We start from the raw sequence: 284,550 nt of genomic DNA, 5'->3' as shown, positions 1-284,550 counted from the left end.
CCCAAGCCCCGCCTGCAGGGACCTGAGACTGCAACGAGAAGTCGGACGGGCCGGGCGTGGTGGCTCACGCCTGTAATCCTAGCACTCTGGGAGGCCGAGGTGGGCGGATCGTTTGAGCTCAGGAGTTCGAGACCAGCCTGAGCAAGAGCGAGACCCCCATCTCTACTAAAAATAGAAAGAAATTATATGGACAGCTAAAAATATATATAGAAAAAATTAGCCGGGCATGGTGGTGCATGCCTGTAGTCCCAGCTACTCGGGAGGCTGAGACAGGAGGATCCCTTGAGCTCAGGAGTTTGAGGTTGCTGTGAGCTAGGCTGACGCCACGGCACTCACTCTAGCCTGGGCAACAGAGTGAGACTCTGTCTCAAAAAAAAAAAAAAAAAAGAAGTCGGACACTCTGAAAATGACACATTACCCTCCTTCCTCTCACTGCGTCCTTCCGTCTGAGGCTGAGCCTCCAAGGGGCTCGCTTGGGGAGGCCGATGCCACTGAGAAACAAGGGCGTCACTGGGCTGGGACACGGAGCCTCTGACCTAGGGGAATTTGCACCCCACCAGAAGAGGAGGCTGGAGGGGGCAGTGAGAGCGTCTGAAACCCCCAGAGAGTTCTGGAAACTTGGCCAGAGCCCTGGGGAGTCCCCATGGAGCCACTCAGGATGCTACAGAAGGAAGAGGGGAGTGTCTCGGGTATACCCCTGTGGTTGCTCTAACCCGAACCCGGCAACAGCCCCTGCCGTTCTCCCCCACCACTCTGGTCAGTCCGGCCTCCGCCCTGAAGCTGGGTGGGCTGTAAGAAACCGGGTCCCACTCTGCCGTGTCCCTGCTTCCAAGTCTTCACGGATCCCACCGCTCCTGGGAAAGAGGTTAACTCCCCAAATTCCTGGGCCTTTCTCCTGTCCCAACCTCACGTGTTTCACACTGCCTGGGAGGCTCCTTTCCACTTCGTCTGGCTCAGACTTCTATGCATCCTTCAAGGCCCACTCAATGTGCCCTCGTCTTGGAAGCCCCTCTTGACTTCCCTCCTGGCGCAGCCCAGCTCCTGTGCTCACCTCCTCTCCAGCCCAGAGCTCAGGGAATTGGGCTTGTTTGGTTCCACAGCACCTCCCCTTGGACCTTCAGCTTCCTGCGGGCAGGGGCCGTCCCCACCTCCATCCCTCCTGGTGACCTCCCATCTGTTCGTCCACACTTAGCATATTCCTGTGAGCCAGGCCCGGGGGTAGACAGGCGCCTTGCCCTATAAGGGCGTGGTGCCAGGGCCAGGTGCTGGGCCAGCCCCAGGGTGGGAGTGCACAGGCTGTGAGCCCTCTAGCCTGGGCCTGGGGGCGGCCTCGAACGAACGCCAAACTCAGGGTTCTGGGACATATGCATGGTGCCACTCCTCCCTGCCACCTCTTGTCCAGCCACCACCGAGGGTCCAGCTGCCAAACACACACCAGGCAGCACTACCAGGAACCCCGCCGTGGGCCTCAGGTTTGCTGGCGTTGCCCCCATGCCCCACGCCAGCATGAGACAATGCAGACTGCCTAGGCTTGGAAGCCGGGGACGGGGAAGCTGTGCTTTGTAAGAACCCCAGGAAGGCTCCCAGCTCCTTGGACCAGACCCTGGTCCCTGCTGCTGGCTTCACCCCACGCCCCCTCCTCTCGTCTGCCCAGAGAGGAGTTTGCCAGGCAGAGGACGTCTTTGTCCGGCAGCATCTGGCAAACCTTCCCCCTAACCCAGGGCTGTGGTCAGCCCCTTTGGGCCCAGAGCCCCTGGGGACCCTGCCACATTACACACAGACAACGCCGGAGGTCAGCTCTCTCCGATGGGGAGGAAGTGGGAGGGAGGTCAAGTTCACTGACTGCCCAGCTCCTGGCTCAGCGTGTCAGAACAACACCACGAGGTAGGTGCTTACTTATCCCCATTTCACAGATGAGGAAACTGAGGCTTTGAGGTGGACTCATGGCTGGGGTGTGGTGCTGCTTAAGCCCAGGGGTTTCCAAGGCAGATGCGCAAAGCTCACACCCAGCCTCAGTTTTCTTACCTGTCACCTGGGGATAAGGATACTTTCCTTCTGGAGGACAGTAAGGATTGGCTGGGATCATCTTTCCTCCAAGCGATCAGCATTTATTGAGCACCTATTGTATGCCAGGAGCTGTCCCAGGAACTTGGGATGTATCTGTGAAGGAAAAAAAAAACAAAAACAAAGAAAAAAGTCCCCTGTCCTCACGGAATTCACATTCCCATCAGGGGATGCAGGAATGAACAACGAATTAAAAAGTAACCTGATGCCAGGTGGCGGTAAATGCTTTGAGGAAAAATACATCTGCTAAAAGGGGAGTGGGGAGGGGGTCGCATCCCCGATGTGTGACCCCTCACAGTGGAGCCTGAAGGCAGAGAGGCCAGAGCCACGGGCTGCCTCAGGAAGGAGCATTCAGCAGAGGGGATGCCGTGCAAAGGTCCTGAGGCCGGGGCGCGAGCAAGTGCAGGAAGAGCCAGGAGGCCATGGCAGAGGGCACTAGGCAGAATGGGCTAGAGCAGAGAACACAGCTCAGAGAAGCAGCAGGGCCCACAGGCTGCTGAGGACCAGGTGGGGCCCAGGGCTCGGGCCAAATGACTTTACAAGCTCCTCCTGGCAACGCCAGACCCAGAGCAGGACGTCCTGAAGGACACCACTCACTGAAGGGGCCACGGACCACGTCTGGGACAGGGCAGGCACCATCGAGGCTGGGCCAGGTGGCTGGCTTCTAGATGGTATCAAACTGTGCTGTCCCATCCTGAGACCTGGCCCCAGGTGGCTATTTAAATTTAATTAATTAAAGCTAAATGGAAACGCCAAGCCAGTTCCTTTGTCACACCCGCCACATTCCAAGTGTTGGTGGTCAAGTGGGAGGCACAGACGGAGAACACCTATGTCACAGCGTTGCACCGCACAGAGCCGCTCCGGAATGCGCGACGCCACTTCTCACCCGGACGGGGGTGAGGACGAGGGGAATTGAGGACCCTCCCTGGGTCACCACAGGCCCGGCGCACAGCAAAAGCTCAAGGAGCCGGGTGTTGTCCTTAATGCTATTTTCCTTCATTCATTCCTCCGCCCTTCGTTCCTGAGCAAGCATGTGTGACGGGGATGGCAGAGCTGGGTGCCCTCGGTGGACCCCCTTCCCCTTCTCTCCAGGCTCAGGGGGTCCCGGGAGTCCCTCCGCACACCCTCAGGGGGAGCTGGGGAAGCCGCCAGCCCCGAGCACGCTGGACTGGGGCTGGCGCCAAGCACCCTGCGACCCAGTCTTGGGCGAGGTACCGCCCCTCTCTGGGCCTCAGTTTCCCCACTGTGGAACGATGGGCTCGTCTCCTGGGCTCATGAGGAGGAAAAAGCCCAGCCCCGGGATGCGGTGGGTGGGTGGGGGTGTCCCGGGCACACGAAGGCAGGTGAGAGCAGAGATGACGAGGAGACCATTTAACTGGAGAATGCCACCCAGCTCCGGCTGAATCATCCGCACCTTCAGAAGCCAAGAGGCCAATTGCGGCCTTTCATCGTCGTGATCTGCAAAGTACAGCCTCCGTCACTCAGGCGCCCGCGGAGCAGCAGAGCCCACTCTTTGAGCGACTCTCCTGGGCCTCCCGGCTCCCGCCCAAGTAACCCACCAGGCTCCCGGGCAAGCACCCGACAAAAGGGGACAGCCAGCGCAGTTTGTGGCAGGCTCACTGCAGACACACCCCTGCGCCAGGCCGAGGTGTTTGCATGATTGGGGCTGGAGCCTGCTGCTCCACGGAAGGGCCACTAATTGCAGCACGAATTTCCAGAACTGCGTGGGGGGCGGAGGGCGTCATGTGGGCGTAACTGCCCCGGCTTCGGGAAGCGCTGGCTCCTTCCCCCAGTGACCCTGGACTGATCTGCTGGCCTCGTCTGGGACCAGGGAACAGACAGCCCTGCGCAGTGGGCAGTCCCAGTGGCCCTCCAAGCCCTGCAGCGACCCGGAGGGGGTCTCTGTTCACCTGACAGCGGGTATCAAGAGGCCGGGGCCACCAGCTTCGCCCTGCCCTCGCCTGCTTCTTCACGGGGCCGTCTGCTGACCCGAGTCTGCCCTCAGCACAGGCTTTACACCAGAAATCCGAAACAGGAGTCGAGAGGGAGCACGGATGGAGACCAGGTGACCCTCAGTCACCCGGGAGAGGACGCACCACATTCCTGCCAAACGATGGGGCTCAGCCTGCCGGACCCGAACATGGAAGAAGGATAGCTCATTTCCTGAGTCGCAGAAAGAGCAAGTTAGAGTTTTCTCAACATAAATCCCACCACCCCCGAGGACTGTTCTTTGGCTTCGACACCTGCTGCTACAGGAGGACTTCAGAACATCACAGGGACGCAAAGTCCAGCCCGTCCCGGAAGCCTGGGCTCCACCGTGAGGGATGCTTGTCCCCAAGCTTCCCTCAAAGCGGACGGTCGCCTTGCTCCTGGCTGCCCTGTGCTCTGCAGATGGAGACCGGAGCATCCTCTCTGCAGGCTGGAGCGTCCACGGCGGCGGCAGGGTGGAATGAAGTGCATCAGTAGTTCCTGGCGGGCTCCTGGAGTATGTGCAGCCCATGGCCAGCTCACCTGTCTGGCTCTGGCCCTGTGGTCTGCACCTCCCAGTACTGACTTCCAGAAAGCCTTTGCCAGGTTCAGAGCAGCCACCGGCTGCTGAGACGCCAGCCCTGGGCAAGCTGGCCTGCCCGGGTGGGCTCCTCTGAAAACCCTTTGACTAGGCTGAGTCCTGCTGTGGGAAGCGCTAATGAGAAGCAGCCGTCGGCAGGGCCAGGATCAGAGAGCTGTCCCCGGGTAAGACGGACCCGAGTCTCGTCAAGAATACGGCTCGCCCTGCTTAGCTTTCCTGTCTAAACTCCGAGCGTCTTATGTTCTCACTGTCTGATAAACAAACTCTCTGCGCCTGCCCTGCCGGCGAGCATGCAGGCACTGGAGCCAGCAAGTCCGGGGCTCGACTCTAAACTCTGCTACTTCACAGCCAGGAAGCCCAGGTAAGCCCATTGCCCGCTCTGAGCCCCGTTTCCTCAGGTATGAAACGAGGAGTGTGATGTCCACGTCACAGGATTATTGGAGGGTTCAGTTACCCAAGGCAAGAAAACACCCTACCACCAAATACACACACAGAAAATACCCAAGAAAGCATTTGTGTAATGTATTGCATTGCTAAAAATGAAACAGACCCATGTCTTATCACCGGATTCTGGACTTACAATTAGGGTTTGTCTTTAGGTCATTGAAATTTTTGGCCAATGTAGTTTAAAAATTCCCCTTGCTGCATTAGCATTGGCACTGTGGAGGCTCAGCCGTGGTGGTGAGCACGAAGTTGCGCCTGCACGGCTGGCATGGAGGGGAGGGCTGCCTCCTCCAGGGAGCAGGCAGGCCACAGACACGTCAGGCTGGCACCTGCCCAGGGTGGCCCCCCACTTTGGGGCCCGTGTTGCATTTTCTCTCCCTAAGGAGATAAGCAACTTGGGAGGCGTGTGGACATCCACGCATCTGTTCTGCCTGGGAGTAAGCTTTTGTTGCGAAAGGCAGAGGTGTTTTTGGTCCCAAATGCAGACTGGGTTGTGCATCGGGTTGAGTATTGGCCCCTCCTGAAACTCGCGTCCACCCGGAACCTGAGATTGTGCCCTCATTTGGAAATACGGTCTTTTCAAATGTTTTTAGTTGGGGTCATACTGGATTAGGGTGGGCCTTAAATCCAATGTCTGGTGTCCATATAAGAAGAGGAGAGGACACAGAGAGACACACTCTGGGATAAGGGCCGTGTGACAACAGAGACAAAGATTGGAGTGATGCAGCCTCGAGCCAGGCAATGCCAAGGAAGACCAGGAGCTGAAAGAAGCTCGAAAGAGGTCCCTGCCAGCACCTTGATTTTGGACTTGCAGCTTCCAGAACAGTGAGAGAACAGATTTGCGTTGCTTTAAGCTTCCCAGCTTCTGGAAGCTTTTTACTGCAGCCTCAGGAACCTGAAATGTGTTGGGAGGGACGTGTTGAGCTGTATAGAAGAACACCAGTCGGTTTCTGAGTCATTTTATTCATAGATGACTCTAACACTGTGGAGAGGTTAGAGTCCTGGGGGACCCAGAATGGAGTAGAGGGGCCAGAGGATGGCAGGCACAGGGACTTGAGTCTCTGAGGACTCAAACTTGAGGTGGCCCTTCAGGTCAGTGGGGACGATTGGCAGGGGACAGGGCAGGGGGAGAGGCCAGGGACTTCTTGGCTGTGGGGTCCAGAGTCCAGCAGCCATGGCCTCTCCTGGCTGACTCGTTAGATTTCCTGTTTGGTGATAACATCTACCCTTCTCCTCCTCCCAGGAAGGAGGGTGTGAGATTCCCTCCATGCCTCGGCAGAGCCTCAGTCCTGAGGATCTGGGGAGATTTTGAGCACATCTTCGGAGGCCAGCAGATGCTGACAGCCGGCCAAGCCATCCCTTCTCTGTGACTTCTTCCCCAAATCAAAAGCGCAGTGAGCGGGCCACAGTGAGAACTCCAGCTGCATCCCAGTATGTAAGAGGCAGCAGGCCTTGCACTTTGCATCTTGTCTCTCTGCACATCTGCTGTGTGACTCTGAGCAAGTCGCCCAGCCTCTCTGAGCCTCGGCTCCTCATTCACGCAATGCAGTGACAATGCTTAGTACGTACATATTTTCACTCTTACCCTTTGTGTCCTTCTTGGGGAAGATCCGGAGGCCAATCCAAACCAAAATTCGAAGTCAGACGGGGTACGGCATTGGCTGCAGGGCTGCTGTAGCCTGAGTGCTTGTGCCTCCCACTGCAAACGTCCATGTTGCAGCCCTCATCCTTGGTGTGATGGTGTTAGAGGTGGGGTGTGGGGGCAGCAATTAGGGTTAGATGAAGCCATGAGCGTGGGGCCTGCACGAGGGGATTAGTGCCCTTGCAGGAAGACATCAAGGGGCGTGTGTGCGAGTGTGTGTGAGAGTGTGACTTTCTCCCCGTGTCCCTCCCTCCATGTGAGAACACGGCAAGAAGGCAGACGTCTGAGACATCCGCAGGACCCAGGCCTCGCCAGGAACCAACTGGCCAGCACTTTGCTCTTGGGCTTCTCAGCCTCCAAAACCATGACAAATGAATGCCTGGTATTTAGGCCACCCAGCCTATAGTATTTTGTTATATCAGCTCAAGCTGACTAAGGCAGAAACTGCCACCAAGAAGCAGGGTGCTGCTGCGACACGTACCTAAATGTGGGAGCAACTTTGGAGCTGGATGGTGGGCAGAGACGGGACGGGATTTGAGGCGCTTGCTGGCGGCAGCCGATCTTACCATAAAAGTACCGTCAAAGGCAATTCCCACGAGGGCTCGAAAAAGAAAAGAGCAGCTCTGCGGAGAAACGGCCGTCTTCTCAGAGAGTACATAAGTGCTCGTGTGCGGAACGTGGGCGGAAAAATACATTTTAAAGGAGATTCTAATGCGGTCTCAGCCAGAAATGAGGAAGAAATTATTGGACAATGGAGAAAAGAATCCTTGTTACAAAGTGGCGAAGAACTGTCTGACCTGCGTCTGGGTCCTATTGTGCGGCGGAAAGCAGAGCCCGTGAGCGATGCCATCACTGCGCGCTGCCAGTCGCATATTTAGCCGAGCAGATCTCGAAGCAAGGTTTGAAGGAGCAGCTCGCTTCCTCCTGCTCCTAGTAAAACGCGAGGAGAGAAAACTGAATGGAAGAGGGAAGTGTTAAGGGGAAAGGAAGCAGAACTTAAATATTTGGAAAATTCCCAGCCTATCCCTATTGCACAAAACCGAGACAGCGTGTTTGGAGGGGAGCGCTGGGCATGCACGGTGGGGCTCTCTGGCCACTCGATAGGGAGATGAGAGTGGGCGTGACCCACAGACCTCAGCCACCCCGCAGAAGCACTGCCACTGTGAACCGGAGGGGACAGAATGAAGAAAGGGCCATCAGACTTCTTGGATCTCACAGGACAGGATGATACAGCGATTTGGCTAAAAGCTTGCAGTGGTCTTCAGGAAGGGGTGGGAGTGGCCCCGCAGGCAGTGCAGGGCTTGTCAGAGCCAGCGTCCCAGCTTCGACAGGCCAGGTGGCCTCCAGCCAAAGCCCTGGGTGTGACACTGCCACCCCGTAGGCCAGGAGGGCAGAGCGTCAAACCGAGAGAGGATCGTTCTCGAGGCTTGAGGTCTAAGGGAACTTGCTGAGACAGGTTTTGGGCTTACGTGGGGCCCACCACTCGTCCCTGTTCCCCCTTTGGTTCTACACAGCGGTGTCTGCCCTGCGCCCGCCCGTCGCTGCGTTCTAGAAGCAGGATACTGGTCTAGTCTCGAAGGGTCACAGCGGGGAAGCAATTTTGCCTCAGGATAGAGGGCACCTCGGTTCTCACCCGGGTCTGGTTGAGCTGCCATTGAGATGAGACTTCGAACGTTAGACTTTGGAGTTGATGCTGGAACCAGTTCAGACCTTGGGGGCTGTTGGGATAGAATCAATGTGTTTTGTGTGGGAGAAGGACATGAATTTGGGGGAGCAGGTGTGGAATGCTGTGGCCTGAATGTCTGTGTCCCCTCACAATCCGTGTGTTACAGACCCAATGCGTTAGCATCAGGAGATGGAGCCTGTCTTAGTCTGTTTATGCTGCTATAACAAAATACCTGAGACCAGGTAGTTTATAAAGAAGAGAAATTTATTTTCTCATGGTTCTGGAGGCTGGAAAGTTCAAGATCAAGGTGCCAGCAGGGCTGGTGTCTGGCGAGGGCGGCTCTCTGCTTCCAGGACGGCGCCTTGTGGCTGCGTGCTCTGCAGGGGAGGAGGCTGTCCTCGCGGGGCAGGAGGGGTGGAGGGCGAGAGGGTGCTTCTTTCAGCCTTGAGCCCTTTTATAAGGGTGCCAGTCCCGTTCAGGAGGGCATAGCCCTCATGACTTAATCACCTCCCAAACGCCACACCTCTTTGTACTGTTGCACTGGGGAATATGCTCCAACAGGAGTTTTGGAGGGACACCATCGTCCACCCACAGCAGGGCCTTTCGGAGGTAATTAGGCCACAAGGGTGGAGCCCTCATGAATCACATTAGTGCCCTTATAAGAAGAGTCAGGAAAGAGATGATTATTCCCTCAGCCACGTGAGAGTAAAAGGAGAAGATGGCTGTTATAGCAGCCCAAACTACTCTCTCTCTCTCTCTCTCTCTCTCTCTCGGCCACGTGAGGATACAACCAGAAGGCAGCTGCCACCTGCAAGAGAGACTTCACCAGGACCCAGACTGGCTGGCAACTTGATCTCGGGCTTCCGTCCTCTAGGGCTCCGAGAAACAAACGTGTGCCGTGCAAGCCGCCCAGCCCTTGGTCAGAGCGGCCCGAGCAGACGAAGGCAGGGCCGTGCACCCAGGGCTCAGAATCAGCCAAGGGAAGTGCGTGTGATGGCCACACACGCCCACCACAAGTGTGGATTCCAAGGCCAGCCCCCTAGGCCTGAATCCCTTCTCCATCCATCACTCCCTCCCTCCCTCCCGGCTGTGTGGCCTGGGCCCTCCGTGCCACACTTGCCACGCTAGGGAAGTGGAGTGACCGTGGTGCCCAGCCCCCAGGGCTGCACGCCAGGGCTCAGCAGGCACCTGGCGCATCAGCTGCTCTCTGCAATGACCATCAGTGTGATTGTCGCCGCCACCTCTACCATCCCAGCTTGGCGTTTCTGGGGTTTGCCATGACTGCATCATTGGGGTCCCTGGGTGCGGTGTGTCACAAACTTAGGGGCAGTCACAAGCACTGTGTTCTGGGATCCCAGAAAAGTGAGCAGAACGTGTCAAAAGGCAAAGCTAAGAGATTCCGCCAGCAAAGAGCCAATGAGCCCTTTCTTAGATCTGGACAATCAAACTTAGCAAACGCAAGAGGACCCAGTGGTGCCAGCTGTCCTCTATGCAGGGCAACACCAAAACAAAAGGGGCAGGTGGCTGACTGAGCGCGACGGTGGGACCACAGCTGTGGAAGGAGCCCCTTCCTGCAGCAGCAGAGCAGCTTTGTGGCCCGCAGCTGGACCCTGGGCGGGAGAGGCACTGCATGAGAACCTGGGAGGGAAGAGACATGGGCTTCCGCCAGCCCGCCTGGGAGAACAAAGGACAGTGGGAAATGGCCTTCGAGCAGCTCTTCACAGCTCCTGTGGTCTCCGGGTCTGCAGGGAGCTCAGGGCTTCTGCCAAGGCCGGGACCAAGTGTTTAAACCTTGCGTGTGTGGTCTATGTGCAGACACACGGGTCGCCAGGGCGCCTGCTGCCGTCCCCTCCCACTGGAAGGCAGTCAGCCTAAAGGAGGAGGTGGCCTATGTGGGTCTGGAGAATGGGCTGGATTCGGGGAGGCCTCCCAGGTGGAGGCACAGCAGGAGCACAGGTGAGCAGCTGGACTAGGGGCTTTGCTGGGGCCGCGGGTGGTTGAGTTTGGCTGCTTCAGCGGGTTTGTGCGGGAGCAGAGCTGACTCAGGCGGGGGCTCACGGTCTGGTGGGGGAGGCTGAACCAGAAACGCAGGCAGCGAACACCCGGGAGCTCGGAGACAGCAGCGTGGGGCAGGCAGGTGAGCACCAGGGGAGGCTGGGAGAAGAGAGGGTCATGGTCAGGAGACACTGTGTCGCACCAAGGCATCCCACGGTGATGCAGAAAAGGCACCCACAAACTTAGCATGAAAGAAAATGCAATAAATGCCTTTATTTTTCTATAATTGAAAATAGTTTCTGTTGGAGTCCTTCGTTGTCCTGGGAGCTTATATGCCTGCAAAGCCTCAGGGTCGGAGTGGAGTGAGCTGCAGCCGGCCCCCGGCCTTGTCCATCCACACCTGATGTCGGGGGTCAGGGCGGTGGTCCACAGACTCAGCTCAGCAGGGGGGAAGCAGGGGCCACCTCCAGCTCCTGTGCTCGAGAGCCAGGTGCAGCCCCCGCGGACAGCCCCCTTGCTAGTCTGGGCTGCCCTCCTTGTTGGCTCCGTGGTTAAACAAGCCCAAGTCGCATTGACCAAGTTTCCTCTCATTAAATCACCCCTCAAAGACTGAAAACCTTCACTGCGCTGAACTCCAGCCCTCCCTGATGGTCCCTGGGCTCCTGTGTTCTCGAGAAGGCCTTTGGCCAAAAGCAATACAGCCGGACCTGCAATCGAACATTCCCCACCTGGGTGGGCAGCATCACAGCCTCCGCCCCGCAGCGCTCCTGCCAGCCTGGTGTCAACAGCTGCACCACGTCGGCGCACAGGACCCCCCCAGCAGCAGATAATCAATCCCCACCGCCCGCCCCTGCCAGCTCCGGAAGGCAGGTGATCATTTATCCAGTTGGCTGAACGCCAGCCTTCCTCATTTGATTTTTCTTGGTCAGTGTGAAGGCGAAAGTTTAAAACATATGTGAATCCTCCAAACAGAAACCTATGCCCCGCCGCTTAGATGCGGTACTGCCGGCAGCAGGGGTCAGGCAGGGAGGGGACGGTAGGTGAGCGGGTCGGCGGGGATGCATCAGAGGCTCAGGAACTGGCCGTTAACTACTCCAGCGTGCCCGCTCCGCGCCCCCCTCACCTCCCTCACGTGCGCCTCGCCGCCTTCGCAACCTGAGGATGAGACACGCAGGGCGGAAAATGGAGGCAATCACGCCTTCCTCACGGCGCCATCACGCCACTGTTTGGAGCGTGGGGCAGAATCCGCAGTCGCTGTGACTACAGCGCGGGGATAACAAGGACATCGGGCACAGCACTCGGTTAAGAGCTGCGGGCAGCTGCCACTAACGAGTCCGGAGCTAAGGGTCACACGGAGGTGCAGTTGTCGCTCACATCACGTGAAGTCGGCAGGCCGGGGGTCAGCAGGATGTCTGGGGGCCACAGCTCCCTGTTAGACGTCCAGGCACTGTGACCTTCTTATCCAGTAGGAGGAGGAGGAGGAGGAGGAGGAGGGAGGAAGGGCAAATTAGTGCCTCCCAGCTGGACAGGTCCCTTTAAGGAGCTATCCTGGGCCTTCCTCTCATATTTTGTTGGCCCCATTTTCAGTAAGAAGAGACCACACGGGACCGGGACAAACTGGACAGCCCAGCCAGGGAGGGAGCAAGGAGAGAGTCCTTCTGGGTCCACGGTGGTGGCCCTGCCTGTGTAGACCAGCCTCTTCCCTCCTCCCTGCTTCCTGGGGGTCTGGCTTCGGCTGTGTGCCTTGGGCTCCCTGGGACCTGGCGGCCTCTCCGCCTGTCTCTGTGCCCTGGCCCTGGAGGGCACAGTCCTCACCTTCTCTGCTTCGCCCTGTGTCTGATTGGTCCTACTCAGCTTTGCACACCACGCCCTGCCACATGGATTGGCTGCCCTCCAGGGGCGTGTCTGCCCAGACCAATCAGCTGGGGCTATGGGAGGGTGTGGTGACACAGCCTTCCTGGGACAGTGGGGGCTAGGCACCTGGCCTACATAATCCAGCACGCCCCCAACCAGTTTCCAGTAATAGTGAGAACCCCTCGTGCAGGGAGAGGGTGGGTGGTGGTCAGCACCAATGCACGCGTGCTGCCAGGTGGCGGGACCTTGGGCAAACCACTCCACCTTTCTGTGACTTCATGTACTGCTCTGTAAAATGGGTGGTCGTCTCCATCTCATAAGGTGGAAGTCAACACTGAATGAGGAAATTCACGTCATTGTGCCTGAGCATAGTAAAGGCTCGTTATTATCAACAACAGTAACACTGGTATTATTGGAAGGACTGGCCCGACGCCTGTCCCTTCTTTAGTCACCATGGAGGACACGCTTAGTCCCTGGGCCCGGAGCCTTTTTGCAGTCTCGTCAGGGCTCTGCAGAATGCGGGATATGAGAGGAGGCGGGGCCGGGGCTGGGTGGAGAGAGGATGGTAAAAGCTGTGATTATCACTCATCCCCGGCGCGGCAGAAGAGAAAGCGCTCGCCCGGCACACCTAGCAATTACCCACGGCGACGACGGCAGTGCAGCCAGATGCACAGCTGTGGGGGCAGGGGGCGAAGCCCTCCCTCTTAGGAGAGGGCAGTGGAGGATGGGTCTTTCGGGAAGATGACTGGGCCCATGTGCTGCTTGCCCAAGCCCTCTGTATCCCCACGCTCACAGAATAAAGACCAAATGCCCCTGCAGGCCTCTGAGGCCCCGCCTAGACCGTCCCTTGCCACCTCCAGGTCTCCACCAAGCCCCCCTGCATTCTCTGTGCTCAAATCCCCCTGCCCCGGCTCTCCGCCAAGCTCTTTTCTGACTCAGGGTATTTGCAAAGACTGTTCCCCTGCTTAGAATGCTGTTCCTCTGCCCCTTGCCTGGCTAACCCCTACTTTGGGTTCCTGCTTCCATGCCACTACCTGAGTCACCTTAAACAGGCCTTCTCTGACCCCATTCAAATGACACCCTGGAGGGTTCCCTACCAGGGCTCCTTGGAACCTGCTATGAGGTCCTCACATCCCCATCAGGTCCACGTGTGGGGACATCTGCAGGGCAATGATTGGCTCTGGAAGCACCCAGTTCTCTCAGGGAGGGGGGCATGAGCTGGATGGCTGGGGACAGGTGGGGCCTGCCCTAGCCCGGCCGTTCCACTGTTACTTCTCCACGGATCAGACTTCCAGCCACCAACCTCCCACCAGCCGAAGAGCAAAGTTTTACCAACAAGGATCCTTTCTATGTGCTAGACTGGAGCTCATATCTGAGCTAATTAATTTCCAGGTTCCACATGAATGCAGAGCTGAAAATTAGCACTTGCAGCGAGCCAGGCCCAGTGATTCCTCTAAATTGCAGGGGGGCCTGGAAGTCAAAGCGTGAGATGTGACAGCTCCTGGCAGGAGAGCACCTGCCAGAGGAGCTGCTCCTCTCCGCTGGCTCCCAGGCAGGGCCTCGCGTGGCTGGCCTTTCCCTCGGGGCTCAGGACAGCCAGGAGAGTACACAGGTGAGAGGCCACAGGAGCCACCAAGGCCCCTGGGCTCCTGGACCTTCAGTCACTCCTGGGAGATGTGCTGCCTTGGGCCATCTCTGCCCTGCCTGCTGCAGCTCTGCTCCTGAACTAGACACACGCTCCCTGGGGACAGGGGCAGGTCAGTCCCATTTCTGGGTCCCCAGCTGCGTCCAAAATAGTTTTGTTTAATAAGTCTTTCCTAGCCCATGGGCTTAGTAGAAATTGCTACACACCTTGGGCAAAGCCGAGAGACCTGACTTCCCTCCCAGCTGGGCCACCTGTGAGCTCTATAGCAGGTCCTGGGTAGCGCTGTAAAATGGGGTGATGCCACCCACCCCCAGGGCCGTGAGACTCAGATGAGATCCTCGTGGTAACCATGACTGTGGTGACAGTGTTCACATGCTCATTGTCCATGGCGCTGAACGAACTGAACAAAACCGTGATGTTCTGAGGCCCCCAGAGACACAGAGAGAGCTGGAGAGACCCCTCAGAGTGGGACTGGGGTCTGCCAGAGCAGATCCCAGCTTCCCTTTCTGGGTCCAGTCCCCTCTATAAATATACCGTGAATACAGGCCCCAAATCCCTATCCAAAACCCTTAGAGCCAGAAGTCTTGTAGAATTTTGAGTATTCTAGCTTTCGGGAAAGGTCATGCAGTTCAGACACCGTGTATTACACACACCCCGGCAGGGGCTGGGGTAGCACCTCCTAATCAAACATCAGTAGCACCATGGCGCAGCGCACGCATGTGCCCTCCAAGTGATCGATAAAGACCACAAATAGCCTCGTGTCAGATCACGCCGCGCCATGCTGCCAAGCTTAGGAAAACGTTTGCGGTTTCCAGCGCTCGGAGAGCTTGGAAATGAGGAAAGGGCTGCTGTGCGGCTTAGAGGCGCTCACGCGCTCAGCGGCAGCCCTGCGGGCAGGAGCCGGCCTGTCATCGCCCCTGATCCTCTGGGTGCAATGACAGACGAAGCAGCCTCTGCGGGAAAGTGTCAGCTCCTGCCGGGACCCACCCCGGGCACCCTCCCCCAGAAGCAGGAGGACCCCGGTTGGCAGAATCTTGGGAGGCTTTCCTGGCACCTGGCCCAGTCTCCCTTGGAAGTCACATGGTGTCCCTGTCCTTTCTGGACTTCTTCTCACAAAGATTATTTGAGCCAAAACTTTATAGTGCCTCCCCCAGTCCCCTTCCAGGAAGGGGAGAGGAGACTTGACTTCCTCATCTCTCTCATCCTCGCCCCAGGGCAGAGAAAACCCCATCCGAGGCACAGCGGCCAGGAAAGCCTGGGCGGCTGCAGCTTTGGGGTAACTGAGCCTCCCCCGGCAGCGGCCTTGGCCTTGGACACCGGGCAGGGCGGGAGGCAGCCTCCCCTTTCAGCAGGGCGGAGACGCCAGCTGAAACCCGAGAGTCATTTACAAAGGAGCAGTCCACTAAAGCGGATTATAAGCAGGATCCACACGTGTGGTCAGTGCCCCGTTCCTGGCTCTGGAGCCCGTTTTCGCGCCCGCACCGTCCTTCACAGGAGTTGGGGACACAGGAAGCTCGTGCCACCCCGGCAGCCAGCTCTCGGGGGACCGGCCCTGCTGCGGCGCGTGCCGGCAGGCGGGGCGCAAGCAGGCGTTTGCACAACTGAGCTCTTGTCTTGCTTTTGAACAGACAGTGTTATTTTAGGAAGGGTTCCGGAACAAACGACGACGCTTTCTACAAGTCCACCCTCCCTAAGGGGGTCTTTGTTTTTAGCTCAAACTCGACTAATTCTGGTTCCACCCCAGGGACCAAAGTCTTTCAGGCTCCTCTCTTTAATAAAAAGGATGTAGTGGATGTTCATTTAGGAAGTTCAGCAGCGTGAAGGAACTCACAGCTCCCAGCAGCTCTCGCCCCTCCCGCCCGGGCCAGCCTGCCAGTCTTCCCTGTCCCCCAACACGTACCTCGGCACCCTCACTCCAGCTTGCCTGAGGTTAGAGATCTTCCCAGTTGTGCTGTGGGTGAGTTCTCCTTCCCACCACCCGTGCACTTGCTCCACGCAGGCGTTTGCCTGGCTCTCTGCAGTCGTCCCGGGAGACAGAACAAAGGCTGTGCTTCTTCCGCACCCTCCCCGCCCCTTTCCCTCACTCCAGCCGGCTGGTGTGGCACCGAAACACAGGTGGACAGGTGGACGAGGGAGCAGCTGCCCAGGCTCTGCGAGTCCTGGGCTGGGACAGGAAGCGTCTCTTCTCTGTCCCTCTGTCTCTGTCTCTCTCTCCCTGGGTCTCTCCCCTACCACCCCAACCACACAAGGATAACTTGTCAGACGGGACGACATCCTTCCACTCACCAGCAACTGCTCCCTCCCCAAATCCTGCCCCCCAGAGTGATATGCAGCATATTTGGCAACCTGCTCTGCACAGGCACCTGCCAGTCACACGTCACCGTGAGGTTGGGGGACAGTCCGCAAGGCCACCCTCACTTCTGACACCAGAGCCTAGTTTAGAGGTTCCCAAGACCACCCTCCGTTTTCACAGTTTGCTGGAAGGGCTCACAGAACCCACTGGAAACTGCGATACTCACAGTGGCAGTTCATCATGGGGACAGGACTCAGACTAAAGCAGCCAGGGAAGAGGTACATGGGGCAGAGTCCAGGAAAGTTCCAAACGCGGAGCTGTCAGTTGTCCCCTCCCGGTGGAGAGGACAGCGTTACTCTCCCCGCATCCGTGTGTGACATGGGTACTGCCGGCGAGGGACGCTCACCCAGCCTTGGGCTTCAGTTCAGAATCTTTACTGTGGTCCCCACGGTCAACTACCACCCGGCTGGCCCAGCCTGCAGCCCTTCCGGACGCCAAGCAGATACCGTGGGACTCAAAGCCCCTCCTTTAAGCCACTTCGTGAGACTTTCTGGTGCAGCCCAGATCCCCTGGTGAACAAGGCCACTCTCAGGCAGGACCCTCGGCTGGCCTGCAGGTCGCCGCCCAGGGGCTGAGGGCAAAGCCCAGAACTCCTTCTGGGCGAGGCTGAACTCTTTCCTAAGCCCACCAATCAAACACCTGGTGTTCACACCGCCCGGCGCAGCCTGCTGAGCCTCAGCCCGTGGGCCTGTGGGAGCTTCCGGAAGTTGTCAGGAGCAGCAGCCGCATCCAGAGGTGCTGTCCAGAGTGTCCTCCAACACGTGCTTCCCACCTGTCGTTCCTCTATGTCCACGAAACAATCACCCCTCTCCCCCCTCCCCCTGCCCAGCAACCACCATCCACTTCCTGTCCCTGTGACTTTGACAGGCCGGGTCCCTCTCGGAAGTGGGATCATAGGGATTTGGCTGTTTGCGACTGGCTTCCTCCGCTGACCACAATGTCCTCACGTCTCATCCGTGCTGGGGCAAGTGTCAGAACTTCCTGCCTTCGAGAGGCCGCGTGACGCTCCCCTGCATGGAAAGATCACAGTTCCCTCATCCACGCAGCACCCGAGACACCTGGGCGGTTTGTGCCTTTCGGCCAGTGGTGGATGACGCCGCCGTGAACACGGTGTGCACGTGTCTGTCGGTGGGTCCTCGCTGTCGGTGCCTTTGTGCGTGCACCCAGAAGCGGGTAATTCTGCCTTGAATGTTTTGAGGAACTCCGGCGAGGTTTTGATAGAACAGTTTGAGGTGGGCAGACTCATCGAGGGGAGGGTCTTACAGTGGGTCTTGATGAGCAAACAGTTGGTTAATGGTGAGCAGTTGCCCCATGGAGGGACCCACTGACCGGAGCGGCTGGTCCCTGGGGGCATTCAGTGTCCTGGGAAGGGGGGTGAGAGCAACCCGCTGCACGGATAACGTGATTTTACACATGGCCCCACGGCGGGCAGACTCAGACTAGCCCAGGGCCCACCCGTCCTGCTATTCACGCCCTTGCGCCACGCCTGCGCCTCGAGTGTGGGCACAGTGACCTGCTCATTATGAATGACAGCCAGTAGTTACAACCAGGGGCTCAAGGCGTGAGGCAGAGTGTGAACCAAGCCTCGGGGTGGGGAGGACACATGTCCACTTGGGCTTCTCCAGAGCAGCCGAGGAAACTCTCCACGTGGCCTCCCAGGCCAAGGCGGTGGGAGCTGCTCTCCCAGGGCATCCGAGGGGTGCTGGGAGCCCCAGGGGCCCAAAGTTGTCCCTCCCAAGCTGGGCCTGGCTCCTGACGTTCCTCCATCAGCCAGGGCCAAGGGGAGGGCGATGACGGTGACCACACCAAGCTGTCTTCTGATAGGCCTGTGTCTGGCCTGGGTCTAGAAACAGGTGCGGGGTCCAAGAGCCTTCCAGGTCCCCAGGGGTCGCAGATATGGGGGTCAAAAAAGTGAAGCTAGGATTAGGGGCCTCTCCAAGACCGCAGGGCTGGGACCTCATGTCCTGGGCAAAGAGGCAGGTGGGCACCCAGGAGGCCTGGTAGGGAGAATGAGGCTGGGTGGCCACTGGCGAAGCTGTCAGAGGAGCCAGCGCCACCGCCTCTTCCCTACTGTGTCTCTAGCCCGGCTTGGAGGCAGGAGCCAGAGAAGTGCTTGAGGGTTCAAAAGTGCCCCTGTGCCATCCTGGGGCCCCAGGGGGCCTCCACCTGTGACATGACTCTCCCTGGCCCCCGAACTGCCACTTGCAGCTGGCTCCCATGCCCCTCCCCCATCACTCTGGCCCAGGGATTCCTCCTGCCCTTGTCCCTCCGTCCCATCTGTCCCTGCTGCCCAGTTCAGGACTCTGGTCGCTCTGGGCTCCAGCACCCCTTCTACATTGTGGCTCCAGGGTAACCTTGCTAAGCGGCAGGCCCAAGCCCGGACCCCATCCCAAAGCTGTCACTGGGCCCCTTTCCCGCAGACCCAAGGCAAGCTTTCCGTCCCCCACGAGTCCCTGCACCCACCCAGCCTGCGGCCCCATTACTCTGCCCGGCCCAAGCCGCCATCCCCACACATGGTCACACCTCCACACCCCTCTGCCGGCAAGCCCTCCCTCCCACCTCCACCCTGCAAACTCACCCTTTCAGCCTCTCATCAGGAGACTTGAACACCCTCCACCCTCCTGCCCTCCTGAACGTCGGCGCTGGGGGTGCTTCTCTGCCTGGATCACGCGGGCACCTCACACTCATTTCTGTAGTTGTCCCCGTGCCCCCCACCAGGCCGTGGGCATGTTCAGGGCTGCACCCCACCCCGCCCCATGATGCCCTGGCTGGTGGTCTCAGGCCCCCTCGCAGGGGCTGCAACTGAGTAGCTGCTCAGTAAATATTAAATGAAGAAATTAATGAATGAAGCCCTAATGAAAAGCTAAAAATGGACGGCCCCTCCTGGGCCCTGACCCACTTTCCGAGCCTTCACCAGCTGCTCGGGGAAGCAGCATCGATTCTTGTGCCGCGCGGAGCCCAGGCATCAATGAGCCTCTGATTGCGCCACTCTGGGCAGCGCCGGAGCCGCCCCGCAGGGCCGCTGGCTCAGGCCGTCGGCCGCAAGGACAGGGAGGGAGCACCCGCCTCCCAGAGGGTCCGAGTGCCAGGGAGGCCCTGGGACTTCGGGGTCAGTCTGCCTGCCGGGGCGCTGAGCCCCTCACATCCGTCCACACGTGAACTTGGCTGAGTTCTGGACCCCTCTGAGCCTCAGTTTCCCCAACTTGTGAAGTGGGGTCCCATTGCGAATGTGGATGAACCAGATCAGGGGCCAGCACGTTTTTCAGTAAAGGGCCGGATAGTAAATATTTTTGGCCTTGTGGGCCAAGCCGTCTCTGTCACTCTCCACTCTGTGTTGGTGCCAGAGCAGCCCCAGACGGGAGGGAGACGCGCCGCGTGGCTTCGCGCCAGCACCGCGCTATTTATGAACACTGGGGCTTGAGTTTCATATGACTTCGCATGTCATGAAATGTTATCCTTCTTACTTTTCCCAACCATTTAAAAACGTGACAACCATTCTTAGTTTATAGGATGGACAAAAACAGGCGGTGGCCCAGATTGGCCCGCGGGCCCTAATCTGCTGCCCCCCGAGTTAGACTACGGGAGACTCCCTGAATCTGAGCCTTGGTTCCCAGCATTGTTGTGTGTTTCTGATGGTTTGTCTCCAAAAAGAGGCACTTGGAGATCTGATGTCAAAACAATTGTTTTGTTTCGTTATTTACTTAACGTGCAATATTTGTTAAGTGGCTAATAGATTTCTAGCAGTCAGGGGCGTCTGTGGTTGGAATTGGTTGCTGCGATGGTAGTGAACTCCCCGTCTCTGGAGGTGTGTGAGTAGAGTGGAATGACGGGGGCAGGGGAGCCGTAGAGAGGGTTTGGAGGTAGGGAGTTTGAGAAAGGGTCATCGAGTGCCAGATTAGGGGCATGTGCAGGGCTCTTGCCTCGGCTAGAGCTGGAAGGCCGGGATCCGTCTTCTGCCTCCCCTGGCGCTGCCCCCGGACCCTTAGCCAGCACAGGGAGCACTCACCCGCAGCTGACATAAAAAGCCAATGCCCAATGCCCCTGACAACACGTGGTGCCGGGACACAGGAGGGTCTCAGGCCCGACATGTTGCTATCTCAGTTTGGGTGCCCACGCCGGCTCTGGGACGAGCCCGTGGGTGCAGGCGGTTTACTGGGGAGGTGATTCCGGGAAGCGTGAGAGGAAGCGGGGAGGTGAGACGGCAGGAGGCAAGCCTGCCACGTGTGGGTTAACGAGCAGGTCAACGCTGTGCCCACCTGCGGCTCCGCCTGTTGAGGACCCTCCGAGAGACAGCACAGAGCACACCTCAGATTTGTCCCACTGCAGGGAGGAAGCTGGGGCATTTGCCCACCACTCCTGCCCTCGTCGCGCCAGGGTTTGCTCCAGGGCCGTTACCGTCAGCTTTTCTGACCTGCCCGGTGCCTGGGGCCAAAGCACATGCCTGCGGCCAGGGAAACCCTCCACGGCCCATGCAGGTGCTGGACTCAGAAGTGGGCGGTGCGTCCAGAAACTGACACGTGCTCCCAGACCCTCCCTGGGGGTGGGCGGAGGGCGGAGGGCAGAGGGCATGGCCCAGGAAACACTGAGGGTCTAACTCGTGCCAGTGTTTAGCTCCAAACTTGCCCGAAGCCCCTGCTATGAATGGAAACCCCTGGTCGGTTCTGTTCCCTCGGTGGTAGGGCGTGGCCGAGTCGCTGCGCCCATGGGAGCTGCAGCCTCATCGGCGGTGAGATGAAGACGGCGGCGCTCCTCTCTCGAGGCTGCCATGAGGACCATGTGGGATGGTGCACCTGAGAATAGCGGGCAGATCCCGTGCATTGCAGGCGTTCAGCAGGTGACAGCGCATTGCCACCGTGCCCCCGCACTGCCTGGGCTAGGCAGCTCTCATGGGCATTCGTTGGTCCCCTCTCCTTTCTCTGGCCAAGGAAACTCAATTTTCCACAACTGACCCCAACTCCACTCTAAGAGTGGCCGTGATCAGCACCTCCCACCCCCTGGTTGCAGTGACCGGTCAGGGGTAAGCACGTGACCTAGTTCTAGCCAGTAAAAGAGGCGATGGCAGGACCGTTTGGTCTTCCTGAAACTGATCCTTTCTGCTCCAGAATGGAGAGTGCGGAGACCCAGGGCTGTGGGTTTGCAGCAGGGCAGATGCTTCCCCGCCAAGAGGAGAGCCGCCAGGGCCGCCGAGGGCACCACTCGGATCCCATGGAAGAAGGGAGACAGGATACAGCAGGGTCTGCGTGACCGTCCTTTGAGCTGCTGGATGGAGCCTCCCCGCGAGCTTTTGAACTCTTCAGTTACAGGAGCCAGTAAATTCCCTTTATGTCGAAGCCACCAGGAGTTGGGTTTCTTGTCCTTTGCAACCTAAATAGTTCTAACAAACAGAGCATCCCTCCTGGCTACCTGAGACCCACGGACAGGGCTGTAAACTACAGGATTCGCTGAACAGACACAAGGAGCAAGGCCCTTCCAGGCTGGGGCCGGGGCAGGAGAGGAGGCTGGGAAGCTCGGATGGCTCCCTGCTATCGCTGTGGCAAAGGGACTCTCGGTCCAGCCACTGTGAAGCCTTGAGGACATCAGAGGCTCTGTGAGTGACGAACAGGGAGAAGCTTTTGGTTAGGAGCTCAGTGCCCAGAGGCAAGGTCAGGGCAACAAGGAGGGGCAACTCCCACACTTGTGGCCCACCCGGCTGGCGTGAGCTTGGCAAGCACACCCACAGAGGACACGCAGGGGCCCTTTCCTTCCCTCTCAATAATTTCAGAAGTGGAGAAAACCTCCGGCGACACAGCCCACAAAGAGCACTTTGCAAAGCCAAAGCCAGGAGACCTCAGGAGTCGCTCCTAGGCGGGAAGCCGCGGGTGGGGGTAGGAGAAAGGCGTGTGGGAGGAGGGGGCGCTGGGAGCCCTGGGGTTTGCTGGAGCTTACAGACTTCCAACTTTGCTTAACACAGTTAACGTGTTCGTGCCTCCAGAGAAATCGGCAGGAAGGACGGGGTGAGAACTCAGGAGTTTCCTTTCTGTAACAATAGTGACATAGCCGTCACGCGCTAGGCTTGTAATACGAATACGAGCTGGCACACCTGACAGCTTGGGCTGGGACTCAGGACAAAATGTACATGGATGTCAGAGTCTTTCAGGGAACAGGCTGCTCAGCGTGTGGGTGGCCTGGTGGCTACAAGGTCCTGGAAAAGCCCAAACAGAGAGCAAGTAGCCACCCAGAGCCAGAGGTGAGGCTTCTGCAATGCCCGGTGGGCAGAGCCAGCTGGCCCCTTGCCCAGAGAGGAGGGAAGGGGCGGCACTTACTGCCAAAGCGCACAGGGCATCCACCTGTGATAACCCCTGAGTCGACCACGTTAGTCTCCTTGTACAAAAGGCTAAACCCGAGGCTGGGAGTCAGGGTGGCTGGTCCAGGGCCCTCGGACGCTCTGAGCCTCCAGAGCTGGACAAACCCAGCTCACCTCTTCTCCTCGGACACTCCCCACCCCCTCAAACCTGCTCCCACCCCGATCCCACCCCTGCCCTGCAGACCCAAACCCTCTAACCTCCCCCATCACCCCAGCCCCTCCACTCTGACCTGGCTCAAAGTCATCCTCTGCTGAGGCCCCTCACAGACCCTGCACCCAGGAGGAGTGGGATCCCCCGGCTCCAGCAGTGACAGAGAGACATGCAGCAAGGCCCGAGGGGACCTACCGGGCAGAGAGGGAGGGCAAGGCCAAGGCTTCCTGCCACTGCCATATGTTGGGCCTGAGGGGCCCTGTTGGCTCACCCCTTGAAGCCGGAACAGTAAGCAGGACGCCCAGCTATAGTGTTTCAACCGTGCCCCCGCCATAGTCCGCAAAGCTGCCCTCGGGAGGGAGGCAAAGAGAACAAACCCTCCCACCCCATCCTCCTCCCCTGCCCTGGCCCTGCAGGCCCCTGCAGCTCCCCAGCGCTCAGCCCGAAGCAGCTTCCACAGCCTTGCCCAGAGCGGCGGGAAGGGGCCCGGGTGTGCGGGGTGGGGGACAGGAGATGTGTGGACGGCACCTGGGCGGCTGCCATCTGCTCCTCTGCTCAGAGCGCAGTGGGCCGCAGGGGGAGCGGGAGCCGGCAGCACGGGCAAGGACGAGGCCAGGGAGGGCTGCTGGGCTGGCAGTGGCCCCACCCCGGGCAGAGCCAGGGACATGTCCTAAAACCAGAGTAGGGGACGCTTGGCCGCGCCACACCAAGGGGCCTGCAGACCAGGCACAGGGGAGGGGGAGGGAGGGCCGCTCAGCGCCTGTCTTATTTCATTTCAGAAAAGTACGCAGAACAAAGAGCGCACAGCTGTGCGCCTGCCACACAGAAAGGACAATCACTGGCATTTTGTCCCAATTGTTTTAACTCTTTCCCTTTTTCAATGCAAATATAGAAAACAGTACAAATAATATTGAAGTCCTCTGTGTGACCCTGAGGTGACGTGGGGACCATCCGGGACCCACATGTCTCCCTCCATTGCCGCCCACCCCCCAGAGAAGGAAAACAACCCTTCTGGAGCATACGGTGTGCCCAGTGCCAGCCCAGAGAGTCACTTCCATGAGTCACCTCCTCTTGTCCCTGCAGCACAGCGAGGGACCCTGACCTGCTGCCACATGGTATGTAATGACCTCCAGCGATGAGAATGGCCTGTTATCGGAGGAAGGGGTGCAAGTGGGCTACCTCGGCCCTTGGTGGCTTCCTGCAGACATCCTTCTGCCTCCTGTTCTCCCAGCCTTCATGGCTCAGCCTTGCTCCCGATGGCCAAGGTAGCCCTTGGTTCCCGACATCGTCCACGTGTACTAACACATCCAGGGAGAAAAGACACTGCCTTTCCCAGGAGTCTCTTTATGAGCGAGGAAACCTTTCCCCAAAGCCCCAGCACACTTTCCTCGGTCTCCTAGGACCTGCCTGAATCGTCTTGCACACCCCGTCTTGAACCGCGGCTAGAGAGACCAATGGCACCGTGGTTGGCTTGGTGGCCATGTGGCCAACTGGCTGGGTGACCAGAGCAAATCAGGCTCTTTTAGCAAGAAGGAAGGGTGGGCAAGGGGATGAGAGCAAGGGTGTCAGGTGGGCAACCACCCACCAGTGCCGGCCCCCCTGCCTGTGGACAGCAGCCATTAGGAGGCAGAAGAGGGAGTCAGATGGCACTGTGCCCACCCCACTGCCAGGACCACACCCACACTACCAAACCACTGAACCGCCCCCACAGCTGCACCCCACCAGGCGCATCACTGCACCCCTCACTGCACCCTGCAAGGCAGACCAGGGCCAGGGGGTACATGAGAAGTAAGGGCAGGAAATGGGAGCAAGCCCTGCAGTAAGGCAACCCACAGACCAGCATCAAGAGGTGAGGAGGGGAGCCAAGACCAGGGCCAGAGGGGCCGAGCTGTGGGGGGCACCAGCCCCAGAGGAGGATGCTGGAAGGAGGGGCAGGAAGTGACAGGGAGGAAGGGAGCTGGGGCAGAGCAGGAGTGGGAGGGGCCCTGGAGGGGCACGGCAGCTGCTTTCTGCTGGCACCAGACCCTGGCTGGGCAGGGAGGGGTCATCACAGGCCTGAGCCAGCGTCATAACTCCCCTCGGAGGGTTCACATCCTTTAGGGACTCTTTGGACAAATCAGGAGAAATAAGGATGTGCTGGGATGAGGGGCTGTGTCCATCAGAATTGGGTTTGGCTACAAAGCAGAAAGCATAGACTAACACAGGATCAAAGACACAGGATTTACTTTGTGGAGTGAAATAATCAGGGAGGTCGGCCATCCGGAGCTGGGCTGGCTGCTCCACAGCCTGTCAAGGGCCCGGGCTGCTTCCACCGGTCTATCTTTCCTCCATCTTTCTAAGAATTTGTCCATTTCCTCCACATTTTCAAGTTTATGTGTATATAGATTTTTATAGTGTTCAGAGATGATATTTTGTATTTCCATGGTATCAGTTGTAATTTCTCCCTTTTCATTCCTGATTGAGCTAATTAGAGTCCTTTCTTTTCTGCTTCTGGGTAATCTAGCAAGAGGCCCATCAATTTTGTTTATCTTTTCAAAGAACCAACTCTTTGTTTCATTAATCTTGTATATTTCTTTTATTATTGATTTCATTTACTTCTGCTCTGATCTTTGTTAATTTTTTTCTTCTGCTGGGCTTGGGATTGGTTTGCTCTTCCTTTCCCAGTTCCTTGAGATGATTCATTAGATTGTTGATTTGTGATCTTTCTGTCTTTCAGATGAAAGCGTTTATGGCTATGAATTTTCCTCGCAAGACCCACAGATTTTGATAACTTTCGTCCCCTTTGTCATTTAGTTCAAAGAATCTTTTGACTTCCATCTTAACTTCCTCCTTGACCCAACTATCATTCAGCAGTAGGTTGTTTAGTTTCCATGACTTTGTGTAGAGATGAGTGTTTCTGTTGGAGTTGATTTCTAATTTTATTCCACTGTGGTCTAAGATTCATGGTATAATTTCTATTTTTTAAAAATTTGTTGAGACATGTTTGTGGCCTAGGATGTGATCAATCTTAGAGAATATTCCATGAGCTGATGAAAAGAATGTATATTCAGTGGTTTTGGGGCAGAATGTTCTGTAAATGTCTGTTAGGCCCATTTATTCTAGGGTTCTGTTTAAGTCCATTGTTTCTTTGTTTATTTTCTGTTTGGAGGAATCTGCCCCATTCTGTCAGAGGGGTGTTGAAGTCCCCATATCTTTTCCTACATCTTTAGCATGTAACTTCCATCCTTCAAGTCACCTCCTGGTTTAAGAAAGTTCCTGGAGCTCCAGCTATCACATCTTCATTCCAGATAGCAGAAAGGACAAAAGGAGGAATGAAAAATGGAGACTTAGCCCAGCTGTCTATTCCCTTCAGAGAAGTCAAGCTAAGGACTTCCATTTCCAAAATGGAGTAACAGGGACCAGATTTACCCTCCAGCCTTAAACTACACATACACACACACACACACACACACACACACACAAATAAATGAAATTGCGGCTTTTGGACACTGGATAAAAGGCAACACAAGAGAATGAGCCCAAAGCAAAGGTAAACAAACTAGGTGAGCCCTGTGATTGCCCCTGGAGTTTCCAGGCTATATTCCTGAGAAGGGAAACCCAAAGAATGTCCCGAAGTCTCTCTGAGTTGGGACACAGAGTTCAGAGAGCATAAGGCACCTATAATTTATGGTGTAGAACATCAGAGAAGAGAGAGCGGGACGGAGATAAAGAGCTTCAGATGTTTCTCCTCCAGTCTTTAGCTAAGTGTTGACCAGTGCAAAAGTTTGAGGAAACTGTCAAAACTGAGGAAACAGCAATTAGAAAGGAAGAGGCAGAACAATTCCCTGGGCTTATAGAGAAATGAAAATAGTTTACCTTTCCACTGGCCAGAGTAGAAAGACCTTATAATGACCTTATAATAGAGGAGAGTCCTCAGAAGGTATTACCTCAGTAGTGGGTCAAATTATTTCTAGACAGGCCGGGCGCGGTGGCTCACGCCTGTAATCCTAGCACTCTGGGAGGCTGAGACGAGTGGATTGCTCGAGGTCAGGAGTTCGAGACCAGCCTGAGCAAGAGCGAGACCCCGTCTCTACTAAAAATAGAAAGAAATTATCTGGCCAACCAAAAATATATATAGAAAAAATTAGCCGGGCATGGTGGTGCATGCCTGTAGTCCTAGCTACTCAGGAAGCTGAGGCAGAAGGATTGCTTGAGCCCAGGAGTTTGAGGTTGCTGTGAGCTAGGCTGACGCCACGGCACTCACTCTAGCCCAGGCAACAAAGCAAGACTCTGTCTCAAAAAAAAAAAAAAAAAGAGAAAAAGAAAAGAAAGGAAAAAAAAAAGTATCCCTAGACTAAAGGCTCACCTGGGCCTACCTACAAAGCTTAAAAGTAAGCCTTAAAAGGGTCAAACTCTCCAAAAGCCTCTCTTTTTCATTCCTCCTTTTCTCATTCCTGCTATCTGGAATGAAGCTGTGATAGCTGGAGCTCCAGGAACTTAATTGCATCTTGGAACAAAGCCAAAACAATATTTAAAGGAATAGAAGAAACTCTAGCACCTAACAAAGTAAAATTATAATGCCTAGCATCCAATTAAAAATCACCTAGCATGCAAAGAAGGAGGAAAAATGACCCATAAGAGAAGAAAAATAAATTAATAGAAACAGATCTAGAAATGACCAGATGACAGAATGAGTAAAATGGATGGTAAGATATATGTTCAAGAAAGTAGTGAAAATCTTGAGCATGAAGAAGAAGCAAATAGAATGTATTTTAAAAGACACAAATTGAACTTCTAGAGTTAATAAAATGTGTGAAATGAAAAACACACTAGATGAGATTAACAGAAGATTAGACTCTGCAGATGGAAAGGTTAGTGAACATGAAGATATGGCAATTAAAACTATCCAAAATGAAACACATAGAGGAAAATGTGAAAAAAAATGAACAGAGGATCACTAAGTTGTGGGACAACATCAAGTGGCCCAATACATGTATAACTGAGTCCTGGGGAGGGAGAAGAATTTTTCCAAATTTGATGAAAATTATAAATCTAAGAATCTCAATGAACCCTTAGCAAGAAAAAAGAAAGAAAAAAAAAACAGGAATAAAACTACACCAAACTACATAATAATTAAATTGCTGGAAACCGATAAAAGCAGAGTAAAGAGACATATTACGTGCAGAGAAATAAAGATAAGAATGGCAACAGACTTCTTGTTGGAAGTAATCCAAGCCCAAAGAAAATAAAGCAACATCTTTATTAAAAGAAAAAAAATCTAATACCCAGTGAAAATATCTTTCAAACATGAAGGTGAAATACTTTTCAGACCTTCAAAATTAGAGGGAATTCATCACCAGCACACCAGCTCATAATGTTAAAAGGAATCCTTCAAGTAGAAAGAAAATGATACCAGAAGGAATCTGAATACATACAAAAGAATAAAGAGCACCAGAAATGGCTACCAGGTGGGTCTTTCTTGTTCTTAAAAATCTCTTTACAAGATACTTAACTCCTTAAAGCAAGAATAATAACAATGTATTGTGGAGCTTATAACAGATGTAGAAATAAAATATTCAGCAAAATAACCCAAAATCTATGATGGGAAAATAAAGGAAATATATTGTGGCAAGGTTTTTATATTATTCATAAAGTAATATAATATTATTTGAAGGTAGCACATGACAAGTTAAATATGTTTACCACTGAAGTAAGTTAAATATGTATACCTAAAGTAATCACTAAACAAAAATAACAGCACACACACACACACACACACACACGTACACGACCAAAGAAGTATAGTTGATAAGTCAACATAAGAGTAAAATGTAATCATACATATTACTCAATTAATCCAAAAAGAAAGAAGAAGAAGAGAATAAAAGGGAACTAAGAACAGATGGGCCAAATAAAAAAAGTATTAAGATAACAGAATTAAACTAAACCATATTAATAATCATACTAAGTGTAAATTGTCTAAATTCACCAATTACAAAGTAGTGATTGTCAAACAGATGAAAGAGCAAGACCCAATTATAGAGTGCCTACAAGCAACTCACTATACATTCATGAAACCCATAATAGGTATAAAGGCACAGATTAATGAACAGTAAAAAATATAAAAAAGAATATACTATATTAATATTAATCAAAAGAAAGTTGGAGTAATTATACTATTATCAGACAAAATAGATTTAAGAGAGAATAATATGACCAGGAGTAAAGAAGGTAGTTTCATCATGATAAAGGTAGTCAATTCTTCAAGAGTTCATAATAATCTTAAATGTTTATGCACCTAATGTATGATGCAAAAACTGATAGAACTGCAAAGAGAAATAACAAATACACAATTATAGTTGGAGATTTCAACATTACTCTTTCAATAATTAGAAGACAGAAAATCAATAAGGATGTAAAAGATCTAAACAGCATTATCAGTGAACTCGACATTTGTAGAATACACCACCTAACAACAGCAGAATACACACTCTTCTTAAGAGAACACAAAACATTTCCCAAAACAAAATATGTTTTGGGCAATCAACAAGTCTCAATAAATTAAAAAAAATTGAAATCCTGCAAAATATATTCTTTGACCACAAAGGAATTAAATTAGAAATCAATAACAGAAAGATGTTTAGAAAAATCACCAAACCTTTGGACACTAAACAACAGACTCCTAAATAATCCATGGATCAAAGAAGAAATCACAATGGAAATTATAAAATGTTTTAAGCTGAATACAGTGAAAACGCAGCATATAAAAATGCAGTTAAAGCAATGGTTTGAGGGAAAGTCAGAGCACCAAATGCTTATGTTATAAAGCAGAAAGGTCTAAAATCAATAACTTCAGTTTTTACCTTAAGAAACTAGAAAAAAGAAGAGAAAAATCCAAATTAAGCAGAAGAAAGGAAATTATAAACAGCAGAAATCAATAATATAGAAAACATTAAAACAATAAAAAAATCAATGAAATCAAAAGCTGATTCTTTAATAAGTCGATAAAATTGATAAACATCTAGCCAGACTGATCAGGAGAAAAAAAGAGAAAATACGTACTGCCAATATTAAGGACGAGAGATAAGATATCACTATGGATCCCATAGAGTTTTAAATGATAACAAGTGAATTTTTTGAACAATTTTATGCCAAGAAATTTGACAACTTAGGTGCATCTGAAAATTCTTCAAAGGATATAATCTCTTTCAAGAATAAATAGTTCTCTGAATGGCCCCACATCTATTAAAGAAATTATATTTGTAGTTTTAAAATTTCTTTTCCACAAAGAAAATTACAGACCCAGATGTCTTTCCCACGAATTCTACCAAACATTTAAGGCAGACATGGTACCCATTCCACAGAAACTCTTCTGAAAGATAGAAGCAAAGGAAACTCATTTTTTTTTTTTTTACTAACATTATTCTGATACCAAAACTGGGTAATGACACTACAGGAGAAGAAAGCTACAGACCAATATTTCTCATGAACATAGACACAAAAATTCTTGACAGAATATTTGCAAATATTGAAGCCAGTGAAAGATAAAAAGAACGACATCATGTCCAAGTGGGGCTTATCCCAGCAGTACAAGGTTGGTTTAACACTTGAAAATCAGTGTAATTCAGCATATTAACACCATAAAAATAAAGACACATGTGACCATCTTGATAGATGAAAAAAAAAAATTTAAATAAACTTCAACTTTCATTCCTAATAAAGACTCAGGAAACCAGGAAGATACGGTAGTGGCTTAGGAGTAAGTCACACTCAGCAGGGAAGGAGCCAGCGCTTGCTCTCCAAGGCCGGGAGCAGAGCAAGGATGTCCACTGTCACCACTTCTACCCAGAGTGACACTCAGGTCCTAGGAAACACAGTAAGGCTAGAGACAGGCAAAACAAAACAAAACAAAACATAACAAAAGTCATACACATTGTAAAGCAGGGAGTAAAACTGTCCTCACACTCAGAGGTTGTGGTCATGTGTGTAAAAATTTCTAAGAAATTTACAAAAAAGCTACTAGAACGAATATGTCAGATTCACTAAATTGCCAGATACAAGGTGAATTGATTTATGTTAGTAGCAACAAGGAATTGGTTAGGAGAGATGTCTTAATGTAGTAAATACAAACTATAAAAGGAAAATTGATCAAGTGAACTTTATCAAAATTAAAACCTTTTTCTCTTTGAATGACACTTTTAAGAAAATTAAAAGGCAAGCAAAAGACAGGAAGAGAATACGTGTAAGACATATCTGACAAAGAACTCGAGTCCGGAATATGTAAAGACCACTTACAACTGAATAATACCAACACAAACCACCCACTTAAGAAGTGGGCAAAAGGTTTGAACAGACACTTCACTTAATTCTCAACATCATCAGTCACTAGGAAAACGAGAATTAAAACCACAGGGAGATATTACTACACACACATAGAATGGCTAAAATTAAACAGACTGACCATATCAAGGGTTGGCAATGATGTGGAACAATGGGTCTCTCACACTTTGCTGATGGAAATGTGAAATGGTGTAATCACTTTGAACATAGTCTGTTGGTTTCTTAACAAGTTAGACATTACACCTACCATAGGATCCGGCCATTCCACTCTGAGCCGTTGACCCAGGAGAAAATAAAGCGATACAGCAGCACACAAAGACTTGTACACAAATGTTCATAGCAGCTGTTTCCAAAAACTGGAAAAACCCAAATGTCCATTAATAGGTGCACGGATAAACAAATTACAGCGTATTATACAGTGGAATATTACTCACCAATAAGAAGGAACGAACTATTGACACCACATGGGTGAATCTCACAATCATGATGCTGAGTGGCAGAAGCCACCCCCGCCAAAGTACATACTGTGTGATTCCACGTATAAAAAACTCTAGAAAACGCAAACTAATTGTTAAGGATAGAAGGCAGATCAGTGACTGCCTAGGACAGGGGAGGAGGGGAGGTGGTTTGCCAAGAGGCGCCAAGAAGCGTTTCCGATTGACAGAAATATTTGTTATCTTGATTGTGGTGATGATTTCATGACTATGCACATGTGTCAAAACTTATCAAATTATGCACTTTAAATATGAGCAGTTTACTGTACGTCAATTACGCCTCAGTAAAGCTGTAAAAAAAACAACAATAAAGAGTCTCTTTCAGCACCTTCTTCCATACAGCTCTCCAGGACTTAGTCATCTGGTGCTGCCTGGCTGCGAGGGTGACGCGGGTGCCGTGTTGGGCTGGCGCCGGCGACACGACAGCGGATGGGTTAGTGACGAAGGGGCCAGCGTGCAGGGAGGCGCATGACACTCCCTGCGCACTGAGTTCAAAGGGACGGTGGGGACCGACCAGAGTCTCAGAGCGCGGTCCAGCCTCCGCCTTCCTGCTCGGGAAGGACAAGGACGCAAATCAGCTGCATTTGGTCCCCAGCCCCCGGCGTCCTGGAGTAACCGCAGCCCGCGTCGCCGCTGATGGGGCCTCAGCACGCCGCGCTGTGCTCGGCAGGTCTTCACGTCTGGGCGGAGGAGAGGTTGTGCCGTCTCACAGCGAAACCTGGAGTTCTGAGCTGCCAACGGCGTCTCCGGGTAAGGCTGGGGCTGGGCTGAGGCCCGAACTCCAGAGCTAGTGCTCTCCCTGGCCCCCGGGGTGCCAGTTTGCCCAGAAAGAGGCTGTAGTGAGGGACCAAGGCGGGGGAGGTACCCAGACGGCCTCGAGGCCCAGGTCTGGGGGAGGCTGGTCCTGAGAGGGAGCAGAGTCCAGAACTGGACCCAGGAACAGCAGTCCCCCCCAGAGCTGCCAGCCCCTCAGGAGCGTGTCCAGGTCCTGGCAGACCTTGAAACAGGCTGTCTTAGGAAACATGAACCTGACCTCCCTCCCAGCCAGAAATGCCTCCACAGGTGAACCCCTCTGCCCACTTGATTTCCTCTGGCACTGGGGCCCTCACTACCTCCCAGTCAAAGTGTTTACCTTGAACTATTGTAAGTTCTTCTCATCCTGAGCTGAAGGTGACCAACTTGCCCCGGTTTTCCCAGGACTGTCCCATTTTAAAACAGAAAGTCCCATGTCCCAGGAACCTCCTCAGTCCATTAATTTGGGCAGTGGTCACCTTACTTGTGGGCCAGCCTGCCCCAGTCACTGGCCCCACTGGCCCCAGAGCAGCACGCTGGGCTCACGGGCCTCATCTGTAGCCACCGCCCAGCATCCTGCAGTGGGGAGGGTGCCTGGTGTGTCCTCCCCAAGTCTGCACTGCCTAAAGGCAAAAGCCCAGTCCTGGCGCCTTCTGCACGGGGACCACCTATGCAGCTTCACCTTCCGCCCCCTCCCGGTGGCTGGCCCTGCCTGTGGACAAGTGAAGCTGCCGCCCCGGGGAAGGAGCTCGGCTGTGTAGCAGACAGATCTCTACTCACATCCCAGCCGCTGCACCTCCACCGAGCACATTTACCCCAACGTCCTACACCTTAGTGCCAGCCTCCAAGGTGGGCTGAGGTCCCCAGGCTGCTGGATCAGCCCTGATGTGCACAAAGGGCTCCAGGTGGGGCTGGCACATGGAGCTGCTCCGTGAACTTTGCTTTTTGGCCCCATACTCTTGATGTGTGAAGCCACCACCCTGGGTTGGGAGTCACCCAACAGTGCAGAGCCCCATGAAAGGCAAGCTTGGGATGTCCGGGGGGCCCAGGGACAGGCTTGGGAGGACGTTGGATGAGGACTCGGTCTGCCAGGGGCCAGGACGGCTCCTGCCTACTGTCTCCATCCCGGCCAAGCAGGATGTCCCTGCCTACTGCACGACTTTGAGGCTCCCTGCAGCCACTGTTCTGCACGCTGGCCAGCGCCTAGATCCATTGCAGGCACGAGAACTGGCTAGAACATAGAGGAGTCGGCAGAAATAATTTTCCTGCCCAGTGGAGTGAGGAAAATTGGTGGCCGCCTCTGCAGCCCCGTTTTCAGCAAGGGCAGCCTGCTCACATCCCAGCAGCCGCAGCCCTGCCGCCACCTCGCGACGCTTTATGCGGAGCTCCGTGCCTGGGCACCCCAGCGTCAGGGTCTCCCAGGCATTTGACCCCAGGCTTGAGCCTCAAATTTCCTCCTGGACAGGGCCTGTCTTGTCTGCAGCCCTGGTCCCTGCTCTAGGTGGAAACTTTCCGAACAGTCACATGGAAGGCAGACGAGGCCTGGGGCCCGGGGTAGGTTCCCATGCTACAGATGAGCAAGAAGGAAACTGAGCCCAGAGGGGAGAACGCTCTGCCCAGGGCAATCAGATGCGAGGTCCCCTGGGCCCAGGTCAGAGGCCTGACCAGTGGCTATCTTGACATCTGAGGGCCTTACCAGTCACCTATGCCAGGACTGGTGCTGTTCTGAGTGGGAGCCAGAAGAGAAGGGGACATGGGCACACCAAAGGGGCCACGGTCAGGTCAGGAGCCACTGAAGGATGGGATGAGGAGGGCAGGCGAGTCCTGGGGAGTGGAAAACAGGGCTGTAGACGGAGGTGGCGCCGTGCAGACCTGGCCCCTGCCCCCCACCATTCCAGGGGCCCAGGATCACGTGAGCCTCTTTTTTATTGGAATGTTGTCTCCTGTTTTGAGTATGGATGAGGACAAAAGAGGCTGAGTGTGCATGCCTGTTGGTGGAGCGACAGAGGGGCAGAAAAGCCCCCGCCCCTGCCAAGAGAATATAAGTCATATCTGAGACTCGAGTGAGCCCACAGAAGGTCTGGAGTGCCTGGATAGTACGTGTCAGGCAGTAGGGAGCTACTACAGGTTCTTGAGCAGGAGAGGGACAGGGTTAAAAGGGTATTGGGGACCCTTCCTAGGGTCCAGAACAGACATGATGCCAGTTTCAGAGGCAGAGAGGCAGGTTGGAGACTATGGGGGCTCCCTGGAGGGACAAGGGGGTTTCTGGGCTGGGAATGGAGGGTGTCGGAGCCTGCCCAGCTCCAGACACCCTCAGCTTCCACTCTTTCAGCCCAGCAGACCAACTCAGCACTGCCTTGGCCTCCACCGTCAACCCAAAGCACACAGGGCAGTGCCAGGAGAGGGATTAGGGTTAGGGCTGGTGTTGGGGTTAGGGTTAGAATCAGGGTTAGGGTTAGGGTTGGTATTGGGGTTAGGGTTGGGGTCGGGGTTGGGCCATTTCAGAGATGCCCTGCTGCCTTCGGAGGGCAGCTCCAGCCTGACCTGCAGCGGATCCTGGAGTGTAAGTTATAGTGTCTGTTAGGTGGGAAGAGAAAGAAACCTCTGAATTGCCCACGGTCCCTGGAGTTCGCACTCCAAGAACCTTGTCTCATCCTAACCTAAGGGGCCACCGGGAAGGGAAGGCCAGAGCCTGGCCAGCAAGACTGGCTGATTCTGGAGTCCAGGGGGACAGGAGGGGCTGGATTCCCACACCTGCGCGTCTGCAGGAGCTTCACACTCAACGACCACTCTCCAACCTGCTGTCTGCCCTGGTCCAGGCAGGCACATGGCATCACATCGTGCTCCTCCAATCTTCTTTCTGTTCATTCATTCATCCATCCACTCATTGGCTGGTTCTAGAACTTTCCCCAGCACCAGGCTGGTTCCTGCCCCTGTCCCTGCTCCTCAGGGTAGAGGAACATACACTCCAGCTGGGCAGATTGACGTGCACACGGACAAATAAAGCAGACAGAATTGGAGGAAAGTGAGAGCCATGCAGAAAATAAAACGGGTCATGGGATTGAGAGATGGGGATGGTCTGCAGAGGCCCAAGGAGGGCAAGGGCTGGAGACAAGGGGCCTACACATCCCAGGGCACAGGCCTCATGCCCTGCCACTTTCATCCCTTCTTCCCACTGCCAGAGGAAACCCCACCTCCTCCAGGAAGCCTTCCTGGTGCTCCAGGCACTGCTGCACTGACTGCACCAGCCCACGTTGCAGGGCTCTTCACATTGCATCCTCTGGACCCCCTCAGAGACACCTGGAGGTTGGTCCTGTGGGAGGCAAGACTTGAATGGGAGCGACCACCAGACCAGATCGACCAGGTCAGCCTCCTACTTGCTAAGTGGCCTTAGGCAAGAGACTTCTCCTCTCTGAGCCTCAGTTTCCCCATCTGTAAAACGGGGCTAGTGCCGCCTCTCCACAGGGCCACTATAGGGATTAGCCAAGACCCAGAGCCAGTGCCCACTCTCTCTCTCCTTCTGATCATCAGTGGGCTTGGTGGGAAGGAGGGAAGAGAGGGCTTGGAGGGTGGGGACAGGAGGCGGGTGCAGAGTTGGGGAGGGGCTCTCCTGGGGCCTACCGAGGCAGGCCCCAGCTAAAGTCTGCAAGCTGCCTGAGCTGAGGCAGGAGCCGCCCCCACCCCACCCGCCCCTCCCCCGCCTCCCCAGCCATCTGCGGCGTTGGCAGCAGCAGCACCAGGGCGGGCGGCGAACATTCTGGCACCATCTGAGCAGGACCAGTCTTTGGGGAACGGCCGCAGCCCAGGAGGAGGAAATGTGGGCAGAGCCCCCACATGTATGCTCTGTCCCACATCCCCCATTAGTGTTTGTCCTCTTGGGGCCTGGGGAGGGCAAGGACATTGGGGCTGGCAGGCTGGGCCCCCACCGCCTCTCATGGGCTGCCTCCCCCTCTGTGCATGGCCTGAACAGTATCAGAACCCAAGAGGCCAGGAGTGGAGGTCACGGAACCTGCCCCTACTCATGATGGGGAAACCAAGGCCCCCAGAGCAAAGGGACCAGTCCCATAGTGAGCCAGTGACCGGGCCTGGACAAAGCTCTCTCCCTGGGTAGGACTGGGAGAGCCCGCACCCTGAGCTGCCACCTCTCAACTTGTCCGGACCGTAGCCCAGTGCACCTGGAGGCAGAAGGGCCGTCCTCTGACATTTACCTGTCCCCGGAACTTGGAACCCTCCCTGCACCGCCCTCTCTCCATTTGCTACCCAGTAATGTCCCTGGGCCCGAACAGGGAGAAGAGAGAGGACTCTGCCTGACACTAAATGGTCCAGTTGGCTGCTGGTTCTTCTTGTGTCTCCTGTTTCTGGTTTTTCTCTCTTCCTGGCTGTCAGTGCCTTTTCTCAGCATGTCACTGTGCCTGAATGTAGCAATCTACTCTCCTGATTAAATGAGAGAGTAGAAACTGCAAAGTAGACAACATATAGACTATAAGGATAGTGGTGATGGTAGCACAACAGTGTGAATCTACTTAATGCCATCAAATTGTGCTTTAAAGTGGTCAAAATGGTAACTTTTATGCATATTTTTCCCACAATTTAAAAAAAGTAAAAAAAAAAAAAATAAGGTATTTATTGGCAGCATCTTCTAATCTTCCCTGTGCTTGGAATGACATGAACACGTGTGGCCTCTGAGCCTCTGGGTCCCAGAGGAGGTCATGAGTGAAGCGCATGTGCTCTGGGACCTCTCCTCCCACCACTCGGACCCTTCTGCCTCCCCCACACGCCTCCCAGGGTTCTCACGCCGGCTGCGGCTGGGCTGGCCTGGCCGGGGTGGAAGACTCTCTGACACCCTCAGGACTGACCCCTGCTCATTCCTGAGGAGGCTCCGGCCTGGCCTGTGCCATCGGAATCGCCCTGCCCAGTGCCTTCAGGAGGAGAGGGCATGGTTCACACTGTGCCCTTCCCCGGGCGGGGCTGGGCCAGCCTTGGGCCCTGCTGGGGGGCAAGGACAGGAGTACTCCAGGCGAGCAGGGTGAGCCACACTGACCCTCTGAGGCCACCTTCTCTTTCTGAGAGCTCCCAGGGGAGAAGGCAGCCCCTCTGTCATCACTTGGCTGTCCTGGGCCAGGTGCACTGAGTCAGGCAGGAAAGGAAGGCCGGGCGGGTACCTGTGGCGATGACTGATGACCGGGCAGGGCAGGGGCGGGGAGAGAGGTAGCTGCAGTTTCCTCATCTGTAAACTGTGAGCTCCCTGAGGGCAGGAACTTAGTTCCATTCAGTCCTACATCCCCAGGGCCCAGAGCAGGGCTGGTTGGTACACAGAAGGTGTCTAATAAATGTTGAGGGATTGAATGAATGGGTCCATGAATAGGCTGACAGGTCACGACTGTCTTGGGCTTTACTCCAAGTTCTCTTCACGCATTCATTCTCTCATTCATTCATTCCTCCAGCTTGCACGCACTGCACTCATTCAGTCATGCGCCCCGCCCTCACGCACGCACCGGCTCATTCATTCCCTGCCCCCGTGCCATTCCGTCCCCGGCTCCCGTTCACACGCGGGGTCCCGTGCCCCTGCAGCCCCGCGCCCGCCACGTGCGCCCCGACTGGGCGCCGAGCCGGGAAGCGCTGAGGCAGCCGCGGCTGCGCGGGGCCGGGGCTGGCGGGGAGCCGGGCTGGGGGCGGGGGGCGGGCGCTCCCTGCGGGAAGCCGGGCGGGGTAAGGGGAGCCCCGGCCGCGCCGGCTCCAGGCGCGCTCGGCCTCGGAGGGGAGGGGGCAGAGTCGGCGGGACCTGAGCGCTGCGGCGGCGGCGGCGGCGGCGAGCGACGCAGCTGCCCCGGGGCCATGTGGACGGGCGGCCGCCGCCCGGGCCGGCTTCGGCGGGCGGTGAGTACCTGAGAGCACGGAGGGCATAGCGCGGACACCGGCGCGGAGGCGGGGCGGGCGCCACCCACGCCTCTGGGCGGTCCCTGCTAGCGCCGCGTGCTACTGGACCCCCGCCCCCCGCTCCGATCCCGCGGCGCCCCTCCGGGGCCGGTGCGCCCGGACCCCGCCGTGCATGCCCCCTGGCCGCGGAGGAGCGGCCGGCACCGGGGCTGGGCACCCTCGGGCTGGGGGGGCGCTCGGTGCGGCGCGCTACCCTGCCCCCCTCACGGCCGGCCGGGAGCGCCGGTCCGATTTGCGGGCTCTTTGCCCTAGCACGCGTGTCCCTGCCGCTGGGGGATGGGGGGACACGGGACCCAGGGCGAGGCCTGAGCGTCTGGCACCCGCCACTGTCCCGGGCAGGTCGTGAAGGTGCAGGCAGGCCTCGTCCCAACCTGCGTCAGGGGCAGGGCCCGACCCGCTCGCTCGGGGAGGCCGGAAGGAGGCTGGGTCGTGGAGCGCTCGCCGTGCGTGGGCGCGCGCTAGCCCCGGGCACTCTGAGTCTCATTCGGTACCCCAGGGCGGGTACTGTCCTTCTCCCCATTTACAGGCGAGGAAACTGAGGCTCAGGGAGGCGAGGGGCTGGCCCAGGCGGCTCAGCTGGCGCTCTCGCCCTCCCTGAACCCCAGCACGTTGCACGGGAGTTGCTGCCCTAGCGTTTCCGCTTCCTGCCTGGTTTCGGGGTGTTTCCTTCCTTGTCTGTGCCCCACCCCATCCCCAATGTGGTTCCTCTGGGGCAGGAACAGCGTGGGCGACATCCTGGAGACTCCCGAGCCAGTAGAATGGGAGCAGAGTGGGCACCCGGGCTCGAGTTGGGGGGCGGCTAGCCTGCAGAAGGGGCCCTGGGTGGCCAAGGTCCGCCCAGCAGGGCAGACCAGGGGCCCAGGCCTTGGGGCATGGCGGGGCAAGGTCTTCATGGGCCTGGTTTGTCCCAGGCCCCAGTGCCCTGGGTATCTGGGGACCATGGACAGGTCCTTTCCCTTCTCCGGGCCTCAGTTCCCCCACCTGCTAGGGCCGGCAGAGCCCCGTCCCATCCTCGCCAAAGGCCAGGCTCCAGCGAGGACTGGAAGAAAGCCCCTTACACACTGCGCTGTGCCGCCCTGCCAGGCTGGGCATGGTCCTGCCGCCTGGGGCGAGTAGCCATTGGGGGTGGCTGTGCCTGGCATCTGTGACGCGCAGGGTGGAGAGGCGACAGCAGGGCCCTGGCAGCATCCTGCAAACCCTTAATTTTCCCGACTCTCACTATAATCAGGGCGGCCGGAAGAGCAGACACGGTGGCAGATGCAGCTCCTTCCCGGCTGCTCAGCTCGCAGGCGCCGAGCGAGGACCCTCCCAAACTATTGTCTCATATTTATAGATTCCTGTACTCTGCATTCGGCTCCTCGGCTCGTCGTCAAAACCTGGAGCTCTTCGCACCTGGGACGCTGAGTGGGGAGGGCCAGGGCTGCCTGGAGCCTCAGTCCATAGCGAGTATTCCACGGGCTGGGGGCTGGGGAGCAGGACGTTTGTCAGGTCTGGGGAGGGGAAATGAGCCCCAAGCAACCGGGGAGATGATCGCCCATCCACTCAGTAAGACTCTTGGGCCCAAGGTCTGGCCCGCCTAGCTGCCACTGGTGGAGCACCTACTATGTGCGGGGCAGCGTTAGTGTGTTCCACAGTATCTTCACAGCAACACCATGAAGCGGTGCTCCCACTCTGTAGGCACTTGATGGTGTTGAAGTGTGATGGATGAATGGATGGATGGAGGGAGGGAAGGACAGCCATCCATGAATCCATGGCTTGTTGCAGACAGCCCACAAATCGTCTTCCAAATCCCAGGAGGTGAGGCCGGTGGGCTGAGTAGGAGTTGAACAGGTAGAGGCAGGTAGAGGTGTGTTAGAGGAACTTGGGCCAAGGGCTGGAAGTGAGGGGAGGGTGCAGTGAGTCCCAAGGTCGGAAGAGTCTCTGTCCTCCTGGAGTGTGGAAGGCAAAGGCAAGGCCATGGGCGGGGGAGAGGTGGCTCCTCCCCTCACAGGAGGTAGGGATCACTGGGACAAATCGGAGGGTGACCCCAAAGCTCACTGTGTTGGTCCAGAACTGTCCCCAGGGTCCTCTCCTGCCTCCCCCTCCTGTCCCAGGGCTGGTCACTAGCCTGGCGGAAAGGCCTGGACAGGGGTCTGGAGTCCTGGGTTCCACTTCCTCCTCTGCCATTGATTTACCATGTGACCTTGGGCAAGGACTGTCCCCTCTCTAGGCCTCAGCGTCAGGGGCTGTAACTTCCTATCACAGCCAGGGGAGTGACTTCCAGCGCCTGAGAGCAGGCACCAGACAGTGGCCTGTGGTAGGAGAAGCTGACCAGAGGTGTCTCTGCTGGTCCGGTCATTATGGGAATGAATGAATGAATGAGTGAGTGACTGGCTAAGTGGTTGGACTCTACGTTCACCGAGCATACTCTCCTGAGCACCCACTCTGTGCTGCTCACTGGGGTCACTGAGGTGAACCTGACAGAGACCTTGCCCTTCAAGAGTCCACAGTCTGCTGGGAGACATGGACCCTGACCAGTGTGGCAGGTATTAGGAGGTGCTGGGGACCTTCTCTGTCCCACCCCCTGCCAGGAAGAAGGACTCAGAAGGGACCTTGAGCCTGGAGGACTCTGGCGGCTTCCTGGAGTGAGATCAGCCAGGGCCCCCCTCTGAGCCCGGCTGGGGAACCGTAGTCATGGTTCAATCAGCAGGCCCTGGACCAAGTCAGGATGGAGGGGGTCAGGCCTGGGCCCCACCTGGGGAAGACAGACCTGGAAACCTGCACCGCCACGGGGTGGTGAATCTGGGATGAAGAGGCACACGGGTGGCGAAGCCATGGTGTGCGGAAGGGTGGGTGGGGGAAGGAGGATGTGTGGAAGGGGGCCTGCAGCAGGGCAGACCAGTGGGTGGATGGATAGAAAGCTGGAGGGGAGATGGATGGAAGGGGAGATGGGTGCATACAGGTGTCGAGGTAGTTGGGGATGGACGGGCAGACGGATGGAAGAGCTGGTGTGGATACAGGACTGTGTGGGTAGAGCAAAATGGTGGTGGATCCATGGTGGAGCTGGCTGGATTTCTGGTGCATATGGGGGATTGACATGAATGGATGGATGGTTGGATAGCCGTCAGTAGACAGATAAAGGTCTGGGGACGGATATAGGAGTACATATTGGAGGATGGATGAATACAGGCATGGGAAATAATGAATAGAGTTCATGCATGGACACTGGGCTAGATGGATGAATACTTGAATGTGTGTCAGTAAGATGATGGACCTAGGAATGGATGGATACGGGAGGAGCAGATGGGTAGGTGAATGAGTGTATTGATGAGTGAATGGATGCAGCCCTGGAAGGGTGGATCAGTGTGCAAAGGACATGTGTCAATGGATAAAGGCATGGACACAAACACAAGTGACGGACGGATGGGTGCATGGGTGATGGGTGGGTTCGTGGATGGATACAGGACGAGAGGATGAGCGGATGGATGAGTACATGTCAGCAGATGCAGACACGGATGGGTACGTTGGCGCAGGGATGGTGTGTGCAAGCGTATGAGTAGACTAATGGTTACAGGGGTGGGTGGGTGGAGGATGGTTGCTTAAATGGGTGGAGCTCCAGGCCATGTGTGCCTCAGTCTCCCAGATGCTACTGTCTTGCTGATGTGCCCCTGGTCCCTCTGGTTCAGAGGTGGTGTATTGGGGAGACACAGGGCTGGGAAGGGGCCAGCCTTGCTGACTCAGACCCAGAGAATTAATCCCACCTTGAGTGTTTTGGGGAGAAACCAACACAAACTAAGGGCATTAGGTCGCTCCAGTTCCGCGTGGCCCTGGAAGACATGTTCAGGGACGGATGACGCAGCTATGTGGCCTCTGCTGAGAGGAGCAGCCAGCGGGGGTGCCACTGGGGCTTCCTTGCCTGGGGAGCGCTGGGGCAGAATTCAGGTGCCAACCCTGAGGACACAAAGCGTACGCAGGTGCTGGGGACCCAGAGACAGCTCAGATGCGCTGCTGCCCTCAGGGACTCTCAGGCCAGCGTGGAGATAGCCAGAGGCAGCCGGGCAGGGTGGTTGAGAGCACAAGTGTGGGAATTCCCAGACCCTCAGCATCCTCATCCGTAAAAGGGTCATAGTAATGGAACCTTCTGTGCTGGGATGGGGGAGGGCTAGAGAGGGGAGCTGCACTGCTGTTGGCGTTTTCTAGGGAGCCGAGCCTGGATGTGACGAGCCACGGCGTTCCGCAGTGACCCTGCAGAGCCCAGTTTCCTCCTCCTTGAGGTGGGATCGCTGTTCCTGGCTCAAAGGGCTGTCAGGAGAATGGAGTGAGGTGATGCTCAGAGCTCTTAGTGGCTGCCCAGTCCCCGCTGCCCTGCCCACCCTGCAGGGTCCCACCAATACCCTATGGCCTGGTCTTCCCAGTCCAGCCCAGCAGGGAGTGGCGAGTCCCATGCTCCTCTCCGGAGCTGGCAGGGGCCACCTTGCTGCCGGTGGGAGCAGAGTGGGGCCAGGTGGCAGCACAGAGGCCAAGGGTGTCCTGGACAGGAGGTGAGTGTGAGTGCATGACCTTTGGGGTCCCCATCTTGGGTCTGCCACTCTGAGCCACGTGACCTCTGACGAGTCGCTTCACCTGAGACTCTCCTCCTTTTAGCATAAAATAGTGTCCATAACGGTCCTTCCTCACAGGGTGGTGAGGATTTGGGGTGAGGATGTGCGTGCGCCCCCAGCACGGAGTTCGGCACTCAGGAGGGGCCCAAGAAGTGGGACTGAAACAGATGAGTCGGGACAGGGGCTGCAGCTCCGGAGGCTGGGAAGCCCCTTTCAGGAGGTGTAGCCCAGGCATCTGGCAGCCAGCAGGTTGTTATGACAGCGGAAACTTGTCTGATGCAGCCTGACACTCTGGGAGTGGCTCAGAGGACGAGCTGGCCGGGGTGTCCCAGAGCACCCCCGAGACCCCACGTGCCAGGGAGATGGACAAATTAGAGCCCCAGTGCTGGTGAGTCCTGAGGTCCTACTAGGTACCAGGCTTTGTGGTCACACCACTTCCTACTGCTACCTGGGGGCTGAGTACTGCTCTGTCCCCACTTGGTAGATGAGGAGGGGGTGTGGCTTGCTCAGGGCTTACTGGAGTGTTGGAGAGGGGGTTTGAACTTGGATCTGCCAGCCTCCAAGTCTCATTCCCACTGGTGATGGGGCAGGGGCTGGACGGCCTCTGCTGGGAGGGGGTTGTCGGGGTGGAGAGGGGTGACTATAGGAGGACTGCAGGGGTAGGGGAGGACACTGTGGCCTGAGAGCCTGAGATCCCTCCCCTGTCCTCAACCCGTGTCCAGTCCAGAGTTGGCTGGGGATGCTTGTGAACTGACAGCCCGAACCTGTGATATCCTTCATTCATTCATTCGGGAACTTGTTAGTGAGCATCTACTATGTGCCAGACCCTATGCAGAGAGCCAGAATACAGTGAAACTTACGTCCTAGTGGGGGACAGATAACACACAAGTGACTGCAAACACGTCAGTTACAGCCGGGGGCCAGGTTGTGAGAAGGGCAGAATGAGGGTCTTCCTGGCAGAGGGAACAGCAAGTGCAACGGCCCCGAGACCAGATAGAGCTTAGTGCGTTTGGGAACTTCACAGACGTTCCTCTGCCGCGTGGGGAGCACAGGGCCAGCAGGGCACCAGAGAGAGGAGACTCTTGGCCACTGTCAGGGCCTTGCAGGGTATATGGAAGTGTGACATTGTCTAGTCACTTGGTCTGTGATTTTAAGAGATTGTACTGGCCATGCTTGTAGGATGAACTAGACTGGACCAGCATAGAGTCAGGGGCCCCAGAGAGGGGTAATCGCAGGTGTCCAGGTGAGACATGGTGGCATCTGCAACCAGCAAAGTGACAGTGGGGATGGAATGAGGTGGTCAGGTTTGAGAGAGGCTGAATCATTAGGATCTGGTGGTCAGGTGGGGGCAGGGAAGAGGCAGAGGGAGGCGTCCAGGTGGCTCCTGTCCCTGTCTCAGGCAGCGGAGCCTGTGGCGGTACTGTTCCTGGAGGCCCAGACGTTCCGTCAGGGATGCCGTGGGGCGGCCAGAGAGGTGCCCGGCTGAGCCCAGAAGAGCAGGGGTCCCAGGCATTTGATGTGAGACGTCCAGGCAGGGCCCAGCTGCACAGCCATGAGCAGGCAGTGCCAAGGAGGGCCTCGGCCACGCTCCAGGCGGCCCCAAGGCCAGTGCCAGAATGGTGGTGGTGCATGCCAGCTGGCCAGCCAAGGGCCTGGAGCTGCCACCCCCTAGCGAGCATTCCTTTGGCTTCAGTGCCCACAAAGCTGCGTCCTAAGAAGGAACTCTGCCTGGAGCCCTGGCGCCCTGTGAGGTACTAGGGGCAGGCATGTCTTCCTTCACACAAAGACCTGGCTCTGGCCCTTCTCTGGGTTAATCTCCCCTACCCCACTCCCCATCTAACTAACCCTGGGCCCCCATGTGCCAAAGTCTCTTGCCTCATAGCATTAGCAGCTGCTGTTTCTCACCTTATCCCAGTGTATCATTGAGGAATTGCATGTAGCTGCTAGCAAGAGAGACTGGAAATAGCTATGGCTTAAGCAAGACAGAGGTTTATGTCTCTCTGAAGTTAAAGAAGTACCAGAGGCAGACGGTGCAGCACTGGTGTGATGATTCAGTGGTCATCAGGGATCCAGGTTCCCTTTGTCTTTCTGCTCCTCTATCCTTTATATATGGCTTCTGTCACATTTTGTGAGATGTGGTGTACCTCATGGTGCAATGTGGCTGCCACGGCTCCAACCATCACTTCCATGTTCTAGAGAAGAAGCAGGAGAATGGGGAGAGGGAGCAAAAAGGGCACAGGCAAGCTGTCTGATCTCTTTTTTGGAGCTCTCCTAGCAGTCACACCCAGCAACTTCTGTTTTAGCTCATTGGCTACCTCCTGGCTGCAAAGGCGGGGTACTTGCATCCCAAAATGAAATGAGGGTTCTTTAGTAAGGAAGAATGGGAGCACGGCGGGCAGCCAGTGGTCTCCACCACACCCTCCCACTTTGCTGGATTGCTGCAGTTCCAGTTTCCCCTCCTGCAGACCCTGCGCTCACAGTCTGGTGGCCGTGTGGCTGTCTGTGTACTGCCTGCCTCTCCGTGTCCCTGCAACCCGCAGAGGGGACTTGTGAGTGGGAGCGGGTGAGGCCCAGCCAGGGCCCTGCACAGAGCAGCTCGTTCAGTGTGGTCTGCCTCCCCAGGCAGAGCTAGGACATGACCTTCTCCTCTCCAGCACTTTCTAAGCCCGAAGCTCAGCTCCTATTAAGTGAGGATCAATTTGGGGGCGGGAGGCTGACAGGACCTGCCACCAGATCGATGGGCAGGCAGCATTTGCCCAATCACCCTGGCCAATGAGGGCGGGCAGCATGCCCCTGGGCGGTACGGGGATCCCAGCCCCATGGGAGAACAGGCGCATCCGTGCTCTCGGAGAGGCGTGACCCCAGACTGACGAAGGAGGATGCTCTCCGGGCCCAGCTCCCAGACACGGGGGCCTGAGCCTGCCGGCCCCAGGCAGGATGGCCATGGCTCCCTCATGGCGGGGGCCCGCATCGAGGAAGCACACAGGCAGGACCCTGGAAGCCACAGGCCAAGCCCCAGCCCAGGGCAGAACCCCGAGGGCAAGGCCTCTCTCCCAAGCTGGACAGCACGGCCCGGCCAGAAGGCCTGCGTGTCACTAGGCCAGCCGCCCATCCCAGAGCCCCTGAGCCCTGGTAGCAGGGCTGCCATGGGCCCCCTCGCACGCCTAGGCCGCCGGCGCGAGGCCAGACTGCCCTTCTCCAGATTCCTGGATGAGGTCACCGTGCGGGTGCTGGACCCCGCGACCCTGGAGGCCCTCAGGGGGTCCAAAGGTCGCAGCCCTGAGCCCTCCTCGGATAAGCAAGGCCCGGGCCTGGCCCAGGAGGCCCTCGCCGGAGCTGCATCCCGGGAGGAGGAGGACCCAGCCCCGAGCCCCCAGCTTTCCTCCGAGGCCGCAGCTGAGGCTGTGCGCGGGGTGGGGCCAGGCGGGGCCGTGGAGACCAGCGGGCCTTGCACCGGCAGCTGCCAGCACGGAGCCCAAGCCGCCTCCCCACGGAGACCTTCAGGCCGGGTGAGTCTGCCCCCGACTGTCACCCAGCAGGCAGCTTGGGTCTGCAGCGGTCCTGCCCTCCCCGTATGCCGTTTCCCCGCAAGTCCTGGCCAAGCCCTCCGAATTCCCTCGTCACACCCCCTTTGTAATATCTGTAACAGGAAGACCTTGAGTACCGAAAGAATGAATCTCTGAGGTGAAATTTCTGGCTTTGGGACAGGCAGACTATTTCTGGACCAAGCACACATGAGTAGACAGTAATGATAATGACAACATCACCACCCGCATTGGCAGGGCCCTTGGCGGCTCACCACGGGCTTTCCTGTGATTGTCCTTGTAAATTTCGGAGCCTCAGACAACTCCACATGAGGGAGGATGTCACACTGTCCTGTCAGGACCAGGTGGGCTGATGTCTTGCATAGCTGTCCCCATTTCATGGAGATGGAAACTGAGGCTTTGAGGGGCTGCTCATTGCCCCAGGTGACACACGGAGCCCGGGCTTGGCCTGCAGGTGTCTCTCCTCAGCACCCTCCACGCTGGCCGCTGCCCGTGGCCTGGCCTGTCTCCAGAGCAGTCGGCGGGGGGAGCTCCGGTCACTGAAGCCCCACCGGCCCTTTCCCTGTGGGTCTGCTGTGGGCAGCTGGGCCTGGGAGTTCTGGGGGGGACTCTCATCTTGAGGGTCAGCTGCCTGCTGTGTGGCTCTGGATAGGCCGCCCCATCCTCACTGGGCCTCAGTTTCCCCAGCAGTGAAAAGGCAGGAATGGTTACACAAGCAGCTAATAAGCACAGTGCCCCCAGCCTCCTCCACACAAAGTGGTGGTCTGAGTCCCTGCTCTGAGAAGTGCCAGGCCCCTGGAGGATGCTGTCCCGAGGCTCCTGGCACGTGCCTCTTGGGGCTACCGAGCAGCACAGGGCCGCCGGCCCATGGGGGCCCAGCAGTGTGCGGGAGAATGGGCCTGGCCGGGCGTGTCTTACGGAGGAGCTGGCCTTGACTCCCTGAAGCGGGAGGTGGCATCAGCCCTGGAAGGCAGGGCTGGGCCTTACCGGGCATTGGAGGTCCCAGGTGCAGCCCTAACTCTCCTACAGCCCGCCCCGGCCCCACCCCCAGGACCATATCCCGTGGTGGGCAGCGACTCTGAGCCCCTCCGCTCCAGCCTCAGGTGCAGCAAGCCCATGACAGTGACCCGGGGATTGGGCTCATTTTACCCACCGGCCCAGGAGGCCTAGAAGACTAAGCCCCACAGGGTCCTCGCTGGGCTGTGTCCTGCGCAGGGAACCTGGGCAAGTCATGTTCTCCTCGGGGTCTTCTGGGGGTGGGGGCTGGGAGAAGGGAGAGTTAGAGGTAACTGGCATCCAGGCCTGGCGTGAGGTGGGAATTCAGCCACTGCGATGGCGACAGCGATGAAGATGATGATGGCAGCGCCTCTCGGGGCTTGTCTGTTGATCTGAGTACCTACTGTGTGCCTTCTACCTTCCTGGGCTGGACAGGCCTGCGTCGCTTCCTGTCCCGCAGTTGTTGGGGGAGTTGTAAGGAAGCAGTGCAGGCCCCCAGCTTCAAGTCATCAACTTGAAGGCCCTTTTTAGAGAGAAAATGCCTGGAGTTCCACCGTTAACCACTTCGAGAGGAAGCTGCTGACCAGCGGAGGCCCCGGGTCCCAGTCCCGTCTCTCTCCTGCCTGGCTGAGTGGCCATGGGAGAGTCCCTGGTCCTCCCCTTCATTGTTCAGCAAACAAGAGGCCCCTGTGGAGGTCTCTGGGACCTCCAGCTGTCACAGACATGTGATGGAGGTTCATTCATACTACAGTGTGAATGACTCCAGCCAATCTTTTTCTGAGAAGAGAGCAGGAGGCACAGGGCGAGGGTCACAGCCCCGGATGGGGTTATGACAATACCCTCGTGCCAGTCCACAGTGCTGCAGCTGGATCCCGGCTGAGAGGCTGTCCGGCTGAGTGGCCTTGACCAAGTCACTCCACCCTCCTGGCCTCAGTGTCCCCGTTGGTAGGGCAGCTGAGATGTGGATGGAGCCTGTCCTGAATGAGGGACCTCCAGGGTGCCTCTGCAGGGGGCAGCTGCCTCCCAGCTCCCTGACTGTTGCCATGTGGGAATGTGGGCCGGAGTTGCCAGATCTTCCAAAATTTTCAGTAGAAGCCAAAAATACGGATTTTAAAATGTAAACTCTCCTAATTTTTAAATGTTGGCTGAAATGTTTTTTTAAAAAAAAAGCTTTCTGCAGGCCAAATACAACATGCTGGTGGGCCCGATTTAGCTCAGGGAGGCCAGTTTGCAGTCAGTCACCAGCCTAGTCGTCGGCACTGGCGCACAGGTGGGACAGCGGGGAGGCCTGTCTGAAGCCACTCAGAGCCCCGGCAAGACTTGGGGCTGGCGCGGCAGGTGGCACAGGGTCCCCTCTAGAACCCCAAGGGGAAGGACATTCTTGGCCCCATCTGGGGACAGCCCCAAGCCAGGGCCAGGCCTCAGGTCCCCAACTTGCTAGGTGACCTCTGCAGGTGCTCTCCCCTCTCCCAGGATCAAGGCGGGGCAGCGCGTGGCTGTTTGGTGTCCCGCTGAAGCAGGGGCGGGGCTCGCACGGCGCACCCAGCGCAGACCAGGCCCCGCGGGGCTGCCCGGGGGCCACGGGGCGCGGCAGCTCTCGGTCTTCTCACCCTCGACTCCATGACCCCAGTCTCTTTGGCTGGCTCTGCGCCTCCCTGAGTGCGGCCGTGGCGGAGCCCGGCTCCGTCCTGGCGCCTCTTCTCCCCTTCCGAGACCACTCCCTTGGGGACCTCTTCAGTGCTGTGGCTTTAAGTGTTACTTCCGATCTGACCACTCCCAGGTTCACAGCGGCTGGGCCCTCCCCTGAACTCCAACCCCAAGTCCCCGCCCCTTGACGGCCCAACTGGGACCGACCTGAAGTCCCCTCTTCTCCCCACCCCCTCCCGGCTGCGGAGTCCTCCCAGGAATTCCCTCCCTCCCACTCGCCTCCAGTCTGTCAGGGAATCCAGCCTGGTCCCTGCTGGCCTGGCGTCGTGCGCGAGCCTCCGCGGGGACTCCCCGGGGTCCTGCACAAGGCAGCGTGAGGGACACTCCTCTGTTTAGCCCTTCAGGGGCCCCATCCCGCTCAGGACAGAAGCCAAAGTCCTGAGGGTGGCCCCGGAGGCCCCGCCCAGCCCTCCTGCTTCCCAGAGCCACCAGGCACCGCCCCCCTCGCCCCCCTCGGGCTCCCCACGACTCCCTCCTGCCTCTTGCGGGTTCTGCTCGCGCCCTCCCCACCGCCCTGTGCGCAGTTGCTCCCCTGCCGCCCCGCCTGGCCTGCCGTCCTTCCTGCCATCCCCGCACACTTAGCCCCGGGACCGCTCGGTGCGAGGGGGCGGTTTCCGGACTTCTCTTGCGCGCCGTGTCTCCCTGCGCTAGAGTACCGGCACTGCGAACGCAGAGAGTTTCATCTAGTTTGTTCGCTGCTGAATCCCCTAGAGCAGAGCTCCCCATACAGTGAATGTTTGTTGAATGAATGCCAGAAGGCAGAGAGCAATGTAAAACATCTCGTGAACGTGACCACCAGAATGAGCAATTGAAAGGCTGGCTCTCCAGAGCAGCTGCAGCCCTTTACCAGCTCTGTCCCCAGGAGAGTCCCTTACACACTGCCACCTTGTTGCTGACAAAGTCCTCTGAGGATTTCCCATCTTTCCTTTCCAGATGTGTGATTGAGGATCAGAGAGGTTGAGAGCCTTGCCCAGGATCACACAGCTGCACAGGAGGCCCAAGTCACCCCAGTGAGAGGTGTGCTCTGCGCCCCCTGCGGGCCCCCCTCCCCCCCGCGGTGCCTAGGCACGTTTCCTCCCCTCCTGTGGGGCAGGGGAGCAAGCCGAGAGAAACCGAGGAAGCCAGAGCCAGTATGGGTGTGAGGAGGCCCCGGGGGCAAGCAGCAGGGTTGAGGTCCATGAGGCCAGAGGTGGGCTCCCTTTCTTTTTCTTGATAGTTTCAGGACTTGGCAGGATCGGGGTGGGGCGGGAACGGGCAGCCGTGCAGCGGAGCCAGACGGTCCACAGAGGATTTACACGCATGCTCGTGTGGACAACGGACCGGCCACGCCTGCAGGGGCTCCCCTGGGCAGAACTCTGTGCAGGTGCCGTGCTGGGTACCAAGGGGACTCCGGTCCCCTCTGGCACAACAGTGGGCTTGAAGAAGGGACGCAGGATGGCGTGAGAATGCCGAGGGTTGTGAGAGCAGGACGGTGCTGCCCGGCAGGGCAGGGGCGCCACCGGCTGGGTGAGGAGCCGCTGCGCGTTCAGGCTGCGCCACCTGCTCACCGGAGGCCTCCCTGCCAGGCCAGGCACAGGCAGATGCAACGGCTGAAGGAGAGCGCCCTGCGGTCGGGGCTGTCATTTATACTGTAGGCGGTGGTCAGAGAAAGCAGGCACTAGACATGCAGAGGTCAGGGCTGAGCATTCCAGATGGAGGGAAAGACGTGCAAAGTCCCTGAGGCAGGAATGAGCCCGGTGAGCTTGGGACCAGCAGGGCAGCCATTGTGGCCGGCGTGTGCTGGGGGGTGGGGGGGGTGGGGTCAGAGGGACACGTGGGCCAGGTCAGTATTTACCACTCCCTCACAGAGGCCTGACTGGGGGTCCACGGTCACCTCCTCCCTCGCATCTTGGGAGCACCTACTGTGTGCCAGTTTCCGTGCCCAGGTGCCACAGGGAGGATGGCAACTGTGTGAAGCCGGTGAGAGCCCTGGCCCCACATCTCCAGGCACCTGCATGTAAACTGCTGGGGTTTGCCTCCTGGAGCCTCTGTTTTTGCATCTGTAAAATGGGAGTTCCAAGACCTGCCTGGCAAAGTCTCTCTGGGGAGTAAGTGGAATGGATCTCTGTCACTGCTGCCCTGGGAGCAGAGCCAGCCGACTGAAGGGCGGGTGGGCCAGGCACCCCCCTGAAAGTCAGAATCCCACAGAGAGCGAGCAAGGAAGCAGGTGGTGGGAAGGAGGCAGTGTGAGTGGGGGTCGGCCCTCGAGGGGTGGGCATTCTGGGACATGTGGGGAAGACACCGAGTGAGGAGGGAGCAGGGGCCTGGGCACCGTCCAGCGTGGCCAGCAAGTAGGGCTCCTGCGAGGGTGTTGGGACATGAAGGTGACTGCTGGGCTGGAGCCCCGGAGGGTACAGGGGAGCTGAAAGTGACAGGATGACAGGTGTGTTGTAGGAAGAGGCAGAGTGGACTGGAGGACAGGGCCCAGAGGCAGGGAAGGACTGTACCCTGAGTACTCAGAGAGCTCACCTGTGTTCCCATCTGCCCTGAGGGGAGACGCCACCCCACCATTTCACAGTGGGAAGCCTGGACGTGCCCCAGGCACCTCCCACCCCCTTGTGGTCCTCACCCTCTCCTTCTTCCTCCTCTATAGGGAGGCACTGCCTTTGGCCCAAGACCCAGCCAGCACCCCAGTTCTCCAGCTTAACAGGTAGGCCTCACCTAGCCTCAGGTGACTTTGAGCAAGCCACTTTGTGCGCTGGCCTCAGTTTCCTCATCCATAAAAGGGGCCTTAGGGAAACATCCTCAAGTCCTGTGGTTAGTGAATGGCACAGTCAAGACTTGTACCCTGGGCACTGGTCCCAACACCAAGTCCATTGCCCAGTGCACTGTGCCTCCCCCCCACCCCTGGCCAGCCTCCCTGCTCTCCCCTCCCTGGCCACACACAGCAATGACTGCTCAACACATGGCCAGGTGCTGGGCTGGGGAAGACACAGGCCCTATCACATCTGGTTTCAGGACTTAACCCAATGACCACTGAGTTCCCATGGAGGACTGCATGGAGGAGGCATCCTTTAAGGGTGAGGGCAACAGCTACCTCGCAGGCACTGGGTCAGAGGAGAATTTGAAGAGTTGTAGCAGTATCACAGCCAGGCTTCAGGGTCTGCAAGAGCAAGTGAAGGGTGGAGGCCGGTTCCTGTGAGTCCCAGCCCCAGCCCCTGCCACCAGGGCAGCTCAGCCATCCCCTGCCTCCCCCAGAGTCCCTTCTAGGCGTGAAGGAGGAATTCCCAGACTGGTCTTTTAGAAGAGCTGAAACATTCAATGTAAATAATTAATGCTAAATTTTTAAAATTAAATTTTAATACATTCTTATTAATTTTAGACAAACTCCCTGGCAGGTCATTCACTGTGGGCAATTAAGGCAACTGGAGACAGCCTTTGGGTGAAAAAGGCCTCTGAGAAGTGGGGTCCAGGTCCAGCTGAGCCCCTTCAGCTGTGGGGTCTCCGGCAAGCCCCCCTCGTCCCTCTGATCTTTGTTCTCCGTATCTGTAAAATGGGGACTCCCGCTTCCTGCTTCCCGGGCAGAGCTGCCGCGAGATGCCAGTGGAAAGTGCTATGACTGTGTCAGGGGTGCTGGGCGTTGTTATTTCTGCCCTCCTGCTGAGGGGGACTCCCAGGATGGGGTGGAAGTGAGTGTTGGCCACCCTTTGTGAGAGAGCCGGCTCCCTTCCTCTGTGGCCCCCTCTCCGCTGAGACCTCAGCCCAGAGCTAACGAGTGAGAATCACTGGTGCATGAATGAGCACTTCGGTGTCTTGGGTTTGGTTTGATCCTGGGTCAGGTCTGACCCTCCAGTGGACGGCTCCTCCCATCCTGCGGTGGCTGGTGAGGCCAACCCTGCTGGGTGCTGGGGTGTCCTGGTGAAAGCACGGGGTTCCTGCCCAGGACAGCCAGGAGAGGGAAGGCCGGCAAAGACCAGCTCTGGTGCGGTGGGATCCAGCCATGCATTGCCCCTGTGTATTGAGCGCCTGCTGTATGCTGGAATCTAGAGTGAGAAGCTCTGTCATGGGGACCCCCGAAAGGTGGGCCTGGGGAAGATCGGGGCGTGGGGGGTGCGATGGCCTGCGGCAAACTCTTCCTGGTAAACTCCTCATCTTGGAGGAGGAGGATTTATAGAAGAGATTCAGGCTTGTGGTGTTGGACAACTTTTAGAGTGTTGGGGAGGGGAGCCGCCATCCGGGCGCCTCAGGGATCCTGCGCTCTGAAATCCCTCCTCCCACCACAGCCCCTCCGCAGCCCACCAGTGCGGAAGGGCAGCAGAGCGCCTCGTCCAGCTTCCTGCACGCTCCCCATCCGCTCTCAGGTGAGGAAACTGAGATCGGGAGAGCCTTGGGGAGGCCTGCCCAGCACCCGGGAAGTTGGTGGCCGAGCCCGACCGAGGCCCCGCGCCGGGCCTTCCAGCTCGGAGCTGGCAGCCGGGCTGTGCCCTCGCCGGCGGGGCGGTGGGGGAGGCGGCGTGGGGCCTGGACCGGAGCGGAGCGCGCTCTCCGCGGACGCGGCTGCGGCGCCCGGCGCGAGGGGCGGATATGGGCAATAATCAGTCTTCCCAGGTCTGTCGGGTGTTCCCTGGGCTCAGACCCCCGTCCCCCTTTAATGCCAGTCCCGGCGTTGCGGGGTGATGCGGAAAGCCCCCGGGAGCGGCCTCTCGGGGTGCTGGGGAGCACGCCCCGCGCCCCTGCTCCACGCAGGAAGTGCGATCCCTCCCGGGCCGCTCGCGGACCCCGAAGCTCGCCGGCGCCCACAGGGTTAACGGGGGCTGGGGGGTCCCCACGCCCGGTGGGCGGAGGGGCTGCCCGGCTGCGCGGGCTGGGCAGGGAGGGTCTCGAAGCGCCTCTCGGGCGGGTCTGCGCAAGCCCGGCAGGGAGCCCCACGGGCGTTCAAGGGTTAATCCCTCGGGCTCGGGAGGGGCGAGCCAGACGCAGAACTCCAGAATCTGAGGGCAGCGGGTCCCTGATTGAGGAGTCTGAGGCTCTGAATACCATCACCCTCAGACCGCGTGAGTGTTCGCTTCTGCAATCCCGCACGGCCCCAATTCCTCATTCAAACATTCTGCGACTCAGAGATTCTGCGATTTTGGGGCTCGGCTTCTTCCAGGAGGGAGCGGGGGTAGGAGGGCTTAACGGGCGGGGCAGGGGGAGCAGCGGGGCCACGGCCACCCGAGACTTAACGGGGACTGCCGGTCCCGCTTCTCCGGGCAGCCGAGCTCGTCCTTGGCCGGGGTATCTCGCTTCCCGGGCCAGCCCCCTCCTCGCCCCGGGGGGCGTAACTCGGTTGCGGGGAGCGCAGCGGCCCGGGCGGGCTCACCTGTTACTTGGCCGCGACCCGGCGTGCCCACTGAGTCACGGGGGCCGCGGCCGGGGGCTGGGGGCGCGCGGGGCCAGACTTTGCGCGGTCGGAGCCCCGCGAGGGTGCCCGGCCGCGGCCCCGCTGTGCCCGCTGTGCCCGGCTCCGCCCGGCTTGGTGGCGAAGCGCACGCCTCCTGCCTGCTGACCCTCTCGTTTGGTTTCTCGCAGGCCTCTGCCGCAGACATGGAGAAACTCAGGTGAGTGGAGCGGCTTCCGTGCCGCGGCTCGCGGGGCCCCGGGGTCGGGGGTAGGTGCTCCGGGGAGGATTGGGGGAGGGGCGCATCCCTGGGGCCCGTGGCGCATCCCTGGGGCCCGCGGGCTGCTCGGGCGGACCGGCCCGGCCAGTGTGCGTGTGTGGTGCGTGTGTGCGCACTATGAGACAATGGGGAGTCCCGCATTGGGGCTCCGCAGCCCGGCCCGGGCGGCTGCGGCTGGAAATGGGGGTTGCGCCACCGAGGGCCCCGGCGGCCCCCACCCCGGGCCGCACGCCTGTCCCCGCGGGCCCTTGAAACCTGCGCTGGACTCTAGTTCGTCCCCCGGGACCCTCTAGGTTTCCATTTCTGCTGTTACGCACCAGTCCCCGGCGCTGACTTCCCCCCCCACCCCGCAGGTGACAGTTGCCTGCTCATAAGCTTTTAAGTTTCCGCCCCGGGGGCAGGGGTGGGGGATGGAGTCCTCTCGGCTGGCCAGACAGTCGCATCTTGGAGCCATTTTAGGGGAATCCCGCGACAACGTCTAGGGAGTGTCCCCCGCGACCTCCCTCCAGGTGCTAAACTTTGAGCCTCGATGGACTCCACCGGGCTCCGTTTGCGGCTGGCCGCGATCAGTCCATTTGAATATTCATGATCCCCCGCTCCCCGCCGCGACTTCCCCCGGCCACCCTGACCCCTACTTTGGGAGCACCCCCTTCCTGTGTTTTCCTCCCCGAGCCTGAGCCCGGGCGTCGTGTGGGCAGCATGCCCTGCCCCCGCGGCTGGGTCTCAGCAGCCCCTCCCCCGGCCTAGAGGTCTCTTGCCCCTCCCCCCGCCCCCGCCCCCGCCTGGAGGCCAGAATTGGCGTCCATGGGAAGGATTGTGGATGGCACGTTCCCCCATTCCCTCGAGGGGCAGAGACCTGGCAGAGCCCGGACTTGGCTCAGGTCGAGGGGAGAGGGGCCCGGGCCTTCCTAGCTGACCCTTAGTGCGGTGGGTGAGTGGCTTGGAGACACCTAGGTGGGAGCCCGGGAACAGATGGGCTCCTGTAGAGCCCGGACTGGACACTGAGAGCAGAGCCATCTGCTGGGCCATCGAGCAGGAGTGCAGCCTCCCTGTGGGTCCCTCAGCACCAACATGTCCGGGGTGGGGAGGGGGACGGCTCCAGTCTCTCAGGTGGGAGGACCTCAGACCGAAAACCTGATGTCAGTCAGCCACGCCCACCCTGTCGTGGCCGAGGTCCAGGTGGGGGCAGTGATGCCCAGAGAGTGGCAGCCCTGGCGGTGGTCACATGGATGACCTCAAACCCAGACCCAGGCTTTGACCCCAGGCCAAGGCCCCCCATCACGTCACCATCACCGTACCTTGGCTGTCATTTCCCCACACTCCCTGTGGGGGAGGGGACGCTGCTTAACTCAGCTTAGACTTGAGGAAAATGTAGCATTCATGGGGTGCCCTAAAGCCAAACCTAGGGGGTCCCTGCTATGGTTCTCTTTGTCTTCCCTCCCTCCCTTTGCCCAGCCAAGACTCTTACATACCCACCCCTGTGTGCCAGGCTCTGGGGACAGAGATGGGGCCCAGCCTGGTTGGGGGCACAGGTGAGCAGGTGAGCCAGGTGGGCAGATCAGCTGCCCAGATGCTGAGGGTGACAGGTATTGCTTTTCCTGGTGGGCTGAGGGCTTCCCTGGGCTGAGTCAGGAAGGCCGGTGGCAGTGGCCATGGCCTGGGCTTCTGGGACATTGGGCTACATGGTCTTTCTGGAGCTGGCAGAGGTCGTGTGGGGCCAGGACTTGGCATTGCCTCCTGGAGTTGGGGGGTCCTGCCTTTCTCTCCCTCTCTCTCTCTTAGTTTTTTCAGAGCTGCCCCAGGCCCTTTCCAGAACATTCTATCCTGGCCAGTTTGGGGGCTGCCCCAGTGGGCTTCTGTCCTGCATTTAGTGCCCGGGGGGGTAAGGGAAGTTGGTGATCAGGGCTCCCCACAGAAGGTCACAAGGTTTGGGGTCTCACAGACCCAGTCTCTGGCAAAGTCCTAACTCTCACTGGGCCTCAGTTTCCCCATCTGCAGAATGGGGGTCCTAACCACACCCCCAGGCGCAGAGATGTTGGGGGATGGCTGAGCCCCTGTAGGTGAAGCACCTTGCCTGGGACCTGGCCCCAAACAAACCCAGTAGAGGGTCCCTGGGGGACATTAGACTGCATGGCTGCCAGTTCCTCATGCAAGAGAGATACATAGTGATCCAAGTGAAAGGGTCCTGGGTGTCCAGAGGGATGACCTCATGGCCAGGTCCTGCCTGCTGGCCCCTAGAGCGGGGCCTTTGTGAATTGCAAGCTGGGCCTGGGGTCTGGCCTGAGCTCTGAGAGGTAGGTCCAGCCCCCATGCTCTAGAGACCCCGTCCCCTAAATACTCATTGCACGAGCAAAAGGACTCTGTCACCCAGTGGTATTGTGGCCCTCAGTGGCTCCCTTTTGTGTTCACATATACTGCTGAGGGGTTCCCCTGCCCTGGCCTCTCTGCCCGACTCCTAACCCACACTGTGGTTCCACTTCCAAGTCCCCAAAGCTGTCACCCTCATGTCTCTCTGTCTTTGCCCAGGATGTCCCCTCTGCCTAGGAAGCCCTCCCCCCACCTCTTATCCACGTGACAAACTCTCTTCCTCCCTGTCACCTTTTCCCTGTGGCTTTTGTGACCTTCTTGCCCCTCCCTCCCAAGTGGAATCAGGTGCCCCATGCACCAAGCCCCGTGCTGGGCATCGAGGCGCAGCAAGCCCCAGGCCAGCCCTCCCAGGCCATCAGGATGGGGGGGGGGCTGCCCCGAGTGCTCTGAGGTCTCAAGTTGGGGACACTGGCCTGGGGTGTTCCTGCACCTGGGGAGAGCTTCTCAGAAGCAGGGACTCTTGAGCCGAGGCTTGAAGGATGAATACGAATTTGCAAGAAGGACAAATAAGCCACCTTCCAAGAGGTCCAAAGGCCTGGGGGTTTGAGGAAGCAGGATGTGTTCAGGGAGACAGGTGAGGGGTGGGGACTGGAGGTCAGTGGGGCTCTCACTGTCACTTAGAGTGTCCTCTGTCCTCCCCAGTGCCCCAGATGGGCACCTCAGAGAGCAGAGCTTGGGTCTGAACGCCGGATTTCTGCAGCCCAGTGCCTGGCAGGGGCTGGCACACAGTAGGACTCCCCCGGGGCCCAGGTGGCACATAGTAGGCACGCAGCCACATCAGGTAATGGCCTGGTCCCCTTGTCCCTTGACGTCCCTCCCCCGTACCCAGCTATCCTGCCACCGACTGCTTGAAAAACTATTGTGTGGCGCTCAAACGTTTTGTGGGTATTACTGCGTCCCGACTGGCTGGCTGTGTGCTGCGAGCTGGCGGCGCCTCTAATCCGTCAGATTAATCTCCCCGCACCCGCACAGGGTCGGCGCAGGGTCCTGTCTGCCTCGCCTCCTGCCGCGCGCCTTTGGGCAAGCGCCTTTCTCCGTCTGAGCTCCGGTTCCCTCCCCCTCGTCAAATAGGGGAGCGGCACCTGGGGCGCAGAGGGCGCTCCGGAAGCCCAGGGCTGTTCCTGTTAGGAGTCTACACCTTCCTTCCAAAATGCAGGTTTTCAAGTTGTGACCTGTCGTAGGCACGCCGAGAAGTTAGTAAGTATCTGCACAGTTTAGCGATTAAGTTTAGAACGACCACCTGGTGGCCAGCTACCAGCCCCCCAGATGTCCCCCAAGACCTTTCCCCAAACACAGCCCTGTCCCACTCCCCAGAGGTCACCAGGAGCCTGACTTTGTGATCCGCGGATCCTGGGTGCATGCTTCTGCCACCAAGACAGCAGCCCAAACCGAGACGGTTTCATTTTGCCCGATTTAGGATCCCGTTGTCCTAAATCAGCCTGTGCTTTGGGGGTTGGCTTTTTTCACCAGGAATATCTTTTTGTGACAGTCCCCGTGGTGGTCCGTGGAGCTGTCCCTTGCCGGTTGTCTGGGCGGAGGGCGTTCCCCCGTGATTTTCCTGCAGTCCGTTTGTGCACTGACGGATGGCTGGGCAGTTTCAGCCCGGACCACCGTCGGGAAGCTGCCGTGGGCAGCCCTGTGCAGGCGTCAGGGGACGTGCGCTGCGTTTCCGGGTGTGTACCCGGAGCGGAACCGCCGGGGTGCAGGACACTCCACGGGGGCGGGGGCACGCGTGTGTGATCAGCTTTGGAAGATAAGACCACACTCTCCACGGCGCCCCTCCCACAGTGCCTCTCGGACATTGTCAAGGGACCCTCCCCGTGAACCGTTCTTCCTTCCCTGCGTCTGCCCCGCCCTTCAAGGCTTCTCCCCGTCACCATGTCACCATCCCGCCAGAGTGGGGGGCAGGGGGGCCTCAGTCGCACCTCCCGGGGTCACGGCCCCCCGGGTCTCCTCTCTGGCGAAGTCTGTGCCCACTTCCTGTCAAGGCGGCTGTCCCTTTCTCCCTGACTGCGGGAGCTCCTCGCGAGGTCTGCCAGTTTTGCGTGTGGCAGATACACCTCCTGTGGTCGCCTGCTTCTCTTTAAATGGCTCTTTGATGAACGGAAGTTCTTAATTTTAATTTTGTTGAATGTCTCAGCCTTTTACTTTTTGATTAAAGTTTTTTGGCGTCTTGTTTAAGGAACCCTTACAATGTCATGAAGCTATTGGCTTTTAATCCACTTGAAATTGGTTTTTGTGTGGTTTGAGGTTGGCACTTTTTTCTCTCTCTCCCCCCCCCGCCCCCCCGCACAAGGACACCCAGTATTGGGCCGCACTCTTCGATTCACTCACTCACAAGACTGCCAGACTGGCGTCCTGGAGCAGAGACAGAGGGTGAGCAGGTGGTCTCCCCAGTGGCCTGCCCTGCCCGGCCCTGGCCCTCTGGGTTGCCACTCCTGTTTAATTTGTTCATTGATCATGCATTCAGCACATATTTATTAAGCACCACTATTTGCCAGGGGCTGTTTTAGGCACTGAGGATGCTGCAGTGACCAACACAGGCAAAGATCCTCCAGTTGGGCGGGGGGACAGAAAATTTCTTAAAATAAATATTACAGTGACAGGTGCTATGGGGACAAACAGAAAGGAAGGCAGTGAGTGCGTGTGGCCTGGGAAGGCTCCTGAGCAGGTGCTCCCCAGCCCCAGCCGCCAAACCCTCTCCTTCACAGTAGGAATGATGTTACCTGCCCAGCAGATGGGGAGACAGGGCCAGGGCAGCGCAGAGTCAGACATCGCACAGCAAGAGCTAGTCCACGTAGCCTTAATCACATGCCAAGTTCATGTTCATTCGCTTAATCCTCAGAACAGCCTTCCAAGGCAGGTGCTATTATTGTCCCCATCTTATAGAGGTAGAAACTGAGAATCAGAGAGGTTCAGAAATTTGCCCAAGGCCACACAGCCTGTAAATGGCAGACCTGGGATTCATACCTAGGTGGTCCTACCCTCTTAACCACATATACCATTCATCAGGGAGTCTTTGCAGAAGAGTGGGAACCTGGCTGGGCTGTGGGGACAGGAGACTTTTTAAAATTTTTAAATTTTTATTTATTTATTTTTTGTCTCACTGCATTTTGTCTTACTACATTGCCCAGACTGGGCTCAAATGCCTTGAAGGGCAGGGCAGAGGAAGGAAAGAAAGAACAGTTCATGTGGAGGGTCCCTTAAGAATGCCCTGACCCCTAAAGGGGGAAATCAAAGTGAGGCAGTCATTCATACTTTAGTGAGAATTAGTCTATCAGGCTTCCTCTAGTAGGATCAGGTTGGTTTAAAAATGGGGTAGAGAGCCTTGAAGGGTGACATTTAAGGAGGGGCTAGGCCTGCCGGGGTAGTGGTAGCTGAAAGAGATAAGACATGGAGAATAGGGGACCTGGGGACAAGGGACAAGGGGCGGGGGCTGCATCAGGTGGGACAGAAGAAAAGGAGGCCGATGGGTATTGCTGGAGACAGCAAGAGGCAGCTCAGAGGGGCTGATGGAGATGAGGCCTGAGACACTGAGAAGTGGGTCTAAGTCTACGCATCATCCCACATCCGGAGCAGCTTTGAGGGTATCAACTTGGGGAGTGGGGTTTAGGGATGGGGCCAGGGTGCTCCTGGGTCACGAGGACAATCCCCAGATCTCAGGGCATCCGGGGGCCGCTTGGGGCTTCTGCTCCTATTCCTGCTTGGGGAAACTGAGGCTCCAAGAGCTGTGGTGCCAAACTCAGAAGCCCCAGCAGCCCACGGCAGGGCAGAGAGTGCTGAGGTTAGAGACTGCTCAGCCACCCACCCTCTCTCGGGTGAGCTGGCCTGGGCCCCCTCACACCCACACCACTCAGCTGGGCGACCTCCCTGCCTTCATGGAGCTGGTGCCGGGATTGGGGGGTCCTAGACACAGCTGGAGGGGGCTCAGGGAGCCCCCGACGAGTCTCCTGGCCAATGCTGGAGTCCACTGTAGCCGTGGGCCTTCTCTTCAAGACTGGGTTTTGCCCTGGGGGCTGTCCTGAGTCTGTGTGTGTGCTTGCAGGGGAGGTGGGGGCAGGACCAGCCAGGACCTAGGGCATCCCAGAGAGGCCCACGGGCTTGGGGCAGGCGCCCTGTGCCCAGCAGTCCAGAGCCACCAGTCAGCATCCCACATCCCTGATCTGCTTCACAATGCCCAGAATTCCAGAAAACAGGCCTCCTGCCGATCCAGTTAATACGTTTGGCCACGTCTGTTTGCAGTGGTGAGAAGGCTGGTGGGGTGGTCAAGTTAGCAAAGCTGGCGTGGGTTCCCTAGCGGCCAGTAATGAACCTGACAATCAAAGAGTTGAATTGCAGCCTCTTCTCACCTGGGCTCCAAGGGAGGTGGCAGGTGCTGGGAGGTTAATTTGGGGGCCCGCGGGGAGCTTGTCCTTGGCTGTGGGGCTGGCCCCGTGGTCATCTGGCTGCCCCTCCTCCCCTGAACACCAGCTCTGGGCACAATGGCAAGGGGTGGGGTTCAGGGCCAACGTGCACCTAGCCCCACCCTCCAGGCAACCTCCACCTTCCTTTAGAGGGGAGCCGGGCAGATGGTCAGTGTGCCAGGCTGGGTGCTGGGAAGCAGGGGCCAGGCAGGTGCCCAGGGAGCCCTAATGGAGCCAGAGAGTGCTCCTGGGCCCACAGCGTGGCTCCCCGTGCCCCACCCCCACCCCGAGACAGCCTCCCTAGGCTCCCTGCCCCTGGCTCGCCCACCAGAGGGACGGCCCCAAACCCAAGCTAACACTCAGTCCTTCCAGCGTGGAGCACCCGAGGGGCCCCCAGTGCCCCTAGGAAGAGGATCAGGCACCAGCCCGTGCCCAGGGCCTCCTGCCGACTGACCCTGCACTCAGCCCTGGTCTGCCCCTGCACCTCCCCCCCAGCCCTGGGCCCTGGCTGCACCTCCTCCCGCACTCTGCCACCTCCTGACCTTCACAGAGCGTGGCCGGCTTGCCACAGGTGGCTCTGACTTTGGTTTCAAGGAGACCCCTCGGCTGAGGACAGATGAGGGCGGGCACAGGATGCCCGACAGGAGGCTGTGCACAGTCCCCTGAGAGAAGTCAGGCCCAGGGCGGTGGGCGGCGCTGGCAGAAGGCTGGGCACATTCCGACGCAGAGCCGGGGTTGGGGGGGGGCCTGCTGCCGGCCTGAAGGGACTCAGGACTTTGGGGAGGGCGACAGAGTTCCCCTGGGCGCTGGAGAGACAGAGAGGAGGCAGCGGGCGCCTTGGCAGAGAGGGGGTGGCACAGGGCGAGTGCACACAGGGAAGGGGAGAGGGGCCGGGCAGCCAGAGGGGCCAGGCTGCGATGCTGTTCGCAGGAGGAGGGAGGCCTTGGCCGAGCCACTGGCTTGCAGGGGCCCAGGTCAAGTGAGGACTGAGAAGGGACCAGCAAGAGCCAGTCCAGGGACATGGAGGGGACAAGAGTCCCTGGGCATGTGGTCCTGGCAGGCTGGGAGTGAGGACACACAGGCAGCAAGTTCAGACAACAGTTCCACAGAGCAGAGATGGGGCAGTACCTGGAGGGTGAAGTTCGCACTATGGGAAAGGTAACCACATGTTTGTGTGCCAGAGGGAATGATCTGGAAGAAAGGGAGAACTCGGCGGTTCGGAGCCAGAGGAGACGGCTGCAGCGGAGCCGGAGGAGGGCAGGCGGCGCAGGTGGAGGGCTGCCCGCGGGCTGTCTGTAGTAACAGGCGGCGTTGCCAGGTGTCGGGGCAGATGCTGGTAGGTGGGTCACGTGGCGGCGGCATCTGTGGCAGTTCCCTTTGGATGGTTCCATTCTCAGCGGAAGAGGAAGCGAGGTCATCCTCCAGTGGGGAGGTGGAGACGCAGCGAGTAGGTGTGAAGTCACTTTCCAGGCGAGTGGGGAGGGAAGGGAGCGGGACGTAGTGAGATTCCTGGAAAAGAGCTCAGCTGCGCATTCTGCCGCCTGTGATGGGTGGCCCTGGGCAGGGTGGGGCTCTGTCCCCTTAGTACAGTGGAGAGAGAGGTGGGGAGAGGGGCTTCGAGCGGAGGGATTCGAGCCAACTGTGCAGTCGTTGGCTTCCAAGTGAGGCAAGTGAGGGGCTGTGCCCGCTGGAGCAGCGAGGGGGCACAGAGGGCACGGGCTGGAGAGAGAGTTAGGTGTCGGAAGTGGGATTATGGCAGGGGTCTGGGAGCCGAGCCTGACTCCGCCCCCGCAGCACGGCAGGCCTTCCTCTGTGGCCAGTCACTGTGTCAGCAAGCGTTGGTTTTGCCAGGCTCAGTGCTGGGGCCCGTATTCCCTGCCCCTGAGTCCCCCTCCTAGCCCTGGGCTCAGGAGGCCAGTGTGTCACCTGTCCATCTCCTCTCTGCCAGCCTTGTGGCTGGCAGAGGTCAAGAGAGCCCCACGCTGGAGTCAGGAGGCCTTCCTGGAGGAGGTGAATAGAGTGACAGGGAAGGGCATATTCTGAGCAGGAGAGGGAGAGTGCACTAAGGTTCAAAGGTGACTCTGCCATGGCCCTGTCCACCTGCCTGGCTTGGCCTGCTTTGCCCCAGCCCTGGGTCTGCCCACCCACTGAGGGCTCACCAGGACACCGAGCGCCAGCTGCCAGCACGTGGCCCTGCCTTGGCAGAGAGGGGCGGGCGGGGCAGGGCTGCAGCGCCTGATAAGACGAGGTGAGGTGAAACGTTTCCAGCCCATCTCCTGACTCCGTCTGGGCAGGAGGGGGCAGGGGGGCCAACGGGAGGGGCAGGGCCTGCGGAGCCAGAAAAGAGAGGACCAGGGCAGGCTGGGGCAGTAGGGGTGCCAGGGGACAGGAGGCTTTTATCTGGGTACAGTGAGGGGACCTTGGGGAGTTTGGGCCAGGGGCAGAGCGTGGTCTGGTCGGGTCTAAAGATGAGCCCTCTGGCCGCTGGGGGGAGAATGGATTTCGGGGGACAAGGGTGGGGCAGGAGACCTGGGCACGGGGCACCTGGTGATAAACAGAACATCGGCGCAGCCCTGGTGACGCTTGCCAATGAGGGAAGCAGCAATTGACCCCTTGGGGGGGGGGGTGCCGTAGTGCTGGGTGGGAGGAGCTAACCTGGAGCAGGAGGGAGCGGGTAAGATCGAGGCAGACATGGGGCAGAGTCACCGGGAGGAGAAACTGCCTGTAGCAGGTTAAGGCTGGCTGGCGGTTCGCCATTGCTGGAGCATGACTGTGGGGCGAGGCTGAGAGCAGAGGCCAGGGGAGAAGGCAGAGGCTGAGCCCAGGGCATGGCAGGGCCCCGAAGATCATGGGGACACAGGCTGATTGGCTCTCTGGCCCTTGGCTGACCGTAGGACAGCGATACCCTCAGCCCCGCCCCGCCTGTCACCATAAGGAGCAGCAGGGACGGCACCTCGAGGAATGGTGCCACTGACCTCCAGGGCGCACCTCTGTCCCCCAGAAACCTTGCCAGCGCTTTCCGAGGCCCTGGCTCCTGCGTCCCCAGGACGCCATGGAGCCAGGAAGGGTTCTCCCTGGTGCCATGTGACCTCCCTCCCCCAGGCCCAGCAGGGCCCCAGGGAGCACCCTGGGTGTCCCGTTCTCCACCCCACCACCAAGGACCCGCAGCTGGTCCCTGAAGCCCCTCAAAGCCACCCCCTGGTCAGGAAGATGGACGTCTGCTGACAGTGCTGTCCCCAGAGGAAGAGGGGAGGTCTGCTGCGGATGAGTGGAACGCGCCTCCGGCTCCTGCTGAGCCTGAGAGACACACAGGGCCCAGGCAGCACCTGTTCTCTACATGGGGACACCCATGTCCATGGGGGTGGCCTGGGATGACCAAGGCCAGGTCTCAGGGCAGGTCAGCCTCGGTGGCCGAGGCCAACCCTCTGTCCATCCCTCTGCCCAGCGGTCACAAGGACCTTCTGCCAGCAGGAGCAAGAAGGTGGCACCCCGTACTTGGCTGGGGGTGACACCAAGACAGGTCGTCCCTGGGGCCCATGGGGCTCTGCAGGCTCCTGCTGGGGTGATTGTGTCTCTGCTGACAGTGGGGTGGGGGCAGCCATCAATTCCCTCTCCTGTCCTCTCGCGGAGCGTGTCTGCCCTCCTCTCCAAATACCGTGGCAGGGTCCCGGCAGGGCGGCCCTCCTGCCGCAGGCGCCGAGCTGCAGGGGGCACCGGCTCTCGCAGGGGAGCTGAGGGGAGGGCGGCAGCCCAGGAGGGCCCAGCAGACCTGATTCTCATCTCTACTTCGCTGAGACTCGCTGTGCAATCTCGCGCCTGTTGCTTCCCTCTCTGGGCCCCGGTTTTCTCCCCTCTAGGAGCATTGGGGGCATTTGCTGAGGGTGGACCCTGGGGCCAGAGTTCCACAGTCCAGAGGCCAAGGGGACAACCAGAGGCCAAGCCACTGCGCCTCCCACCACCCCGTCCCCACAGTGTGCGGGGCCCCGACTCCTGCTCACCTCTGCAGATCAGCTCAGGAAACCAGGGCACAGGCCCCATTTTACAGATGAGGAAACAGAGGCTCAAAGAAGCCACGATCGACGCGTGGCTTGCAGCCCAGGCAAGAGCTCTCCCTCAGCCCAGCAAATCCATGGTTATGGTGATTTTTTTTTTTTTGGTACCAAAATTTGAGCCTTAGTAAATTTTTTCTGATTTTTCATCGCCACTGTAGAAAATATGACAAATCTAGAAGAGTATAAAACAAAAAATTGAAATTAGCCAGCATCCCACCACCCAGACGTAACAACATTAACATTTCTTTGCTTCCATTATTGTTTGTGGCTGTCTGTAAGCAGCTCTTTTTAAAAATAGGATTATACAGCTCTCTCCCTTCGCACGCCCATCTGCCCGCGTCTGGTTTCTGGGGCCGCGTCGGGAGCGTCATTGACAGTACCGGCCCCTCGCAGCAGATCAGATCTCTGGCCTTGGCCCCAGGACCAGCGAGGCTGCCCGAGCCTCCCTGCACACGTCTCTGCCAGCCCCTCGCTGGTCCCCCGAGAGACTCCAGGAAGGGAACAACCAAGCAGGCACATGTCTAAGACTCCTCCCGCAGGGCAGCACCGGGGCAGGCCTGTGTCCGTCCCACCACACCCACTGTCCAGCCGAGACACGCCACTGGCAGGGATACATGAGCAGAGGGTCCAGGGGAGGGTGAAGTGGGCCCTGGACACCTAACACCCACCAGGTCCCCCACAGCCCACAGGACACTCCCGACCAGCTCCATACATCAGCCACCGCGGCCTCCCGGCAGAGAGGACGGGGAGAGGGGCTGGGCCACCCTGTCCCTCCATCCTGACCACTGAGTCCTGCCAGACGGGAACTCAACCCTGTCACAGACGCGCACCAGACAGACCCAGAGCCTGCCCATCCGTCTGTCCTGTGACTGAGTGCTGGGGGTAGACCGACTTCAGGGATCACTGCCTGTCCCCTGGTGGCGGGACCAGGCAAGTGGCTGGTGACCCTGCTACGGTGGGACTCAGTGCCACCTTCAGTGACGGCTGGCAGGTGTACACGCTGGGGTCCCCTTCTCTGGTTCCTGCAGACCCCTCTGCCCCTGCCATCTTGCAGATGACAAGGAGTTTTCCTGGCAGGGGTGGGGATGGAGTCCCCATCTCTGGGTTCAGCCAAGGGCTGTGGCTGCGTGCCCGACGGTGGGCCTGGGGTGGCCCCCACCCGCCTGCCCCGCCGTTCTGAGCAGCTCTGTCCTCTCTGCCCACAGGCTGCGCAGCCCCTGGGTGCCCTCGTGCCTCGGGCAGTCCCGAGTCCTGCAGGGCCGGCTGGCCAGGTCCTCGCCCTCACTCTGGGACAGGTAACATACCTGTTGTCTCCCCCCCGCTCCTTGGTGTCTCTGCATCTGTCCTCAGACATCCCTCCCATGTCTACATCAACTCCTGAGACAGACAGGGAGACCCAGGGAGGGAGGGGGTCTCCTAGGCCAGTGGCACATCATCCTCATGCCCCAACCATGTGCTCCATCCCTGGCGCGGGTCCCCTGGGCGTGGTCAGACGGGGTTCCCTCAAGGCCCCACTACGTGCCTGGTGAGCTCGTCACTCTTCCCTGTTCATGGGCTTCCTGTGTGCAAGGAGGGAACCACGAAGAGCACGCGCGTGCGTACACACACCACACACACACGCACAGTGAGCTTAGGCCCAGATGCTGATTTAACTGGCCGGGACACAGCTGGAAGCCAGGTGGCCTCACCGGGCAGCAGTCTCAGGGCTTCCCGAGCCCCTAGACCTGGCTCCACACCCTCCCTTTGCCTCTGCTGAGGGGCTGTTTCCAGATGCCGGGGACCCCCCAACCCAGCTCTGCACTTGCCAGGTCACCTCCTCACCCAGGGCAGGAGGCAGAGGCCACTGAGCTAAACCTCCAGGACTTGGTGACCAGCGTAAGGGACAAGCGGGGGTCACCATGCCCACCCCCAGGTGGGGAACATGGTTGATGCGGTCTGCGTTGGACGGCTCAGTGTGAGATGTCCGAGGGCCATCGGTGGGGAGGCAGGTCGGCAGCTGGATGTGGTGGGGGGTGGTGCCCGAGAGGGGCCCCAGCTGGAGACAGGGGCCTGGGAGGGTCCTCACGTGGCCGGCGGAGGAGATTCAGCCTGAGAGTGCGGGGGGAGGGGCAGGTGCAGACCAGGGCCCTGAGGAGCAGCGTGGCAAGGTCAAGGGGGCTGCAGCCTGACAGCTGAGGGGCAGAAATAGGGAGAAGACACGTCAGGGACAGGACACCGGGGCAGGTGAGCTTGGGCATCAGCTGTGACTGAGGGGCCAGGCTGACGACTCTGCTCCTTGTCCACTGTCTGTCTCCCCTCGAGGCTGCAGGCGCCCCGGGCAGGGGCTGCGTTTGTCTTACAGCTGTGAGGTCTCGAAACGATGGGGCAGGGGTGCAACAGGAAGGGGAGGAAAGAGAGAGCATGGTGATGGGTCTGATGCAGGCTGGGTCACGTCCAGGTGACAGTGGGTCCAAGGCGGAGGGGAGAGAAGGTCACTGGCTCTAAGAGGTTCCAGTGGGGGTGTGGGGTACCCTATGGGTACTGGGGTGATAGTAGGACTGGGCAAAGGGGTGCAGTGAGCGGAGGGTGCAGGTCTCAGAAAAGCAAGGGCCAAGGCTGTGACAGTGCCCTCACCTCTGCCCCAGGATGAAGATCCCACCTGTGTCCTATGACTGAGGGCCATGGGTAGACCTGGAGGCCCTGCAGGGAACAACCAACTTCAGGGTTGCTGCCCACCCCAGCCCAGACACCGTGCCTGCAGCGGGGGCACTGGATGGTGTGGGGGCCCCCAGGAAACTCGTCACCCACTGGGGAGGGAAGGCCTGTAGTGGGAAAGACCTGGGGCTGGGGGTGCAGGGTGCTCGAGGTCGGCAGTCTCGGAAGGCTGCCTGGAGGAGGCAGGCGGGCGAGCCTGGGCACAGCAACCTAGAGCGCTCCGGCAGGCAGACCTGCGTGGGCAGCCGGTGGCACTTTGCCTCGGGGCTTCCCCTCTTTGCTTGTTACTCGACATCCTCTTTTGAGGACTGACTCTTGGGAAGACCCGCCCCGCCCTTCTCTGAGGTTCTCAAAAACGTAAGCAACTCTTTATTTTTATTTATTTTTAAAAATACAGACCCGGGCAGGAATCCAAGAATGCTTAATCAAGGTTTGCTGGGTGCATGCCCATGGTAACTCGTGTGGTTTACTCACAGGGCCCGAGACTGAAGGTACCTCTACCCAGGGGACCTGGGGGGGATTGTGGTCCAGGGACGGGTGCAGGGAGGAAGCCTCCTGCCTGCCCTCTGCACCCCTCGGTGGGGTTTGGACTGGGGAGGTCCCGAGAACAGCACATCTGGGCAGAGTCAGGGTTCCAGGCCCTTCCACACCCAGGACTCCAGCATGACACCCAGGAGCTTCCCTCCAGTCCCCACTCCATGGTCTGGAGCTGGCACTGCCCACCCGACATCTCCCCCTCCCACAGCAAACCCACCAGAAGTTACCGTCCAACAATGTTGGCCCCAGATGGTCCCCTGGGGCTGTGCGCGCCTTCCAAGGGACCCGCTGCTGGCTCAGACCTCACGTGACCCACACGACAGGAGGTGGCGCCCATGCCCTCGTGGAGTTCACAGCCAGTCCCCTGGGCCACGGCCACCCACCCCACTCCCACTTTTGCCCAACTTTAGTTCAAGTGAATTGCAGACAGGTGGCTCACAAGGGCAAATTTTGCCTTGTCTTTGCTTCCTGAGCCTGCAAGGGCAGGGGGGTGTCTGTGTCCTGTGGTCCTGGCCTCTAGGAGCCCCCATTCTATGGGGAAATAATGCCGCCTGAAAAGCCCTGTCTGGGCTTCTGGAAGGCTTCCTGGAGGAAGGGGAACTTGAGCAGGCCAGGCTTTGCCGAGCTTCTAGTGCGGCACGAAACCTCGCTGGCCACCATGGTGGGCACCACCTGGGCATGGGGCATCCCCGCTAACCCTCCCCCTGGCCCAGAGAGGTGACACAGTGTGCTGGGGTACACAGCCGGTTGAAGGGAGGGAGGGATGGTCTTGGGCGTGGCACTGCTGACTCGGGCCTCACGGTCTCCCCCCCAGCGCTGTGGAGGAGCGAAAGCGGGGGCCCTGGTCAGCTGTGCCATCGGGGAGACACGGGTGCTGCTGGGCACTCTTTATACCAGGATCCTCTAAACCGCCCCTACACTCTCCAGGTTGTGGGGTCAGCGACTCCTCCAAGGTGGCCACAGGGGATTTATTCATGATGGGGGCACTGGTGGAGTCTGAGGAACCGCCTGGGCCAGCCAGGCTGGCTCAGTCCCTGCCCCCGCCCCCGGGCGGTCGGTCTCTCCAGTGACGCCGCGGGGAGGCCGCGTGCGCGCGCGCGGGCACTAGCGCGTGTGCTGGCGCGGCCCAGGGCGCGCCCCCGCCGGCCCGCGCGGGCCTCAGTTTCCCCCGCTCAGCCCCGCGGCCTGGCCGGCCGCCGCGTGTCGTTGCAGCGATCTGGAGGAGCAGGAGCAGAAGGGCGAGCTGCGCAAGCGGCTGTCCTACACCACGCACAGGCTGGAGAAGCTCGAGAACGAGTTTGACTCCACGCGCCACTTCCTGGAGATCGAGCTGCGGCGCGCGCAGGAGGAGCTGGAGAAGGTCACGGAGAAGCTGCGCAGGTGAGGGCGGGCGTCCGAGGGGCCCGGGGGTCCGACCGGCCAGCTCCGCTCCCGCCAGGCCGCCGACCTGCGCAGCTGCGGAGTTCGGAGACTCAGGGAGGGCCACCTCTTTCCCCAGGGTCGCACTTTGTGCCAAGAGCAGCCCAGGCGGGACTGGAAGCCAGGGTTGGCCGCTGCTAGGGACAGGCTCTTCCCACAGCACGTCTTCAGACCTGGCTCCGGGTCCCCATCCTTCACTCTCTCCTATTTGGTGAGGCGACCGCATGAGGCACAACCCGGTCTCCAGACCCTGGTCCACCCCGGGTCCCAGCCACAGTACCGATGTCTAACCCCAGAGATGAACCAGAGTTTAGGGACCCGTCCCTTGAGCAGCGTGGGAGCTGACCAAGTGTTGAGCGAGGTGTACCGGACTCCCTCAAACATCAAACTTTTCTAAAAGCATTTTTCTCCTGTAGATACAAGATGGATATTTTTCTGAAACGTTTTACACACTTTCCCGTCCTCTTAAACAGAAAATGCAGAGAATGCAAACTCTGCCGTTGGCCTGGTTTGTTTTAATAAGTACAGAGTATGGGCTGGTTTGTTTGGTCCCTCCCTGAACGGCCGCGTCCTCTGGGCTTGTGGTGGGACCTCAGGCCGGGGCAGTGCAGTCGGGCCTCCCGGCTCTGCCACTCCGACTGCTCTAAGCACCTCTCACCCCAAGTTTCCCCACTGGCAAGACGGGCAGTGGCGCCGCACACAGGGTGTCTAGAGCTGTGGTCTCCCACCCCTGGCCACAGACCGGTACCGCCACAGAGCTCCGCACCCCCCAGCCCATCCGTGGGAAAATTGTCTTCCATGAAACCGGTCCCTGATGCCAGAAAGTTGGGGACTGCTTGTCTAGCGCATGGGCACAGTCTCTAAGCCCCCTACCAGCAGCAGTGGAAGCACAAAGCACCGATTCCAACACTTGGTGCTGCCCTTCCTGCCAGGCAAAGCTGTGTCTTTCTTGCTGTGTGTCCCCGGCCTCACCCCACGACCCACCACGGTCAAGTCTCTTCCCTACTGATTCGCATTTGAACCCTCAGCCCCATAGCCAGGCTTGTAAGAACTGTGTGTCCAGTGTGAGTAAACTGACCCAACAGGACACTGGCTCTTGTGTTCCCGTCTTGTCTCCGGGGAGTCCTGGGATAGGGAAAGAACAACACAGTCCTTGCTCCTGACCCAGGAAAGCCTCTACACGGTTAGCTTTAATGGGGTGCAGAGGAGCACACATTCGGCCAGGTGGGGCTGGTGGGTGAGCTCAGGGGCTGTGAGGGTCATGGGAGGGCCAGGCCGGCACAGCAGTGACCCCACCGCCTCCCGCTGCAGGATCCAGAACCACTACACCGCGCTGCAGAGAATCAACCAGGAGCTGGAGGACAAGCTGTACCGCATGGTGAGCCCCGCCCGCCCAGCACCTCCTCCTGCGCCGCAGCTCGGCTCTCAGAGCGCGAGACTGGCCTGTCCCCAGCTTTCTCCTCGGAATGGGAGGATGCCCTCAGGTTAAGGCAGGGGTCAGGTCCAGTGTGGCCCGTGCTGTCTGAGCAGCGGGCATGACACCCTGACCCGAGGGAGTGTGAGCGGGGCTACAGGACAGAGGACATGCCCTGGGGACAGGGAGCCCAGCTCAGCCTGCCAGCCCCGGGACCCAGCCTGGAAGAACAGGCTCTGGAAGACCCAGCTCTGCCGCTTGTGGAAACCCCTCTGTCTCACTGTGAGGAATAAACGTGACAGTGCCTTGCCCCAGTGGGGTGACCACCCTCTGTGGAGACCATCACACCACCTGCAAATAACCTCAGTGGCGTTGCCTTTTCTCCTCTGGGATGGGGCTGGTGGCACCTGTCAAGGAGGGACGGGGCACATGTATGTGGCGCCCCCTTCGTTAGGAGGAGGCTCCCTTTCTTTCTGGTGTGGTGAGCAGCTTGTTTGGTTTTGAAAATCGGAAACAGGTGTTCAACACCTGTCTATCTTCGAGGTGCTGTCAGAGAGGGGAGCCCAGCAGGCCTGGGGGCTGGGCCTGGCTCTGCCTGGGACCCTGGACAAGGGCCCTTTCCTTTCTGAGCCTCAGTTTCCCCGTCTGTCCAGTGTGGTGGCTGGGCTCCATGCCAAGTGCCAGCCATCCTCCCTCAGTCCCTAGTCAACCCATGAGCTACACATGAAAATCTGGGGCCCAGGGAGGCAGTGACTTGCCCAAGGTCATCTGACTTGTCACTGGTGGAGCCAGGACTTGAACCCGGGTCAGTCTGTGCTCTGAAGCCCTGCACCTGTGGCCCTCCAAGCACCCCAGCATTAGTGGCTGTAGGGGCAACACAGGAGGCCCAACTGAGCAATGGGGCTGAGTGCCAGCCTTGGGCAAGCTGCCAGGAATTGCCCACTGACCCCCTCCGCCCACTGTCCCTGTCCCCAGGGCCAGCATTATGAGGAAGAGAAGCGTGCACTGAGCCACGAGATTGTCGCCCTCAACAGCCACCTGCTGGAGGCCAAGATGACCATCCAGAAGCTGACCGAGGAAAACGTGAGTGCCGTGTGCATGTGGCCCACAGAGGGGTGCCAGCGGGTGTTCTGGGAGGGCTTCCCAGGCATCGGGGGGAGTCACGGCCATTCTGGCCCCGAAGGGCCCTGAGCGGAGGTACTTTGGCTCCAGCCTCAAGGGGCTGGCCCAGGGGACAGGTGGATGGACAGGGTGGCCAAGGCAAGGCTTCCTGACCCCAGGGTGTGGTCAGCGCCACTCAGGACTCCTGCCCTCGGCCAGCCCCAGTGTCACATTGCAGCTGTGACATCCTCCACAGGCCCTGGCAGCCGACCATACATCCGCTCATGCGCCTCTACTCCCTGCCAGAGCCCACTAGGCTCTAAGATTATGGTGTGAACAACACAGGCAAAGAGAAAACAAACCGCAGTGCCTGCCCACGTGGAGTTCACATCTGAGCTGGGAAGACAGACAGTTAACAAGATAAAAACGCCAACATGTCGCATGTTAGAAATGCCAAATGCTGCAGGGAGACACAAAGCAAGGACCAGGGCCGGGGTGGCCAGTCGCAGGGCCTGAAGGTTTCCACAGGGTGCTTCTGGAAGAGGCTGCTGGAGCAGGGGCCCAGGTGTGCCTGCTTAACCTGGAGAACCCCACAGAGGCCAGAGTGAGCCCCTGGGGGTCCCCAGGTCTGAGATCAGGAAGATAATAGGAGGCCATGTTGGATAGGCTTCTATCAGAAATCTGGGCTTTATTCTGGGTGAAATGGGGAGCCATGGAAGGTTCCTGACCAGATGAGTAATGTGACTGCACTTGTATCTTTACTGGGCTCGCATGGGTGCTGTGCTGAGAACAGACTGCGGGGGCTCCGCGGGATGATAGCGGTGGGGGTGTGGGGAGAAGAGGGTCTGGTTATATTTTGAAAATGGAACCAACAGGATTAACCGAGATTTTGGATGTGGGGTGTGTGTGAGAAAAAGAGACGAGTCCAGCCCCGCTGTGGGGTTCAGGGCCTGAACAAAACGAGCCGCCTGCCGCTTCCAGGCTGGGGAAGCACACGAGCCCTCCTCCGAGCCTTCCAACCGGATGTCGGATGTCGTGAGGACGGACGGAGGTTGTTCGCAGTGGAGGATGGCACTCAGGGCGGTGCTTAAAGCCAGAGAGGGGTTGAGATCGCTGAGGAAGTGTGCGGCAGGGGCGGGGGACGGAGGCACCCCTGAGAGGTTGAGGTAGCCAACAGGAACCAGTAAGGACGTCTGAGAGTGCAGGGGTCAGTGTGGTGGTCTCACAAGGCACCAGCTCTCAGTGCTCAGCCGGCTGGGAGGCCCGGGAGGCCAGCGTTGAGAGGGGCTTGGGGACCCAGGCTCCTTCCCCCATGCAAGTCAAGTTGGGGGCACCAGGCTCAGTGCAGAAGGGGGCATAGGTAGGGGTGCCCATGACAGGGACAGCCTGGCCCTGGTTGAGCTGGGACTGTGGCAGCAGCCCTCGGCCAGGAGCACCCAGGGGCTACGTAGGTGGGTCACAGGGCCTGCGGGGCGGACCCAGCGCTGGCTGTCAGAGCCCTCGCCATAGGGACCCCCGGAGGAGTGAAAGTGCAGGGACCGTCCACAGGCACATGCAACAGAGATTTGCAAAGGCAGAACCATCCCCTCGAATTCTACTGTTTGCATCTGTTTTCAGCCCAGGGGGCTGAGCCAATCCCCGCCTGGACCTGGGGTCACACACCTGCCCCGGTCCCTGCCCAGCCCTGCAGCCACCCCGTTGCCAGGCCACACGCTGACAGTGGGGTGTGAGCAGCGAGTCTGAGATGGGGGTGGCGGGCTGGGGGCTCATCCCTCATCTCCCCTTGGTGCCTGGCACTCCCACCCAGTCATCTTTGGAGGGACCCAGGAGCCCAAGGGACAGGGACACCAGGGCTGGTCTGTGAGCCTGGGGGCCACGAGGAACCCAGGGCCACTGGAGGCCCTTCTGCTGCTGCTGCTCCACCTGGCGGGAGCTTCCCTTCCTGGCAGGGCCCCAGGGGCACTGGCCGCGGCAGCACAGGACTGCCTGGCAGGGCCCACCACGCTCCAGCAGCTCCAGGTCAGAACGAGGCCCTCGCTGTGCAGGTGACAGCGTGAGGCCCAGAGAGGGACAGGGCCAGGAGTTGGTCCTTGTTCTGCCAGCCGCACAGCTGGCCCTGCCCACTCCCCCTTACCCCCGCTGGCCACGCGGCGCTGGTCAGGGTGGCGGGACCTCGGCCAGGGTGAGTTGCACCAAACGCCTTCTCTTGTCTTCTAGGAGCTCTATAGGAAGGACTGCAACCTAGCGGTCCAGCTGCTGCTGTGCACCCAGCCCTACGGCAGGGTCCATAAGGTGTCCGAGGTAACGTGACCCCGCCCCCCAGCCAAGACATCCCTGCCCAGGACCACTCTGGGCTCCTTTTTGGCCAGTCCCACCCCAAGGCCACTCCCCACCCTTGAGGAGGATGGTGCAGGGTGAGACTGAGCCCTGTCCCTTCTCATTCCTGTGGTGTCCTGGCCTTTCTGATGGTGGAGGGGCTGCCCCCCCGCCCCCTGACCCAGCCTGGGCAGCCCAGCCCTCCCAGAGCACCCTTGGCCTCCCCAGGCTCCCTCTTCCCCTCAGTGTCTCCTGGGGGCTACTCCTGGCCCCTGCTCCAAGCCCCCGTCCCCTGAGGGCTGGCATGGCACAGTGGCCCCGTGTGAGCCTCACAGGAACCCTGTACTTTGGGCTCAACTACTGGCAGTGCCCGTTTCAGAGACAAGACAATGGCTTCAGGAAAAGTGACTTGGCCAGGGCCACAGGGCGAGCAGGTAGCAGAGCCAGGCCTTCAAGCCAGGCCTGTCTGGTGCCAGAGCCAGACTGGGCAGCAGCCCACCCTGCCCAAATGGCGGCAGCCTGTAGAGTTAGCCCAGGGACCCCCACCCTGGCCAGGCTGCCCCCGCCCCTCCTTTCACATGCAATCTCCTACCCTAGGCCTCTGTCCGTGTTCCCATTCCCTGGGGCCTGGGCCATACCTGAGACACTCACAAAATAGATCAAACAGTAGCTGCACACCCCCACTTGGCCCCAAGTGCTCTTGCGGACACCGCAGGGCACCTGGCCTGCCTGGCCCCTCAATCTTTGTTGCATCTGTTTCTGAGTCTGCCTTATTTAGGAGCACCTGGGCAGCATGGCTGGGGTGCACCCCCAACACAACCCATGGGCCTGGGCGGGCAAGTCAACCCCTCGCTGGGCAGGAAATGGGGGGCTGTAGCCGCAAGTCAGGCCCGAACAAGACCTGGGTTCCAGCTTCTCCAGTCTGACTGCAGCCTCTGGGCTCTGCTGGGCCCAGTCAGAGTGGGGTGGGGTAGGTCAGGTGACCAGGGATCCCCAGGTGCTGACAACACACACATCCCTGGGAGCTTGTCCAGTACAGCATCCTGGGCCCTGGCTCCCACTGGTGGGATCAGAGAAGGCTGGGAGGTCCCTGTTCATCTGTCTGTCTGCCTGTCGGTCACAGCAACGGTCCTGAGCCTCAGGGCCAGCGCTGGGCCTCATGCTGACTTTGACCCCTGTCCCCACCCTCCCCTCTTACTCGTGCTTGTTCCAGCTGCCCTTGGACTTCCAGGAGCGTCTGAGCCTGCACCTGGAGAAGCACGGCTGCAGCCTGCCCGCCTCGCTCTGCCACCCACCCTACGCCGACAGCGTGCCCATCTGCGTCATCGCCAAGGTGCTGGAGAAGCCCGAACCCTCCAGCCTGTCCTCCCAGCTGTCGGATGCCTCAGCCGGTGACCTGGCCTTCTGTGAGGAGATCGAGAAGCCGGGCCCGCAGCCCCCGTACAAGGGGGACATCTACTGCAGCGATCCGTCCCTCTACTGCCCGGAGGAGCCTGAGCGCGACAGGCGCCCCAGCGTGGATGCATCTGTGAGCGAGGCGGGCTTCCTCCAGGGCCAGAATTCCACCGACAGCACAGCTGAGGAGGAGGAGGAGGCCGAGGCGGCGGCCTACCCAGCAAGCTTCCAGCACGAGGCCTTTGCCGGCTACGAGGCCTCTGCCGGCTACGAGGCCTCTGCCAGCTACGAGGCCTCTGCCAGCTACGAGGCCTCTGCCAGCTACGAGGCCTCTGCCAGCTACGAGGCCTCTGCCGGCTACGAGGCCTCGCTGCCCACGTCCAGCTCCTACTCCAGCTTCAGCGCCGCATCGGAGGAGAAGGAGCACGGCCAGGCCAGCACGCTCTCATCCCAGCAGCCCGTCTACCTGAGTAGCCGCGACGAGCTCTTCCGCCGCCGGCCGCGTGCTGCCTATGAGAGCAGCACTCGCTTTGGCTCTGGCCCGGCTGCAGCCCCGCGGGAGGCCGGGGTGGGGTCTCGGTTTGGGAGGGCCCTGCCATCATACCAAGCCGATAGCTTCCAATTCCCGATCCCCGGGGACATGGAGGGCATCCTGATAACTCCCAATCTGTGGAGCCTGCGGGCCAAGCCGGTGAACGCCCGGCTCGCCGCTGGGGACATGCGAGCCCACTGGCGCCCCCCGAGCGTGGAGGACATTGGCACCTACTCGTACCCGGCCAGAAACCCCCGCCGCCTGATTCCCGGCAGCTTCTCTGAGCGCTACTTCGGTGTGGGTCGTGGCAGCGCAGGTAACAAGTCTGAGGGCCGTGGCAGTCCCTTCTATGCCAACTACAAGGCTGACAGCTTCTCTGAGGGTGACGACCTTTCCCAGGGCCACCTGGCAGACGCCTGCTTCCTGCGGGCGTGCGGCGAGCTGAGCCTCAGCCCCAGCCGCTCTGATGACCCACTGCCCAGCTATGAGCCTAGCGAGGGGGATGGGGACAGGCTTGGGGTGCAGCTATGTGGGGGCGGCAGCAGCCCTGAGCCCGATCATGGCTCCAGGGACTCCCTGGAGCCCAGCTCCATGGAGGCCTCCCTGGAGATGCACGCTGCCGCCCGCCTCAGCCCCCAGCAGGCCTTCCCGCGGGCTGGTGGCCCAGGGCTGAACCGCAAGGACAGCCTGACGAAAGCCCAGCTCTACGGAACCCTGCTCAACTGAGCGCCTGCGTGCAGGCCATGGGCCTCCAGCCCCACCCCGGTGGCGCCCAAGAGGGGCGACCTCACCTCTGCCCAGACCCCCATGACCCTGGCACCCTGCCCACAGAGAGGACTCGGGTGTCCCCAGTGCCTCCTCTCCCGTAGTCTAGTAGCACCTAAGAGGAGGACCCTCTCCCCACAGTGTCTTGTGCACCCAGCCCCACTCAGTGGAACTTCCCCTTAGAACATTTTTCACACCGCAACATCCGTGCTTCGCCTGAGACAAGCATCGCCTTTTGTAAAGCAGAACGAGTTTTAAGGAGGAAAAGGGTCTTTCCTGACGCACTAAGCCTCCAGCTCCCTGGACGGCTGCCTCGGCGTTCTCAACACAAAACGCCTTTATTTTTCGGGTGAGGGTGCATGGGGCCTGCCCCTGGGAAGGGAAGGGAAGGAGGCATCCGTGGAGCCCAAGCTCCACAAGTGGGGAGCCACCCCAGCCAGCCAGCGACAAGGAACCCCCGAAGTTCAGTCCACAAAGGGGAACTGGAATGAAGGAGAGGACACAAAATGTTTTAAAAGTGTATTTTTCACCATGTGGCCAACACACCACCCTGAGCTTTTTCGTGGTCCGCAGTCCCGAGTGGGGCCAGTTTGTCGTCCCAGTATGGCCGGTGCTCCTCCCCGACCCCCCGAGTCCGTCCCGACACCGTCTTTCTCTGCCTCAGATGAAATGAGGTCCTGACTCTGACCCCCGTTTCTGTTGCCTGCGTGCCCGTTGTCTGTGATGCATGCCGTGTCGGTCAGTGCTGTACTTGACGTTCACAAATAAAAGACACCAGTGGAAAGAGTTTGGGTTTGGGTTGTTTCTTCTCCCCTTGCCTCGGGTCTCAGGAACGTGTGGCCCTCGTGTCCATCCCTCAGTTCTGCTCCCTGCGGCCAAGGTGGGCCCCTTAACCCCATGTGACGCCCCCCAGCATCTGAGATACTGCCCCCGTTTGGAGCCTTCGCTGTTCCCCGCCCCCCAGCTGCACCGCACCGCTCCGCGCGTTGCCACATCTTCACCTCGTCCTTCTTGCCTCTCAGACTTCGCTTTCGTTGCATTTAGTGTGGCTCTCCTGCTGACAACTCGCAGTTGTCATTTCTCTGAAAGTGTGTTTCTTTTGCCCTGTTCTTGAAAGGTGTTTTCGCTGGGAGCAGGACGTGTTGGCGGGCCGTCACTTGCCAGCAGCGCACAGGAGACGCTGCGGCAGTGTCCCCGACGTCCTGTCGCTGCTGAGAACTTGCCATCAGCCCGGGAGCTGTTCCTCTGATGGAATAAACATTTTTTAAAAACCTGTTTTCCCCCTGGCAGTTTAAGATCTTCTCTTCCAGTTTGGCTTTCTGCAGTTTCCCAAGGTGTGTCTGGGTGTGGATTTCCTTCTTAGGATTCACAGGGAGTCTTACTTCCGTGGATTGATGCATTTCATCAGTTCTGGAAAGTTCTCCAGTATTATTTTTTAAAAATATTTCCCTGCCCGTTCTCTTCTCTCCCTCTGGGACTACCATCCCAGGCCCATGGCAGACCCTCGGACTGCAGCCTCTGTATCTGTTGCCTTCTCTTCTGTATTTCCCAAATTTTTGTCTCACCCCGCTACAATCTGCAAAGTTAGTGAATTGTCTTCCAGTTCACTAATTCTCTTCTACTGTGTCTATTCAGCTCTCAGACACAGGCTCCCAGTTTCCAGTTTCAATTATTGTTTTCCATTTGGTGGTTTCACAAAGCCACTGTGCTACGTTTTACTATAGTTTCTTATTCCCTGGAGATGTTTTCAAGCTTGTCTTTTTTTTTTTTTTTTTTTGAGACAGGGTCTCACTGTGTGACCCAGGTTGGAGTGCCGTGGTGCAGTCACAGCTCACTGTAACCTCAAACTCTGGGCTCAAGCGATCCTCCTGCCTCGGCCTCTCAAAGTGCTGGGATTACAGGCGTGAGCCACCACGCCCGGCCTAATCTCTCTTTTCTCCAACCATAGTAGGCACAGCTGTGGCACGGCCTGGCACTTCCCGCATGTGGAATCTGTGTAGGCCTTTCTCTCGCTTTCCGCCCCAGTTGCCACGTTTCTGTGTGTGCCCTGTTCTCTTTGACACACGCCCATTCATGCCCCTGGAGAGGAACTTGTGGGGGTTTAACAAGGCCTAGGATGGAGGCCCCCGCCCAGGGGGGCTTTACACCTGATTCTTCCAGGTGCCTGGGGCACTTCCCATTGGGGACCACCTGAACCCAGCTTTATGCCCTGAAGTTCCCTGGCCTACCCAGCTGTCTGTGGCTCCAGGGAGGTCTGCCCCTTGTTGGGCAACACCAAGGAGCGTGGACATCAGGAGTGGCTTCCGCATCCCTGCATTTTACCTGCCTCTGCAGAAGAGGCCAGATCTGGCCCAACTCCGTCTTCTCCAGGAGCAGATGCTGCCCTAAGAAAGCAGCCTCCCCGAGCCAGAGGAGGCCACGGAGAGGCTTGGGAGTCCCGTTCCCTCTGGTGCCCAGTTTCCTCATGGGCAGAGCAGGGGTGGCAACCCTCACGGAGCTGGGGACAACTGGGAGGGTGGAAGAGAGCAACACAGGGCACCCGGGGCGCAGAGGTGCTCCCAGGGGTAGCCTGAGCCCCCTCGGCCCACGTATCTGCCGTGTGACCAGGGCTGCCTCTTTCCGACTGCAGCTTTCCCACCTCTGTAAGGGAGGAAAGTCCTGCCCAGCTCCAGCTCCTAGGGGCCTACGAAATGAGAAGCACCTGGCCTTGGGCCGCATGGCTGGGCACCCCAGGGCAGAGTCCTGGCTCCCACGTTGCCACCTCCGAGCCCGAGGCTCCAGAGATGGCCTCCAAACCTCACCTCACAGTGCTGTTCTCCCCTGGCCCCCAAGCCAGCCACAGCCAGGCCTCTGAGATGTCTCATTCCCAGAGCACTTAAGACTGTTGGGCACCTGCTCAGGGCTGGGTGACTTCCTTGGTCACAGAGCCAGGCAGCCTACAAGGACAGGCGGGCCTAGCCACGCAGAGAAGGGGAGAGAGCATGGAGCTCCATCCCACGGTGTGCAGCCGCAGGGTCAGGCTGATGCCGGCCTGGGCAGGGGCCTGGGGTGCTGTGCGTGGCAGTCAGAGCACTTCTCCCTGTGGCGCTGAGATTGGGGACCTTGCTTTGCCTCCCAAATTCCCATGGCTCAAAGCTGGCTCAGTGGGACCCTGGGACTTCAATGCTTGTGGCTATGGTCGGCAGTTCTCTCCCAGAATCCCCTGGGCTGGGGCTTGGTGCTTCTTCCTCTCCCCGGTGCTGGGCTTAGCTGCCCAGCCTCATGCTGGCCATGGGGACCTGGCTCTGCTCACAAAGAGCTCGGGGATGGGGAAGGGAGGCAGATGGTGTAACACTAGGCTAGGGGCTTCGGGCACACAGGGCCTGTGGGCCTCTGGATAAGGGAATCTGCTCCAGAGGGAAGAATGAAAAAGATCAGAAGGAGGGGCTCATGCTGGGTATTGAAGGATGAATAGGAGTTTGCCAGGCATTTCAGGCAAATGGAACAGCCTATGAAAAGGTACAGATGTGTGACAGCTAGGGAGTTCCAGAAACTTCAGTGGTCCCATGTGCTTCCCTGAGGGGCTCAGCCCTGAGCGGCCAATTCCTCTCCAGATCTGTCCTTGGACATTTTGCATTTGGACCTGTCACCATAACTGGACGGGAACTGCCAGGTAGTCCTCTCTCCCCAAGCAGCCAGGCAAGCCATAGTGCGGGGCTCCCTCCTCTACCGCCCATCCTCTCCCCCACTCGGAATCCTGCCTTGCCATCAGTGGGGCCCCGTGTGTGCATCCACCACCCGCCCACCTGTTCACAGGGTCACCGTGGGCAAGTCCCAGAACCCCTCTGGCAAGTTTCCCCTTCCAGAGCCTGAGGACATTCATCGATGTAATTTCCAGGGACCTTCTAGACACCTGGTGGTCCCATGTGCAGAGAGCCCCAGTGAGGCCAGTGGGGCCGGAGAGAGGCAGTTTGGGGAGGGAGCCCAGTGCAGAAAAGAGCACAGGTGGGGGTGGGAGGGCCCTGGGCATGTCCCTCTGCCCTCAGAGCAGCAGTTTCCTCAGCTGGACAGTGGGGACCGCAGCCACCCTGTGGGGCTGCAAGCATCAGCTCTACTGGAAAAAGTCACGGCCACACCGGGCACTCGAGACAGAGCAGTCGGCACATACAGCCCACAAGGCAACTCAAGATGAAGCCGTTTTTCTGCCATGATGGCTTCGGATCTGGTGTTTCAGATTTCACAGGTGAGGACAGAGGTGAGCACTCAGCCCGGGAAGGTGGGTGGAGGGGAGTCCATGCTTCTTTTTCATTCCTGCTCCACATTTTCTAAATTTAACTTTCTTATTTTAAAACTGCAAATGGTGAACTCCCTGACACCTCGCTGAGGATCAAAGTCAGTCCTTAAGAATGCTCTTTGGAAGAAAGCATTTGGAAAAAACAGATGAAAGCTTGGAGTACACCTGCCATTCTTCCAATAAAATGACCTGCACAAGGAGGGACTCACGGCCAGTTGGTACCCACAGGGGAGAAATCAAATCCACAGAGAGACAGCGCTAAGAAACAGCCACAGTGGGCTTCCTGGGGAGCCCTGGGTGTCCCCCAGCCCCAGAAGGGTCAGAGCTCTGAGTTGGTTCAAGGCCACCACATAGAAAAGAAACAGACTTCAGGGGCAGAGATTTGGGTGTTGTTGGTTCCAGGTGAAGTTGACAGGGTTAACAATCTCCGAAGTCCTTTCCTCTGCTTCATCTCTCCTGCTCGTCCCCACAGAGCCACTTTACAGATGAGAAAATTGAGGCTCAAAGAAGCAAAGCACCTGCGAAGGCCCCATGCAAGATGGCCCTGGGACCTCAGCTGGTCTCCTGGGTCCAAACCGCGTGGGGTGGCCAGGCAGTCCAGGTGGACGGGTGGTGGTCCGATAGCCACACCTGGCACCCATGCTGAGTGAGCGTAGCCTGTAACGGATGCTCCTGTTAAATTGGTGGTAACACTAACAAATCATAGTAGGGAAGGCAATCCGCAAACAGTGGGATGAATTCTGTCAGGAAGGTGGAATCCCCGGGCTTCATGCTGGGCCAGGAAGCAGAGCACCTGCACTCCAGGATCTGGGGGGCAGACGAGGTACACCCCGGGGAGGCCAGCCTTCCCTCCTGGCCCCGTGTGCAGGTTGACCTGTACATCACTCATTCACTCGACATGGGCTGAGGGCCCGCTCGGGCCTGGACCTGGGAGCCACACCCTCACGAAAATGCTTGTAGGGGGTCCTGGGTTCTTTGGGGTCCATATCACTCTCCCCTCCAGCTCTTCCAGGGCAGCTACAAGTCAGCTCCACCCACACCTGGCCAAGGAGCCTTGGTCTGGAGCAGGCGTGTGACAGAAGCCAGAGTTCTTCCCTGTGTCAAATGGAAATGAATGGAGGAGACCCCAGCAGGTGGCTTCTGCCATGAGACCAAACCTGGCCAAGGCCAATGCCTGGAGGGCAGCAGGGACAGCAGCAGCAGGAAAGGCCCCACCCAGAGTCTGGGAATGCAGCACACCTGCCCTCCGGCCTGAATGGCCCAACTGACACCAGACCACACTCCCAGCTGCGTTTCTGAGCACCCAGCACACACAGTCCCCACAGGAGCTACCCAGACCCGATCTCATTAATCCCCACAAGATGGGGGGAGGGATTTTACAGAAGGAGAAACCGAGGCACTGGGTAGCTAAGCAGCTTGCCTGAAGTCACACAGTAATGAAAGACAGAGGCAGGGTCTGAGTCCAAGTCTGGTAGATCCTAAAGCCTGTGTCCTGTGGGCGGGCCACGCTCGCAGTTACTCGTGGAACAGCTACGGTGTGCCAGGGGCCAGGGACCCAGCAGGGAGCAGGAACCCAACCTGTGGAGTTTACATTCCACCGCAGATGTGGGTAGGGAGCAGGGTCCGGTGGGCCGGGGGCTCTGTGGGGAGGAGACCGAGGGCCAGGGCAGCCGCCCCCTACAGCACGAGCCCTGCATGGGGAGGGAGGCTCAGGGGCGGGCTGGTGGGGTGCCCTGGGGCACCCTGCACTGGGAGCACAGCAGGGCAGCCGTTAGGGGCTGATCTGGGCGGGCTTCACAGGTCACAGGTGCTCCCTCTCACAGGAGGGGGAAGAAAGGGCAAAGGCCAGAGGCAACGTGGGCTGTGAGGGAGGCCTGCCCATCCCCCACGCCAGGCTCTGCACGGCGCAGGCTTAGCCTCGGCTCCCCTGGCCGCTCTGCTCAGGCCAGCGGCAGCCCACACCTCATGGGCCTCCACTTTTGTCAGGGACCAGGCTCGCTGGGCATAGCGTGCAGGTATTTTCACCAAATCAGTCATTCTTGAGACTAAAATTAAAAATATGTAGGCCTGGGCCTGGGCAGCTCACCGACCCGTCCCGAGGGGTGCCGTATGAAGACACTGGGGCCATGCACTCGCCCCCAGACCAGGTTCGCACACTGTCGGTGCTGCATCCACGTGGCACCACTGTGTGTCGGCCCCTATACTGACTGTGGGTAGGAGGATTTGGCCTAGAGGAGAAGCCCTACCTCAGGGCCTTTGCACTGCTCTTCCCTCTGCCTGGAACCTGTGGACCCTGAAGAGATCCCAAGGACCCCTTGGGCACACTGAAATAAATGTCCTTACACACCAGCCCTGGGCCGGATCCAGTGCCCCCCAGGACTGGCGCACCTACTGTGCCCAACACCATACAGGCCTGACCTTCCCTGGCCTCACAGCAAGCCCTCAGCCAGCTCTTCCAACTACCCGCTGGACAGACGAGGCCCTGGGCCTGGGAGGGAACAGGCACCTTGCACACTGTCTCCGCCTCAGTGACAGTGGAGCTGGGATTGGACTCGGGTTCTGGGAGAGGCAAAGCTGGGGGCACCCTTCTCCTGTCACCCTTCTGCCTGGTCCCAGGGCCCCCTCCTCACATCCTCTGCATTGCCCCACGGACACCTGCCAGGGATGCCCTCCTCACCAAGTGAAGTCTGTCTCCTCCAGGAAGCCTTCCAAAGTACCTGTGCTCCCCACCCTCACCTGTCAGCAGATCCTTGGGCTCTTGGAGCGGCCCCTCAGTGACTATAGGGCTGCACAGGCCCCTGGGGAGCCACGCCTCCTCCAGTCCCACGGGCCCCTTGCTTCTCCAGGTCTCCTTCCCCACACAGCCACACCGCATGGGCAGCAAGCACACTGGGTGACAGCCAACCCAGAGGGCCCCAGGGCTCAGGCAGACCAGGGACCCAGATGGCCACACTTGTGGGGAGGTTGAGTGGGGCTGGGGCCCAGTGAGGCTGGTGAGGCCCACTGAGCTCTGGCAGAGTCCCTGAGGGCAGACCTAAGACCCAGAACCCTCCTGCCCGAGGGATCCCCCGTTGGGACCAGCAGAGCAGGGCTGTCCCTCTCAAGCTCCCACCATTCTCTTTGTCTCCAGAGCCCCAGCGGGCCTGGGAGTGGGAAGGTGAGAGGAAGCTGCTGAAATATTCAGGAATCACAAAACACATTTATTGGGCAATACCAGCCACCTGCCAGGGGCTTTCACTACTGTAGTCCTCACAACCCTGTAACAAACAGATTTTTGTCCTCATTTTACAGAGAAGGAAACTGAGGCTCAGAGGACAGTGGAGACAGCCTCTGCCCAGGTCTGACCCAAAACCACACTTGGTGCTCACTTGCGCCCACCCGCAGGGAAGAAGGGGCCCAGGCCCGCGTCAGGAAGGCTCAGCGACGGCAGAGCTCCGCAGTGATGGGAGCTCAGTGCCAGATCTTCACCTCCCCTCCCCAGGAGCTGGTGGCGAGGACGGAGGGCAGCACGGGGTGGAAGGTGGTGCCGAGGCAGGCCTGCGCGTGCCCCTGTAGCGTGCACGCTCGGCTGGCCGTGCGGAAGGTGTATATCAGGACCCGGCCGTCGGCGCTGCCCGTCACCAGCAGCTCTCCGGCTGGGGAGCACTCGCAGCCCACCGAGTAGCCTTCCACCTGCAGAGGGCAAGACGGGGTGAGCGGGCACACCTGTTCCTCAAGGCCACGTGTCAGACACGGGTTGTTATGCCCACTCTACAGAGGACCAGGCTGAGGCAATGTGCAGAACAGGGCTTCATACCCAGTGTCCCTGAGGCTGTGGGGCCCTGGCAGGGGGCCTGCTTCAAGAGGCCAGTTCAGGGGACTCCTGCTGAAGTGGCTCCAGCCTCACTGACAGCCACCGAGCCCCCAGCCCCTGCGCCCCAGCAAGGCAGGCCTCGGGGACGCGGGGAGGATGTAGAAATGGCCCCATGCCTGTCCAGTCCTGCTCCCGTACCCGACCCCACCCCTGACCTGTCTGTATGAGCCAGCCAATGCTTTCCTTCCCAGTAGTTGGGGCCTGGGGCCAGGACCAGATGTGGCCCAGGGTCTTGAGGAGACACCAGGCCACATGGCATGCAGTCACCCAGGAAACTGAAAGCAGAATCTACCCAGACAAAGGCTCCATGCACCCTGGGGTCCCACAGCTATTACTGGCACTGTCTGGTGGGAGACTCTGGGGCCAGTGGTCCAGCATCTGACCTGGTGGACAAGGATGGGGTTACCTTGTGCCCTGCGTATCGCCGCCTTCTGCTCATCCGGTAGGGCCACACAGTGGAGAAGAGGGCCACGTAGTTGCCGTTGGTCTGCGCCAGGAACACGGGCTCCCTGGGATGCAAGGCGAGGCTGGGGCAGGTGTATCTCTCCTGAGAAACAGCAGGGCCACAGGAGGGTCGGAGAGGGCTCCCACTCAGTCTTCCGCCTCCAGCGAACACCCCCCGGCACTCTGCCTGAGGGGCCATGTGTCCTCCCAGGCCCGTTCAGGGGCTCTGTATGAATTTCCTGGTGTTGCTATAACAAATTCCCACAAACTTAGTGGCTTAAAATAACACATATTTATTAAGTGACAGTGTTGGAGGTCAGAAGTCTGAAATGGGCTTCCCTGGGCTCAAACCAAGGTGCCAGCAGGCTGTGTTCCTTTCCGGAGGCTACAGGGGGACCCTGTTTCCTTCCCTTTTCCAGCTGCTAGAGGCCACCTGCATCCCTTGTGGGAGGCTGGGAAAGGGCCCCAAAAACATCCACGCCCTAATTCCTGAGCCTGTGAATGTCATCTTATGTGGTCAAAAAAAAGGTCTTTATAGACATAATGAAGGATCTTGAGATGAGAAGATTATCCCACACCATTACCCAAATGCAACTGCATTCACCCTTAGATGGAAGCAGAGGCAGATCTGACACACACGGTGGAGGTGATGTGAAGATGCTGGCCTCGAGAACGGAGGGATGCGGCCACAAGCCAAGGAATGCCCGCAGTCAGGCAGGAAGGAGGAGCACGCCTGGCTGGCACCTTAATTCCAACCCAACAATACTTACCATTTATTAAAGACTCTGGCCTCCAGAACTGTGAGAAAATAAACGTGTGTGGTTTTAAGCCACCACATTTGTGAGAATTCGTTCCACAGGATAGAAAACAAAACCACATGCTATCTCCCCACTTGCAGAGTGAGCCCCTCGGGACAGCCCCAGCCCAGCCCAGGGACCCACACAGCGAAATGCACCTAAAGTGAGGAGGTGAACAGCCAGACAAGGATATAAACGCGTGACCAAGCATCAGCACGCAGGGGTGGGGATCTCACTGCTTGACGGGCACAGCCACACAGAAAACACCCTTAAAACTCCCCTCTCAACCTGGCCTGACATTGCTCTAAGTATTGTCCTTAAGCCACCCTCTCGAAACGAGCCCAAAATCAGAGGGCAAAGGGGAGCAGACGGAATGGTAGCTGCAGGCCGATGTGCCCAGAGGATGAGCTGCCTGCCATGATGTTACTGGCTGAGCACCTGCTCACTCCACACAGACAGTGCGGAGAGGTCACTGGAGAGGGGCCGATAGCTCAGGCACAAGGCACCTTCGTCTGTCCCACTTCCGGTCTCCGCTGGGGCTCGTGGGGGCAGGACACCCTCAGTGGCCAGAAGGACCCCTCCAGCCCCCAGCAAGGCCTGTCCTTCCCAGTGGAATGCACTAGAAAACCGTGCAATGTAGGTGTAGATGGGGGTTTGCTCAGGGTCACTTAGAACCTTCTGAGAACAAGGAAAAGACAGAGAGGAAATGAAGACGTACACACGACATACTTCATGTACTCACACATATATATCATGCACACAGGATATGGATTTTTAAATTCAGGGTGGGGCACCCAAGAGATTAGTCATGGCTTAGATGAACTCTCAAAAGATGATTGTGATGACGCTGATGGTGACAGAGATGGTCACCATGGTGGTGGTGACAGAGATAGTGGTGGTCACGATGTTGGTGATAAAGACGGTGACGGTGGTGGTGACCGTGATGGTGGTGGGGATAGGGATGATGGCGGTGACAGTAGTGGAGGTGACGGTAATGACAGTGAAAGCGTAATGGGGTGCTCCCTGTGCTGGCACCGTGCTATGCCCTTCGTAAGCATTCTCTCTCTCCTCCTTCTTACACTACTCTGAGGTGAATAACACTACCATCCTCAATTTTCTAACGAGGGAAGTAAGACTCAAAGAGGCTAAATAACGGGCACGGGGGCCCCAACCTTGTAAGTGGTGAATCCAGGACTGTAACGCAGGTGTTCTAATTAGACCCCTGCTCTAAACTCCTGGGTCACATCACCTGCCAAGCCACGGAGGGTCAGAAACCCCCTCTGCTCGGCTGGCTGGGGTGGTGGTGGGAGGGTAGGGGGTTCTCAGGTTGCACAGCCCTCTTCCCCATTGACCTGGATCAGGCAACCCCCAAACTCTTACACTATGGGGTGGCTGTGCGGGAACAGGAAGCACAGAAGGAGAGTTGCATCTGGAAGCTTGCAGCAAGCTCTCTGTGCATGCACAAGCCTTGCCTACCCCCATCCTGGAGATTTCAGACAGCTGAACCCCCAACCACGGGAAGGGGCCTGGGACCCCAGACAGACCAGAATCACACAGATATGTCCTGTGGCTGAAACTGAGAGTAATGCCAAATAGGGTTTCTCACATGATAAATCTGGTTAGAGATTCTGGCAGAGGTCCGGAAATCCCAGGCAATGATGGTGCGGTCAGCAGAGTCCCGGGTGGAAGCATCTGTGCTGCTCAGGAACTCGTAGCCATCCCCAATGAACAGGATGTCCAAGGTCTGCTGGATGGTCGCCTTGTAGCCTCTCACCACCTGTAAGAGTAGGCACCAGTCATGCTGGCAGGCCTGGGAACACAGGCAGGTGCCTGCCCAGGGAGGGCCGCCGCGTGCCCAGGTGGTAGGTGGGTTTAGTGAAGGCCACGCTGGGCCACACACACCAGACTGGGCAGTCACAAGCCCCATGTAGAGTCATGGTGCCCTCCCGCCCAGCTCTTGCTTCCCCACCAGGCCAATGTCTGTTGCCCCCTGGAGCTACTCTGCGAAACCTCCCAGACTCAAGCCTTGCCTGATGGCCTCCTCCCATCCTCTTCTCCCCAGTCAGAAAGGCCCCTGGAGAGCACGCGGCACCCAGTGAAAGTGCTAAGGGAAGAGCCTACGCCTTGCCCAAGGGCACCTAAACAGCATGATGACATCCATCAACACCAGGGTCATATTTTGTGAGCGGGTCTTGCTTCTGAAGATGTCACATCATCCACAGCTCACAAAGTTCCAGACTACTGTCCCTGCAGGAGTCACAGTAATGCAGGGAGCAAGTGTTCTTGGAGACAGACCATAAAGCCAGAATCACAGAACATATTTTAGCTTTAAAGACACATTTTATTTTCTTAGCATCATCACCAGTATTTCATAGCCTCCTGTCTCGTAAACTGATGTTATTAAGTATCAAGCAGTTGTTTTGCTTTCTTTAGAGCATTTTTATCACATTCATCTTCTGCTCTAAAATTTTTGGCAGGAGGTTGGGAAGGGTCCCCCTACCAGGACTAACAAGCAGCTCCACTTAACGAACTCACGGAAGGCACAACTTTGACTTGCAACACTGAAATAACAGGCCAGGCGCCCGCCAGCCCTGGCAGCAGCGCAGCAAGGTCTCAGGCCTGCCTGCTGGGCCTGGCCAGGCCCTTACCAGTTCCCGGGGCGCCACCATGTGGCTACGGCATAAACACTGTTCTCCAGTCCCTTGGCCCCACCAGTTACAAAATGAGCCATCTTGACAAATTAAAAAAAAAAAAAAGTGAAGTTCATAGCTTTCCAATTTTGCTGACATGTTTCCCATCATCCTCTTTCAAATGTATATGTCAAATTCACATTAAAGGCAACACTCTATAAATTCAGTTTAGACCTGGGGAAGAGGGGCTAGAGACCCATTCTCTAGATGGGGTACACTGAGGCTCAGGGGATTTGCTCAAGGTCGCAAAGCCAGGGCATGGCTGATCCTCTCGCCACCCTAGGGGCTTCCCTGGACCCCACAACTCTGTCTTCTGCTGGCCAACTCCTGCCTCCATAAACTCCTGGCGGAGGGTGGGCAACAAATGACTTCCCTTCTCTGAGCCACTTCAGAAGCAGCCCTCAGCTAGGGGGATTTCAGGGTGGATCCCCTGAAGCCTAAAGAACAGTCCAGGGGCAGAAAAAAGAGGCCAGTCCTGGAGGCCTCTGAATGCAGGGCAGGGAGCCAGACTGCCCCTCCCTGGCCGGCTGCCGGCTGCCTTCCTGTGGGCACCAGGATTCCCTCTGCCTGCTTTGCCCTCCCAGGGTGGCCCCGACCAGACATAGCCCCAAGTCTCACAGTGTGGGCTGGGGGTAAGTTCCACTCCCAGCCAGGAGTAGAGGGCTCATGCTCTTGCTGGCTCTGGAGCTGGGGCTGCAGGCTAGTAGGATCTGGAGATGTGACACATCATTGCTGTCCCCAACATCTGCTTTGATGAGTTTGCACAACATTCCAACTTCGGCCTGGCCAGGCGAGGCAGGCCTGAGACCTTGCTGTGCTTCCACCATGGCTACTGGGCCCCCGGCCCATTACTTCAATGTTGCAATTTAAAGTACTGCCCTCCATGAGTTTGTTAAGTGGAACTACTTGTTAGTCCTGATACTGGGACCCCTCCCAATACCTCCACCAAGAACAGCGCCATCCCAAGGCAGAATTTGGAATCTGTGTTGGTGGGGCAGGGAGGCACCAACATCATGGCTCTGGAACAATCTCTTTATGGGCTCCAGATCCACCTGCTCCTCCCATCCCCAAAGCCATTCCAGTCTCACCTCACTTAAATCACCCTCCCATGAGCTACCGCAGGGTCTCCATGTACCTAGGCCACATCAGGCTTGGATGCCTCCCTTTCCTCTTCTCCCTAAGCCCTCTCCATCACCACAGTTCAGATAAGGACCAGGGAGTCCAGAGATGGTCGAGGTACCAACTGCCAAGAGACAAGTGGTCTGGCCCAACACATATCCCTGCATGTGGCCCACGCACTGAGACACTTCTCTTCCCTGGTTGGGGGAGGAGGGGGCACAGCGCAGCCCCCAGAGCCCCACCGCCCACACCGAATGGCTCTTGGCAGGCAGTGCGAAGCTCCCCGGCAGGGCTGAGCTCCCCTGTGGCTCTAACACCACAGCCCGCCACCAGCCTCACACCTTGATCCCTGCAGGCACTGCCCCAGGGAAAGGAGGAAGGTGAGGGCCCACCTTCCACATGCTGAGTGCCCACTGAGTACCAGTCACTGACTGAGGGACTCACAAAAATTATCTCGGGACAACAGCCCCGAAGGTAGCTTCTCCAGAGAGAAGCAGTGTGCCCAGGAGCTGTCAGCCTGTCCACAGCAGAACTCCCTGCGTACCCCCGTCAACACACCACCTGCCTCCCAAGACAAACTTTTCGAGGAGAACGAAAACCGTTGTTCTGTACATTTTCTGAGAATGGATGGAAATGGCCCAATTCATTAGGGTGTCATAAAAGTGAATGGCCGGGAAACAAGCCGTGTTATGGGCGATCCCTGCCAATAGTGCGGCTGTAAGTGGAAGGCTGGCCTTTGAAGGGAGCGCCGCCAAACATGATTTACTCGCCTGCACAACTGCTCGTGCCCCGGGAAAGAGCAGAGGAGCCATTTGTGCGTCTAGCTGGTGAGTTTTATGGCAACCTTAATTACACCAACAGCTGGCGCATCCCATCCCAGGGCGTAGCATGGTGCCGCTCGGGCCTAACTAGCTGGACCCAAAAGGAACCCTTGCTCAGACTCTTTTAGCAGTCGTGAGCCCTGTTGGATAAGCAGGACTTGGTCCCAGGGAAAGCAGAAGATCGATCATGACGCTTTCAGGGTGATGAGAACCACCAATGTCCCTAAAATCTGCCCACCACTTGGCCTGCCAGCAAACCTCAGTCACTGTGGGATGCTGCGGACTTGTCCAAAAGCATAGCTTTCCCTTCCTTGGGTTCCTGCTACCTCCAGGATGCAGGCTAGGCTCCACGGGGTGCAGGGTTGGGGGTGCAGGCTAGGCTCCAAGCCTGGCCCAGCTGCCAAGTGACTGTGTGCCCAGGGGAGGGTCCCTTCCCATTCTGGGCTTAGTTTTTGAGTCATCACCATGAAAGGCCTAGACTGGACAACATCTGAGCCTCTGAGCCTCTAAGTACTGCTGGTCCTCAGAAAGAGGAAGACCTGGGGGGTGGTGTCAGATCTCCTTACCCACCCTGCCAGTCCTCTGCACCCAGACCTGACGGAAAGGAAGAGGGAGACGCTGCTCTGGCTCCCACGGGACCCTGTGTTCCTGTGCTCCCTCAGCAGCCCATCTTGGCCACCTGCCTGGACCACAGGACTGTGAGGTCCCGGGACAGATGCTCTGCCACTCACATTTCTAGGTCACCCTTGGCCAGTGCTAGGTCTGTCCACTGCAGGCATCGGCAAGGTGTGTGAAATTAACAGCTAGATAAGTGAATGAATGGACAAACAAATGGATGAATGAGCAAAAGGTCGACAGCTTTAAAAACGCAACAACCTGGGGGCTTCTGGCTCCCAGCAATATCCTGGCACTTGGGGCTGAGGCAACACACTGAGCCTCTGCCACTGGCTCCACCAGAGCCCCCGGGGAGATGACATTCATTCGTAGATTCACAGGTCCCTCCTGTGGCTCCGAGTATGCCAGCCCCTGCTCTGGCCTGGGAACATGGAGACAAAGGAAAGCTGCTCCAAGACCATAGTGGGGGAGGGGAGCAGAGCAGGGGGACTGTGCTCAATGCCTGGTTGTCAGGAGAGCACAGAGGCTGCCGAGGGGCTTCTCCTGGCCTTGGATGAACAGAGGTAAGATGCCAAGTGGGAGGACCCAAGCTCTTGGGCAGACACCCTGCGTACCCAAGCCTAATGGCCTATTACTGGCTGTGTGACTTTGGGCAAGTAACTTACCCCTCTGCTCTTCAGTCTCCACACCTATAAAGTGGGGATAACATACTCTGGTTTCTCTTCAGATCGTATAAATCTTTCGCCTTAAAGTGGGGATAACAGCAGGACCTCCAGCTAAGGGAGTAAACAAAGGTGACATGTCCAGCTAAGAGCCCAACACATAGCAGATGCTCATAAACCTTCTCTTCCCAGGCCAGGCAGAGCTAAAGTCCCCAGGAGGGAACTGTGAGTTCTTGGAAAAGTTTCTTCTCCCCAGATCTCAACTCCTACATGAAATAAATGGACTAAACTCTTTAGATGCTAAGATGCAAGGCAAACTGGAGGGACAGGCACAAGGCTTTTCCTGTGTATTAAATTCATACAAGTAAAGGTAGCCAATCACATGGGATAGTGGCTATCAAAAGTGTCCCGTTGATACGTGCGAAAAGGAAGTTTACATTAAAAAAAAGAAACCATATAAATATGAGAGGAAAACATGACTGAATTTCTCTACAACCTGAGACTCGGGGAAACTTTCCCTGTATGACTCCAAAGCCAGAGCACTAAGAGAAAAGATGAATAAATTTGACTACAAGAAAATAATAATAATTTTAAAAATATACTTTTGTATGGCAGAAAGCAAGTAAATAAATGAATAATAAATAAGGAAAGTAAAAATGACAAACGGGAGAAATATTTGCAGTTTATATTACAGTCAAAGGTTACTATCTGTAATACATAGATAGTTTCTAAAAATAGATGAAAAAGACCAACAGCTCTATAGAAAAATGGGCAAGAGAAGTGACCAGAGCTCATAAAAAAAGACATGGTCCTTCTACCATAAAAAGAGCAAGACAGGCCGGGCGTGGTGGCTCACGCCTGTAATCCTAGCACTCTGGGAGGCCGAGGTGGGCGGATCGTTTGAGCTCAGGAGTTCGAGACCAGCCTGAGCAAGAGCGAGACCCCATCTCTACTAAAAATAGAAAGAAATTATATGGACAGTTAAAAATATATATAGAAAAAATTAGCCGGGCATAGTGGTGCATGCCTGTAGTCCCAGCTACTCGGGAGGCTGAGACAGGAGGATCGCTTGAGCCCAGGAGTTTGAGGTTGCTGTGAGCTAGGCTGACGCCACGGCACTCACTCTAGCCCGGGCAACAGAGTGAGACTCTGTCTCAAAAAAAAAAAAAAAAAAAAAAAAAAAAAGAGCAAGACAAATTTAAATTACACAGAGATACCATTTCTTATCTATCAAATCAGCAAAATCCAACAGTTTGGCAGCAGCCTCCATTAGGGTATCAGGTATCTATGCACTGCTGCCAGAAATGCAAAATGGTACAATCCCTGTGGAGAGGATTTGGGCAACTTCAAGTAAGCACAATGCCACTAAAAGCAGCATCACTTGTGAAAATAAAAAAACTGGGAATAACTCAATGTTCATCAAGAAAGGACTGGCCAAATAAGCTTTAGTATATACACACTCTCAACTGTTATGTAATTGTAAACATGAAGAAGGAATATCTCCCTATCCTGCTATGGGGTGATCTCCAAAATATGTTGTTCAATAAAAAAATACGAAGGCAGGGGTGTGGGGGAGTGTGTAAAGTATGTAGAAGAGAAGTGATATGAACATAAGTGTATGAGTTTGCTTCCATTAAAAAACAATAAAAGGATAAGCCAGAAATGAAAATAAGTAAATAAATAAGATTACTTCTAGAGAAAGGGAGGGAACAGAATGGGGGAGACAGGATTATAGGTAGAACTTAGATTATTTCTCTAAATGTACCCTGCTTTGCAGATGTGACCCTAGAACAGGATCACAATTTTTTTCTGTAAAGGGCCAGATAGCAAGTACTTTAGGTTTTGTGGGTCACATATAGTCACTACTTCATATCCTTCCCGTGTGTGTGCGTATATGTATGTGCTAGAGCTGGTCAGAAATGTAAAAACCATTCCTAGCTCAAAGCCCTATAAAAACAGGTCATAGGCCAGATCAAGCCCATGGGCTGTAGTTTGCCAACTCTTTCTCTAGACTAATGTACATATTTTATTAAATCATACAACAAAATTAAATTAGAAAGCAATCTCTAAAATGTGAAAATAAACTTAAGCAAATGAAATTAACCATGTATTGATTTGGGAGCTTAACCATATAAATAAGATCTATTTTAAGAGACTTTAAAGCACAGTAATTTAATGGTAGATCCTTAGTTGAATATACATCATTAATAGAAAACCTGTAATTTGATGGTAAATCCTAACTGGGTATACATTATGAACAAAAAGGACAGCAAGAAATCTTAAACTTTTTTCAGTCATTTTATTGCTAGTGTCAAAACATATAAAAATAATTGTGTAAAGGTGGATAGAAATAAAAAATTTTCAGTGCTACAGATTTTAAAACTAAATTTTATAAAAGATATAAAAATAAAAAGAAAAATTCTGTAATCCCAAATTTGAATTGGATAAATCAGTATAAACAACAATATATTTTTATCTTAACCATAAAAATATTTCCTAGCTCCATCCACATAAAGGACATAGAAACAATGAGCAACCTCAGCACTCAGACTGTGGTTCCCAAACCCAGCTAAACTGATTAGAAGTGACATAGAGGATAGATCAGAACATTGAAGGTTATCATAATTCCATAACATATGTTTAAGAAAGTAGAAGAGAGATTGCCCATGGTAAGCAGAGGCACTGGGGATATATAAAAAACTAAAATCAAACTTCTAGAGATAAAATACGCAATGTTTGAGATGAAAAATGCATTAGAGGGGAGTAACAGCAGATGAGACACTGCAAAAGAAAACATTAGAGAACCAGAAGACATAGCAATTAAAATTAATCAACATGTACCACTGAGAAAAAAATGCTGAATTTAAAAATAAACAAAATCTAATGTTAACCCCAAATGGAGTAAACCCAGTATGACCTCTCTCCCCACCCCCTATAAATTACAATTAAAAACTCTGGACAAAATTCAAACAGCAACTACCTGAAGACTCTGAAAAATAAATAATAGCAGAAGAGTTGGGGAGGGAAGTCAAAATTTGAAGAAAGACCAGTATAGCAGATGAAGTTCTGAGTTTGTTTTTGTTTTTGACTTTTAACCCCTGACACTGACCCAAGGACTGAGTGGATTAAGGAACTACATTGTGGGCATGGATAGCAAAAACTCTGAAATAAATTCATCATTCTGGCCAGATGACCAATCTGAAGAAAAAGTGAACAGAGCCATAGGGACCTATGAGTTAATACCAAAGATATAAATGGAGTTCTTAAAGGAAAAGGGGAAGAGAGCAGTGCAGAAAAAGAATATTTAAAGAACTACTGACTGGAATTTACCCAAATTTGGTGAAAGGCACAAATTTATAGAGTCAAGAGGCTCTGCAATGACAAAGATAAATTTAAAAAAACAAGCCCTGACACATCTCAAACTGTTAAAAACCTCAAAGAAAAAATCTTGAAATCACTCAGGAAAAAAATGAAGAATTACAATGTAAGAGAACAATTCTTTGAAATACTATAGATTTCTCATCCAAAACTATGGAGGCTAGAAGAAAGTGGAACATAAGAAGTGGTGAAAGAAAGGAGTGTCAACCGAGAATCTTATGGACAGCAAAAATATCCTTCAGGAATGAGGATGAAATGAAGATCTTCACAAATGAGGGAAAACTAAGTGAATTTGTCATCAGCAGACCTGCTCTATTTAAAACAAATGCTAAAAGAAGTTCTTCGGGTTGAAGAGAAATAATACCAAAGGAAAACTTGGAACTTCAGGGATGAAGGAATAGCAAGAAAAACTAGGAAATGAGTGGATAAATATAAAAAACTATTTTTCTCCACTTAAGTTATTTAAAATATGTACAAGTATTGAAAACAAAAATTATAACATTGACTGGGAGGAGGATCTTCAATGTATGAAGATGTAATCTATATCAGAACTGTAACAAAAAGACAGCAAATAGACCTCTCCGGTTAGAAGAATTCTACATTTTACTTGAAGTGGTAAAATATTAACAATATATAGAGATGTGAAAATATATGGGGCATTGGAAAGAGTCCCCAAAAGAGTATTACCTCAACAATGAGGCAAAAGTAGCTCTAGACTAAAGGCTGTTTGGGTTCCACCAAACAAAGCCTAAAGCAAGCCTCAAAAAGATCAAACAGTTTCAAGCAACACAACTGCATTCAAGAAAAAATATAAAGGAACAACAAAATATTAAGCACCCAAAAAGTAAAATTACAATGTTTGGCATCCAATCAAAAATCACCATACTGGAAAGAGGCATGAAAACGCCTCCCATAATGAAGAAAAAAACCATCAAATACAAAGAGACCCATGAGTGACACAGATAACACAGTAAGTAGAGAAGGACAATATAACAGGTATAACTCTATACATTATGACGAAGAAAGTAGAGGACAGCATGAGAATGTTAAGGATAATACACGTGTAAGATATTTTTAAAAGACCCAAATCAAACATGTAGCAGTGAAATAAAACAATGTCTGCTATTTATAGCACATTAGAAATTACGTAAGGTATGACTGGTAAACTTGAAGACATAGTGAAGAACACAGCATCAGTGAGTTATGGAACAAATCCAAAAACCCTAATATAAATGTAATAGGAAAAAAGGGATGGGGAAAAACAAAAAATTGAAGAAATAATGATCAAAAATTTTCCAAATTCAATTAAAATATAAACCCACATGTAAAAGGAACTAAACAAAGCCTAAGAAACATAGAGAAAACTATACCAAGGCACATCATTTAAATTGCTTGAAGCCAATAGTAAAGAGAAAAATCTTAAAAGCAGACAGAGAAAAAAGATACATACAGAGGAACAAAGATTAGAATGACAGCAGACTTCTCACTGGAAACAAGGCAAGTTAGAGACATGAGAGCAACATGTTTAAAGTACTGAAAGAAAAAAGAAATTATCAACCTAAAATTCTTTACCTAGTGTAAATATCTTTTAGACAAAAGATAAACTTTTTTTTTTCCAGAGAAATAAAAGCCGAAAAAATTTATCACCAGCAGCCCAAGAATACATGAAATGTTAAAGGAAGTCCTAAAGGCACAAAAAGAAGTGGAGGTTCTAGCCATTATAATACAGCAAGAAAAAGAAATAATTGTACACACATTGAAAAGAATGCTGTAAAACTTTATCATTCAAAGACAATATGATCATGTACACGGAAATTCCTAAGGAATCTATGAAAAAGCTATGAGGACTAAGAAGTGAATTTAGTGAGATCACATGGTACATAGTCAATATAAGTAGTTAACAGTATTTCTATATACCAGCAACAAACAACTGGAAAATAAAAAATAAAATTCCACTCACATTAGTATCAAAACCACAAAATACTGAAGAATAAGTTAATACAACATAGTAACATTGAACACTGAAAACTATAAAACACTGCTGAGAGAAACTAAAGGAGATCTAAGTAAACAAAGAAACATACTATGCTCGTGGATCAGAAGATTCAATATTATTAAGATGTCCATCCTCCCCCAAATTTATCTATAGATTGGTCACAATCCTAGTCAAAATACCAGCAGGCTTTTTTGTAGAAGATAAGTTGATTATAAAATTGAAATGAGAATGTAAAGAACCTAGAATAGCCAGAAAAATCTTGAAAAAGAAAATGTTGGAAGGCTTACACTCCCTAATTTCAAAAATTATTATAAAGCTACAGCTAAGAGAGGATGGTATTGGTAAAATGATAGGCATATCAATCAACAGAACACAAGTGAGAACCCAGAAAGAAATCCTTCCATGGCAAATTTATTTTCTGCCAAAGCTCCAAAAACAATCCAATGGGGAAAGGAATGTCTTTTTAACAAACGGTGCTAAAACAACCAGGTATCCCACATAGCACAAAAAAGTAAGCATCAAACTTACCTCACATCATACACAAAAATTAAGTGAAAATAGACCATAGCCCTATTACAGCAAAAACTATGAAACTTCTAGAAGAACACATAGGAGAAAATCTTTGCAACCTTATGACAGGCAAAGATTTCTTAGAGCACAAAAAGCTACAGAATGGGAAAAAATAGTTCTAAAATATATAAAGACTCTTAGAACTCACTATTATTACTAATAAAAAAATTTAAATAGGCAAAAGATTTCAACAGACTCTTCACAAAATAAGACATTCAAATGGCCAATAAGCCCACAAAAAAGATGGTCACTATCATTAGTCATCAGGGAAAAGAAATTAAAGCCACAGTCAGATATCACTACGTATCCATTAGAATAATCAAAATGAAAAAGATTGACAAGACCGAGTGTTGGTGAGAATGTGGGCAGCTGAAACTCTCCTACACTGCTAATGGGAATGCAAAATGGCACAACTACTTTGGAAATAGTTTGGCAAGTTAAATACATATATACCATATCGCTTAGCAGTTCCACTACCAATTATTTACCCAAAGAAATGAAAATGCAGATTCACACAAAGACTTATTCATGAATGTTCACAGCAGCTTTATTTATAATAGCAAAAACTGGAGATAACCCTGAATGTCCATCCACAGGCAAGCGGATAAACTGTGGTGTGTCCATACAACAGACTATGGCCCTGCAACCATGAGTCAATGACACGGACAGCAAGGAGGGGGGCCTCAGAAGCAGAAGCAGGAGCAGGAGCAGAAGCAGAATCGCAGGCTCCCCAGGCAACTTGCATCAGAAGCACTGCTCAAGATCAAGCCACCAACTCATAAGACATACAGCGAACAGAGGAATGTGTTAAATGACACCACAGGGATGCAATCAGAAAAATAAAGGACAAACAACTGATTTATTACCCAATAAATAAGTTACAAAGAAAAGAAAGTAGGAGAGAAACCAACAGATTAAATAACACTTATCACCCAAATATTTGGATCCTGATTTGAACAAGGCACTGTTTAAAACAAAGTATGAGGCAACCAGAGATATTTGAACATGGATCAGATATTTGATGATATTAAGGAATTGTTGTTAAATTATTAGAAGGCATAGTGGTATTACAATAGTTGTTTAAGCTCTTACCTTTTAAAGAAACAAAATATTTATAAATAAAATGATAAGATGTCTGGGATTTGCTTCCAAATAAGCTGGTGGTAGGGTAGGGAGAGTGGAGCCTGATGGCCATAAATCTATAATTTTTGAAGCAGTATGCTGATTGCATTAAAGTTTGTTAATTAGTCTCTCTGCTTTGGTATATATTTAAATTTTTCAGTAATAAAAAGTTTCTTTAAAGTGCTCTGTGGGGAGAAATTAGCTCCACAAATGTTAATTCTTATCAGCTGGGCCTGAAATAATAAGCAGAGTGGGGACCAGCTGAGATCAAGCAGTAGGTACAGGACAGACGTAATTAAAGGAGAATTACAACTATGGCAACATACATCTGTCCCATTTTGTCCAGAACCTCGTTCCTCCCTGCAAAGAGGAATCCAATAGTCTTCAGAGACGGGCCTAAGCGGCCGAGGCTCGGGACAACGTCGTGTTGCGTAAGTGAAACCCTGGAGCTCGGCAATTCTCCTACCTAGGTGCCAGTGGTTTCTATAGAAACCACCAGAGAAATGATATTTCAGAGCGCACAAAGCGTCTCCACTGGCCTGCACCGGCTTTGTTCACACTTGCCCATCAGCATCTGAGATCCAGCCTATCAAAGAGGCTCTCGCAGCTCACTTTTAAAATAGGTACAGCTCATTATAAAGCACCTGCTCTCAAATGTTTCCAAGGAAACAGAGGCCCCAAGACACCCCTCTCTAAATTCATTAGCATTTAACACTCCTTAATGAGGCTTAAAGATGGCGAGCTTTAATAACCATCTGCGAGGGGAGGACACCGGTCCCTTTCACATTCAAGTGTAACTGACAGGCTGGCTCAGGCTCCCAGAGGACAACTTTAAAGGCAAAGTTGGGAGCATGCTGGGTGTGTCTGGGGAGGTCTCCCTTGTCTCTAAGGCCTCCCTTGGGTCACAATCTAAAGATGGCCCCAGTAGAGGCCCTACACTGACCAGATCAGAAGGCCAGGCTGACCTTATTTCCCAATTCTCTGAGTGAACGCACACACAGGGGCACACACACACACGAACCCCTCACTAATCCCTCATATGTCAGGCCCTTTCGCGTCTCTGTGCCTTTGCACATTCCTTATGCCTAAAATATCCCACCTTGACTTGCTGCCTAGAAAACTCCTATGCATCCTTCAAAACCTTCTGCCAATCAAGCCTCCCAGTGTGGCAAGCAGAATCATCAGCTTCTTCTTCCATGAGCCTTTCCTCAGGGCCCCATGGCAGCTCCTGCACACTGCACTGGCTCCTCCCCTCAACCCTGAGCTCAGGGTTTTTTCTTCCAGCCCTCGGCCACTTGGCCACGCAGCTGGCAATTCAGTAAGTGTCTGCGGGATCCCCTGATGAATAAATCTAAACTGAGCAACCCCAGGACATTGGAAGGAGTGGGGCTGGCAGGTGGGGAGCAGCCTGCGTGTCTCGGGGCCTCTGAACTCCCCTGCCTCCAGAGGGGAAGCTAACTACGCACACCAGGAAAGCCTCAGCTGAGCCACTCCCAGCTGAAGACTGGGGGCTCTGCTCCACCAGGCCACATGGAGCGCAGGGCAGTGAGGGGGTCTCTCCCTGCACCTCCCAGGAACCGTCGGGCGGTGTGCCTGAGGCACTTCCACTGGATCCCAGCAGAAGCAGCGTATGTCCCCCACGGACAGCCTTCCCAGCTCTGAGTCCCAGGTGCAGCCTGAAGAGCAGTCTGGGGGGCAGGTCATGGAGCCTTGTGCTGGGGGGTGGGAGCTGAGGGACAGGACCTGCTGAGGGGTAGTAGGCAGGGAGGGGGCTTCCTGGGGGCTTCTGGAGAGTGAGAGGACGTGGGCTACTTCTCTCCAGGTGCCCCCTCGCTAGCCCTGTCCTCCCACCCAGCTCTGGGCACACAGTACTATCCTCCTCTCTGAATTGTCTGAGGGACAGTTTCCCAACCTCCTCACCCCAGGGAAAAGGCCCTAGTGGCCTTCGTGAGCCCCTCATGCTCGGTGGCCCCATTCTCTCGTCGTCAGATTTTCTATCCGCAGGAAAAGAGCTGAGTTGCTACCTTCTTCTCTGCCCTGAGGGTATTTACTAGCCAGTTTTTCATGTGGGAATCACAGAACTTTGGACAGCCCCTGGGATGCCCTGGGCCAGGGTTCCCACTGTGACATCTCCTAAGTTCCTGCTTTAGTTCTCCCACATTCTGAGCAACCACATGTATTTGGGAATAACTAATTCATTTCTCCCTTTTAAAAATTAATCAAAGACACAGGAGACTGTGTATCTGAGCTTCTGATCAGCCTGAGATGACCCATGTTACTGCGCTGGGTTAGAACATCTTCAGCCGAAAGCACAAACACTTGACATTTTGGTCAGGTATGCTGCTTGGCTGGGGGAAAGGTACAATTTCTGCTCAGCTTTTACCAAAACTGAAGACAGCTCACAATAGTCAATTATCATGAGCTCGTGGGGGGCATGGCCCCATTGTGATCATCTGAAAAAAATCAAGATGGCAAGGAGTATGTACTGAATTGTGTGCCATGCATCTTGCTAGGTGATCTTCATGTGGCCTCACTTAACCCTCACCACTACTTTGGGAAGTCAGGATCACGACCCCCATTGTATAGTTGAGGACACAAGGCTCAGAGAGGTGAAGTGCCCTGCCCAAGATCACACAGCTAGGTCGGGGCAGAGCCACGGTCACCCCAAATCTGTAGCCTGACATTCGCACCTGAACCTTCTATACTGTGCACTGCAACAGGTCACCCAGCTCGAAGCACAGAATAGCTGCTCAATTAGTGCTTGCTGAATTTGAATTGAATCTGAACATACCCACAGAGAAACTGTCACATTGGAGACTGTGAAATTTTAAATTACGGACACAGAACACAAGGGAAAGGAAGAAAAGCAGAAATAAACAATTACACATGTATCTATGTTGCTGATCCTCTCAAGCGAAAAACTGGTTTTCCCCACTTTACAATGGAGTCACAAATTAAAATTAGGTTCTAACAATGCAGCCATCCCCAAGGGCAGCCCGACCCTGGAGTGCCCCAGGTCCCCGGGCGGCAGCACGACATGCAAGCACCCCTTCTCAGCACCCTCAGCCCTCAAGAAGCTACACAGGGTAATGGACAGAGGCTCAGTCATACTCTGGACAAGGAGGCACTGAACCACACAGAACCACAGCAGGGCAGAGGAGAGAGCAAGCGGGCCATCCCCCCCACCCGGCCAACTAGCAGGGGGCTTACCCCAGGAGGCTCCTCCTCCTCCTTGGTGCAGAGAGAGGATGCAACAAGTAAGAGAGTAGCCGCGGAGGGGGGTTGTGGCACCCCCAGGAGGACAGTAGCCAGGTCCCAGGGATCCTCCGAGTGGGGGTGTGGCAGGCTGGCTGTAGGACCCCATTTCCTAATGTTTGTTACCCCCTGCTCCATCTCCGGACACTACTCTCTCCATCAATTGTTGATTTCCAATCCTTATATCCCAGCTGACTCCCAACACCAAATTCTTATATTCACCAGGCCTGTAATAAATGCTGGCTGCCCAGCTGAATGCTGAGGCACTTGGCTGGGCTGATTAGCAAGGACTAAGAGGAGGGTAAAGCAGAACACAGTGAACTGCATACCCTGAATCTATTTATTCCACAGCCCAGGGCAAGAGTTCTAGAAGGAAGTAGGCCCCCCCTAGCCTGTCTGCTCCAGCCCCCAGCCCCACTTCCTTCCCACTTTGCAAAGGAGGCAGCTTCCCTCTCTCCCGTGGACCCTGCTCCTTCACTCACCCTACTCCAGCTCCTTCCCCCAGGGAGAAGGTGAGCATGCATAAGCCTCACCTACACTAAAAACAAGCAAACTGACAAGGGAACCCCATTCTTAGGGGTTAAATGGCAGTCCGTTCTGGAAGGAAATGTGCAGAGGTATCCAGAACCTAAAGCCGTGTACACCATTTGAACAATCCCACATCTAGGAGTTTATGCACAGAGATGTTTGCCTTACTTTTGTCAAAAAGGAAACACTGGAAATATTATAAATACCAAACAATAGAGGGCTGGTTAAATACATTATGGTATATCGGGTAATTATTAAAAATTATATAGCATCCAAAAACTTCTCAACAATATGAGAAATGCTAATGATATAATATTAAGTTGGGGGAAATTTTATAAAAATGTAAATATATATGCATGAAAAAACTAGAATGAAGGATACCAACTGTCAGTGGTGGCCATGACTGGGTTAAAAATTAGGTTATCTTCCTCTGTATTTTTTCATTTTCTGACAAACAGCATACATTCCCTTTGTAACCAGAATGGATGTCTAGATAACAACCCCCTTATGGTCTGAAGTTGTGAGCAGCACCTGGGTCTCCAGGTCTCCAATGCCCTTTTGCCTCTACTGCGTCCAAGGGGGACCCCACCACAGGCCCTCTCATTAACTCGCAGCCCCACTCAGGCCAAGTAACAGACAGAAGGGGAAGGACAGAGCCACACTGCAGGCCCACAAGGCACCCTGGCTCATGTTAGAAAAAGACATCCCGTTAGGTTGAGACCGCCCCGCATCAGAGGCATGGCTTGGCTAGCAGAGCATGGGATGGATTCTAGCCCCCACCCAGCCCTCAGCCGGGTGCCTGTGTACAGTGGACAAACTGCACAACCTCACATGTTGGCCCCGGAAGAGGGAAGCACAGGGTAGTGGGATGGGGGAGGTATTCCTAAAGCTGCTACAGGGGTTTTGGGCTGGGCAGACAGAGATGCCAGCAACGGGGCAAGAGGCATTCCCTGTAGCTTCTCTGAGTCTTGCAAGCTAGGAAGATGTCCTAACACGGCAGGTGGTCAGCAAATGCTCAATGAATAAATAAGGAAGGCAAACCACATAACCAGGTCTTTTTGGAAAAAAAAAAAATTAAGTCAAAGACCGTAATTAAAAACCAAGAAGTCTGCTTGCTGAAAGGGGCATGCAGAGGGTAAGGAAAGACATCCACCCCTCATGTCCTCTGAGTGCGGCATGAGTGGACCCCTCAGCACAGCCTCATCACGGGTGTGCCACTCGGCTTTCTCTCAGCACATCAGCCTCGTGCCAGATCTGCTAAGAAGTGCCAAGCAATCTTCCTTCGGGCTGCTACAGAGGCTGTGGCTGCCAGGAAAGTCTGCCCACTGACAGCATACATAGAACATCTATGTGCTTAAAACCACGCAGCCGTCAACACCCTCCAGTAATTGGGGATCGATTTGTAGGGGCACAAATTAAATTTCACAAACTTTCCTAAAGTCATAAAAAAGTTTCAAAAAACTTTCCTAAAGTCACAAAAAAAGTATATTGCAGATTCATGGAGATTGATATGATCATTTATTCAAGAAACAGGGACTGAGCCACAAATCCTTTATTAAAAGGATTTGTTCTGTAAAATTTGGATTCAGTCAAAAGGCCACATTCAAGGATCCAGAAGGCCACATGTGGCCCCAAGGCCACGGGTTCCCACCCCTGGAATAGACTAGTGTGTCCCCTAGCCCTCAGGGGACTCACACCTCAGTGGGGACAAGTTACCAAGGCCCAGGCTGAGTCAGGCTGTGGAAGTAGTGCACCTGGGGGGGAGGGGCTTGGCTAAAAGCTCCTGGAGAAGAGGGGCAGGGGAGACCTGCAGGACAGGTGCCATCTGGCCAAAAGAAGAGGGGAAATTCAAAGGAAAGAGAAAAATATGTTCAAAATCGACCTGGTGCCAATTTGCAGTGAGCCTGCTACAGCCTATCTCTCCACTGATCACAACTAAAACTCTGGACAAAATACAAAGAAACCAACTCCCTGAGGACTCTGAAAGTAAACACAAGCAGGTGGCTGGAGAGAAAGGTAGAAACCTGGAGAAGCGACTGGTACGGAAGTGAGTGTACATTTTCTTTTTTCTTATTTTCTCTAACAGCTTTGACCTGAGAGGAAGACCCCACTGGAGCTGTGGTGGCAGCTTCAAAATATACAAAGCCAAAAATGACAGAACTGAATGGAGAAATACACAAACCCACAATTATGGAGATGTCAACACTCCTCTCTCAATAACTAAAGAACAAGTCAACAAAAAATCAGCACGGATATAGAAGAACTGAACACCATCAACCAAGTTGACCAAGTTGCCATTTATAGAACATTCCACCCACCCAACAATAGCAAAATACACAAAGCATGTGGAACATTCAACAAAACAGCCTATATTCTGGGCCATAAAACTAACCTTTAACAAATCTAAAAGAATTAAAATCGGCCGGGCGCTGTGGCTCACGCCTGTAATCCTAGCACTCTGGGAGGCCAAGGCGGGCAGATCGCTGGAGCTCAGGAGTTCAAGACCAGCCTGAGCAAGAGCGAGACCCTGTCTCTACTAAAAATAGAAATAAATTAGCTGGCCAACTAAAAATATATATAGAAAAAATTAGCCAGGCATGGTGGCACGTGCCTGTAGTCCCAGCTACTCGGGAGGCTGAGGCAGTAGGATTGCTTGAGCCCAGGAGTTTGAGGTTGCTGTGAGCTAGGCTGACGCCATGGCACTCTAGCCCGGGCAACAGAGTGAGACTCTGTCTCAAAAAATAAAATAAAACAAAATAAATAAAAAATAAAAGAATTAAAATCATACAAAGTATGTTTTCTGATTATAACAGAATTAAACTAGAAATCAATGACAGAAAGATATCTGGAAAATCTCCACATATCTGGAAATTAAAGAATCACTTCTAAATAACCTATATGTCAAAGAGAACATTAAAATAAAATTAGATAATATTTTTAATTGAATTAAAATTAGAATACAGCACTTCAAAATTTGTGGGATACAGATAAAGAAGTGCTTAGCAGAAAATATATAGCATTAAAATGTTTATATTTAAAAAGATCTCAAATCAATGACCTAATTTGCCTCTTTAAGAAATTGGGGCGGGGGGAAGTAAATTAAACTCAAAGCAAGCAGAAGGAAGAAAATAAAAATTACAGCAGAAATTAAGTAAGTTGAAAATAGGAAAATAGAGAAAATCAATATGTTGTTGAAATGATCAATAAGACTAATAAATCTCTAGCTACAATGACTAAGTAAAAAAACCCACAAATACCATTATCAGTAATGAAAGAGGAGATATCACTATAGACTCTAAAGATATCAAAAGGATAAGGGAATATTAAGAATAAGTTTGTATATATAAATTTCACAACTTAGATTGAAATGAACTGATTCTTTGAGGCACAAAAACTACCAAAGCTCACTCATAAGGAAATATACAATCTGAATAGTCCTATATCAAATCTCAAAGAGACCAAATGAGATGCCAGTTTGTACCCACTAGAATGGGTATAATCAAAAAGATAAGTAATAACAAGTGTTGGTGAGGACATGGAAAAATTGAAACCCTCATACACTACTGGTAGGAATGTAAAATGGTACCACCACTTTGGAAAGCAGTCTAACAGTTTCTCAAAGGTTACACATAAAACCACCCTATGACTTAGCAATTTCACTCCTAGGTAGAACCAAGAGAAATGAAAACATATGTCCACACAAAAATTTATAAACAAATGTTCACAGCAGCATTATTCATAATTGCCAAAAAATGGAAATAATGTAAATGTCTATCAATTGGTGAATGCGTAAACACAATTGGTATATCCACACAATGGAATATTATTTGGCCATAAAAAAGAATGAAAGACTTCTGGCTAACGGTCTGGCATGTAAGGAGCTTACAAATCAATACTCTGTCCTAACAGCAAGTAAAAAGCTGAACAAACTGAATAACTCTCCTTAGATCCGCAAGAGAAGTGAAATCACAGAGCAAACCACTGCCCTCAAAATTGGAGACAGAGATAGGTGAATAGAAAGCATCTCAATTTATCAGAGCAGAAACCTCCACAGGAATTAGCTCAGGGAAAATGAATTACAATTGACAAGCTGTTAGAGGCTCGGTGTGGACAAGTCTGAGAGATTAAAATCTCCAAGGACCCAGTCACCAGGGGGCGCCAAAAATTTTGTGCCTTTTACCTTTAGGAACTCCACTAGGTTCTCACAGTGAAGACTGGAGAAAAGTCCCCACACGTTTCTGGCAGGAAGAGAAAAAGAACTCCTTTGAAATATACCAGAGCATTCTGTTCTGCTTAAGGAGGTCTGCTCTCCGGAGAAACTACCTGACCAGAGTATAGGCACAGCCTAACTGACCTCGTGGAAGGGAAATACCCCATCCCCAGCTGGTCTAGCCCTCCATGTGGGAGAAGGGAAATACTCAACGCCAGTGGGCTCGAGCCTTCTATGTGGAGGAAGAAAATACCCAACTCCAGGCACTCCAGCCATCCTGTCCCAGCTAATGGGGAGGAGGAGCTGAGAAGCAAGTGTGAAGTTCACAGTCCAGAAACACAGGCTCACTAAAAGGCTGACCTAGTCACAGGACTACAGAACACTTCCCCTCTCCTCACTCCTTATGCCATATTACTAAAATCCTTTTTACAGCAGTTCCTTTCTCCTCGTACACCTGGTCTGCCTAGGAAGAAAGAATTACAAGGCATACTAAAAGGGAAAAAAAGCAAAAAAATAAAATAAACACAGTTTGAAGAGACAGAGCAAGCATCAGAACCAGACTCAGAAAAGGCAGGAATGTTGGAATCAGACGTGGAACTTAAAGCAACTATGATTAACATGCTAAGGGCTAACGGACAAAGTAGACATCATGCAAGAACAGATGGGCACTATAAGCAGAGAGGTAGAAATTCTAAGAAAGGACCAAAAGAACTACTTGAGATCAAAAACACTGTAACAAAAATGAAGAATGCCTTTTATGGGTTTTCTAGACATGGCTAAGAAAACAATCTTTGAGCTTGAGGATATCTCAGTAGAAACAGATCTGGTGTCTGGTGAGGGCACTGCTCCAGGTTTGCAAACAGCCACCTTCTCACTGTATCCTCTCATGGTGAAGGGAGACACTCATCTCTCTCATGTGTCTTCTTACAAGGGCACTCAGCCCATTCTTAAGGGCTCTATCCTCATGAACTAATTACCACCCAAAGGCCCTACCTCCTAATATCATCAAATTAGGGATTAGGACTTCAACGTATGAATTTTGGGGGGACACAAAAATTCAGTCTAGGCCGGGCGCAGTGGCTCACGCCTGTAATCCTAGCACTCTGGGAGGCCGAGGCGGGAGGATCACTCAAGGTCAGGAGTTCGAGACCAGCCTGAGCAAGAGCGAGACCCCATCTCTACTAAAAATAGAAAGAAATGATTTGGACAGCTAAAAAATATATACAGAAAAAATTAGCCGGGGATGGTGGCACATGCCTGTAGTCCCAGCTACTCAGGAGGCTGAGGCAGGAGGATCGCTTGAGCCCAGGAGTTTGAGGTTGCTGTGAGCTAGGCTGACGCCACAGCACTCTAGCCCAGGCAACAGAGTGAGACTCTGTCTCAAAAAAAAAAAAAAAATTCAGTCTATAGCACATGTCATTACACATTTGTCTAAACCCATGGATGGTACAACATCAGAAGTGAACCCTAATGTAAACTATGGGCTCTGGGTGATAATGACGTGTCAGTGTAGGTTCATCAGTTGTGACAAATGGGCCACTCCTATGGGGGATGTTGATAATGGGGGAAGCTGTGCGTGTGTAGGGGCTGAAGTACATGGGAACTCTCTGTACTCTCTGCTCGGTTATTTTGGTGAACTTAAAACTCCTCTAAAAAATAAAGTCCAATTAAAAAAACAGAATAAAATAAAGGAATGAAGTCCTGATACAGGCAGGGTACTATGCAAATGAACCTTGAAAACATTCTGTTAAGTGGAACAACCCAGTTGTAAAAGACACATGTTGTATGATTCCATTATATAAAATGTTCATAACAGACAAATCCATAGAGACAGAAAGTAGATTCATGGTTGCCATGGGCTGGGGGGTACGGTGGCTGCTAAAGGACACGGTTTCTTTTTGAAGTGATGAAAATGTTCTATGTTGACTATAGTGATGGTTGCCTAACTCTGTAAACATACTAAAAACCATTGAATTGCACATTTTTTTTTTTTTTTTGAGACAGAGTCTTACTCTGTTGCCCAGGTTAGAGTGAGTGCCGTGGCGTCAGCCTAGCTCACAGCAACCTCAAACTCCTGAGCTCAAGCGATCCTCCTGTCTCAGCCTCCCGAGTAGCTGGGACTACAGGCATGCGCCACCATGCCCGGCTAATTTTTTCTATATATATTTTTAGCTGTCCATATAATTTCTTTCTATTTTTAGTAGAGATGGGGTCTCGCTCTTGCTCAGGCTGGTCTCGAACTCCTGAGCTCAAACGATCCGCCCACCTCGGCCTCCCAGAGTGCTAGGATTACAGGCGTGAGCCACCACGCCCGGCCTGAATTGCACATTTTAAATGAGTGAATTATATGGTATGTGAATATAACAGTTACCAAAAGATATTTAATAAGTACTTACTTTAAAGTATATTAAGACAAAAAATAACCACGGGCATCAAAGCCCATGATTTTTTGGACACTATTAGTTATGGCAAGGCTAAAATAAGTTTTCAAGTGAAAACATTGTGAATCAATAACAAAAAAATTAAATTTTCAAAAACCTCAAGTGTGTTCAGTGTATAACAGAGCTTATTTTAGTGGCAAAATGTGTTAAAGAGGATTCATAAATTACAATTATATAAACACTGTATTTATATAATCATTACAGTCCCAAAGAAACTGCTTTATATTTTCTGATATGCACTGCTGCATTTTTAAGGGCGAAAGTTATCAAATGGGGTAGGTGTTAGTGAAAGTCTTGGGACATCAGCCTCTCACGTGCCACATGGGGCCTCCCAAGCTGATTGGCAGCTGGCGTATCAGGTTTAAACAGGAGCCTTCTTACCCAGCCCCAAGGAAAGTGGTATAGGAGGAAGTCTGGGCTGGGGCAGATCTCAGAGGTTCTGGATTCTGGGAATCAATTGCCCACCTCTGCCCAAGATTTTGGACAGCCTGGGAGACACACAGGGATTCCCCAGCCACTTGTGAAGGCAGCCAGTGAGGATGATAAATCCATCAACCATCAAAAGAAACAGATGTTTTCAGCAGTGGGCTCTGTATTCTCTTCTACAGACTGTGAACTTCTTGAAAGTATGGACTGTCTGACTAGATTTTATCGTCCCATGCCCTGGGACAACACTTGGTTTCTGGTGGAGGCTCAGAAAATATTTGTGACATTGATAAATGAAATGTGTCCTCGTCCTACGATAGGGAGAGGGGGAAGTTAGAATAAGCCCCATATCCAAGCCCCTCAGTGCCTGCCCACCCCTGCATTGAGACCTGAACCTTTCAGAATCAGTTTCCTCGCCTATACTGTGGGGGCAGAAAGTCTGCCCTCACAAAGGTGTTGGGACTATGTTTTCAGGCCTGAGGTTGCAGGGCTGTGGTCTCCCAGAGGAGGACTCACCGCTGTCCTACCCACAGCCAGGTCCGACATCAGCCAGGCACAGAGCTGCACACAGCAGGGCTGAGCGAACATGTGAACATCAGAGCGGTCCCATGCAGGCTTCTCCAAGAACAAAGTGCATAGCCCTCACTGACAAATCTTTACAGTTAAGCATAGCTTAACAACAGGGACACGTTTTGAGAAATGTGTCATTAGGCGATTTCGTCATTGTGGGAACATCATAGCATGTACAGTACTCAATAAACCTAGACGGGGTAGCCTATTACTCACCAAGGCTATGCAGTATTGCCTATTGCTCCTAGGCTAGACCTGCACAATATGTTACTATACGGAATATTATAGGCAATCACTAGGCAATAGGCATTTTTCAGCTTTATTATAACCTTATGGGACCACCATGACATTATATATGCAGCCTGACGTTGACTGAAACATCATTATGCAGCACATGACTGTATTTACATTTAAGACTAAAGCTTCATTCACAACATGAATGAAAAGACCTGCAAAGGTTTAGGTGTCAAACCACCCAGGTTCAGCCAGGCTTGGGGGCTCATGCTTGAATCCCAACTACTCAGGAGGCTGAGGTGGGAAGATCACTTGAGCCAGGGAGTTCGAGATTGCACTGCACTCCAACCTGGGCAACAGAATGAGATTCCATCTCTTAAAAAACAAAGAAACAAACAAAAAGCACCCAGGTTCAAGGTCTTACCCCACTACCAGCTGGCCATGTGCTCCTGGTATGCGACTAAACCCTTCTGAGCCCTCGGGGGGCCCTGACAGGGGAAGGAGATGACAGCAGCACCCAGCCTGTCACCCAGGGCTCTGTAAGGACATGAGCTATGAGCTATCACACACAGAGCACGCGGAACGATCTCACGTTGGGGGCAGGTGCGGTCATCAGTACTGACATTGAAAGGGGCGCTAGAGATCACCCAGTGCCCCAGCCCTACCAGCCTTGACAGATGGGGACATGGGAATTCAGAAAAGACAGGGAACAGCCCCAAGTCCCATCTGGGGAGGGAATCGTGGCCCTCCCTATCCCCATCTCTCTGCCTCCATTAGGCTTCTACTCCCATCTGCATAAAAAGTTTGGTTTGCAGCAAAGCTTAGTCAGAACTGTAGAGAGTACAAAGAGTCCAAATAAAAAGGCTTCTTAATATAAAGTGGATGAAAGAGACAAATGGAGAGTAATCAAAATCTCATTAGGGCAAATAAGCAACCTGCCTACAATGCCACAGAAACTGATGGCACTTAGAACCAAGTAGGCAAAGCTGAGTCTTTCTGACAGCTGCCATCACAGGAATGCAAATTCCAAGGATGCTCTTACCCACATGGGCAGACACCCTACAGAAAACCACTGAGGATTCTCACCTAGATGCCCAAACTGCAACCCCTAAGGCTATGATTCCCAACTCTGGCTATACATTAGAACCACTTAGGAAGTTTTCAAAGATCTCAATGCCTGGGCCACCCTAAGAGCAATAGTTACGAGCAATCCCCAGGTGGCTCTGACCATGGCTCGGGGTCAGTTAGTGTAGGCCAGCAACCACTGGCTTGCTGTACCAGCTGGCATTATTGGCAACCAGGGAAGAAAGCCGCAGTGGGGGCAGGAGGTGAGCAAATCAATGACTGTGGCTCAGCTTCTCCTTCAGCTGGGTGGGCTAATTGCTCAAAGGGACTTTTTTTTTTTTTTTTTTTTTGAGACAGAGTCTCGCTTTGTTGCCCGGGCTAGAGTGAGTGCCGTGGCATCAGCCTAGCTCACAGCAACCTCAAACTCCTGGGCTCAAGCGATCCTCCTGTCTCAGCCTCCCGAGTAGCTGGGATTACAGGCATGCGCCACCATGCCCAGCTAATATTTTTCTATATATAATTTTAGTTGGCCAGATAATTTCTTTCTATTTTTAGTAGAGACGGGGTTTCGCTCTTGCTCAGGCTGGTCTCGAACTCCTGACCTCGAGCGATCCACCCGCCTCAGCCTCCCAGAGTGCCAGGATTACAGGAGTGAGCCACCTCGCCTGGCCTCAAAGGGACTTTTAAAATTGGAATTGATTAGAGCTATCAGTCATTCGTGCGACAGGCCCGCTCTGTGCTCAGCACCACGCTAGGCACTGGGAATGCGGCAGCGCATGAGGCGGAGCTGCTCCCTCAGGACCGTGCATTCTACTGGGCGCCACAGCACACAAGGGAGGGGCTGGGATAAGAGAGCGGAACTGAGGACCCACACGGGCCTGAGGGCGAGCCACCTGCTCCACTGCCACTTGCAGGTGAGGACACGTGCCCGCAGAGGCTCTGGGACACAGCTCAAGAAGGAGGCCAAGAAACCAACTTAAGATCTGAAAGTCAAGACGTCCCCTTACAAACTTAAAAAGAAAAAAAAGAAAGAAAAGATGTAGAACAAGCATGAAATATTGATGATTCGTGTCAAAGTAATACCAGAATGTGCTGGAGGAAAAGTGAGCTGGTCTGTCAGAGCCGATTTTATCATGAGAACCCCAACGCCAGTAGGGAATTGGGGTTTAGAGGACCGACAGGGCCTGGAGGAGCAAAGGCAGCGATCTGAATGCATCTGCAACTCTCCCTCTCAGGGCTTGAGCAGGAGCTCAACATCAAAAGAACCACTCGGCCCCCAGCCTGCCCGGTGTCAACCCTGCACACAGAAAGGAGGAAGAACTGGGGCAGAGTCCAAGCTCCCCAGCTCCGGGAGCCACATGTCCTAGATTTTCCAGAGCTGCTCCAATTTCCAGTGCTCAACCTTGCCTTAACAGAGAGGTAATTTGCTGAGATTGGGGTTCCATAATTCAGTCCTGCAAAAAGGGTGACTCACTAAATATGCGATATGATTTTTAAGACTCTATATGAGCTTTCATGACAAATTTGATTCATGATACAAGGAGAGAAATTCCTTTATCACCTCCTAACTTTTGGCTCAAAATATATAGTCCTCTTAAAGTGAACTTAAAGGTGACTACCTTGGAACATTTCCCACAGTGCTGGGGGCCCTGGAGAGCCAGGTCCACATCTAAGACTTGTGCAACTCTACAGCTCCCATTCCATGCTGGCACAGACAGAGTCAGGGCACCACAAGGCTGGAAATCAGGGAGGCTAGTAACTCTGTCATCCAAATACAGGGGAGCACGAGAGCTCAGCCTTGGCTGAGAACTACAGTGCCTGCACCTCCACGCTGTACCTCATCTGACACAGGCTCTCCTGAGTCCTCCTGCCTCTTTCCACACCTCTGGAACAACCAGCCACAGCTGACCTGCAATTAGCGTCATGTCCTATTGGTTGGAGGGGCTACTCCCACTGTGCAGATCCCAGAGTGGCCACTGCCCCTGACGTTGCGGGCAGGTGGATGCTCCTGCAAGGCTCCATCACGATGAGAGTGGCAGCTGGGCCCACCAGTTCACTCCAGGTTACCCTGAGAGCCTGCTCTGGTCCATGTCCTGTGGGGGACATAGGGCACAAAGACCACTTGACTTAGACCTTGGCACAAACACCTGTGAATGAAGGAGCTCAGGAGCTCACAGGCAATTTGGCTGGTCAGGAGCCATCGCTATCACCGAGACAGGTCACAGACGGTGCAGGCCAACTAAGGGTTAAGGCCAAGGGAGCTCACATGGAAGAAGCAAGAAACTTCTAAGTTCAGGGGCCCTTTGGGCCCTGGCTTCTCAAAGTGGTCCATGCACCATCTTCCCCTTCATCTCCTGGGAGCTTGGTAGAAATGCAGGGTCTCGTCCTCATGCTAGACCTGCAGAAACAGAATCCGTACCCCAACAAGAACCCCAGGTGCTCTCCTAGGTGTGAGTTTGAGAAACTCTACTTTGGAGATGTCCTTCTCCTGCCTCTTTACTACACCAATTGGGAAATCGTGGATTAGAGAGGCTTTTGCCTAAGGGATGTGCCTGGGATCACCCAGCTGAGCAAGTGGTAGAGGGAGGGCATGGGCCCGGATCTTCTGCAGCTCAGGCCAACGGCACTGCATGCTCAGAGGGGCTTCTGGAGAAAGCGACCCCCACAGTACCATAAAGATCAGAACACAAACATGCCAGGTCCAGACCACACCCATGTCGAGCAGAATGCTGAGAGGAAGCATCAGAAAACTCCGCAGCAGTGGCACTACGCCAGCTCCGAGTAAGCAAGCCCATGCGGAACACATCCTGCTGACCTGCTGGAAAGGCAGCCAGGCGCTTTGCAGTGATGAGCGGTGCCCAGGCATCAGACCCGAGGCAGAGGGGAGCTCGGCCAAGGAGAGAAGGGAGGAGAGCCAGACAGCCCACTTGCTGTGATGAACTGGGCTGGCCTGGAGAAGTCCAAATCCCAACGTTTATCATTTGGCTAGGTTTAAGGAATCAAAACATCTCATGGCTGGAAAGCAGCTTAAAAGTATCTGTTCCAAGTGCTCATCAGACCTCAAACCCTAAGACCCAGTAAGAGGCTGCCTGGCCTCACTGTCATCCTCCAGGGTCCTACTAGCCTCAGCGCTTTTCAGCAGAAACCTGCTCCTTACCTGACTCGCTTTGACCCACCAATTAGAGCTCTGAGACCCAAGCTTAAGGAAATAAACCCCAAATATGGGAGAAGCTATATGCACAAAGTTGTTTCTTACAGAATTATAATACAGTAAATCTTGATAGTTTGGAGGTTATAGCAAGAGAGAGAAATGACTTATATAGCCTTGACTGAAGAACAGTTCTCTACCATCTGGAAAAGACTTTTTTTTTTTCATTTCAAAATATTATGGGGGCACAAATGGTTTTGATTATGTGGGTTGCTTTTATAATTCTTGAGTCAGGGTTATAAGTGTGTCCGTCACCCAGATTGTGCTCATTGTACCCATGAGGTAGGTTTTTGCCTGTCCCCTCCTCCCCCAGGAAAAGACATTTTCTGAGCAAATGGTTTCTGCAAGGATGCACAGAACCACGTCAGCCAGCTCAGGAGGGTTCATCCTGACAATCAACTCTGGCTTAATGCCGATGCTACGGAGTTTTCTGACTCTTCTTCCTCCTAGCAGTCTGCCTGAACATGGTGTGACCTGGACACAGGATGTCTGCAGTCTGACTTTTATGGTACCGTGAGGGTCACTCTCTCCAGGGTGACAGATGTCAAAACCACGGCTCTCTATACCAAGGGTCAGCCAGATTGTAAATATTCTTGGCTTTGAGGGCCATGTGGTCTCTGTTGCAATTACTCGACTCTTCTACTATAGTGTGAAAGCAGCAACAGATGATATGTAAATGAATCAGTGTGACTGTGTTCCAATACAACTTTATTTACAAACATGGGCAGAAAGCTGGATTTAGCCTTGGGCTTTCGTTTGCTGATCCCTGATCTCTACCCTCACATCGATTAATTTTAAATGGCAAAAAAAAAATGTTTGAAGTGTTGAACACAAGGAAATGGTTTAGTAAGTTATTCATTCATCTAATTCATTCAAGCCACAGGTATTTATCAAGTGCCTGCTTATGTTGGACTCCGTACTGAGTACTAAGGGTAAGGCAGGGAGTGGGTCAGGAAGGCACACTGAGTCAAAGGAATGTTACTGAAAATTTTACAAGGGTCTATAATAACAAGGAATATCTTTATAATGCTATATGAAAAGGAAAATAAAAATTGTGTATAAAAATAAGACCAGTGTTTTTATTTAAGAAAAAAACAACAGGGGAAAAGAATAAAAGAAAAATATCAAATCATTACGACCCCACAAGACCATAAAGGTTAGGCTGCAGCCATGTTTGCCTTTGACTGGTTGGACCACCCCTCTGCTCTCCTCCCCTGAATTTTCCAATTTTGTCGTATGATTATAAATTATTTTTATAACAAAACACTCCTTCCCCATTGCATTTAGAAGGGGAAACTTGTCTTGATTTTAAGATAAGGTCTGTGTGCCTCCTGCTTCCACCTACACTTCCCACTGCTGTCCCTGAAGGCTGTCAGAAAAAGCCAAGCTGCTTGCTTCTGGATGTTCATACACACGCCCAGGCCGGGCTGGAGATTTCAGCACCTGGGACAGAGCCACAGCTCTGTCAGAGCCCGCAGGGCTCAGAAGCCAGCAGCCCCACGTTGGGAGCCCCTGGAGGGCAAGGAGCCTGTTCCTGCCCTGCCTGGTCCTCTTGCTGAGTCCATGTAAGACACCTGGGCACCACCCATCAAAGCAGCAAGGAGTGCTATCCCCTGGGCCTGATTGATGCAAATGGAACTGGCCCTGTGACCCGGCGGGGGAGGATTGTTGGTAAAAAGGAAGTAAAAACAAATATTGCACAGATCCCTTTACCCACATTATTAGCTTGGGAGAGACTCGCAAACATGCCAATACCAGTCACAGCAACATCTGCTTCTAATTGCTTCTCCCCCAGCATTTGCAAAGCTCGTCAGCTGGCGTCTGCCCTAGGAAAAAATCCGATATTTTTAACAAACTCTTAAATCAGATGGCGTCCTTGGTGAGTAATTTCTTTCGTGTTTGGTCTTTGAGGCTAAAAACAGTGAGTGCATCCTTAGGGGACGTGGCTGTCAGGGGGGCAGGGCGATCAGGAGGTCCCACTTCAAATAGTCTAAGAGTTTCCAATTCGTACACCACATTCAAATGTTTTCTTTCATTTATCATGCGTTTATATCCTAAATATAAAGTATTCTGGTGTTCTTTTTAATTCCACTGTATCCACTTCTTTATGGGTAATTTTTCTCTCTTTTCCAAATATTTTTATAAAAAGTTTCTTTGTAAAAGAAAAGTATATGATTTTTGTTTTTTTTAAGAGTACACTATCTGTGTTCCCACTTGTGAAGCACTTTAAGCAAGATTTCATCTACGGATAAAACTTTCCATTCTCTGTAAAGAAAAGGGTCTCTATTTTTAGGTTCTCCTCAAAAACTCAGCAGCCCCTTCCAACTGCCTGTCAGGAAAGGCAAAACAATTTTGAAATGTCCTACATCTCCAACACAAGGAAACGGTTTCGTAAGTTAAAGTATTCATTCATCGGATTCATTCAATCCGTAGGAATTTAGCCAGTGCCTGCTTATGTCAGACCTGTGGGGGCCAGTCTGAAGCATGAAGTCAAACCCAGAATCTAGGCCTTAGAGGCTGTGTCCCCTTCCTCCCTCCAGATCACTTGGTAGCCTCTGCTCAGTATAGACCTGCCTGGAGGCCATACCCATCCAGGACGGGCGCAGGGGGTGCTCACAAACCTCATTGGCTCCCTACTGTTAACCCAAACCAAGACACAGAGCACTGAAAGTCTCTCTGCCCAGGCCCATTTGGGGCCTGGAGGCCACACCCAGCCAAGCCCAGCTGGTCTCTGGTCCCTGCACACATCCCACATTCGCACCTCCCGTATTCGCACACTCTGCAAGACAGCCTTCCCTCTTCATTCACTCACTCAGACAACACAATTTACCAAGTGCCCGCTATGTGCCAGGCACTGTTCTAGAAGCCAGACGACAGCAGCAAACAGGCAAAAATCCCTTCCCTCAAAGAGCTCACATGGGAGTAGAGGGAGACAAGCAAATGAATGAACATGTAAAATCCATAGAACACCAGGTGATAAATGCTGTGGAGAGAAATAAAGTAACAGAGGGGATTAATGAATGCCAGGGGGTGGTGGCAGGGGAGGCCTCACTGGACAGGTAACATTTGAGCAGAGCCCAGGAGGGAGCTAGCCTCCACACAGAAGGAGCAACAAGTGCAAAGGCCCTGAGGCAGGAAGGTGCTGGTGTGTTCTAAGAAAGGCAAGGAGGCTAGTGGGCTGGAGATGACAAGAAGCGGGTGAGGGAAGCTCACTGAGGCCTCGTGGACCATCAGAGAGACACTGGCTTTGGCTGTGAGTGAGACCAGAGCCTGGAGGACTCTGACCAGGGGAGTGACATGTCTGAGTTATACTGTAACAGACCACTCTGGCTGCTGTGGTAAGAATGAGAGCAAGGGGTGAGAGGGAAAGAGAGAGATCAGATAGGGAAATACTGCAATCATCCTAGTCAGCGACAACGATAGCTGAGACCAGAGCTGCAGCAGTGGACGTGGGAAAGTGTCACGGTTCTGAAGGATCTGCGGATGGTTTCGGTGTGAGGGTTGGATGGGAAGAGTAGAGACAGGGCTGGCTCTGGTGTTTCAGGCCTCAACAACTCGAAGGATGGAGTTGCCATTTATGAAGTGGGGATGGCAACAGGAGTGGTAGTGTATGGGAAAGGGTGAGAGTGGAAATCACGAACAGCAACTCCCCTAAGAAGCCTCCTGCAGAGAGCTGAAAGCACTCGCCCCTCCCTTAATCTCTCTCTCACCAGCGCTTACACACACACACACACACACACACACAGCACTTCTCTGCACCAGATCTGTCTGTATCCATACACTAATTCCCTTCAGCAACCCAAGGCTGATTCGTTTTATATCATCTGGAAGGATTTGTACACAGTAGGTGTTCAACAAATATTTTTAGTAATATGCTACACAGAATTGAACCTATGATGTTTTAATAATCTGACAACTCAAGAATGTTCTTTCAAAACATCTAAAAATCATGCTTAGCACTGATTAAATATTAAGTGGTAATTATTCCATCTCAAGGGTCCTATATATAGATGCTGACCTACCTCCAATTATTCAAATTGCCAAGGCAAGCTCTCCCATGGAAATGCCAACCTAGGAAGATGGTCATTACCTTGCCGGTCCTTATATCCCAAGCTTTCATTTCGGAGCTGAAGCCTCCACATAAAAAAACGCTGTGGTCTTTTGGATGAAATTTCAAGGCAGTGACTCTGAAGTCACTTTTACCACTAAATAGCTGGGTTCCTACAACATAAAAAGAGAAGAAAGGGTTAGAAAATACTTAGATCACAAAATAAATAAATATCTTAAAACTAAGATACCATCTGGTATGGAGCCCACGGGCAAACAGCTCACCTAGGCCTGATGTGGCCCAATGGAAACTTCCTGAAAACACAACAGCAGCAGCCGCATTTGCCTTCATTCATTCTCTGGCCAGCCCCACCCTTGACCAGCAGAACATCTCTCTTCCCCCAGGGCTAGGCCAGATGGCTGGATCCACGAATGCCACCTTTCATGTGCTCTGCAAGCATTACACGTATTAACTCATTTAAACCACACGAGGACCCTAAGCCCACTTTACAGCTGAAAACAACAAAGCCCAAGGAGATTAGGTAACATTTCCAAGGCTGCACAGTTAATACGGTAGATTATTTATCCAGGAGTCTGAAAGCCAAAAACAGGATTGCTCCAGCATGATATTTTTCAGGATAAGCCATCTTACAATAATGGATGAATGGTTTGCTATAGAGTGTAGCAGGTGGGGGTGACTCATACACTGGCTGATAAATAAGAGTGGCCATCACAGCAGCCCAAAACCCACAGAATGGACAGGGTAGTGTGGATGACAGAGGTCTCACTGGCTTCACAGGACTCAAGACAGTCCTTGGCCTTTACATATCTGTCCTAAACTCTTGTCAAGCACTTATATGCATTGTGGTAAAGGTCTGTGTGCATACACACACACACACACACACACACAGTGTGAAAATGTCTTTTTTTAGTCACCATGATCTTTTAGAGGTAAGCTATATAAACTTCAGAAATGTCATCATCCAGGGCAGGTCAAAGCTGGGGCTCCTTCCACTGCCCAGAGCTGCCTCTATGTCCCAGAACACTGATGGTCATTCTTATCCATTCACATTTAATCTGCTGGAAACTGCAAGGAGAAACGGGGCCAGCCTCAAAGAGTTTGAGCACGAATGCTGCCATGTCCCCCACAGCTGGGCCCACTTACCAGGCACAGCACCTGCCACATGCCACCCAGCCAGATACGTGGAGGAGGCTTCCTTTGGAGATACTGCAAGGGCTCCCAAAGCCCAGGAGGGAGAACTGTGATTACCCTGGGCCCAGGGGAACCCACTGGACTGAGACAGTGGGCAGCTTAGGGACACAGGAAGCGGGTGACCAAGAAAGAGATCAACAAGATGCCCAGATCTTGAGCATCATTTCCTCTTCCAGAAACCGGAAAGCGGTGTTTCTGAATTCTCAATTGAGAAAGCACTAAAGGTTGCCCTGCTGTGTGTTTGGCAACCCCCACACACTTAGTTAAGTGCTCTACCAGCTCCCAGGTGAGGAAGGAAAGTCACGATCAGTTCTCACAAGAGTCACAGCAGGAGACTGCATAGATCCACTCCGTCCAGAGCCAGTCTCCAAACTCATCCGATGGTACACCCCCTCGATGAAAAGCCTTAAGCACACATCGCCAACACAGGAATTGTTGTTAATTAGTTATATAATGTGCCACTGTGCCAATATATTATGAACATTTTTAAAATACCAAAAATAGAACATTTTTAAGAGTGAGACAAGGATAACATAACCAATATTTTAGAATACATTTTGATACGCCACTTATTAAGAGTGTCAACAAACCTCTTTGAAATCATTAAAAATCATATGAGCAACAAGGATTGAATACACTTCCATTTTTTTAAAATGTAGGGAGCTTTTTGTGGTTCAGCGATTTGAAAGTGTCCTGGCTGTCGGTCCAGTTTACCCAAACCGACAAAAGTTCTTCCCAGAGCTGTGTGGACCTGGATGGAAGATGTTCACCACTGGCCACAAGGGAGACACTTTCCACTTCCATCCACCAATGATGCAAAGGGTTTTGTGAATATTTTACTAGCCAATCTCCATTCCCCCTAAAGTCAAATAAGGGCTCCAGCAACTAATCAGAAGGTATTATTGCATTCTCATATTTTTAACAACCCAGCTCAAAAGCCACTGCAATTTTCATTTAAAGGATTTTAAAACAGACTAGAAAAACACTGTTTCCAAATTTTTTGGAAAGCAGTCACTCTTTCATCCTTTGTGCAAGCGTCATGGTTACCATAATGGATAATTAAGTGTGTTGATTTTTTTTCCTAATGTCTTCTAGGGGCCTACCATTGGTAGTCATCTGACATCAGAGAAAATTTTGGAAAAACATGAGTTCTTGTAAATGAAGACTCTACACCTCTTTAAGCTCCAGAAGACTCTCAACTATTTTGCTGCAAGACACAGTGCATGTGGCATAGAAGATGCTCATGGCCACCCTGTGTCATCAGGAGCCAACCACTTCAGGCCACATAATCCGTAATGGTGAAGGGACAATAAACAGCCATCTCGCTGTCTAACCCAAGGGGAGCAGTTGAGGCAAGCATGGTTCTCTGCCACACAGGATGTTGAAGAGCCATTTAACACTGGAATCATGAACAGACTGTGGCAAGGTAGCAATACTTGATACCTGTTCTTCAACTACAACAGTATTAAATAGGAATTGATATGGACAAAGACTGGGGAGAGACTCACCAAAATGAAATTAGCTATTCTAGTAATAGTCAGATAAATTTAATTATACTAATATTTTTTGCTATAATATTGTTTTTCTAATAAATAATGTTTTCTTAAAGCCATCAGAGAGATGAGCAGACTTATGTGGTCTGGGTGCTATGTCCCTCTCTTACTAGGGCAGTAGACAAACACTCTCAGATAAACCAAGAGACCGCTTTTGGGTGAATTAATATAATTGGAAATCTAGTATTTCTCACATTTATTCTTCTTTTTCTTTCCTGAAACTCACCTGGAACTCAAGCTCTTCCCTGCCTTTTAAGCTACAGTTGGTGATCAGGAACCAACCATGACAGGCCCAGTTGGCAAGTTCCCCACCCAGGGAGGACAAGGCAGAGGGCTGCCCCCACCTTAGTCCCCACATGCCCATGCCAGAGACTCAGAGGATCACTGTGGCAGCATCGAGGCCCCAGGACACTTGCTTCAGCCAAGTGGCAGGGGGTCATCTGGAGGCTGAGGGCAGGGACCACCATCACGTCCGCCTAAACAGAAAAGGTGAGGCAGGACACCACTGTAGCCCCCACACCACCAATAAGGCCCAGATGGGACAGAAGTTTCCTCTCCCGACAGGGACAACTACACTTACTGCTGAGAACGTTCAGTGGCCAGCTTCTTGCTCATTTGGAATTCATGGCCAATCCTTAAATCCAAAAGGGAAGACAAACTCTATCTGCCTGGAGAAAATTTTTTCCTTGTTTCTTGGACCACAGCATATAGCCATATGCTTAATTTCAGAAATGGCAGTGAATTATCCATATGTTTTTTCAGAAAGTGTAGTGATACAGTCTTGCCAATGATGGGGAAGAAAAAGGGGAGGAAAAGTGAAAGTGAATTGCTAAAAGATGATGATTGAACTTTTTCTGCTAAAAAAACAAAATTCTGAATGTTATTTTTCCTCAACCCCCTAAAGAGATTGAGAATCTGTCTTTTAAATACTAAAATTTCCCATTTAGAAGACAAGCTATAGTTCATATGTTTTCCCTACTTTTCCTTATAATAACCAGACCTTTACAATTTTTCTTTGTTAAAAGGGTCCAAAACTAAAAGATTTTTAAAATTTTTGAATAAGCTTCCAGATACCTAGTGAAAAACACTAAGGGAAAAATTCTACTAAGACGTTCTCAAATAAGACTTGGTTTCAGAAATCAGGACCATAGCCATCATTGTCTAGCATGCAGTTTGAAACAGGAGGTACTGCTGAAGAGTTAAGAGCCACGCACACCCTGGACGAGTCCCTTCACTGCTGTCTCATGCCTGCATAAATATAAGGCCATCGTTGGGGCCGAATGCAACGTGGTGCATCAAGCATTCTACAGAGCACGGCAAATGGCAACAAGCAAAAGGGAGCTATTATAGTTTGAAAAATTAAACCTCAAATTATTGGATTCATCGTTGGTTAAATTAAAAGCTAAGACCAAGGAATCCAGGTTTTTAACAGCAAGAACCTTGAGAGATTAATGATTTTTGAGCTTTTGTCATGAGGCACTGAGAACACAATGCCCTGGGCTGCCCTTTCCATTTGTTAAAGAAATATGGATAAAGGCTGGAAAATATTTATCAGTGAAATATCTTGAACACAAACATAAGCCATGCTGGAGGTGAAGGTCTTATCTTGTCAGGTTTGTTCTTACTCTACCTCTTCATAAATCAAGTAGCTTGTTTACCATATCCTCTCCTGGGCAATGCTCCTTTAAGTACAATGGTTAGTTATTACATAACCTTTAACCTTGAGCTACATCTTGCTTGTTTATCTGTTTGTTCTAGAAAATTCCGTTTATTCACTATATGCCTATTATAGGAAATTGAGTTGTAAAATATTTAATCCACTGACACTGACTGTATTGATCTTGTTATAATGAGCTCAACCAGTATAAAAACTGTTCAGATCTTCTTGGAGTTAGGAAAAATCACTTCTCACCTTGAATCAATTATGATACAAATAAAAATAGATTATTTTAATGTAGAAAATCAATTTGTTCTATTGACAGTATCATTACTACCAGTGCCCCCATCTCAAATATTACTCAGATACAGCACCTGGTAACGCTGGACAGGTAACTCCTCAGAGCTGCCCCTCTTCCTTTCTCAGGTGCAGACATGGAGCTCCCCTGAGGTGACCACCCATGTGGCCAGGGCAACACTACCTGTCCACCTGAACACCTACCCTTGGGATCCTATCACCACACAGGCTCCGGGTCCATAAGGGCCCTCCTTTTCCATTCAGCATGTCTGGCTCCCAGCCTAGCTCCTGGCACCTGATGGGTATTTGATCCATGTCAAATGAAGCCCAAGTATGGGTCCCCAGGAAAGAGAAAGGAAGCTCGTACCCTCCTCTCCAGGGAGTTCAAGGACTGCCTTGGCCAAGCAATTCCCAGCCCAGGAGAGTGGACTGACATTTATTAGGAGACTGTTACCTCCAGGCCTGTCTGGAGCTTGCATGTACCACACCACCACCCTGGGTGGTAGATGTAATTAACCCATTTCTCACAGCTGGGGAAATGGAAGCTCAGCGAGGTAAGAGACTCAGCCAGAGCCACGAGTCAGCCATGCCGAGACAGAGACTGGACTTGTCTAATCTCAGGGACCAGCTTTCTGCACCCATCTTCAGACCCGCCAGTTATTCATGACCTTTCCTTCTCCTTAGCTCTTTGTTCACATCCACAGGCTCACGAACATGTAGGAAAAATGTTGACAAGGGAAAGCTTATGTTGTTGGCTCGTGGTAATTGAGCTTATGTTCCCAAGCAGTAGGCATATGACTCATTTCGCTAAAATCAATATCGTTACACTCATCCTCTGGGAAGTATTCAGCCAGCTGTAAATTTAACCATCCTGACTCAAAGTTAACGAGAAAAGGAGCTTACTAACTTTCAAATCAAACTCTATGTATCACCACAGCGGCCGTCTTGGCAAACTGGGCAGAGGCCCAGAAAGGGTCAGGCTCAGCCGACGGGCCTATACCTCAATGTCCCGTGTCAACTGGGTCCTCCAGATCAAGCAGCAGTTCTCTCAGAGCCCTAGGTCCTCATCTGTAAAACCAGCATCATAAAACCTACCTTAAAAGGTTGTTGTGAGAATAAGAAACAATGCATGTAAGAGAGTAAGTCCCAGACAAATGACGGGGCCCAATAAACAGTGGCTGCAGCAGAATGACGGCAGTAACAGAAGAACTGGAGTAGTCGCAGTTAACGTTTTTATTTGTCTTCTAATAACATACTTGGAACTCTTAAAAGTACTCTCTTCCCTTCCCATTCTTTTTTGTGTGTTTCTTTTTTCAATTTATTTTTAATTGACAAATAATAATTGTGTACACCTATGGGGTACAATGTGATGTTTTGATCTATGTATCCATTGTAGAAAGATTCAAATAAGCTAATTAACATACCTATCACTTTATCAACTTATTTTTTTGTGGTGAGGACCACCAAAAATCTATTCTTTTAGCAATTTTGAAATAGACATTACTAACTGTGGTCACCATGCAGTGCAATCATTTATTAAAACATACTCCTCCAGTCTAACTAAAACTTTGTACCCTTTGATCAATGTCTCTACTTTCCCCATCCCCTCCCCACAGCCTCTGGTAACCACTTTTCCACTCCCTGCTTCTATGAGATGGACGTTTTTAGATTCCACATAAAGTGAGATGCAGTGTTTGTCTTCCTGTGCCTCCCTTATTTCACTTAGTGTAATGTCCTCCAAGTTCACCTATGTTGTCGCAAATAACAGAATTTCTTCTTTCTTATAGCTATAGCTGTATGGTATTCCATTGTGTACATGTACACACACCACATCTTTTTTTTTTTTCTAGACAGAGTCTCGCTCTGTTGCCTGGGCTAGAGTGCCGTGGCGTCAGCCTAGCTCACAGCAACCTCAAACTCCTGGGCTTAAGGGATCCTCCTGCCTCAGCCTCCCCACTAGTTGGGACTACAGGCACGCACCACAACACCTGGCTAATTGTTTTTTTTTTATTTTTAGTTACAGCTAATTCTTTTCTTTTCTTTTTTTTTTTTTGAGACAGAGTCTCACTCTGTTGCCCAGGCTAGAGTGAGTGCCGTGGCGTCAGCCTAGCTCACAGCAACCTCAAACTCCTGAGCTCAAGCGATCCTCCTGTCTCAGCCTCCCGAGTAGCTGGGACTACAGGCATGCGCCACCATGCCCGGCTAATTTTTTCTATATATATTTTTAGCTGTCCATATAATTTCTTTCTATTTTTAGTAGAGATGGGGTCTCGCTCTTGCTCAGGCTGGTCTCGAACTCCTGAGCTCAAACGATCCGCCCACCTCGGCCTCCCAGAGTGCTAGGATTACAGGCGTGAGCCACCACGCCCGGCCCAGCTAATTCTTTTCTATTTTTAATAGAGATGGGGTCTTGCTCTTGCTCAGGCTGGTCTCAAAATCCTGACTTCAAGCGATCCTCCTCGGCCTCCCAGAGTGCTAGGATTACAGGAGTGAGCCACCTCGCCCAGCCAACCACATCTTCTTTATCCATTCATCCACTGATGGACACTTATGTTGCTTCCATACTCTGGCTATTGTGAATGATGCTGAAATGAACGCAGGAGTACAGACATCCTTTCAACATACCAATTTCAATTCCTTTGGATATACACCGAGAAGTGGAATTGCTGGATCATATGATAATTCTCTTTTTTAGTTTTTTGAGGAACCTCCATGGTACTTTCCAAAATGACTGAACTAATTTACATTCCCACCAGCAATGTATAAGAATTCCCTTTTGTCCACATTCAGGTTAACACTTGTTATCATTTGTCTTTTTGATAACAGCCATTCTAACAGGTGTGAGATGATACTTCATTGTGGTTTTAATTTGCATTTCCCTGATCATTAGAGATGTTGTGGATTTTTTCGTATATCTTTTGACCATTCATATCTCTTCTTTTGAGAAATGTCTGTTCAGATCCTTTGCCTGTACATTAATCAAGTTATTTGTTTTCTTGCTGCTGAATTGAGTTCCTCATCTATTTTCAATATCAGCCCCTTATCGGAAATATGGTTTGCAAATATTTTCTCCCAATCCATGGTTTGTCTCTTCACTCTGTTAATTGTTTCCTGTATAGATGCTTTTTAGTTTGATGCAATCCCATTTGTCTATTTTTGCTTTTGTTGCCTGTGTTTTTGGGGTCATACCCAAAAAATCATTGCCCAGACCAAAGTCAGCCACTGCTTTTAATTCTCTGGACAAGACTAAATTTTCCAAAGTTGAAAAAGGAAAAAGAAAAAAGAAAGAGTTCTCAACTTACAAACAAGGTGTGTCTCAATGGTCTATTTGCAAGTTGGTTTTCTGGAACTCAGAATTCACCATTCCAACAGCAAACACGCCATAACCATGACTAGCTCCAGGGTCAGTCAGTGAAGGTGGTCTTACTTAAGAGGGACACCAAACTGTAACTCAGCTGCAACTAAATACACACACACACACACACACACACACACACGTAAATATCACCACTGTGCAATAATGGTGACGAACAAAAAAATACTTTGGATTGAAAACCCCCTTTTATTCATCCAGAGGGCCAGCATGAGCTCGATGTTGGTGGAGACATGAAGGACCTCCAGGCACTTTCCCTAGTGTTAGGTAAGAACTGGCATGGCAGTTTAATGAAGTCTAATAATATCTGGTTTAATATCCAGAACTAGGGTCAGTGACTCACTCCACAGTTGTATAGAAAGAGAGGGAGAAAACAAGGCCGAGACGGGAGAAACACTTTTCAGAGTAAGAGAGGCAGGATGTTCGCTGGGAACAGAGACTGGCAGCAGAGGCTGAAGAGGACACAGCCTTGAGAAACATCCGTTCACAAGTGGGCTAGACAAGGGAGCCAAGTGGGGTTACAGATGACAAAGGAAAAAGAGTTCAGAAGGAGGAAGAGTCTGCAGGGGGTCTTACCTGCATGGTGGGAGGGAGGTGGGTGGGCAGCTGTTCACCGGGCAAGGAGGCACTTGAAGCACAGTAGCCGGGGAGCCACTGTCCTCTCAGACCTCACTGGGCTACAGGCCCCTCTACGCCTCCACTTTGGGATCTAGTAGCAACAACCCCTAGGACTAAAGGAGCAAATACATAAAAAGTGTCAGACTTTTTAAATGTGCCCACTTGCTAGAGGCACACAACACAGCCAGCACTCACTATGTATTTCCTTCCTGGTCCCCACAGACCCCTGAAGGACTCCTGATTGAGTCTTCCTGAGATGTGCTGGGGAAGGCCATGAGCCAAAGGATGGAGAAGGCCCCTGGAGCACTTCCTCCAAGGACCCACAGAAGCCAGCACCGCTTTAAAGGCTTAGCCCAACAAGAAGCCTCCTCTGAAGTCCCTTCTGCAAAGCCCCATGAGCTCTTTGCCATGGTTTTCATTTGGATGCTTCTCACTCTTCCTATGCCAAGTGTTCTAAAGTCGTCAGAGCTAACATTTCTCCCACTGGAGTGCAGCTGTCCATAGCTGGAGAAGCATCCTTCAGTCGGTCACTTAAGCAGAGGGATCAATGAAGATCAGTCTGGGGCACGCCATCTTCCCCAGAGGCCTCTTATTCACCTTTGCAGGTGAAGAGCTGCAGCCTGGTGAGAGCCCAGCTAGCTCCCAGGGAACAGGTTTAAGCAAATTGTTCATCCACGGCACAGAAACAGAAATGTGGGGTGGGGGGTCCCGTGCCATGCATCAACAACAGAAACCGCTGCCAGTCACGCAGGCCTGCACTGGCTGGCCTTGAGAAAGTCACCCAACACATTCTGGGCTGATGAAATGGGGATAAAAACACTCCCCTCATAGGCTAGTGTGGAGACCAAACGTGTCAAATAAGCAAAGAGTCTACCACCCGCTCGCTCATTTCAGCACGACACAGGCCAGGCAGAGTGCTGGAAACCAGGGATACACAGCCAGGGCCCGGGCCACCACAAGGGCTCAGACGACTTGTCCTTCTCTCCGTCCTTGCAGCGTTTCTGTGACAGAGGCCCCAATCACAATCCTAACACAAGGAAGGCACCAGAAGACACTTCTTGGAAAACAAAGGAAATGGCCATTTATGGGTCCATTCCCAGTGGGCCACTCATTTCCACACCCATGACCCCCCACCGAAAGGCACAGGGACACCAAGGGCAGGAGGAGCCGGCCCTGGGCTAGGGACAGCAGGGCTGTGGGTTGTGGGTGTCTGAGGAAAGAAGGCCATGGACCTCCCCCAGCAATGAGTGCCAGGAGCTCTGGAGAGGGTCAAGCTGGAGCGCAGGCTGGGGACCCACATGCCCAACCTACACCGCTAATAAAAGGCACACGCTGTCCCAACACCAGGGAGAAGCTGTGAAAGAAAGCAAATGTGGAGGAGAAGCTCGGAGAACCCACAAAGGCCCAAGGCCTCCTCACAGTCTGCCCCCAAGACCCATCGTGGGACCAAGAGGCACACCAGTAAGCCAGCTGAGGGGGCTTTTGGAGGCCCTTTGGAACTGACCCACCAAAGTGGCCCCATTTGGGAAAATGGCCCAACAACTTGGGCTCTCTGGACAATCCAGTAGGAGCAAGGACCTTATAGGGCAGGGGTGGAAGAGGAGAAGAGGCACCCTTTGCTGAGGACCTGTCAGGTGCCAGGCATCCTGCCAAGCACCTCTGCATACATTATCACAGCAGCCCCTCAGCAGCCCCGCCAGCCAGGCAGTGATGCAAAAACGGAGGTGAAGAGACACTCCTAGGTCACCTGGCTAGGGCAGACAGGAGAGCCCATATTTGTCTTCCGTTTTTATGCCTTCTTGCACATGGTGCCTCAGTATCTGGGCGCTGGGACCAGGAGGCATTGCACAGATGGCACAGATGGGCCGGGCGCACATCAGGAGAGCTGGCCCATGCACAGGAAGGAGGACCAGGTGCCCACCCAGCAGGGTCCCACAGGCTCCAGGGAAAGGAAACTCCTTTGCAGCAAACAAATGCAAAGCACAGAGGCTGCATAACTCTGCAGCCGCAGCCTCAACATCGGGCAGCTGCTGAGAACTGAACAAACTCTACAGAGATTTGAGGAGACTGGCTGATTTGGTATGCAGGACAGTTGACTCATAAAGCAGGCGACCTCAGTGCCCACTGGAGTCGGCCAGTGTTCCCTGAGGCCACCTCAGCCTAATGTGCCAGAGATATTTCGTTAGGAAGATCATAGACTGAAACAGGAGCACCAAAAATAATTAATCTGTGAGCAGGTTTTATTTAAGTGTTGATTCATGGTTGTTCTATAAGCCAACAGCCTGTCAGAACTACAAATTAACGAGATAAAATGTTGCTGGCCTTCCATATTTCAGGCCGGATATTGACATTTTAGAATCCACAGATTTCTAACTGTATTGATTGAGGACACCAGGATAAATGGCCTTGGCGCCAAATTCCCATTAACGACAATGGGCACCGAGTGACTAATCCCCAAAGCGCTGTGGTGAGAACGCCCTGCATTGCCTTCTCCTGGCAGGAAGCTCTAATTAGATTGAAATGAAAAAGCCAAATCACCGAGGGTGGGAAAAGGCAGACCAAGTAAAGAGGGAGATCAGACTCAGTGAGGACAAAGGATAATGTAAATCAAAGCAGAACAACAGCCACAGGGGGTACACAAGCCCACCCCAACCTCAGCTAAAAAGAGCACCCAGAAAACCCAGGTTGCAGGTGGGATGTGCAGGAATGGGGTAGGAGACACAGGTGGGAGACAGGGGTGGAGCCCTCCCTGCCTACGGGAGGGCCCAGCGAGGTCCAGTCTCCGCTCCACCTCGTGCACACCTGCCCTGCACAGCTGCTCCCAGCCAGCCCTGGACAGATGAGAGATACAAAGTCCACCAGCACAGGCCCCCTCCTCAAGGAGCTCTCATGCTAGCCAGGGAGGCAACACAGAAACCAAATACCCAGAGCAGGAGAGGCCCTGTCCGAGGGCTGGAGGGCTTCCCCAAGGCTGAGGTTCAAACCCCTCAACTGTATGTCCCTGGGGACACCCAACATACCCTCCCCTATAGCCTGAGCACCTGGTCCTGCACACAGGAGGTGTGTAATAAGCAACTGCTGAGTGAATGAGACAGGGCCTGCAACAGATGAAGTCAATGGTGAGCACCATTCCTAACAGAGGTGTGGAGTGGAGAAGTCCTCAATCACCTGCCCAGCTGGACAGCAATGCCTTTCTCTCCGTACCTACCCAACACATCACAGCTGGAGGGGCGTGTTGGGCCTGGGGCCAGACAAGCTGCCCTCCAGATGCAGTTCTACCACCAACTGGGCAAAATATTCCACCTCCCTCTCCTCCACCTCTCCAGCCAGGGCTGCCTGTCACCCCAGACCAGCTGCAGCTAGCGGAGAAACCTGCCCAAAGCACAAACTAAGCCATGATTCCCGCTGCTCCAAACTCAGACACGGCCTCCGATCGCCACCTGCTGTGGCAGTCCCTGACTCGTCAGGCAGCAGGACCCTCTTTGAATGTCTAAAAATTTCAGAACCTCCCCAACATGCACACACTCACACCCACCCACACACACAATGGCAAGTGTTTGTTTAACATCTGTTGATTAAGAAAATAGACAATGACAAAGGGCCACTATGAATCCATTAATGTTACCAAATGGATTTGATGTGAGTAAGCCAACAGCTCACCCATGTCTGAAAAGCAATGGCGCAGGCATGAGTGAACTCACTTGTCACTCTGTGGGCAGTGTGGTACCCACATGACCCACAGGCTAGGGGCTGTCCCCCTGTACTGCTCAGACACATCTCTCCTGGGTCCCGGCACTCCACACTGCACACTGCTTTGGTCTCCACACACACCACATGGTGTCCTGTTCCTGTGACAACTCTGTCCTTATTGTTCCATCTGCTAAGAGCCCACTTCCCTCCCCCTCAACCAGGGCTCCTCCAGCCGAATTATCTGTCCACCTAATTCCCGGCTCAGCTCAGGTTTTACTTCCTTGAGGAAGTCTTCCTTGATTTTCCAAGCTGAGTGTTCTCACAATTCCTGTATCTTGCTCCATCTCTGCAACCTGGGATGGTCTCTGCACTTCTGACTCTCCCAGCAGATGTGAGCTTCTCCGGTTGGGCACTGGGTCTTACTCAGCTGTCTTGCACACCAAACACGTCTTAGGGGACATGCCAGCGTCAGAGTGTAACAGTTGGGCAGCAGGTTTCGGAGCCTGGCAGACCTGGCTCTGTCACTTACTGGTTTGTGCCCATGGGCCAGTGTGTGTACAGGTGATACTGATGGTGCCTGCCTCAAAGGGCGAGTGGGGCCTCGATGAGACACTGTATGGAAGGCCCGCACACAGTGGGGGCTCAGTTGTCAGGAACTGCTGCTGTCATCATCAGCCCAGTCATTACTGCCATCAAGGGGCACCAAACTCCCTGAGCCCTGGCAACTTCACAGGGGGTTGAGAAGATCGGTAAGACCACAGACAGTAGGGAAATGCTTCATGGGGAGAAAATGTCGTACACTCAGCACCACAGCAAAGGTGCAGGCTCTGCAGCTGCACAGACATGCCTCCAAATCCCTGTTGGCCACACACCACTGGGAGGCTGTGAGCAAGTTACTTCTCCTCTCTGAACCTCAGTCTCCTCACCTGTAAAACGGACATGATCACTGCCAGCAGCTGCAGTGAGGATTAGGCCTATTGTGTGCAAAGCCTGTGGCACGGTCCCAGGCACCTGGCAGGGGCCCCGTGAACACCAGTCTTGTGGCCTCCTCTACTCAGCATCATGGGGCTCAAAGGAGCCTCGAGGCTGCCCCTCAGTGACCCAGAAGGAGAGGAGGAAACAAGAGGTGGAAACAAACCACACAGTTATCCCAAACCTCCCTGCGTTTCCTCTCTGCACTTCCTTGGAGCTGCTGGCGCTGGGCTGCAGAACCCTGGAGTCACCATCTCCTTCCTGCCAGACCCTAGGAGAGGCATACCCCAGAGCCACCACCACAGGGCCAGCCATGCCACTGCTGGACCGGGCGGGCAAGGGGCAGGCCCCGGGCACTGGAGTTACCTCCAGCCTCTCCTCCAGCAGAAACACAACCAGCCTGGGGGTGACAAGGTGAGGTGGTATTGAAAGATGCTGGACTGGAAGTCAGGTGGTGTGGGTTTGGATCCCAGCCCCGCCCCTCCCTGGCTGTTCTCCCTGAAAAACACTGACGGGACAGCCTGGGGCTGCTAGCAGTGCCTGTTATGTAGGCGCGCTCACGCAGTCAGGAGAAGTTCTTTCCACTGGCTTCTCTCTCCTCGCCCTGCTTGGCAAGAGCCCCCCGGATTTACCCAGCATGAATCCATCTTACCCAAATGGGCATTAAAGCAGAAATCGTTTGAAGACTTTCCTTAGGAGCTGGAATCATTCCTTACAGCCTTTCAACGATAATGAATTGACTGGAATTCTAAACTGAGTCCAACCAAAGGACACAGTGATAAAGTTAAATCTATTTCAGTACAAATTGCCTCTCAGAAGTTGATTAAAAAGCCACCTCTTTATCCAGCCCCACAGCTTGGGGCTGAGACAACCTTGGGGCTCTGTCCTCCGTGCTGGCTGACAGAAGCCCACCTTGAACCCTCTGTGGGGAGGAGAGCTTCCAACAGGCAAACAGTCTGGTAACACTCTCGTGAGTGTGAGCCTACCCTGAGGCCCCCTCCCTCTGCCGTGAAACTGCAGCTTGTGGCTGCAAACCCACCAGAGAATCCCCAAAAAGAGAGCTGCCAGCTCACCTCAGGAGAGTGATACAGAGAAACGCACCTGTTTCAAGGTCTGTTAGGTGCAGTGCGAAGTCGAAGCCACCACTGAGGATGCGCCGGCCACAAGGAGACCACCGGGCAGCCCGCACTGCCTCGCTGTGCAGGGAGTAGGTTTGCAAGCAGCGCCCTGAGTCCACGGCGTTCCAGACCTGTTAAGACAGACACAGAACACCAGAGGTCATGATGAGGCCTGATCTCCAGGGCTCAGCTGACCCCTCTGTGTGGGCAAAAGGGTCTCACAGTGGAATTATCTTCCCATTATTTTACCATCTAAACTATATCTAGATGTTAAACTTTTCACTGCAGAAATGTAAAGACTTGCGGTTGATGAGTTGGGGTTAGCTTTTTCTAAAATTTCTTTTGGGGTTAAGAAAACAGCATTCCTGAGTCTGTCACCTCCCCAGCCCTCACACCTGTGCCACATCTGCTGGCCACCAGGGAATCCTGCCCCTTGGCACTTGCAGTCCCATCCCAGTCTCCCCTGCATTGCTGGCATCCGTCCCGTGATGGACACTGCCAAGGCCAGGCTATATTCATGGGTTCTACTTTAAAACTGAGATTCAAAAAGGAACCTGCCACACCTGTATTTACAACTGGTCAAAGAGCAAACACCTGCCTTGAGGGCAGCTGTCCTTTGCTTTGGGAGAGAAGGTACTATCCCATCCTGGATTTCTATGGTGGAACAAGGCTGTGGGAGAAAGCCCTATGTATACTCTATGACTTTTGAAAAGTGATTGAAGAACCCAAGTCTAGAACTACACATTCTGGAGCCAGGGCCACACCGTGCATGAGTGCCTGAGCAGCTTCTCACCAGCTCTCCCAGCAAACACCTGCAGCTTGGAATGTGATGGGGCTGGCCCAGGGCCCGGCACGCAAAGGTACTCAGTCCCCCACCCTCACTGTCACTACAGGATGCAGAGGATGCTCTCGCCCACCACCTGGGTGGCTCGGGGGATTGAACCCAGGACGCAGGAAGAGCGCCTACAGCCTGCACGTGGGAGTCAGGGCTAAGTGCCTCCCACCGGTCATGTGACTTGGCTGAATGGCTTTGCCTCTCTGGGCCTCAGTCTCCTCCTCCAGGAAGTGGGGATGCGCAGAGCACCGCCCAGGGCAGTAGTGAAGACTGAGGAGGGAACCTCTGCACAGCATGCAGCACCACAGCTGGGGCGTAGCTAGGGCCATGGTGCTCTAGACACGCTGCTTGGGGCTTGGAGTAGCCACAGTTCTTAACAGCAAGGTTCCATGACCTCCTTTCAACTCCATCAGGAAAACCAGGCTTAATTTTCCTTAATAAGAGAAAAATCCAAACAAAGTACATCCACATACTTCCACAAACATGATCCTAGGGATAACCTTCCTATTGAAGATGAGAAAATTCAACCCGCCAAGTCCTGAAGGTTCTCAGAATGCCAAGGATCAGAACTCTGAACACTTGATTCCTGGGATTATGCAAATGTCTAAGTTTAAGGAAACAAGAGGTCAAGAGTAACCTTCAAAAAATATTCAGAGAGCTCATTTCCTTTCTTCCCTACAAGGGGTCAACTGCTAGGATCTCAAACTGGAAAATCAAGAAATAGCAGTATTTACATTTAGAAACATGAACAGAAATAACAGAAGAAACAGCCAGAACACTTCAAGGTAGAATGAGAATTCATGGAAGGGAGGTAGAGCTGCAACAGGTGGGAACTGCTGTTTTTTTAAAAAACTATGTACAAGTATAACTTTTAATTTTAAAAATAGTAAAATGAATAATCTAGATCTATAGGGTTCACATGGCTAAACAGCAAAAAAATAATATTGAGTACATAAAGACAAGCTGCACATACAAAGTATGATGCCATTTAAGTTTTAAAACACGTGAGACACCATCTCATGTGTTTTATGTGGATGACTACTATAAAAACACAGAAAATAACAAGCATTAGCAAGGATGCAGAAAAACTGGAACCCTTGTGTACTGCTGGCAGGAATGGTGCAGACACTACGGCAAACAGCATGGTGTTTCCTCAGAGAATTAAACACTGAAGTACTATATGATCCAGCAATTCCTCTTCCAGGTAAATGCCCAAAAAACCAAAACTAGAGTCTCAAAGAGATATTGTACACCCATGTTCATAACATCATTATTCACAATAGCCAAAGGGTGGAAGCAACCCAAGTGTCCATGGATGGATGAATGGATAAACAAAATGTTTTACATCCATACAGTGGAATATCATTCAGCCTTGAAAAGGAAGGAAATCCTGACACACACTATAACATGGATGAAACCTGAAGACAGTATGCTAAGTGAAATAAGCTAGATACAAAATGACAAACACTATATGACTCCACTTATATGAGGAACACTGAGTAGTCAAAATCACACAGACAGGAAGTAAAGCGATGATTGCCAGAGGCTGGGGGAGGAGAGAATGGGGAGTTTAACAGGGAGAGAGTTTCAGTTTTATAAGATGAAGAGTTCTGTGGATGGATGGTGGTGAAGGTTGCACAACAATATGAATGTGCTCAATGCCACTGAAGTGTACGCTTTAAAATTGTTAAGATGGTAAATTTTGTTATATTTTACCACAATTTTTTAAAAAATACACACACACACACACACACACACACACACAAACCCCTATCTCATATATTCATGCATTTGTAGACAGACTATAAAATGCATGGGGACAGTTGTTGGATATACTTGTGTGGTGTTCAAAAGAGAGGTCCAGGGTGGAGACTGAGCTTTGGAAGTCGTTGCCACTGAAACAGTGTTTCAGTCCCGAGCTGGACGAGCTCTCCACAGGAATCAATGTAGACAGTGCAGAGGGGAGTCCCACATCTCAGCAGGGGCCTCGTTGTTCACAGGCTTGGAGCAGGGGATGGAAAAGGAGAAACCAGAGAAGTCTGAGAAGAAAGGCCAGTGAAGTAGGAGCAGAAACAGAAGACGGGTGTCCTGGAAGCCAAGAGCGAGTGTTTTGAGAAGAGACTGGTCAACACGTCAAATACTGCTGAGAAGTCCTCCAGGTGAGGGCTGGAGACGGACCCCTGGATTTAACAAGGCAAGGGGCAGGCACCTGGTATCTCCATGTTACTTTCTATACTTTTGAATATGCTTAAAACATTTCATAATTTAAAATAAAAATGTTAAATTAATGAGGAGGGAGAGGAGGAGGAGAAGAAGAAAAAGGGGAGAGAAGGAGGGAAGTGGGGAGGAGGAAGGGGATGAGGAGGGCGGGGAAGAGGAAGGCAGGGGGCAGAGGGGGGAGGAGGAGAGCAGGGAAGAGGAGGAGGGAAGAGGAGGGGGAGAAAAGATCACGGCAGTAATGAAAGAAAGAAAGAAAACTTGAACTCTGTGACATCCAAGGCCAAAAGCAACAAACCAGAACGTTTGAATTCTTGGCCAGGGGCCTCCCAAATCCACCACGGACGCGCGTTTAAGGGGATCCATCAAACTGTAAACTGTCTGACAAGTCCTCTCTGAAGTGAAAAACGCACACCTGGCTCTCCTGGTTGATGCACAGACAACGATAGCATCAGAATCAATGCAGACCAGTCAGCTACCTCTCAAAGCTACCCGGGGTGAAGGAGGGAAGAATCTTTGCCAATCGCTCTCCTTAATTGAATTTAATGTTCACTGTCAGGTTTTAAAGATTAATTCCCAAACACTGTGGCAGCCTGAAGTGTGTGCCTTTTTTCAATTAAGTAATTAGAGATCCCTAACTGCCTTCATGGAATTAAGGAGTTAAGTCTTCTGTCAAATGTTCTAAGATGACTTGATGTATTAACTAGAGACATTCTTTGCGTCCAACAAAACTAACAGTCTTGAAAAGAACATGACAAGTAAAATATGGTGCCGTCACTTGCTCGCCACACATTTACCACTGTTCCCATGTCCTGGTCACGGAGACATGGCCCCACTGGGAATTCTCACAGTCTCCTAAGATCAGCAACAGGAACTATTGATTTAGCCTCAGGTCATGTTCTTCTGCCTGCCTGCCTCCCTTTTGTTTTTGATTATAAGAGAAATACAGTCTCCTTGTAAAGTACTCAAACCATACAGAAGTGCAAAAAGCAAAATCCCATAGGAATCAATGATGGGGATTTTTTGTTTCTCTGATTCTTTGGAAATAACTGTGTTATGCAAAAAAAAAAAAAAAAGAAAGAAAGAAAGAAAGAGGAAAAACCAATGACAAAAAGTCCAAAACAGAAAAACACAAACAAAATAAGAGTGTCATTCATAACTTCACCACCTGGAAATAATGGCTGTCAAATTTCTGGGAGAACCTTTGCCTCCCATGCAGCCCTCTCTTGCTATCTCCTGCCTCGGGATCTTCCCAGTTCAGCCCTGGCTCCTGGCCTCCCCGCCAACTCTTGGCAGCCCCTGTTGCCCCAGAAAACAATTTTAGAAACCACTCTCAAACTCACACAGCTCACCACAAGCCAGTGCAGAGTGCCTAACCCTTCACCAAAGGGATCCCAAAGGGATGGGATCAGTCCATCTGCCTGCAAAAGCTTGGGAATCCTTCATGAAGTATGTGTTCAACGGCCAGAATTACATTGAATCTAAAGACCAATATGAGGAAACACCTTAATAATACTGACTCTTCTAATCCGTGAATAGGATATGTCTCTCCATTTGTTGTGGTATTCTTTAATTTTCCTAAGCAATAGTTTGTTGTTTTTAAATGAAAAGATTTGGCGTATCTTCCATCAAATTTGTCTCTAATTAGTTCATATTTTGATGATATCCTAAATAGTATTTTTAATTTTAGATTGCTCATTTCTAGTGTGCAGAAATACAATTAATTTTTGTATATTGACCTTGAATTCTGCAACCTTACTAAATTCACCTTTTATTTCTAGAAGCTTTTTTAATAGATTCAGTGCAATTTTCTACATAGATGATCAGGTCATCTGTGAACAAAGACAATTTTATTTCCTCTTTCCCAGTCTGGATCCTTTTATTTTCTTGCCTTATTGCACTGGCTGTAATCTCCAGCACTATGCTGAACAAATATGGGGAAAGCAGACACCTCTGCCTGTTCCTGACCTTATGGGGAAGGTAGTCAGGCTTTTATACAGTTCAGAATGACGCTGGAGCTAAGGTTTTCAGAGATGCCCCTTATGAGTTCAAGGAAGTTCTCTTCTATTTCTAGTTTGCTGAAAGTTTTTTTTTTTTTTTTTCCAAATCAGGAATGAATTTTGGACATGGTCAAAAGCTCTTTCTGCATCTATTGAGATGATCATATGTTTTTTCTTTTCTTGTTAATCATTTATATCAGAGTTCATTATAGGTAAGTCATTAACGCTGAATTACATTGATTTTCTAATGCTAAGGCAAGTTTACGTTCCCAGGACAAATCCTACTTGGTCATAACATTATGAATATGTATATACATACACATATATATAGTTGCACTGATTTGCTGAAACTTTATTAAAAATTTTTGCATCTATGTTCATGACAGATAACTGTTGTATCGCATTCTTCTCTTATGGTATCTTTTTCTTGTTTTGTTATCAGGGTAATGGTGGACTCAGAATGAATTGGGAAGTGTTCTCACCTCTTTGATATTCCAGAAAAGTTTGTGTGTATTATTGTATGTTATATATTAGTTTGCCAGGGCTGCCATAACAAAGTACCACAAACTGGGTGGCTTAAACAACAGAATTTTATTATATCATCATTCTGGAAGCTAGAAGTCTGAAATCAAGGTGTTGCAGGGTTGGTTCCTTCTGAAGGCTACGAAGGATCTGCTCTAGACCTCTCTCCTTGACTTGCAGGCGGCCATCTTCATATTCACATGATGTTATCCCTCTACGCATATGTTTCCAAATCTCTCTTTATAAGGACGCCAGTCACATTGAATTAGGGGGCCCACCCTAATGAACTCGTTGTGACTTGATTACCTCTGTAATGACCTCATCTCCAAATAACACTACATTTTGGGGTACCGGGGGTTAAGACTTCAAAATATAAATTTGAGGTGAGGGGTGGGCACAATTCAACCCATAAAAATTGGCACTATTTCTCCCTTAAATGTTTGGTAGAATTCACTAGTGAAGCCATTTGGACCTGGAGTTTTCTTTGTGGGAAGTTTTTAACTATGAATTTAATTCCTTTAATAGATATGGGGCTTTTAAAGTTATCTTCTTTCTGCCCCCCTGCCCCTGCGCCCCCCGAGACAGGGTCTTGCTCCATCATCTACACTGGAGTGCAGTGGCCCCATCATTGCTCACTGTAAGCTCAAACTCCTGGGCTCATGAGCTTTTATTGTTTGGGCCTTTCAAGAAATTTATCTATATCATCTAAGTTGTAGAATTTATTGGCATAAAGTTGATAATAGCACTACTTTAGTAGCCTTTTAATATCTAAAGGATCTATAATTAGGTCACCTTGCTCATTCCTAATATTGGTAAATTGTGTCTTTTCTCATTTATTCCCAGGAGTCTGGCTAAAGGTTTATACCTTTCATTGGTCTCAAAGAACCAGCTTTTTGTTTCACTGATTTTACTGATTTGAAAATTTCTCCCCAACTGATACAGACATTTAGTGCTATAAATTATTATCTGAGAACTAGTCTAGCTACATTCCACAAATATTTATGTGTTTTCATTTGCATGCAGTTCAAACTATTTTCTAATATCCCTATCTGGTTCTTCTTTGACCCATGGGCTATTTAGAAGTGTGTTGGGTAATTTACAAATAATTGGGAATTTTCCAGATATCTTCATTATTGATTTTTAATTTAATCCCAATCTGAGAATGTACTTTGAACGGTTTCAATCCTTTCAAATTTACTGAGACTTATTTTACAGCCTAGAATATAGTCTATCTTGGTAGACATTCCACGGGCACTTAAAAAGAATGTACATTCTGCTGTTGTTACAAGGACTGTTCCATAAATGTCAATTAAGCCAAGTTAGGTGATAGTGATGTTCAAGTCTTCTATATCTTAACTGATTTTCTGTCTACTTGATCTATAGATTATTGAGAGAGAGGTGTTGAAATCTCCAACGTTAATTGTGGATTTCACTATTTCTCCATTCAGCTTCTGTCAGTTTTGTTTCAAGTATTTCAAACTCTCTTATTATTTGTATAAACATTTATACACCTGTTTATGTACCTAACGTTATACACCTGATCTTATATCCTTTGATGAACTGACCCCTTTGCTGTTATAAGATGGCTTTCTTTATCCCTGGTACTATTCTTTGTTCTGAAATCTGCTTTGTCTGATATTAATACAGCCACTCCAGCTTTCTTTCATTACTATCATGGTAGATCTTTTCCCACCTTTTACATTTAACCTTGTCTTTATATTTAAAGTGGGTTTCTTGTAGGCATTCTATGTACAATTGGGTCTTAACTTTTTATGCAGCCCAATAATTTTGTCTTTAAATGGGGTGTTTAGACCATTTCATCCACAACTGATATGGTTTGGGTTTAAATCTTGCTATTTGCTTTCCATTTATCCCATCTTTCTTTGTTCCCTCTTTCCTATTTTTTTTTTTTAACCTTCTTTTGGATTCAGTATCTTTTGTTATTTTATCTCCCATGGTGAGACTTGTAACCATAAATATGTGTTTTGTTTTATTACTACTTGCTTTAAGGTTTACATCTTTAACTTATCAGAGTCTACTTGCAAGTAAGATCATCACTTCCCTTATAATACAAGAACCATAACAATGATATCCTCCATCCTAGCCTTTGTACTGTTGCTATCACACATTTTACATCTACACATGTTATAAACTCCACAATACACTTAATATTTTTTCCTCTAAACAATCATTATTGAAAGTGATTTTTAAATAAGATCCAAAAATATTTTACATTTACCCACATATTACCATTTCTAGTGCTCATCATTTCTCTGTGCAGATGCAGATTTCTATCGGGTATCATTTGCCTTCTGTGTGAAGGACTCCCTTTATTAACATTTCTTATAATGCAAGTTTGCTGGTGATGAATCATTTCAGCTTTTAAATGTCTGAAAAAGTATTCTGCCTTTCGTTTTTAAAAGATGTTTCACTGGGTATTAAATTTTAGGTTGACAGTGGTTTTGATTTTTCCTTTCAGTACTTTAAAATGGTGTTCTACTGCCTCCTAGCATTGTTTCCAATGAGAAGTTTGGTGTCATGTTCACCTTTGTTCTTCTGTATGTAAGGTGTCTTCCCCCAACCCCGTGCACTGGCTACTTTTAAGCCCATCCTCCGAAGTGAGGTATCACAAGAATGGAAGAATAAGCACCACATGTACTTGCCATCAAATTAGTACTAACTGATCAACACTAAGGTGCTCACATGGTAGTAATATTCACTGGGTGTTGCGGGGTGGGGGTGGGTAAACTCACAACTAATGGATGCGGTGAGCATTGTATGGGGGAAGGACACACCTCTAGCTCTGGCTTGGGTGAGGCAAAGTCAGAACTTGTAACCAAAATGTTTATACTCCCATAATACCCTGAAATAAAAAAATATATATTTTTTCCCCATTTTCACCGGTTATAAGAAATTCCATTATGATATACTTTGGTGAACTTTTTTTTCATGTTTCTTTTGCCAGAGTTCCTTGAGTTTCTTGAATCTATAGGTTTATAATTTTCATCAAATTTATAAAACATTCAGCCATTATTTCTTTAAATGTTTTTTCTGTTCTCCCCTTCTTCGAGGACTCCACTTTCATGTACATTGGGTGAACCTGAAGTTGTTCCACAGCTCACTGATGCTGTGTTCATTTTTTCCCCAAGCTTTTTGCTCTCTGTGTTTCAATTTGAATAGTTTCTATGTCTTTAAGTTTGCTAACCTCCTCTTTCACAGTTTCCAATCTGCTTTTATCCCATGGAGTGTATTTTCCATTGAAGACTTCTTTTCGTCTCTAGACATCCAATTTGGATCTTTTTGTATTGTCCATGACTTTCCTGAACATGTTTGTGCTATTCTTTATCTTTCTGCATACATGGAACGTATTTATAATAGTTGGTTTAACATTCCTGTCTACTAATTGCATCATCTGTGCCATTTCTGAGTACATATTTATGGACTGATTTTCCTTCTCATTGTGGTTCATATTTTTCTACTTCTTTGCATGTCATCTTTATATGGATGCCAAACACCGTGAATTTTACTTTATTGGATGTTTCATATTTTTGTATTCCTATAAATACTCTTCAGGTTTGTTCTGGGACATCGTTAAGTGACTTGGAAAAAGTTTGCTCCTTGCCAGGATAGTTTTGAAGCTTTGTTAGGAGGGACCAGAGCGGCATTCAGTTTAGGGCTAATTTTACCTCACTACTGAGGCAATACTGTTGTGAATATGAGGATTTTCTATTCTGGCTGGTGAGAACATGAACTACTCTTGGCCCTGTGAGCTCTAGGGATTGTTTACCTGCTCCTCGTAGGTGGTTCTCTCCCTAGCTCAAGGAGTGTCCTGGCATGCTTAGTGACTAACAAAAGGAAATAGATACCCTTTAACATAGAAAGCCCTGTTATCTCTCCAAAACTGGTTTTGCAATAAATAGTGAGAATTTAAGTGAAATATTTCTAGGACATAACGATATAGAGAAGAAACTCTAGTATAAAGTTGTGGGAACCTAGTGCTTTAACTGTAAGATCAAATAAGGGATGAAATTGGTTGTTATGCAAAGAACAGCATTTAAAGCTTAGAAAATTATTATTTTTTTATTTTTATTTACGCATGCATGTACCTGCCGGTCAGAATTCCACCGAAGACTTGGGGGAACCCCCCACAAGATCTCTCTCTCTCTCTCTCTGCACCTCTCTGGTTCTCTGTCCTGAGAACTCTAGCTTACTTAACATTCCTGGACTTCCAACTCTATCTCCTCAACTCATGGAAATCACTGAGATGCAGCTGGATTTCTCCTTCCTGCGCTCCAGTCTGGAAACTATCACCAGGCAGGAAGCAGGAACAGCTGTAGGGCTCACCCCAGTGTCTCCCCTCTCAGGGGATCACTGTCTGCACTGCCTGGTGTTCAATGTCTCAACACCACTGTTCCTTATGTTTTGTCCAACTCTTTAGTTGTTTAACATTGGAGCATAAATTTGGTCCCTATTACTCCATCATGACTAAAGGCATACGTGTCTACAAGTTATTTAGAAGTGTGTGGTTTAATTGCCAAATATTTGGCTTTTCTTATTGTCCAGTATCTTATTATTTTTTACTAACTTAACTCTATTGCAATCAGAAACTAGGTTCTGTATTGTTTCAATCCGTTTAAATACATTGAGATTACTTTATGTCCTAGCACATGGCCTATCTTAGTGAAGTACTATTTGAAGTTGAAAAGCATTTGTATTCTGCACTTGTTATGTATGGTGTTTTGCAAATGTCAATTATGGTGGTTGATAGCATCATTCAGATCTTCTATCTTTATTGATTTGCCTAGTTGTTCAATCAACTCCTTAGAGAAAAGTACTAAAATCTTCAACTGTGATTGTGGATTTGTTTATTCTCCCTTTAATTCTGTGAAAAATTTTTTCATGTGTTTTGAAGTTTTGTTATTAGTTACATACATATATATGATCATTATGCTTTCCTGATGAATTAATACCTTTATCATATGAAATGTCTCTTATCTCTGGTAATACTTTTTGTCTTGAAGTCTATTTTACTGGTTAGTGTTGCAATAGTTCCCATCTTCTTATGGTTACAATTTGGATGATACTTCTTTATTCTATTTACTTTTAGCCTATTTCTTTTTTACTTAAAGTGTACCACTTGTCAATAGTATATAGTTTAGTCTTGCTTTTGTACCCATTCTGACAATCTCTTTTAGTTATAGTATTTAGTCCCTTTAGATTTAATGTAATTATTCATATGATCAGATCTATATCTATCATTTTGTTATTTTCTGGTTTTGCTTCTTTTATTCCTCTACCTCCTTTACTGCTTTCTTTTGGAATAACTGAACATTTTTATAATTCCATTTTAATTTATCTATTGGCTTTTTAGCTATACTACTTTATATTTTCTTTTTAGTGGCTGCTCTACATCCATAATATTTTACAGTCTTCCTATAGTCAATATTGTACAAGTTCATATAACAAAGCTTGCAACTATAAATGTCCTTTTACCAACCCCCATCTTTACCCTATAGTTGTCATATGTATTACACATCTACATATGTTATAAACCCCAAATGCAGTATTATAATTTCTGCTTTAAATCGTCATATGTATTTTTTAAAATTTAAGAGGAAAAGGTAGTCTTCTATATTTTCCCCCATATTTACCATTTCCAGTGCTCTTAATCCCTTGCTGAAGATCTGAGTTCCTATCTGATATATTTTCCTTCATCCTGAAGTGCTTTCTTTAACATTCCTATAGTGCACATCTGCTGGCAATGAATTCTCACTTAGTTTTTATTTATCTGGAAATGACTTTATTTCACCTTCATTTCTTGAAAGATACAGAATCACAGGTTGATGTTTTTAGTTTTCTATCAGCACTTTAATGATACCATCCCATTGTTTCTGGGCTCCATTATTTCTGATGAGAAGTCAGTGATTTTTCATATCATTATTCTCCTCCATGTGATATTCGTTCTTCTCGGACTACTTTCAAGATATTCTCTTTGTCTTTGGTTTCCAGAAGTTTGACTATGACATGCCTGGGTATGGTTTTCCTTGTGTTTCTCCTGTTTGGGGTTTGTGGAGTTTGTTTTTTTTTTTTTGTTGTTGTTGTTTTTTTTTTTTTTGAATCTGGATATGTACATATTTCACCAAATTTCGGGGGTTTTCTAATGTTATTTATTAAAAATATTTTTTCTTCTCTCCTCTTCTCCTAGAACTCCAATTACTTATATAATAGGTTTTCTAATATTGTCCATAGGTCCCTGAGTATCTGTTCTTTTTCTCCCCCATTCTTTTACTCTGTTTTCAGGTTGAATAATTTTTATTGATCTATCTCCAAGTTCACTGGCTCTTTCTTTTGTCATCTCCATTCTGCTATGGAGTCCAAATGGTGAATTCTTAACTTCAGTTACTGTATTCTTCAGTTCTACAATTTCCATTTGTTTTCTTATGGTTTCTATTTCTTTACTGAGATTTCCTATCTTTTTATTCATTGTGAGAATATTTTCCTTTGTGTCCCTAAGCATATATATAATGACTGTTTTAAAATACATATCTGCTAATGTCAACATCTGAATCATCTTAGAGCCAAGCTCCATTGATTGCTTTTCTTTTAAATATAGGTCTCCTTTTCCTATTTTGGGTAGAATACTGGACATTACAAAATATATGTTGCATTAACTTTGGAATCTGTTATGTTCCTCTGAAGAATATTTTTTTTTAAAGGCAACTAACCTGGCTCTACTCAAATTTCAAATTGTGTCTCTCTTGTGGTGTGCAGCAGCACAATTTCTATTCAGTTCTCTCTTGAGTTGCTTAGGGTCTGCCTCATACTCGGGTTCAGGAGTCATCCAGAAATTTGAGTAGAGTTTATACATACTTTCCAGCTACTGTGGCTACCCCAAACTCTGTTGTCTGGGTCTTCAAGCCAGTAACACTGTGGATTTTCTATCCAACTTTCTAGCAGCCTGCTTGGCATGGACTGAAGCCTACCCTCACATAGAAAAACATAAAAGTAGGAAACTCACCCAGTGACATTTCCTTCTTTTAAGGGTGGACTTTTGTCCAGTGTTTGCCTGCTGTTTATTGTTCTCCAGTATCATCAGGTAGTTTTGTTGTTATTGCTGTCGTACAGAGTTTATAGTTGTTAGCTGTGGGAGGGTCAGTCTGATAGAACTACTTCTTTGTTACTGAAAGCCAAACCTAATTTCCAATTTTAAGCATCTATTTTGCAGAATGGAGAGTAACATTTCACCCTACCTCCTCATACCTGCTGCCCATACCCAGCCTTCTGGTAGGAATATTTAGGAGAGTGAGGGGATCAGAGTATTTGTTCTGTGGGTGAGCCACTGTGTCACAGATAACAAGAAGGCCATCATTGATTTACAAACTGATCTCATCCACTGATGCATGAACTTGGAACCGAGAATGATTTGAAGACCCCTCCCACACTATGACCCTCACCTCTACCAGCCTCAGAAAAGTTTGTAGAGAACCGAGGAAGGCTGCTGAGTTTCTAGCATACATGGTAAAGGAGTTTGAACCACTTGGATCTCTAAGGGCAGGGTACCCCAGCTGATATCTGGGTTACAGGGGGCTACATTTGCAGAAACAGCAAAAGCAAAAGCAGAATTTTCATTTTACACCACCTTCCTAACTGCTTCCTAAAATGTTTTCCATACCAAATGATGCAAGGTCTCTCAAAGTAAAGGTTGAGGAGAAACTAGATCAGAATCTGTAAGTACATGAACATTCATTATACAGAGAATTCCAAGAAATTATTCTCTCTATTCAATAAGGTCAGAACAAAGGGAAGGAGTTTTAAATGTCAACAGAAGATGTAAAAGGGCAAAGAGAGTTTTCTTAAAGAAAAAAGGATTAAGAGCAAAATATATTGCAGAGGCAGAAGAGAGCAGGGAAAGCTGAAGGTGGGGGGCTCTGGAGACCTTCAGATAACACCCTCCTCACAGAGTGGAGAGGGTGCCCCAGCAGGTGCTGGAACCAGCAGGTGAGGAGAGCAATAGTCTGAGGAGGAGCTAGTGCCCCTTTTGAAAGCATCGCAATTCTGGACACTATTCTGAGACAAAATCTACCACCTTGTCTCCTCCCTCTAGATAACAATAATCATGTACAGAGTAGTTACTATGTGCCAGTCATGCTTTTAAGCACTTTACAATTGAGTATATTGAGCCAAATGAGTTAACTGAATTAATTCAAGCCTTACCACAACCCTATAAGGTAGATATTATTACATTATTAGCTCCATTTCACAGATGAGGAAACTGAGTTACAAAGAGGTATCTGTCCCAGGCCACGCTGTGAGAGGTGGAGCAGAGACTCCGATCCAGGCAGTCTGGCTAGAGAGCCTGCAGGCTTCACCACTCTTCTTCCTCCTACCTGCAATGTCCCCCAAGGTCCAACCCCTGCCCGTAATCCTGTACTCTGGATAAATACAACACAAAGCCAGACTAACCCCTCTTCCCACTGTCAGCTCTTTAGCTGTTTCATGGTGATTTCCCCCACTGAATCACTGTCTCCTAATTTAGTCGTCTAAAGTACTGCAGTCCTCCTTTATGCCCTTCCCCCAACCCGTCAGCTCTGTCTTCAAAGTATATCCCAAATCCTACCACTTCTCATCACCTCTGCTACCATCCTCATCTTAGCCACCATCATCTTCCCCTCACACCACTGCAACAATCTCAAAGCTGGTGTCTCAAACTTTACATGATGAAAGAATTTTGGAGAGGATGATGGTAATGGTTGTGCAATATTAGGGATGTATTTAATGCCACTTAACTGTGTGCTTAAAAAATGGTTAAGATGGCAAATTGTATGTTTATTTTCCCATTAAAAAAGAACTTCTGAAAAAAAAAAAAAACTGGTGTCTCAGCTTCCTTTTTTACCCCACAATATACTGCCACACAGCAACCAGAGTGGTTCTCTGCAGGCAGGTTACACATCCTCCCCTACTCAAAACTCTCCAGTGGCTTTCCATCATACCTCGAATAAATCCTGTGTCATCTGCCCTAACTCCACTCCAGCTGTACTGGCCTCCTGACACACACCCAGCGCCCTCCTCCTCAGGCCTGTGCACCTGCTATTTCCCTGCCTAGAAGGCTCTTCTTCAGACAGCACCTGGGCTGGCTCGAGTCTCTCCCCAGAGAGGCATTCCCTAAACCACACCATCGAAACACTGCTCCCATCACTCTCTTTCACCTCAGCTAGCTCTACTTTTCTTTGGAGCATTGTGTTACTTCCTAACATATTTGTTTATTTGCTTGCTTGTTTACTTGTGTTTCCCACTAAATTGTAAGCTCTATGAGGGTAAAGCACTATGTATTCAGTGTCTGTTTTGTTTACTTCTGTATCTGTGTCTTGAGCAGGGTCTGGCACATACGAGGAGCTCAATAAATGTCTGTTGGATGAAGGCACAGATGAATGGATGGATGATAGACGATTAATGGATGATGGATGCATGGAATGGATAAATGATGGATGAGTGGATGCATGGATGAATGAAGGATGGATAGAATGGGTGAATGGAATGGATGGTGGACAGATATATGAATAGATGGATGGGATAATGGATGTATGAAGGGTGATAGATGGAATGGGTTGATGATGGGTGGATGAATACATGGACAGACTGACAGATGGATGGACAAATGAATACACAGAAGAATGGATGGAAGAACAGGTGAACGAAAGTATGGCTATCCTAGCTTTGAGATATCTGCAGATTGGAAAAGCAGACCTCCCTTCTGTAACATTACCCAATTTGTTTATTATTAAGTATGAAACAGATGAATGCTAAATACAGAGCTCTTTGGTCATGAGAGATCTCCTCCACTCTAAGAGTAAATAATTAACTCTTAGAGTTGGGTGCTATTTTTCAACAAGCTATAGGGCATCAGTTAGATTGTATCACCTAGTAGATACCTCTTTATCTCTCTTATGTTCTCAAGAACAATCTGAGACTCTCTGGCACCACAAGGACCTTAGGATGGTTCCTGCTCTTCTGTAAAATAAGGAAGTGATGAAATCACCAAGGCTCTAAAAGCCAGGTGCCTTTCCAAATGAAGATACACTTAGCTTAGTCTCTGGCTTCAATATACACAGATTCTATAAGGCTAATAACTCATAAAAGAATGAATTGTTTTGGCAAGTGAACGCTGGCTCCTGGTGAGCATGTCTGTCTTTTAATCCTGCAATGCCATGAGTTCTACTGCATGTCTGGTGTCCCTTCATTCTTTCTCTGGTATAAGTGTCCCTCCCTGCCTTGGGGAGCCATCCCCCACCCTCATTCAGTTAGTGTGGTATATGGGGCTTCTAAAACTACCTTTTGTTGCTCTTGGAAAATGGGTTTGCTATTTGCCAACCCCCAGTCCCTCAACTCTCTCCCACTCTCCATAATTTCTAAGCACTCTCATGATCAATCAGCACAATTAGAATCTTTTAGGTCTAAATGTTGGAGCTTGTTTGCATGCTGTTCAACGCTCTTTCATACCAGCTTCATCTGATGGGGACTGTGAAACTTTTAGGGATCTTTGCAGATTGTGTCACATTCTTCCTTGAGACACAGGCCTCTCCCCTCCTTGGGTGTTAGTCTGAACACAGTTAGTGAAAGGGGCTTTGGATTGCCCCTACACTGCTCTCTTATCCTAGGAAGTATTCATTCCTTCCGTAATTGAGGGGGAAGAGGAGGGCATGACCTGGTCAGAAAGAATAGTAATAATATTACACCTTTATTTTTGTGTATCACTTCCCACAACACTTTTCCACATTATAAATATCATGCGCTCCCCTCACAAACTCACAAGTTTGCCTAGGAAGTTATCTTATCTCCATTTTACAGATGTGGAAATGGAGGCTTAGAAAGACTGGGTGACTCACTCACGGGGTTTATTCAACAGATACTTGTGTGGGGTCTGCTATGTGCCAAGAACTTTGCTCACTGCTGGAACTGCTAGAGAACAAAATAGTTCACGCGAGTCTAGTGGAAGAGATATTCAGCAACACACAGATCTCACAACTCAGATCAGTGCTGCAAAGAGCAAAACTGGGCTCACTAACAGCAGGTGAAATCTACTCACCTTGATTTCCACTGGGGAGGTAGGCAGGCTTCTGCTGAGGAAGGGGTGACATGGGGAGGACCTGGGTAAGGCCTGTGGCAGGGACAGCCACAGAGGCTGGGGGCTGGGACCTGGTGTGGCCAGAGCCCTGTGTGAAGGGGGAGGGCAACAAGAATAGGCAAAGTGCACACCCCGTGGGGCCTGGCAGACACCGCACAGATTTGTAATTTTTTCCCTCCATGTAAAATGGGAGGCTGTTAAAGGGTTTTAAGCAGCAGAGCAATGCGATAATCAGATTTCCATTTTTAGAGGGCAGAAGCTGCTGTAGGAGAGGGCAGAATAACTCAGGGAGACCAGTGAAGAGAGTGTCCAGAGGAGACTGCAGGCCTGGGCCACAGAACTGTGGACACACTGGACATCTGTATTGGAGAAGAAACACTGGGACTTGGGGGATCAGAGAGGGAGGCAGGAGAGCAGTGAGAGGTGGGGCGCCATGGCACGTGGGGGTCAGCAGTGAGCCCGTTTCTGATCACACTGTAGCAGAGGCAGGGAGACCAAGAACCTGAGATTCCTCATCCCTGTGATCATATAACGGCGCCACCTCTACAAGTCATGGCAAATGTCCACCCAAGCCAGAACAAAGAGCCAGTTTTAAATCCTTCTGCCTGCTTCATCCACATGCGGGGACTAGAGGCTGCTCTCGGCAGTTACTGAGGGCTCCTCGGAGCACAGTCTGGTTTAGCTCTAACGGCCTTCAACTTCATTCCTTCTGAAGGCCCAGTCTGGGTGTCATACACTGCTGTGGCCCAGGGCACAGGCCTCCTGATCTCAGGTTTTCCAGAGACCCAGCTGAGACAGCCTCTGCCCTCCACACCCCCCAACAGCCAGCCAGGGCAGGGTCCCAGAACAGAGGTGACCACTCTCAGACAGTGAGGTTGCTCAGGTCTTGCCGCCACGACAACCACCACGGCCAGTGCCAGGCTGTCTCCGCTTCCCAAGGAGGCCTCCCAGGGACACACTGTGGGTAGGCTTCAACAGGTCTACACTGTCACCAAAGCCTCTCTGGCCCTCCCTGATAGGGCTGGCATGGAAGTGACCATTTTCATCAAGATTTCTCAATATGCATAAAAATGAGTATCAGCCCCTCACCCCCAGAAGCCCAGTAAGGAGTGCTCTTCAAGCATTCTAATTGTAAGGCCTCATCAAGCTGCAGGCTTTTTCGAGCACATCCGGGGCTCAGTGGGAGTTGTAAATGGACACAGTGGGAAAACCGCCAGCTGCCACGGCAGGCCCCACCCATCTTCCCAGCCTCATCTCTCGTCACTGTCTTCCTTACATGCCACTTTCCAGCCATGTTTCCTAGACTCTGTTCTTTGACACCTCCAGCCTTCCACATGCCCTTCTCTCTACTTGAAGCACATTCCTCCCTCTCCACCTGTTGGCTCCTACTCCTCCCTCCAGTCTCACATGAGATGTTCCTTCCTCCAGGAAGCCCTCCCAACTCCCCCAGGCTGAGTTAAGGCCTGGTGGATGTTTCCATAGCACTCATGCTTCCCCTCTGGGAAGGCCAGGTGCACCCTGTGGTACAGATCCAGTTGCCACCTGACCCCCCCATTCCTGGACAATGAGTAAAGCATGGCCAATATGATCAGTACAGGGTGGCCATGCCGCTGGTGGACTACTTTGTTTTTCCATCTTCAGTCTTTACTCCTTTCCCGTTATTGTATTTGTAATGGTTTTCTGCTTGTGAAAAAAATACATGCATTTTTATAACTACCCCATCACCACCACAAGACTGTGGTTTACCTAGACTCCCACATGTGCCACACTGCCAGGTGTTGCACAGGTGATAGAATCCTCACAGCCCCCTCATCCCTCCAAAGTGGGTATAACTAGGCCATTTTACCCGTGAAGAAACTGAGGCTCTAAGTATTAATATAAAAGAAGTTGCCCGAGGTTACACTACAAGCAAGTAGCAGGCCCAGTACTCAAGGCAGACTCCATGTGCTTCTCTCTGGGGTGCATCTTACCCTGAGCAATGGGTGGGGTACTGAAAATGAGCAGAGGGTGACACTGGATCTAATCTTTGCACTCAAACACGGGTAACTTGAACTGTCACGCACTTGCTGGCAGTTTCCGCACAGTATCTTTCGAAGCATACCTTGTTTTTCCTGAGATCCTACTGAATATACAATTTGGCATCCTGCTTTCTCCACTTAACATTTTCCAATGTTCTTAAAAACTGCATTTTTAAAAAGTACAGTTACTCATCAATTCCAGAAGAGAAGAGCACAGATATGGCAGGGGCCCTGAACCTAACCATTTTCCCCTGGTGCCGATAGCTATATGCACACAGCAAGAGGATTTAACAGCCTGATTCAGCACGGTGGGAAGGAGTAAATTGCTTGAGTCTGAGAAATACATTACCTCAATCTCACAAATGGTTTTTGAAAATCATTAGGCCACAGAAATGTCATTCTGCAGGCCTGGCTCTCACTGCTTCCCCCACCCTGCTCAATGCCATCCATGTCACGGCGTCGGGTGCTGCCCAACTCAGAGCACTGGAGTCTAGGGAGGTAGCAGGCTGAGCCCCTCAACCCAGATTACCCAAAACACCTCCTGAAAGATAAGCAGAATGTCTTCTTAGGCTCCCCTGATCTGTTTGATTCACACACAGCGAAAGAGCTGCAGACGCCTGACAAAGAGCAGCTCCCTTCCCCACCTGGAAGCTGCACACCCACACCACCCCGCAGGAGGCCTCCTCTGTGCCTACCACTGCTGCTAACCCACCGGAACTTATCCTTGTGGGCTCCAGGTTGATGTCCAAAAATAAAATCGGAGTAGATTTATGAGACTCCAGTCCATTTCCGAGAAACAATCTCTGAGCCTAGTCACCTCTAAAAGGGCCGAGAAAGGACAAACGGAACAGTTTCCAGTAGTTTCCATTTCACTCACGCTCAGCACCAAAGTTCATGCCCAGGCCTGGGGTTCTTTTGGGTTGAATATGCATCGTGCCCTAACACACTGTACTTTGAACACATTAGGTGGTGTCATAAACGAAGCCCAGAAAGTTTCTGACAGTATTGAATTGGTCTGTATAACTACATTACTTCAATAAGCACAAAATTATTTTACCTATAAAAGTTTAACAAGTGATTCTAAAGGATTAAGAAGAATCATGTAATGGGATAATAATGGTAAGTCTACGGCACTTAAGTCGATGCTTGCTGTGGTCACACAGCCTGTGATTTACAGAAGCTGCATGGCTGTGGGAGTAGCAGCCAGGAATCCCTTCATCTGTGCCAGTGCTGACAGCAGCAGGAACTCACGCGTCAGGGCGCACGGTCCCCACAGAGCTAGGTGTGATCAGCAATACCTGTGCTGATTACAGAAGCCCATGCTTCCGTCGGCTGATCTGGCCGCCTCTCTTGCACTCACGCACACAGGCTTCGGCGGGTGGCTTCCAGTATCTTTAATTGGAAACAGCACAACTGCTGATTAATTTTTAAGCTGCTGTTTTTGAAGTGAATTATTACTGGCATTGTGTTGCTTACCATGCATTGTGATTTACACATTCTGACTGATTCTGATCATCAACATCAGCAGTGTGCTTGTCGTGGCTCCGTGTCATCTGGGAACACCTCCTCAGGGCCCCAGGAGCAGGTGCTCACAGAGCCAGAAGGCTTCTCCTCTGTGCTAGGGCACAGGGCTAAAACAGCCAAGGGGTCACACCATGCAGGGCAAATGCCAAACCTAACAGTAACCTGGAGGCTTGGCATCATCACGGACTCACCTTCTTTTCATTTACCAGGATGGCCACCCAACCCCAAAGCCTTTACCCTACCATTGGTATCACTTGGGCCCAGCCCTGGTCTACTTAGAGGGACAGTGCAGAGTTGGGGCTGCAGGATCCTAAACCCCACCTGCTCCAACCAACTGGATCTGACAGGGTGGCCCGTGCCCGAGTCAGGATGGAACAAAGTTTCTTTCTATCCGGGTCCTTATTCCCCCTGATGTTCCCACATAGGTTCTGTGCCCACCTCCTCCTACAGGGAAGCCTCAAGCTCCACGAAGTAACCTGGGGGTGTCAGAAAAGGTACCTGGAAGCTTCCTAGCATCCAGACATGAGAAACTTAGAACTCATCAGGTCCCTCTTTTGTCTCTGGCAAGTAGGAAGCTTCCGGTTCATTTTTCAGACCCTCAGGTCAGATGCTGCAGTAAGCTTTTCCTTCTCTGCTCCCATCCCTTGTGCTTCTAAGTGTTCTTTTCATCTTTATAAACGTATGTTTTAAAACCCTCTTGTTGTGTATGAGTTTTTATGATAAACTAGTTTAAAATCTCTTTTGGAAGTTGTCATGGAATAAATTATACATAAAGACCAACAAAGCTAAGGCTCTGAGGCAAAATGTTATTAACCACCTTGAAGGAGTTCAGTATCATTTTTCTTCCAGTAAACATGTAAATCTGGTGTCCAAAACAATATAAGTTGCTTCATTCCATGGCTTATTTGCATGATTTTTAATGACAAACAATAATAAAGTGTAACTGAATCCTCTAATTCTAAATTCATCCAGACTTTGTGGCAGAGAAATACATTAATAATAAATTCCAAAGTTTCATATGAGTACTCGTGGGGTAAAACTCTGAGGGTGCCAGGAGATAGGAACAGTGTGAGCAAGGGGAGGCCTGGCAGGGACACAAGGTGACAGCAGGAAGGACATGGAGGCCCAATTCCACAGGGTACTTCAGGACCAGACACCCCTGTGACTCCTAACCCTGTTCTGCCCCCTTCAATCCATGTGGCCTGGGCAAATGATCATGTGTCTGAGCTTCCATTTCCACAGCTAGAAGATGGGGCTAATACTACCACTGCCCAGAGTTCTAGGGAAGCTTAAAGGGAATTAAAGTAACAAAGTAGAAGGGACCAGAGAAGGCACCATTTGTTCTCCTTTCCTATCTGTCACCACTGCTGCCAAAATAGTACAGTCCTGGTACATGCAGGGTTCAAGCCCTAAAGATGTAAGAAGGAAGACAAGCTGTCTACCAGCTCTCTCTAGACACAACCCTGCAGATGAGTCACCAACATACATGAATGTACCAACTCTCCCCCCACAACACTCCACCCCGTGTAGTCCCAGAGGCCCAACACCAAAGCCCAGCCCAGGGCCAATGCAGACCATGGCAGGGCAGCTAAGGCACTTCATCTGCCAGGTGTGGCAGGCCCTGGGGCCAGTGCAAGAAGGATGCTACATGGGCACAGATGTGTCCATGGAAGGCAGTAGCCTGGCATTGGCCTCAGCCAGGGGGGCAGCAGGGGTTTTGGGGAGTGGAAACTGCAGGCCTGACATGGCCCCACACACCTGGGTTCTACCCTTCACACATGCTTTAGAGACATCCGTCCTGCTATTCTCTGTGGCAGCTTCTCTGACCCACAGCTAAGTGGAATGGGTCTCTCAGCACTCACATGCCTCCCAGAAGGATGAACCGCTACCTTCAAAGTGCCAAAATTACCATCCGCATCAGTGAAGAACAGCTTCACTGATGCTGGGTTTTTATGGGTTCAAATGGTTCTTCTCGGCCTCAAATTCAGCCAGACACAACTGTTTCTCAGGAGCACCCAGGTCGGGTGTGCCCCGCTTCTTGCGGGCAGCCCCTCGCAGAATCCTGAGCCCACAGCTGGTGGCCTAAAGACCAAGTGGGGCTGTGGACAGGACAGGGGCCCCCAAGCTGGGCACCTGGTGTCCAGGCCTGGCCCTGCCCTGGCTGACCGGGCAGTCTTCACTGTGCTGGGTCACCTCTCTGAGCCTCAGCCATGCGGCAAAGGTAACATCTCCTCCAGGTTGCGGGGGGGATAAACTGCGAACATGCATGAGCAGCACCTAGCCGGTGCCGCACTAAACGACAGCGATTATTATTACTCATGCTCCAATCATTCGGCACACATTCCTCATGCCTTCCAAATGCGCTCATTTCACATCAGCCCGGAGCGCTCCCAATTAATGAAAGAACAAATTAAACTGTCATTACTTTGGTTTAATTCTGTAATTAAAGAACTTCAAGAGGCGACAGGCTCTAAATAATGCATGCTTTTGTCAGAGAAATGTTGAGTTCCGGGCAGGGAGAAAAAATACAGGGGGAAAAGCTTTGGGGAAAAGGGGAGAGATGCGATATGCGGCGGGAGCAATGATATTTATCCCCAAAGATCGGAGGGAAAATCGAGTGACAGCTGAAGGACTCAATTTGTTTTTGAATTAAGGCTTCAGCTAGCGACGAAGGCAGGAGAATATAGGGCTCCCGCCTCCCTTCCACTCTGCATCTGCCATAAACAGAACCGGTGTCGGGAGTAATCCAACCGCAGGCAAAGCGCGGCAGTCATTTTGACGTCTGCTTCTGTGTGACTCTCCCTTTTATGTCAGTTCAGGGGAAAGAGATATAAAGAGAGGGAAAGCATGTGGCACGTAAATTTTTTTAAATGTGTGTCTCTTATCCAGCAGATCATGCAGCTGCCACATGCTATAAACCTAACGAGGTTGTTATGTGCAGTGGCAGAGAGAGACAGGCTGGAGCCCGATGGTCGGGATTCAAACCCAGCTCTGCCACACCACTGAGCAGACCCAGGCCCTCACCCACGGCCAGGTCAGGACTCAGCAGGACGGGAGCGGCCACCACCTACGTACGGTGCGGCAGATCAAAACCAGTCAGCAAGCAGGCCTGAGACTTCAAATTGAATAACTTACTGAGATGTTTTCTTCTCGTTAGGCATTAATGTTTTCATAAATCCCATGCACAGTGTAATTGCTGTGTACTGATTCTCTGAATTACATAAAGAAATGGCTTTCAGACATGGCTTCCATTTATGCTTCTATTAGCCGCAGAACCCAAAGGATGAAATGTTATTAAATATAACTTTTTTTCCCCTGCAATATCACCAAGTTCCAAGAACAGCTTGGAGGTTTCCCTGAAAAGGCTGGCAAATGTGCTTAGTACACAGAATAGCAGCTGCTTTACAAACTGCATACTTTTATTAAATTACTGCCCCTGTAACATCCTGCCAGCCATGAGATTAAAAGGGAAAAGAAATTAAACTGATGGGAAAGGCTCCCAAGCAACAGGTCTAAGACACAAATGATAAATCTCCTTTTAAACTTATGTTGTTTAGGGGCAATAGAAGTGGTTTTAGTTTGGTTTTGGGGGAGGGGAAGCCTAGCATATCAAACCTTAATAACACAGACCCACTATTTCAATGCTGAAATGTTGCTAAGCCACACTGCTAGATGTGTGATAATTTTCTTTCTTTTATTTCCTTCACTCCCTGACAGCCTGGGAGCTCTACCAGGGTAACGACCTCATGCCTCTGGCGCACCACGGCCCTGGTAAACTGCATGGCATACAGTAGGTGCTTACTAAATACTGGCTCGGTGACCACATGAATGTGTGCACCACCAGGCGAGGGCTGGCCACAAAACAGGTGCTCAGGAAGTGTTCAATTCATCAGTCTATCCAGGGGCAGTGTGACAAGCCCACTTTCACCATGACAGGTCACATCCTAACATCTCTGCAACCCAAGCCCACTCCTCTAAGAGGAGAGCTCAAGCGTGGCCCCTCCGCAGTCAGCACTGCCCCCCCAGCCCCCTGCCAGCCCCTGCTCTGCGGAAAGGAAGCCCTGAGAGCAACAGTGCTCTCTGCCTGTCTCTAGCTGTGTGTGACCCTGGGCAATTGTTGTACCCTCTTACGTGGAGGTTTCTCAGCTATAAAACGAGGGTAGGGGGAGAGACACTTAACAGAGGGTTGGTGTGAGAACTTCAGCCCAGCACTTGGCATGCAGTAAGCACTCAATACCTGGCCGCTGCTACTGTGACTGTATGTCGGCAGGAACCTCCCTCCTTCTCCATCCCATCACCGTAGCGGACACGCACTGACTAGGCTCTATATGGCAGGCACCAATCAGGAGCTTCCCCCCATTCATCATTTCCTCCTGCAACTGCCCTAGGACAGAGGAGAGATAATGACTGTCCCCATTTCACAGAAGAGGAAAACAAAACCCAGAGCTTCAGTAACTCCTGTGGCAGACTAGGAAGCAGCAAAGCCCATGCTCTTCTCCATGGCCCCTCATCCATCTACAGGGCCTGGCAAGCCCCTGCGGTGTGCCACCCCTGCCTGCCCCTCCATGTACCCCCACTCTGGCACTCCAAGACCCTCACTGCCCAGCACTGCCACTTCTAGTCTCTGCCTGGAGAGTTCTAGAGGTGAGATCTGCCCAGAGAGGAGACCCCTCCCTTGAAGACCCAAAGACACAAACTGCCCCCTGCACTGCCCTCCCCCACCCCAGGTCCTGCCCACAAAGTTCTCAGGGTTCATATAATCATTCCCATAGACATCTGTCTGCCTCCCACTCTATACGGATCACCCCCTTGAGAAGAGGGCCCCCAATCCCACACCTACAGACCTAACACACAGTAGGAGCTCAGCAAATGTTTGATGACTAAGTGGGTAAATGAACAGAGTACCTCCTACATGCCCACCGTGATGCTGGTACCAGAATGCTCTGCAAACCTGAGCCAGGAAGCAGAGTCTTGTCTCCCTGGCCTGGTTTCAAGACCAAACCAGGCAGGGCTCTGTATGCCTTGGTTGATTAAAGTGATGAACAGGAAATAAACACAAGGCTGGCTGTTTATTGGCTCCACACAGAACCCCTCACTTGAAATGCCAGGGACCGGGTACTTTGACACAAATTCAGCAGCAGTATCTTTAATCATTTCAGGGTTAATAAAAAATGTCAATTATATTTGTCATCAGGGCTATCCTGGGGGAACAATCCCAGTGCAGACAATCTCTGGCCAAATGACAACCTGGTCTGTTTGTCACATATCCCTCCAGCTGCCTCGCTGATGAATTAATCGAGTTGGTTACCTCCCCCTGGCCTGTCCCTTCGTAAATAATCAGAAGTAATATGGATCTCCCAAATAATTCTGACCTAAGAATTGCTGCTCTGAATCTCCCAAAAAAAAAAAAAAAAACAAAAAAAAACCCAACAACAACAACAAAAGACAATAAAAACAAAAAGAGACTCTAAATAGACCAGAAGGTAGAGACCACCTGGAAGGGTGAGTGTGGCAGCCCAGGGTGGCCTGGGCTTCTTCCACATGGACAGGGCAGGGGCCGGTCTTCTCATCCGATGTCCCTCAGTGCTCAGCCCCCACAGAGCTAACACACTGCGTCATGCTGGCCAGCCCCTCCTACCCACCCCCAAAACCTCATGAGGGGCTCCCACTCTGCAGCCCCATTCTACAAGCGAGCAAGCAGCAGCTTAGAGCAGACCAAGTGGCATGCCTCCACAGGGACTCAAAGCCAGGTGTCTGGCGCCACCCTGCTGCCGTGGCCGAAGGGCTCCCTGAGTGTGGCTGCCTGTCTGCATTTTGAGAGTAGCTATTTTGCAATCAAGGAATTCTTCTTGCACATTCCAATTGCCAGGTGCAAACGCATCCAGGAGGAAAACATTCCCCTGGTATAGCTGACACTTAGCACATAGAGGGGAATGGAGTCAGGTTGAAACTCAAATAGGAAAACACTGTGTTCTACCCCAGGACCACTCGAAATGCTCTGAAATCTGACATTTGCCTAAATTAAGTGTTCTATCTTTATCAGAGAATGACTTGAAAATGACTACGCTGCTATCAGGGACTCTCATGTGACAGTCTCTCACATTTGTTTCTCAACTATGAACCCTTCCCTTGACATGGACCAAAGTCAGAGTCCCTGCGTCCCCCGGACTAGAAGTGGGGCTCAGGCAAATTTCTCAGCCTCCCCTGTGGCACATGAGAATGCAGACAGCTCGTTCCGGACCTGTCCACCACAACAAGAATGGGAGGAATTTCTGCTACAAAAACCTCAAACATTCAAAATCATTTTTATTTTCAAAATATTCGTTTTCATTTTAAAGCTATGGCAATTCAAAGGGTTAAGCTGAGCACAAATCCAAGATCACTGTTAATTTCTCCAGCTCACTGTCACATACAAAGCGTCCGCCCCCACACAGCAATCAGGGGCTGCCCGACTGCCCTTCCAGAGAGTTCTGTCTCCAGTGAGAAATCCAGATGACACTTTTTCGACAGCCCCACGGTCATTAGGTTTGCAAGTTAACTTTCACGAGACAGGCAAAGGCTCTTGTTTTGATGACTTCCCTCCGTTTCTGCAATTTTATCACCTTCATAAACACTAATGGCTCTTGAGTACCTGCCGTGGGTGGGGCGTGCTGTGCCAGGCTGAACTGCACAATGCCACACAAAATGCCATCGAATGAGTCACCCATCTCCATTGGCAATCAGCTCCAGGATGCACAGAGTCTGGGGGCTGAAGTAATAGCAGCTGCTTAACCAAGGCCAGAGCCATCCACGCACTCCGACAAGCAATAGACTCCAAAAGACAGTGTCCTTCACTTTCTGAGTGCCCACCACATGTCAGACACACCACCAGGTGCCTCACACATGTTATCTGTGATCCTAACAGTAACCTGGGATGGCATCATGCCACCCATTCACTAGTGGTTAGAGCGAGGGTCAGAGGAGAGAGATCACTTGCCCAAGGCATCGTTAGAAAGCATCCAGGAAACTAAAGCCCAGGCCCACCTCTCCACTGCTACCCACCTCAGTTTACAGGAAGGCACAGCACCACCAGTGCTAGGCCATTTTCATGGGAAGATGGTCAATAGGTCACATGCTAGAGGAAGTGCAGACCCCTAGAGCGGTTCTAGAAGGAACTCAAGTTTTGGAGCCAGAGTTCTGAGTTCAAACCCAGCTCTGCCTCTCATCAGCTGTGTGACCCCGAGCATATCACTGCACCTCTCTGAGCCTTACTTTCCTCAGATGTAAAATAGGGAAAATGTAATGAACTTCACAGGGTGGTTGAGAAGATTAAACAGGATTAAACGAAATAAAATGCAAAGCCACTCGACCTATCTCCTCTCTCTAATTGACTCTGCCTATAATCAGCTTTGGACGAAAGAACATAAATAAGAATCAGACCGAACTTCAAATCCCACCTCCCAGGTTTGCCAGCTGAGTGGCCGTGGGCAGTCCCCAACCCAGCTCAGCTCTCACAGCCACCACACAGGGCAGTGCAAGGGTTAAGGAGTCAGTGTCTGGCACAGAGTGGGCGTTCAATAAAAGCTCATTCAATTCAATTTGACTTAATTAAAAAACCTTACTCATAGCCTCGAGAATGGCAGGAGCACGGAGGGCTAAAACTGCAAACTGAAACCCATTTGAAGCCCATAAATTTTATAACCTGCCAATGAATCCATTTTCTTATTAAGCGACAATATTATAAACCTCTTCTGAATTCTTGGCAATGTTTAAGAATCATATCTTCATTGGGCTGAAAGCTGTTGTCAAATCACAAAGAACTTGAAGGGGTTTGAAAACAACTCATGAAAAGGAATAACTGAAACCAAGTTTACTGAACAAATCAAATTATTTCACTGCTGTGTCTGTCTTTGCAAAGCTTCTCCAAATTACACTTCATTATGAGACTCGGAAATTAGACACCAGTAACAAAATGAGAAAGCCAGAATACATAAATATTTACATAATCATCAGAATAATATTCTCCTCCTGTGCAAATCTACCTACTACTTTGTTTATTCTTATTAACTCAAGTTTAGAAATGGGACAATCCTCTGAAACGGGGCCCTGGGGATTTCTTTCCGTGACTCAAACCATTTCTTTCTTTCTTTTGAAAAAACAATGGTATGTCAGGAGAGAAAGGGATGAGAAAGCAAGGAAAGTGGGAGGGCACAGTTCCCCTTGAATCCCTTAGGATCCTTGGTCATCAGCTCAGGACTTGGAACAGCTGGGCAGACAAATGTGCTCAGCAAGCTTCTCTCTCCTCTTCCTCCCTAAGGGGTGTGTGACACATGGGGGCTGGGGGTGGACCTGCAGGAGTGCGGAGGTGGTGGCGGTGGTGCTGTAAGTAGCTGTAACAGTAACAATAATAATAATTGCAACTAACATCTGAGTGTCTGGAGGTCATCCCAAACCTTTACAACCACTTTCTGCAAATTGAGAGATATTATCCCCACTTCACAGTAAGGAAATCAAAGTTGCCAGAAGTTAAGCACCCATCTTGCCCAGGACCACCCAGCTAGCAAGCACCAAAGCCAGAGTATGAGCCCAGCGTTGGGTGGCTTTTCTACCACAATAGCACCTCTACTGGGGAGCTGAAACCCACAACCACAATGAGGCTCAACCCTCAACAGGCACCAGACTGGTATCTCAGATACGAGTCTTGCTAAAGCCAAGCTGTGGTGTCTCCTAAGGAACTGGCGGGGCTGGGGCTGGGTGGTGGTAGAAAAGAAGGGACCTGCTCTCTGCAGCTAGGTGGGCTTCCAAAAGTAAGGCCAGCACATGGGCTGGGCCCTGAAAAGAAGTCCCTGCTCTGGGTTTCACCTCCTCCTTTCTCATCATCCTCTTCCACCCTCGGCCACACTAACCAGCAGGCAGGCACACATTCATTCAACAAGCAAGCACTGAGCCAGACTCGGGCTCCAGCCCCTCGCCAAGCACCAGAGGGACCTAAATGGCTAAGGCACAGCCCCAGTGCTAAAAGGCCTTCAGTGCTCTTCTAGGCAAGACTCTAACTGTTGTGCCACGTTTTCCAAAACAAAAAGGAGGAACAGATGGCTCAGCATATGGTGTGGCACGAGGACAGCAACTGAAAGCAGGGCCAACCTCGCAAGCCGAGGCCCTCTGGGAGCCAGCATTTTGCTTCCAGGGTGGGCATGTATCCTCCACAGCTCAAAGAGCTTGAAGAAAGAGACTCGGACTTTCTCTTCTGCACACATGATGCCCAGCCAGATGTCGCAACGTAAAAAACCACCTCCGAAGGGCCCAATGTCACAGCAGAGTGAAACCAAGCTGCACAAGGGACTGACTTTCCTTTGTCCCCAGTGCACAGACGCTTCTGCACCCCAAGAGACACTGAACACCTGACTTGGGCCACTCAGCCAGCCTGAAAGGAAACCCAGGCCATAGTTCACAGCCACGCTGCCACGCAATGCCATTATGCAGAGAAGTTAGGATGACAAAAGTATCTGGCTGCAAATCCATGGAGACACCATTTAGATGCCATTAAAACACCATTAAAACATGTGAGCTCAATGTAAAACTATTTCATTGCAAATTATACGGCTGTAAAATAAACAAAGGAAATGAAATCCAAAAAGCATTAAAGTAACATTAAAGCAAACTGAACCCCTTTCTCAAATACAAGAGAACTCCGAGTTAAGACCAGCACACAGTCTGTGGTAGAAAGTCCAGGCTTGGCAGTCAGCTCTGTGTTCATTCTCCCACCAGCTGTGTGACCCTCCACAAGCTCTTAACCTCTCTGAACCTCAAGGTGCAACCATGGACAATGCCAGAGGGTTGAAAAAATAAGGTGAGAGAGGAAGTTACACAGTGAGGCTCAGCCAAGACACGCTCTAAGGACACATGGCTAGTCAGCAGAAGAGCCAGGAGTTGTGATGCCTGCGTCTGGCCTGGGCAGATACAAAGAGCTCTCCCAAGAGGAGGTGCTTCCCCTTTAAGGAGAAGACAACTGAGGCCCAGAGAGATGAAAGATTTGCTCAGGGCCTACTCCTCATGGTGCCTGCCAGCAGCTACACTCCCCTCCTCCAAGCCTTGCACCAAGCTCCTTCCCACCTGAGGACTCACACCTATATTTAGGTATCACTTGCCTCTGCCTAGACATCATGTCTGACCCCAAATCTCACTTACATGCCCCTCCTAGGTGACCCACTGCACCACATCCTTCCCTAACTGCCCTTCAGCCATGGGGTTCCCTGTCTGGTCCTGCAGCCGCTCCCCCCTGCATCCTGTGTTAACTTCATCGTCCAGGCCATACTGAACGAATGAACGAATGAAGGAATGAATGAATGACCTGTCACCCCACACGGCAGGGGCGGGTGGGATCACAGGCCCTCCTCCCCAGGCATTAAGGCCAGGCCAGGGTTCCTTCTACTCCAAGGCAACTGGGAGAGCTCCTTTTTCAGTGGTCTCTAAACTTTTTTAATTACACTATTTGATTATCACTTTTATTTTATTTTTTTATTTTTATTTTTTATTTTTTATTTTTTTGACAGAGTTTTGCTCTGTTGCCCGGGCTAGAGTGCCGGGTGGCGTCAGCCTAGCTCACAGCAACCTCAAACTCCTGGGCTCAAGCGATCCTCCTGCCTCAGCCTCCCGAGACTACAGGCATGCGCCACCATGCCCGGCTAATTTTTTCTGTATATATTTTTAGTTGGCCAGATAATTTCTTTCTATTTTTAGTAGAGACGGGGTCTCGCTCTTGCTCAGGCTGGTCTCGAACTCCTGACCTCGAGCAATCCACCTGCCTCGGTCTCCCAGAGTGCTAGGATTACAGGCGTGAGCCACCGCGCCCGACCTATCACTTTTATTTTAAAAAATTGTTTTGAGCATACAACTTTGAGTACATATATACAATTCTACTGAAACATTATATTCATTATAAAACATGTATACACACGAACAGAAATTTTAGAAGGATGATATGAAAAGCAGCTATAAGGAAAATACCTCATACTTTCCCCTGCATTATCCCTCCCTCCCTGGGATCTGTTCACATGGCACCCAGAGTGATATGAGACCTGCTCTTAGCACCTCTGGCATGTAATGAACCCCAACAGGAGGGCCAAGTGCACCTGCCATTCATGAGTTCAAGCTCCAACACCATAATCTGGCCTCAAGTTCCAGGACCCAGCTCATATCTGTGTAATGTGGGGTCACATGACTACCCGAAGACCCAGTTTCCTCCTCCACACACACTGCCAGTGTTCAAAGTCAGGTGGAAAAGAAATGATGCCCCGTGAGGGCTGTGCTGTTAACCAGCACTTAGATATACACGGTACAGTTCCCATGCACCTAAATAGTAGCCAAGAAGAAGGAGGGCGCAGAGAACCACCCTGCAGCTGGGAGAAAGGATCAGGGGAGCACTAGGGACCAATGAACCCTGACTGCACATATTGTTAAGGGAAAAAAAGAAAACTGCAAAGTGAGATTTATAATATTCTACTTTTTGTGAAGAAAGAAAGAGAAGTTAGAAACTACTCATTTGAGCAAAAAGAAACAAGGAAGGAAAAAACAGACTAATGACACTGGTTACCTGCAGGGCAGGGGTGGGAGCCAGGTAGACAGGATAAAAACAATGCGGGGTGGAGGAGACACTTCTCCAAATAGGACTTTTTGTATAGACCTGACTTTTGTAAATGTTATTGGTTCACACAAAAAGGAGGGAAGAAGGGAAGGAAGAGGAAATCCATACTTTGGGGAAGTCCTTAAAACAGAATACAAAGAGAAACAAGTAAAGAAAACTGTATTTCAAATGAGTAACAACCACACTGAAGGGGGAGAAGAAGGAGAAAAACTAACTCTAAGGGACAACTGAAATTTGGACTATATACCTCAATCTAAAGCCAAAAAGAACTCATAGTATTCACTTCTAATTAGTAGACTTCTCTTTTTGCAGAAGTTAGCAATTTTGAAACAACTTTTTGACATTCTAAGATTGAGCAATATGTAAATACATGGTGAAAATGGAAGCCAGGTTTCACATTGTTGGAGAAAGGAGTTACAAATATGGACACGGAACAGGGCAAAAGAATCCTGCAGTACTGGATCCGCCAGTGTGAACTCACAGGTTTTAATAAATAGAAAGAACTATATAGAGGCATGTGTGGGTATGTGTATGCACACACACTATTTGATTATCACTTTTATTTTAAAAAATTGTTTTGAGCATACAACTTTGAGTACATATATACAATTCTACTGAAACATTATATTCATTATAAAACATGTATACACACGAACAGAAATTTTAGAAGGATGATATGAAAAGCAGCTATAAAGAAAATACCTCATACTTTCCCCTGCATTATCCCTCCCTCCCTGGGGTCTGTTCACATGGCAAGTATAAGCAGACATCTATTATTGCCTAGATCCATCTTCTGAGAAACAGTGACACACCAATAGCAATGAGCACACTTAACACCCATATCTTGGTTTCTAAATACCTTCCTCCACTAAAAGGAACCAGAGCTCCTTGAAGATGGTTGATCCTAGGACTGGGGCAGGGAAAGGACAAGAAAGCCTGGAACATGTGGCTGCACCAAAATTTAAGGACATGTTCAAAGAATGAACATCTCACATGGACACAGGAGCTAGCTTGAAGGGACTTCTATTAGTCAAATGATAAAAATGTATTATAACTAATTATTAAACCAAGAATGCATGAGTCCTATGGGTACAAAATAAATAAACAGACTAATGGGGAAAAGGAAAACTTCTCTTTGTAGCTAGAAAGAAATGATAGAATTAGAAATCACGATTTGATAACCATCATCACAGGGCCTGATTGAGGTAGAATTGTCAATGGATGCTAAAACTAGTGGACGAAGTTTGAGGAATAACAGGATATTTATGTCATCTCAAAGTGCCTCTCCACGTGGCACTTTTTAACTGCAAAAGGTAAAATAATTACTGTACTGAAGAAACCTGACAGACTCCATCTTAACCAAGTGACCAAAGTTAACACCGCCGGCAAAGGCACTAACCAACAGCACTGAGAGGACACTGCATCGCCCCTGTGACAGTCCTGCCAGAAGTGCATAATGTGAATCTAATCAAAAGGAAACACTAGACAGACCTAAAGTAACGGACAATCTTCAAAATAAATGGCTTGTACTCTTTATATACATACGTCATGAAACACAGGAACTGTTTCAAACTAAAGGAGACTGATGAGACATGACAATGAAGGTAACACATGACCCTGAATTCTCTTTTGCTATAAGATATTTTCGGACAATTGACAAAATCTCAATAAAGTGTTTAATGTAGATTAAACAATTCAGTTGCATGATGCATAATGATGTTTCTGTCAAAAACAGACTACATACATGGTGGTGGTCCCATAAAATTATAATGTATTTTTATTATATCTTTTCTATGTTTAGATACACAGATTCTTTTTTTTTTTTTTTTGAGACAGGGTCTCACTCTGTCACCCAAGCTAGCGCACAGTACATCATCATAGCTCACTACAACCTCAAACTGCTGGGCTCAAGTGATCATCCTGCCTCAGCCTTCTGAGTAGATACGACTACAAGTGCATGCCACCACACTCGGCTAATTTTTTTTATTATTATATTTTCTAGAGACAAGGTCTCTCTATGTTGCCCAGGCTGGTCTCGAACTCCTGGCCTCAAGAGATCTTTCCAGTGCTCACTTCAGCAGCACATATACTAAAATTGGAATGATACAGAGAAGATTAGCATGGCCCCTCCACAAGGATGACACGCAAATTCGTGAAGCGTTCCATATTTTTTTAAAAAAATAAAAAAATAAATAAAATAAATAAATAAAAAATTAAATTAAATTAAAAAAAGAGATCTTTCCACCTCAGCCTCCCAAATTGTCATGACTACAGGCTAGAAATGCAAATTCTTATCACCAAATTACAATTGCCTACAGGATTCAGTGCAGTAACATGCTGTCCAGGTTTGCAGCCTAGGAGCAATAAGCTATACCATATAGCCTAGGTATGTAGCAGGCTCTACTATGTAGGCTTGTGTAGGTATACCCTATGATGTTCCCACACGACTAAGTCACCTAAAGATGCATTTCTCTGAACATATCTCCACTGTTACTAAGTGACACGTGACAGTAGTGCTTCTATGTTATTTTTCTGAAGTTGATTATTACACTGTAGTTATAGAAGAGAATTTGTTTTAGGAAACACACACTGAAGTATTTAGGAGTAATGGACCATCAGTCTTACTCTTAAGTAGTTCAGAAAAAAAAAATGTATGAATGCATGTGCATATGAAAACACATATATAAATATTTGTATATGGAGAGGGACGATAAAAGGATAACAACATTTGGTGAACCTGGGTGAAAGGTGTCTGGAAATTCTTTATATTATTCTTGCAACTTTTCTGTAAGTCTGAAATTACGTCAACATTAAAGACGAAGTAAGAAGAGAAGATGTTTTTTTGGCAGCCTGGTAAACTTGGTGGCATTATTTGAAAGGTCTCTTTTGGTAGGCTAAACTTTTGGAAGACTCAGGCATTGTGACAGAAAGGCTTTCTAAAAATAACTAATGAGAGGAGTTGACTCTTACAAGTGGGATAATAACCACTGACTTATTACACTTTTATAGTGAGTGTTTCTGCAAGATGACTTTCCTTTTCTTTTCATTTTGTCTCTTCTTTTTTTTTTCAAATTGCTAGCTTTGGCAGACTTCCTAACCTAAGTGAGATGAGAAAGAAATACCTGAATTCTCCTCAGTGCTTCGATTTCAACCACTGTCACAATTCACAACTTGCTGATGCTGAAACTGGGATGCACAAGTGTAACACGTCAACTGCATAGAAGAAACTCAAAGAAGAAAAGCGCCCATGTTTGAGGAAGAATGGCAAAAGAAATTATGAACAGAAATGCACTCCTATTTCTCTGGATCAAATGGCTCTCCAACTGTTGCATTTTCCTCACATCATCCTCAAAATTAATTCAACTCTTATGGATTTTTTTTCCAATATATAAAGCGGGAAAGTTTAATAAATAGTCCTTTAACCGGTTTTATCAAATGTATATTACTTTTAATTTGTATTAAGCAAAACCAAACGAAAAACCAATTTCTTCCAGTTAACTAGGGAATTGAAGTACCTTGCCAGGCGGTTATATAAGTCTAGAAAAAATCCTTTCGAAAATATAATTAAGTCTAAATGTTCTAAAAGCCCTAGTCTTATCAAAAGTTATTATATTAACTGAAGCTCCAAGGATACAGATACTCAAATCAATTTATGTCAATATTTTAATGTCATGCATTAATTAGCCACACTAATAAAATAAGAGTGTACCTCATAATAAATGTCAGGGGCCAAAGAGAGTGACAGGTTAGCTAGCTGAGCAGAAAAGGCATTGATTTAAACCTGTAAGTGTGGTTAATGTGTCCTTTCACTGACTCACTCAGGAAACACCTACTACAGGCCAGCCACATAGAAAGCCAAGATGAGGCCAGAAGGATGCTGTTCTCCAGCAATTTGTCCCTGCAGGCTGAGGCCAGGGGGCATCTCTGGCACTTCAGGATAAAATGACCCACAATGAGGGGAGTGGGCACTTGCTGGGCCCCTCCCTGCCAGCCAGAAAGGTCCAGCAAGGAGCAAGCCTCATCTGTGCAGCCCACCCAACAAGGGCCTCCGGGACTCCTCAGCATCCCCTCCCCTAAGCCTAGCAGGGTGCAGGCTCCTTCACTGGGTAATCAATAACAGCTACCAGTTTCCTCTGTGCTTCAGTGTCCCCATCTGCAAGCAGGAACCATAGTCCTGCCTGATATAAGCTACGGGGTCATCAGTACAAGAAGCTATTTTGCACACCGTCAGGACCATCCATCCTTTTAATTAAGTCGACACCCAATGGATGAGCACTTATTTTGTCCCAGACACTGTTTGATGTGCTGGAGATAAAACAAACTCCCTGCTTTCATGGAGTTTTCACTGCTCAAAAGTAAGGTATTATTATGAATAAAGAGACTAAGCATTTGGGCTTCACAGTGTATGGCCCTGATAGCACCATCCCCTTGCCTTGGCCAAATATCACAATTCCTCCATTTCCCCAAGGGGCTATGGAGACCAGAGAGCAGAAGGCCTGGGGATGGCAACGGCTCAGTCTGGAAGGCAGACAGGTAGCTCACCTGCATCCTGCCCCGCCCCCCCTTCCCCCCCCAACACACACACCCTGAGCCTTCTTTGTCTTTCAGGTTTGCCTAGAGCCTCTGGGGCCAATTCCATCTCATCTTTCTCAGATTCAAATGCAATAAACATTCACTGAGCATTCACCACGTGCCAGGCAACATACTAGACGTGTTACAGATGTGTCTTCCCCAAAATTCATGTGTTGAAGCCCTAACCCCCTCAGTGTGGCTGCACTTGGAGACGGGGCTGCTTGGGAAGTAACTAAGGTTAAATGAGGTCATATGGGTGGGGCCCCGAGTCTACAGGATCAGTGTTCTTATAATAAGAGACATCTGGGCTTGCCGGCACTCTTGCTCTCCCCCCACCAGCACACACACACACCAAAGAAAGGCCACGTGGGCACACAGCAAGACTGATGGCTGTCTACCACCTAAGCGGAGAGCCCTCACAGACACCAACCTCGCGGGCTGATCCTTGATCTTGGATTTCCAGTCTACTGAACTGTGAGAAAATAGATGTTCTGTTGTGTGAGCCACCTAATCTATGGTATTTCGTTACGGCAGCCCAAGATGACTAAGACAAGCGGTGTCGCATATTAATATATTATTGGGTTGAGTCCTTGATGTTCTCAGAAGCTGTATGTGTAGACTGCCTAGGTCTCCCCCAACTCCCTAGGGTCTTGTTTATAAAAGGCCTCTGAAGAGATACATAATGGGCTCTCACATAAGAGGGACAGACATACATCCTGAACCCCCTGAGCCCCCGGGGACCCAAGTATGCAGCCCCTTCTCCTCCTCCTTCCGCTCCCAGTCCCACACATCGGCTCATAGGTAAGTCTCCTGTAGCTGCAAGGACAGGAGCACACAGCCCCCTCTCCCCATGAGGGCCTCTTCTGTGCCACCCTGTCCCCCAAAGAAAGGAGCTCGTGACAAGCTGAGATCAGAGTTCTAGAAGGTGGACGAAGCACCTTCAGGAGAGCACAGGGCGCAGAGTTGGGCAAGGCCTGTTCTGCGGCCCAAATCTAAACCCAAGGAAGAAGACACAAAGGGCCAAATGGAACAAAACGTCTCAAAGTTTTATTTGTTTTTTTTTTTTTTTTTTTTGAGACAGAGTCTCGCTCTGTTGCCCAGGCTAGAGTGAGTGCCGTGGCGTCAGTCTAGCTCACAGCAACCTCAAACTCCTGGGCTTAAGCGATCCTACTGCCTCAGCCTCCCAAGTAGCTGGGACTACAGGCATGCGCCACCATGCCCGGCTAATTTTTTGTATATATATATTTTAGTTGTCCATATAATTTCTTTCTATTTTTAGTAGAGACGGGGTCTCGCTCTTGCTCAGGCTGGTTTCGAACTCCTGACCTCGAGCGATCCACCCGCCTCGGCCTCCCAGAGTGCTAGGATTACAGGCGTGAGCCACCGCGCCCGGCCCTCAAAGTTTTACAAATGAGTACCCGCGGCTCGGTAAGAACTTCCCAGTGACAGCAGCATGCGCTGATTCAATAAGTGCAGGATCTGAAACGACTTATGTGAAGTGAAGCTGACACGCTCAAGAAAACTGCATTAGATGACTCAGAGTGGCTCGGGGGATAATGATGACTCCGATGCCAAAGACGCAAGAGAAAGCTCAAGTGATATTGCTTCGTGAAAGGTAAAAAGAAAAACAAACCAATATTACGAAATTAATTCATATGAGATTTTAAATATGAATGTGCAACTAAATTAAAGTTATATTCGAAGTAGAATAAAAGCAAAGGTACAGAACTTCTGAGAGAAAGTATCAGGTTTTTAAAAATACATCCGTTTGGTGAAAGAAGAGAGATGGCTCCTCACAGGGGCGGCTCTCGGCACACACCCCGGAGGGAGACGCACCAGGGCAGGGTGGGCTCAGTCGGAAGGCCCACGGGCTCTCCTGGGCAGCACGGCACAGACTGCAGGCCGCATCAACGTCACCACTGCAGGGCTCCACTCAGACGTCCGCGAGAGCGCAGTGCGGGGCACTCGGTGCTCTGCTACCATCCCCACCCACAGAGGAGGGAAATGGGGCCCAGACAGGCCAAGACGGTTGCCCGCACTACGCTCGTGAGCGGCAGAGCCGGGATCCACACCCAAGCACCTGACCCTGGACCCCAGGCTCTGGCCAGCCTCGCCACCGGGAGGCAGAAGGGTCCCAACACAGGCCACAGCACAGCTCAGCGTCTTGCCTTGGGCTCTGCACACGAAATTCTAGATGCTTTGCTCACATGCATCAGTAGCTACGCTTTGATCAGAGCACACGACAGATGTTTCCTCAGACAGGAAAAGTGACCTTGGGTGTGTGTTCCAAGGGGAATTGTGATGAGGCCTCGGCTATGTGGGAACCAGGCTCCCCTCAGACAGGAAAGGAAAGGAAGCCTGCCAGGGCCAGGAGGAAGAAGCCTCCGGCCCAGGCAAAGGAGCATCGGAGTGAGGGGACAGCAAAGTCACTACCAGGCACAGCTGCTGTCCTGGGCAGAGAAGCCCACAGAGTGCCCCATGCCCTCTCTTCTCCTCACCTGGAGACACAGTGGCGTGTAGAAGGAGCACCGGAGGGGGAGTCAGGAGGGCAGGGCGTGTACCTTCCTGTGCAGTGGGTGAGGCGGTGGTGAGGATGCCCGTCCACACGGGCCTAACGGCCGGCCCTGCCCAGCCCCACACTCCTGTCGGAGTCATTTCTCTCACAGCAGTGGCAGCCCAGATACCCCTGGACTTGTACCTTGAAACAGGCTATTTTTCCTTCAGTGGTGAAAGTTGTCAAGTGATAAGACCAGTTTAATAAAGAAAGTGATGACTGGGACCTCCCCCCCCCAACATCCTTCACCCACGCCCGCCCCCGGCTCCTGCCTCAACAATCACCATTAACATGCTGACATGACAGCCACTGGGGCCAGTGCTGCTCAGCTCTGGGACGCTGGCCTCACGGAGATGGCGCCTTCCTCCAAGGCACTGTGTATCACTCCGCAAACATTTACAAAGTGCCTACTGTGTGCCACTCACTGTCATCACACTGGGGATATAATGCTGAGCAAGGCACACTCACCTGGCCCACGGTTAATCGGACACAGTCTGAGAGGCGACAGACCAGTGCTGAGACAGGGGGTTAAGAGGCAATGGGAACACACCGGCAGGGGCACCAACACAGCCTGGGGGACCAGGGAGGGCTTCCTGGGAAAGTGCTGTCTTGGCAGAGCCAGGAAGGATGGGCAGGAATCACTCAGACAAAACTGGGGAAGAGAGTAAGGGGCAGGAATGTCCCCGGCAGAGGGATGGGCAAGGTGAAGGCTCAGACAGGCAGCGGTGGATGGTAGCACAGCTCTGCGCAGCCAGAGCAGCAAAGGGCAAGACGAGGGCCAGGAGGTGGCAGACACAGGTTCCAGAAGGCCTTGAAAGACACATTGAGGAGGCCGGGCGTGGTGGCTCACGCCTGTAATCCGAGCACTCTGGGAGGCCGAAGTGGGAGGATCGCTTGAGGTCAGGAGTTCAAGACCAGCCTGAGCAAGAGCGAGATTCCCGTCTCTACTAAAAAATAGAAAGAAATTATCTGGACAACTAAAAATATATAGAAAAAATTAGCCGGGCATGGTGGCGCATGCCTGTAGTCCCAGCTACTCGGGAGGCTGAGGCAGGAGGATCGCTTAAGCCCAGGAGTTTGAGGTTGCTGTGAGCTAGGCTGATGCCATAGCACTCTAGCCTGGGCAACAGAGCGAGACTCTGTCTCCGAGAAAAAAAAAAAAAAAGACACATTGAGGAATCTAAGCTGTTTCCTGGAGACCAAGAGGAGCCTCTGAAGGGTTTTAAGCAAGCTCCTGAGTGATTGATTAGCTGGTGATGCAAATTTCTGCCTGCTATGTCAGTAGCTGCCACTAGGGAAGCAACCACAGCAGGCAGTGGACACAGAGCCCCAACTGTTAGGGTTTGGGGAACCAGCATCAGGGTGGGGCAGCACCCACGCCAGGCAGTATCACTGCAGCAGGGGCAAACCTTTTGCTTCTGTGTGCCCTACTGCCTGGCACCAAACAAATTCTCAGAAATGGGGAGTTGGGGGCTCTTTGTCTTCCACGGGCAAGATGCTGTGAGCACAGACAGCAGGACAGTGGGACCGGGGCACTCACTCCCGAGGTCTGAGGCTCCAGCAGGCCACAGTCTAGGATGGCTGTAGGAGCCCAGGGAAGGGGTACAGTAAAAAGCATTGGAGAACTCAGCTCTAATCCACCTTCCAATCCTGCACAAAGTACACCAAGAACACTTGACAAATGCTAGGCTGGGTACAAGCAGGCGTCTGAGGACTTTATTGACTTCTGACAGCTCTACACACCCGCCTGAAATATAGCGACACAGCGCCATTGTCTAAGATTCATGCTTTCTTCAGAGAACTTGGAGCACAAATTTATAACTTGTTGTCAAATAGATGCCCACTGTTCTTTGGAAGGGCAATCCCATTTGGGAAAAATAGCCAATAACTCTTCTGAGTTGGAAGCCCATTCTCAGGTTGATTTCCCAAAGCACGAAAGAAGAAAAACAAAGAAAAGTGTAATTGCAGAAAACAATAACCCTATGGACATAACCCAATATGGAGCCCATTATCTTCTCGGCACTGACTTTTCAATAATTTTGTGATGGATTCTCCCAGAAAGCTTCATTTGTACTTTTAACTACAATAGTTAGTGGGCCAGAAAAAATTAATTCCAAGCTTTGGCTCATAGAGAGAGAAATAAAGGATGTATCTATTAATTTTTTAAACTACCCCATGTGAAGCTATGGAGTGCATATTCACGATGACACCGTGCAGAGAATAGCCCTGCACTCATTTTGTGCTTATGCAGATCTGCTTTGAGGTGGAAATGTCAGGAAGGCCTCCTCAGAGGGCCGAAGGTCTCACCCTGCCCCTACCTGAGTATCCTCTGGTGCATGCTGAGGGTCAGCTTGCCCCAGATGATTTCTCTGGCTGCACATCTGTGCCCGAAACCAAGCTGAAATTGTTTCAATTCTATCCCTTGCTCATCATACGCAAGAGCTTTGGTAAACAGTCCACAGATTTCAGCCAGGAAACACTATTAGATTAACAAAGACCCTCGAAATAAAGCCTGTCATTTTCGAGAACTCCTTCAAAACAGAAGCTTGACAGGACCTCATAAACAGCCTGCGAGTCTGCGTCAGCACAGGGCTGAGCCCACCGTCACTGGCGTCTGACAGCAATGCCAAATGGGTTTTGTGCTTAGGAGAGCTGGGCTGCCAAGGCCGTTTACTGTGACATGCACAAGGCGGGCTCGGCCTGGGTACCTACCCCATCAAACATATTTAATAATCCATGAGAAAGGGCAGAAGGAGCAGAGGCTTAGAATCTAACAGATATAGGCCCAAATACTGGTCTCCCTAATTTGTAGCTGTACAACCTACAGCAACGTTGGTATATTCACTCAACAAGCTACTCCTGAGTGTCTGTGACGCGCCCTGCCCCCATGCTTGGCCCTGGGATGGGTCAGTACAGGTGACAGCCCTACCCCATCACAGCTCAGGCCCATGGGGTGACAGGACGTGCTCAATAAGGGAGGCAGGCTGGAGAGCCAACTGACACAACCAGCCTCCAAGGGCCTGGGACCCACACCAAGGAGGGCAGACTCCATCCTCAGCCCTGTAGCTACAAGGCCAACAAGGGACACACCCAAGCATATAGTTTTTTAAAGACTCTGGCTGCCTGGAGGGGATGAGGGAGAGGCAGGGAAGAACATTTCTGAGGCTGCCGCACTTGTTCTGGCAAGACAGGGTGGCAGCCTGGACCAGGGAGGTGCGGATGAAGACAGCAGGCAGACCCAAGCAACACTTCAGAGGAGCACACAGGCTATGTGACTGACAGGCCCGAGCCCCTGAACAGACAGTGAGATCATGTGGTGGGAGGGGCAGGGTAGGAGCACCTGTGTGCTAAGAAAGGCATTGCCTTGTCGAGCCTCAGTTTCCCTATCAGGGCAACAGAATGATCAAACTCTTACTCTGCAAGACTGCGAGGTGCCTGGCAGAGTCTGGTCCATAGCAGGTGCTCACTAGGTAGTTACAGCTGCTGCTGCTGCTGGAAGGAACCCTGAGGTCAGCCCAACCCCTGAATCTCACCAACCAGGAACCAAGACACTGGGGCAAAAAGGGCTGTTTCCAGAACCCAGACTCCAGATCCCCAGGCCTAGATGCTCCAGCCCAAATACTAGACAGGCGGCAGGGTCCTGGCCCCCAAGACCTCACAGGAGGCTAGGGCCCCTTGGCTGGTACAGGCCTGTCACACTTGGTATAGGCCCTGCTCTGAGGCCCCAACCATGTGCCATTTTGTTCCTCCACATACAAGGAAGCCCTGAGGTCAACGGGCAGGTCCCCAACAGCAAATGATGTGTCCTGCTAACTTTCAATGTGCAAACAAGGGCCGAGGTTTATTAATAATTAGGATAACAGGCACTGATGTTTGTTTACACAAGACACAAACTGTTAAGCTGTGAACAGTCTGTCACAGAAATGGAGGCGAATGCCCTGCCCCTTGTTAGACATTTGCTAGCACCTAGAATGTGGTGTGAAAACTCCACAGGCTCTGAAACTCTATTCCCTGGAAGTGGTATGGGTATGTAAGTGCCTGGGCTAGGGCACACTCACCCTGCCAACCTGGGAGGCCTCACCCAACATGCCAGGCCGACCCGGTGGTTCCATGAATAAGCGACAAGCAGACTCCAAAGCCTTGCTGCCCTTAGAACAACAGGTCATGACTTCCTCGTTTACACCCGCCCTGGTTGGTACAGGAAGTGCCCCATGAGATGGCCAGTGGCACACACCTGGCTGTCCTCCACTCTGGGAGACGACATGCACCGTTAGCCTCTCCAGGACCAGCAATGAGCCTGTCTCGGGCAGTTGCTCCACCTGTGAGTCCTGGAGCAGCCTGTGCTCCCGTCACAAGTTGTGGACAGTGGTGCCACAATGTTCCAAGGACACGCTGCACCCACACAATCTGGAAAAGTCGCCCCCTCAAGAGGCAGAGGCCGCTTCCTGAGCATCTGCAGAGGGCTCGGTCTGTCAGCACACAGAGCAGTCTCATTTCCACGGCATAGGTTCTGGCTCTCGACACAGATAAGCTGAACGCCCCTTAGGAGGAAAGCATAGAAGATAATGTTCTCCAGCAAGCTGAAGACAGAGTGTTCTGAGTGTTCAGACGGAACCGGATTAAATTAAAAAGTAGTCAAAAGTTCACTTTTCAAGGAAAGCTTAGGAATCCATCATAAAACTCTTGGTCAGATGTGGCTAGTTTCCAGATGTTTTCGCAAGAAGCCAGTAGGTCACATTGATCATTACAATAACCGAACATTTTGCATCATTGGGTCCAGTGCTATTTCCTAAACACTCCCCCGTGCCAGCCTTCCTGCCAGGACCTGAAGGTCATGGACTTCCCACTGTGACCTCACAGTATCATCTGAACAAGGTGTGTCTGCCCGACTGGGTGCCTTATAGCCCAGGGAGGAAGCCCAAACCCAGCCCATGGGAGGAGGTGAACCCAAACTGGGGCCCGCCGACCCCCAGCAGCATCAGTCCACGGTGGTGCTCTGCATGGAAGCTCTGTGTACACGCTGGTACTGCAGAGCTGGGGGAAATGGGTACCAGAAGTAATTAAATGACCAAAGAGACAGCAAAAACTAGAAGAGACACATACTGGCAGCATTTATTATTACTGTTATTGTAATAACACATACTGAGAACAGGGCTCCCAGACAAAGAGAAAGCAGGCTTCAGGGCATTTTTAAATTGGGCAAATTATAGAGAGGTAAGAGATTAAATGAAAATCCATCACATTACAAATACAGCCTGCAGTTACTGAAATCATATTTTTTTCCATAAATGAGTCATACCAATAGTAACTCCAAGGTCTTCACAATAGTTTGCAATGAACTCTGTGGGATGCTCACCACTTCGCTCTTGAAAAATTGACATCATAAGCCAAAAAATAGCACTTTGACGTTTCTGTCTTCTTTAGGGCAACCAGCTGGGAAAAGGAATAAAACACCATCCCCAGGAGGCAGCACAGGGCTTGGCCTCACCAGTGGGCAGGCAAATTAAAACAACAAGATCTTATTTCACACCCACCAGAGGGGCAAAAATCAAAATCCCTAACAGCAAATGATAGAGAAGGTGTGAAGAAACAGAACTCCTCGTACTCAGATGGACGTCAGTAGAACAAATGTGCGAGAGAATAATCTAGTAACCTTGAGTCAGGGCAAAGCGGGGCCAAGGCCCTCGGTTCACTGTGAGGGTTCCAAGCCCCAGAAACTCTCACAGGGTATACAAAGAACTATATCTATGGATGTTAGTTTTAAAACAGGTCTGTCAACTCTGTGACACTCGTCCCATTAAAAGTGGAGTCCAATTTCCCTTGCCCTGAATGGGAGTCAGCCTCAGTGACCTGCTAATAAAGAACAGCATGCAGCAAACAGGACACTGTCTGCTCTCTCTCTCTCTCTCTCTCTCTCTCTTTCCCTCAGGGCACTGGCCCCTAGAACCCAGCTGCCACAGGGTGAGGAAGCCCAGGCCACACAGAGAGGCCCCGTGCAGTGCTAAGGAAGACAGCACAGCCAGGGTCCCAGGTGACAGCCAGAATCACTCATCAGACACCTGAATGGACAGGCCTACAGATGACTCCACCTCCAGCTTTCAAGCCATCCCACATGACACCAGGTGGAACCAAAACAAGCTACCCCCAACAGGCCTCGCCCAAATGCAGATTCATAAGCAAGATAACCATTATTGTTTTAAGCTACTAATTTTAGAAGTGGCTAACAATATAGCAATAGATAACTGGAACACATGTTCACTGCCATATTGTTTGCAAGAGATAAAGAGTTAAAAACAACTTCACCTTCCATGAGTAGGAGAATAAATAAACTCTAGCTTATTTATATAGTGGGATGCTATGTGCCAATTAAAATTGAATGAACCAGATGGACAGATGGACGAATGGATGAATGGATACACAGCAGAAAACATAATGTTGAATGTTTTGCAGATTGCAAAAGGACATAGAGTATGATAACATTGATATAAATCTTTAAAACCCAAAAACAACATTACATACTGTTTATGGATAAACACATGTAGGAAGCATTTAAAAGGATACCCACAATGTCAAGAGAGCGGCCGCTGCCAGGAAGGGAATGAAGCAGGACTTTAGCTCTATCTGCCATATTGTATTCCTTACAAAACAAAAGGACCCAACATAACTATGGCAAAATGTTAACAACTGTAAAATCTGGCGGTGCATCTATGAGAGTTTGTTGTTTTATTTTTTGTACTCTTCTGTAGGATTAAAGTAGGCCATAAATCACTCAATTCTACTCAGCCAAGCTCAGCTTGGTTTATATAAGGATGATGGTGTGATGGGGCTACAGCATTTCTGCCTGTTTCCTCCCCTCTTCTTTGAGCTTCCTGAAAGGCTGTGGCTGCAGCCCACGATTCCACACTACACACGGTAGGTGCTCAATAAACTTCCCTTTGCAAGACTGACCAGGGGGCCAATAAGCCCAGGAAGATTCTGTTCCCTTCTCTGGTTCACAGGAACCAAGCAGAGAGCAAAGGATATTTTCTAACCCAAGAGACTCTGCAGACTTGAAACACAAGGATGAAAGACAATCCCATTAATAAGAAAGATGAGTTCTTTCCTAGTCCTGAGGCATACATACTCTTCCTCTTCTCTGTCTGGACACGGTTAAAATTTCAGCTTTGGCCAAATGGGATGTCACAAACATAGGCAGTTGCAGATGAGGGATATGCTGGAAAATAAGTAAATATCTCCTTATAATGGCCCACATGCAGGAGACACACTGTTTGAAGACCAAAAGCAGGCAGAAATAAAAGAACTCATCCAGCCGAAGAGGTGGGAAAAGCATCAGAGATGCAGGGAGGAAGCTGCTAAGAAGGGAAGGCTGAGAGGAGGGAGGCATAGTATAGATAAAACCAACAGCATCGAGGACAGTGGGACAGAAAGATGTACACAGCCAGGGTCTCTAACAGAGTGGCTTCACCTGGGACCAGCCCTGGACTCTCCCTCAAACTTCCTGTTCCCTGAGACAAACAAGCCTCCACCTGCTGAAGCCACTTGAGTTGAGGTTCCTATATTTGCAGTCTAGAGCATTCCTACTTCATACAGTGGTAAACACTGCATGATGGGACAGCTGGGCATCTTCATTTTCCTATTTTTACCTTTTCCTATTTTCCAAATAGTATTACTATCATAAGAAAATTAATTAAAAATAAAGTTGTTCTTAGTCTTGGCTAGTAACTCCAGCCCTAGGAATCGAGCCTAAGAAAATAACTTCTCAGAAGCTAAATATTATATACATAAAGATGATCATTGCAGCACTGCCTATAAAACAACAATAAAAAACCTGTTGGAACAAAAACCTCAACATTCAGCAATAGGGATGTAATTTAGTAAATTGTGGTATAACCACATGAAGGAAGATGACTATTGGAAGGCTGTAAAACAGGAATAGATGTTGAGCTTTAAAAACAGGATCCAGGATGATATATGAAAAATCCCTACAGAACTATAAAAAATGTATTCACAAGTGAAAGGTGAAAAACAAGCGGGAGTTATTTGCCAGGATGCCCGAGCTAGTGGGGTGGCGGCAGCCAGGCCTGATGCTCCTTTGCGGTGGGGGCTGTCTGTGGAGGCAGCAAAGGCCTCCTTGCCCAGGAGGCAGCAGCTTCCAGGCTTCCAGATGCCCTTCGAGGTCCAGGCACCGAGGCCTGATAAGGGAACCTGCGGGTGGGTGGCTGCTCACAGGGGTGCTGCGCGGGTGAGGCCTGGCCAGGCCGGGCCTGCAGCCATCCCGGGTCCACTCCCACAACCCCAGGGCAACGGGGCAGCCAGGTACAAAGGACTCAGGGGACATTTCAGAGCATAGGTTCAAATATGTAATAAAATTCTTCAGAAAAGAAAATTTCACATTAATTTCAAATATGCATGTTCTCTGAGGATTTAACACACGAAGAGTTTCTGAGCATGTGCATTCCTGGCCCACGATACACAGCTGGGGCCAGGGGCACGAACTGCCTGTGTTCACAGTGTCATCCTATTTGCGGGAGATTAGATGTGAAGTTCAACCTCCGTCTCCATGATCTTCTTCCAGCTATAAAAACAAGTCTTGATGTCAGTGTCTGAAATTACTTGCTCAAAATTATAATTATTATATTAATGTGGAAGACTGTAAAACTATACCTCAGCTTTCTAAAAGAAAACACCAGGCTGCCAAACCTTCTAGAAGAAATGAAACCGTTAATATGTTAAAGACTATTACATCTCCAAAGACATTACCATAGAATTTTCCCCCCATTTCAACAAGGAAAGATGCCGGACTACGTTGGAAACCTCTGTGAATTGCCTAATTATAGTTAATAAGGTCATCAACTTCTCATGAAATAGCCTTCTCTGTTTTCCAACAGAGCTTTCAACAATTCTAAAAACTGTTCATTTGAAGACTCCCCAAGAAGGCTATCACATTATAGGGCAGACAGCAGGAGAAGGAAGTGAGAGGCAGGCGGGAAGGAGACAGGGCCCCAGGAAGCCACAGAGAGACGCCCCTGTGGAGAAGGGAAGCAGAACTTTCTTAGAGCCCAGCATTTCAGGGCCACAATCCCAAGAGAGAAAACAGAGCAGAGGCAATGGGACTCACATGAATTGTGGGTGTGGTCCCCACGCCCCTGCCCCACCTCCTGGGCCCAATGCCAGGTCCCTGCTGGAGTGGGTGTGGCCTGAGTGTGACCCCCCGCCCCCACCAGGGCTGCCCAGAAACGCACCTCAACATAGACTCCGCCCTTTACCCTTGTGGCTGAGGCTGGAAGACTGTGCTACCATGTCATCAATCAAATTCTTCACTTTTAATAGTTGCATGAAAGTCAGAAAGACCAGTGCTGGGAGTCATTGTGTGTATAATGTATAAAATCACAGGCAGTGTGAAAGTAAGACACAAGGAAATCAAGAACAACCTTCGTGCGAACCTACAAGTACATGCACGAAAGCCTAAGCATCCAGGCCAGGACAGGAGGAACAGGTCACCGTGATCAGCCTGTCCATGCCAGAGGTGACGGAAGGTGGATGGCAGTGGCCAGGAACAGCTCAAGGTTGCTGCAGCCACGGAGAAGTCAGGTGTAAAATGCGATCTCGGCCCTGAGCCTGTCTTGTAGACAAATCACACGGTATCAAGGTAAAGGCGATTTGTACAGGCCGTGTTCCTGGCTCACTCTCCAGCACTCACTAGCAGAGACAACCAAGAAAAGGCACGGTCTCTAGCACCCCCATCGGCCAGAGGAGGTAACGCGCAGGCAGCTCGCTCCCTCCCTGGAGGAGGAAGATGGCTCGCAACAGCCTCTGAACAGGAAGGGGAACCAACCAGGGCAGGGTGGCTGCAGCAACCCCGCTGGCTGCTCAGGGCCTTCAGGGGTGGCTGCCTGAGTCATGGGAAAGAGCCTGGCCCCACCTCTGACTTCATCGCTAGCCCTGTACCCTGACCTGACCTCACTGGGCCTGAGACACTCAGTCTTCCAACTCACCGGGTGATTTGGAGACTGAGAAGTATGTAAAGCACACAGGAGGTACTAAGTGTCCTATAATAGGAGCCCCTCCAGGTACGGCTGCTTCTCTCCCTGAGCTGGTGTCAGCACCAGGCCTGGCACAGGACACACGCACAGATAACATGTAGGTGAGGAGGTGAGCTGAGGGGTCTGGCTGTGGCACACACAAGCACAGTGGCCCTAAGCCCACGGAAGACGGAAGGGGGCTAGGCCCAGGCCCAGCCCATCAAGGCTCGGCCCCTGGCCTTGGGTGGCTGGACTTTCCCTGGAGGGACCCTTTCCTCCAAGGTTGAATAATTCTGTCACGTCACCGGTTTTCAGGAATAATGTGATTTCTAAATCATCCACCCAGATCTTACCCCTGAGCTAGCATGGGCCTTCCAGACCAAGGTTTGTGAGGGTGACCCTCCCCGGGAAAGGTATTGAGACATTTTCTCTTCAGTTCAAATCAAGCAGCTCATGACTGTCACGGCACTGGGTCCCATAAGTGAGCCCCAAATGCCTGCTAGAGGAGAGTAGCCCACGGTCAGTAATTGGCACTGTGTTGCTTTCTGGACATCTGGGGACAGATAGTCGAATGGTCCCTTCCCAGTGAGCCAAGGACAGAGCACTGTCAGGGCCACAGGTCAGGTGCACATGCTGCTGCAGGAACACGCTGCCTTTTGCAGAGCCAGGAGATGAGGGAGAATGGCAACCTCAAGGAATGGTACAAAGAGAAGGGGACCCTTGAGCTGCATGCCAGGGGATAAAGAGGACTTTGCCTGAAAGAGAAGGAAAGGGCAAAGGCATGAAAGGATGTGTCACGTTTGAGAAACAACTGGAAAAAACTCAAGGTACATGCCAGGGTGGCTGTGATAGGACCATAAACAGGGTCAGGGTGACACAGGCTGGATGAAATGGAGTTTGGTTTGCATCCTGTGTCACAGTCTGGGGCAAAACAGCAAAGGGTTTACACTGAAGAACGGCAATCAGAATTTACTATAATTAATAGAAATAACAACAGCAGCCGTCAACATCTGGTCATCTACCATTTACCAGACACTGTACCAGGCACTTCACCCATACTGACTCTTGCTCTTGCAACAACCATGAAAGTGAAAATCCTACACAGTAAGAAACCAAACGCCAGTGAGGAATGAGATGAATTCAAGAAAGATTAGCTAAGTAGATAAGTCACAACTTAGTGACTGATTGGACAGCAAAGGCTAAACAACATACGCCCTGTGAGGGCTGGAACTATATCTGTCTTACTCACCACACGATCTCCTGACCCTGGACCTGCCAACTAGTCGACACGCAATAAAGATTCGGGTGGCAGCGCGTTTGCAAAGACGCAGAAGGAGAGAAGGTCAGCGGCAGAGCAGGGAGGAGGCCAGCTGTGCCAGTTGTGCTGCATAGCCCAGAGGCACTGTCAAGAACTGCGTGGGATTTGAGATAGTCCTCTGCTAACAAGCTACCAATTTAGCCCACCACATACACACTGTCAGAAGACACGAGACCCCTGGGTCAGAGATAAAAACAGTTTATTACTCACAGCAATAGCAGTAGCCAGGGTAACACTCCGACACCAGTTCCCCAAGCCCCATTTCCCATAGGGTGATGTGATGAAGGCCAGGTGTTACCTTTACACACAGTGAGACGCATTACAGAGAGGAGTCCCGGCTGCTAGTAAAAATGCCCAACCTCTGTTCCAGAGGGAGACATTGTCTTTATTACCCTGGAATGTAAATAAATCTGCTACGGATGGAGACGTTATCTCCATTTTTCAAGGCTGCTTGCTATGCAAACATCCTTGAAAAAACAGGCCAGAGCAAATTACCTGTTCTTGTCTTTGCTCAGAAGACTGTGCAGAAATGTGAGGGACCCATGGAGAACTGTCTCCCAACAGGCACCATGCACATACAATCAGCACACCTACCTACCTCCCCATACAGATACACCTTTAGACTGCCTCTTGCCTATCTGAGGTATTTCCTCCCGTTCTCTTGTTGGTTTGAAAATAAAACTTGTATTTATTTGCCAGTCTTGCTAGACAGAGTAGATGTGAGCCTCAGAGAAATAAAGCAACATGCCTAAAGGTTCCTGGGTCTCCCCATTTCTGTAAGTAGCATCATCTTATCCTTAGTAGCTCAAGCCAAAACCTGAAATTATCTTTGACTCCCAATATCACCCAATCCGTCACCAAAGCTCAGCCACTCTGTCCCCAAACCACCCTTCAGAGCCAGCCCCTTCCCACTACCCCCGCCATCCTCATCTAGCACTGGCCTCGCCTGCCTGACCCTGCAACCCCCCTCACCGTTCTCCGTGCCCCCACCCCAGCCCATCATGATCCATCCTCCACCCAGAAACAAAGGGACCTTTTAAAGACATAAATAAAGTGGTGTCACATCCCTGCTCAAAGCAGGTAGTTTCTTCTAAAGTTGAACATAACAATTACCATATGAGTCTGCAGTTCCAGTCCCAGATATTTACCTAAGAGGGATGAAAACATGTGTCCACACAAATGTTCATAAAAGAACTATCTCTAATAACCCCTAACTGGAAACAAACCAAATGTCTATCAACAGAAGAATGGATAAACAAAGTGTGGCATTTTCGTACAATGGAATACTATTCAGCAAGAAAAAGGAATGAACTGCTGAACAACATGGATGAATCTCAAAAACATTTCAGTAAGAGTAAGAAGCCAGACACAAAAGACCACATGCTGTATGATTCCATTTACATTTTATTCTATTAATAGAATAGGCAAAACTAATCTACATGACAGAAAGCAGATCTGTGGTTGCCTGGGGCTGAGGTTGGGTGCAGGGGTGTGAGGACTGATAAAGGACGCTGGGACACCATGGAGCACTGAAAATGTCCCCAATATTGACTGGGGTGATGGTTACACAAGTATGCAGATTGTCAAAACTCACCTGACAGTGCACTTAAAATGGTTGCATTTTACTGTATGTAAATTATACCTTAACAAATTTAATTTACTTTTTTTAAATTAAAAACATTCAGTAGCTTTCCACTTCATTTTGAATAAAATCCTAAGGCTTATCATGTCCTACAAGGGCCTCTTATGAGCTGGCCCCTGTCTATAGTATCAACCCCATCTCAAACCACTGTCTCCCCTTTGCTAATATCCCAAATATAAGGCAAACCACACAGACTCCCCCATTTTCCCAATGAGAAGATTAAAAACATAACCAAAAGGTTGGGGACATATACTTGAATACTTGAATATATATACATGTAGAGATATTGAAGAAATAATTGGATGTCTATTTTATGTTTAATGTATTAACTTAGATGTACATGTGTATTTAAAATCACCTATAATAACGCATGCAGAACTACTGTATTTTTCGACCGTCTTTTCATGGAGCAGTTGTATGTACCTCTCCCTAGACATCTTCAGGAGCAGCATTTTCCCCACTTCTGGAGACACATTTCTAGACCAGCTGAAGAGAACCCTTGAGACTGAGGGATGACGATGACCACTGAGCACCGACACTGAGCTCTGCCCTGAGCGCTTCCCGTGCGCTTCATTTAGTCTTCACGAAACCACACAGGTAAATACTATCACTGCAGTTCCCAAACAGTACACCGAGGCACCCGGCAACTCACAAGGGTGCCAAGGAATATTTGGGAAACACAGAAATATCTGTTGGACGACATGCAGACTACCAGCTGAGGTTTCAACATTACTCAGCGTTTCCTTCGATGACATCATATCTTTGCAAAGCTGGGCTTTCGGTGGTTGCTGTGATAAAAAGTAAATATCAAGTGAAAATCAACATGGAACAGGAAATGAGGCGCTGGTGTTCAATCTGCTCCCAATGTTGAGAACCAGCAGGTGTGAAAGTATTACTAATAGGAAGGACATAAGTATTAAGTTGTTTGGTCCTCACTCCTTAGTAAATAGGACCGTTTAGTTATTTGTTCTAGCCCAGGGGTGCTGCAAAAAGTTACTGCAACACTTAGGACATGACCTGAAAACATTTGAGACCCTCTGTACTATTTTGTCTATTTTACAGATTGGGAAACTGAGGTCCCCAGGGGTTGCTCACCCAGCATCACAGAGCTAGGAAGCTGGGGTTCCAGCCCAGCACGAAGTAACATGGCCTTCAGGAACTGATTTACTACTAAATGGCTTACCAGAGACGATGGGGTAAATGGATGAAACAAAGTAGGTTATGGACAAAGTATCAAAAGATCTGCTTAAACTTTGTGGTCCAAAATTAAATGTGTCCTGTAATTTAAGAAAATTCTTACTTACCCAGATATAAATGAAACACCCCTTTTATAACAGAGAATTTGAGGACAAATCTTGGCTTGTGTTCCATCCCTTGCCACGCCAAGCTCCTCCCAGCCTCTGTGTACGCTGCTCCCTCTGCAAGGAAGGCCCGTTGCCTTTCTCAGACTTCCAGCCTCCACTTGCATGTCATCTTCTCCATGGGCTCTTCCCCACTCACTCAGCCATTTTTCACTATTTCCCAGTAAAAAAAAACCACTGTGCAATTTATAACAACCTTGTTAATGAATTCACTTATTAGACTGTGAGCTGGGTACTGCCGGCCCTCTCGTGGTGCCTGGTGGTAGGTGCTAGTATCGACGTTCTTTCGTTCCCTGGGCCCACAGGGGCAAGAGCCAAACACCAGCAGTATGGCAGAGGCCAGTCCTCTGTACTCTCCACCGTTCCCTGTGAGGCCTTTGCCACACGCACTCTCTCTCCAGATTCCGGAGCAGATCTAAACCCCAGGAAGGCAGCTCCCAGAGAGCTCCCTGAGGCCAGGGACCAGCACTGCCATGTTGGATGAAGAGAGCTCTTGTTTTTTCCTAATCTCAATGGCTCCATCTTCAAAATCACTTTAAAAACAGAGCTTTGACACTCTCCCTCTGGAAATTCAGAAAGGCCCAGAGCATTCTTATTTTAAAACACTTGTTTTCTAAAACGGTAAAATTTTGCGGCTACTGTGAACAATTAAAATCAAGAGAGATCCATGGAGAGATGGGAAGGGGTGGGTAATTATTATCAACAAAACCAATGAGAGGGAACAAATGTATTGGGCCAAAAATCTAATAAAATAAGTATGAGAATTCTGGAGCAGCTCTGCAGGAAGCAAATTACTCTTCTGTGTCTTCACAGACAATGCACGGGAGAGGCAATTGATTAACTTGCACCATGTTGGCCTCAACATTAACCTGTATCCCTAAAGTACTTAACTCTTACCCAGGAAACTGCTTACTTAACTTGCATTAGGACACACAGGGCCAATGTAGGTTTGCTATTCACAGCTTCAAATTCAATTTAAAGGGATCCCTGTTCCAATTTCCTGTAGAAAGTTACTCCATGTTCTAATACATCAGTGTCAGGAAACGTGGCCTTTACTTAATTTCTTCTCATTATTCATACAACCAGGGATCACCCAGAGCAATTTCTCCTCCTTTGTGCACCTAACAATGATGAGGCTTTTACTTTTTATCTTTTCAAGTGCCAGCTGCCCTGAGGTCTCCCCTTCCCTCAAAGGCAAGTCCTTTAGAGACCCTCGATCAGTTTCTTGGGGGTGTCTGAATGGTGACATAGCTGTGGCAATGACATCCAAGTTAGATTGCCAATATCTCTAACTGATTCATATTCTAAAAGGCAATGCAGGATCAGAAAGCATGAAGACTAGCCCCAAGCTATCACGTCACCTTGGGCCAGACACATTTCTCCAATGTCCTGGGACTTCTGCTTATAAAATGAGAAGCTGAGCCCGGATCAATGGGTCCCCAACTTGATAAGCCACAGAGCCATTTGCTCAAAGGCAGCCATGTGAGAAAGCCTAATCATGAGACAGATAACAACAGAGCTTTCTGGGGGAGGAGGAGGGGAGTGGTTCTCAAACCCTCAAGATCCCCTGCTCTGGAGGCAGCCCCTGAAGATTTCCATGAAGCCCCTGGAGTCCTCAAAGCACAGGCTGCAAACCACCCATCTCAGTTATCTCGACAAGCCCCTCAAATAAAATAAGTCTAGCGTTCCAAATTTCCTTTGCACAAGCAAACCATTCTTAATAAGACTATAATGGAAAAATAATTCATGCATTTTATTTCCTATTTAATGCATTTATGTATTTTCTACAAGCATACATTATTTTAATAATCAGAAGAAAACAAACATTATTAAAGGGAAAATAATTCACATACATTTAAAAAAACAAAACAAAACACCCAAGGCACAGAAAGACAAGCTGGGAAGGTTTGCGTACTCTTCTGGCGTCATATGCTGTGGTTAACTGCTAATTACCTTCCTCCCTTCAGAGAAGCAAAATATCACAAGTGTTGGAAAAAGGTCTGATGAGTCACCAAACACTGCGTGGCTCTCAGTAACGTCACCAAGCCCTGTGCAGGCCTGCGTAAATATTCACCTTCTGCTTTGAGTTTGGGGGGGCGCTGGAGGGAAAAGAGACAGCACTGATGGGGAGGGGGCTCCTGCCCAGTCCCTGATGGGCTGCTGCACCCTCCACAGAGAACAGGTTTCTTCCACCCTGACACCCACCACACTGAGCTGGACAGCATTGAAATTCAATACATGTAAATTAAGCGGATTGTCAATAAACGCAGGAGTTTCTAAGCCCCGAAATTTTAATTACATTTATACTCAAATCTTGAGAATCTGCAATGAAAGAGGGGAGCAGTAGCAGGACTGCCTACAGTCAGGGGTAACACAACCCCATCCCAGCCTATCTTAAGGCCTGGATTATCACAGGAGGCTCGGAAGAGATCTCCCTGGGGTTTTTTCCTCCAACTCCACATGCCAGTTCACGAATATTCCATGGCCCAGCTCCTAGAGGAAAACTGCCAGATTCACCCACATGTCTCACAAAGCCCCAAGCTCCCTACCCCAGCCCCTCCTGTCCCCACCCCAGCCCCTCCTGTCCCCAGGGCCAGCGCAAGTGTCCTCTCCCACCCTCATCGGGATCGGACTCCAGGGTCCTTCTGTGGTTGATCTTGACGCATTTGTCTGGAAGCCTATGCACACAGCACCACGAGGTCTCGGGGGATCAGCCAGGGTCCAATCTCTAGCACCCAGACTCAGTCTAGCAAAACTGCGGGTCAGGCCCTGTTTGGGCATTAAAGTGTGCAACTGTGGGCCCAGCTCTTAATAATTTTATGCTTCAGGGGACAGCTGCCTCCAAAGCCTACAGAAAGAACAGACCCAGAGCACCCAGGGTACGTGTGGTCCAAAGATTTTCTTTGATCTGCATGCAATAAGCAGCCAGCAGCAGCAGCTGCCCTGGGAGTGCACCAGCTTCCAACGAGGGCACCCTGAAGAAGGGAGCAGAAGAGCCTAAAACCATCCGCTGGCCCCACCCATGACTGCCAGCCCCATCCGGAATCCCACAACCACCACCCAGAAGGCCGGCCTTTCTTATCTCAGCCAGGCTTAATTTCCAATCTCCATCTCACCTACGTTGGGAAGATGGATAGGGCTTTGAATTAAAAGCTTTCCCTCACTGCCTCCTGGACTCTGAGAGGTACGTGAGCTCGAGAGTAAACAGGGGGATTATTAATGTCAAAGGAGGACAATTACCCCCAAAAATGTGGGCACATCAATAAGAATCTGAAAGCAACTTTTCAGGAATATAGGACACAATGCAAATTAAATGTCTGAGCACTGAGTATATATCATTACCTAATCTCTCAGAAACTCTGGGTACTGTCAAGACGTTAACTGCAGATCAGCCCGGGCACTGATCTCCTTCCTCTGGAAGGACTTCAGCAACCTTTATCCTCTGTGCCCAGCTTGCTCACTCCAAAACTGCTGCCACCATCTTGCCTACTGTACACAAACCAACTCCTGGAGGTGGCCCTGCAAGTCATGCTCCTTCACACCCCAATGCCTTAGCTTGGGCTCAGCAGCCCTCTGCCAGAGGACAGTTCCAAATCACAAGAAGGAAGAAAGAAGGGAATGAAGGAAGGAGAGGGACTCTCTACAGATTTATTGCTAAGTCTGCCTACTCGCCCTTGGCCTGCCCCTTCCTTTTCTATAGTCATGATGTGTCATTCATTCACTCACTCACTCGGGACACACATGTCTATCCACACTGACTCTGGATAAGGCACGGAGCCTAGCAAGTGCAGCAACTGGCCCTGAAACTTAGCCAGCTCACAATCTGGGGTCCCAGAGCTGCACTGTGTCAGGCACCAGTGCTGAAGATGCACGGGGAGGGGAATTTGTGAAGCTGGGTGGCCTGGATCCCAGCTCTGCCACTCGGTAGCAGTGTGATGGATAAATCCCTAGGAGGGACCTGGTGCCATCTGTCCTGCCACCACTGGGCACCCCCACTCAATCCATGGCTCGTCACACTAAACATAGACACCTCAACTGCAAAATGAAGACAAAATGCCTAAAAGTGACTCCTGTGAAAACTGGGACTCTGCATGTGAAAATCCCAGCATAGAGTGACTGCTTGTATTGACTCACTGGACTCTCCCACAGCCCTGAGTGGGCCAAGAACAGGAAACACAGCTGCCTGTGCTCCTCAGTGCAGCCCACACCAGCAACCGTCAAGAGTCAACTGCTCCAGGTCAGGGTGCTGGGACACACATGTCAATGTCAGGAGGGCTTCATCCTTCCCTTCACCATCCCCTGCTTTGAACTTGGGCCCCATGTGCCTTGCATGAGCCAAAGCCTTTAAGCCTTGGGGAGCCTGCATCCCTTCCACCACCCACTTCCTCCCACAGCCCTGCTGACCGTCTTCTCTGGAGGCAAGCCCATGGCCACCTGCTCAGCAAGCACATCTCTGTCCCGTGCTGCTCCTGGGCTAAAGTGTCAAGAAAGAGAATGCATCATCTCTTTCTCAGATGCCCCATCTAACCACCTGAGGAACTCAAAAGCCTAAACACAGCCTGGTCCTGTCTCCAAATGGCCAATTACAAAGAGCAATGTCCAGGTGGGCTTCCTCAGTAGCAGCCCTTCACCTAAAGGTACTCACAGCCAAAGGTTCTGCAAGCCTAGATCACCAAGAGCTGCTGCAGGGAGGGTGATGGCCCCACCAATCCATGTGCCAGCACTGGCCTCTGCAGACCACCCCATGCCCCAGGGACCAACCCTGCTCCCACCCTTTTGCCTGTTCCCCAGTTAGTGTAGACTTCCATGCAGGGGGCTCCCAGAACAAAGTTATCCACTCTTTCCCAAATGAAAACAAAAGTGTGGTGAGGTTTAAAACGAGAGGACAGCAAAGATGTATAAATAACAGAGTTACTGAACGTCCAAGGGGCCTGGCCTCCCTCCCCACCCTCTCCACCCCACTCCATCCTGGGCCCCAGAACCTTTATAACATGGGGCAGAGGGGAATTCCCAGGGCCCTGAGCTAAGCATCCATGTTCAAGCTTTGCCCAAGACTTAGGCTCCTGGTTTAGCTGACAGCTGCCACCTTTCACAAATAAAAAGCTGAGTCCTGAGAATTGGGTGGGGTGACGCAGGAAGCAGCATCTGAAGTGGTGGCAAGAGGACAGACAGATCCTGGCCCAGAAAAAACCGGACCAGTGTGGGGACACAAGTCAGGAGGGTTAAGCATAGGGGCCCAGGCACACCAGGGCCAAGTTCAGACAATGGAACAAAGTCGGAATGACCGTATCACTCACTGGAGGGATGGTCCCAGCAGAGTCCCTAACTGCAGGGGAGGGGGTGGATGCCCCTCTGCAACAGGAGAGTGAACATGCAGGCAGGAAGAGGGATGAGTAGATCCTTGGCTTTTCAGAGTCAAGATCTTGGCCCTAGGGAAAATGGGGCTAGGTCAGCAGACTAATGTGGAACAGAACACTTACACAGACAGTGAGCCCCCAGGGGACCCTGTTCCTGGGAGGAAACACTAAGGAGATAAGGATGTGTTTGTAGTTCCCCAAAGAGCCTTGCAGACCTGCTGCCTCAGCCCCTGCATGTAGGAGCCCCTGTTTCCCAGGCAGGAACACCAGAGGGGTGGGCACTCTGCTTCCCATGGAGGCAAAGTCAAGGTGAAAATGAGAGAAATGATGCTGTCAATGGCAAACTCAGCTTTTGTGCACCAGGCCGTCACTTCTGTGAATAATGCTGATTCTCCAGGAAAATGAGAACCCAGGTTCAAAACATCTGAATTACTCCTTCAGGGCAGCATGGGAGGGTGCAAAGAACATAGGCTTTGGAAGCAAATAGCTCTGGAGTCTAGCCCCAGCTCTGCCACCTTATAGCACCATGTCTCTAGGCCCTTTGAGCCCCCAGATCCTCATGCCATTGGCATCTCAGAGGCTTCAGGAGAATGGACCATGTGTGTATGATGCCCAGCAGCTCACTAGGCACATGGGCAGGACCTCAGGAAATGGGAGTTTTTATCACTACCAAAAGGGCATCTCAAGAAGCCAGCCACCTCGAGTTCTTGTGATACCAGATATAGCCCACGATAAAGTCTGCACCAACATGGCCTCATTCTACTCAAGGCACTTCATCAGGCAAGCCAGAAACCAGGCAAATGGGAATTAACTTAATGCTGTGTTTGGCAGTACTTCTCTAGGTCTATCATCCTTTCTTATTCCCTGGAAGCTGCCAGCCAAGCAAACTGGAATATTGATTGCTGCAATCATCTGGATGGAAGTCTGAGGGCCAAGCACTTTCCTTGCGTTTCAATTAGAAGAGTGGGCATGCCATTCTAATTCCACCTCATTCCACCAGCTTCTCTCTGGGCAACAAACGAGCTCCTAAAAAGTTTAGTTCATCAGCAATCTATTAATGGAATCACACCTCCACATTGATTTTACATTATTATTGCAAAATGATACATATTCATTTTCTATCTTCAATTTGAAGCACAGGAGAGGAATCAGGAGTTGCTGTGCCTGTGCCGAGATCCGGGCATCACTCAGGGCTGCCATCTTGCTGACCATGCACACCAGCCCTATAGGCTGAGTGGCACCAGCTCCACTACACAAGAAACAGTGGGGAAAGGCTGAGGGCCTGCCCCAAGACTAGGGTAGAAAGAGCCATGGCTCCAACACATGTCTGTCCAGCTCCTCCCCAGGGGTCCCAATGATCCCAATAATTCCGAAGACTTTTGCCTCCAATTCACTCCGCTGGCATTTGAGCACACATGCTTTGGTTGGAAAGGCAACCAGTCACTCTATTTCAGTGCAGCCCAGGCCAGCTTTGCTTCCCGCAGCAGGGCTGGGTACTCCCTAGGATTCAGAGATGTGGCCTCTCTAGGCCCCCCAGGGCAGGGAACTTTGAGCTGGTGAGACAGGGGTGGGGCGGAAGAGAGACCCATTTTTCTCTGTATATCCTTGCATCTCTTTTAAATTTATACCAAATTCATGTATTTCTATTCTTAAAAAGAGTTTTTAAAAAATTAAGAAAAATGGCTTCTTCCCCCCAGGGGGCTTACTTGATAGGGAGGATCAGATACCATCTACAAGAGAAATTTTAATTCCCCCCAACAATCATTTATTGGACACTTGTGATAGGGGAGCCCTAAGGTGGGCAAGACAGAGCCAAAAATGTAACAAAACTCAGCTGTCAACTCCTCAGAGAGGGACGGGCCCTTCAAGATGGTGCCCTCCTAGCAGGTCTCCCACCATGCTGGCTGACTGCGTGGCTCTGATCCCTGTGCCATTTCATTTTATGCCTGTGGCTCTGCTCCACGGTGGTCACAAGGTGTTAGTAACTTCTTCTCTGCTTACTTAATGACTTTCTCTGAGCTTACACGGAGAGAAAACCGATTCAGAATCGTGAATGCTCATTTCAACTACCCTGCAGGAAGAGTTCGGGGGACACCTGTAATCCTCTCATTACTTCACTTAGCTTCAGTTAGTCTGGAGATCACAAAACTACTCAGCTTAAAAGGGCCTCAGAGATCACAGTGGAACCTCAGTGTTTTCCAGAAGAAGAAACCAATGCCCAGAGATTGCCTGACTTCCCCAGGGTCTCAGCTGGTAAATGGCAGAACCACACGTGGGCCCCTGGCTGCTGGTTCACCGCTCCCTCCATCCCCCGTGTCCCACCTGTCTTGTCCCTGTCAGCAACAATAACCTCACAAAGAAATGAATCACTCTGTTGCCCAGATCATACCTATGAAGTCAGGAGGTTGTTTTTTTAGGAGAAAGTAATAACAAAGGAAACAGGGGAAAGTGTCTTAAATAAAAGTTGTCCTTTCAACGTGATGGATGGGAAACTTTTGGGTGTGAGTCGGAATGGTGATTATACTGAGGTAATAACGGCTGTCACATGTCAGGAGGGCAGATGTCACTACCTTTTGACAGAGGGCATTTGGGAAGAAGTTACAAATAGAAATCTTTCCCTTTACCATCTGAGGGGTAGAATAATAATTTACCTGAATTGTCAAGATCTGTTCCAGGAGCATTTGTGCAATAAAGAGAGGTTCAGAAAACCTCCCATGCCATTATGGGCATTCATGGCTCTAGCAGTAATAACTGGGTTTTAAAAGCTTCACAAGATTGAGCAAAAGTACCTTTCAGCACTCACTACTCCTTCATCAGCACCTCCGAATGCCAGCTACACCCCAGGAGGTGCACCAGGGAGAATGAGACTGAGCCCCCCCCCACCCAGGAGTCCATGCTAAGAATGACATCTAAGCCCTAGTGTTCCACAGAGGAAATGACAAGTGCCTGCATACAGAACACAGCACACTAATAACAGCAAAGAGCCGCTCGGAGGAGAAAGCCCAGGTGCCCAGACTAGCTCCCTGGGTGGGAGTTCCAGGTGATTAATCATCCTCCCCCTGCCTCTTAGACTCTCCAGTACTTTTCCATTCCTCTGTATGAACGTGTTTTTCCTTTAGAATCAGAAACAAAGTAAAAAGAAGCCCCCCAAAAAGAAAAATTTAAACAAATCCATAAAAAAGGACCACAAGAACCTGCTGGTACAAAGCTGCAGGGAGGAAGAAATAATCGATGTGGGGTGGGGGCAGGTCCCGGAGGAAATCCAAGTTGTGGCAGCCTGAAGGGCAAGGACTTGCCCGTGTCACATGCGCTGAGTCACGCCTGCCTAGGAAGCCTCGGACCCTATGGGGGAGGGAGGGGCCCGGCCCCCATGACACTTAGACCTCAATGGGCACAACTGGTCTGAGACTCCAGAATCAACCAGAGAAGAAGGTGATAAACAAGGAAGTGCTTAATTAGTCCGTGCAAGGGACAGCAATACTGACAGAGGAGGCCTGGGAGGAAGCAGGGACCTGGTGGCACTGGCTTAGTGGAGCAGAGGCTGCAGCCTGGAAAGGGGGGGCCTCGCCTGCCCCAGGAACCATGAGCAGCCGTCGATGCACCCCGGAGGCCCAGAGGAAATATTATTGCGAGACAAAAACTGAATTATGAAATCCACAAGCAATAATTAGTTTAAATTACTACTTCTACTTGAATAATTAAACACGCTTATTTTCACTCACTGATGTTTTATTCATTACCATACATCTTTCCTGAAAGTTGTTTTTAACGTGAACATTCTTTTATTTGCAAAGATCCCACAGAGATTTACTATGCTAATTTCCAACCTTTCTTCTAAAATAAAAACAATAACAGAAACACTCCCAGATTATCATCCATTAGTGACTGCTGTGTGGGCTCCATTATCAACTTAAGTCATAGCAACTGGCTAGAAATATTGTGGGTAGTTGTACAGTTATTCACAAACCAAAGCTTCCTCCCTTTAAAATTCACTACTGAAAGGGTGATATTTAAATAAGCTTGAAGTGATTATGAAAATAAAAAGACCCAAGTGCAGAAAGACCATTTAGGCACAGACGGAAAGTGCCTTTTGCTTTTTATCACACCCTCTATTAATGAAAATGTTTTTGCATTTGCACAAATAATGTTTGAATTTTATAAGTCTTGTTTTTACACCCTGGAGCCAAGCTACCCAGAAGCACAGTAATAAGGGCTTAAGGTTTTTATTAAACAAAGTTACCTTTGGGAATAAGTACTAACTTAAATATAATCCATGAACTAACTCTTCCCTGCTGGGCTATTAGCTGGTGCAGGCTGAATGGCAAGACTCCAAATCCTAGCTAATGCCAACAAGCTAGGCCTACATCAGACCCAGAAAGGAGCAAGGCTGCCACCACTATAAACCAGCTCCACTGAGGACCAGGAGTCAATAACCCTCCGAGGAGACCACAAAGCCTAGTTAATGTGCAGGCATGCGGGTTGTTCTGCGGGAGTGACAACTGCTGGACTCATTGGATTACTATGACAAATATCAAGGAATGTCACTGCGGTAAAGGACACGGACACACACACACCCCTCAGCTCTGTAACTCAAGGACAGACTCCTTGAGAGAAGGAACTGTGCTTTTCACGGTCCTGGTACCCCGCAGCACCTAACCCCATGTCTTGGAAATGGCCAGTCCTGACAGAACATTTGTTGAATGAAACTAAGTATCTGAAGATTTTCTAAGGTCCGACTGTACTTTTGTTTTCTCCAGCATCCTTTAAAAGCAATCATTCATTCATCCCAGTAATTCAACAAGTGTGTGTAACCCTCCCCGACAGGTAACTGAAGTTACTCCTGGAACATGCCACAGCCTTCCATTCATCTGCTAATTTTCCCTCAGTTAATATAAGTAAGTTCAGGTGAGTCTTTTTCACACAGTTGGAACCAATCTGGAGCAACAGGGAAGTGGATTACTCAAATTTTGAAGTTTCAATTTTGAAATTAAAAATGACCATCGACTAAACAGAATTATGAGGTGTGGCATCAATTTGGCCTTTGGAAAATGAAAGGACTCCAGAGGCCACAGGCTAGGGCTTAGCTGATTCTAGAAGTCGACATTATCTGCGTCATCAGTTAGAAGCATCCGGAAAGCAGAGCAGAGCTTCTGCTGGGCTTCTGTTTCCATGGCAACAGCTTCACTGGCCTGTTGCAGGAACGCAATGGAAGGGAATTGAAAATGAAGGGGGAGGAGATGGGGGGAGGTAGCCGGGAAGGAGAAAAGGCGAGCAGAGACAGGACAAGGCGGAAGGCCAGAGGAAGCAGAGGGTAAAAAGTAAAGAAAAGGACCTGAGGTTCCCTTGAGCTCAGGAGTTAGAGTTTGCAGTGAGCTATGATGACACCACTGCACTCTAGCCCGGGTGACAGAGCCAGACTCAGTCTCAAAACAAAGAAAAAGGAAAAAAGAAAAAGACCTAAGAGAAAGAATCGGGGTGGGGCAAGGAAGGGAGGAAACATCCTAAGCAGGGACTTTTGTTGGGAAAATCACCTGCAAATGTGCATCTATCTGCACGCAAAGAACGCTCTAGGTTTCACTCGTTAAATGCACCACATTTTAACTCTCAGTTTCTGCCTCAAGACACACTCAATTATCCGATAAACCACAGGAAGGCTGTGTAAAAACGTCAATGTGGTGAGCAGTCTAAACCCAAACTCTCGTTCGTGTCAACTTTAGCCCAAAAGGCTGGCTTAGTTAAATCCAGAAGGAAAAAAAGAAAAAGGAAAAAAAAAAAAAGAAAAGGAATAAGAAACTTATCACTAAATAGCTACAGGACAGGGCACTATTGGCACAAGTGAGCTCTCTTTAAGCCTCATTAAAGTGCAAACCTTCTGCTTGTCTTGTTCATGATTTAACAAGGAAACTGATCTTGAAAACCAAAAGATGTCCAGTCTGAGCTTGGCTGCAACATCAAACCCCTGGTCCCCTGATATGGGGCTTCAGCCAGGGGCCACGTCGGGGGTTGGCTCAGAATAGGGAACTCTGAGTAAGTGGCAAGGACAAGCTCCAGTCCGTTCCTTACCCTCCACCACACCCCCCGCCAAGAAAACAAATTATTTGTTAAATAACAAGAGGTCTCTAAATGCAACACGGTATCCAGGATTGGATCCTGAAACAATAAAAGGACATTAATGGAAAAACTGGTGAAATCCACTTAAAGTCCATAGTTTAGTTAACATCAGAGTTACACTGATGTTAATTTCTCAGTTTGATAAATGCACCAGAGTTATGTAAGATGTTAACATTAGCTGAGTGAAAGGTATATAGGAAGTCTATTATTTTTGCAACTCTTCTATAAATCTAAAATTATTTTTTAAAGTTTTACAGAAAAATAACGAGGAATGTTTAAAAGTAAGGCTCCTATTTTTCTAACAATGGTTTATCTTTTTCATATAAAACCAATGTCCTTGATGGGGCTTAACTATCATAAAGTTTTACTGGAATGCTGGCTGAAACATTACAGTAAAAGCTGTCCTCCTGCAGAAAAAGTGAATTATTAAATTTCCAAGCATGTTAGCAGCGTCCCTTCCCTCTGAAGCTAGAACACAGGAGCGATGTGCCTCCACGCGTCAAGGTGCAAGGGCTCTGTCCAGCGGAACTAGAACTCACTTTGTAAAGCAAGTGTTACAACCTCTTCGCACTCGCCACTCCTGATCTCCTGCCTCACAAGTCCTCTCCAGCCTGTCTCGCTCCCCATGATGTCTGTGTTGGACCCCCTGGCCTCACCTGGCTGCCCTGCAGTTTGCTGACCGGCAGCACGCTCTTCCACACCTCCATGCCTTTGCACAGTCTGTGCCCTCTGCCTGGAAGGCTCTTCCGTCACTTTGCAGCAATGCAATGTCGACCCATCCTCTAGGACCCCTCTGTGACTCTCACTGACACTGCCCCTCCCCAGGCTGTTCTTTATGTCCCACAGTATCCCGTCCTCCACACTTCAGAGTAGCCACAATGCTTCACTGTAATGATCTGTCCACCTGCGTCTTCTTCCCAATGAGCCGGGGGGCCTTGCCAGGAGGGCTGTGATATCAGATTCATTTCTGTAGCCCACTCCCATCCCTCGCACCCAAGTCTCACAACAGATGTTGAATGAATGAAATACTATGAGTCAATAATGCAGGCAATTCTTTTAAAAGAGAAAATACAAATAAAACCTTCCATCTTCTGTTAAAAGGTCAAAAAGATTCTATTTGTAAGAAGTAAAGGAAGCAAGCCCTTTTAAAAGAAACAGATTTTGTTACAGAATGACAGGTCCATTTCCACCGACAATATAAGCACTGTACAAGTATCCTCTCCCAACCGGGAAGCTGAAAAGCTTTTCAAAGGTTTTGGTTTCCTTGACAACAGCATTGCTGGAGACAAGCAGGGAAATAATTAAAAAGTATGTTCCCTTTGCTTTGAACTCCATAAGTGTTTTTAAGCAATAATGAACAGGCTACACTCAACAACATCAGTGTGGACAGAGCTGAGGGCATTTGGGGAGATCCCATCCTGTCACCCTTCCAGCAGCCCCTCCTCACAACTTGGGGGCCTGACTGAAGGACTTGAGCATCTGCCCAGTACAACATTCACCACGAGAATCACAGCCCATACAGTTCAGATGAACAACAAAAGCACTTTCCAAGGGCCAGGTCCCTGGCCAAACACCACCACATTTATCCTCACAACAGCTCTGTGAGGTAAGTATTATCACAGCCTTTTGGCAGGAGAGAAACTGAGGCACAGAAAAAAGAAGAACAGCCTGGCAGTCTGGTCAAACCATGGGGGAGCCTGTGACCTCTCCTTGGCTGACTCCTACGTGTATGTCTCCCTCGCCTCTCCTCTGACTTTCATGTCCTCACGAGACAGCCAGGACACAGCCCCAGAACAAACAGACGGCCTTTCCTCTGAGCATCACTGTCCTGCTAGCCCACGTCCCCATGTGAGGCCACTCCCGTTGGCTTCTGTCGGGCATCAAGAATTGGGCAACCCTGGACCACGAGAGCACACAGCGTGAGACAAAAGCGCCTGCCGGGTGACAGTGGTCAGCTCTGCGCTTCATTCACGCGCTTCCTTCTCCATTTGGGGTGGCTTTTCATGGTGTGTTTTGTTTTAACAGCTTTACTGTGTTTGTATCGCTTCTTATAAGCTTCCTCAAATCCTTTCTGGATTTATGTTTTATAAATAAATAATAAATAAACAAACGCACAAGCTGTAAGCATCAGCCCAAGACCATTACCTAGGAGTATAAACACAAACATTTCAACAGATGTGGAACAATCATCACTTTGATTTAGCTCCCAGCACACAGTTTCCAAAGCCCTCTCACAAACGCGGCCACATGTAACAAATTGCACTCCCTCAGGGATGCTTCCTGCATAGACTGGAGCGAGGGATGGAGTCGGGGAGTGCTGCTGAGACCACCTCGAGATTTTCCACATCCCTGAGTGCAGGGAGGCCCGCAGAGAGTAAAGCAGACTGCGCAGGTGTTATTCATGCATTCACAGTGTCTTTTCAACACCTACTATGTGCCTGGCTCACTTCCAGGATCTGGAGATACAGGAAGGGAAAAAGGCAAATTCCCTGCCATCCTGGAATGCATACTAGAGCTCTTGCTGTTCTACAGATGAGCTAAGATGAAAAAAGAGTAAGGGCCTTGCCACAGTCTCTTGACTGCCCTTTGGAGCCCCCACACAGGGAGGTGACTAGAGCAATCCCAGAATGCAGGGGCAGAAAGGCGTGAGTTCAAATGCCCCTTCTGCATTCCCAACCCCCACACAGGTGGCCCAGGAGGGCCTGTTACGTTGTCTCCCTAGAGTCTGCTTTGATGTCTGTCTCTCATTAGCCTTCCTGCCAGCAGGGTGGGTCTGGTCCCCTCCGAGCCCGGGGCCTTGTACAGAGCCAGAATTTAATCAGTGCCTGGACAGACAGATGGATGCCAAATGAAGGAAGAAGTAGAAAAACCAGGCCTCTGACACTGCTGTCAAGGGCCCTCTCTGCTCACAGCAGACAGCATCAAGCAAGGCCTGAGGGCCTCAAGGGCCACACAGCAGCAAGTCCAGGAGCCTGGCTGATGGAGACTGCCAGAGGCTCACCAGCTGAGCCACCCCCAAAACCACCACCTCAACCAGCACTAGCCCATGTCACGCTGCTGAGCTGGAAAATAGGAAGCCACACCTAGAGAAGCCTGCTGGAGTCAATGGGTGCACACCAGATTATTTGATCAACGCATCAGGGCAACTGGAGGCAAATTGGATTGCAAGCCTCACATGCTTAGGAACGCAGCTTAGGAGGCAATTACAGAATAAACCCTGGCTTGGAGTCCTTGATAATACCTTCCATTTGTAAGAGCTTTATAGTTTACAAAGTAGTTTCACACATCTAACCTCATGTGATCCTTACAGCCCTGTGAGGTAATTATTTCACAGACGAGCATGCTAACGCACAGAGAAATTAGGAAGAGATGTGCCTGACTCTTCTTTGAATACACACAGCATGCAGAACACTGTGCTGGGCTCAAGCAAGGGCCCCAGGCTCTGCACTTCAGGGCCAAGCACAGAGCTCTCTCCGAAGCAGCTCACGGCCACCATTTTGGCCCCAACAGGGGCACCACCATGCCAGGAGCAGCCTTTGAGCCACTGCCTGGGTCCCCAGCCAATGCCTACATCTACTTCCCAGCCCACTGGCAACTCGGACTCCAGGCTGCACTAAACCCCTCCACGCAGGAGCCCGGTAGCGCAGCAGGCAACAGTCTCATAAACCCCTCCAGGCAGGGCCCTCACTCCCTTTCCAATCAGCCTGCTCCCCAAAGTGACCAGTTCTAAGCACAGGAAAGTTCTCCCTCACAATGTGCTGACCTCTTTCCCCACCCTGTCCACCATGTGTCCCACTTCTACCCTTGGAGCAAACCAGAATACATCCCATTCCCCTTCCAGTGGCAGCCTCACTGCACCTGATGACAGCCACCATCCCCTCCCTACCCCCTGTGCTAACAGCAACACAGCAAGACTCCAAGAAACCAGTACATTTCAGAACACACTTGAATGAGAGCAAAAGAACATGAAAAGAGGCCAGGACAAAAACAAACAACTTTTCTAACCAAAGGTTACAATGAAAATCTGTTTTAATTTGTGTTTTTGTACCTTTCAACATAATACTTCAACTAGTTTAGAAAGAGACCACTTCTGTTTATGAAAGCTCTTTCGTTTTCCCCACAGTTGTCGTGGCTGTGTAAATACACTGTGAGTAAGGAGAGAGAAATTGCTACTTGTGAAACTTTTAATGCTAGCATGTATGCGAATTAGAATTCTAAACTCAGCAGGTTAAAAATGTTCTGAAAGCAATTTTGGTGTTAGTCTAAATAATTATAGATCACACTCACTTAGATAAGGGCCTTTGCCCTTCGGGGCTCCAAGGGAAAATTCTAGGCATGATAGTTAAGCAAAATAGTTGGTTATTACGCAGGCTTTGCGGTGGCAGTGCAAATTGGTCTAATCCTTTTGGAAGGCAATCTGACAGCAGACGTTATCTGGACCCATGAAAATGTACAACCCTTCGACCCAGCAGGCCCACTTCTGGGAATCAATCTGAAAGAAATAATCCAACAGAAAAGGGTTTCATGCATGAAGATAACCACTTCAGCATTATCTATAATAGCAAAAATTAGAAACCACCTAAGTGTCCGAGGGCGGCTAAGTAAATTACAGTTAATCAACTCGATAGAGCGTCATGGAACCAGTGAAAATTGACGGCCCTCCAAAGACGCAGAGGCGGCTGGTGGTGGCGCAGCATGGGGAGGGCTGGGAGAGAATGTTAAGTGGGAAAAGCCGGCTGCAGAACTGCATGCGGGCTCTGTGAAAAACACAAGCCCGTATGCACCAAAAACTAATGCAGGGTGGTAAAGGGAGCATCATAATTTTACTGTATGTTGGAGTTGGGAGATTTTTTTTCCCTTATTTTTGTAATGCTGCTAAAACTATCTTCACAAAAGGTAGAAGAAGGAAGGGCAGGGGGCGGATGGAGGCTTGGACCCCTCCGGGATCACGTTTTTATCACACAGTTTGTAGATCTAACCAAGCAGAAGAAAGCAGGGACACAGCTGGAGCAGTCTCATGTGATGGCGTGTTTACCAATGCATTAGTTAGATCCCCCCCAAATGGAATTGCAGATGTAAATAACAGTGTTTCTCAGACGTTTTGGTCCCCTTTACCTTGTCTAAGATGATCAAGAACCTCAAAGAGCTGTTGTTTACGTGGGTTATGGCTATCAATACTTAGCATATTAGAAATGAAACCTGAGGATATTGTTAAATATTTATTAATTTATGTCAAAGTAACAATAATAAACCCACCACATGTTAACAGAGATAACATATTTTTTATAAAAATAACTATATTTTCCAAGACAAAAAACAATTAGTGAGAAGGCATTGTTTATATTTTTGCAGATCTCGTTAATGTCTGGCTTAATGCGAGACAGCTGGGTTCTCATAGCTGCTTCTGTATTTAATCTGCTGCAACAGCACACGTCCTATAGCCTCTGGAAAACTGCACGTACACTCAGGAGAGAATGAGAGTGAAAAAGGCAAATAACTTCTAGGTGTTATTATGAAAATAGTTTTGACCTTCTGAAAGGGTCTTGAGGACCCCCAGGGGTTTGCAGACCACACTGAAAACCACTGCAATAAATTATAGCATTAAAAAAACTGCTGCTGCAATATGTGGAGGGAAAAGAAAGATTTAAAATTAGATGTATAGTTGGAGCTCAACTATGTTGAGTCTTTTTTTTTTTCCGGACTGGATGAAAATATACCAGAAAGTCTATAATCATTGCCTCTGCGTGGAGAGATGATGGGCAATTTTTTCCTTCCTGTTACTTTTCTGTTTTTTTCATATTGTGTTTCTTTTATGGTCAAAAACAACCTTTCTTTTTTGATGAAGGGTTTGGGAAGCTGTGGTGTACCCATGCCCTGCAGAATAAGCCGGACAGGAAGAAGGTCATTTGAAGTCATTAGTAGCCAGCGTCAGTGCGGGGCAGCGTCACGAAGCAGGCTGCTGGGACCGCGGGCTTCTCCTTAACATGCGGATCGATCCCTGGCACCACGCACACATTCATCACGGTGGCGCGTGGCCTGCCGCGGACCCACTGACGAGAATTGAAACTGGCTCAAGCTAATCACTGCTAGATGAAGGTCAAATATAGGTGACTCTTTATCAGATCTCAGGGTGGGGGGGACACGCCAGGCTGTAGAGCTACCAGACAGTTACACAGGGAAAACTCTATAGGCTTGACTACAAAAAATGTTAGGTTTTCTCTGTTAAAAAAGAATAATGAAATACCAAAATTCAAAGTCAAACAACACACCAGGGGCAGGAGGGTGGAATATGATGAAGGGTCAATATTATTAGTATGTAAATTACCCGGATAAGAGAAACACTAAGACTACAGGAGATTAATGGACAAGAACTATGACAACAAACGCTTATTTGCCAGGCCCAGTTCTAAAAGAGCTGCACATAAATGAACTCATTTGGTTCTCAAACAAGATACCATTCAATTAGCAGACATTTTTTTAAAGTAATAATTCTGCCACTGTGGAAGGTGAGAAGATGCAGCCACTTTTATGCACACATGACGCTGTGTGCCGGCAGCGGAGCACCGCGGAGCCCCTGAAAAGGCCCGCTGCGGGAAGGCTGCAACGGGGAGCGGGACAGGCAAGCCGAGGGCAGCAAGGAGAGCGGGAAATCTGCACGCTGAACACTGAGACCCGGACCCTCATCCCCAGTCAGACACCAGAAGGCTGGCAGCAGGCCAAGGGCCTCCCAGGGGAGCAAAAGACTCCTCTCTGAGAAACCGGCCAGGCTAAGAGGAAATACATGCAGATATTCACATGTGAGGGCCCTGTGAGGATGCCAGCCTCGGATCCCTGCGGCAGGCTCTCTGTGGACAAGCTTCCGCAGCCCACACACACACACACACACACACACACGGGCACACAAATACACATATACAAATGCACACACACAGAGCTTCTGGTCAGGTCAGCTTTTTAGGGCTTCCCTCCCAAATCAGAATGAGCAACAGAAAACCTCTAACATGGAACACAGACACCAAAACAAAAAAGACCAAAGGAGATGGAAAGAGACAGAAACATTCCAGAAAACACAGGAACTTTCAAAGAACTCAGAGAGCTAAGAAAAGACCTTGTAAATATACAATTTTTAAAAATGCTGTATTAAAAAAAGGAACATTCAGAAAATAAGAAACAGCTCTTGGAATGTAAAAATATGATAGAACAGAACACTTTTCTGAATATATGTTCTACTTCACTAAAAAAGTGTAAGTATATGGCAGCAGAAATACAAATTCCAAAAAAAGGATTGAAAGATAAAGTGGAAGAAATTTCCCAGAAAAATAAAAACAGGCCAAGAAAATGTGAAAGAAAAGATAGGAAACTTAGACGCTCAATCCAGGGACATCCAGGATATCCAACCAATCAAAGTCCCAAAGTCAAAGGCCCTGACCAGCAACAGCCCCAGAGTTGCCACCCATCTCTGTATGGACCCTACTCCACAGGAGGGGTGGGGTCCCAGTGCCTCACTCCTGCCAGGGAAGACCAAAGCAGAGTTAGGGGCCACTTTGGTTCCAGGTCTCTTAAGCCCCTCTGGTCCTCCCTGCCCGTCAGCCAGGATCACAGTATTGGGCCTCTTTTATCCTCTGTCAAGTAAAAAACTTCAGGAAGCTTGCCGCAGGGGAGGCTAAGTGTAGGCAGCCTCCCGGGGTCCTGGCCGACACCCTTGGCCTCACGTACACACACCTTCTGACTGCACCCCTGTACTCCTGTCCCTGTGGCTTGCTCCACTCCCCCCAGTATGTGATGGGTCTGCAGGAGAGCTGTGTCCATCTGGAAGAAAGGACAAAAGAAAATGCCTGACTAGAAACAGCAGAAGCTAGGAGAAAAGCTTAAAAGGTTGGAGTAATTACTCACCCCTTCTCTTAAGAAGAAAAAATACTAGCAATTTGAGGGGGAAATAACTATCACGTAATTTTTAATGTGGGCTACAAAAACAAAGTACCTATTGTATGATGAAAACTAGTTGATACACATGGGAAAAAAGATAGCAGGAAATGCTGCTTGCAAAATGTTCACAGTCATTATGCTTGAGTGGAGGGTCTATAGTTTATCTTTTAATTTCTGTCATTTTCTTGCACTTTTTCCAAAATTTTACTACTTTTATGACAAAATTAATTAAATCTAAAACAACTCTTTTTTAAAAAAGAAAAAGGGCACAGCCATCACCAGGCATTAGGCAGGAACCTTTAAAAGTCTTCTGCGTCCAAGTTTTAAAAGCAGCAAGAAATAATTTACTAGACTGTCTCAACTCCTAAGTGTGCCAATTTTGTAATTTGCATTTTTCAATTACATTAAAAGCATTTTTCCAAATTGCTCTGTTCTTCCCTTAATGACACAGGATGAGACTGAATGAGGCTTGCTCCCCAAGGACAGGGTTTGCACCTTCACGTGGCTCTGTTTTCATCCTGCCAGCATCTGGAACTCACTGGCCCTGCCCGTGGTACACTGAACTGTTTAACTTAAACAGAACATGGTTTTTAAAGAGCAGAAAACACAGCTTGGATTCTGCCACACTTTCCTTTTCTTATTCCTCTTCAACCCAAGGTTTTTTCTCTAAAGCACAAGACTGTAAGGCAATTGGAACTGAGAAGTGTCTCATTTGTTGGCCTCAGAAACGTCGCGGCTTTCACATGGGGGAAGAGAAGTGTCAAAAAACTTCACTTCCCACGAAAAGAAGGTTCCAGCTCAGAATCTCACAGCTCTTCCTAGAGGCTCGGCAGCCCTGCTGTCAGCCAGCCTAAAGCCCTCTCATTCCCATCCCTGGGATAATTCAGATGACACTGAACTTTCCCTGGAAGATGGTAAGAGATAAGAGCAAACATGGTGTCCAGAGAGGGAAGCATCCAAACACCTCACTGTGTGTCCTTGGGCAAGTGTCCTCCCCTCTCTGGGCCTCTGTCAAATGAAGATGGAACCAGATGATTTCTGTGCACACACACACATGCACACATACACGCTTGCACCACCCATTCTCTCCTCACCTTCACCTAATTACCCTCGATGCACTGTTAATCATTCACTCCCCAAAACCAAACGCCCACCACCCCAACCCAAACCTCCTTCCCAGCTGTGCCTCTCTTTTCAATAGATTTGCCTCGTGCTTAGAATAAATTGCCAATCATCTGCATAATGCTTCACGACTCCTCACTCCACACATCAAATCATTTCTCAATCTCATTTCATAAAATCCATCAAGAATAATTCTTTCAAAACTGGAATAAACCCTCACTCTGGCACTTGGGTCCATAAATTCCTTGTCTTTGAAAGTGAAATATATCACTTTCTACAAAGCACAGCTAAGATACCCTAACATAATCAGATTCGCTAACAATGATAAATCAACAGGATCCTGTAATACATAAAAATGCAAATCCAAACCACCAAGAAAATCCTTCTCCTTATGCCCCTTAACAGAGCCACAAGATTCTGAAGTTGGGATGCAGCCTGGGTGCCACTTGGGTGAAGGAGACACACTTTTCTATACTTTATTCTCAGAGGCCAGGGGGTGGGTGGGTGTTTCAGCTTTTTTTGCTCAGGCTCTGCAGTCTGACAGACAGCGTCCCTTACCTTGCCTCTATCACTTACCAGCTGTGTGACCGTGGACAAGTCCCTTAACCTCTCTGTGCCTCAACTTCCTCATCTGTAAAATGGGCATAAGAACAGCCCTGGCTTGTCAGGCCCGTTATGAAGAGATGGAGCAATGGTTAGCTCTCTCCATCCTCTCATCTGTGTTCCCGGTCAGAGGTCCCAGAGCTGACCAGCAGCACAATGAGACCCAAGCTGGGTCATCAGCCTCCAGAACAAAGTCCTTTCCTTCAGATGCATATGGGAAGGGGCCTGAGGGCCTGCTGAACCTGGCACCAGCTGGCTGGAGGAAAGTGGGCACATCTTCCCTGCCCCAAATTGCTCTTTAGGTCCTCTCTGCTGTAAAGTCACTGTCCCCAGCACTGCCAGAGGCCCAGATGCAGAGCAGCTCTGTGACCTGGCAAAGAGCAGTGCGATTCTGTTTCTTCTGTCACGTTTTGAACATGATCACTTTATAGACATGGATCCAGCCCTCCAACACAGACCTTCCAAACGTACGGAGCATGAAAAGGAAGCATGTGAACAGTTTGGTACAGACAATCCCAAAAACTCTTTAAATTTCAAAAGTATTTATCTCAGGAACACTGAGATTAAATTTCTTTAAAAATATGTGTGTACGGAGACAGACTATGAAAAGATTCACAAAAACAAGAGTTACATTAAGTTGGAGGATTCTGGGTGATTTGTCTTTTCTACAATCGTTTGACAACTGATCGATACAGGGACAGGGGAGTCAGGAACATGCTTCTTCTGCCCTTCCCTTGTGTCAGGCCCTGCGCTGGCTCTTCTTATTTCATCTCCACTGCAACAGCTCTAATCAGTGGCCATTTTCCCCATTTTATCAGTGAGGAACTGGAGGGTCAGAGAGGCAAAGTGATTCTCCCACAGTCACACAGCTACCGGCAGAAGATACAGCATGGAAGCCCAGGAGCTCTCACACAACAATGGCACTGAATGTTTGCCAATCTATTCAGGTTCCACTCACCACATACGAGGACTTTAGCTAATGCCAGGGGGCAAATCAAAGCCCATCTTAACTGCATTAAGGCATGAAAAAAAAGACAATGTTTATGTATAGCCACGTTCACTGAAGTACTGATTATTTAAACAATGAAAGCAGAAAAATTATAGGAAATGACAAAGCAAAGTTTGGAATTTGAGACAGTCATAAAAACATCTTTGAGAAAAGTTTTTAATGAGGTGGAAAAATGCCCCTTACAAACATAACAAAAGATGGTGCGGAGAGGGGAGAATTCAAAACTGTACCTATGAGCCAGGCACAGCGGCTCACACCTGTAATCCCAGCTACTCGGGAGGCTAAGGCGAGAGGATTGCTTGCGGCCAAGAGTTCAAAGCCAACCTGAGCAATATAGCAAGACCCTGCCTGGAGAAAAGGAAAAAGAAAACTGCACATACTATGCAGAAAGCCCAAGTATATGAACATACAGGAGTGCAGTGGCCCAGACCAGGAAGGTGCTTCACACTAATGAGGTGCTGACCTGGAGTCGGGGATTACCAATGATTTCCATTTCTCCTTCATACTTCATATTTTCTGTATTTGTTTCACAATAAACATCTATTATATTCATGATCAAAAATAAAAAGGTGGCCGGGCGCGGTGGCTCACGCCTGTAATCCTAGCACTCTGGGAGGCCGAGGTGGGCGGATCGTTTGAGCTCAGGAGTTCGAGACCAGCCTGAGCAAGAGCGAGACCCCACCTCTACTAAAAATAGAAAGAAATTATATGGACAGCTAAAAATATATATAGAAAAAAAATTAGCCGGGCATGGTGGCGCATGCCTGTAGTCCCAGCTACTCGGGAGGCTGAGGCAGTAGGATCGCTTAAGCCCAGGAGTTTGAGGTTGCTGTGAGCTAGGCTGACGCCACGGCACTCACTCTAGCCAGGGCAACAGAGTGAGACTCTGTCTCAAAAAAAAAATAAATAAATAAAAAGGTTTTAAAAAAAAAAAAAAAGACATATTTTAAGGAGCTTGTTACCAAGAGAATTTCCAGAGCAAATCACTTTGTAAAGCAAATAAACAATACCTAGTTCATACATTTAACAGCCTTCTGTGTTTTAGAACTCCAGGTTTTCATACACGGACAGCAGGTCCCTGGAAGCAGGAAACATGCCTTAGGCCTTTGGGAACCCCTGTCGGTGCCTGGCAGAGGGCTCTGTACAGGGGGTAGACGGTAAGGAAGCTGGCTGTGTTTGCTTAAAGCAGGCCACATTTGTGCTTTTTCCTTCAAGAAAACGCATCAAAGTCTGAAGTCTACCTCTACGTGCAGTGAGTGTTCAAACGTGTTGAACCAAACGAGTTCACTGGGAAATGAAAAGAGCATATAGAAGGGTATCCGTGCTGGGATTACAGCTATGAAAAAAACACGCATTCACAGACAAGGGCAGGAAGGGATCATCGGGGAAGAAAACAGAGCATCGGTGCGGAATTATGAGTCATTGTTTTATTTTACTTAATTTCTCTAGCTGTAAATTTTTCAAAACTAATATAAGCATATTTTACAGCTCACAGAACATTTAGAACATATTAAAACAAGCCATTTTCCACTGTAATGTGCCCAATTGAAATTTATGAATTCCAAAGCTACATTTTAAAGAGATGAAGGAACTGGCACTCCGCGTTCTTCAGATTAATCAGTTGGACTGTGTTGTTTTTCGCCTGATCAGAAAAGAAATCATTTTTCAGTAAATGTTACCTTGAATCAAGGATTCTTCCACATTCTAGAAGCTTGGATGAGCAGCTTATATTAAGTGTTACTGTGCCCCCTAGTGGCGAATAAGATTTATGCACACCAAAGACAATCCTATCTGGAAGGCCCGTGATAAAATCCAAAAAATTTGTTTGCATCTTTATTGATCACTTAACATGAAAGCAATTGTGTACTAGATGCTATAGAGAATATAAAAATGGGTCTGGCAATGGTTCCCATGCTCAGGAAGCTTAAAAACTAGCAAGGTAGGCCTTGCTACCTACGAGATGGGCGAGATGGCTCACGCCTGTAATCCTAGCACTCTGGGAGGCCGAGGCGGGTGGATCGCTCGAGGTCAGGAGTTCGAGACCAGCCTGAGCAAGAGCGAGACCCCGTCTCTACTAAAAATAGAAAGAAATTATCTGGCCAACTAAAATATATATATATAGGAAAAATTAGCTGGGCATGGTGGTGCATGCCTGTAGTCCCAGCTACTCGGGAGGCTGAGGCAGGAGGATCGCTTGAGCCCAGGAGTTTGAGGTTGCTGTGAGCTAGACTGACGCCACGGCACTCACTCTAGCCTGGGCAACAGAGTGAGACTCTGTCTCAAAAAAAAAAAAAAAAAAACTAGCAAGGTGAAGCAGATATGGTTCCATGGCTACTCAGGTAAACACCACCGTAAGTTGTGCTCGCTTCGGCAGCACATATACTAAAATTGGAACGATACAGAGAAGATTAGCATGGCCCCTGCGCAAGGATGACACTTAAAAAAAAAAAAAAAAAAACACCACCGTAAGTCAAGGAAGGGAGAAAATTCTTGGGGAGAGCAAGAACTCGAGCACACACTAAGTGCCAACTATGTGCCAGGCACTTCACTAAGTAATTCATATCTAATATCATTTATTTATCATGGAAACCCAGCAAGGCATGTGTAACTATCTCCACTTTACAGACAGACAAACTGAGGCTCAGCGAAGTGAAGTAACCTGCCAGAGATCACAGAACCAGCAGGCCGCAGATCAAGGATTCAGACAGGTCCTGTGACCTCAGCCCCCAAGCTCTTGCCTCCTTCCTGATCCAGTTGGGGCAAGAAGGCGCTCCAACAGACTTTAACCAACAGAGGAGGGGAAAGGCACCCTCGGAAGGCAATACAGAGGTGGGGGGTGCACTGTTGCCCCCACCTCTTCTCGCCTGCTGCACCCACCATCTGCTCTCCACCAGGGACTGAGCTGCAGCTGGCTGGACTCTTGTCCTCACTCCAGAGCCAGCACCCACACCCCACCTCCCCCAGATCACAAGGTTCCCAAGATCTACCACATGCTCTGCCTCTGACACCAGGGAGGGAAAAGAACACCATGTGCTGTCCAGGCCACGCTCCAACCTGCGGGCCCAGCACGCCTGCAGCCTAAGCCAGGACTTCCAGCCCCAGCTCTCCGCTGGGCCCCCCATTCAGTCCCTGATCTGTCTTCCAATCCTAGCTTCTCCAGCCCCCACCACACATTCTTCACACTGAAAAGTTGCTCAAAGTCAATTTGCCCAAAACCAACTTGGTGAATAACCCTATCACTGAAAACTGTCACCTATCTCAAAGCAGAGAGGACCCTGGCCCTCCGTTTGCATCCATGGCTCATAAAAGCCCCGATTTTCAAGATGCCACAGTAACAAGAGGGTCAGGAGATGCTGGCCCTGGCAGCCATGGTCAGCACTGGCGTCATCCTGAGGGCCTGACAATGCCTGACAGCCCAAGGGGTCCAGGCCGTCATCATCACCTGGAGCACACACTGCCTCCTCAAGACCGGTGGGCACAGCAGCAGTGTCCCGCCCGCCTATGGCAGTCCCATAGACCTGGACCCCAGTCTCAGTGAATCACCCAGGAGCAGGGCTTTCCTATGACAGTCCCTGGGCCTGAGCTGCCATCCCAAGCTGGGTCAACTTCGCCCTCTTCTGGTCACGAGGCATCACAGTCAGTTTTGCTGCCCAGTTTCCCCTCCGTGGGGGCCGGAGCATCTCTCCCTGCATCCCCAGGGCACCATGCCTGGCACATTCATCTGCTCCACAAGGCCGGAAATCAATGCTTCCACTCAGACACTGCCTGCTCAGAAACTATCATGGGGATGCTTCTGTTTAGGAAATCCAGGTAGAAGTGACCCAAGCTGCCCAAGTTGTTCCACTCTGCTAGCAAGGCCTGGGGGCACTTCACTACCCCAGGTAGAGACCAGTCCCCACCAGTCCAGGCTTGTCCCGCACCATCAGGAGAGAAGACTCGGTATGTGGGCAGGCAGGTGGACACCCACCTGCTATCCCCCGTCTCTCCACAAGGTAGCACTGAGTAGAAGGTGCTCCGCCCATCTCTGCCCACAGCAACCCCCTCCTCCTCCAGCCTGTGCTGCCAACGTCTGCCAGACTGCCCTCATCCTCCCTGTAGGGTCATAGAGAGGTGCCTGCCTGTGCCCCTCAGGTGGCCCGCCCCATAATCACAGCTATCTTCCACAAAACCCCTGCCACGTGCCAGGGTGTAGACTGGGTGCTCTGGACACCCCTGTTCACTCTGACGTCAGCCTGTCCGCACTGCCTCTGGAGCCGAGGGTGCAATCACCTATGCGATGAGAGACAAGGGAGGGAGGCCAACGTGTCAGCTCTGCAAGGGTGAGGACTTTGTCTTGGTCAACGCTTCTTCAGCACCCAAAATGGGGCCTTGCACAAAGCTAGAACCCACTAAACATGTGCTCAACGGATGGTCCAGTGGGGAGACTTTTCAGAGACAAAGACTTTCCAAGATGGGCTTTGTTCAGCAGGAATTTAACAGGCAAGAAAGTAAGGGGAGGGGACCCTAGAGAGACGGAAGGGCAAGCGCCAAAGCATGACAGGAAGAAGTCCCAACAAGGAGGTGAGCTCAGGGAGGATAGCGGACCATCACTCGGACCCCAGGGCCAGTCAATCACTGCCCAGAGCAGAGCAGGCCTAGCCCAAGTCCACCAGAAACCACTCCCAACGGCTGGCTCCCCCTGCTGCAGCACAGACTCTCAGGAAGGAGAGCAGGGGACCCTAGGACCGTGGGATGGATCCACGCATGCTCTGATCCACAGCACAATGCCAGAGGCCTCCATGCAGACTTCACAGCCCCAAACATCTCAGAAGAAACACCAAAGACCTGAGTGGAAAATCCCAGGACCCCAGGCTGAAGACAGAATATGACATCCCCCACTTAACTCCATTGGCCCTGCCAGAAAAGAACACCGACAAGCTACTTCAGGACTTCAGTTGGGCACTTGAAAATGACACCCATCGATTCAGCTCATTTCAAAGACTTCACTATACTTGGAGCCTCCTTTTGTCACTTCAGAAAATGCCTCCTAGGAAAAAAAGCTCGAAATGTAACTTGCAAATAAAATGACCTGGGTAAGTTGGTTCCAGAACTCTCAGCAAACAAGGGGGAGGAAGCCAACCTTGACTGAGCACCTGTGGGGTACCTGGCTCTGTGAAAGGTGTTGTTTAAGCAATTTGCTCACATAATCACATGACATAGGTGCCATTATGCCCTTTCACAGAAGAGACACCAGACCCCAAGGGAGGACAGCTCGGGCTGGCCAACCAGCCACTCTGCAGCAAAGCTGGATTTGAAGCCAAGACCCTCAAAGCCATTTTCTTTCCAAGAGGTTTTTGTTCAGCTAGCATTTGGCACCCACTACATATCAGGTGCTTTGCCAGATGCCAGAGAGAGAGAGAGAGAGAGAGAGAGGAGGGACAGAGTGTACAGCCTAGAAGGGCTAGAGACACGTCCCAGGTGGTGCAACATGCCCCGTCACACTAGGTACCTGTATACCGTGGGGACTGTATTGCTATTACTGCAGTAGCTTGTAAAAATAAATAACACACTGAAAAAAAGGTTTTGGTGTGAAACCAGAAGTCCCCAGCATGACACGGGCAGCCCTCCCTCGTCTGGTGGTCCCTGCCTGCTTCCCTGGCCCTGGGTCCTCACCCCCTCATGCTCAGAGCCAGCTCTCCAAGCCCTCACTCTGCGAGCCCATGCACACACAGTGAACAGAGAGCTGTCAACAGAGCTCACCCTACTGCCCCCTTCACCAAGCAAACCTTCCCCTTGTCAGGAAGCCTTCACCAAGCCCTCCCAGGCAGGGCTGGTTCCCCTCTCTCTGGGACACACACTGCACTTGTGTAACCTGCTGGGGTGCCATCCCCACAGCCACTTGTCCATAGCTCCTATGACACTGTGCAAGCCCTGAAGCCGCAGGGGCTGGCTCCATCTACCTTTAAACCCGCCACATCCAGCTCAGAACTGGCACAGCTCAATGCTCAACAGGGTCACAGAGGATGCCCCCAGTTCCCAAGGCTGTTCTTCTCCCTCTGATCACTCTCAGTCACCTGTCCTCCCAGGGTCCTCTAGAGAGATAAGAACCAGTGTCCTCTGGTGCCCTGGACAAGGCAGCATCAGGAAAGGGATGGGGCAGGAGGGACCTATGACCCAGGGCTGACAACAGACAACCTCTCTTGAGTGCACCAAAGAGAATTACAGAAGTTTCCAAAAAGAAATGCTCGGCCTATAACTCCCCTCTACCTCACCGTGTTTTCACAAAACTCTCCAACAATTTATTCCTAAGAACATCTGAAACAGAAGTTTCCTCTCAAGTCTTACCTTGAAGGTTTTATCCATAGAAGTCGAGAGAAGCATGTGGCTCTTAGAACGGACCGGACACCACTGAAGGCTGTTTACGGGGCCCCTGTGGCCTCTCAGGTAGAAAAGCACTTTCGTAGGAACCGTGGTTTCTTTATAATGACTGCTCAAATATGGCTGAATAAAATCAGACGCTACGGGGGCCACACGGAGAGGGGCTGCAGGTGGAGCCTGTGGCTCCACGTCTTTACTCTTGGCTGTTTCTGTGCTTGCTGCTTGCAGCTGTCTTAGTCTTTTCGGGGTATATGGTACAACACAGTCCTCACACCTTTTCTTCTGAAAAGAGTTGCCATTTTTATCTGTAGTTTCAGATTCACTTGGAGCATGGAAAGATGACTTGGGGGAATCCCAGGGGAGCTTTACTTGCTTAAAGCGCGAAGCTGCCAGGGGCGTGTGGTTGGCTGGAGCATGGGTGGTCCACAGAGAAGAACGAGAAGGCCTGCTGATGGGGAAGGTGACTTCAGGCTCCTTGCTGGGCCACTGCAGCCTCTGGCTGGGGCAAGATTCCGGATTAATTCTCCCAAGCCGAGCCAGTGGGAGACAACGGCCCCCTGAGTCTTCACAAGAGCCATGTTTTGTGGGCTGTGCCCCCTCTTTTGTCACATCCAGTACACCAGATGAAAAGTCCTGCCCAGGAGGTTTGGTCACACCAGAAGTGTCTTTCGTCTGGTCAGCATCATTAAAACTTCCTGCAGGCTCAGTCTCAGCTTCCGAGTCTGAATCATCATACGCCACCAACGAAGCCATTGAAGACACAGTTTCTTGCTGTCCTTCCAGGGCAAACTACCTAGGACCAAACAAAGTCAAGAGACAGAAAATGTGCATGGAAGAATATTTGTGTAGTTAAAAGAAAACATGTCATCTAGGAAAACTAAGAATTCAAGATCCACAAGAAAAAACAAAAAAGAAAGGCTTTTCTATATACCGGGCACAATTAGAAGATATAATTTTTAAAACCAAGAGTATGGTATACCTGGGGATAAATCTGCAAAAAATAAACAAGACCTATACAAAGAAAACTAAAACTTTGTTTGAAGGACATAAAAGTAGAGCTAGAGAGACAATTTATGGACAGAAACACACAAGATTTTAAAGATGTCTTTGGGAGAGCAATTTTGGCAGTATGTGTTATAAGTGTAAATACATAATTTATACCCCAACAACCCTACCGTAGAACTCTATCTTACATAAATACTAGCATTTTTTTGCTAGATGTATAAATCTATAAAGATAACTGTATAAAGAAGGTCTTCAGCATAGCTTATTAGCAACAACTGAGAAGGACATACATCCATCAATGTGAATGAGGTTAGGTCTGAGAACACTGAAATAGAAAGATGTCCAGGATCCACCAGGCGAGAAAAGCATGCCACCCGCCCCCTTCCTTCTCCCCCTTGTGTTCTAGCCCTTCCCTCTTTTCTCTCTGCCTGGAACAGATAGCTTCTCTCTGATAGCCCATCTTCACATAAGCCAGTTGGAGAGACAGACCCACAACACAAGGCTGAGGTCCTGAGGCGTCAGTCCACCCACACGCACTGGAAGCAATTCTGAGGTTGTGATCCAAATCCACCCATTTCACCCCAAACACACAGATTCACACAACAGTGAATTGCTACTTTTTAAAAAATTCTTCCTTAAATTCTGAACCACCATGTACAATAAATTGTTATCAACTAGTTTCCAGAAAGAAGTGCTTCGGTCTGGAGTTTGGTATTTTAATTCTGTGCTGTTAGCACCAAGCACAATGAAGAGGAAAATAAGGATGCCAGGAATGCCCAGGACAGCAGAGGGCGCGCTGGAACAGCACAGAACGCTCAGGCAATGGACCAACTTCCAAGAACCGCACCGCCCCCCCTCCCCTGTGTGCCCTAAGTTAATAAACCATGCTGAACTCCTCTCCCAGCACTTGAGGTCAGGTCAACTTCCAAAGATTCCTTTCAGGTCCTTTGTTAAGCCATTCCAGACAGCCTGTCTATCACCCACCTCTTCCCATGGACAATGGGTTTCCACGTCCCTTGGAATTAACCATCCACCCCTTCCTTACCTTTCCCCCAAATGGCAACATTCAACTGAAGGGCTCCATTGCCATACAGGTCAAGTCATCATTCAATACACGTAGTCAGCCTCCTTCAATAATGCCGAACCCCCTCAAGGCCTAATCCAGGCAGGTAAAAACTTCCACACACAAAACCATATTCTAAATAAAACTTCTAACACCGGCCGGCTCATCTCAAATGGAACTAGTATAATATGAGAGATTAATTAGGAACTACTGGAACCATGCACCGTGAATGATTTGGCATTTCGGTTCTCCAAATACTGAGCCTGGTCCTGAGGCCAGTCTCAACTCCTGTGCCAAGGCACCATCCCCCACAGCACCCTATTCCTTCCCGTCAGTGGGAACCCACCACGTTCCCACCAGGGTGCCCGTCCTCAACCATTAGGATGGATCCCCGCCCAGTCACCCCCAGCAGTCGACTCACAGCAGAGGTCTATAGCTGAAGATCCAACAGTAGTGTGGCCCCGACAAGGCAAGGCAGAAAGGACTGAATGAACGCAAGACAGTGGACCACAGGGCTCCTGACACACCCTGCTGCACGTGCATTTCGTTCACTCACTCAACAAACATCGATGAAGTATCGTCTAATCACCAAGCCCCACGCTGGATACGAGGAACACAGTAGTGAACAAAACAGTACATGCCGCTCCCCACACTCACATGCCAGTGGGAAGAAACAGATCATAGTTAAATGAAATAGAAGACGTCAGGTGGTGACAAATCCTGAGGAGAAAAGTAAAACAAAGAAGGGTGGGGGCAGGTGGGCTTAGGGTTGCAGTTTCACATAAGGAGGCTGAGGCAGGCCTCCGAGAAGGTGACATCTGGGAAATGCCCTGGAGAAGGTGAGGGAGCAGAGGTGACAAGAGGAGCTGCAGAGTGAAAACCAAGAGAACCAATGACATGGGGCGAGAGAGGAGTCAAGGAAGATTCAAGGAAGACAGACAAAATTGGAGAAGGCTGGGAACTGGTGGGAACAACATAAGCTTTAGGAAGTGTTTGCTGCCTTTTCTGTCTCTAAAACAAAAGAAAATTTTTCATTGGAAAGAGGGGAGAGATTAAACTAAGAGGAAGAGAGACAGCCAGATGGAAGAAAAGGTAAGGGCATTGGAGAAAAGAGGCTAAGGAAGGGGAAAGTGGTATTGACAGTCATTAATTAGCATGTCAACTCCATAAGAGCAGAATTTTTGGTTTTGTGCACTATTCAATCCCCAGAGTCTAGACATATTTGTGGAATGCAAACTGGTGAGGAGAGGGGCGGCAAAGGAAGTAAAAAAAAAAAAAAATAGAATATTCTCATCCAACAAACATTTCCTGATTACCTACTCTGTGTCAAGGCCCAAGTTGGGTCTGGTGTGGGCGGAGATTAAACACAAAACACGGATCCCGCCTCGGAGGCCACAGACCGATGAAGGCAACAAACAAGATACAAGGAAAGATGGGTTTTGAAGGATGAATAGGAGTCAGCCGAGCTGTCAATGATAAGAGGTAAGGGTGGTCCAAGCACTGCCCTTTCGGAAGGAACGAGAAACAAAAGGAAGGTGAGCGGCGACGAAAGACCCCGCGCTAAGAAGCACGGAGCGTTCCGGGCGCTACCCTGTCCCGGCCCGCTCCCGCCCGGGGCCCGCCGCTCACCACACGCACCGGAAGCGCTTGGTCCTACCGGAGGCCAACCGGCCTGCGCTCCGCAGCCAAGCCTCGTTCCGCCGCGGCTCCGGAGACACCAGCCAATCAGCAGAGACCTCCGCCCCGCCCTCGCGCGACAGCCAATGATGGACCAGCTGGGCCGGAAGTTGTTCCGGCCGGACGGCGTTTCCACGGACGACCGGGAGGTAACCCAGTGGCTGAGCCGGCCCAGCAGGGCCTGGTAAGTGAGGGGAGGGAGGCCGGGGCCATGAAGTGAGGGGAGGAGAGGGGGAGTGGTGGAGGGACGCTGGGGCGGCGCCCAGTGACTTGGCCTTCCCCGGGCCGCCTGCTGGAGTATCCTCTTCAGAGCCCGGCTCGCTGCCCGCCGCGTTCTGGCACCGCGAGGGGCGCGGGGGCTGCCACCGACCCCCTCGCCCCTCTCCTCCGAGCGCCGCCGACCCGCCCTGTCTCCCACTCCCGCCGTCACGGGCCCTTCATCGTCCCCACCTCTTCCCCTTTCCCAGGGAGAGAGGCCCCCACTTTTATTTAGTGCCTGCCGTGTACCGGAGGCTGTGCCTGTAGTATCACACTTGGTGCCCTCGACCGTAATGTTAGGAGGCTTCTTTATGCCCATTTCATAGATGAGGAAACTGAGGGAGGAGCAGAGAAGTAATGTGACTTGCCCAAGGTTTCGAAGCAAGAAAATGCCCAAGCTGGAATTGAAACCCAGGTCTCTCTGCCCCCCATGATCTGTCCGCTGCACTGCGCGGCCTCCCTGAACGGCTGCAGGGAATTTGCAGTTCGCCCTTTCTGCCGCCCATGACTACACATAATAAACACAATTACACTGACACTGAGGGTGGGGAACAGGAAGAGGGCGGGGAGGTTATATGGAGACCAAACTGGGGTAAGGGGTGGCTGATGCAATGACTAGCTAAAGGCTTGATTCTTTGGAGTTTCATTGTTCTCAACCCAGCCCGCCCAGCCAACAGCCCTTCCCTGATTGGACAGTCTCATCAAGAAAGCTGGTCAGGAGGCTCAAATGTTTCTGGAAATGTGGGTGATTTCTAGGAAACTTACGTGCATGTAGCTGAAGGATGGGGTATACAAGAAAGAAACAGAAGAGCCTTTTTTAAAAAGGAAACTGAAAGAAAGAGGGTAAAAGTATTAAAGAGCACTTCTGGCTGGGCAAGGCATTCATAGCTGCTCGGCTGCGCAGCGTGACCAGTGGCCACCTCTGCAGTGTCTCCTACAACCTAGGTATGTATTGCCATCTTTGCCAAGCTTGGAGTTTGTTAGTGTTTTTACCAGCCTTATACCAAAGTTCTGGAAACCTTGGTTAACGGGGTAATGAATTCTCTCTCTTAGAATTAGAGTATTGTGCATTTTATTTCATCCCGTTCCGGTAACCCAAAGTTCAAGTGATTCACTGCTTCCATGGGAAACAGAGATACTGGATGAGCATTTGCCTGCTTGGATTCAAGGCTTGTCTTTCAGCACCTTTGTGTTGGCTGTCGTATTTTTCTTCACTGATGCAGCCCCCTTCATTAGTCAACATCTGAACATATTAGCATTCTTATTGTAATATCTAAAATTATGTAATGCCTGGCTTCATATAAATTAATGTCTTCTTTGCCTTTTAAGATAATGTTCATTTTAGTCTCTGGAGGGAAAACTCATCTCCTCTTAGTGTTTAAAAAAAAGTTGAACATAATCTGCTCCAAAGTTTGGGGTGTAAAGAACTCTTTGCTCTAATGAAGTCATTTTCTTGTCCTCTGGGAACTTGCCAGTCCAAAGCCATTGTCACCTACACTCTGGGGCCAAGATGTGAAGGATGGTATTCTACCTCCTGGTGGTATTCCAGGCATCCAGAAACTTCTGGGCCACCTGCTCTTCCTGGCTACTCCAGAATTGGCTATTTTGATGCCACCCTTCTCCAAATCACAGAATCAGTATATCCTGATCTTATCTGTGAAATGATTTCTCTACATCCCAAGGCATTATCATGTTCTGTTAAACAATTCTATAATTCTTTTTTCCACTCCTCATCCCAATACTGTACCCAGTTTCGTTAAGTGCCTGTTATGCTCCTCTAGAATAACAGAACCTTTTGAGAAAAATGAGCACAAGATTCAAGTTCTTGAAAAGGGAGAATTGGGAGTTAATTTTCCAGAGCCTTTTTAGCTTCCTCCTTAAAGATCTGCTGTGATGTGCTGAGGAGTAGACAATTTTGCTCTTTACTCTCCCAATACTTTTATGTAGAGAAGATAATAGATTATTTCATTGGTTAAACTTAATTTCTTTGTGTCAGATTATAGTATTTGTTAAATATAAAGCACAACTTTTTTTTTTTTTTTTTGGAGGCAGAATCTCACTCTTTTGCCCTGGGCAGAGTACAGTGGCATCGTCATAGCTCACTGCAACCTCAGACTCCTGGGCTCAAGCCTCCTGCCTCTGCCTCAGCCTCCTGAGTAGCTGGGACTATAGTCTTGGACTACCATGCCAGACTAATTTTTTCTTTTTTCCTTTTTTTTTTTTTTTTTTTTTTTAGTTGAGACAGGGTCTTGCCCATGCTCAGGCTGGTCTCAAACTCCTAAGCTCAAGCGATTCTCCCACGGCCTCCGAGAGTGCTAGGATTACAGGTGTGAGCCACCGCTCCAGGCCAGCACAAGTTTTCTTGACAAAGACTCAATGCCCTATTTGCAGTTTATGTGATAACCACTGAAGACAATTGTCCTTAACCTTTTGGGTCTGAGACTTCTTTGAAAAGGTAATGAAGCCTAGATACTGCTTAAAATCATGCACATGCCAATGTACATGCAAACTTTGATGTAATTTCAGAGGTTCATGAACTCCAAAAACCTCTGAAGTTAAACTTAATCTAAAAGTTCATAAAGAAATAAAAGAGGATATTGACTGGGGTGGGGGACGAAGAACATTCTCATAAAGTGGGTAATGGATGAATGCAGGAAATGAGGAATATGATAGTTCCTCTTGTCTCTGACTGCTCACTCAAGAAGTTGCATCATACACATGCAATATTTAAATAGTGTGGGTGATCCCCACACAGTGGGTGCATGCCTTGTGATCATGAGAGCAGGGAGACCTCATCTGCTATTTCCTCAGTCTAATTTAGTTCCCCTGTGCCTCCTCTTAAATGAGATTCTGATATTTAAAGGTACATGTTTTTCCCTAGAACATGGACTGTAAATGCAACCTCATTTCCTCTAGCTGATCTTCTACCAAAGAAACAGTTATCTGCTCTATTGTAGTGGGAGACTGGCTGTCCCAGGGTCACCCAGTCATTCCACCTGGAATTTTCCCCAGGAATTTTTAAGGATACTTTCGATTCATACTTGATTTGGGTCCTCCTCAAAGACTTCAGAACCTCACTGCTACTGCCTTGTTGCTTTCCATGCAGAGCACCACATTTTTGGAAGGACAGGGTAAACCAAAGGGAATTTCAGAAAGAGTGACCAGGGTGGTGGGCAGGGGATAGCAGTGAGTGAGGAAACCAGACTAGGGATGTGCGACCTGGAAAAGACTCCTGGAGACCAGCCTGGTTCTCCACAAATCTCAGAAGGCTCAGCTCAATGTCAGGACATTAAACAAGAGAGAGGCTCTCTGAAGTCCAGATTAGGGAATCAACCTTCAACTGGAACAATCACTTCTAAAGATATTATAAGAGGACACAAACCTTAGAGGAAAGGTTGAACTCGATGACTTACAAGATTCTTCATTTAGTAAATGTTTATTGGTAAGCCACCTGTGTACAAGGTACTAGGAGTACATGTAAGAATAAACCTAGTGTTGCTTTCACTGTCTACTGGGGAAGACATGAATAACTAAAATGTAGGGTAAAGTTGGTAAAGGAGTGCTTGGGATCACAGAGGATGGAGCCACCAACTTGGCCTCAGGCGCAGAGGTCAGGAGAGGCTGTGAAGAAAAGCTGAGGTTTAAATTGGAAATATTCAGCAGTGTCCAGCAGAGGAGGGTGTAGGACGTTTCCGGCAGGGGAGCGGCTGGAATTCTGAGAGCACATGATGGAGAGGGCTTTGACTTCAGATCCTAGCTTAGCTACTCTCTGGCAATGGAACTTCAGAGGGTTGTTCTCACGCCCCTGAGCCACCAGCCTCCTGTCTGCTAATGCATACAGTCACACCCAGCTTTGAGATTTGGGAGAAGCTGGGATAATGTGTGAAGTATCTGAACGTGGTGTTTGATCATTTGTGGTTAGAAGTAATTTTCTTTATTTTGATTGCTATTTGATACTAGCAAAAACCCCCAGGAGAGAAATGGGTAATTGCTAATTTGGTCAGCTTGCTGCTGGGAAGGGGATGGGGAGCCTGAGGGTTTCTCTTTCCTAGCACTAGACACAGAAGGCATTCTACCTCCCTTCTCTTTTTTTACGGCCTCGGGCCTCGGTAAACTGGATGCTTTGTTATCTGAGTAAGTGATCTCACCAAACTTCCCTTTCTGGAACTTAAGGTGATTCTCGTCAAAGAGGAGAATGAAACTGGCTGCTGACTCATCCCGGTTTCAGTGTTACAGTTTCATTGAGTCGTACAGGGATTGATTTAGTTAAAATTTACATACTTTTTAAACAAATATTTAAGAAATGGATAAATACAAATGTTTTACACCACAAATGTGTGTGTTTGGTTCATAGAGTTAAGTCATTTGTAGGATAATGGTTGAGAGTGTAGGCTTTGGGGTCAAACTACCTGAGTTTGTATCCTAGCCACTTACTCGCTGTGCTCTCTCAGAGAAGTTTTTTAACCACACTGTTTCTCCTGTGAAATGGAGATAACAAATCTTTCTAATAGGTTTGCTGTAAGGCTTAATCAAATTGATATGTATGAGGTGCTTAAAACAATACCAGGTGTAGAAGTGTTCACATTTAGCAGTTCTGGCATCAGCCTCCTCATCGTCTTCCTCCCCTAAGGTATTGCAGCAAGTTAAGGTGAAGCTAAAGTTCAGCCGAGTTTTGAAGAAAACAAATTTAATAACAGTACTCATAATATATCTACATCTTGCTTTGCAGTTTACAAAGTGCTACCATGTTCTTTCTTTCTCATTTTGTTCTCATAATAGCCCTTGCGGTAGGTGAAGAGGTTCCTGGTGGCACCATTTTATGGATGAGGAAACTGATACACAGAAAGGGGAAGTAACTGACTCGAGAGGGGGCTGATGGTGGCCCAGTCTCTGCCTGCCCTGTGCCCCACCTTTTACAAGGTTAATAGTAAATGGTGACTAATAGAGGGTGCAGGCACACCTACTTAAAAGGTTTGCAGTTAAATAAGGCAGCATGTGGCACGGACAGTCTGTAGATAGTCCTTACCCCATTTGGAATCCAGAACATATAAGGGCCTCTCCTCCACCCCAGAGCTTGCTTTGTCTGAGAACAGAGCAGCTGGCCAACAATGGAATCCATTTGTTCAGTGGTATTTTGGTTATGGCTGCAAAAGCCTGAGAGTTTATCCACAAGGCGATTAAAATAAAGAGCAAATAGCAATTTGTCAAATGTTTTTGGCTCAGTGAACTTGGGGTTATTAAAGCACATTGCTATTTATTCCCTGGGCAAACCTGAGACCCTCCTATGTTCTGGGCACGGGGCGAGGCACAGGAGGCACCGCCAGATACAAACTTGGTCCTGACTAGGAGGGATCATCCTCTGCAGACTTGAAATCATAGCAACTCCTTTAGTCCTCATCATTGACATTTGTTCTTCCTCTTTTCTTCTTCATTGCCCCAAATTTCTCCTTATATTTTTATTAATGTTATATTATCTGTATCCTTTATTGTAACTTGCCTCACAACCTTTTCAGAAAGGACTAGATACAGAAAAGAAAGAACAGCTGCAGTGGATTGTTCATCTCTCTTTTTCCTTTCTTTTTCTTCCCAGTCTTGTCTCAACTGCTGGACAAATCCTCTGACACCCTAGCCAGCTGTGAACCTGGTCCTGAAAGATGGCGGACGCGTCCAACGGCGAGCCTTGTGCCTCTCCGCTGGAGCTGTTCAACAGCATAGCTGCTCAAGGGGAGCTCGTGCGGTCCCTCAAAGCCAGAAAGGCCCCAGAGGTACGTGATTTTATTGGGTCCTCCACCCATGCAGCGGAGCCCCCAGGTCTGTGGGGTTGTGTTACTGTGGAGTAGCCTGTTCCCAGGATCCTGTTCCTTCAATGACTGCGGTGTTTTGGTTATAAATGTAAATGTATTTTTCTCTTTCTTTTTTTTTGGTTGTTGTTTCTCCAACTTTTTTTTCTTGAATGCATAATCTGCATACTAGAGCCAGTGTCTTTTTCTCTTTATCAACATCATGATGTCTGTGGTATAAAGAATCAGTGGTTCTCAAAGCCTTTGTGAAATACAGCAGCCCTGCAACTCGCCTCTCCCCATTTCCTGCTCCCCAACACAAATATTTTTAATTATTTGAACTGATTCTTTGGGTATTTACGCCCCCTATCTCTAAATGTCCTGCTTGTTCAGTTGCTCGTTGTTGATTTTCAAGTTTGAGGCTTTCACGTGGACAAGAGGAATTCACATTTTCACAAACACTTCCCATCCCTCCAGTCTCCCGGTATATGTTGCAGTTGAAGTTAGGTCAGTATTTGCCTGATTTATGACCGTGTAAACACTGCAGATAGCTGAACCATCAAGTATGGGATGGGTACTTTTCCTTTCCTGTCCAACTCTTGTTTTCTCTCGAGTTAATATTTGTCTTAATTTCTGTTTGCTTGGCTTTTTTAGGTACAAATGATAATGTACTTCCAGGCTCTCTATGAGTTGGCTGAATCTCCTCTCAGCAAACTCACACATCAACTAGTCTATCAAGTTCATCTCCTTCCTTCAGGTTGTCTCTCCCAGGAACTTCTGCCTGCTTCCCTCCAGACTGGTGGCACTTGCCTCTCACACTGCCCATCTTGGGGTCTTCTTTCACTGTCAACCCAGGGGTTCCCTTCACCTCCATCTGTGGGTTCCCCTGTCTCCTGGTCCTGCCTTGCTTTACTCTATTTTGGCAGAGCAAGTCTTCCAGTGGTTTCTGAAAAAATTAATAGGAAATATTTTTATGAGATCTTGCTAATCTGAAAGTATGTTTATTTTATCTAAAACTTGATTATAATTAGGCTGGTTATAGAGTTCTAGCGTGGAAATGATTTTCTCTCGGAATTCTGAAGCCACTGCTCCATAATCACCTCACTTCCATGGTCGCTGCCGAGAAGTCAGATGCCATTCCTTTATTTTTCTCTCTGGAAGTTAGCAGGATCTTCTCTTTGTTCCAGTGTTCTGAATTTTTTTTTTTTTTTTTTTTGAGACAGAGTCTTGCTTTGTTGCCCTGGCTAGAGTGAGTGCTGTGGCGTCAGCCTAGCTCACAGCAACCTCAAACTCCTGGGCTTAAGCAATCCTCCTGCCTCAGCCTCCCGAGTAGCTGGGACTACAGGCATGCACCACCATGCCTGGCTAATTTTTTTTCTATATATATTTTAGTTGGCCAGATAATTTCTTTCTATTTTTAGTAGAGACGGGGTCTCGCTCTTGCTCAGGCTGGTCTCGAACTCCTGACCTCAAGCGATCCACCTGCCTCGGCCTCCTAGAGTGCTAGGATTACAGGCGTGAGCCACCGCGCCCGGCCCTATAGACTTTTTTTATTCAGAGACTGTTCCTCTGATTTTCTTATTTTATGACTTTTACTTTCCATTTCTTTTTCTTTTTGTTCTTTTGGGGATATTTCCTCAACTTCTAACACTCCTAGCATTTTTCATTTCTGCTATCATGTTTAACCTCCAAGAGCTTGTTTGCTGTCTGAATGTTCCTTATTAGCATCCTGCTCTGGCTTCATAGGTACACACCTCCCTTTATCTCTGATATCTTGATGGTAGTTTTCCTGATGTTTTCTGTCTCTTTATAATCTCAGTTTTCTCCAAATTAATTTTTTTCCCATCTGACTTTCATATTAGAGGCCATCCTCAAATGTTTGCTGCTTCACATCTGTCCACTTGCATTTTAGAGGGAGCACTGAGAGCTGTTGGATGTGCTGTGCATCCGGGAGGAGCTTATATGGTTCCACTTCCTGGAGCGTCCTCCCTTTTGTCCAAGATTCTTTAGTGTCAGGGTCTTTAGATCTTTCCTTTGAAGTGAGGCAGATTCCCCAGAGAAAGCTCCTCCAGTTTGCTGTCCAGAGGTTGGAAGTCTGGCTGCCCTCACTCCACAGCTGAGTGGGAGAGAAGTGCTGGGCTGTGTGATCCTTCTCTGGAGCTCTGTGTTCTGTGTGCTGCCCCCACCCCCGCCCCCATGATGCCTAGCGTCCCCAGTCTAGGCACTTGTAACTCTATCCTCCTTCAACACAAGACCTCTGAGTTGGGGAGAGAGAGAGGAGGAAGGGAATCTGAATAACTGCTTCTTGAACGGACTTTCAACCAGTGCTCCTGTTTTTATAACCCCCTTTTACCACCACTCCTGCAAGTACCCAAGGCCACTATTGCCTGAGCCATTGGGGAATTCCATAGCAGTGTAAGCACAGTCACTGCCCACAGTGTCCTGGCATTTGTTTTTCTCTTGTGCTCAACGAGGCACTAGTCATCCGTCAGCTTTCCAGCTTCTGAAACCTTGTTGCTGTCATCTTCTTCCTGTTTCCTTTGTCCTCATGGGATTATGCCTTTTTGAAAGCTCTATGCTGTTGTAGCAGGTTTCAGAAGTATCATGGTTAGTCTATATCCTTAACTGAAACATGAGTGCCTCATTTCTTTCTGTGGTGCCTCTACTCCTAAGTTCCCCAGCTTCATCTCCATGACTTACTTTTCCACCACTGCCAACTCCTGCTGTCTTCTTTTCAAACATCTCTTCCTTGCTTGTCACCAGATGATGTCAGCTAACTCACAAAGTTTGCTTTGACTATTTGGACCCCAAGTAAACCATCATATTTTAAAGGAAATAAATAGTACTGAAAGAAAGTGGTGTCAAAAAGAAGTTGGTTATTCACAGAAAAAGGTTTACTTACCAGGTTGGGCACAATAGATTGGGCTAAATTGCTTTAATACAAAAATTTAAAATAATTAAAGGACCCAATGGGCTTATTCACTCTATAAGCCCATTTGGGGAAGTTGACAGTGGTATTTTTGTCTGTTTAACATAAAATTTGAGTATTTAGTAAGCATTTTTAGTTATTAATTCTTAGCAACTACAGTTATGTTCATTATTTATATTTTAGTCAATGAGGAATACTTAATACAGTTTACAATAACTCTTCCAAGTGAATCTTTGACTAATGCATTTGGTGGGTGTACACTAGAGGGATCAGAGGTTACACGATGAGACCAGAGTTAAATGATGAAAAATTCAGAAGTAAATTTGTGTCTGACCCTGAAACGTGTTGGTAACAGAAGCACTTGATGTTTTAGAAATTAACTTTTAGCAAAATAGTTGGGCCACATTGGGTCACCCATGCTCTGAGAGGTGCTGTCAGTGCTTTCTCCACCTTCTCCTGCCATTTATCTAGGCCATGGGCCTTCAAGTTCTTTCTGCTCCAGAATATCTAAAGAGTAAGACCCCGTCTTTAACTAACAACAGCTTGGTAAAGCAGGGAGTCTCCCTGGGGGATAGGTCAGAATCTGGGGGCTGTGAGGGGAGATAGTTTGAACAGGACTAAAGAAATGATGCTGGATCTTTGGGATTAGGAGAGAGAGTAGAGCCCTTTTTTTTCCCTTCTCCTCTTAGGTTAAGTAAACTTTAAAAATCGAGGCCAGGCACTGCCGTTCACACATGTAGTTCAGCACTTTGGGAGGTTGAGGTGGGAGGATTGGTTGAGGCCAGGAGTTCGAGACCAGCCTGAACAGGAGCAAGAGTCTGTCTCTCAAAAAAAAACGGAAAAATTAACCAGGTATGGTGGCACGCGCCTGTAGTCCCAGCTACTCAGGAGGCTGAGGCAGGAGGATTGCTGGAGCCCCGGAGTTTTAGGTTGTGATGAGCTATGATGATGCCACTATACTCTAGCCCAGGCAACAAAGCAAGACCCTGTCCCCCCTCAAAAAAAAATTGAAATATATCATTCATACAGAGAAATGTGGCAATCTTAGGCAGCTCCCTGAAGTTTCACAGAGTGACCACACCTGTGTAACCAGCTCCCAAATCAAGAGCCAGCATAGCAGCATCTGGAAGCCACACTTACACACCTGACAGCCCCCCCCAACTCCCGCCACCATGGACAGCTCTGCCCATGCTAGGACTTTACATAATCACATAGTATGTAGTCTTTTGTGTCTGGCTCTTTTCAGAACATCAGCTTTTAAATTCTGTTTCAGTGTCTTGGTCCAGGTTAGATTGAGAATAAAACAATAGATGGGGAGAGCCTGCTTGTCTAATTCAGTCCCATTGCAGACTGCAGATGGTCCTTGAGCAGGGACATTGGTTAAATGTTTGACTTTCAAAGAGCCTCCTAGTTACAAGCAGAATTAGACCAGATAGAGTATGAAATGTCAACACAGCTAGTGATTAAAGAATGTCTACTGCAGTGTACTTCAAAGCAAGGTAAGTCTTTCCATAGTTAATTCTATATAATTTACTTACTAAACATTTACTTTTTGCAAACGCTGAGCCTTGGCACTACAGAAATTAGATGAGTAAAACATACTTACCTATCTAACCTGGGCAAACATTTTCTCTCTTCTATGAGTTGTATCCCTTGGGTTATGGATTGCACAAATCTGGCTCATTTTCATGATGAATTCCAGGTAATTTTATAGTTTAAAACACAGATTACCCCAGAATAACAGTCCTCTGGCCCAGGTGCTGTACCTGATGGAACAGTTCTCTCTGAATGGAGCTTGGTGGTGTGGTTCTCCACTAGGAACCCCAGTTTATAGCACATTCTGTATTATACACTCTGAGTGGAAATGTTTGTATTTCCCTTGGCAAGCAAATTGGACTGTGTATATTCTTTGTTTGTGATCCAATCCAGCAAGGCCAATTACCAGAGTAGAGATTTAGGGCATAGCATGACTAATCGGTTTAATTAGGCCTGCTCTTTTAAATACCAGGCCTCCAGGGGTGGCCACTGTGGGCTCCTGGAAGAGAAGGTCTTTAATAGATTTCCAAAGTACCCAAGGATACTTTTTACATTTTTTTGTGTGTTTATTTTAAAACAATAAATGTACAAATACTTCAGATAGCTTGATAAGATTCCCAAAATGTGCTGGTGGTATAACTATTTTCTAATGAATGCCTCCTTAATTTATAACCTGGGAGCCTACATTTTTTCCCTTGCTTTTTATCTGTTTGAGTTGCTGTTACTGTCCTTGGTGGCATCATTGGTTAAGTTTCAATAAATACTCATCTCAACCTGCATGGAATGTAAAAACTAGTTCCAACGCAGAACTCAGTATACTCGATTAAAGGAGTTTGTCAGTCATGTTCTCTGGCATCAGTGGTGTTTGAGAAATATTTAGCATATTTAACTTTATCATAAATGACGGTGAATATCGTGTCACTATTACTATTCCAAAGTGTTTGTGGTAGTAATCTATAGCACTAAAATAACAGATATAAACAAAATACTTTCAAGCCCATGATTTCTATGATTTCCATGGGCAAGCTCCTTCACCTCTCTGAGTCTCAAATTCTTTAGCTAGAGAAGGACAGTGAGTGACAATGATGCCTGCTGCCTCACAGGGTTATCAGGAGACTAAACAAGGTAACATGTGTGAGAGCATTTAGCACAATGCTTGCCACACAATAGGCACTTGGCAAACGTTAGCTATTGTTAATATTTTTAGCCTTCACCTTTATTTCCTTTCTGCAGGATGAAATTGATTCTGCAGTGAAGATGTTGCTGTCCTTAAAAATGAGCTACAAAGCTGCCATGGGGGAGGATTACAAGGCTCACTGCCCTCCGAATAACCCAGCATCTGAGAGTAACTGTGGCTCAGATGCCACAGAAGCTGAAGAGGATTTTGTGGATCCGTGGACAGTACAGACAAGCAGCGCAAAAGGCATTGACTACGACAAGCTCATTGGTATGTCCTCTGCTTTCTTCTCCAGAAAAAGCCTCAACTTTTAGAAGTGATTCTATTGTTTTTAAATTTTGAATTAATCATAAATCCAGTGAAGCTTCAATGCCAAGAAAAAAATAGATCCTAAACTCTTTTGTTTGTACATTATATTCCCAAAGAATTATTTCAAAATAAAGTAACAATATAAAACTTATTTCAGAACAGTGTTCTATACCAGACAGCTTAGTAGAAGCTTTTTCCCTTTATTTGAGCAATTAAGAATTTAGGAAAGGGCTACTGAAATGGGCATCTTTGCAGTCATTTAAACCATTTAGTGGTTACAAGTCAATCACACATTACCGAAGTTTTGCCCCCAGTGATGTCGATTATAGAGCCAGAAGCCTGGAGGTCAGCTTCAGAAGGGGTACTTCTCACAAGAGGCAAGTCCTCACTGTCAAGCCCTTCCTGGAGGGTCTTCCTGCTCAGGAAATACCATTGCCATTGGATTGAGGTCATTGCTAATTGTTAAGGAAGAAACAGAACTAGAATGTTTATCTAAGCCAAAGCTATTTTTCATGATTTAAGTAAAGACTATCAATGAGGGAAAATTCACTTGAGGACAAACATTGAGTTCAATAAATAATGTGAGAAATCGGCAGGTGCGGTGGCTCACACCTGTAATCCTATCACTTTGGGAGGCTGAGGCAGGAGGATCACTTGAGCCCAGGCGTTTGAGGTTGCTGTGAGCCAAGCTGACAGACACCATGGCACTCAATCTAGCCCAGGAGACAGAACGAGACTCTCTCAAAAAAAAAAAAAATGTGAGAAATCATGGTTGTCAGTGAATATAAATTTTACCTTAAAACAAATATATATGTATGTATGTTTTTGTATATGTGGTTGTCAAAAGTTGACAGCTAGCCTGCATTCTGGGTACGTTTCCCATCAGAATCCAATCTCAGGCAAAACAGCATTGTGTTCTGTAATTTAGTTCCTGTTTTGTTGGTTGTGATCTCAGCTGTCATTTAATACAAAAGACCTTTTACTTTGTGTTAGGAGAAAGGATCTGTAGCAGAACACCTAAAAAGGTTGGATTCATTAAGATTGTGCATGGATCACTTGTTTTTCCCCTTTATTTCAGTAATATCTGGTCACTGAACCTCCAGCCACCTAAAAACGTCATCCGTTATTTTTTCCAATTTTTTTTCCAGTTCGATTTGGAAGCAGTAAAATTGACAAAGAGCTGATAAACCGAATAGAGAGAGCCACTGGCCAGAGACCACACCGCTTCCTGCGCAGAGGCATCTTCTTCTCACACAGGTCAGGGCCCTTCACCACGGGCCTTCTCGTCAGTCCTCCTCTTTTAGTTCAAAAAATCAGGAGACAGCTCCTCTCTTAAGCTGCCTGGTACTGTGGGAAAAGTGGCAGCCGCTTGTAGGAAGACTGGGATCACCTTCTGTCCTGTGGGTAACTCACTGTGGGATCCTGCTTGTCCGTTCTCCCTCAAGCCCTTAGTTTATTCATTTGTAAACGGCCTGCCTCACAAGGTAGGGGTCAGGTTCACAGCAGATGAGATTCATGCCAGCATTCATGATGTTGTAAATTATAAAATGTCATGAAAACAAAAGAGAGTAACATTTCCAAGTTCAACGTTTCCCTCAAGATAAACAGTAGACTTCCCGAAATTACATACCCTCTTCCTCCTATTGTCCTAGCCTACTCATAAACAATATCAAAAGAGAAACTAACAGAGGGTACACGGAACAGAGTAGCTCCACCTCAACCATAAATTCCATGCAGATAACATCAGGAAATGGGAAGGTTCCAAAACGATTTCGACCTCTCTCACCCTTCAGATTACCTGGGTTGGGGCAGCCCCATTTTTAAAGCTGTGTCCATGGAATTTATGATCCGAGGTAGGTTGTACTGTTCTGCTGGCACTTCATGGTTACTGGAGAGCACCCCCAGGACAGAACTCGGCAGTCTTCAACTTCTCCCTGCAAAGAACTCCAGGCCCTGCTGAGCCCACTTTCTAGGCAGAATGTAATCAAAGCTTTTTTCTTAATTTGAGATTTAATTCACATACCATAAAACTCACCATTTTAAAGTGTATGATGTGGCCGGGCGTGGTGGCTCACGCCTGTAATCTTAGCACTCTGGGAGGCCGAGGTGGGCAGATTGTTTGAGCTCAGGAGTTCGAGACCAGCCTGAGCAAGAGCGAGACCCCGTCTCTACTAAAAATAGAAAGAAATTATATGGACAACTAAAAATATATAGAGAAAACATTAGCCGGGCATGGTGGCGCATGCCTGTAGTCCCAGCTACTCAGAGGGCTGAGGCAGGAGGATCACTTGAGCCCAGGAGTTTGAGGTTGCAGTGAGCTAGGCTGATGCCATGGCACTCTAGCCCAGGAAACAGAGTGAGACTCTGTCTCAACAATAGCAAAAAAAAATAATAAAGTGTATGGTTCAGTGGGTTTTAGTGTATTCACAAGGTTCGGCGACTATCACACTATCTAATTCTGCAACATTTTGATCATGACAAAAAGAAAACCCCTACCCATTAGCAGGCATTCCCCATTTCTCCCTCCCGCTAGCCACTGGCAACCACTAATCTGCTTTCTGTCTCTATAGATTTGGACGTTTCAGATAACGTGGCCTTTTGTGTCTGGCTTCTTTTACTTAGCATAATATTTTCAAGATTCCTACATGTTGTAGTATGTGTCAGTGCTTCATTCCTTTTTTTTTTTTTTTTTTTTTTTAGACAGAGTCTTGCTCTGTCACTCAGGCTAGAGTGTAGCCATCATCATAGCTCACTACAACCTCAAACTCCTGGGCTGAAGAGATCCTCCTGCCCCACCTGAGTAGCTGGGACTATAGACCCAAACCACCACACCTGGCTAATTTTTTTGTAGAGACTGGGTCTTGCTCTTGCTCAGGCTGGTCTCAAACTCCTGGCCTCAAGCCATCCTCCCACCTCAGCCTCCCAGAGTGTAGGATTACAGGCGTAAGCCACCGTGCCTGGCCCTCTTCATTCTTTTTTATTCCTAAATAATATTCTATTGAATGGATATAGCCCACATTTTGTTTATCTATTCATTAGAAGTTGGACATTTGGGTTATTTTTACTTTTTAGTTATCAATAATGCTTCCATGAACATTTGTATACAAGTTTTGGGGTAAACATATGTTTTTACATCTCTTGGGTGTATGCCTGAGAGTAGAATTAAAGACCCACATGGTAATTCTGTCTAACTTTGTGAGGAACTGACAAACTTTTCCACAGCAGCTGCATCATTTTACATTCCCACCAGCAGCACATGAGGGTTCCAATTTCTCCACATCTTTACCGACACTTGTTATTGTCCATATTGTTGTTGTTGTTGTTTTATAGCCTTCCTAGTGGGTGTGAAGTAGTATCTCATTGTGGTTTTGATTTGTATTTCCCTAACAACCAGTGATGTTGAGCATCTTTTCATGTGCTTATTGGCTGTTTTTATATCCTCTTTGGAGAAATGTCTATTCAGATCCTTTGCCTACTTTTTAATTGAGTCATTTGTCTTTTTATTGTTGAGTTATAATAGGTTTTTATATATTCTAGATACTAGTTTCTTATCAATATTATCACTTGCAAATATTTGCTCCCATTATATAGATTGTCTTTTCACTTTACTGATAGTGTCCTTGGAAGTACAAAAGTTTTTAATTTTGACAAAGTCCAATTTATTTTTTCTTTCATTGTGCTTTTGGTGTCATAGCTAAGAAACCACTGCCTAATCAAAGGTCGTGAAGATTTACACCTTCATTTTCTTCCAAGAGTTTTGTGGTTTTAGTGCTTATATTTTAGTCCCTGATCTTTTTTGTATATGGGTGAGGTAGGGCTCCAACCTCATTCTTTTGCATGTGGATATGGAGTTGTCCCTGCACCATTTTTTGAAAAGGCTATTGTTTCTCTATTGAATTTTTTTGGCATCCTTATTGAAATCAACTGGCCATGTATTTAAGGGTCTAATTCTAGACTCTAAATTCTATTCCACTGATCTATTTGTCCTTATGCTAATACTATACAGTCTTGATTACGGTACCTTTGTAGTAAGGTTTTTTTCTTTTTTTTATCATGTAGCTAATATTCACCAAGATGTAGTAAGCTTTGAAGTTAGAAAATGTGAGTCTTCCAACTTTGTTCTTTTCAAGGTATTCTGGGTCCCTTGTATTTCCATGTGAATTGCTGGATCAGCTTTTCCATTTCTGTAAAAAAAGGCAGTTGGGACTTTGACAAGGATTGCACCTAATCTATATTAGTTTGGAGAGTGTTGCCATCTTTAAATACTAAGTCTTCCCATCCATGACCATGAATGTCTTACTTTTCAGTGACGTTTTATCGTTTTCCATGTACAAGTCTTGCACTTCTTTGGTTAGATTTATTCCTAAGGATTTTATCTTTCTGATGCTTCTGTAAATGATATTTTCTTAATTCTATGTTCAGATTGTTCATTGGTACTGTATAGAAATACAACTGATTTTTGAGTGTCAATCATATCCTGAAACTTTGCCCAATTTGTTTATTAGCTCTAATAGGTTTTTTTGTGTGTGAATTCTATAGGATTTTTTTTGTTGTTGTTGAGACAGAGTCTCACTTTGTTGCCCAGGCTAGAGTGAGTGCCGTGGCGTCAGCTTAGCTCACAGCAACCTCAAACTCCTGGGCTCAAGCGATCCTACTGCCTCAGCCTCCCGAGTAGCTGGGACTACAGGCATGCGCCACTATGCCCGGCTAATTTTTTCTGTATAGATTTTTAGGTGTCCATATAATGTCTTTCTATTTTTAGTAGAGACGGGGTCTCGCTCAGGCTGGTCTCGAACTCCTGACCTTGAGCAATCCACCCGCCTCGGCCTCCCAGAGTGCTAGGATTACAGGCGTGAGCCACCGCGCCCGGCCGAGGATTTTTTATATATAGGGTTATATCAACTGTGAATAGGGACAATTTTACTTCTTCCTTTACAATTTGGACTTTTTTCTTTCCTACTGCTCTGATTAGAACTTTTGAGTACAATATTAACTAGTAGTGGTGAAAGTGGGCATCCTTGTCTTATTCTTGATCTTAGATAAAAAGCTTTCAGTCTTTCACCATTGAGTATAATGTTAGCTGTGGGTTTTCTATAATTAGCCTTCATCATGTTAAGGAAGTTTCCTTCTAGTCTTAGTTTGTTGAGTGTTTTTATTATGCAAGAATGTTAGATTTTTATCAGTGTTTTTTCTGTGCCTGTTGAGATAATCATGCAGGTTTTGTCCTCTGTTTTATTAATATGGTATATCGCAGTGACAGATTTTTTTTTTTTTTTTTTTTTTTTTTTTTGAGACCCTGGGTAGAGTGCCGTGGCTTCAACCTAGCTCACTGCAACCTCAAACTGCTGGGCTCAAGCAATCCTCCTGCCTCAGCCTCCTGACTAGCTGGGACTACAGACATATACCACTAGGCCTGGCTAATTTTTTTTTTTCCCCTATTTTAGTTGCCCAGCTAATTTCTTTCTATTTTTAGTAGAGACAGGGTCTTGCTCTTGCTGAGGCTGGTCTCGAATGCCTGACCTCAAGTGATCCTCCTGCCTTAGCCTCCCTGAGTGCTAAGATTACAGGTGTGAGCTACTTCACCTGGCCTAGATTTTTTTTTTTTTTTTTTTTTTTGAGACAGAGTGTCGCTTTGTTGCCCTGGCTAGAGTGAGTGCCATGGTGTCAGCCTAGCTCACAGCAACCTCAAACTCCTGGGCTCAAGCAATCCTACTGCCTCAGCCTCCCTAGTAGCTGGGACTGCAGGCATGCGCCACCATACCCGGCTAATTTTTTCTATATATATATTTTAGTTGTCCATATAATTTCTTTCTATTTTTAGTAGAGACGGGGTCTCGCTCTTGCTCAGGCTGGTCTCGAACTCCTGACCTTGAGCGATCCACCCGCCTCGGCCTCCCAGAGTGCTAGGATTACAGGCGTGAGCCACCACGCCCGGCCCTGGCCTAGATTTTTATATGTTGAATCAACCTTGCATTCCTGGGACAAATCCGACTTGATTGTGATGTATAATTCTTTTTAATTTATTTATCTATTTATTTATTTAGGAGACAGGGTCTCCTCCTGTTGCTTAGACTAGAGTATAATCCTTTTCATACATTGTTGGATTTGGTTTGTGAGTTGTTGAGAATTTTTTCATCTGTGTTCATAAGGGATACTGGTCTATAGTTTGTTGGGGTTTTTTTGTTTGTTTGTTTGTTTGTTTTAGTGTCTTTGTCTGGTTTTGGTATCAGGGTAATACTGGCCACAGAATGAGTTGGGAAGTATTTTCTCTTCAATTTTTCAAGAAGAGTTTGTGAAGGATTGGCATTAAATCTTTTTTGAACATTTGATAGAATTCAGCAGTGAAACCATCTGGTTTGGGGCTTTTCTCTTTGTGGGAAGCTTTCGATTATTAATTCAATCTTTTTGCTTGTTATAGATCTGTTCAGACTTTGATTTCTTCTTGGGTTAGCTTCAGGAGTTTGTTTCTTTCTAGGAATTTGTGTTTCATCAAGGTTATCTAATTTGTTGGTTTATAGTTGTCTGTAGTATTCCCTTACACAGTAATCCTTTTTACTCCTGTAAGGTCCATGGTGATGTCCCATCCTACATTTCTGATTTGGTAATTGGAATCTTCTCTCTCTCTTTTTCTTAGTCACTTTAGCTCAAGGTTTACCAGTTCTGTTTAGCCTAAATCCAAGTTTTTTACCTTAGCATTTTATGGTTCTCACTGCCCTTCTGACTGACTTCATTTACTTCCACATAGTAATCCTGTTGCCTATTGGCTTAGAGAAGCATAAAACTGGAGGCCTTTGCTCATTCTCAAATTTGAGAATGCCCTTCTAGCTCATTTTGTCATCTGTAAAATTGGGGATTCAGTGAGATCTACCGTGCACTGTCAAGCTGAAAGTGCTGGGCAGTGACTGGGCTCCCTCGCTAGCCGAACGATTTCCTCCTGGAAACCATCCTCATAAAATATGAGCTCAAAACTGGAGCCCCAGTGAACTCCTGCACGCTTGTCAGGAGCACCTCACCCCAGGACCTAGCACACAGTGGGTTCTCAGATACTTCCTATAAATGCATGAGAAACAGCTCGTGGGACAGCTTCATTTTCTTCTATAAGCCCATGAAAGTTAATTCAGTTAGTTGTGAGAACAAGAGAAGTACTCTTTTCTTAAAATTAAGGTCTTTTTCTTTCTGTATTTCAAAAGCAGTAGGTGATCATTCCATGGGGAAGAAATCAAAACTAAACACAAAAACCAGAGTACCTACAATCCTGTCAGCCCAGAGATGAGCGCTGTTGGCCCTTGGCTTGGGAAGTGTAAGGAAAAGTCACTTTAGAATGCTATCTGGATTCTCCCACCCGGACCTCTGGAAAGGGTAGCTCCTCCTCTTTTATTTGGGTGCACTTTGTCGAGAAACAAAGAACACTCACAGTCTTGAGTGTTGGTTTCCCACCCTGCTGAACATTGGAATCCTTCTGGGAGCTTTTTAAAAACACAGATTCCCAGACATCACCTCAGACCCACTGAATCATAATCTCTGAGGTAGGGCCCAGGCAGCCAGGATTTGGAACAGCCTGCCAGGTGGTTCTGACCACAGGCAGCAAGGAGGACCTGTGTGCATTGTCTGTGTACCCCAGTCAGGGGGTGGGAGGTTGACTATATGGTGACACGCAGATACCTAGTCCCAACCTGGCTGAGGGATGGAAACCGTGTCTCCAGCTGGAGACATCTGAACTCCCAGGGACATTCCTCCCTTTCCTCCTTTCGCCAGGCTGTATAGATCCCTGCAGTGTTCCTGGTCCGGGTCTGAGTCTCAGGGCTGGCTGATTCTAAACAAGGATTGTGTGTTGTTGGCCTGGTACCCTCCAGGGAAGTGTGCAGGGCACACGGAGTGTCAGCATTGTTGGGAGGAATTCCAGAAGAGTCCCAGTGGCTGTGCAGCTGTATCCATCTTTTGCACATTGTTCTAAACCTGCATGTCTTATCCTTTTAAAACTATTACTCGTAGGAGAAACCATTTCAGTAGAAGTTTCCTGTCATTTTTACATCATAAGCACCAAAGATGATAAACTCTGGTTATTATCCCATGTTTTGTCTCTTTCTTTATTTTTTATTTCCAAATGAGCATTGGTACTTTGATATTTTTCAGAAATTGCACTATTTCTTTTCTCTGTTTTCCTACAGAGACATGAATCAGGTTCTCGACGCCTATGAAAATAAGCAGCCGTTTTATCTCTACACGGGCAGAGGCCCCTCTTCTGAAGCAATGCACGTGGGTCACCTCATCCCGTTTATCTTCACAAAGTAAGTATCGCATCATACGGCTTTTCTCACCTTCACAGTGAATCGAGAATGTTATTTACAAACCATGTTTAGAGCTGACAAGACAGCACTATTAATAGTTCATGTTTGCTGAGCAACCAAGATGTCAGGGAATCAGCACCTTTGTGGCTTCTGGCCACTTTGTTTGTTCCTGGGCTCACTTTAGAGGAATGGAAGTGGTGGCCAGAGCACTGCTTTGGAGTCAGCCGGACCTGTTCCTCTTCTCATCCTGCTCCCTATCCATGTGACCAACGTCCCTCACTTCTCTGAGCCTAGGTTTCCATATCTGCAAAATGAAAGTGATAATATCGACTGGGTGCAGTGCCTCATGCCCAGAATCCTAGCACTCTGGGAGACTGAGGCAGAGGATCCCTTGAGCTTAGGAGTTCAAGACCAGCCTGAGCAAGAGCGAGGCCCCATCTCTACTAAAAATAAAAAAATTAGCTGGACGTGGTGGTGCACACCTGTAGTCCCAGCTACTCGGGAGGCTGAGGCAGGAGGATCACTTGAGCCCAGGAGTTTGAGGTTGCTGTGAGCTAGGCTGACACCATGGCACTCTAGCCCGGGTAACAGAGTGAGACTCTGTCTCAAAAAAAAAAAAAAAGATAATACCTACCTCATAAAATTGTTGTAAACCTTCAAAATAAAGTGTGTAGTGGGAGGATGGCAGGCCTGGTGTCCTGAGAACCTCCGGTCACCTCCTCTCCCTAGTCTGCTTGGAGCTCTCCCTGGTGCAGGCAGAGGACCATTGCATGAGGGAACCCAAAAATAGGCATGCTGTGGGCAGCAGGTGAGCCAGGCAGGAGCAGGAAGGAGAGCTCATGGGGCACGAAGGGCGAGGGTCACCTGGTGGGGCAGCATGAGTCAGCAGCAGCCCGAGGAAATTGCCCAGCCTTCTTGTGGACCCAGCAGAAGAGGATGGTTTGCCCCCTGTACCAAGGCCCCATCAACATGAAAAGCCTGCTCCCATCAAAAATAAGGAATAGTTTAGAAGATAATATACAATATGTGTCCATGAAAATGTAGGTGCGGGCTCCAGTCGGCAATGGAAGATACGTTGGATGAGTTAGTTAAGGATTGTGCTCAGCAGTTGTCTGAGAAAATGAAAACCCAGCATATGCGACATAGCGAGATATTCCTAGCATTCAAGCCTTCCGCGAACGACTGTTACTGCAGTTAGAGCTGCCACAGAAACAGATTGGATGTTCCAGCTGCAGAGAAGTAGGATCCTGTCACAGCTCATACAAGGAGCACAAAGGGACCTATTGAAGTCTACTTGTGTAAAGTGGAGTAGGATCACACAGGTCACAAAAGGTCTGAAGGTGTCGCCTCTCCATGTGAGAGCCGACATCCAAACACCCTGAAGAAGAAGAAAATCCTCAGCAAAGTAAAGAATTGCTTGAAGTGAGCAACTGGTAGCATTTGAGAATTCGTGTATTGAGTTTTGGGGGGAACATCCTACGTGGATGGCTTATGCATCAGATTTGATTCTCAGAGCACTAACTCATCCCTGCAGTGCTCTTGTTCTCGGTTAGTAGTAGTGTGATGCCAGTAGTACCTTTGAGTAGTTTACTACTTAGATTACTGGATAATTATGGTTTCCACGTTTGAAAGCAGCTCTTTTTTATAATTATTCACTGCTTTTTGTCAATGAAATAGACATCAGAAATCTTGACTCCTAAAATAGCTTCATCCCACAAATAGTATTACGAAAACAAATGGATAGGCCTGAAATGGACAGTCCTTTGTGGACTCTGCCCTTTCCTTCAGGGATTATGTCATATATCACAAAAGAAATTACCCTACAGTAGTTCATGTTTGTAATTAAGTGTTGAAATTAGCCAAAGAAGAGCTATGGGGGGCACTGTTTGTCATCACTGGAGTGGCTGGTGGTGTGGTTTGACAAAACAGGGAAGACAGGAGAAACAGCAAGTGTAGGGTAAAAATTAATTACATTTTAGACATGCTTGATAAAAGTTAGAACTCAGGCAGGTAATTGTGAGGTAATTGTGTACATGTAGGTCAAGTGCCCAAAGGAAAGATCTGAGCTCTGTATAGTAGATTTGGCAGATGTCGGTTTCCATGTGATGATTTACACCATGAGAATAGATGAGGTCATCTAATGAGAGAATATAGGAGAAGAGAGGCCCAATAATAGTTGTGTTTAATCTATATTTGAGGGGACTACAGAAGAAAAACCTTTCCTGAGAAAGAATAATGAGGGGAGACTAAAGAAGGTAGTGTCCTCAAAACCAACCAAGGCTTTGCCAAAGGTGATAGCATCATTTCTGAGCAGCAGTTCCCTTACGGGTGAAATGTGACAAATATTCTACTTTACAAATTGTTCTGCAGGTAAAATGAGATCATGTAAGCAAGATCCTTTTTAAATTGTAAATGTGTTATAGAAATGAAGTATCTCTTGAGTCACTCCAAAAACAAAAATAAAGTATGTAAAGCAGCTAGCACAGAGCCTGGCATACAGGGCCCTGTTAGTCGATGAACGGTAGCAGTGCTTATCGCTGTTGACAGCCAGATTCCCCGCGCAGTGAGATTCTGCAGGCGAGGAAGTTTTAACGTACGTTGTAAGTAGGAACTGTGTTTTCAGATGCACAATGGCATTCCAAAGCGGGAATGACATGTCAGCTTTCTTGCCCTGTTTCTTTAGGTGGCTGCAGGATGTGTTTAATGTGCCCTTGGTCATCCAGATGACGGATGATGAGAAGTACCTGTGGAAGGACCTGACCCTGGACCAGGCCTACGGCTATGCCGTGGAGAATGCCAAGGACATCATTGCCTGCGGCTTTGATATCAACAAGACTTTCATCTTCTCTGACCTCGACTACATGGGGTAAGGAGAAGGCACCTGGCTGCCTTTTAAATAAGTAGATGTAGATGTCAAGTCATCGTGACCCCAGCTAAACCTGAAACATCTGAAATGATGTTAAGGCCTGGCAAACGTTTTTCTTCCCTTATGAAATGTTATGATCTGGCTTATTGGTTTCATTTGCCAATAATTTTGAAAGTGGAAAGCTGTGTATATACATAGAAAGGGTTAAGTAATGTCATTATCTTAAAGACTCAACTCTTGCCTTCATAATTCTACTTAGAGAAATGTAAGATACGCCCTCAGCCACAGCATGATGACACCTCAGATTTTTATCCTCAGTTGTGACAGAAAAGCACTTCCTCTTTGTAGTTTCTCCCCAAGGATAGTCAGTCTTGCAGAGTTACGACATTTTCGCCTTTCCGGTGTGCCTTTTTCTTCACAGAGAAAAGACTCACTGGTTACACAATTCCTTCACAGTCTGATATTTTAAATCAGCCATTTAATGGGCCAAAATATTTTATTCTGAAAATCCTGTAAGTTTCATCCTAAATGAGTACCAAGAAATGTGTTAGAAAAATGAGACTTTGGTCAACCATCACAAGAAGAAATCTATTTAGCTGATCAAATATTTCCTGAGCTCCTAGGACGTGGTCCTCCCGGTAAGGTGATTCCCCAGGAAGAGTTGATTCGGCAGGTGGAGACTCCATCTTGCTGTACTAAGTGTGGCGCAGGCGGCCGCTGAGCACAGGGCCCCCGTGTTCTCTCCCAGTTCCCAGCAAAGCGGGGTGTGACGGGACACCCAGGTGGGCGTAAGCACAGAGCTTGCCTGTCGCCACTTCCCCAGAGCCCCTTTGTATGGACTGACAGCTTCATACCCATTGAGAGCAACAGGTGCCCTGATCTGAAATCTAACCTTTCTACCAGCTAGTAAAATAATTAATTTTCTGATTTTACCTAGTAGATTTCTTTAAAAATCAGTCTTGTTTCTGCCATGTGAGTGTAGAGGCACTGTGGCATCCTTGAAGGAAGGGAAACAGATTGGGGTCCAAGTCCTGGCACCTCCGTTTAGTGTCTGTGTCATATCCATGAGAACACAGATGTCATTGTTATTATAATTTTCATGGCACTTTATTTCCTTGCTCTCACCCCATTTCTTAAAACAACCTGATACAACTGCTTGAACCTCAGCACAGACATGCCGTGGGTTCTGCTCCTCCCTTTACGGCCAGGCAGCACTGCAGACGCTGCTCGGCAGCTGGTGTCCTTCCATGCAGCCTCTCCCCGCCCCACTGCTGCCCATCACATCCTTCGTCCCCCACCCGCCAGCTGGCACCTAAAACACGGCTCTGATCTCGCCTCCCACCCGCATGCCTTTCCCTATCCTCCGTCATCACATGACGATGAAAGTCCTCACTGTTAGCACACAAGCCCTTTACTGAGTGGCCCCTGTGTTCCTCTCTGGCGTCACTGCCACCTCCAACTAGGTGGAACAGTTTGCAGTTCCACATCCCTCACCTTTGTACACACTGTGCTCTGCCCAGAATTCCCGCCGCCTCCCCTGACCCCGCCACCCCCAGCTTGGCTGATTCCTATACTTTCGTCCAAATGCATGATCAAGTATCACCTTTTCCTGGGAGTTTTCCTTCCCCAAAGTCAGATTTAGATCTTCCTCTCCAATCCCCCAGCATCCGGCCTCACCTGTCACATGTGGTGCAATGTGACGCCCCCCACCGACTAAATGGATAAAACACATGGTTCCTGTATTTGTACTCTCTGTGGTAGGAACCCTCCTGGGCCTGCAGACGGCAGGAGCAAAGCCAAGTTCCTGCCTCACTGAACTTACACGTTGGTGGCGAGACAGGAACAAATATCTATAAGTCTATGAATATGGTTTAGTGGGTGGACGCATGTTTCTTTACAAACATGGAGTAAAGAGACAATATGTCAACCAAGAGGATCTGTGATATATTTCCTTAGAAAAGCATTTTATGTTTATTTAGTTTTTTTTTTTTTTTTTTTTTTTTTTAGAGACAGAGTCTCACTATGTTGCCCAGGTTGATCTTGAACTCCTAGGGTCTCAAATTCCTGGGCTTAAACAATCCTCTCCTCCCATTTCAACCTCCCAAAGCACTGGGATTACAGGCATGAGCCAACGCTCCTGGCCTATTTTATGTTGAACCTAAAGTTAGGAGAGATGTTTTAAAGGTTAAATCCTATTTTTGAACTTTACTTAAGAATTTCTGGCTGGGCGCAGTGGTTCATGCCTATAATCCTAGCATTTTGGGAGGTCTGAGCTCAAGTGATCCTCCTGCCTCGGCCTCCTGAGCAGTTGGGAATACAGGCACATGCCACTGTGCCAGGCTACTTTTTCTGCTTTTTTGGAGAGATGAGTTTTGCTTGTGCTCAGGCTGGTCTTGAACTCCTGGCCTCAAGCGATCCTCCCACCTTGGCCTCCCAAAGTGCTAGCTTTACAGGCGTGAGCCACTGTGCCCAACCACTTTTGCTTTCCTGAATTTAACTCAAAATCTATATATTTGGTTTAATAAATCTCCTTCCTTGTTTTTGGGACAATAAAGCCAGCCATCACCCTCTCTTTGAGTAGGAGGGAAGTAGTGAGGCTTCCACAAGGACAGAAGTCAGTGTGGGTACCCCTGCATGTTTCTGGCCCCTGCGTGTGGGCCCAGAGAGGCTTTCCTGCCAGGGGCAGTGGGTGATGCCAAGGCACTGGGCTGGGAGTCTGACAACTGTAGGAGTCCAGACCCAGCGCTGTCCCACTTGGTCTTGTTCCCTTAGGCATGTCCTTAAGTCTCTGAGCCCCCGTTTTCCTGTGAGGGGAGCTGAGTGCTGGGGGGAGGCAGCATAGCAGAGGTTGCCAGTGCCCGCCTGGGCTCAGACCCTGACGGCCACCCCCTGTGTGGCATGGGCACAGGAAGAACTCCCTGCCTGCCCAGCTGCACTCATTGTTATATAGGTATGTATTGAGCATCTACTATATGCCAGGCTGGTGCTGGGGACGCAGCAGGGAACAAAAACCCGTTATCCCAGCAACGGTCCTGAGGTTGTCTTCTGACGGGGAGAGTCAGTGAACAATCAGCCAGGTGATGGTGGCTCCTGTGGTGACGATCCTGCGGTGGCAAGTGTTACGAGGACACAGGGAGGGGCAGAGGATAAAGGAAGCTGAGGAGGTGAGAGTGCCTGTGCTGCAGGGTTTCTGAGGACTGCTGAGTTACCGCACGTGAGAGCTCCGAGCAGTGCCTGGCCCTGGGGAGCGCTCAGTGAATGTCGCGGGCTGGCATCTCCTCCAACTTTAAACCCCGTCTGAGTGCAAAGGGAAGATGCTCGCTGGGGGCACCTGGTCAGTCACCCGTTTGTGGGAAACATTCGGGTGTGCTCACTGTCACCAGTGAGAAGCCTCCATGCATGGGCACTGACATGGCGCTGTCATGTGGTGGGTCTGTCCCAGCTGTGCCCAGGGTCAGACATCCCCGAGGGGAGGCCCCTCCTGCTCGTAGCACAGCGTCTCCACTCGCCGCAGCCTGCGCAGCATGGGCAGCGGACGGCACGGCACGGAATGCTGTCAAGGTGCTCTAACTCAGAAATTCTGTTCAAACTCGGCGGGGCTGGAGCCCCGTCCCAGTTTGGGGATACTTTAGACTTTCCTTCCTCGCTGGGGCTCGGTGCCCCATTGTGCAAGGTGACCCCAGGTGACTGGCATTCCCAGTTGCCAAGCCCTAGGATGAGAGGAGTCTTTGCTACAGCCCCTCCCCAGTGACAGACAGCTGCTTGTCCCTGCTGTGAGCGTTGTCTGACCTGCTGCTGTTCCCTTGGAGGCCATTCTACCTGCCCTGGCTCCTGTCTCAGCAGGAAGACAAACTGCACATCTTTCCAGGTGGTTGTCGTGCTCCTGCTCTTGGGTGTTTTTATTGTACTGTGTGGATGACAGATGCTGGGATGCTCCTGATGTGTCCCTTCTCGCTACACAGTTCCTGCCCTGCCCAGTGCTCCCAGCGCCTGAAACGTAGCTGTCTGCTAAGTGAAAGCCACGTTTCCTCCCGTACTGGCTCTGCTCAACCTGGAGCAGACCTCAATGCGGTGGCCCTTGCCTCTGCAGCCTCCCGGCCTCCCACTGGTCCCGGCCCAGGCAGCCAGTGCCCCTGCACTCTGGACACCCCTCTCTCCACTGCCCAAAGACGTTCAGTAGTTCTCCATCCTGTACCGAAAGTCTAAACTCTTCAAAAGCTGTGAGATGTGAGAAAAGCACAGGCTTTGGGGCAGGTAGGCCTAGGCTCAGATCCCAGCTCCTATACTCACCAGGGCTGTGACTATGACCCTTCACTTCTCTGAGCTCAGCCTTTATCTGTGCAGTGGAGGCGATGCTGCTACTTGAAGGGACGTGTATCCAGCACCTAGCACAGCTCCCGCCACACAAGGCAAACACAGGAAACACTACCTTCCCGTTTTTTGCTTTCTATCCTTACAGCAGCCAGCACAGGGTAGAGCCTAGAGAAAAAGCTGCTGAACGTAGTAGTCAGAAGTTACAATATAAGAAGCCACTCTGGGTTCTGTCCCCTCTCTGTTTGCTTCATCTTCAGCCCAATTCCCTCTGGTAGCAGAATGGCTGCCAAGATCCAGGCCATGCATCCACACCCCTCCTCATCCAGAAGAGAGAGTCAGGTTGCTTGAATCAGCCGCTGTGGACTAGCCTTTTTGGTACTCACACCTTCTTGACCACAGTATGGTCCCCAGGCTGCATCTGTGGCCCAGTGTCTGGCCCGTGCTACACCTTGTTGACATCCAATTTTAACTGCTATGACTTTGCCCTCGGTGGAAGGCCACCCTCCAGTTTGGAGTTTGATTCCAGTTGTCTTTGCAGGGCGAGCCCAGGCTTCTACAAGAACGTGGTGAAGATTCAGAAGCACGTTACCTTCAACCAAGTGAAAGGCATTTTCGGCTTCACCGACAGTGACTGCATCGGTAAGGGGCTGCTGCTGCCTGTGGACCCCGCCCCGCTCCCGCCAAAACAGGAGCTGAGTTCAGGAGGAGACAAACACCTGGGTTAAATTATCTCTGAGATGTTAGCATTTGCAAGTGTCTCTTAAAATAGGACCCCCAGACGTGGGTTTTCCCTGGAACAAAATGCGTGGAGCCACTTTTCTGAGCTGTGTGAAGCTGTACTTCAGGATACAAGTCTGTCCTTTTCAATCATCCATTTTAAGGTTTAGAAGAAAGAAAAATATAAGGACAACTTTGGAGTTGCTACATCTCTAGTGGCACCCATCAGTGTGGAGCAGCCGTGGGTGGAGCCCAGGGATGATACAGGAGGACAGCTGGGTCTGCCCCTCGCTCGCAAAGGAGCCTGCCAGTCTTTGTCTTCCTGGGCCTCGGTTTCCCCACCTGTAAAATGAGGGGCTTAACTGGAGGCCTCTGGAGCCCTTCCCGCCCCTCCCTCCCTCTCCCTCCGTTGCTCTGCCTCCAGCTGGTGTGCAGAGCTTACCCGCCATGTGCACACATTTATGTCCCTCTCCGTGGGTCTCCATGTCTTCCAGGTGTATTGGCCTTGTGGGCTTTTGTCTCCTTGAGGCCTTGGGACCCCGCCTCCGCTTCACTTCCTGTGCACAGCCCCAGGCCTAGCAGGCCTTCAGTGAAGCTGCCAGCCAAGACGGCTCCCCAAGATATGCCTCTGGGGCTCTCCATGGGGAGAGTTTGCCCTGCTTGCAGGGAGCACCTCCCAGGGGCCTGTCAGCAAGGGCCCTGCAAGGATGAGTACGGAGAGAAACGCCACAGAGAGCCCTTATTGGGAAGCTTTTCACAGAAGCAATACCCTTTTCTTTGATGTTTCAGTCAACTCATTCCTGACAATTGGGACATAAACCCTGTGGCTTTTGAAAGGGATTTTTATCCTTGGAATCCTGGCACCTGGTAGGACGCTATCACAGGGAAGGCTGTGATGAGCAGGGCAGCAGTACATGAGGAATAGCTGCACACGCTTTGCTTCCCAGAGACCCAGGTGTGAATCCTGCCTCAGCCACTTACTTGCTGTGTACGGGCCTTGGCCGGCCACGTGAGCAGCCTGGGCCCGAACGTGCACACTTTGTAAACGCTGGGCCCCTCCACAGAGCTGTGAGGAGGAGCTGAGCTCGGGAAAGGCCCCAGGCAGAGCCTGGCACTTTACCCGGGGAGTGGCCGCCACTGCTTTGTGTTTTAACGATGGTGCTGGCAGCGATGGCGCCACCCTCTTAGTCTCTCCAGAGAAATGCGGCGTCTCATTCTGAAATGGGCAGTGATTACATCAGCAACACCCAAAATACTGAAAACCGCTCTATATGCCAAAGTATTCATCATAATTAATGATAATTAAAGATAGAGAACAACCTAAATGCCCAATAACTAGAGAATGGTGAAGTAATATGATACATTGACAGAATGGACTATATCTAATAACAAGGTGGGTAAATGCTACAAAGTGAAAAGGCAAGGGAAATACTCACTATAGTACTATCACAACTGAAATGTATCGAGTAAAATATAACGAAAATGGATAAAAGGTCATTAATTGGGACTACAGTTTTTTTCTTCTTTCTACTTTTCTGCATTTTTGAGGTTTTCTTTATTGACTATTTTATAATGGGGAGAAAACCTATTTTTGCTTATTCCTTTATTAGTTAACCAGAAAAGGGATTGGTCTCATGTATAAAATGTTCTTTTCTCGCTTTCAGGGAAGATCAGTTTTCCTGCCATCCAAGCTGCTCCCTCCTTCAGCAGCTCATTCCCACAGATCTTCGGAGACAGGACGGACATCCAGTGCCTTATCCCATGTGCCATTGACCAGGTCAGCAGGCAGAACCGGGTCCGGGAGTCTGGGGTGCCGGCAGCAGGTTCCTCCTGCTCGTCAGTGGGGCAAGGAGCCGGTGAACGATACTAGGGGAAGAGGGAGCCGATTTCTGGAAACTGAGTGGAAGCTTGAGTGTCTTCTGTGAAGATCCTCTCGGGGGCTGCTCGTTGGCTAGAAGCCGGCCATTTGACCAGCTGCCCTCATCAGACCCCTCTCTCCCCACAGGACCCCTACTTTAGAATGACTAGGGACGTCGCCCCCAGGATCAGCTATCCTAAACCAGCCCTGCTGCACTCGACCTTCTTCCCCGCCCTCCAGGGCGCCCAGACCAAAATGAGTGCCAGTGACCCCAACTCCTCCATCTTCCTCATCGACACCGCCAAGCAGATCAAGACCAAGGTGAGCAGTGCCCCGGGCAGAGCGTGACCAGTGAGAGCAGAAACACGCCCGGGGACACACCCCGCCCCTTGCTTAGTGCTTTGGGCGTCGGCTGCCATAGCAATGCTGAATTCCAGGGCCGCCAGCTGTGTGCCCTGCATCACTACAGGCAGCCTGGCAGCCTGTCCCTGTTCCAGACACCAGGTGCATTTGTTTTGTTTGTGTCCCTTCATCTAGGTGAAATTCTGAATTTTTTTTTCCTGCCTTTCTTACTAACACTCTGTTCTAGAAGCAAAGTCAAGGCAGTTTGCTTGACGTTATAATCAGCGTGGATATTATTAAACGTAGGAGAGATTTTCGTGTGTTTCTGAGCACTCTCTGTGTCCCAGGTGCTGGGCCAGGTGCCTTAGTTATGTTTTCTCTTCCTAATTCTCTCTGGGAGCTAGCAGCGCTGCTCCTTTCAAAGACAGAGAAGTGCGGCTCAGAGAGGATCACCCACCGGACCAGCTGTCTTCCCCCAGAAAGGAGCGCCGTTGCTAAGGGGGGCTTAGGAGCTGATTTTCTCCCACAGACATTCTCACTGAGGGACACAGAATTGGGAAATGTCCTTCAACAGGGCGGTCCTGCCGGCCCTGGGAGTGCCGCACGCAGCAGGCACTCGGCAAATATTTGTCAAGTTACCAGAGAAACTAGAGGTAGAACTTAGTTTGAGCTTCCTTATTTTTCAGGGGCCCAGACTATTGCTAAGTTCTGAACTGCCCGTATACATGTAATCCCTTCACTATTACGCAAAGCCATTTCCTTGGAAACAAGCATATGTCTGCGGGCTGAGTGACTGCAGAGGAGTGATGGGAACTGTATGTTAGATGTGTAATGCAACCGTCTGAATCACTGCCAGGCCCCTGACCCTTCTGGAAAGTCCCAAGCAGGTTCTGGTTGACAATGGGGAAAACCTTCATATCAAAACCTTCCTTTAGGAAATGACCTCCTCCAGCTCTCCCCCTCAGCTGGAAGCTGGCGTAATTGGGACTTTTTCTTTCCCTTTCACTTCTAGCTGAAACTTCCAGAGCGCAGAGTACAGGGGAGGGGGAGAGAAAGGCCAGAGAGAAGTCATCTGTTTTGTTTTTGAGAAGTTGTTTTGTTTTTGCTTTTGAGAAGTTGTTCTGAAATAATTGCATATGGCTCTGGAGCATTTTTCATCCACTTAGAGACCAGCAAAGACCTGGAGGGCTGGGTGAGCAGTGAACAGGAGCTAGGAACCACAAAGGCAGACAAAGGGTCACCAGGGCCACCAGCAGCCCATAGGGCAGGATGAGGTCAGGCCCAACCGCAGCTCCAGAACCAGAATCTCCTTGCTAGAAGAGAGGGAGAGTATGTGCTCAAGCCTCCTCACGAAAGCAGCAGAAGCGGTGCAGCGATGCAGCCGGCTGCACTGCGTGAGCACCTGCCACGTGCACGCCGTGTGGCCCAGCTGAATCCTAGCAGCCTCCCCAGCAGGCTGTGTCTGTTTGTGGTTGCGGAAAGCAGGCTCAGAGGGCCGGCAGCCTTCTTACGTCCACACAGCTGGGAAGCAATAGGGCCAGGATGCGAACCTGGGTGCTCCTGGACTGCAGAGCCCCGGTTGTGAGGGTTCTAAGATGACAGGGCAGTTCGTTCTTTCCTCTCTTACCTTTACATGGAACACGTCTGTGACCAGGTGTATCCGAGTTTTTCCCCATACCAAGCAATTCTCCAGTGAACACCAACTGGGTATCCTATAATCCAACTGAATTCTGATGCTGTCTACCTGGAGGTAGTGTCAGATCCCGCAAGTTGAAGGCTCAGTCCCAGCAGACTGCCCCTACTTCGGATGCCCATCAGCAGTCCAGGCCACCTGTTCTTCTCACCAGCAGGCCACAAACCAGGGTTCCCATGACCCTCTCTTTGGGTCTGACTAATTTTCTAGGCTGGCTCACAGCACCCACGGAAACACATTCATTGGTTTATTATTGTGGCTATTACAAAGGACACAGATGAGTGGCAGATGAAGAGATGGGCAGGGCAGGCATGGGTACGGCAGCGCAGGGCTTCCGTGCCATCTCTGGGCACAGCACTCTCCCCCAAAGCTCAGTAAATCTCTTCGTCCAAGAGTTTTTACTGAGCTCAGTCTCCAGCCGCCTGTTCCTCTTGCCTTTCCCAGGGACTGCTGGGTGGGGCTGAAAGTTCTGACCCCCAAATCCTCTAATCACTGGGTCTTTCTAGTGACTGGCCCCATCCTGAGCCCTTCTGGGCCCCCACCCTAGGCCACCTCGTTCGTATAATCTCGGGTGTGATCAAAAGACTTAAAAGATATTCCTATCACTCAAGAAATTTTTTAGGAGCCAAACATTATAACAAAAGATGCTCCCATCACCCTTCTCACTCAGGAAATGACAAGAGATTTGGGAGCTCTGTGTCAGCAGCAAAGACCAAACATATTTCACACTGTACCACAGGCCTCTGCTCTCCAGGTGTCCTCGTGACGTGAGAGCATTCGCTCTGGCTTCACAGACTGCCGTGGGGCTTCCCTGAGGTCACCTGTGAAAAGTGTGAAGTGCGGCGTGCCGCCCTAATTTAAGGTTTCAGTTCAGTGAACAGCTGGACAGTGCGGTACTGTTTGAGCAGAAACGTGGCCCTCCTGGGCTCTCACGGGACCCTGCCAGAGCCCACAGAGTCAGCCAGCACTTTTCACAGGCAGCCCTCTTAAGTGGGATCTTACGGCCAGGCGCAGTGGCTCACCTGTAATCCCCGCATTTGGGAGGCCAACCAGGGAGGATCGCTTAAGGCCAGGAGTTCGAGACCAGCCTAAGCAAGAATGAGACCCCATCTCTACAAAAAATAGAGAAATTAGCTGGGCATGGTGGCGCATGCCTATGGTCCCAGCTACTCAGGAAGCTGAGGCAGGAGAATTGCTTGAGTCCAGGAGTTGGAGGTTGCAGTGAGCTATGATCGCACCACTACACTCTAGCCAGGGCAACAGAGCGAGACCCTGTCTCAAAATTAAAAATAAATGAATGCATGAGGGATCTCTTCTACAGGACAAGGACAGACATCCATAACAGAGGTTGCCAGCCTGGCCACCTAGCCCCTTCAGGCCTGTTCCCAGAGCAGGCCTTGGGCTCCAGGTCAGCAGCCGCAGCTCACTGGCTCTAAGAGCTTGGTAGTTGAATCAGGGCTCTGTCCCTCAGCCCAGGCTCCTGCTTGGCATTGTTTCCTGTCACACAGAGACACAGTGCTCACCCGTGTCTATCATCTTAGATCCTGGTGGCAGCATTCTGGGCCCTGCCACCAGGACTGCTCTCCACCTCGTCCCAAACCCACTTTCCTAAGTCAGGCCTGACAGACTATTCCCCCAGCATTCCTGAGGACTGGCCAGATCTGATGTGGCAGACCTAAGCCGCTCACAGTTCTTCAGCACCATCCGGAAGCCGGGGGTTCTAGGAAGAGTCAGCCCAGTCCCGACACTCCCTGTCACATGAAGCAGGTTCTCGACACTCTGGGTCTGGTTTTCCTCACCTGTAAGGCAGAGAAAGCAGTAACAGAGGTCTTTGGGTTGCTGGGGATAAAATGTTTGTAGTAATCCTAACAGCGCCCCCGTATGGCACACCTGCTGGGTACCCCCGTAGGACGAGGGGCTTCACCCAGGGAGGGATGGTATGCGGGCGCTGGGCAGCGCCTGTGCATCCTGAAAAACACTCAGCAGACGTGAGTTTCCTTGTTCTCCTCTCCGATAAAGGGCCGGGAACTGCCCTTTGAAATACCCTTAAAACTGCCCTTGCAGCCTGGGAGACTGTTTCTAGACTTTCTTCCTGACATTGGAGCTTCTTTCCCAAGGCCCGGCAGGGGGCGGGGGGTGTTGGGGCTGCCACACAACCAGTGACTCCACCAGGCACTTCGACCCTAGGAGAGTCCAGTACTAGTTGATTTTTTCTTCTTCCTGTTTATTTGGTATTTTCCGTAGTTTTCGTGGTTTGCGTAAAGAGAAGGGGAACTTCGATTTGTTCCCTTTATTCTTTCAGCTTCCCAGACGTGCCCACCAGCTGGCCATGTTGTGCCACCTCCCCTTGTGCAAGGCCCTGCCCAGGCCTCTTGAGCAACTTGTACTTTCCCAACTTGTTCCCTCTTGGCAACACCCCTCCAGAAAGGAAACGGGCTCCTTCAGCCCTCACTTGTTCACGGTGACCTTTGCCCCAACACCATCTGCTGCTTCTAGATGATCCCAAATCATCCGGTTAGTAATCTGCTCTGGAATTCTTCTGGAGAGACTTACTAAATGTAGCAACTTGGAATTTATTGACTCTTCCCACCCTTTTTTACCATTTGAAAAAAAAATTTAGTATGACATTTGTACATAGTAGGTTTCTCAAATACTCATTGAAAGAATGTTGAAGGGATTTTGTCTGTCCTTCCTGGCTTTTATTTTCCCCACCTCTTGACCCTACTTACTCCAAGATTGTCAAGTTTATCTTCCGTGATTCCTAAAGCCATTTTGTTAGTTTCTGAGTTTTTCTTCGGCTCCCAAAAGTATGCCTGTTTTTCAGTGGAGGCCTGCCCGCAGGCCCTTCCCCACGCCTCACTCCTCGCGGCTTTTGCTTCCCTCATTAGCCTCATCCGTTGTCTCCTTGTTCTTGTTTCCACAGTGGAGAAGGCAGAAGTCCAGCTGGGGTTGGGTCCTGCTTTTGTGTACCCTGTCAACCCAGCACCCCGGTCCCAGGGAGCAGGCTGCCCTTCCTGGTCATCCTTTACTCTGAACACGAATTTTACTCATCCTATTTTGAAGCTCACCATCAGAGAATACTTAGGACATTGCCCCAAAATTTCAGCCCAGTTAGTGCTTTGGTCTTCCCAACTCCATTCTCGTGTGTCTCTGAAGACAGGGGGCTTCAAAGCTCATTTCTCCTCCCCTACCCCTCCCTTCTCTGCAGGAAGGAACCGTGGGGGGCCCTCTTGCCAGCTGTGGGCCTGCGCCTGCCTCTGGTTCAGAATGTGACAGCACTCGCTGACCTGACTTCCCCCACTTGGGCTCCCGGCTGGTTTCCAGGTGCAGGACGGGCAGGACTGACGAGCGTTTCCGTGTCCCCTTCTGGCGCAGGTCAATAAGCATGCGTTTTCTGGAGGGAGAGACACCGTCGAGGAGCACAGGCAGTTTGGGGGCAACTGTGATGTGGACGTGTCTTTCATGTACCTGACCTTCTTCCTTGAGGATGACGACAAGCTCGAGCAGATCAGGAAGGTGAGACGGGAGCCCCGAGGGCCTGGTCAGCCCCAGCCTCTGACACTGCCCCCGCCCCGACTCACTGACACGGTGCCTGGAGGCCCCCAGGCTGGGCACTAACCGGGTACCTGGAGCTTCCTCAGTGTCTGGGCCTTAGGAACAGGTGCTCAACTGAAATGAGATGAAAACTGAGTAGGGTCACTCATGTTTTTTAATCATATGCTGAAAAACCTCATGAACAAATCACAAAAGAGAAAATACGAATTTCTATTTATTTAGTAGCCACACAAAAAGATTTCATCTTACTAGTCATCAGAGAAATATAAGTTAACACCTTCAAAGTTAGAACAATTTACCTATGGAATAAGCAGGGGTTTTTGTGTTGCTGTTGACCGTGTTTTCAATGATTGCAAACCAGATGCTGAGGTCACACCCACAGGACTGGAGTATTTACTGGCGCAGCCTCAGCGAGCAGTTTGGCCACGAGTGCAAAGAGCCCAAAACATGTTCATAGCCTTTGCCTCAGGTATTCCAATTCTTGGAATTTTTTCCAAGGAAATCGTCCTGAATAAGCAAAAGCTTTTGATGGGTATGGTGGCTCATGCCTGTAATCCCAGCACTTTCGGAGAGGCCAGAGGATTGCTTGAGGCCAGGAGTTCCAGACCAGCCTGAGCAGGAGCAAGACCCCAGACTATATAAAAAAGTAGAAAATTAGCCGGGCATGGTGGTTTGCACCTTTCATAGTCCCAGCTACTGAGGAGGCTGACAAGGGAGAATCACTTGAGCCCAGGAGTTTGAGGTTGCAGTGAGCTATGATGAGGCCACTGCACTCCAGCCTAGGTGACAGAGTAAGACCTGGTCTCAAAAAAAAAAAAAAAAAGGCTGGGCGCGGTGGCTCACACCTGTAATCCTAGCACTCTGGGAGGCCAAGGCGGGAGGATCATTTGAGGTTGGGAGTTCAAGACCAGCCTGAGCAAGAGCGAGACCCTGTCTCTACTAAAAATAGAAAGAAATTACCTGGGCAACTAAAAATATGTAGAAAAAATTAGCAGGGCATGATGGCACATGCCTGTAGTCCCAGCTAAATGGGAGGCTGAGACAGAAGGATTGTTTGAGGCTGGGTGCAGTGGCTCAGGCCTGTAATCCTAGCACTCTGGAAGGCCGAGGTGGGAGGATCGCTCGAGGTCAGGAGTTCGAGACCAGCCTGAGCAAGAGCAAGACCCCTTCTCTACTAAAAATAGAAAGAAATTAGCTGGACAACTAAAACTATATATAGAAAAAAAATTAGCCGGGCATGGTGGCACATGCCTGTAGTCCCAGCTACTCGGGAGGCTGAGGCAGAAGGATTGCTTGAGCCCAGGAGTTTGAGGTTGCTATGAGCTAGACCGATGCCATGGCACTCTAGCCCGGGCAACAGAGCAAGATTCTGTCTCCAAAAAAAAAAGACGAGAGAAGAAGAAAAAGCTTTCCACGTAAAGATGTTCAAAATGATAATAGCAAAAAGTTCAAAACAGACTTGGTACAACAGAGGAAACATTAAATAAGAATTGTTGCTGGTGCTCGCTTTGGCAGCACGTGTGCTACAATCGAACGATACAGAGAAGAGGAGCATGGCCCCTGCGCAAGGATGACACGCAAATTCATGAAGCGTTCCGTGTTTTAATACAGCTTAAATCTAAAAAACAAAAGAATTGTTATGAGATGGATTACTGTGCAGGCGTTAACTATTTTGAGTTTTAGTGACATAGGAAAATAGGCCTCCGACAGTGAGTAGCGGATACCAAATTGAAATGCTGTGAGAGATCAACTATGTTGAAGTAAAACACACAGGGAAGAAAATCTAAACGAAAATGTGAAATACTAACTGCTCATCAACCTCTGAGTATTGGAATTGAGGGTGATTCTTTCTTTACCTTGCTGATTGTTTGTGGTTTGGGTACTTCATTAAGTTTGTTTGATGAGCATTTGTTACAATCGGGAAAAAAAATCAGGTATTTTATAGAAGCCGAGAAGGCTGACGGGATGGTTTGTTTGGTGTGCTCACAGCATGGGTGGGGCGGGGGGTGTGCTCCCCACGGGCAAGCCTTAGCTGCTAATCAGAGCCAGGTTTCTAGTCATTTTAGGAAGAGTGTAAGGTACGGGTTATTGTCATGGTAACAGAAACAAAAGATAGGGTACTGCGGACTGAGCTGGTGCCCAGAGGTGGGAGGCAGCGGCCGTCTCTCACCCCTTCTGTCCCCTCTGCAGGATTACACCAGTGGAGCCATGCTCACCGGCGAGCTCAAGAAGACGCTCATTGAGGTTCTGCAGCCCCTGATCGCCGAGCACCAGGCCCGGCGCAAGGAGGTCACAGACGAGATAGTGAAAGAGTTCATGACTCCCCGGAAGCTGTCCTTCGACTTTCAGTAACCCTAAAGTCTATGCATATAAAGAGATATAATGTATCGGTAATCCCAGCCCAATCAAAGCACCGCTACCTATAGACTTTTGTCACATGGTTATTACTGGGCCTGATGTCTCCCACCCCCCTGAGTATTCTCAATACTGTTTCTTCCTGTGACTTTCATCACTTCTGTCCCTTGTGGGCAAGACGCTGTGGGGTGATGGGGTGCTGGCTAACCTTGCATGGTCAGATCAAGAATCCAGCTGGAGTCTCTCCCATAAAGCAAGCCCGGGAGTGGAGCCCATGCCTGGAAGTCCCCTGGCCAACCGGCTGTGACCCACAGAGGACTGTCCATTTGAAAACATCCCAGGCTTCCAACTGTACTCCTAAAATCTATGCCACGGAAAACCGTGTACTCTGTGTATGCATATATGGAATCAAAATGTCATTATTATAAAGCTAAAATGTGTTTTTAAAAAATGATATAGGGAAGTTTAATGAGCACAAGATGTATTTCAGCTCATGCCAAAAAAAAAAAATCAATAACTAAGAGCTTTGCTAAACATTTAACTAAGAAACCACCCAGCTTTAAAAGCTACTTTTACCATTGACTATTGGACAGAATTGGGCAGCTTTTATTAAATTGAGACTTGTGGGTGAAACTTTTCAGTTTACTTATGAAACTCCAGACCATGCATGTATTCCACTCCAGAAATCATGCTCTTTCCTTTGGCATACTAATTTTTCGCCCACCAGATAATCCTCAACACTCCATCCTGCAGAAACCAGAGGTAGCTTTACCCCTGACCCTGTTAGATGCTGAGGAGAGACTGTGTCCTTTGCTTTGACACTTGACTGGAGCAGAAGTCAGCAGAGCAGTGCCCCGGCCATGTCTGGCCGTGTCCCGGGCAGTGGACGTAGCTAGAAAAACGCGGCCTCAGCCCTTGAGGCCGTCTTGGGTGTCTGTGGGCAGGCTGCCTGGAGCCACACACCATGTGCAGCCTTGGAAAAGCAAAGCCACATCTCAGGGAAAGCCCTTGGTTGACATGTCTGGGTCTCCTCTTGACGGCTTTGCCTATTGGAGTAAATAAACTTCCTTTGCTCCTGCCTGCCCGCGTGGCTGTGCTCTGTCTGGGAGGTCTGAGGAGGGAGCAGAGGCCCCTCGGAGAATGGCCTTAAGTCTGCCGGGGTCACATCTGGCGGTGAAAACGCACAATCTTGGAAACCGCGCAGCGCTGAAATGCGGGCTCCCAGGAATCAGCCCGGGCTGCGGTTGTCCCTCTGTTGGGAAGTGGCCCCGACAGCCTCCCCCTGCCGGCCCTCTCGCACCTCACTTGATGTTTCCAGCAGGCTGGTGGAGAAGGCAAACAGATGATGGCCTCATTTTGTGGAGCAGGGCGCCAGCCATGGGGTGCTCAGGCAGTGCTGTGTAGTGACTGGGGGCTGGGCCAGGCCCCGTTCCTGTGCGGCCCAGGGCTCACTCTACCCGCCACCCTCATTTTGCAAGTGGGGAAACTGAGGCTTGGGATAGGGGAACATGACTTGTCCAAGGCCACGTGTGACCTTGTGACTTTGTGACAGAGTGGGTCTGCCCTGACTCTTGGTGCCCCTGTCTCCACACACACAGGGGGATTGTTTTACAATCGATGGAACTGAGGTTCCCACTCTGGGAGGCTGGAGCCCCGAGTTCGAGTCTCCACCCGAGTGCCAGTGTGCAGCGGGACCTCACCTAGGTCTCCTCTTCCCAGCCTCCATTCCCCCTGGGCCTCCCAGGCCCCAGCCCCTGCCCTCCTGGATGGTGGTGGCCAGTGGGGACAAGCTTCCTGCACAGGATGGTGTAGCTAATGAGCCAGGTTGCCCTGGACAAACTAATGGGACTTTGTGTGCCCCCCTTGTGCCCAAGTCACAGGTGCAAGTATGTGGATAAGGTAAGGGCCAACGTGCGAGGTCCCCAGGGTGGGAGAGCTGCTGCTGCCAGTGACGGACCAGCCCGAGCATCTATTGGCAGGGCCTGGGCGGGGCCCTGGGCAGCGAGGAACACACGCAGCTCCGCCCTCACCGCCCCCAACGGCGCTACGTACTGTCCTCGGGCAGCTCACAGGCTCGGGGGTGGGCTTGGGGGCACATGAGTGACAGACAACCAACCAGGTCCCCATGGGAACAGAGCAGGGGACACCTGAAAGCCTGGTGGTGAGGCAGTAGGGCTTCCTGGAGGAGATGATGCCTGAGAGCGGCAGTCAGCCAGGCAGGGCAAGGAGGGCAGCCCTGGCAAAGGGCACAGGGCATAAGGTCAGGTACCCACGAGCACAGCAAATACGGGACCAGCATGGCAGGAGCAGGCGCGGGAAGAGGTCCCCCCTCACCCTGGGAATAGAGGGTTTGGTTCAGCAGGACACTGGGGGGCACTCGGTGCACGGACTCAGTCAGGGCTGGTGTCTGCGCGTGAGTGTACTCGAGGCAGGTGAGCGCCAGCGTCGCCAGGGGCTGCCGTGGTAGAGCCTCAGTGGGTTCATGCTGGGCCTGCCAGCCCTGGCCCCGATGGCCCCTGTCCCTGGGCCACAGAGGCACAGGTGCAAGTCCCACCTGCCCCTCCCAGCCATGTGGCCTCAGGCGAGCCCCTCTCCGAGCTGTTTGCTGGCGTCCGGCTGCTGGGATAACCCAGGTAAGGTGCCTGGCACCCTCCTACCTCCACCCCCTCTGGAGGGGTGGCTCTCAGCCAGGGCAGCTGGGAGGAACTGGCCGGACCCAGGTTTCACCCAGGAAGCAGTGGGTTTGGACGGATGTTGAGAGCAGGTGTCATGCTGAACAGACCCCTGTGGCAGGGCTCAGAGCCACAGGCCAGGCCCCCACAGCCGGGAGGCTGAGCGGGTGGAGCCAGCCAGAGTGCGGGCTGGGCCTCAGGGTGCCCGTCTGCACAGAGGGAGTTCTGGCCACTCGGGTTGAGGGGCTTGTCCAGCAGGAAGGGAGCTGGACAGCGCCATGGCCCCACACCACCGGGACAGGCAGGCAGGCCTCCGGGGGTCCAGGGATGCGCTGGAGGCAGGGAAGGGGTCAGCAGCCCACAGACCAGGAGCAACACCACTGAGCCGCCTCAGAAACCTCAGAAACCTTTTATTGACAACCGCTCCGAATGGGCCTTTGGGGTCTTCACGGCAGGTGCGGCATCTGCGGGCAGAGCGAGGCTGCGAGCAGCGAGGGTGCACTACGTTCCCGGGCAGGGACCGTGACCCCAGGCCCCTGCCAGAGCCAAAGCCCAGGTGGCACGGCTGTCCTGGCAGCGTCCCCTCAGCGCATCCTGGTGCAGAGAACAAGCCGGCCCTGGAGCCACACGTGGTGCCAGCCCGGCTCAGGCTCACCGCAGCCCCAGGCTGGTGCGGAGAGCAGCTGCGCCTACCTCTGAGGGGACTGTGTGAAGAGCGTGGGAGAAATGGCAGTGGGGGCAGGAGGATGGGACGGGGTAGAGGGCGGCTGAGCCTGCGGCTGGGCCAATGGAGGGCTGTTCCGAAGGTGTGGATCAGGACAGAGGCCGTAGGGAAGCTGGAATGGACAACTGACCAAATGACGACCGACTGCACATGACTCACGAGTAACAGGCCTGCTCCTCCCTGGCTCGTGTGACCCTAAGGCCACCCCGGGGTGATGGCAGATCAGCCCCTGGACCTTCTTCTGGTCAGTGGCTGGGCAGGCCAAGCTCGGGCCTCGGCTGACCGCCACAGGGAGGCTCCCAGCAGTCCTGGTTGGTGGCCCTGTGAGACCCCAACCCCAGCAACACTCCCCTTTGCCTCCTCCAGCTGCTACGACCTCTGGCAGCCGCTGGCGGGTTGGCTGCTGGGGTGTCGGGACGAGCTATGTGAGCAGGTCCCGGGTGAGCCTCAGCACAGCCTCGTAGGTGACAAAGACCACCATGTTGACGGGGAAGGCACGGCAGCAGTTGAGCGCCAGCCCTTTGAAAAGGACCCGCAGCCCCTCCTCCCGCACGCTCGTCACCATACAGTGCAGGAGGCCCCGGTAGCGCTGCTGGCCCTGCCCGTCCGCCTGCAGGCGCGACTTGATCACGTCCATGGGGGTGGCCACAGCCCAGGCCAGGGCCCCTGCACAGCCTCCGGCCACCAGCACACCCAGGACATCTGCGGAGAGACCACAGTGCCTTGGCTGGGAGCCTGCTGGGCACCCTGGGCTCACTCTGCCAGCCCATCCTCATTTTGCAAGTGGGGAAACTGAGACCTGGGAGAGGGGGCTGTGACCTGTCCAAGGCCACACAGTGACTGAGACAGAGCAGGTCTATCCTGACCCATGGTGTTGAGGGAACTGAGGCTCCTACCCTGGGAGGCAGGAGCCCTGGGTTCAAGTCCCCACCCGGGCACCAGCATGCAGCACGACCTCACCTCCCCCTCCTCTTCCCGCTGGGCTGGCCCCCTGCCCACCCAGGCCTGGGCCCCACTCACCTGGCTGGCTGTGGCCAGTGGGGGTGAGCCACTCGCAGAGGATGGCATAGGAGAGGAAGTAGGTGGCGAAGGAGTGGCCATCCCGGAACATCAGGGCCGAGCTGCCCTTGTAGAGGCCGCGCAGCCCCTCCTCACGGGCCACCGTGGCCAGGCAGTGCAGCGGCCCACGGTACTTGGGCACCGGACATGCAGCAGGAGGCGCAGGGCACAGCGGGGGCACAGCAGAGGGCCCCGAGGCCGAGGGCCGCCGCTGTGTCTGCGTCTGCAGGCGCACCTTAGCCACCTCAGTGGGTGATGTCAGGAACACCTAGAGTGGAGGAGGAGACAGGGATGGGGTGACTCCTGCAACTCTGCCCACATACCCCGGCCCTGGCCTCCTGTTGGCCTCATGTTGCCCGCAGAGATGTCAGGGAGCTAAGTAAATGTCTGTGACTCGGGTTTGAGAACGTATTTAATACCATAATTATCAGTAATATGGTCATATCACTAATATTAGCTGCCATTTTATGGGTGTGTGTGCTGGAGGTTTATACTCATGATCTCACTTAATTCTCATCATGCCTCTTACAGATGAAGAGACAGAAGCTCAGAGAGGCTCCCATGCTGGCCCATGGTCACTCAACTAACGAGAGTCAGAACTAGGAGTTGAGGCCGGGCATAGTGGCTCACACCTGTAATCCTAGCACTCTGGGAGGCTGAGGCGGGAGGATCGCTTGTGGTCGGGAGTTCAAGACCAGACTGAGCAAGAGTGAGAGCCCCCTGTCTCCACTAAAAATAGAAAGAAATTAGCTGGACAACTAAAAATATATAGAAAAAATTAGCCGGGCATGGTGGCGCATGCCTGTAGTCCCAGCTACCCGGGAGGCTGAGGCAGGAGGATCGCTTGAGCCCAGGAGTTTGAAGTTGCTGTGAGCTAGGCTGATGCCATGGCACTCTAGCCTGGGCAACGGAGTGAGACTCTGTCTAAAAAAAAAAAAAAAAAAAAAAAGAGCCAGGAGTCGAGCCTGGTCCTCTGGACCGGTCGGCCAGGCCTTCAGCCTCTGTGCTGCCTGCGCGTGGCTGACACCTTCCTCGGTTTCCCCCGCGGCCCTGTGGCAGCTTCCGGTGGCTCTGTGCGAGTTTAAGTCTGGCTCCCTGCTGGAGCGTGAGCTTCACGAGGCAGGGACCGAGGCTGCCTTGGCCTCCCCGGTGCTCAACCAACGGCCGGCCGGGCATGGCGGGCGCTCCGTGCACACTTGGCGATGAGGAACGCCAATGTCTGCGGCAGCGGCCGACTGTGTCCAGGAATCTCAGCTCCCCGTGGTGGCTGCGAGGTGACTTTCTGTCTCTCCGGGTCCCCAGACCCTGGCAGAGAGAGTCCCTTTGTCCAGCCCACCCCCACTCCCCTGGACAGCAGAGACCCCTCATCCGTGCGTTGCTGAGCCTGGGCCGGACGCTGGCTCCACACCCACGGTCCCCCGGCTCCGTGTGTGGCCTCCAGTCTGCCCTCACGGAGCCTCGGTTTCCCACCTTAGTCTCTCCGAGGCCCTCCCTGGCCCTGCCGCCCTCACTTACGCGGACGAGGCCGGAGGCGCATCCCGAGAGCGTGATGTCGGCCTTGGCGGGCTTGGCCTCGGCGCTGCCGTACCGGAAGCGGCAGATGTGTGCCAGGCAGTGGCGGTAGGTGCCGAAAGACACAGACGAAACCAGGGACACGGTGCACACGGGCAGCGAGAGGCCCCTGTAGAAGCCCCACACCTGGCGGACAGGCGCGAGTCAGGCCTGGGGCCAGGCAGGAGTGGGGCCGCCCAGGGGAGCCGGGCTCCGGCCGGGCAGCTGAGGTTCGCCGCTCCGGCAAGTCACGGCCTCAGAGCCTTGTCTTCCTCAGCTGTCACTGAGGCTCATAATGCTCCACTTGTGAGGTTGGGGTGGGGCCAGGCCTGACTGGGGGCAGCTGATGATGATGACAGAGAACGAACATGTTCTATCATTGCTGCTTTTCGTGGGCTCTTGGCCTGCACCGAACCCCAGGTTCACTTTGGTAAGTGTCCCCAAGTCCTTTCCCTGGACGGGGTCTGAGCAGGACCTTGAGACCCCTGATGACTCTACCCAGCACTGCCTTCAGGGGGTGCCTGCCCTGGAGGGGACAGAAATGTAACACACGGGTCCCTTCCCCAACCTTCAAGGGCCACCTCTGGACCCTCTGCTGGGGTCAGGAACCTGGTTCTGAGCCCCTCGCCCACGCCAGGGGAGCCCTTGAGGTCGGCACGGTTCCCATTTGGAAGGTGGGGGCTGAGGCATCACCCGCTGGCTGGTCAGGAGCAGGGCTGGTGCCCGAGGCCCCCATGTCCCCCTCCCTGGCCCCCTGCCCAACCCCTGGCCCCAGGCCTACCCGCTCTTGGCGATATGTGTCCCGGACACAGTGCCAGATGCCTGTGTACTTTGGCTCCGTCTGGATCCTGACCTAGGGGAGAAGTGGGCTTCAGGACTGGGTGGCTCCAGGCCTAGGGCATGGTAGCAGGCCCTGGGGAAGGGCAGAGTCACCCTTGCTTGTCACGGCCGTGCTGGTCTATGAGCAGAGTAGGGACAATGAGCCCCATTTAAGATAAGAAACCTGAGGCCTGGGGTTGAGAAAGAGAGACTGAAATTGTCCCAGGGACCATGGGGAGCCACTGAAGGTGTTAGAGCAGGAGAGGGCTGGGTCTGATTAGCATTCTAGAAAGCCTTCTGGCCATGAATGGGGGTGCAGGACACACTGAGGGGGCCTGGCCATTGCCGCACCTTCACCGTGTCCAGGGGGTAGCCCACAGCAACACCGCAGACACCTGGAAGGAAAGTAGAGCCCGTGAGGAGAGCGGGAGACAGGCCGCAAGCAGCGTGAGCTCACGCTATGGGAGATGGCAGAGGCTGAGCCCCGACTGGTCCCCCGCGGGGAGCAGACCCCCAGCCGTCTGGTCTGCACCAGGCCCACCCATGCTGGGAGCAACCCCCACGTTGCAGGTGAGGAGCAGCCTCCAGGTGAGTTCCGCCAGGTTCGCTAGCCACTCTCCTGCCCTGAGTCTTGGCCCAGTGGTGCCCTGTCCTCATTGCCTCATGCCAAGGACATTCCTCAGCCTCCCCACCCGTCTCACGTTTGGGGAGAACTTCTGGTCTGACCCTTGCTCGGCCCTAGCCCGGAGCCAGCAGTCTGTGAGGGTTTGCCCACCAGCCGGAGGTAACTGCACATTTCAGCTGCGGGGGGAGGAGGGAAGCCCAGGCTCGCCCTGGAGCTTGGTGACGAGCCAGCCCCGCCTGGAGCCACCGTGTGCGTGGAGCAGAGTGCGGGGACAGTCCACATCTTGCAGAGGCCTCAGGCTCCAGGCCGGGCTTTGGACCAGGGCCCTTCGCCCTCGGCCAGGGCGCCCGGGTGCCACGGTCCTGTTCCCTTCTCCTTCCTGACACCAGGGCCTCAATGTCCAACGGGTGAGCCAGAGAAGGAACAGACAGGTCCCTGGGGGGACCGTGCTCTACCCTGAGGCAGTCGGAGGCCTATTCACTGTGTGTCCCAGGCCTCAGTACATACTCATGAAGGAAAGAATGGTGCGAATAAGCCAAAGACTGAGTGGCTTGGGCAGAAGTGCCCTCATACACCTCACTGGACTCCAGCTTGCCCTTTAAAACCCCACCACAGCGTCACCGCCTCCCTGGAGCCCTCCCTGACCTCTATGCCTCAAAACATGTTGATCAGAGATGGCCTTGCTGCTGTCCCACCCATGCCCTCTCCACCTCCAGAACTAGTGTTCCTCGAGGACAAGGCCCAGGGCCAGGCACAGAGCAGGGGCCCTTCCACCCACGCCTTCCCGAGCGCTCTGGAGGAAGGATGCCAGGCGCGGGGGCAGTTGGCCTGGGCTGGCACAGAGTAGGACCTCAGGAAGCCCACTGGCGGGGCCAGGGCCTTGGTCCTTCCCCAGCCTTGGAGCCGCGCTCCTCCCCTCACCCCCAGCTCTGTTCCCAGAAGCATCGACGCTGCCCACTGCTGTTTCACAAGACGAGCAAGGCCGAGGCTGCCTCGCTCAAAACAGCCCCACAGGCTGCAGGGTCGATGGCCTCTGAGCCTGTGTCCCAAGGGGCCGTTTATCTCTCTGGGTCTTTTGCAAAGAGCCCTTTCCCCGGAGACCCAGCCAGGCACACACAGCCAGAGCGGTGGGCGGGCCCGGGATCCCCAGGACCCAGGCCTGTGTCCCCTCACTCTCCGCCCTCCCCTGGGGCCTCTCAGGCTGTGGCTCAGTCATCCTTTCCCACGCCAAGGACTCCCAGCCCAGATGGCAACGACCATCGGCCACCGGAGCGGCCCCCATGCCTGGACCACAGCCCCGTCCCCAGCCTGCCCTCAGCCTCCTGCCTGTGCCCCCAGGTCATGGAGACCACCCCGCCCCTCCTCCGAGGCCTGGGTCGCTGCTGCACCCAGCCTGTGTCTCCCAGGAGCCTGCTCTCTCCTCCCGGCTCCCACGGCCCACACCAGGGAGCTCTGCAAACCTCACTGCTGCCGGAAGCCTGTCCCCCGGCCAGGGCGGAGCGCCGCCCCTGCTCAGCCCCTCCTGGCACCCCGGAGCCGCAGCGCCCTGCACACCCACTGTCCCTGTCTGTTACCTCCCACGGCTCCAGCGACAAAATCCATGAACAATGCGGTTGGGAGGGAAGGCCCTGGGTCTGCTGCCCTGGAGTGCTCTGGTGCCACCACTGGGGTGGCCTCAACACCTCCCGCCGCTCCTCTCAGACCTTAAATACCTGCGGTGGGGGGCAGGGGACAGGAAGCTGCAGCTTGTTGACAGTGGCCCAAAGGGGAGGACCCAACCGTGCTGAGAGGCAGGAGGTCGATGCCCACAACCACGTGCCACACAGCTGGACTCCGTCCCACCCCAACCCTCAGAGACCCTTGTCCCAGTGCCCTGGGGACCAGGTATCTGGAAAGTTTGTGAGAGGCCAGAGGAGGTGGTAGAGGCCAGGGGGCAGGATCAGTGCCCTGCCGCTGGCCCCCGCACACCCGAGCTCAGGCCTTCGCGGTGTCCTCTGGGCCTGGTGCCTGCCCTGGATTTGCTCAGGACTCCTGCCTGGGGAGCCCTCAAAGCTCCCTCACATATTCATTCAACAAACACTCTGAGCTGAGGCTGCACCAGGGAAACAAGAGTCTGTCCCTGTCCTTGAGGCGCTCAGTGGCAGGGAGGGAGCGAGTGGGGGTGACGGGCCAGGGAGGACTGAGTGCAGGGGAGGCTGGCCCGAGCCCGCCTGGGCTGAGCACCCACGTCTGCCCCCACCCCCCACTGCCCTGGTCCCCTGTTGTCCCACGGCCAGGTTTGCCCCACTGAGTCCCCCGTGCCCAGCATGAACCAGGGACAGGGCTGCGACTGAGCCTCTAACCAAGCTGGCCGGGGCTCTCCCGAAGGGGACGCCGTCCACCAGGAGGCACTGCTGTCTGCTGGCCATGTGCCATGATTGTTAGAACAGTGACACCCTCCCCTCCCCGCCCCCCCACCGCCGCACAGGTCCCCACTCCAGTTTATCCCTGTGCTCCCCAGCTGCTGGGACCCTCCTCACAGCCCCAGAAGGGAGGCAGAGCAGCACCAGTGGTCCCCATTTTACAGATGGAGCCACTGAGGCGCAGGAAGGGGGCTTGTCGGAAGCCACGAAGGCAGCAGAGCTACATCTGATCCCCTGATGCTCTCACGAGACCCAGCCTCTGTGACATCGGGGCCAGCACAGGGACAGCCCTGGTGCCGTAAGCCATGTCTTGGTGGCCATCACCCCGTGGGCTCTCACAGGGGCTTTGTGCACGCCCTGCATGACTACACTGCGGCCCTGTGAGGTGACATGGGGACACTGGCGTTCAGGAAGGCCTTGCACGTGCCAGGGCCACACAGCTGCAGAGCAGAAAGTGGTGGGCTGGCGAGAGGGCTCCGGGCAGCCCTGTCTGAGTGTCCTTACGGGCAGGGCAGTGGGGCAAGAGTCTTCGTGTCCACTTGACTTCCTGCCTCTGATGAGCTGACCGGCAGGCTGGCCTTGAACAGGCTGGGTGCTGACCGAGGGGCGTTCCCCCTGCCAGCTTGTGTGTGGGTGAGTGGGGGACAAAGGACGGGCAGTGCCAGCTGCCACAGCAAAGGGCAAAGGGCAAAGGGCAAAGGGCAGGCAGCGGCCCATCCAAGGCCAGTCCTGACGCTGGTCCTGGCCGTTAGGGAGACGAAGCTCAGCGTCTGGTCAGGAGCTGGGCTGCCTGTCTGCAAACCCGGCTCCACCACTCACGGCTGTGAGGCCTCGGGCCGCCTCCCTCAGCCTCTGTGCCTCCACTTTCGGACCCACGAAATGAGAACAGTACTTGCCTTGTGTCTATGACCACTCAGGGCAAGCTCCGGGCACGTCCCCGTGGAATTGGCCAGCCAAATGCTAAGGCTGCATTAACAGAAGCGTGGGGTCTAGAGGAAGGAGGTGATGGGCCTGCTCCGGGCAGGGCAAATGCAGCTGGGACTCAGGGTCAATTGCAGATGCGGCACTTGAGAAGCCAGCGACCTTGGACACTGAGGGAGCGTGAAGCATGTTGTCTAACAGAAAGAACAGGGACCATTCAGTCCCATGTTTCCTGCCGAGTGTCCAACACAGTAAGTGCCACCCGCCATGGCACCTGGGCCAGAAGCCCTGGACACCTATCTTTCTCCCCCTACCCTCCATGCAGAGAGCCGCCCAGCCCTGCGCTATCCAGGCGCTGGGGGCGTGGCCTTTGTCATAGGCCATAATAAAAAGTAGTATGAACAAGACTGGAGCTGCCTGGGCCCTGCCCAGCCTCCTTCGAGGGAGGCCACATCGAGGACTAACTGTGGCCTTGGCCAGGGGACAGCCCCATGTGGGTCGGAGGAGGAGCCCTCAGCCTGGGTGTGGGCCCGGGCTCTGCCTCTCCCAGCTGTGTGACCTTGGGCCAGCGCATGACATCTCTGCGTCGATTTCTCCAACAGGCAGTGGCCCTCCGCTCCTTCGTGGATGGTGGGCGGCGGAGCCATAGGGGTGCCCACTGGAGCCACCTCAGGCCACCACTGCGACCGCCCCGCCGGGGTTACTGACTTTAGGCTCCGCCAGTCCCCAAGATCTGCTCTGTGCAGCCGCCAGCCCTGGCCCACGCGAGGAGGACCCAGAGTCCCCCAGGGGGCGACAGACATTGCACAAACCACCCAAGCGCACCCGGAAAGGGAGGGTGTGGGCCCTGCTGGGCGGGAGGGCTCTCTGCCCAGGTGCTATGGAAGGTAGGCGCATTCCAAAACGCACTTCTACTTTTTCTTTTTTTCTTTTTTTTTCTTTTTCAAACTGTCTTCAGAAGCTAAAGGAATAACTACATGTTATTAAAAAAAAATCCAGGCCGGGCGCGGTGGCTCAAGCCTGTAATCCTAGCACTCTGGGAGGCCGAGGCGGGTGGATCGCTCGAGGTCAGGAGTTCGAGACCAGCCTGAGCAAGAGTGAGACCCCGTCTCTACTAAAAATAGAAAGAAATTATATGGACAACTAAAATATATATATACAAAAAATTAGCCGGGCAAGGTGGTGCATGCCTGTAGTCCCAGCTACTCGGGAGGCTGAGGCAGGAGGATCGCTTGAGCCCAGGAGTTTGAGGTTGCTGTGAGCTAGGCTGACGCCACGGCACTCACTCTAGCCCGGGCAACAGAGTGAGACTCTGTCTCAAAAAAAAAAAAAAAAAAAAATCCAGATAGGAGAGCTGGAGCCAGCACAGAAAGTGAAAGCCCCATAGCCCAGGCCTGGGGATCCACCTCCCAGTGAATTCGAGCCAGTGCTGTTTTTCTGTTCTTTCTTTCCTTTTCTTTTATTTTCTTTCCTTTTGTTTCTTTCTTTCTTTTTTTAGAGACAGGTTCTCGTTCTGTTACCCAGGCTGGAGTGCAGTGGCGTCATCATAGCTCACTGCAGCCTCAAACTTCTGGGCTCGAGCCATCCTCCCACCTCAACCTCTTCAGTAGCTGGGACTACAGGTGTGCGCCACCACATGTGGCTAATTTTTCTGTTTTTTGTAGAGATGGGATCTCACTATGTTGCCCAGGTTGGTCTCGAACCGCTGGCCTCAAATGATCCTCCTGCCTCAGCCTCCCAAAGTGCTGGAATTACAGGCATGAGCTACCATACCTGGGCACATTTTTTTTTCTAATATCGTTTTGCCACTTGCTTCCTCTCCCAGTCACTGTGTCTGGACGCCTTGCCGCTTGGGTGCCTGGGGACCCACTGCCTTCCTGTGCACATTCACCGCATCCCTGGGCTTGGCCAAGCAGTCACGGGGCCAGAGGCTCTGAGCAGGCTGCCTGGGCTCGGCCCTGGCTCAGTCACTTCTAGCTACATGACCTGGATGAATCCCTTAGCCTGCCTGGGCCTCAGTTTCCTCATCTGTAAAATGGAAATTCCATGACCTAACTCCATACGCTTGTTGGGAGGACCCAAGGGTCAACATGCTGTAAAGCTCTGCAGCTGTGCCAGGCAGGCAGGAGGCACTCTGCAAATATGACCATTATGATTTCACTTTGTGATTAAATCGCAGGTACTTGGGGCTGGTCTCCAGTTCATACAGAGAGTGCTCCGGGAAACACCATCTGGGGCCTTCCGTGTTTCAGAGGGGCATATTTCCCGAGGGGAGATCGCTAGGTCAAACCTACTTGGCCGGCTGGGCGTGGTGGCCTGTGATCCCAGCACTCTGGAGGCCGAGGCGGGAGGATCACTCGAGCCCAGCAGTTGGAGGTTGCAGTGACCTAGGCTGACGCCACGGCACTCTAGCCCTGGTGATGGAGTAAGACTCTGTCTCAAAAAAAAAAAAAAAGAAAAGAAAAGAAAAGGGAAAAAAACAAACATACTTGACCTATTTTTAATTTTGACAGCTTTTACCATTTTGGCAGGATTTGGAGTGGCTGAGGAGGGACAGTGGGGTCTCCAGAGAATGGATCCTGACTCAGAAGCCCAGAGCAGACCCTGGAGGCTGGCCCTGCTCCAGAGAAAATGGGCAGCCCTGGCATTTCCCGAAAATGGGCTCATTGGCAAATCTGAACAAAATCAGAAGGCCCCAGATTCTGACCTGGCTCACTCAGTGATCTGTCTGAGCCTGAGTTTCTTCATCTTTAAAATGGGACAGGCCAGTCCTGTACCCAGGACACCCGCGCCTGTACATTCTGGGCTTGGCCCCTGCCAAGGTCTGCTTGGGTTTGCACCAAGCCCAGCTGGTCACCGCAGGCCACGTGGCCCCAGGTAGATGCAGTCTCACCCACTTGGGGAGGGGCGGGTGTGTCTCTGGGGTGTACCTCGTGTGGGGGCGGGACAAGCCCCCTCAGTCCTCCCAGACACCCTGGCCTCCCTCTGCCATCTTGGGTCCTCCAAACCTGCATGGCCCCAGGACAGAGCACCGAGCTACAAAGCTATCAGAGGCCGTCCCCTGCTGCCTCTTCTGCCCATGCCTCCTCGCTGGAAGAGGGGGTGCAGACGGGGCTGCCCCCAGCTCCGGCTCCCACTCCGGCCGGAAGAGGCACTACACGCTGCCCTTCCCACTGAGCTCGTCACGGGCGTCAGAGCCCCCTCCTGGCCCGCCGGAACCACCCTTGAGTTACACACGAGGACACCCCCGCCTGGACAGAGGCAGCAGATGAGAGTTCAGGAGAAGACCTGGAATTTGAAGCCCAGTTCTGCCACGGATGACACCACAGCCAATTGACTCAACCTCTGTGCCTCAGTTTCCCTGTGAACAGGGAGGACAACAGCTCCTTGCGGCAGGTTAAAGAGGTAAGGATTCTGACCGCCCCCGACAGCAGTCACCAGACAGAGGCAGAATTGAAACGCAGAGAGCCCACCCACAGCAGCCTCAGGCCTGCGGGGACTTGTTCCTGCGCCGGCTGTCTGGGGTGGCGCCGGCTCCTGCCCCCACCCACACCCAGGGGCCTAAGCCCTTTCTGGGCTGCTCTCGCAGCACCTGCTGTTGGCCACACTTCCAGCCCCTTTCCAGCCTTTCGTGCCCTGCCCAGGGGCACCATCAACCCTGCAGTCCCCTGGCTGGAAGGGCTGAGAAGGCCACGTGTCCTGGGCCTCAGGGCTCTCACCTGCACAAGATGACCTCTGACCCCCCCCAGATCCTAGGCACAAGTAGGTTAAATTGAGGAATGGGAGGCTCCCTCGAAAGCAGGGTCTAACACCTGTCATACCTGATTATTTTGGGAAAGGAAGCTGTTGATTACTGCCAGGTATTCATTCATTCATTCCAGGGTGCACCTCCTGTGCAAGGGCCTGTGCTGGGCAATGGGACCGAGAAATGACCCAGACACTACCCTGGCCCACCTGCAGCCCCCAGCCTGGCTGGGGAGTATAGTATCTATGTCTGCACGACAAAGTACCCCAAGGCCTGCCACGGGGACTCCAGAGGGCACAGCGTGAAGCAGGGTCCGGTGGCTGAGGGAAGACTCTGGCTCCAGGAGAGGGGGGACGTCTGCCCCACACAGCTGCCCCAGGAAGACATGGCCCTGCGGGCGCTGGCACGTGCAGGGCAGGGGACTGCCTGAGGCCGTACAGGGTGTACAGCGAGGGGCCTGACACACCTCTGGGCTCAGCACAGTCATGCTCTCTGCCAGCTGCCCCCCGCCCCATGTGCCGTCTCCAGCTCACCCTACTACTCTGGCCACTGCCCTCAGGTGTCTGTTTGTTCTTCTATTTTTTAATTTTTTTTTTTTTTTGGTGGGCGGCATCTTCTGGTTGCCAGAGGACCAGAATACTTGCTAGACAAATTCTAAAAGAGCTGTAACACTTCGGGTGCCTGTTTGTACTGGCAATAGGCCTGGGACAGCCCGCCCACCCAGCCATCCCCCACTCTGACAATGGAACCCGGAAGAGAGGGCACAGCCAGGCCAGCTCATGGCAGGGCCCCCAGCTGGGTTTCACGAGCCCTGGGCAACAGCAGCAAACACACACCATGTCCAGCTCAGTTCTTCCCGCCTGGCCCCTCTCTGTCCTGACCAGGTGGCCAGGACCACTCCCTTGGCTTTTGGGGCAATCCCCAAGCACAGGCCCTTTCAGCTCTATTTTTTTTTTTTTTTTTTTGAGACAGGGTCTCCCGTGGCGCCATCGTAGCTCACTGCAGCCACAAACCCCTGGGCTCAAGCCATCCTCTTGCCTCAGCCTACGCAGTAACTGTGACTGCAGGCATGCGCCACCATGCCCGGCTAATTTTTCTATTTTTAGTAGAGACGGGGTCTCACTCTTGCTCAGGCTGGTCTCGAACTCCTGACCTCAAGCAGTCCTCCCATCTAGGCCTCCCAGAGTGCTAGGATTACAGGTGTGAGCCACCGCGCACGGCCTCAGGCTCTGTTTTTATTCAAGCATGAGCCGTGTGTCTATTTATATTACCCCCCATCTTGAATTTCTGGTCATCTCATAATCTCCCTCAGGCCTCTTGTTCCCCTCGAAAGCCAGCACTGAGCATGCTCTCAATGGCCTCAGCAAGCCAGGAGTCCACAACTCACCAGAATGGTGGCCCTGGGGGACTGTAAAAGTTCCCAACCAATGGAAATGCAAGAAGCCCAAGCAACATGGTGCCAACTGTGGGGTTGACTAAATTCAAGGGACAGAAAAGAAATTTGGTCCCAATGGACTTGTGAGGGTGTCCCTAGGGGGTCCCAGGCCCTTCACCCTCTGAGGCCCAGAGGGGACTCGCTGGGGAGGTGGGGTTGCTCCCACTGAGCGGAGAGGCTGGAGATAAATCCCGACAGCAACGTTTATTCACAGCAAGAGACCTGTCGGCAGTTGTTACTGAGAGCCAAGTGTCCAACCAACAGCTCGGTCCCCAGCCCCTGACCACAAAGCCACCCAACCTGTTTGCTGCCGTCTTCAGCCATTTGGGACACCTGCCAGCTGGGGCCAGGACTTCCCCACTGATGCAGTTGGAGATGCCCTCAGGAAACCTTCAGTACTTCAGCTGATTAACTAAGTCAGCTCTTCTCTATCCTTCGGGCACTGGCTTGGGGCACTGGCGACAAGCTGTCTTGCGGTGGGAAGAGCCTGGCTTGGTGAGGCCCCTAGAACCCTCCGCAGCCCATTTCATGGATGACTAACCTGAGGCAAAGAAGGCTCCTGGGGTCACAGGCAAGGAGGGGACGGAGCTGAGATTTTTTTTTTTTCTTTTTGATCCCACCCCAGCCCCTTTTTTTTTCTAGTTTTTTAGTAGAGACGGGTGTCTCAGTTCTTGCTCAGGCTGGTCTCGAACACTTGAGCTCAAGCGATCCTTGAGCTGAGCTTTAAAAGCAAAACTGTTGGAGTGGGAGCTTCCCAAACCTGTCCTTGTTAATGGTCTCAACCCACCATCCCCAAACCCATCTAAGAACCACTGAGAGGCTGGCTTAAATGCAGTTTCACTCCCACCTGCTCCCTGCGTCTGATGCCTTAGGTCTGGCGCAGGGCCTGGGAATCTGTCTTTTTAGCCGTTCCCTAGGAGGTGACTCAGCCACACAGGGATGTACAGGTGAACTCCAAGTCCCGAGGTCTGGAGAGGGGAAACGTGTGGCCCAGGACACTCAGCAGGGCTGGCCAGAGTCTGGGGTCCCCTCACCGTGGCTGGGCTGAGGCTACCTGAACGCCCCATGCTCAGGTTGGGAGGCGACCCCTGCTTTTGAGTCCAAGCTGATGGGACAAGGCCTGGCTCTGCACAGCCCCCCACCCCCAAGGAGAGCCCAGCCCCATTCCTGCATCTCCCCAGCTCCTTCTCACCAGGGCCAATGGCAGCTCAACAGGGAGGAACTGTTCTGACATTTTTAATTCTTTTTTTTTTTTTTGAGACACAGTCTCACTCTATCGCCCGGGGTTGAATGCCGTGGCGTCAGCCTAGCTCAGAGCAACCTCAAACTCCTGGACTCAAGCGATCCTTCTGCCTCAGCCTCCCGAGTAGCTGGGACTACAGGCATGCGCCACCATGCCCGGCTGATTTTTTTCTATATATTTTTAGTTGTCCAGCTAATTTCTTTCTATGTTTAGTAGAGACGGGGTCTCGCTCTTGCTCAGGCTGGTCTCGAACTCCTGAGCTCAAGTGATCCTCCCGCCTCGGTCCCCCAGAGTGCTAGGATTACAGTTGTGAGCCACTGCGCCCGCCCTGGTGTTTTTAATTCTAAAAATACATTTTGGAAAAGCTGGAACCCAAACGAAGCCATTGCCAGAACCTGCTGCCACCCCCAGCACCCCGACCCCAGAACCCAGCACCTCCCTCGGCCAGGCCCTCTCTGGCGCTGGCGAAGGGGACAAAGGCTCTGCCCTGGTGGAACCCACCTTCTAGCGGGAGACAGGTGTGAACACAGAGAAACGAACAATGGTGATGCTGCAGCTTCTGCGCTCTAGAGGGCGCTCTTAGTCCATTCAGGCTGCTATGACAAAACGCCATACACTTGGCAGCTTATGAACAGAAATTTATTTCTCCCAACTTTGGAGGTTGGAAAGTGCAAGATGAAGGTGCTAGCATACCCAGGGGCTGCGGACGGCCCCTTCTCGCTGTCCGCACGTGGTGGAAGGGGTGAGGGAGGTCTCGGGGGTCTCCTATAAGGCCACTAATTCCATTCCCTCATGACCCAGTCGCCTCCCCAAGGCCCTACCTCCTGATGCCATCACCTTGGGGTTAAGACTTCAATCTAGGAATTCCGGGGGGACACAGACATTTAGAGCCGGCAGAGGGTCAGGCAAGCCCCTCCTGAGGGGGTGCGAACTGAGCAGGGCTCGGGTCCTGGAGATGACCCGGAGGTGACCCACGCAACGCTGGGTGGAAGCCCCCCAAGGCAGGAGGAGCCGAGAGCACAAAGGCCCTGAGGTAGGAAGGAGCTTGGAGGCCAGAGGCGGCGAAAGGTGAGAGGTAAGAAGTGAGGCTGCAGCTAGGTCACCTTGGGCCTCAAAGGGCACGGCACTGAGCGTGGGTTTTAGTCCACGTGAGACAGGAGACAGGTGACAGCTCACCCTTCCCGTGAATCTTTGCCCAGGACTCATGCAACCTGCTCAGGCGGCTCCGGTCCGGGTCAGCACCTGCGCTGTGCCCAGCCCCCACCCTGTGCGTGCTCCCGCACAGCGTTCCTGCCTGCAAGGTCTACACTGCTGGTGCCTCAGCCTCTCCCCCAACCCGCCCTGTGACGCCCCAAGTGCCAGCCTCCCTTCCCAGCCCAGACCCAAAAAGCTCCTACTAGGGCACCTACAGCTTCTGTCACTCAACTCAACAAATTCCAGGGTGGGGAGAAGAGGCGACTTCCTTTCCCTTTTGCTGCTGGTGTTTCTGGTTTTCCCACACTGAACCTGTCCTGTGTAAGACAGTATAAAAACTGTACACAATAAAAACTCCAACACACACCTCTCAGCCAACTGGCTTCAACCCCGGACCCGTGACAGTTCCTGCCCCCTTAAAGGCTGGGGTCCTTGGGGCCAGACAGAGCCTGCCAGGGTGGCCTCCCCAGGCATGGGGCGGTCCAGGGCTCCGTGGAACACAGGGAGTTTGAGAAAGCACATTCTGTACTGTAATTTTATCCTCCGGAAATGAAACAGAACAAAAGACACTGAATCCCACTGCTCCAAGATGTGGGCATCGCGTACTCTTGTACTTGGCACAAAGATTTCTTTATCTTCCTTTCTGGTCTCTTCCCAACTGCCACCGAAGCCCTGCCATGGAGGTCAGGATGTACTTTTATTGTACGTATGTATTTATTTGGTAGCAACAGGGGTCCACTGTGTGCTTCTGGCTGGAGACAGCCCCCTGGCTCCCACGTCCTGAGGCTCCTGTGGCAGGCCACTTCAGGGGGACCTCCCCAGAGCCCAGCCCTCTACAGTTCCACATATACTGACAGCAGGCCCCAGCCTGAACACCGGCTCCCGGAGACTGGCTCCCCTTCAAAGCTGTCCCTGCCAAGTGCACAGCTTGGAGGAGTGCCCACACTCCCTTCCTCCCTGCCCCCCAGGGCCCCACTGTGGCCTTCACCGGGCCCCCATCAGCTCTCACCGGGATCCCTGCAGTCTGCCCAAACAGCCCTTCTCGCAAGGAGGTTTCTAAAGCTCAATTATGCAGTGCCTACTGTTTACCAGGCTGCCAGGCCCCTTCCCAAGGACCCCCAGGGAGTCAGTGCAACCTGCCCCAAGCATGACATCAACTTAAACGCATGTGTGTTCTCTTAAAAGCAAAGCAAGTCATTCTTGTCTCTTTATCAATTTTTCCATAATAATTTTCTGACTTACTGCCCCATTAAAGTACTTGATTTTCCTCCCAAACCTCCAGAAACAGGGATGAATGCTGCAGGGATCTGCACTTTACCTCTTGAGTCCTCAGATAGTCCAGGGACACCCCGCTCCTAAGGGCAAGTGACCTGATGTAGGCTGTCCGGTTTAATTGCCATGTCCTCAGGAGGCCTCCAGATACCTGAGTATCCACACAGCCAACTCCTGGGGCCCACGTGCCACTGCTTTTCTGGCCCATGGGCCACTCTCCCCGCAACACCTGCCTCACTGGAGCATCCAGCTGGGTCAGAGAGGCTGGCGACATTCAAACCCAGGCCTCCAGACCCCTAGTTCAGGGCCCACCAGCCATCACAAGCACTGGACTAGGAGTCAGCAGACCTGGGGTTTGGGTCTCTGCTTAACGAATGGTCTGTTTAGATTCTAAGAGTAAAAGGAGCCCCCACATGAGCGCTGGGGTCCCCTGTATCACCAGGCTTCACTACTGACAAACACCAACACATACCCCCCCCCCCCCCCCCCGCCCCGGACCAAACACACAGAACCTCTAAAACCTGTCCCTCCATGAAATGCATAGCCATTGCAAGCCCCGTCCTGATTTTAGAAACCGTAACATCTGAATAAAAGAACTGTGTGATCTGGAACCTGGAAACGTGGCCGAGTGTGGCCTTGACTCCAGACCCTAAAGAAGGAAGTTGGGCCTGGCCTATGGCTGTGACTCTGGCCGCGAAGGAGAAAGTGCCCAGCCCGGCCCGGCCATAAGGCTCCCAGGCTCTGGGCCTCAGAGGCGCTGATGAAAGGGGGGAGGGGGAGTTGCCAACTGGGACCCGCTCGAGGGAACAGGGGATCCCCTGAAATAGCGAATGTCAGGGACTCCAGACTCGGCTCTCACATATCCCTGGCCGCGTGGATACCCAAGGGGACCCAGAGGCAAGCCCTCTCCGACTCCGGCGTTTTTGCACACTCCCTCGCCTCCGCCTGGTTTGCCCTCCCGGGAGGCCGGAGGATGCAGCCCGAGGCCCCCTCTCCGAGTCACGAGCGGCCCGACGTCCGCCCCCTGCGGGCACACGAGGGATGCGCCCGGATCCGGCAGGCTCTGTCCTGCAGCTCTCTTCCAGTCCTAGAACCTCCCTCGCTCCACAAGCTTCTGCGGCTCCCGCAACTCCGCAAGCCACGGGAAGGTGCGGTCGCCCGAGGGCCTGGCCAAGCCCTACGCCCCGCTTCCGTGTTAAAAAGTTCGCTCCCCTCTGCCCCAAATCCAGCCTCGGGCCCCACCGGAAGCCCGGGCAGGCTCGGACCCTCAGAACCCCGCGGTGGGCCAGGAGACTGCAAGTCCCCGAGGCCACCGCCAGGCGGGCGCGCAGGCCAGACGGCCGAGGGCCCCCGAGGGGGCTACTCGCCGCCAGAGGCGTTTCACAATTAGTTGTGTCTGAGCCTGCAGACCCTGGGGGTCCCGGCACTCCCGTCCGTCATCGCCGCAGCGTCCCCATTACACGGACTAGGGCGCTGAGGCTCAGCGGCGGAGTCAGGATCCGAACCCAGGTCCGAGGTTGCCGGGCCCAGTCCAGAGCGGGCGCCGCCCCCGCACAGCACGCTCGGGAGGCCGCCTGGCCAGCGCAGGCCGCGGTCGGGTCTCGGGGTCCCGCGAAACCCTCCCGGCCACCCCGCGAGCCGCGCGGCGCCTCCTCTCCCGCCGGGCGGCGCGGGCGGGCGCAGCAAGCATACTCTTTGTTTCGGCCTCCCGCGCCCCGCCCGCCCGCACGTCCGCCCCCCGGCCCGCCTGGCCAATCCGGCGCGGCGGCGGCGCGCAGGGGCCGGGTGTCGCCCGCGCCGCGCCCGCCCATTGGCCGCGCTCTGCGTCCCGGAGCCCGGCCGGACGGGGCGGGGCGGGGCGGGGCAGGCGGCCCGAAGTGAGAGACCGCGGGCGGCTAGCGGGCGCACGGCCCGAGGGCGAGCGAGCCGGCCAGCGAGGGACGAGCGCGGGCGAGCAGTCGCGCTCCGAGCCGCCGTCCCCGACCCCGCGCGCGCCTGGGGCTCCGCGCCAGGCGGCGGCGGCCAGGCCGAGCCCAGCACAGGCTGCCGGCTGGGGGTCCCCGACGGCGCCCAGCCCGGCGAGGGGCCGGAGAGAAGGACGAGCAGGGAGGGCGGCCTCGCCGGGGGCCCGGCAATGGCGCTCGACTTCCTGGCTGGATGCGCTGGGGGTAAGGAGGCAGGCGGCTCTGCCCGGGCGCCCGATCTCGGGGGTCCGCGCCAGGCGTCTGGGGTGGGAGCCAGCTCGGCTCGCCCTCAGGCTGAGGTCTCTCGTGGGCGTTAATCGACTTCAAGCCCGGGGGGAGCCTAGCGCACCCGTGCGCGGGGCCAGGTGTCTTCTTATCCCTTCGGACACGCGCGGGCGAGGGGTCTGGAGCCCTGGGGGCAGCACTGGGGCTTGGCGGAGGCAGGGACTGCCCGGAGGATGCTCCGCTGTTCCCTGCGCTCTCCCCACCCAAGGCCAGCGGACGCCGAGATCCTGGGCGCATCCCCTCCCCTCCCCCATCTCCATCCGGAGCCCAGAGGGAGCAGGGTCCCCTCTCCCGGCCATGAATTTGGGGGCTGATTCCACCCTGTCCCCTGCAGCCGTCTGGACGGGGTTGGGGCCATCGGGCGACCTCCTAGCAGGCTGGCCTTGGTGGGCACTGAACGGCTTTGGCCAGACCCCGGCCGAGTCACGCTCTGACTTGGCGGCCCCTCCTTACAGGTCAGTGAGCGGCTGGGGGCGGCTATCCCCCGGGCGCTGGGTGGGCCTGACGGGCCGGGACAGCCAGTGTGGCCACCTTCACCGAGGCCGAGCCTCTGCACAGGGCGCTGGGTGCCCCCGGAGGCCTGGGTGGTGTGCACCAGGCTCTGCCTGTGACTCGGGGGTGGGCGCTGGGCCCGGCGCTTCCCTGTTTGGCCTTTCGTGTCTCTGCTTTGGCTTTGAGGGTTAATGTATTCAACAGGTATTAATCGGGAGCCTGGTTTAGCCGTCAGGACTGTGGGTGAGCAGACGCGCCTCGCGGGCAAGGGGCTGGCTGGTTAGCCCGCGGTCCAGTCCGGCCCTCTCTGTCGTCGGTGGCTTCTCTCCTCGGCCACCTGCCCTTGTTCTCCGCTCTTCCTCTGCTTGGGTTTGGCTCTTAAAGAGCCTCAGCCACCGGCCCGCGGTGGGAGCCCTGGAGGAGAGTGACTGTGACTCGCTAAGTGTTCAAGCCTGTGGAGCCGAGTTGGCTTCCTCCAGACTGGTCGAGGAGGGAGTGTGGCCAGGGAAGTGATGTGATTTAAGAACGTCGCAGCCTGTCGCCCAATCAGATCTCTGGAAGCTGCGGGAGGGGAAGCCCAGAGTTTGCTGCAGATCAGATCCGTGGGTTTCTTCCCACCTCCAGCTCCACCGCGTGGGGGGCCGTCTGCGGGCCAGTGCCCCCTTCCAACCGCTTGGGGAGTGTGGATTCTTTCCCCAGAGGGGCAGGTTTCCTCTAATTGCACCGCAGTCAGTACCTGTCCTGGGAACCGCGGGGTTAGGGGGAGGAGTACTCCTAAGAGCAGGCCTGCTTGGAGACCCCGCCCTGTCCCCAGACAGTCTCTCCTCTGAACTCCAGCTCACCGAGGCACCCCTGCCTGAAACATCCTTCTGCCCATCCTCACGGGCCCACCTGGGAGAGGTCATGTCCATGCCCCCTGCCCCCTGCCCCAGGTTTGGGGACCTGGTCTGAGACCAGCACCCTACTGAGCTGTCCAGTGTACAGGCTTAGGCATAGGCCACGCCCCAGGCCCTGGTCCTCCTTCAAGGCCAGACACTTGGTGCCCGCGTGCCTCACTGCTCTGTAAGGGTAGGCCTGAGCCTCCGTGATGCATAAGGATAAAAGTCACCTGGTGGTCCGGCGGTGGCTCACTCTTGTAATCCTAGCACTCTGGGAGGCCCAGGCGGGAGGATTGCTTGAGCTCAGGAGTTCAAGACCAGCCTGAGCAAAAGCAAGACCCCGTCTCTACTAAAAATAGAAAGAAATTAGCCAAACAACTAAAAATAGAAAAAATTAGTTGGGCATGGTGGTGCATGCCTGTAGTCCCAGCTGCCCAAGAGGCTGAGGCAGAAGGATTGCTTGAGCCCAGGAGCCTGAGGTTGCTGTGAGCTAGGCTGACGCCACAACACTCTAGCCCAGGCAAGAGAGTGAGACTCTGTCTCAAAACAAAAAAAAAGAAGTCACCTGGGGACCCACTCCTTGTCTCATGTGACTGAGGAGAAACCCAGACCCAGGGAGGAAGAGGAACTGCATGTTCCTCTAACAGGGCAGGGACTGCAGTCCCCTTCCTCCTACCCCAGGCTCCAGGATGCTGGGGTCTCACCCTTAGGACAGTGATCTTATTGTGTCCCAGGCTCCAGAGCCCTGGCATGCAGTCTGGTCTACTACCCCTCCTTCCTACCTGGCCCCCACAGGCTCCTGCTGGTTCCTTCTGGTTTGGGCCCCCCCCAGCCCAGCGGTTTAGGACAGGCTGATGGCAGTGCTAGGTGGCTCTTGATTCAGATTCCTGGGAGGGAGATGCTCCATCCCCCAGACTGGCCTAATGTGGGTCGTGTGTTTAACCTTCTCTGGGGAGGCAGAGCAGGCATTTTGCCTGACAGCATCCCTGAGGCTTTGCGGGTGGAAGGGTTGGACTGCTTCCCCCGACTCGTGGACCCTGCCGTGGGGCAGGGAGAGAAGTCCAGCTGGGGCCAGCCCCTGCACGGGGAGGACAGGTCTGCCATCCTGCTGCCTCTTGCCACCACCTCTGCTGCCAGGTGCCAGGGACAGTGGTCCCCTCCAGCCCCAGAGGATCACGGGGTGGGGGTCGCCCCTGCGAGTCCAGCTTATGTGGGGCAGTGGCTTTGGAATTGGGAGACAACGTCTGCTTCTGCCAGTGTGATGCAGGCTTCCGTGTCCTCTCAGGGAGACGGTGGGGCAGGGCTTCCTGGAGCTTGGAGGCCCCATGGGGGCAGGCTCCGCAGCCTACTCTGCCTGCGGATGGGCTGTTCTGGGTGAGGGGGACCAAGCCCCTTGAGGGAGCACTGAAACAAGTTGGGAGAAGGGGGAGTGTGAGTGCCTGCTTTTGGAGCCTTCCAGTGGGGCCTCCCTGCTGGCCTCCCAACAGTGGCGGGTGGGACAAGGGGCTTTCTCTCTCCCCCCTCCCATCAGAGGCTGCTGAGAGCTCCTGCTGCTGGCAGGTCCGGGGCCAGAGGCATGGCCCACAGGAAGGAGACCCCAGCTGGGCCTGGCTGCAGGGAGGCATGGAGGGCCGAGAGGGGCCCCCAGCTGGAGGGAGAAAAGAGGCCAAGTGGCACACCCTGGGCAAATGTTAGGTTTCCAAAACCCAAGAAGATCCAGATACCATCTAAGAAAAAGGGTTCTAGAACTAGGCATTTAGAAAATTCAAAACATGATGGCTCTCAAAGGGAAGAAACAGAGTGTGTCCCAGAAGACCAGAAACACAGATGGAAATCACAAAGGAAAAGATAGGCTTGGTGGACGTCTTCTCATCCACCTGCGGGTGATCGGAGTTCCGGAAGGAGAAGAGGGAGCAGGTCTGGAGATGATGAATAGTTAATAGTGGAAATTTTCCCTGATCAGAGAGGACAGGAGGCTGCAGGGTGAAAGAGCTGGTAGAGTTCCCGGCAGGGTTGCTTTAAAGAAAAAGACACACCCGTGGCATCTCCTGGTGTGACATTCCTGAAATCCACAGGTAAAATCTCAGAGGCTTCCTGACAGAATACATAAATTATTGACAAGGGAGAAAAACACATTGGTGGCGGATTTCTTATCCGCAGCCCTGGAAGCCAGAAGACTCTGGGGACCGTAGACCTTTGCTGGCCTGGCCCGGGAATGCCACCAGAGCACTAATGTTGTTCCCTTACAGTACTAAGAAATGTATCTTGCAGATGAGCAAGAATTCAGAGGATATTTCCCCATGTGTTATACCTAAGGTCAATAATCAGGAAAGCGCCAGGTAAATGGCCGTTGATCAGAGTAGAGACCCCAAATGGGAGGAGAGGGAATAGCTGTGAACTCTTGAGTCTCAGGGTTTCTAGGCAAATGTCAGTGGAAGGTGGCGGGAATGGGAGCTTTTGGGGAGGCTTGGGGCAGAAAGGGGCGCGGAGAGTCCTAGGGCGTGGGTGGCAGGTGCTTACTCTGTTTCTGTGTAGTGCGTGTTAGAAACAAGAAGTAACCCTTTGCTGAACTTACAGATTAACAATCAGAAAGGGGATAAATAGTAATTTGCCCAAACCATCAAAAATGTGGAAAGGAAAAGTAGTAACACAAATCATTCGCATAAAATAAGGTGGCGTAATGTCAGATCCCTCCGTTATTTCAGCGAAATCTGAGACTGCTTCAGGCTGGGTTAGAAAACAAAATCCAGATATAGGCCGGGCGCGGTGGCTCACGCCTGTAATCCTAGCACTCTGGGAGGCCGAGGTGGGCGGATCGTTTGAGCTCAGGAGTTTGAGACCAGCCTGAGCAAGAGCGAGACCCCATCTCTACTAAAAATAGAAAGAAATTATATGGACAGCTAAAAATATATATAGAAAAAATTAGCCGGGCATGGTGGTACATGCCTGTAGTCCCAGCTACTCGGGAGGCTGAGGCAGTAGGATCGCTTGAGCTCAGGAGTTTGAGGTTGCTGTGAGCTAGGCTGACGCCACGGCACTCACTCTAGCCTGGGCAACAGAGTGAGACTCTGTCTCCAAAAAAAAAAAAAAAAAAAAAAAATCCAGATATAGTTGTTTGCAAAAAACATCTAAAACAAAATAGTAAGAAAAGGTTCAAAATTAATAGCTGGACAAAACTATATGGTAT

At 51.2% G+C, this 284,550-nt stretch overlaps 4 protein-coding genes, 3 non-coding genes and 1 pseudogene across 13 annotated transcripts; 5 read left to right on the top strand and 3 right to left on the bottom strand.

Annotated features, from left to right (window-relative positions):
* The first annotated feature begins 64,353 nt into the window (after positions 1–64,353).
* On the top strand, positions 64,354–77,691 carry BEGAIN (brain enriched guanylate kinase associated). The gene is made up of 9 exons (XM_069493136.1): positions 64,354–64,469; positions 64,608–64,706; positions 66,742–66,852; positions 70,001–70,168; positions 71,519–71,585; positions 72,597–72,704; positions 74,940–75,023; positions 76,252–76,689; positions 76,798–77,691. Exons 1-9 carry the CDS (start codon positions 64,354–64,356, stop codon positions 77,689–77,691), a joined length of 2,085 nt encoding a protein of 694 aa, XP_069349237.1.
* A 7,499-nt stretch (positions 77,692–85,190) lies between these two features.
* WDR25 (WD repeat domain 25) lies at positions 85,191–220,116 on the bottom strand. 5 transcript variants are annotated; one of them, XM_069465305.1, is made up of 7 exons: positions 220,067–220,116; positions 216,328–217,153; positions 134,529–134,676; positions 120,098–120,228; positions 88,704–88,874; positions 86,263–86,403; positions 85,191–85,675 (listed from the first exon to the last, which is right to left on the bottom strand). In XM_069465305.1, exons 2-7 carry the CDS (start codon positions 217,111–217,113, stop codon positions 85,454–85,456), a joined length of 1,599 nt encoding a protein of 532 aa, XP_069321406.1. In that variant the 5' UTR covers positions 217,114–217,153; positions 220,067–220,116; the 3' UTR covers positions 85,191–85,453. The 5 variants fall into 5 exon arrangements, with proteins under 5 accessions (XP_069321406.1, XP_069321407.1, XP_069321405.1 ...); XM_069465306.1 differs by lacking the exon at positions 220,067–220,116 and adding an exon at positions 220,058–220,063 and having other exon boundaries at positions 216,328–217,149; XM_069465304.1 differs by lacking the exon at positions 220,067–220,116 and adding an exon at positions 219,749–220,004.
* Positions 168,472–168,578, top strand: LOC138380991 (U6 spliceosomal RNA). Its single transcript, XR_011232949.1, has one exon. It is a non-coding gene; the product is annotated as a U6 spliceosomal RNA (small nuclear RNA).
* LOC138381012 (U6 spliceosomal RNA) lies at positions 212,362–212,468 on the top strand. Its single transcript, XR_011232968.1, has one exon. It is a non-coding gene; the product is annotated as a U6 spliceosomal RNA (small nuclear RNA).
* A 131-nt stretch (positions 220,117–220,247) lies between the features above and the next one.
* Positions 220,248–259,154, top strand: WARS1 (tryptophanyl-tRNA synthetase 1). 3 transcript variants are annotated; one of them, XM_069465301.1, is made up of 11 exons: positions 220,248–220,289; positions 225,954–226,128; positions 231,842–232,055; positions 233,243–233,351; positions 240,263–240,382; positions 243,066–243,248; positions 248,101–248,201; positions 249,944–250,056; positions 250,285–250,458; positions 255,548–255,688; positions 257,918–259,154. In XM_069465301.1, the coding sequence occupies exons 2-11, from the start codon at positions 226,018–226,020 to the stop codon at positions 258,077–258,079; spliced, it is 1,428 nt and encodes a 475-aa protein (XP_069321402.1). In that variant the 5' UTR covers positions 220,248–220,289; positions 225,954–226,017; the 3' UTR covers positions 258,080–259,154. The 3 variants fall into 3 exon arrangements, with proteins under 3 accessions (XP_069321402.1, XP_069321401.1, XP_069321403.1); XM_069465300.1 differs by lacking the exon at positions 220,248–220,289 and adding an exon at positions 221,059–221,308; XM_069465302.1 differs by lacking the exon at positions 220,248–220,289 and adding an exon at positions 222,794–222,818.
* On the top strand, positions 257,227–257,332 carry LOC138381051 (U6 spliceosomal RNA). Its single transcript, XR_011233001.1, has one exon. It is a non-coding gene; the product is annotated as a U6 spliceosomal RNA (small nuclear RNA).
* Positions 259,155–261,147: 1,993 nt separating the features above from the next.
* Positions 261,148–267,217, bottom strand: SLC25A47 (solute carrier family 25 member 47). The gene is made up of 6 exons (XM_069489761.1): positions 267,107–267,217; positions 265,259–265,302; positions 264,870–264,941; positions 264,053–264,235; positions 262,499–262,805; positions 261,148–262,180 (listed from the first exon to the last, which is right to left on the bottom strand). Exons 1-6 carry the CDS (start codon positions 267,132–267,134, stop codon positions 261,900–261,902), a joined length of 915 nt encoding a protein of 304 aa, XP_069345862.1. The 5' UTR covers positions 267,135–267,217; the 3' UTR covers positions 261,148–261,899.
* Positions 267,218–273,205: 5,988 nt separating this feature from the next.
* Positions 273,206–273,274, bottom strand: LOC138381128 (U7 small nuclear RNA; annotated as a pseudogene).
* Between the last annotated feature and the right edge of the window lie 11,276 nt (positions 273,275–284,550).

This window comes from Eulemur rufifrons, chromosome 2 (assembly GCF_041146395.1).
Source record: "Eulemur rufifrons isolate Redbay chromosome 2, OSU_ERuf_1, whole genome shotgun sequence".
Lineage (NCBI taxonomy): Eukaryota > Metazoa > Chordata > Mammalia > Primates > Lemuridae > Eulemur > Eulemur rufifrons.
Note: the sequence above shows the minus strand (reverse complement) of the source record. Positions and strands in the feature narration are given on the sequence as shown.

Bases quoted from the DNA above. Each gene is read 5' to 3' on its own strand.
- BEGAIN (XM_069493136.1), top strand. From the start codon at position 64,354: ATGGGGACACAGGCTGATTGGCTCTCTGGCCCTTGGCTGACCGTAGGA. The intron at 64,707-66,741 runs GTCAGGAAGATG...CGTTCTGAGCAG, and splicing joins CCCCTCAAAGCCACCCCCTG to CTCTGTCCTCTCTGCCCACA. The intron at 75,024-76,251 runs GTAACGTGACCC...TGCTTGTTCCAG, and splicing joins GGGTCCATAAGGTGTCCGAG to CTGCCCTTGGACTTCCAGGA.
- WDR25 (XM_069465305.1), bottom strand. From the start codon at position 217,113: ATGGCTTCGTTGGTGGCGTATGATGATTCAGACTCGGAAGCTGAGACT. The intron at 120,229-134,528 runs GTGCGTTTCTCT...TTTATGTTGTAG, and splicing joins CCTAACAGACCTTGAAACAG to GAACCCAGCTATTTAGTGGT. The intron at 86,404-88,703 runs GTGAGAAACCCT...GCTGTTTCTCAG, and splicing joins TCTCTAACCAGATTTATCAT to GAGAGATACACCTGCCCCAG.
- WARS1 (XM_069465301.1), top strand. From the start codon at position 226,018: ATGGCGGACGCGTCCAACGGCGAGCCTTGTGCCTCTCCGCTGGAGCTG. The intron at 232,056-233,242 runs GTATGTCCTCTG...TTTTTTTTCCAG, and splicing joins TGACTACGACAAGCTCATTG to TTCGATTTGGAAGCAGTAAA. The intron at 233,352-240,262 runs GTCAGGGCCCTT...GTTTTCCTACAG, and splicing joins GGCATCTTCTTCTCACACAG to AGACATGAATCAGGTTCTCG.
- SLC25A47 (XM_069489761.1), bottom strand. From the start codon at position 267,134: ATGGATTTTGTCGCTGGAGCCGTGGGAG. The intron at 264,236-264,869 runs GTAGGCCTGGGG...CCTGTCCGCCAG, and splicing joins ACACATATCGCCAAGAGCGG to GTGTGGGGCTTCTACAGGGG. The intron at 262,806-264,052 runs GTAAGTGAGGGC...CCTCCACTCTAG, and splicing joins GCGCCTCCGGCCTCGTCCGC to GTGTTCCTGACATCACCCAC.